Source organism: Corythoichthys intestinalis, chromosome 9, assembly GCF_030265065.1.
Source record: "Corythoichthys intestinalis isolate RoL2023-P3 chromosome 9, ASM3026506v1, whole genome shotgun sequence".
Lineage (NCBI taxonomy): Eukaryota > Metazoa > Chordata > Actinopteri > Syngnathiformes > Syngnathidae > Corythoichthys > Corythoichthys intestinalis.
In genome coordinates, this window is record NC_080403.1 from 8,011,556 (window position 1) to 8,299,913 (window position 288,358).

The window sequence follows — 288,358 nt, forward strand, 5'->3', positions numbered from 1 at the left end:
CATGAAAAATAATGAAAACCGGACATTTTCGTGAATTTATAAAACCCTGTCGGAGGCCCTGGAAAGGATTTAAAAAGTGGACATATGCGGGCAAAAGAGGACGTTTGGTCACCCTATTACCCCTTTCCCACTGGCCAAAAAACCCGTGTCAACCCACTAACAATCGGCTTTTGGTGGCAGTGGGAAAAGTGCAGCGACCCGCCTCGACCCGTGCCAATCAACCCACCAAGCGACCCGCATTAAAATCACCTCGGCTCTGATCGTCATGCAGTGTGAAAGCAAAACCCCGGGTCAACAGTCAACACCCTAATCTACGTGGTGACGTTGGCTCTTACGTGATGTGTCATAACAACGTGCCAGTCGCCTCCAATTTAACACGCCCCACAACCGTAGTTACACGACTCCATTTAATTTCAAACCAAAATTCACGTCGCCTACGTTGCATCAGCACAAACAGAGTGTTGATCCTTTGCTGCATTTCGACCATTCTGAGGGCAGTAAAAAGCATGAAAACAGAGAACACAAACGGAAAGGAGGCTTCCATTTTGCTCTGCATTGTTCACTTCCTTGAACTGAATGAATTCGGTCGCATTTGTGGACGCGCATCTTAGCGTGGTGACGTCACGTAACCTTACGCACGGCTGAAGAGGGATGGGGGTTAGACGGGTAAAAAAAAAAAAAAAGACACGGCTTTTTTTGTCAATGGGAAAGGCGCCAAATGCCAATTGCTAGTGGGTTGCATCGGCTTGGAAAAAACCCTCGTTGACCCACTAGTTTCAGTGGGAAAGGGGCATAAGATGTACTATTAGACGGGGTGTCGCCTGCACCGGCGGGGGACCCTGCCTTGCCTGGGGCTTGGTGGGCCGCTGGGGGTCCCGTGGCGTGTCGTGCCGGTTGGGGGGCTGCGGCTGTGGCTCGTGGCCCGGGTGGGCGGGTGGGGGTGGGTGTAGGCGTGGGGTTGGTGATGCGTCCCCTCCTGCCATCCCTGAAGGCCGGTTGATGGGTGCGCGGGTGGCCCGGGGGACCACCCTGGGTCCCGGGGGGGGACGATGGCTCCTTTGCTGGGCTGCGGGAGGAGGGATGGGCTGCGCATGTATTTTGAATGATCACAATGGGAGTATGTCAGACTCTCAATGTGAAACATTAAAACTGTTCAGAATCCGGGCACTTAGACTTCCATTCTCTGTGTCAAACAGCTGAACAGGACAGGTTTAAAAAAAAAAAAAAAAAAAAAAAGATGTACTATTAGAGACTGTACTATATTAACCTATATTAGGAGTCTACTATAGTATACTTAGCTGCACTATACTTGGCACTGCTTTTCCAGAATTTGCTTTACTAGAGGATTTACTGATAGAGCTTAAAGATAGTGTCGGTTGATACCCTTCTTGTTTAGGGGTGGCCCCGTTGTCCAGCCACCCTTCTGTGCTGTTTGATTCATCCTTTGATTAGTATACAGATAAACCAATCATTACAGTTAGTCAGATCTCAATTTTCATGAGTCACAGAATATCTAGCGTGTCTGATCTTGCTTACATTACTTTTTTTTTTGTTTCTTTTTTTTTTTGCCCAAGATGTTATACAGTATTTGGGCACTTCACATGAAACTAAAGCCCCTTTCAGACATGTACTGAAGTCCAGTAATGTTTTGGTATTTGGTATTTATTTCAGACAAAATGCAACCCGGGAACATACCAGACTTACGACTAGGTCGGGAGCCAGTAAACTTCTGACTAATGTTTGAGTCAACTGAGCCAGCAAATTGTGTTCACATGTGAGCGAGTAGACACAGAGTAGAAATGATTGAAATTATTGGACTTCAGAGAATGTCTCAAAGGAGCTATACTGTATTGTTGGGCCTCTACAGTTTTATATACCATTTAAACTATCGAGTATTAAACTGGACTGACCTTCCTAACCTATACAACATACAGACTGTACTGTAAAATACTAGGCTATGCTTTATTATATCAAATTCTAATGGGACTGTACTATACAGCAAGAAACATTTCTACCACTCAACTTCTATCATTACTTATTCAGTACTTTATTCAAATATAGTGTGCTGAACTGCACTAAAATATACTTAGAATTTTCTCATTTGTATTACATGCTGTAGTAAATTAGTCATGTTATTTGGATGGATGGATGGATGGATGGATGGATGGATGGATGGATGGATGGATGGATGGATGGATGGATGGATGGATGGATGGATGGATGGATGGATGGATGGATGGATGGATGGATGGATGGATGGATGGATGGATGGATGGATGGATGGATGGATGGATGGATGGATGGATGGATGGATGGATGGATGGATGGATGGATGGATGGATGGATGGATGGATGGATGGATCATAACAGTAAATACCGTAATTTTCGGACTATAAGGCACACCTGACTATAAGCCGCCACCCACTAAAATTTGACACGAAAACAACATTTGTTTCTAGATAAGCCGCACTGGACTGTAAGCAGCTGTCCTCGCTGTATTATGGGATATTTACACCAAAAGAAATGAACCAATACCCCTTTATTTGACAACGGTGTCATAAGACTGTCATAACACCGTCAAAATTCTGACATGGCAGTCATGATCTTCAATGCAAGCTTATGACCGATGTCATTTAGTGTCATCTGGCAAATGATCTCACTTTTGAATGGATGTAAAAGATCAGAGCTGCACATAAATGGAGTTAGTGACAACATTTGAAGGAAAACACTTAATGACATCTGTAATAAGTTCATTAATGCCCATGACAGTGTCATATCATAGTTATACACTCTCTTCTGATGCCGCTTTCAAATGAAGTGTTACCTAATAAGCCACAGTATTCAAAATGAGGGGAAACAATTAGCAGATTATAGTCCGTAAATTACGGTAAGCAAAATTAAAACAGAATTATAAAAAAATGACGGCTAACAATATTCAAATATTTATCATACTTGCTCTGCTTGTTCTCCAAGTTATGCTTCAATGTGTTGTGTATTGTGCAGGATCAGTACCAGTACCTTTACAAAGCCATGTTGAGCCTGGCGGCTAGCGGAGAGTGCGGTCTCACTCACACGGACACTAACGGGGTGGCGACGATGGCGGACAAGTGCGACCCGGCCGAGAGTATGGAGTCGCTGGTTTGAAGAGCGTCACCAAGGCTCGACATTTTTAAAAGAACTTCTCCCCCTGTGAGGCCTTTTTTGCCAGACTATTGATTAAATAATAAGAAAAAAAACCTTACTATCACTTTTTTATACTGACAAACATTTTTGGATATTTATGTTTTTGCCCTTTCTTTTTAATCATTGCTCGTCTTCAAATCCTGCTGTGCACCCGTTACCGTGATGAAGGAAAAAAAAACATACAAAAAACAAGCGGCGCTTGTCCACTTTGCACTCAACTATCAGTGTTACTGCCTAACTTCACCCAAGAACGTCTCGCGTTCAAACCCGGACCTGAGTCGTTCCCCAGTCCATCTGCATCCTGCTTGTCAGCAAACTGGTCACCTGACTCTCCACGTGGCCTCATGCCTCTTCACCTCCATCAATGTCATGTAAACGAAACAAAATGGCTTCTTTTGCTCGTCACCACATTCAATGTGAACATTTATTGCTTTTTACAGGGATTTATATTGTTATACTGTTTTGTAATATATATCTCTATATAATATATCCTTAATAGCCAATCACTCTTTGCCTATTTGTGGACTGGCTGTTTTAGTGCTGTGGGTTTGGATCATGTTCGCACAGCTTTGCCAAATGTTATTATTGTGAAACATTCAACGTAGGGACACTGATCAGCCCAAAACTAACAAAAAAAAAGTTTAAAAAAAAAAAAAATGTGAAAAAAATGTTTCAATTGTCAAAGTGCAGATACATTTCCTCGACTATATGCAGATGAATATACAAAATAAAAAGTTGCTAAGAAATGCATGAGGATTGTGAAGCTGTTGTACTTTTTACTGGTATGAGGTCGGTGCTCAAATTGGCCGTTTAAGAGATTGTTTTCCGTTTTTAAACCCTTTCCCTGTGAATTGTGTTTTGTCCCCGGTGGAAATAAAACTTGTTTTTTTGCCATTTTGGTCAACAGGTAACCTCAAAAGTGGCTATATTCTTCTTTCTCAAAGGACCTCTTCTGTCTCACCACTTTCAACACCATTTTGGACCAATGAAGACACTTAGCACTCTTGTCCATTAACTGTCAACTTTTTTTCCCCCCATGCATCGATTGAATGTCATTTGACAGAAGGTTTGTTCATTCCGAATTAGTGTTGATGGATACTGACTTCACTTTGGCACTTTTTTGTTCTGTTGATCATTATTATTGAGCTTTCTCTACTGTGACTCAGCCTTCTTAAATATATGAAACATTAAATGGTCCACATTTTAGCTGCTTCCTGGCTTTTTGTTCACTAAAAGAGCATCTCTCACATATTGTCTTCCATTTATTTGTCAGAGAAGTGCTGTTGCACTAAAAAATATCACATTTTTATTTAAATTTTTGTTTTCCTATTAATAGTACCTGTTAGGCATTGTCATTTTATTTGATCAGTTTGCTAAAGTAGAACAAATGTTATATTCACTTAATTGGCTACAACAAAAGTTGCATCAAGCAGCAGAAGTCCAATGAAACCATAGGCGGAGTTTAACTTTTGTATCAAGGGGGGCAAAACATGTTGATGACCCCGAAACACGGTGTCAGCAATAAAATTAACTTACAGGATATCTGCTTGGTTAGTAGCTTAGCCTATGCTCGTAAATACAGGCATCCCAGATATGTGTGCGTGCATGTATGAGCGTGTTTTTATCTGTGGAGAAGTAGACGCCGATTTTTGCATTCGGCGAAGGTATTGAATTCAATGCCAAGTTTTTCCAGTCACTCACACCCTTGCAAAACAAATCCTCAACGTGGCGAGTTTGAAAATGGCGGCAGGCAAAACAGGAGAAGTCATCCTTTTTGACTGAATATTCCAGCCAGTAATATTTATAATCATACATTGAAAATTAGCGTTTTTTTTTTATTTCCCATCATGTTATAGGGCAATTCTAAATCAATTAATTTTGACCCATGATAAAGATAATAAAATAATAATAATTAAATAAATAATAATAAGATAAAATATTTTTTGTTCATTTTTGTTAGTGGTGTCACTGCTTTACAACTTTTATAGACAACGTTTTACCGGCAAAGTCTTAATTTTAAATTCAAATATTGGAAAGTCACTTACATGCAATGATATTTTTGGCCACCAGAATGGGCTATGCCCACCCCCGCCCCACCTTAATCTCCGCGTATGGTAGTAACGCGTTACATTTACTAGAAAAATGACTTTAAACCCTTTACTTGAGTAGATTTGTAAAGAACTAACACTACTTATGCGCCGCTACTTTGGGGTACACAAGTCGTTACATTTTTCCTCTTTAGTCAACATCAAATTTTACATCTTACATTTTTTTTTTTTTTGCCAGAGACACCAACAGTGGTGCTACCAGTTTCAGCAATGAGACGTCGCAACAATAATCAAATGACTCCATTATACAAATCAGACTCAAGCTTGCTGCTCTTTAATCGCGCCAGCCTGTTCAATCATGTGGTTTCTTTGAAGCACCATAAAAAAAATAAGTATTTGACATAGAGGGCCGCCGTCAGGATTATAATATCTCTCCCAGTTATTATTTGGCAACGATTGACCACAGAAAAGTGGAGATCCTTTTAGTTTCATAATAGGAAATTTTTTCTCCACTAGAGGGCACTCCTGCTCTGTGGACGAATAATGCTTAATTTCTGTAGATTTTTTTTTCTTTCTCTTGCAGTAATTCAATGTTTTGTTTTGTTTTGTTTTGTTTTGTTTTTACTTAATGTGGTTAATAATATGTTAGTGTACAGTACAGTACAATAATAACAGCTCATTTACAGTGCCCTCCATAATTATTGGCACCCCTGAAAAAGATGTGTTTTTTAGCTTCTAATTTTTTTTTTTTTTTAATTCAAATAATATGGGACCTTAATTGAAAAAAAGAAAAATCCAACCTTCTATACAAGTGCATTCATTCAGTGGGGGAAAAAATCCCACATAAAGAAAAAAATATTTGACATTAAACAATGTGTGTCACAATTATTAGCACCCTTGGTGTTAATACTTTGTACAACCCCCTTCTGCCAACAAAACAAAGTCTGGGGACTGAGATGGCCATGGGAGGAGCTTGATTTTGTGTCTGGTGAACCATTTCTGTGTAGATTTGGCCATATGTTTAGGGTCATTGTCTTGCTGAAAGACCCAGTGATGACCCATCTTCACCTTTCGGGCAGAGGGCAACAGATTTCGATTTAAAATGTCCTGGTATTTCAAAGCATTCATGATGCCATGCACCCTAACAAGGTTCCCAGGGCCTTTGGAAGTGAAACAGCCCCACAGCATCACTGACCCACCCCCATACTTCACGGTGGGTATGAGGTGCTTTTCAGCATGCGCATCTGTTGTGGCACGCCAGACCCACTTAGAGTGTTTGTTGCCAAAAAGCTCAATCTTGGTCTCACACAAAAATACACACGGTCCCAGGCTTCAACTGGGACCGTGTGCTTTGGTCAGACGAGAAAGCTAAAAAACACATATTTTTCAGGGGTGCCAATAATTATGGCGGGCACTGTATATAACTATGCAGAAGGAAAAAAATACCATTGTTTTTAAAATAAATTAATTTTAAATAAATCAACATCTTAAGCAGTTACTCACAATGTTACTCATTACATGAGTGTTCTTTTCACCAAATACTTTTTTACTTGTACTTGAGTACATTTTTTAGATGACTACTTTTATTTGAGTAATATTATTTTGAAGTAATGCTACTCCAGTAAACTTTTTGGCTACTCTACCCACCTCTGGATGAAAGTAAACTTGGTTTCATTTCTGTGCTGGAATGATTAAAATCAATGTCTAATTACCATAGGTGGGTAGGAATGTGTTACATTGACTCCATTACATTTACTTGAGAAAAAAATGTACTTCTAAGAGAGGTTTTACTGAGCCATACTTTTTATTTGAAGACATTCGTGAAGAAGATACACTACTCTTACTCAGCTACTTTGTGCTCCCCTAGTCGTTACATTTTTCTTTTTTATTCTACACATTAGATTTTTTTTGCACGAGATGCCAACAGTGGCTCTACCAGTTTTACCAATGGGACGTCGCAACAATAAAATAAGACTCCATTACACCAAGAAGACTCAAGCTTTTCCGTTCTTTGCCGTCCTGTTCATTCATGTGGCGTCTTTATAGCACCGTAAAAAATGAGGTATTTGACGTAGAGCAATGCCGTCAGCGTGACTCAAAAGCGTGGCTTTTAACCTCTCTCCCAGTTTTTATTTGGCACCAACCGACCACAGAAAACCAGAGATCATTTTAATTTCATAATTGGAAATGTTTTCTCCACTGTAGGACTCATGCTCTTTGGATGAATGATGCTTCATTTCTGTAGATCTTTTTTTTTTTCTCTCGCTGGAATTCAGATATGGTTATATTTCATTGGCTAAATTTGGTTATGTAATAGGTGATCATAGCAATTCATATAGATAACTTTGTCCTGAGGAAAAAAATACCATTGTTCAAAAAACATAACGATACTAATCAGTTACTCACGGTGTTACTCATTATTTGATTATTCTTTTCACCAAATACTTTTTTACTTTTACTTGACATTTTTTTGGATGGCTACTTTTGTACTTGGGTAATATTATTTTGAAGTAACGCTACTCTTAGGTGAGGAAAAGTTTGGGCTCCTCTACCCACCTCCTTAAATTCAAATCAAAATGAGCTGTAGAGGTCATCAGCTTGGCTCATTTTCAGCATAAAATCTCTCATTGGAAAACCTTTTTTTTTTTTTTTCTCCAATGTAGTTGCTTGGCTATATTAAAGAATTGACACCCTACCCCACCCGTACACACACACTTTTACAATCATGACCATGCCCCTGATCATTTATATCAAATAAAAAGGCATTGGTGACACATGTACAATAATTTTTATTTGGAGGCCACAGCTCTTGCATGTTACAAGTGTTGGCGTTCAAAAGGCAAACAAAAAATAAAGAGAAAAGCAAGATTGAGTCCACAAGCTAATTGACGCACAAAAGTGGAGTGAGAGTGAAAGAAAAAAAAAGTCTTGGGGAAGGATTGGAACCCACAGGCATGCAGCGATGGCTCAGAATGCAATGTACAGCATTTTATATTTATATATATATATTTATATCATATATACAGAACAACAGTGAGACCCAAACAGATGCCAAACATCTCATTCCACAGTTACACAACAAAGACAGACCAACTTTTTTTTTGTCGTTGTTCATTAAAAAAAAAAAAAACATCTGCTCTTTTCTCTGGAAAAGTGCAACGCAATTAAACTAGAACCTGTTTTCAAGACATCATTATTTTGTTTCTCTTTGAATGTGGAAATAAAAATAGAATCTCCCGAGTTATCAAAATGGAGCGAGAATGGAGAGTATTGCATCTCTAGAATCCCCTCGTGCTGAGGCTGAAGGTTGAAAGGTCAAAGTGTCTAAGACAAGCCGTTAACAAAACACGCAGGGTTCTTGTCACTCCCGAAGCAGTTGGCGTTCACTTGAAAACAAAGAAAAGGATTCACGCGCGCACGCTCATCGTTACGACAATGTACCATGAATGAATGGAGAGTACGACAAAGAAGCGCCATATACGTACATAGTTTGCATTGGACGGGAAGGGACACACTATTTAATCTCACTCAAACAAATGCTTCTCCATATTGCTTAGTAACACATAGAAATGAATTTTGAAATGAATGGATCGGTGCTATCTTTATATTATGACACAGCTAAACTGCCAATCAACGGTATTTTTTTTTCACTTTTATCTTGTTTCCTCAGTATAAGCACTATTTATTTTTTCATTATTATTATTATTATTATTAGTTTATAGTTCCTTCATAGGCATTTCGAGCTGACAAAGAGGTCCTAGAGTGGCTATCTGAGTTGGTACATGCATCGGTTAACCAGGCTAAAGTCAAAAGTGTGATTAAGAGGGACGGGGGGTGGGTGCGTGGGCTTTAGTCGTCCTCCTCATCTTCTTCGTCACTGTCCTTCATGGAGATGCCCTGCATGCCTCCTTCTCGCACTGACGCCGTGGCCTCCTCCAAGGTCAACCTGTTGCGCACCGTGTCGTACATCTTGCTGTTCAGAGTCGAGTCCAGGACGCCCTGCAGCCGGAAGTCACGATACTTTTTCTGCAAAAAGGAAATCATGAAATAAAAGGGTCGTGAGCATTTAAATTCAAATTGAAATGCGCTATCGCCTTTCCAGATGAATTTGAGTTCATTCAGAAATTTCACCCAGGTGTCCTATATCTTTCATGATTTAGAGAGCACCGTATTTTTGGACTATAAGTCGCAGCAGCCAATAACTGTTTCATGAATAAATGCAAAAAAAAAAAAAAAAATACATTTCATGTACAGTGTATCACAAAAGTGAGTACACCTCTCACATTTCTGCAGATATTTAAGTATATATTTTCATGAGACAACACTGACAAAATGACACTTTGACACAATGAAAAGTAGTCTGTGTGCAGCTTATATAATAGAGTTCATTTATTTTCCCCTCAAAATAACTCAAAATATAGACATTAATATCTAAACCCCTGGCAACAAAAGTGAGTACACCCCTTAGAAACTACATCCCTAAATGTCCAAATTGAGTATTGCTTTTCATTTTCCCTCCAAAATGTCTTGTGACTCGTGACTCGAGGAGGAAGCCTCTTCTGAAGACGTTACACAAGAAAGCCCGCCCATCTCCTCAGCCCATAGTACATGGTCCCATAATCCTCTTCAGCAAACTGTTTGCGGGCTTTCTTGTGTACCGTCTTCAGAAGAGGCTTCCTCTTGGGGTGACAGCCATGCACACATATTTGATGTAGAGTGCGGCGTATGGTCTGAGCACTAACAGGCTGACCCCCCACCTCTTCAATCTCTGCAGCAATGCTGACAGCACTTTTGGAGGGAAAATGACAAGCAGTACTCAATTTGGACATTTAGGGATGTACGTTTTTTCATAGGGGTGTACTCACTTTTGTTGCCAGAGGTTGAGATATTAATGGCTATATTTTGAGTTATTTTGAGGGGAAAATAAATGAACTCTATTATATAAGCTGCACACAAACTACTTTTCATTGTGTCAAAGTGTCATTTTGTCAGTGTTGTCCCATGAAAAGATATACTTAAATATCTGCAGAAATGGGAGGGGTATACTCACTTTTGTGATACACTGGGGTATGTCACTTTTTTGGGTGGGAATTTTATCCAGTAAAGAAAATAAGTATTTGAACATCCTGCTATTTTGCAAGTTCTCCTACTTAGAAATGATGGACGAGTTTGAAATTTTCATTGTAGGTGCTTGTCCACTGTGAGAGACAATCTAAAAAAAAAAAAAAATCCAGAAATCCAGGATTTTTAAACAATTTATTTGTATTACACTGCTGCAAATAAGTATTTGAACACCTGAGAAATTTGATGTCAATAATTGGTACAATAGCCTTTGCTGACAATTACAGTACAGAGGCAAACGTTTCCTATAACTTTTCACCTGGTTTGCATGGACACACAGGTCTTCTCTAGATAAATCAGGTTTCTGGACCGTCACTGAGAAACAAGAGGTTTGGGCTTCCTCTAAAGATAATCTATTTGGTTTAGGTCTGGAGACTGGATAGGCCCCTCCAGAACCTTGTTTTTTTACAAAGCCACTCCTTGGTTATTCTGGCTGTCCACTCCGGTCCATTGTCATGTTGGAAGACCCAGTCACGGCCCATTTTCAATGTTTTAACTGAGAGAAGGAGGTTATTCCTCAAATCTCACCATGCATGCCCCTGGTCATCCCCAACTTAATACAGTGCAGTCGTCCAGTATTATGTGCAGAAAAACACCCCCAAAGCATGATGCTGCCACCCCCATGCTTCACAGTAGGGATGGTGTTCTTGGGATGGTACTCATCATTCTTGTTCCTCCAAACATTAAGAGTTGAATTAAGATCAAATAGTTCCATTTTAACCATGACTTTCTCCCATGACTCTTCTGGATCATCCAAATAGTCATTGGCAAACCTAAAACAGGCCTGCACATGTGCTGGTTTAAGCAGGGGATTGTTCGGTGCCATGCATGATTTTAAACCATGACGTCTTGGTGTATTACCGAGAGCAACCTTAAAAATGGTGGTCCAAGCTCCTTTCAGGTCATTGACCAGCTCCTCCTGTGTAGTTGGCTAATTCCTCACCATTCTTTGGGTCATCGAGAACCTACAAGGTAGATATTGCACGGAGCCCCAGTCCAAGGGAGATTAGCGAATGTGTTTAGCTCTCTTCCATGAAATGGCTCCAACGGTGGATCTCATATCACAAAGCTGCTTGGCAATTGCCCTGTAGCTCTTTCCAGCCAGGTCTAAAATTCTGTCTCTGGTGTCTTTAGACAGCTCTTTGGGGTGTATGGTGTGGACAGGTGTTTATATGCAGCTAACCACCTCAAACAGGTCAAAGTCAGGCTCATTTGAGTCCACCTTCACACCACTTACTTAGGAGAATAAGTGGAGTGGAGGTGGACTTTTTAAAGGCAACTAACAGGTCTTTAGGCTCACAATTCTCGCTAATAGACAGGTGTTCAAATACTTATTTGCAGCAGTGTAATACAAATAAAATGGTTAAACAATCATACACTGTTATTTCAGGATTTTTGTTTTTAGATTGTCTCTCACAGTGGACAAGCACCTACCATGAAAATTTCAAACGCCCCATGATTTCTAAGTGGGAGAACTTCAGGGTGTTCAAATACTTATTTTCCTCACTGTATTTTATCAGCATTGTAAACATCAACAGTTCTTCAGATACCTACAGACTAAACATCACATAACTTTACTAAACATGAGATCTCATCCAAATCAATTTAGATCAAGTTGAAGGGCTGCCTAGAGCGCCCTTCTCTTGACAGAATAAATACAGTGGGGCAAATAAGTATTTTGTCAACCACCAATTGTGTAAGTTCTCCTACTTGAAAAGACTAGAGAGACCTGTAATTTTCAACATGGGTAAACTTCAACCATGAGAGACAGAATGTGGAAAAAAAAATAAAAACAGAAAATCACATTGTTTGAGTTTTAAAGAATTTATTTCCAAATTAGAGTGGAAAATAAGCATTTGGTCACCTACAAACAAGCAAGATTTCTGGCTGTCAAAGAGGTCCAACTTCTTCTAACGAGGTCTAACAAGGCTCCACTCGTTACCTGTATTAATGGTACCTGTTTTAACGCATTATCGGTATAAAAGGCACCTGTCCACAAACTCAGTCAGTCACACTCCAAACTCCACTATGGCCAAGACCAAAGAGCTGTCGAAGGAAACCAGAGACAAAATTGTAGACCTGCACCAGGCTGGGAAGACTGAATCTGCAATAGGTAAAATTCTTGGTGTAAAGAAATCAACTGTGGGAGCAATTATTAGAAAATGGAAGACATACAAGACCACTGATAATCTCCCTCGATCTGGGGCTCCATGCAAGATGTCACCCCGTGGCGTCAAAATGATAACAAGAACGGTGAGTAAAAATTCCAGAACCACATGGGAGGGACCTAGTGAATGACCTACAGAGAGCTAGGACCACAGTAACAAAGGCTACTATCAGTAACACAATGCGCCGCCAGGGACTCAAATCCTGCACTGCCAGACGTGCCCCCCTGCTGAAGCCAGTACATGTCCAGGCCCGTCTGCGGTTCGCTAGAGAGCATTTGGATGATCCAGAAGAGGACTGGGAGAATGTGTTCTGGTCAGATGAAACCAAAATAGAACTTTTTGGTAGAAACACAGGTTCTCGTGTTTGGAGGAAAAAGAATACTGAATTGCACCATACCCACAATGAAGCATGGGGGTGGAAACATCCTGCTTTGGGGCTGTTTTTCTGCAAAGGGACCAGGACGACTGATCTTTGTAAAGGAAAGAATGAATGGAGCCATGTATCGAGAGATTTTGAGTGAAAATCTTCTTCCATCAGCAAGGGCATTGAAGATGAGACATGGCTGGGTCTTTCAGCATGACAATGATCCCTAACACATAGCCAGGGAAACAAAGGAGTGGCTTCGTAAGAAGCATTTCAAGGTCCTGAAGTGCCCTAGCCAGTCTCCAGATCTCAACCCGGTAGAAAATCTGTGAAGGGCGTTGAAAGTCCGTGTTGCCCAACGACAGCCCCAAAGCATCACTGCTCTAGAGGAGATCTGCGTGGACAAATGGGCCAAAATACCAGCAACAGTGTGTGAAAAGTTTGTGAAGAGTTACAGAAAACGTTTGGCCTCTGTTATTGCCAACAAAGGGTACATAACAAAGTATTGAGATGAACTTTTGGTATTGACCAAATATTGTCTCATTTTCCACCAGGATTTGCAAATAAATTCTTTAAAAATCAAACAATGTGAATTTCTTTTTTTTTTTTTTTTCCCCCACATTCTGTCTCTCATGGTTAAGCTTTACCAATGTTGACAATTACAGGCCTCTCTAATCTTTTCAAGTGGGAGAACTTGCACAATTAGTGGTTGACTAAATACTTATTTGCCCCACTGTATATATGTCACATCTGATCAGAGGTGGGTAATAACACGTTACATTAACTCTTTCATATTTACATGAGTAACTTTTTGGAAATATGTACTTCCAAGAGTAGTTTTACCAGGCCATACTTTTTACTTGCATAGATTTGTGAAGAAGAAACACTATTCTTAACCCGCTACTTTGAGTCATTACATATTTCCTATTTATTCGCAGAGTTGGGTAGAGTAGCCAAGATTTTGACTCAAGTAAGAATAGCGTTACTTCAAAATAATAATATTCAAGTAAGAGTAGTCGTTCCAAAAATATACACAAGTACAAGTAAAAAAGTATTTGGTGAAAAGAATACTCAAGTAATGAGTAACATTGTGAGTAACTGCTTACTATGTCACATGAGGGACACAACCAAACACTGCTACGATGCAGGCTAACTACACATACAATAAGAAAATGTCACACATCGTGAATATATGACAGAAACTATGTCGCATTTTCGTCCCGAAAACTGGCATTCATCTCGTTATATTTTAGTCCCCCAAAGACGTTTTTAGCTCGTCATCATGTCATTGTTATGAAAAAATTGTTCGCCGACAAAATATTGTCATTATCGTCATCGCTGAGGAAAACAACACTGTTTTGAGGTAACGATACTGTCAACACTCTTATGTAAAATTTTTGGCAACTCTACCCAGCTCAACTCAAGTCGCATGCAGAGGTGGGTAGTAATGCATTACATGTACTCCATTACATTTACTTGAGTAATTTTTTGAGTTTAATGTACTTCCAAGAGTAGTTTTACCTAGCATACTTTTTACTTTTGAGAAGATTTGTGAAGAAAAAAAAACGCTATTTTTACGCGCTACTTTGGGCTACACAAGAATCGTTACTTTTTCCCTTTTTATTCAACGTATTAGATTTTGAGTTTTTTTTTTTGCCAGCAATGCCAAGAGTAGCTAGACCAATTTTACCAATGAGACATCGCAATAATCACATGACTCCATTACACCAATCTGACGCAAGCTTGCCGTTCAATGATCACGCCAGCCTGTTCAATCATGTGGCCTCTTTAAAGCACCATAATAAAATGAAGTATATGACATAGAGCGGTGCCCTCAACATGACTTGAAAATGTGGCTTTCAACCTCTCCTAGTTTTTATTTGGTACCGATTGACCACAGAAAACCGGAGATATGATCCTTTTAATTTCTTAATAGTAACTATGAAGCAACTACAGTATTCACTATTCAACTAGGAACTATTTTCTCCACTAGAGGGCACTCATGCTCTTTGGACAAATAATGCTTAATCTCTTGTCTTTTTTTTTTTTTTCTCTCACCGGAATTCAATTTTTTTTTTTTTTTTTTTTTTTTTTCCTGTAATGGGTTATCGTACAGTATCATTGCAACAACAGTTCATATAGATAAGTTTGTGCTGAGAAAAAATTATACCTTTGTTTAAAAAAAAAAAAAAAGCAAGCAGTTACAATGTTACTTATTACTTCTTATTACTTATTCTTTCCACTGGATACTTTTTTTTTTTTACTTGTACTTGAGTACATTTTTTTGGATGACTACTTTTACTTGAGTAATGAATATTATTTTGAAGTAAGGCTACTCTTACTTGAGTAAAACTTTTGGATACTCTACCCACATCTGGTCGCATGCCTAGCAAAACGATGGAGAAAAAAAAAGTGAAAATAAGCTGGTTAATATTGAGCCTTGTGTCACCTTGGTGATCCTGATGAGGATCTTGAGCTGGTAGACGTGCAGCTGCTGGTCCATACGCTCGGTGAGCCAGGTGCCCAGCAAGTTCATGGTGGCAGTGTACCATTGCTGGAACACAGAAACATAGCCCTCTCCAGCAAGAACACACATACATCACACATGTGCAACACACACTATGAAAAACAACAAGTCAGCTGCCGTTGTTTTCAGCACAGCATTCTAACAGAGTGTCATCATAAATCCTACAGGAAAAGTTGAAGTTTTAGCAGAATAAGCTGAAGGTAAACCTCAAAAAGTGATATAGGTACTGTATGTACACACGGTAAACATATTTTCAAATCAAGAGGGGGAAAAAAAGAAGTAAATGTGGAGATGCTTTTCACCCAGATATGATAGTTCCAAAAGATATTTGTGATTGTCCCACAAGGAGCTTGTAATATATAAGCATCTTCTACTGAAATTGGTGTCATCTACTTAGAGCGTATCACAAAAGTGAGTACACCCCTACATTTCTGCAGATATTTAAGTATATCTTTTCATGGGACAACACTGACAAAATGACACTTTGACACAATGAAAAGAATTCTGTGTGCAGCATATATAATAGAGTTCATTTATTTTCCCCTCAAAATAACTCAAAATATAGCCATTAAAAACAAACCCTGGCAACAAAAGGGAGTACATCCCTTAGAGCAGGGGTGGGCAAACTATTCCACAAAGGGCCGCAGTGGGTGCAGGTTTTCGTTCATACCCATCATGAGGACAGCCTTTCACCAATCTGGTTTCTTACAAGTGCAATCAGTTGATTGCAGTCAGGTGCTTCTTGTTTCCACTGAAACCTCATTGGTTAAACTGTCTGTGCTGAATCAGTTGGAACAAAGACCGGGACCCACTGCGGCCCTCGAGGACCGGTTTGCCCACCCCTGCCTTAGAGACTACATCCCTAAATGTCCAAATTGAGTACTGCTTGTCATTTTCCTTCCAAAATGTCATGTGACTAGTTACAGGAGTGCTGTCAGCATTGCTGCAGAGATGGAAGAGGTGGGGGTCAGCCTGTTAGTGCTGACCATACGCCACACTCTACATCAAATTGGTGTGCATGGCTGTCAGCCTGTCACCCCAGGAGGAAGCCTCTTCTGAAGACTGTACACAAGAAAGCCCGCAAACAGTTTGTTGAAGACATGTCAACAAAGCACATCGATTACTGAAACCATGTCCTATGGTCTGATGAGACAAAGATAAATTTGTTTAGTTCCGATGGTCTCAAGCATGTGTGGCGGCGACCAGGTGAGGAGTACAAAGATAAGTGTGTCATGCCTATAGTCAAGCATGGTTGTGGGAATGACCTCCCCCCACCACCTCTTCAATCTCTGCAGCAATGCTGACAGCACTCCTGTATCGAGTCACATGACATTTTGGAGGGAAAATGAAAAGCAGTACTCAATTTGGACATTTAGGGATGTATGTAGTTCCCATGCGGTGTACTCACTTTTGTTGCCAGGGGTTTAGATATTAATGGCTATATTTTGGGGGGAAAATATATTAACTCTATTATATAAGCTGCACACAGACTGCTTTTCGTTGTGTCAAAGTGTCATTTTGTCAGTGTTGTTCCATGAAAAGATATACTTAAATATCTGCTGAAATGCGAGGGGTGTACTCACTTTTGTGATATGCTGTACATCTATTAGGCCATCTTCACTTTGAATTGTATTTCTGACATCACAAAAATAAATAGATTGGCGGTAACTATGTACAATGAATGTAGATTTTACGTCAAGTCCTGTTTGTGTGGACCCGCTAACCAAGAGGATTATTATCTTATTATCATGTACTGTGTGTATGTTTCAATGGGGACTACAATTTGTCCCAACAGCTGCAACAAGGGCACTTTCCTTTCCTTTTATTATGTAGCAACAACTTCATTTAGTGTTTTTATAGCCAATAAACACTGAAATCCACATCATCTTTTTATGGATGAGCACATTTTGCATGAAGCGCAACTCTAAGAGTCATTCTAAAGATGCGCTCAGACAGCTTTTTAGAAGTGGACTGACTGTCTAAAAGCCATTGATATTCATCGTCAAATCTCTCAACAACATGCGCAAGCATTTACCCCTTGCATCTCAGCGAATAAGGCCCGCTACACACTGGGAATCCCCCATCAACCCATATATTATATTGTATATGTATGTATATTCCACTCAATTGTATCTACATGGAATAAAATTTATTAACACACGCTAAAATTATTTGCAAAATACTTTTTTTTTTTTTTTTAAAGAAGTAAAGTGCAGCTGTTTCGAATGCAAATTTAACAACTATAATTTGAAAGTTTAAATCATTTTACACACTAGAAACAAAAGCATTTGTCTGTCCCTACTACCTAAAACTACTTGATTGTGCGACGATGTACTGTAGGATGAACACTAAATAAAGATCTTGCCATTGTTCTTTTTATCAACTGTAAGGTGGGATGAAAAAGTATCTGATCTTTTTGGAATTTCTCACATTTCTGCATAAAATCACCATCAAATGTGATCTGATCCTTGTCAAAATCACACAGATAAAAATACAGTGTCTGATTTACCTAAAACCACCCAAACAATTATAGGTTTTCATATTTTAATGAGGATCGCATGCAAACAATGACAGAAGGGGGGGAAAATAAGTAAGCGGACCCTCTGCCTAAGGAGACTTAAAGAGCAATTGAAACCAATTGTTACCAAACAATTTAAGTGAGGTGTGTGCCCAATCAGTGATGAGTGGTTTAAAGCTGCCCTGCCCACTATAAAACACACACCTGGTAAGAATTGTCTTGATGAGAAGGATTGTCTGATGGTCAAAACAGCTGAAGACCTGGGATCAAGGATTGTTGATTTGCTGTGAAAGCTGGGAATGGATACGAAACCATCTCTAAAAGATTGGATGGTCATCACTCGACAGTCAGAGAAGTTGTCTACAAATAGAGAGAGTTTGGCACTGTTGCTTCTCTCCCTAGGAGTGGCCGTCCACCAAAGATGACACCAAGAGTTCAGCGCAGAATACTCAGAGAGGTGAAAAAGAACCCTGCAGTGTCTGCTAAAGACTTACAGAAATCCCTCGCACGGTCCAATATCTCTGTGCACACATCGACTAAATGTAAAACTATAGCAAAGAATGCTGTTCATGGGAGGACTCCACGGAGGAAGCCACTGCTGTCTAAAGAGAACATTGTTGCTCGTTTAATGTTCGCAAAAAGGCAGACGTTTTGGCAAAATATTTTGTGGACTGATGAAACCAAAGTTGAATTGTTTGGGAGTAACACACAACATCATGTGTGGGGGAAAAATGGAACAGCTTACCAACGTCAACACCTCATCCCCACCGTGAAGCATGGTGGAGGGAGTATCATGATTTGGGGCTGTTTTGCTGACTAAGGGCCTGGACAACTTCCAATCATTAATGGAAGAATGAATTCAAAGGTTTATCAGGATGTTTTGCAGAAAAACCTGAGGCCATCTGTCAGACAGTTGAAGCTAAAAAGAGGATGGATGCTGCAAAACGACAATAATCCAAAACACAGAAGTACAGTGGGGAAAACAAGTATTTGATACACTGCCGATTTTGCTGGTTTTCCCACTTGCAAGCCATGTAGAGGTCTGTAATTTGTATAATAAATTCTGTTCAACTGTGAGGGACGGAATCTACTACAAAAATCCAGAAAATCACATTGTATAATTTTTAAATAATAAATTTGTATTTAACTGCAAGAAATAAGTATTTGATACATTACCAACTAGTAAATATTTCGGCTCTTAGTTCTTTTTTAAGAACCCCTCCTGTTCTCCACTCATTACCGGAAGCAACTGCACTTGTTTGAACTTGTTACCTGTATAAAAGACACCTGTTCACATGCTCAAACAAAAAAACTCCAACCTCTCCACAATGGCCAAGACCAAATAGCTGTGTAAGGACATCAGGGATAAAATAATAGACCTGCACAAGGCTGGGATGGGCTACAGGAAAATAAGCAAGCAACATGGTGAGAAGGTAACAACTATTGGAACAATTATTAGAAAATGGAAGAAGTTCAAGTTGACGGTCAATCTGCCTCGTTCTGGGGCTCCATGCAAGATCTCACCTCGTGGGGCATCATTGATCATGAGGAAGGTGAGGGATCAGCCCAGAACTACACGGCAGGACCTCGTCAATGACCTGAAGAGAGCTGGAACTACAGTCTCGAAGAAAACCATCGGAAACACAGTACGCCGTCATGGATTAAAATCCTACAGCGCACGCAAAGTCCCGCTGCTGAAGCCAGTGCATGTCCAGACACGTCTGAAGTTTGCCACTGACCATCTGGATGATCCAGAGGAGCAATGGGAGAAGGTCATGTGGTCGGATGAGACCAAAATTGAACTTTTTGGTCTAAACTCGGCTCGTCGTGTTTGGAGATAAAATATTAAATGTGAAGGTTCATTTACTTATTTTCCCCCTTCTGTCATTGTTTGCATATTACCCTCATTAAAATATAAAACCTATAAATGTTTGGGTGATTTTAGTTAAAACAGACATTGTTTTTTTTTAAGTGTGATTTTGACAAAGATCACGTCACGTTTTATGGTAATTTTATGCAGAAATGTCAGAAATTCCAAAAAGTTCAGATACTTTTTCATACCACTGTATAAGCCAGTATTTGGTAGAAGCTGCTGCCCATCATGGGGACACATTTGTCGGTGCCACTTTGTCCCATTCTTTGTGATATCAGTAGCACCTATTGTTCGTAATACACTGTGTTTGAATCTATTAGGCTAGGTTCATATTGCAGGTCTTAATTCAGGAATCCGATTTTTTCGTGTTTTTACGACTCGAGTCATGCATTAACTTGACGGTCTGAACAGGGCTAGTCGCATAAAAGTGGACCATTTCAAATCCAATCTAGTTTATTTTCGTATGTGGTTAAAATCCGATTTGGGCCACATTTTTCCAGAATGTGGCTGCGGTCTGAACTGTCAAGTCCCCCGAATTGGAATTCATGCAACAATTACATCAGCAAAGCACGACTGAGACAGGGCGCTACGGTAGCGGTGCAGCTCTGCATTAGCATTAGCTCCTTGCTTGAACGCGGCTTTTGGGGAAAGAGCAGACATGCCAACAGTCATAAGCCTGAGAATGCTCACTTTTCTCTCTGCTCCAAATGAGCAATATTCCAAGATTGCCTACACAGCCTAGAGTCGAGGCAAACTGTCCGGACACTGTGTGCATTCTATCAATCCATATAAACTTTGAATATATAACTAAACTGGGATTATTTATGTCTGTTATTTGTGTCCTCTTTTTGGAAATCAAAATATGATCACCCTTGAACGACGCTGAGCCAGCACGTGTGGTCATTTGTTTTGATGCGCATGCGGCTCAGTTTGCTCAGCGCATCTCGGACTGCGAATTGGTGCGCATGCGTGATACTTGAACGGGCTCAATGGATGAAGGCAGTCTGAACCGGCAGGCCAAAAAAAACTGATTTGACAAAAAATCGGAATTGAGCATTAAGACCTGTGATATGAACCTTGTTAGGTTTTGTGTTGGTTCCCTCCTAGTGTGTCCCTGTGATTGCCCATTGATTTCACCTGTTGTCCCTGCTCCTAGTGTATCCTCCAATCTGCATCCTCCTGTGTCACCCAGCTGTTCCTCGTTGTCTCGTTACCCCTTGTCTGCGTGTGTGTATATAAACTACCAGTTTCTTTTCACTCCTTGTTGCGTCCTTCTCAATGTCAATTTAAGTCATGTCCAAGCCCTCGTGTACCAATCCCTCCGATTAAGTAAGTTTTGTTTGAACATTGCCTTTTTGATCCCCAGTCCTTTTGGTTGTACTTTGTGTTTTTGTTAGTAATTATTAAAACGTGTTTTGAGTTCACCGCCACCTGCCATGCTGCATTTGGGTCCACACCACCTGCCTGCCCACGATCCGTGACAAACCTAGCCTTAGTGTGAATGTGTGTCAATTGGATGCACTCAAAATCGGTGTATTTTTTTTAATTTTTTTTTTAGACATGAATGTCTCTATTATCAGATCTAAAAAAAAAATGATATTTGCATGCTTTATCAACAGTCTTTCCCATGCAGGTTATCTTTACTAGATGTTCTATGTCCCTTTAAATCCTATAGAATAGGTTCCAAATAATCATATTAAAATTGCATACATATTTTAAATAAAGTCTTGATCTTCTCATTTGGAGCCAGGTCCATACTGTATAAGAACACTTATGCTAACCATTCTTGGGAATATACAGATTAATTTTGTGGAAGGGAGATCCTTACTGAATGGTTGAATGACTATCTCTTAGGCTGTGTGGGCGAGGAAGTGACACAAGTGCTATGTGTGGATGTATATAGCTGTTTAATGCACCTGTTTTTAGGGCCTTTAAAAAGATGCCATTCAAACAAAGAATACAATGGCAAGGATTGTTCATCTGTTTCTCAATTTTACAATTTAAAAGGATACCCCAGTGTAAGTCGACATTAATAAATTAAATGCTTTGGTCAAAAAAAAAAAAAAGTCATTAATTTTTTTTTTTTTTTTTTTAAACTAGGAGGAATAGGTTTCGTATAAATCATCAAATAACTTCATGCAAAGAGATAGCAGCATATATTCATGCTAAATCGGTAAAAATCATAGTGTTACGGGTCGTTGTGTTGATTAACAAAATTTAATTTAATGATAATAGATATAGTTTTACCATCGTGTAATTTATGTGTTACCATTGACGGTCTGCTTTTCGACAAGCAGTGCCATTTTGTCGAGTGACGTCAGACGTCGGGTGCTTTTTTTCCCCCAACTTCGCGACTAAGACCTCCCAGTTTGAGTGGCATTCTAATGATATTTTTCCTGGTCATAGGTTGGAAAACTCAGACTTCCCACCTTCCTCAAATACAGCATAAGTACTCAGGTTCCTAAATATCTCAGAGGAGTCCTAAATTATTTTTGAGGATGTTGTTGGTTAAAATACAATTTTTATTGAATCACTTCAACATGCTTAGTGTGAGTGTGTTGGCCGTGCATTTGCAAATTGTATGCTAAAAATGTACTGTTATTACTTTCCTAGCTGTTACTCAAGTAGACTAAAACAATAATATTAATGAATAAATAATTAATAGTTGCCGTTTTGTGTCATTCATTATGTGTATTATTCGATGGTGTGCTATCAGGACTTTCTATGCTGGACTAAACCCTATCAGAAGCATTGACCTACATTTACACAATTTCAATTCTATATATACAGTGAGGAGCAGAAGTATTAAGACCCCTTGTGATTTTGCAAGTTCACCCACTTAGAAAATAGGTAGAGGTCTGAAACTGAGAACTGAGAAAATCAGTGCTGATATTTAGTGCAGAAGCCTTTGTTTGCAATTACAGAGGTCAGACGCTTTATGTAGTTCTTCACCAGGTTTTCACATATGGAAACGGGGATTTTGGCCCATTCCTCTATCCATAGATTTTCAATTAGATTGAGGTCTGGGGACTGGTTAGGCCACTCCAGATCCTTGATATGCTTTTTATCCAGCAACTCCTTGGTCAGCTTGGCTGTGTGCTCCAAATTATTGTCATGTTGATAGATCCAGCCACGACTCAGTTTCAAGACTCTGACTGAGGGAAGGAGGTTGTGGCTCAAAATCTGATGATACATTTCACCAATCATCATCTGCTTTATCCAATACAATCGGCATGTCCCCTTTGCCGAAAAGCAGCCCCAAAGACTGAGGTTTCCACCCCCATACTTGACAGTGGGGATGGTGTTCTTGGGATTGTACTCATCCTTCTTTTTGTTCCACACACGATGAGTAAATCATTCACCATAACGTTCTACTTTGGTCTCATCTGACCACATGACTTTCTCCCATGACCCCTCTGCATCATTCAGATGGTCCCTGGCAAACTTCAGATGGGCCTTCACATGTACTGCCTTCAACAGGGGAACCTTCTGAGCAATGCATGATTTTAAACCACTGCAACATAGTGTCCTATTGACAGTAGCCTCTGAAAGTGTGCATTCAGCTCTCTTCAGGTAATTGACCACCTCCTGCCGTGTAGTTCTAGGCTGAGCCCTCACTTTTCTCATCATGAATGATGCCCCACAAGGAGAGAATTTACATGGAGCCCCAGTCCGAGGTAGATTATCAGTCAAGTTTAGCCTTTTGCCTTTTCTAACAATCGCTGCAACTGTTAGTTTATTCTCACCAAGCTGCTTTCCAATTGTCTCATTGCCTTTTCCAGCTTTGTGGAGCTCAACATTTTTTTCTCTGGTGTCTTTTGAAAGGTCTCTGGTCTTGCCCACAGCAGCAGTTGGATTATGACAGACTGTGGGGTGCACAGGTGACAATATTGAGCTCAAACGGGTGGTGGGTGGCTGGTTACTTATGGGGTAAAGGTGGACTTTTTTTAAGGTGGACTGACAACTCTTTGAGGGTCATAATTATTGCTGAATCTCAGGGGTACAAATACTTATGAAACCCAGTAAATTACAAATACATTATTTTAAAAATCATACAATGAGATTTCTGGATATTTTTTTTTAAATTATGTCTCTATGAGTGGAAATGCATCTATGATTGAAATTTCAGACCTCTATCTATTTTCTAAGTGGGTGAACTTGCAAAATCACAAGGGGTGTAAAACCTTCTGCTCGTCACTGTGTATATAATCATCACTATTATTATATTCCTTCTAACAACAACCTTATTTCATGACAATTGTATTGTCTGCACAGCTTCTCCTGGTGTGCTAAATTTTTGTCAGTGTAATCCTCATTAGACAGGCACTATGCTCATACAGTATATAGATATATATAGTAGATATAATATATATATATATATATATATATATATATATATATATATATATATATATATATATATATATATATATATATATATATATATATATATATTATATATATATATAATATAGATTGATTCCCATCATGCCATGTGTGCGAGTTGCTGACTGTACTCGTTTTACGATTGTCTATTTCAGTCACGTTCAGCCGCACCAAGCGGTGTGTAAGACGCAGCCGTAGTCATAATAGGGCCTTTAGATGGATTAAGAAAGGATGCTTGCTTAGCATTCCTAGCATGGGGAGATATTTAAAGAATTAATCGTCCAAAGTGGTCAATTCATTTCCACATACTGAAGCTGGACATGTGCACAAAAAAAAAAAGAAAAAGAGAAAACTGCAAATTAAGCCGCCGGGTAGGCATGTGGTGGTGGGAGGTGGGGCAATAAGTAGAATCTGCTGATAGCGCCACAGAAATGCTGAAAGGCCCATCAATTGTAGTGCAAATGTGGCCTTGGAGTTTAGGGAAAAACCAACTGAAAAGTGAGCTTTTACTGGCAAAAGAAGTCGGAGTGAAAGTATGTAAATGGTGAGCCGGAGGGGCAGAAGCAGTCCTATTGTCGTATACCTTCTCATCGTTTCGGCCATCTGTTTGGTTTCATTTAAGTCTACAAAAGAACAGCACTCAGATCAAGTAGAAATCAGAGAAGAAAGCTTTCATTGGGTCCAAATCAAAAGGCTCTTTGCATCCGCTCGTCAGCTTTCACCTGAATTTGGCTTGAGCTAAGGTGAATGGATGGAGGGTTTTGGACTCAAGGAGGGGATGCTTAGGGGGAACGGGTTCCGGGTTTATGCAGATGCCTGTCCACTTCACAGTCGAGTCGAGCGTGCAGTGCATGCAAACCTGGCGGGTGTGTGCGTGCTGAGGAAGAGACTGATCTACTGTATGTGTGCAAAATGAGCCACACGTCTGAGGAAGAGGGTCATGCTAGAAGATGTACACAGCAAGATTATTTGACTCCAAAAAAACATGCCAACCAACATAATGTGAGAAAACAACGCAACATTAGAGATAAGTGCCACTTTTTTTCTTCTCAGTTCGCAAGTGGCTGTATTGACGGGACCCTGATATATACGTATACATACTGATTTTTTTACAGCAGTTCCACTGAAACAGTGCTGACACCAGGGAAACAAGGCTACACGTTCGAGCACTTTATTTAAATAATCATGTCACTTGTGTATTTGTACTCACCGTTGAGATAAGTATGGCTTTAGAGAATATTGTCTTTGCTGAGGGAATTGATTCCACTTCCTTTTGATTATTTACAAAGTACTTCTAATCGTGTTTTTATTCATCCATTTATCAATGCCAGTGACAAATACAGTAATTGGATGCAGAAATGCTACTCAATGGGAGAAAATTATATTACAACTTTTGCTATTCATGCAATAGAATAATAACTGTTCACTGTTCAAGTACCAGAGCAATAGTTTTTACAGTGAGCAAGGAGATTTGTGAGTTAATTGAGGAGAGACTATCATGATTGAACAATATTTTCAGAGAGAGGCGGATATTTTCAATATGATCTTGTCCACTTTTGCATTCAGATTCAAGTTGATGCTGGCCGCATTTTTCGGAATGTAGCTGCGTTCTGAACTGTCAAATGTCCCCAAATCGACAGACGTGGGTAGAATAGCCCAAAAAATTACAATAATTTAACATATTACATTACCACATTAGGACAAAGAAATACAACAAAAATACATTGAATTCTCAGAGAAGAACATTTTTCAGAAATGAAGCATTATTCATCCAAGGAGCATGACTGACCTCTAGTGTAGAAAACATATTTCCTATTATGAAAGGGATCATATCTCCGGTTTTCTATGGTCAATCGGTGCCCCAGGGTTACTTCCTGGGGCCGCTCCTGTTCGCTATTTATATTCTCCCCCTCAGTTCCATCTTCCGCAAATATAACATTCACTTCCACTGCTACGCGGATGACACCCAGCTCCACATTTCCTCAAAACCAACCTCTTCCCTCACCCACTGTTTAGAAGACATTAACACTTGCTTCTCCTCCAACTTCCTCCTCCTCAATAGCTAAAAATCGGAAGACCTCCTTGTAGGCAGCAACTCCACGCTCTCTAATGACAATAACTTCTCTATTACCATCATCAAATACCGATCTCTCCCTCCGCTCACGTTAAGCGTCAGGGTGTCATCCTTGACAGCACGCTCTCCTTCCGCTCCCATATTAAAGACAACACCAGATCGGCCTACTTCCACCTTCACAATATTTCTCGCTTCCCCCCCTTCTCTTTCCCGCCATACTGCTTCCACTCTTGTCTGTAGTCTAGTCACTTCCCGGCTCAATTACTGTAACTCACTGCTGTTCGGTCTCCCAAATAAGTCACTCCAGAAACTGCAGCTCCTCCAAAACTCAGCAGCACGCCTCACCACTCGGACCCCCACCATACACAACATTACCCCCATCCTCCGTCAACTTCACTGGCAACTTCACAAATAAAACTAAGAATCAATGACAAGATCACTACCTTTAAAGCCCTCCATGGCCTGGCACCTCCCTGCCTACGCAATCTCCTCTGTATTAACTGTCCCTCCCCGTTCACTTTGCTCCTCCTCTGTCCTCCACCCTTCGGAACCCCGTGTCCGTCTCGCCACCTTTGGTTCCAGAGCTTTTAGTCACTGTGCGCCACAGCTCTGAAACTCCCTACCCCTCGATCTTCGCAAAACATGTCTACCCTCTCACTTTTCAAATCCAGACTCAAAACACACCTGTTCACACTTTCTTACCCACCATGATCCTTATCTCAGTTTTATCCTGACCTCCTAAACTTATTTTCTCTTATTCTGCTTTTAATCAAATTTTATGATTGTTTTGTTATTCTTGCTGAGCTATTGTGTTCCCATCATTCTTGTAAAACGTCTTTGTGTGTCTTGAAAAGTGCACTGGAAATAAAATGTATTATTATTAGGGCTGTCAAACAATTAAAATTTTTAATCTAGTTAATCACAGCTTAAAAATTAATTAATCGCAATTAATCGCAATTCAAACCATCTCTAAAATATGCCATATTTTTCTGTAAATCATTGTTGGAATGGAAAGATAAGACACAAGATGGATATATATGTTCAACATACTGTACATAAGTACTGTATTTGTTTATTATAACAATAAATCCACAAGATGGCATTAACATTATTAACATTCTTTCCCTGCCTGTAGTTAGCTGGGATAGGCTCCAGCACCTCTGCGACCCTCGTGAGGAAAAGCGGCATGGAAGAACATGAACATTCTTTCCATTAAAGGGATCCACGGATGGAAAGACTTGTAGTTCTTAAAAGATAAATTGGAGTACAAGTTATAGTAATTTTATATTAAAAACCCTCTTAATGTTTTAGTTTTAGTAAAATTTGTAAAATTTTCAATCAAAAAAATAAACTAATCGCCATTGTTAATGTCACCGAGCGGGATGTCACCTGCCGTTCTTCCACAGTGTCATTAACTGCGTCAGGTAGTGATTTAAATACACCACAAGGTGTCAATAGCGAGTTTTAAATTAGAGATCTAGCCAAGGCAAAGTCTGAGTAAGTTTTATGTGTATTTTGCGTAGCTTTTTTGATTGGGAATGCCAGTTCTCTTTGCATTGAGCGCTTTTCTTTTTGTGAACATTATTTTTTTTTGAGAGATTTTTGTTGTGCTTTCACTAAATGATACTGTAGCGACTTAACTGTTCCGCCCAAATGCATGATGGGAAGTTGGGCAACCATGACTGTCAGTGGTGGCTGCAAATGGTATACAGTATGTTCTGCTTTGTGTTCAATTAGGCATATTAAGAAAAAAATCGTGTCCTATGAGAGATAGGAATATTATTTATGTTGTGCTTTCACTAAATGATACTGCAGCAACTTAACTGTTCCACCCGAATGCATGATGGGTAGTTGGGCAACCATGACTGTCAGTGGTGGCTGCAAATGGTATACAGTACTAGTATGTTCTGTGTGTTAAGAAAAAGATCGTCTCCTGTCGTTCTTCCCCACGTCGTTCGCCACAATACTTATATTTGTTATGAAAGAAGCTTAAGCCAATAAAGCCAAATCTTAAGCCAATAAAAGGCGCGGTCCAATGAACGCCTGTGTTCACTCGAATTTCTCTGCCTTTTCGCTCTCAATGTGATAAAACGGTGTCATTGTAAACTGTTTAAGGCACCACATGAATGGGTCATTCCGTGCATGCGTTAATTGTGTCAAATGTTTTAACTAGGGCTGTCAAAATTATCGCATTAACGCGCGGTAATTAATTTTTTAAATTAATCACGTTAAAATATTTGACGCAATTAACGCACATGTCCCGCTCAGACAGTATTCTGCCTTTTGGTAAGTTTTACAGCAAGGCTTTTTGTGCTGTCCAACAGCGAACTCTTGTGGTCGCTTTGCGACATGGTTTATTGTTTTCTTGCCAGTTCAATATGGCTGCACGACGTCTCGGGCTGACGCCTACGTTGTAATGTTGTGCTTATATGATCCTTGGACAAGATTTGTCCGTAAGTATGGTTGTTGTAAAGAATGTACATATTATGTTAGTAAGCGAAATGTTATATTTTTTGTATGAGACGCTTTTTGTTTATGTTTAGTGAACCTGTATAGCGGGCTAAGCTAACGTTGTTGCTAATGCAATGCTTGTGTACTTTTTTTTTGTAGTTTTACGACGGTCTAAAGAGGACAATGGTTTGAGGCCATTTTATTAATAAATCAGATGAAAAAGAAGGAAGTCTGATTAAGGTGTCGTTCACTAGCTGTCTAGCTTTGGAAAAAGTAGACGCTTCGGATTGAGGACAGCATAGACAGATTTAAATTACAATAGAGTGAAATGCCCACTACAGTCTTTATGTACCGTATGTTGAATGTATATATCCATCTTGTGTCTTATCTTTCCATTCCAACAATTTATTTTACAGAATATATATATAATTTACAGAAAAATATGGCATATTTTATAGATGGTTTGAATTGCGATTAATTGCGATTAATTACGATGAATTAATTTTTAAGCTGTAATTACCTCGATTAAAAATTTTAATCGTTTGACAGCCCTAGTCTTAACGTGATTAATTGAAAAAAATTAATTACCGCCCGTTAACGCGATAAATTTGACAGCACTAATGATTATTATTATTATATAAAGACAGAGAGAGAGAGAGGTTAAAATCCATGCTTTCGAGTCGTGTTGCTCAATGTCAAATAATTAATATTTTTCGGTGCTTGAATGTGATTGAACAGGCCGGCGTGAACGGTAAGCTTGAGTCTGACTGGTATAATGCAGTAATGTGATTATTAGAGCGACGTCTCATTGGTGAAACTGAGCCACTGTTGGCGTCTCTGGGAGAAAAAAAAAGAAGTAAAATCTAATATGTACAATAAAGAGGAAAAATGTAACGACTAGTGTAGCCCAAAGTAGCAGAGTAAGAGTAGCGTTTCTTCTTCACAAATCTACCCAACTCATAAGAATGGCAGAGTAAAACTATTCTTAAAAGTACATTTTTCTTAAAAAGTTACTCAAGTAAATTTAACAGAGTAAATGTCACGCGTTTCTACCCACCTCTGCAAATCAGAATGCAGGCAACTGTGGTTTAAGTCAATTTGTATTGCTTGGCAACAAATAAAATGGCGAGGGCCGGGTAAAGTAGCAGGAACTCGCAACAAAAATGGAGGACGTCTCCTCATTGTTTGCACAATCATTCGGCTATTTCCGTTGCGCAAAAGTTTGAAGATAAATCCTTGAATAGCGTACTCATGTTAAATATGCTATGCTGATTTTTTTTTTAGCATGTTTCCATTGCTGCCTTGTAAGATCTTTTTACACCTTTTTCTACACCTGCACATGCACTTTACTTAGTGTATTGCTGTGATGGGTCTTATTATAGCTCTACATATGTGGAGCACACTTCAGCCCGCTAAAGGAAATATTAGTCTGAACGGTCACACATCGGATAACACACAAAAAATTTATATTTGCATGAAGACCTGTGGTCTTAACGCATACTAATTGTTTAAGCTTTATAGGTTGAATTTAACTTTAAACTTCAGAGTACTAGTCTAATATTTCATATTTTGGTCATATTTTACACTTCATAATTAGGGCTGTCAAAATTATCGCGTTAACGGGCGGTAATTAATTTTTTAAATTAATCACGTTAAAATATTTGACGCAATTAACGCACATGCCCCACTCAGACAGATTTAAATGACAGTACAGTGAAATGCCCACTTGTCGTGTTTTATGGAGTTTTGCCGCCCTCTGCTGGCGCTTGGGTGCGAATGATTATATAGGCTTCAGCACCCATGAGCATTGTGTAAGTACAGTGCTGCTTGAAAGTTTGTGAACCCCACAGCGATGGTCAGATTTTTTGTAAAAAAAACTAAAATAACCTTATTAAATGTTAAGTTATACCCAAATCCACAATACTGACATTCCAAATAATGGACTGAAACAAAAGAAATAGTTATATTGTCATTCTTTATTTAACAAAAGTGGTTGATTTAAGAAAAACTCAGATATCATGTGTGCAAAAGTATGTGAACCCCTTCAGTTAATAGGATATTGCGCCTCCTTTTGCAGAGATTACCTCAACCAAACGGTTTCTGTAGTGACTAATCAGCCTCTCACATCTACTTTGGGGGATTTTTGCCCATTCTTCCTTGCAGAACGCAGTCAGTTGAGAGAGGTTTGATGGGCGTCTGGCATGAACTGCTCGCTTCAGGTCCCGCCACAGCATTTCAATGGGATTTAGGTCAGGACTTTGACTGGGCCAGTCCAGAACACGAATCTTCTTCTTTTTCAGCCATTCCTTGGTTGTATTGCTGGAATGCTTTGGATCATTATCATGTTGCATGATCCACCTTCTGCCAAGCTTTAACTTCAAAACAGATGGCGTCAGGTTATGTTCTAGGATTTGACAATATTCCTCAGAATTCATGATTCCCTGGACTATGTGGAGTTGTCCAGGTCCTGAGGATGAAAAGCAAGCCCAGATCTTGACATTCCCACCTCCATGCTTCACTGTTGGGAGAAGGTTCTTTTGGTGGTATGCAGTGTTGACTTTTCGCCAGACATGGCGGTTTTGGTTGTGACCAAACAGTTCAATTTTGCACCTACATCAGTTGATGAAAACTCTTTTTAATTTAGTCTCGACAACACAACTGTTAAAAAAACAAAACAAAAAACTACTGAATTGATTGATTAGGAAATCAGGTTGAAATAATAGAAAATTCCAAAATGTTGAGGGGGTTCACAAACTTTTGAGCAGCACTGTAACTATTGACATCAACAATGGCGGGCTACTAGTTTATTTTTTGATTGAAAATTTTGCAAATTTTATTAAAACAAAAACATTAAGAGGGGTTTTAATATAACATTTCGATAACGTGTACTAACATTTATCTTTTAAGAACTACAAGTCTTTCTATTCATTGATCGCTTTAACAGAATGTTAATAATGTTAATGCCATCTTGTTGATTTATTGTTATAACAAATATGGTCCTTATATACAGTATGTTGAATGTATATATCCATCTTGTGTCTTATCTTTCCATTCCAACAATAATTTACAGAAAAATATGGCATATTTTGTAGATGGTTTGAATTGCGATTAAATGCGATTAATTACGATTAATTAATTCATAAACTGTAATTAACTCGATTATAAATTTTATCGTTTGACAGCCCTATTCATAATGTGACATACATTTGCAATGGGAGACGGGTGTGGACTGCTGACACCTAGCTCAGTCTAGTACTCGCAATCTTTTACCAATAAGCCAGGTTTTGCAGCATGTGGAGAATGTCTATTGGCATTTGTCCCCGGAAAAAAGACGTAGCTTGGATTACAAAATATGCACAGTATGTTGCTCCAATCATGTGTGTCAAGTACCTTTTAGTATTAATGATGTGCTGTTAACAATCTGGATTGTCCTTTTTCTACATGGCTCTAAGGACATGAGCCAGATGATATCGCAAAATATATTATTATTATAATATAATTACATATGACTTGCCAGACTGCAGCACACTTTTCCACTTTGTGTCAGTCCCATCTTAAATAAGCTTGGGCTTAAAGAAGCCAGCTTTTTTTCTCTTTGTTGTTCTGTTTTGCATGATAGTTTTGTCAGTTCAGTAATAAACTGTGTTGACCGACAAGTTTTCTTTATTCCTGAGTCTACTTGGCAATATCCTCTATTTAATAATTACTCACCTTTCCACACGTAATCAACACACGTTTGATAAAGGTCACAGATATTCAGAGTTGGCGTTCAGCCTTGCTGCTTATGTGTAGAGTTGTGTTTGATTTTCTGGCTCTTTTGATAATAATATAATGGATCAGAATGATGAGATCCTTAAATGTCTTGCATTGTATGCATACTTCAGGTTTTTTTGCTGATGTAGTTGTTGAATGCGAGGTGAAATCCCCCTGCCCCCATCCTTGCTTGTAAAAACTGAGCCTTTCTAGATGCTCCTGTTGCGCCTATCCCAGGTTTATTGGAATGTGTTGCAGTCATTAAATTCAAAATGAGAGAATACTTGCAACAACAAAAAAAGTGAACATTTTAATACAGTGGTACCTCTATAAACAAATTTATCATCTCCATTTTAATTTCAATGCTAAACGTTTAGGGGGTTTGCAATATATTGCGATATTAAAACTAGAAGAATTTTCACCAGATAACTTGAATAACTGTTTGGGAAGACTTTGTTTGACTCACTATGACCACATTGTATTCATTAGAGATGTCCTGATCCAATCACATGACTGGAAACCATTTTTCAGAGGATCGGAATCAGGTTAAAAGGATCGGGTTTGACGTTTTTCTGCTTCATGCTTGTACAGCCTCTCACCCTCCCTCCTGCTAAGCAGTGCGACCAAACTGTTTTTCTTGGTCACCAGTGCAGCTGTTGTTTGGTACTTAAAGTTAACAATAATTGACAGCTTTGTAGCTTTGATCTGACCAGAGATGCCCCGGTAGCTCAACGATCAAGGCACAAATGTGTTATTCATCGTTAAACTTGGCACACAGTCTGAAGTGTGCTGTGGCAACTCATTCATTGTGAAAGGCTGTTCTTGGCGGCGTGAGCGTCAAAGCTAAAAAAATTTTAAAAAGCTTTTTTTTTTTGTATCGGATCGGGACTGTGTATCAGCAGATTTTTCAAATCAGATGACTCGGACTCGGGTGCAAAAATATGCAATTCGGACATCCCTAGTATTCATATTACACTGTTTAATCCAGGCCAAGGGGGTTTATCTGTGAATGATAAAGATCGTTGTAAAGAAAAGGGATCCAGAAAGACATGTCTCTGCACAATTGCTTTTATGAAGAAAAACAAAGGTTTATATTAAAAAAAAAAAAAAAAAAAAAAAAAACAATCACAGGTCCTGTGATGGCGCTATTGCGCATGTGCACATTGTGATGACAATGTTCAAATGATATAATTGTGCAGGCAGGCCTACCAAGCATCAAATCTTTCCGTTTTTTTACCACCTGGACTAACCTTCTTGGGACCCATGTTGATTTCCTTGACAAGAAAATCCCCCTGCATCCGTCTTGCAGGAAAAGAACAAAATTGCAACTCTGTAATAAACGTTGTCTTTCAAGCATGTTGTCATATGATTTTGTAAGTTTTTTTTATTATTATTATTATTAATTGAACATAGTTCAATTCCCAGCTAACTTTAGGCATGAGATGGAGGAAACTGGGGATTAGTTATTTTCCATTTTTCATGTCATTGATGTGGCTGATTGTCATAATGACACTGTCATGGATTTAAATAGTTTGCATACGTGTGGACGTAAAGCGCTCTCGTGAAGTAGCAATACAAAACTGTTGCACAGTTGGAGTTGGAACTGCTGTAAAACTAGTGTGAAAAAAAAGTTTTAAATCCCGTAAATAAAGCCAATGCAAGGTTTTTTTTCCCCAGTAGAGGAGGCAGCAGGAATGGTGTTAATAAGAAGAGACCAAAAGGGTTGAAATAAGAGAGTTCAAGTAGAGCTAGCGCAACATCCATGGATGGTGTGATACGCATGCAAAAGATGATGGATGAAAATGCATTCAGATGAGAAGCAAAAAGGAAAAAAAAAAAAAAAGACAAAAACCGACATCCTAAAGTCACTTTAGAAACGCGGCTTTGACTTGTGAATAAGCCACCAGAAAAAGTTGAACGTGACTCTTTTGGGGGCTACACAGAGGACACCGGGAGGAAGTAAGGCACAGACACGATAGGAGCCCGGCGCGGGCCTCCTCGCACACAAAAGCAGAGCCACTCTAACAAAGGAAAAACAAACATACAGAAATCAAAGAAACAAAAATAGATCCATCTATCACGCGGCTCCTGCACAAAACTTCTGCGTGTCAACCCAACTCACTTCCTCACAAAGCCGCCACGATGCGGCGGAGACGCGTGTCTCCACAGAAAGGTTCGGAATGACGTGAAAGCACACACAACACGGCATTATGTTTCGTTGAAACCACACATGAAGGACACATTGCTGTCAATGTATCCCGTCAGGATTATGTTTGGGTAAGACAGTGCTCTCTTCACCCTCCAACACATGAAAACCTGCCTGTGAGCCCACCGCATTTGCAATTTTGCATTTCCACTCGAGGCTCCTCATGTGTCTTACTGAGGAGTGCAGTAAGTGTTGTTCACTAAGCATGCACGTGATCACTATGTTCTATCCAGAGAGCACTGCTTTTGTATAATCCTTTTATTTTAATTTATTCATTATTTTTTGGAGGATGCTTTTATGGACTCTTTGTTAATAAAAGTTTGTTGCTGTTTTTAATAGACAAAGGCCCAAAAGCACTGTGGCAATGCAGACCGGAATGCAGAGGGCAGCGGCTGAGCTTGACAGACAAAGAGAGAAGAGGACAGAAAGGACAGGAAGAAACACTTTTCCTGCTCTCAAAGAAAACAAATGGGACTTATCCTCCTCTGCCCTGTTGTTTTGCCACATTCTGTAAGGCCCCCTCCCTACTTGAGTGGAGGAGATGGCATCTTACTTACATCAAATAACCTTTCTATATACACCTCCTCATTGACCTTATCACGCAGCATGTCCTGAGAGTGGCGGACAAAGGTCACGTAGCCGTCGGCCACGTCCATGCCGGGTTTCTGCAAAACAAACACACGACAGGATGACTCACTGTCATAGACCGTCGAAGCCTGTCCACTGAAAAGTCACTGAGTGTGTGCAGTGGAGTTATCACTTACAGGTACGTCTACATACTTGGAGGCAGCTTTCACCTAAACACAACCAAAGAAATAAAAAAATGCCATTTTTATTACGTTTATTTTGTATTTTAACTCACTCAGTGTCATAAAATGAATTTACCGTATAGGTCTACTGGAATCCAAATTCCATTATTTGTCATGCATTTCTACATTAGTTACATTTGGCACAGCCGTATTGTGAACCGTAAGCTTTTAGACAACTTGAATGATCTGTAACCACCGTCAGAGTACAACAGACGACCATTTTTCATTCTCGGACCATCCTGACCGTTAGGAAGTCAGAAAAAAAAGAGGTTGGTGCATTGCATACTCAAAAAGATTATACAGTATACACATTTAGTAGCAGATGCATTTTACAGAATTGTGTACCGTATTTTTCGGACTATAAGTAGCACCCGAGTATAAGTCGCACCAGCCCAAAAATGTGCAATAAACAGCAAAAAAAAAAACATGTAAGTCGCACCGGAGTATAAGTCGAAAATTTGGGGGGAAATTTACTTGATACAATCCGACATATAGAACAGATATGTCATCTTGAAAGGCAAATTAAAATAAAAATACAAAAGAGAACAAAATGCTTAATAAGTGTACAGTATGATAATGTTACATGATGCATGAACAAGAAATGCGAACGTGGCCGGTATGTTAACATAACATAGCTATTAAGTGTTATTCAGATAACTATAGCATAAAGAACATGCTAACAGTTTACCAAACCATCAATGTCACTCCAAAACACCAAAATAACATGCGAAATGATATAATGTGTTAATAATTTCACACATATGTCACTCCAGAGTATAAGTTGCACCCTCAGCCAAACTATGAAAAAAAACTGTGACTTATGGATAGAAAAATATGGTATGTGTCAAAAATATCACAAGTACAGATGTGCAATATTACAAGTTTAAAGTCGTAACATTATGAGATTAACGTTTTATGTGTGGATGCAGTGCAGCTAATTTAGCTGCTATGCACTTCACGTACAGTGGTATGAAAAACTATCTGAACCTCTTGGAATTTCTCACATTTATGCATGAAATCACCATTAAATGTGATCTGATCTTTGTCGAAATCACACAGAGGAAAAAACAGTGTCTGCTTTAACTAAAACCACCCAAATATTTATAGGTTTTTATATTTTAATGAGAATAGTATGCAAACAATGACAGAAGGGGGGAAAATAAGTAAGAGAACCATCACATTTAATATTTTGTGCCCCGCCCCCCTTGGCAGCAATAACTTCAACCACACCATTCCTGTTCCTGCAGATCAGTCTGGCACATCAATCAGGACTAATCTTGGCCCATTCTTCTCTACAAAACTGCAGTAGTTCAGTCAGGTTCCTGGGATGTCTGGCATGAATCGCTGTGTTTAGGTCATGCAACAGCATCTCAATGGGGTTCAAGTCTGGATTTTGACTTGGCCACTCCAGACATGCATTTTGTTCTTCTGAATTGCAATGACTGCAAGTTGTACAGGCCCTGAGGAAGCAAAACAGCTCCAAATCATGATGCTCCCTCCACCATGCTTCAAGGTGAGGATGAGGTGTTGATGTTGGTGAGCTGTTCCATTTCTCTTCCACACATGATGTCTTGTGTTACTCCCAAACAATTCAACTTTGATTTCATCAGTCCACAAAATATCTTGCCAAAACGTCTGTGGAGTGTCCAAATGCCTTTTTGCGAACATTAAACAAGCAACAATGTTTTTTTAGACAGCAGTGGCTTCCTCCGTGGAGTCCTCCCATGAACACCATTCTTGGCCATAGTTTTACAGATAGTTGATGTGTGCACAGAGAAATGGGAATGTGCCAGTGATTTCTGTAAGTCTTTAGCAGACACTCTAGGGTTCTTTTTTACCTCTCCGAATATTCTGCGCTGGATTCTTGGCATCATCTTCGGTGGATGGCCATCCTTGGGAGAGAAGCAACAGTGCCAAACTCTCTCCATTTGTAGACAACTTCTCTGACTGTCGATTGATGAACATCCAGACTTTTAGAGATGGTTTTGTATCCTTTCCCAGCCTTATACAAATCAACAATCCTTGATCGCAGGTCTTCAGGCAGCTCTTTTGACCAAGCCATGATGCACATCAGACAATGCTACTCATCAAAACAATTCTTACCAGGTGTGTGTTTTACAGTGGGCAGGGCAGCATTAAACCACTCATCAGTGATTGGGCACACACATAACTTAAATTGTTTGGTAAAAATTGGTTACAATTGCTCTTCAAGTCTCCTTAGGCAGAGTGTTCGCTTACTTATTTTCCCCCCTTCTGTGATTGTTTGCATGCTCTCCTCATTAAAATGTGAAAACATAAATCTTTTTTAGTTAAAGCAGTCACTGTTTTTACATCTGTGTGATTTTGACAAAAATCGGCTCACATTTGATGGTTATTTCATGCAGAAATGTTAGAAATTACAAACGCTTTTGATAGTTTTACCACTTTACTTACCACTGTAAATCATTTTAAAGTGTTTCATAATTTTTACTTCGCTATCTTATAAATTAAATTGTTCTTTTTTGCACTGGTATGTAGACTTTTACATTTAATACTTTTTATGTGATCATAATTAGTCTAATTTCAAAATTGAACAATTACTGTAGTTGTTACACTGTAGGTGAGGGGTGGGCAAACCGGTCCTCAAGGGCTGCTGTGGTTCCTGGTCTTTGTTCCAACCAATCCCGCTCAGACAGTTTAACCAATGAGGTTTCTGCGGGAAAAGGAATCACCTGTCTGCAATCAGCTGATTGCACTTGTAAGACACCTGATTGGTGAAGAGGTGTCCTCCTGTTTGTTTGGAACAAAAACTCGCACCCACTGTGGCCCATTTTGGAATAGTTTGCACAACGCTGCTGAAAGGTCCTTATGAATATTTTGGGTGAAAGGGAAACCTTGTCTTACCGTGAATGAGAGAAAAGAGGAGAACAGTGTGCCTTCGTCATATCTGGATATCTTTGCCAACACTCCTTCAAGAATGGCAACAAACTTAACAAAAGACAAAAAAAACCCGAAAGCTTAAATACCTAGTTTGCATACATACAATCAATGTAACATGTGTCCTTATACCTTTGCAACCAGGAGCTGAATCATATCTCGCACACTTTCCTCAATGAGTTCATCTATTTGCGAGTGGAACTGTTTCTGCAAAGTGAGAATTTGGCAATTAAGACATCAAAGTTTCTGTATTTTAGAATATTGTAGTTAAAACATACTAATTGTTGATGAGTTTACAATGCTTAAAGTAAGCAATGCTAGATCGTCATATGCAGTGGCGTAAACTACACATTGAGCAACTAATGTGCCGCATATAGGCGTGAGCTGACGGGGTCGTTGTCACGAGGAATCACACCATTTTTTATTTATTTTTTATTTTTTATACTTACACCTTTAAATCGTTCACGATGAAAGTCAATGGATTGTTGCCAACAAATGTGATTATCGATTTTTGCCTGCAGCTATGAGGTGTCCAGTTTGGGTCCTTGTTTGTGTGTAATGTGAGGCTGCACGCATGCCAGTGATTAGCTCGAGAGAGAGAGAGAGAGAGAGTTCACTGCCACTCTCAGGTTGGGGTGCTGAATCCATAGTATTACAAAGTATCCTGAGTTTGATTGTCTTTTGTGTTGTGCGATCCAGTGTGCCTCTGTCAGAGGTGAGTTAATGAAGCCAATTGTATTGTTTGTATTCTTTGTTCATGAGACGTTATTACTTGGCACGGAGCACTAAGCTAGTTAGCGATTATGCTTATCAGTGTCTCAAGTGTTCGTTTGTATTGTGTTTTGGAGTAGCATATTAGCACTTGAGTTATTGTTAAATAGTATATTTGTCTCATTCTCTCTCAACCACTAACATAAACCCATTCATATAACAGCTTACAGCTTAAAGTCCCCTTTCAACACGGACTTCGATTCAAACTGTAAATTGTCATACAATAATTTGCTTTGAAATTGGATTTGGATTATATTTATGAAGAACTGTTTGATAAAGAAAACTGATTCCTTACAGTCTACCTCCTCCTTATTCGATTTTTTGTTTAGTTTGCTTAAAGAAAAAAAATGAGTCATTGATCATATAAGCGCTTTGCCCACAAGAAAAAAAAAAAGTCAATCAGCAGGACTTTTTTTTTTTATTTGAATGAGCAGGACTTTTGTCTGATTAAGAAATATTTTTTATGTATTATACTCAGAACCTATATTAAGAATTTGTTTTATGTACTATTTACTATTTGAGTAAAATTGTAGACTACAGTTAAGTCAGGGAGCTGAAATAAAATCTTATTTTTGAAGGAAATTGTCATCTATTTTGTCTTCATTGTTACTTACAACATGCCTAAAACAACTTCAAGTGAATTTGTGAAGGTAACTGAAAATAAGGACATGAATCTGATTAATCGTTTCATTAATCGTCTGATTAATCGACTATAAAAACAATCGTTAGTTGCAGTCCTATCACTAACATACTATAAAAGCATCTTAGAAAAGTGTATGTGTGTGTGTCTGCTGGGTAAGGGCCGGTTGGGACGTGTGTGTGTGTGTGTGTGTGTGTGTTGGGGGGGGGGGGGGGGGGGGGTTATTTCGCATACCCTAACATGAATGTGTAGTTGTGCCCCTGGTAACGTGAATACTGTATAAGATTAAACTAAGATGTTATCCTGTAATTTCGGGTGAGTGAGTTGTTTCCTGCGCCATCTCCTTGGAAAATGTAGATGGTCAACAATTGTATATGGTGAACTAGTTCAATCTCAAATCCCCATTTGCGATCAAAGTCAAAATCAGCTGACGCACAGACTCAGGGATTGTGACATGAAAGTGTGATAAGCAATGAAAAAAACGGGAGCCAGACACAGAGAAGTTGAGTCTTTGTATAAGGTTTCTATTAAGTGATCCACTGCAATAATAAAGAGAAAAAGAGTTTGCAACAACATTATGGAGGCACAAAAGTGTCATAAAATAAAAAAATAAAAAATAGCCTCCTTTTATTTATTTTTTTAGGATTGTGTCGTCTAGATTCCCTGTGGAACTATGCTGCCTCTTACAGGTCAGTCTCGGTACTTTGGGAGACAATGCTCAATTGTTGATGGGAGTGTGTGATGTGGTGTACAGTACGTGTGGTGTACAGCAGCTTGAATTGTTGCTTTTTCACCCTCCCCTTTGGTGACTGATTACCCATATTTTTAAAGATTGGTTGTGATATTAGAAATTAGTATGTGTACCCCACTGAATAACAAAATGTCAATTTACTTTATTCTTTTCCTTGGTGACTTCCTGGCCCATCTCCATTGCGCACAGTTTGGCCGACTGGTCTTTTGCATCTACCATCACATTAAACATGGTGCATAATGTTGGAGAAATACGGAAATCTGTTGACTTGCTGCTCTTTGCCAGTTTAGACTCGAAGGCCATCCTGGTGCTGTTCAGAATGGAAGCAGAACAGTGATATCAACACTTTCATACAGTACACTATACACTGCTGGCCAAAAGTATTGGTACCCCTGCAATTCTGTCAGATAATGCTCAATTTCTCCCTGAAAATGATTGCAATTACAAATGCTTTGGTAGTAATATCTTTATCTATTTTGCTTGCAATGAAAAAAACACAAAAGTGAATGAAAAAAAAATTAAATCATTATCATTTTAAACAAAACTACAAAAATGGGAAGAAGAAAAGCATTGGCACCCTGAGCCTAATACCTGGTAGCACAACCTTCAGACAAAATAACTGCGAACAACTGCTTCCGGTATCCATCGATGAGTTTCTTACAATGCGCTGCTGGAATTTTAGACCATTTTTCTTTGGCCAACTGCTCCAGGTCTCTGAGATTTGAAGGGTGCCTTCTCCAAACTGCCATTTTCAGATCTCTCCACAGTTGTTCTATTGGATTCAGGTCTGGATTAATTGCTGGCCACTTTACAAGTCTCCACTGCTTTCTCTTAAACAATTTTCTAGTGCTGTTGAAGTGTGTTTTGCGTCACTGTCCTGCTGGAAGACCCATGTCCTCTGAGGGAGACCCAGCTTTCACACTAGGTCCTATATTATGCTGCATAATTTGTTGGTAGTCTTCAGACTTCATAATGCCATGCACATGGTTAAGCAGTCCAGTGCCAGAGGTAGCAAAGCAAACCCAAAACATCAGGAAACCTCCGCAATGTTTGACTGTGGGGACTGTGTTCTTTTCATTAAAGGCCTCATTTCCCCCCCCCCCCCCCCCCCCTGTAAATTCCATGTCGATGCCTTTTCCCAAAAGCTCTATTTTTTGTCTCACCTGCCCAGAGAACAGTCTTCCAAAACGTTTTTGGCTTTCTCGGGTAGACTACGGTTCAAAAGTTTGGGGTTGCTTAGAGCCTGGCTTTTTTATGTCTCTGGGTCAGAAGTGGGGTCTTCCTGGGTATCTAACCATATAGTCCCTTTTCATTCAGACGCCGACGTATAGTACAGGTTGACACTGTTGTACCCTCGTACGATGTTAGTCTAAGTTCTTTATCCACCATCCGCAAAATCTTTCATTGAAATCTTTTGTAAATTTCTCTTTTCTGTCCACATCTAGGGAGGTTGGCCACAGTGCCATGGGCTTTAAACTTATTGATGACACTGCGCACGGTAGACACAGGAACATTCAGGTCTTTGGAGATGGGCTTGTAGCCTTGGGATTGCCCATGTTCCCTTACAATTTTGCTTCTCAAGTCCTCAGACAGTTCTTTGGGTTTTGTTCTTTTCTCTGGGCTCAATGTGGTACACACAAGGACACAGGACAGAGGTTGAGTCAACTTTAATCCAATTTAACTGGCTGTAAGTGTGATTTAGTTATTGCCACCACCTGTAATGTGCCACAGGTAAGTAACAGTTGCTGTCGATAACACCTGTCAATTGCCACCTCCTGTTATGTGCCACACGGAAGTAACAGGTGCTGTCAATAACACAAATTAGAGAAGCATCACATGATTGTTCAAAGGGTGCCAATACTTTTTTCCAGCCCATTTTTGGAGTTTTGTGTGAAATGATAATGATTTCATTTTTTTCCCCTTTGTCTTTTGTGTTTTTTTTTTTTTTTCATTGCAAGCAAAATAAATGATATCAAAATAAAGATATTACTCCCAAAGCATTTGTAATTACAATCATTTTCTGGGAGAAATTAAGCATTATCTGACAGACATGCAGGGGTGCCAATACTTTTGGCCAGCACTGTATTTAATCACTGTATCAATATATACAACTGTCAATAATATCATACTGTATCTATCTTTGGTAATTTTCAACATACCGCTTGACGCAGTTCTCGATCATGTTGCTTGACATGAGCTTGATGCGACTCTCAAGATGTTTGGCAAACTCTTCCTCTGGCCAATGGAGGTCCCGGATGAAGGTTTGGAGGGCATCCAGCTTCCAGAACAGGTCTTCAGATGTCCCGGAGCCATTGCTGCCATTGAAGCAAACGCACATATTTCAAGGTTTATGCCAGGTGTGTATGTGTGTGTGCGCGGGGAAGGGTTGAAAGGTCACAGTAAAAGGGAGGGAGGTGCTGAGGGATGCTGCTCCTCGCCACCCGAGAACTCCTTTGACTATTTGGACGGACACTGACTGATCTGTTCAAATCGGTGCACATGTTGACAGTCAGTGCACAGGTGGGGAGGAGCGGAAACTTCACAGTATCAAATCAATCAATAATCATGCCCTCTGGGATGATTATTGATTGGGGGTGTGAGGTGGCCACATGCGGGTTCAGATTACTGCAGCTACAGCATTGAGTCACAAAGGGAATGGCGACATGAGAGAGGACATCTCAGATGGCATTTTGTGGTCCGATTCGCCCAAATAGTCACGTCCTCTCTCAGCGTTCATATCCCCAAGCTGCTGAGGCCCCCGGAAGAACGACCAGACACACCATGCAGACCTTTTTGAGTCAGCCCTAGTGGTCACTTGCCAAAAAAAAACAGCAGCGACCAATGCTGGTCTCAGCTGTCGTTTTTGGGAGGTGAGTCTATCAGGCAAGGATGGATGGTGATAAAACAGCCAGCCACTGCCCTCTTTACCATAATCCCCACCCGGCCCACTCTATCCAGGCCGTCATCTCATTAGAACGCTGGCGAGGCGGTCAAGGTTGTAAAACCACTAAAGCAAATGTCTAAACTCCACGTGGAGATCGCTGGTTTTGCAGATGAGTTCAAATAGTTTTTTCATATTTTCTGCTTCAAAAATCATTAGACAGCCTCAATACAACACACAAACTGTATATACTGCACGCAGAAATGTACAGTATATACATTTACTTCTTTCTGGGGGTTGGGGGACTGCATCATCACATCTCTAATTCAACAGCATGCATGTTGAGACAAATGACCTCGTCTATTCTCAGAGAGTCCTTGGCATGAACATGAAATGTTTTTAAACGAGTCAGACAGTAGATATTCTAATCATATGACATGCTTAAAGCAGCAATGTGTAGTAAATGGACCTAAGAGCAACAGTTTTAAAATTTGGAGAATAGCATCCATACCATAGTTACTATGGTGTACATTGGACTTTCCAGGAAACAGCTCAGATTTGTAGTCCTACAGTGAATAAAAAATATCTGAACCCTTTGAAATGTCTTACATTTCTGCATAAACTCACCATCAAATGCGATCTGTTCTTTGTCAAAATCGCACAGATGAAAAAAAAACTGTCTGCTTTAACTAAAACCACCCAAACATTTATAGGTTTTCATATTTTATTGAGGACAGTAGGCAAACAATGGCAGAATTGGGAAAAATAAGTAAGTGAACCATCACATTTAATATTTTATTGCTCCCCCCTTTGGTAGCAATAACTTTAACCAGACGCTTCCTGTAGCTGCAGATCTGTCTGGCACATCGATCAGGACTAATCTTGGCCCATTCTTCTCTACAAAACCGCTGTAGTTCGGTCAGATTTGTGGGATGTCTGGCATGAATCGCTGTTTTTGGTCATGCCACAGCATCTCAATGGGGTTCAAGTCTGGACTTTGACTTGGCCACTCCAGACATGCACAGGCATTTTATCCAGGCCCTGAGGCAGCAAAACAGCTCCAAATCATGATGCTCCCTCCACCATGATTCACGGTGTGGATTAGGTGTTGATGTTGGAACATGTATCTTGTTCTTCTGTAATCATTCTAAAGTTCATATACTTCTGTGTTTTGGATCATTGGCTTGTTGCAGCATCCATCCTCTGTTTAGTTTAAACTGTCTGACAGACGACCTCAGTTTTTCCTGCAAAATATCCTGATATCCAATTCAACTTTAGTTTCATCAGTCCACAAAATATTTTCCCAAAATGTCTGTGGAGTGTCCAAGTGCATTTTTGCGAACAGCAACAATGTTTTTTTTAGACAGCAGAGGCTTCCTTTGTGGAGTCCTCCCATGAACACCATTCTTGGCCACAGTTTTACATATAGTTCATGTGTGCACATAGATATTGTCCTGTGCCAGTTATTTATGTAATTCTACACTCTATGGTTCTTTTTTACCTCTCTGAGTATTCTGCGCTGAACTCTTGGCGTCATCTTTGGTGGATGGCCACTCCTTGGAAGAGAAACAACAGTGCCAAACTCTCTCCATTGGTAGACAACTTTTCTGACTGTCGACTGATGAGCATCCAGACTTTTAGAGATGGTTTTGTATCCTTTCCCAGCTTTATACAAATCAGCAATCCTTGATTGCAGGTCTTCAGACAGCTTTTCTGACCGAGCCATGATACACATTACACAATGCTTCTCATCAAGACAATTCTTACCAGGTGTGTGTTATATAGTGGGCAGGACAGCTTTAAACCACTCATTATTGATTGGGCACACACATGACTTAAATTGTTTGGTAAAAATTGGTCACAATTGCTCTTTAGGTCTTCTTAGGCAGAGGTTTCCCTAACTTCTTATTCCTTCTGTCATTGTTTGTATGCTATCCTCATTAAAATAAAATATGAAAAATTATATATGTTTGGGTGGTTTTAGTTAACGCAGACACTGTTTTTTCAGCTGTGTGATTTTGACAACGATCACATCACATTTGATGGTGATTTTATGCAGAAATGTGAGAAATTACAAAGGGTTCAGATACTGTTTCATACCACTGTATTAATCATTGTAGCTGCAGTTATCAGGCATGTACATCTGTTTTGCTAGTGTTTAAGCATAAATACAGTATATGTATTCTGTAGCATCTAAATAATTACAGATTTGTGCTAATTAAATCCAGTTGTCTTGAAGTATCAACAACAGATTCAAAGTGCAATTCTTTTCTGCCACAAGGATGAGTTCCCGAGTATAAAAAATGAATATCAATTGGTCCTTACTGCTGCTTTAAATGGAAACCACAATTGTTCCAATATATACCAGAATTCAGGCATCTTCATACCAAGGCCATCTCTGTTTTGTTCTATAAAACTAGAGTGAACTAGTTGAATACACACTCAGAGTCATATATAGCAGCCATCCACGATGGGGTTGAAAAGCTAGGCATTTGTGGAAGGTTAACTGACAGTCCCGCTACTGGACCTGGCAGATTTGGTACTTTGGGAATTTGGAGGTTGACATTTGGTAGATTCACATTGGGCAGATTACTTGTTAAACTCCTGCAGAAGAGACAGACAAAAAGAAACAACAAGAACAAAAAGAACGTAACAGTGGTGTGGGCGCAGCAGAAAGCCATGTGACACTCATTACTCAACATAAAAATTTGAAAAGAACACATGTAAAATGCAAATGCACGCTGTATGAAAAGACCTACAGCTGGACTCACATGTAAAAAGAAGCAAATGTCAATCTATCAAAACAAAACAAAAAACTTTTTTCGAGACTTTAATACTTCTTACATTTTACGTAATCAAAACACAGAAGTGAAAGGCACAAAAATATGATAAACAAGAGAGACGGACTACAGGCCTTTTGCTCCTGGCAACATGTCAAAAAGCACAAATTATGAAGGTTAGTGTACACAAAAGAAAAAAAGAAATATTAGGCATCAGCCTGCCTTCAATGTGCTTGCAGAGAAATGGCAAAGACACATCCATTACTCAGAGGTGAGAAATTATTTTCACAGTGAATAACTTTTTCCTCTTTGAGTTGGGGTAAAAAAAAAAAGAAAAAAACTCATACAGCCCACGCATGGCTTGTTTGTGAAGTTCGACGGAAGCCAGGGTGAACTTTACAGATGCTCTCCCAAATCACCGTCTGTCCGCGATTAAAAAAAAAAAAATCCTACTAACAGGATACAAAGATGCGAAGACGGAGGCTCCTTACTTTACAGGTTCCCAGGACTCCCGCTCAAAGCCCTTGTGAATTGACTGTGCGATGGATGACTCCATCAGATCCACATATCTAACCACTAGAGGAGCATACAGATCCTGAAGGTGCTTGTGGAATTTTCCATTGCAAAGATGATCTACAAAGAGAAGAACAAGGAGCAATGTTTTCAATAGAAAAGTTGAGACTACGGTACATAATCAAACAGTTGGGTAGGAATGTTTTTAAATAATAAAATATTGATAGAGTGAATTTTGGTTTTGTATTATTGAAGACGAAGCGGGTACCCTCACAGGAAGCCATGATTTATTTTGTTGTATCACTCACTATCAGAGGTGGGTAGAGTAGGCAAAAAATTTACCCAAGTAAGAGTAGCGTTACTTCAAAATAATATTACTTAAGTGAAAGTAGTCGTCCAAGAAATGTAGTCAAGTACGAGTAAAAAAGTATTTGGTGATAAGAATACTCAAGTAATGAGTAACATTGTGAGTAACTGCTTATATTTTTGTTGGATTTTTTTTTTTTTTAAACAATGGTATTTTTTTTCTTATCACAAGGTTGTTATAATGATACTGTACAATAACCCATTACATAACCACATTAAGCCAAACAAAGTACATAAAAAAAAAAAAAAAAAAAAAAAAAAAAAAAAATTTGAATTCCGACGAGAGAAAAAAATTTACATAAATGAAGCATCATTTGTCCAAAGCGCATAACTGCCCTCTGGTGGACAAAATAGTTCCTAGTTTGAATATTGGAGAGTTCCTTCATAATTACTATTTTGAAATTAAAAGGATCATATCTCGGTTTTACATGGTCAATCGGTGCCAAATAAAAACTGGGAGAGAGGTTAAAATCCGCGATTTAGAGTCATGTTGAGGGCAGCGCTTTATGTTAAATACTTCAATTTTTACGGTGCTTTAAAGACACCACATGATTGAACAGGCTGGCGTGAAGATGGAACAGAAAGCTTGGGTCTGATTGGTATAATGGAGTCATGTGATTATTTTTGCGACGTTTCATTGGTGAAATTGTTAAAACTCCTTGCTACTACAACAGCTGCTACAGCTACTTGGCATCGCTGGCAAAAAAAATACAATAAATCTAATATAAGAATAAAGAGGAAAAATGTAACGACTCTTGTGTAGCGGAGTAAGAGTATCTTTTTTTTCTTCATAAATCTACTCAAGTCAAACTAAAAAGTATAGCTTAGTAAAACTACTCTTAGAAGTACATTTTTCTAAAAAAGTTACTCAAATAAATGTAACGGAGTACATGTAACACGTTAATATAATAATAATAACTTATGAATAATTAATGAATAATTGTAAATTATTGCCATCAACATTTACCATGAATTATTTGAAATTGAGGCTTGTAAGTCTATTATGTCATTATAGCTTAGCTAAATAGCTAGCAATAATGATCTATTTTTAGATGTCATATAAAACAAATGATGAATGTTTTTCATTCCGGGAGTGATGAAATCATCACTTTTTGAACATGATTACACGGGGAGAAAATCAACCACGTTAAAGTTGTTTTTCTTGTGGTTATAGACTGACTTGCAACATGTGTTAATTTACAGCTGATTCTCAATCACTTGGAAATGTTGTTCCTAGTTTTTTTACATTTTACAATTGTATTAAAAACTTTAAAATTGAAAGATGTTTCATTGTGAAACATTTTAGAAATGCCTTTAATTATATGTAATATATTTTTAAAAAAGTGTTTTATTAGCAGCAAATTAAGATATAAAGATTTACAATGATACTGGCTGATAAGAAGTTGGTGAATAGCAACTTTCCTTGAAAAATCATGTTTAGAATCTAGATGTAAATGTAAATAATACCATTTAAAAGTCTTACAGTCTGTTCGAAGGAAATCGTTCAGAAGCTGGAAGAGCGGGAAACTGTCCCAGCTCTCGGGCGACTGGATCTCCAGAGCGGCATCCATGTCAATGGCATAGAGGGCCAGGAAATTTTCAGCGTGCTCCACCATGAGGTCAGTCCACCATGCAAACGCCTGAAAAGAGAGCCAAAGGAAACAAGAAGCAGGTGAAACGCGCCACGAGGACGGAGAACACAGCCGGGCTGCTTGTCAAAAAGGAAACCTCCTGGATCCTATTCAACACATTAATACATAGACTTTTTATTTCATAAAGTCCACTGTACACATATAGGATGCACGTTTATGCCCCTGATATTGACACATTTAATTTGCATTAGGTTTAAAGTGAACACCAAGAATGGCAAGTCAGACGGATTTCTTCCATGTGTAAGATACATACATGGCAAGTCAGTCTGATATTCTGTGGTTTGGGCTGGATTTCAAACTTGATGCTAGAAGTGGGGCTAACAAGCACTGACTGAATCTGAATCACACTGTTGGTTGTAGTCAATTTGTAGTTCTCAAACTATCATGCCATGCAGCCACAACAACTGCAGTTTTTGTGTTAAAAATCTAAGAGTCCTTGTTGTATTGTCTTGTACAGAGAACAAAAGCTAAAACCGTTTGAAAGATTTGCGGAGTTGATTCTGCCTTTGACTCTGTGTGCAAAGTTGTGCAAAGTTTGGCGTTCTCTCGTGCTTGGAACGACACTTTACGATGTACAAGCAATAGCAGGACACTGAAAAAAGTCCCATCTAGTCCCCGACAGCAGCAGAATCAGGTATCGGAGAAAAAAAAATGCACAACCCCTTCCAAAACTCCCAGGAGTGTAAAAATGTCCCGCCTCGCGTGCTATGATTCATGAGTTGATATTGGACCGGAATGGAAATCCAATTGAAACCACAGAATTCGAGACTGACTTAGCATGTACCTTATACATGGCAAAAGTCAGGCTGGCTTGCCAGGCTAGTGAACCCCACCTTTACTGCCATTTGCTTTCTACAAATTTGCATTTCATTTTTTTCTTGTGAAATTGATTCTATGGTGTTATCTGAAAAACTCACTGTGTCTCATATTTGTCATTTTTTAACTGTGAAAGATGCTACAAGACATCATATATTTGAATACATCCCAACTGAAAGATCAAGACAAATCTTGCAGGGGTTAAATTTAGTTGGGGTTGTTTGTGGAAGCAAGTTCACGGTGCTATTTGTTTGAATCACCTGTAAACAAGCAAACTGAAATGTCGTCAATCTCTAGGTAACTTTAAAGGAATGTTTAAGTGTCTTGTGGCCATAGTGTGTTGTACATTTTCTGTACATACGTATATGGACATCATGCATGGCAATACATAGTGCATTTCCGGTAGAAAAGTCAGAGGGCATAACAGTTTCTACTGTAAATATGCTGCGGGCTAACAGGACACCATCCGACTGAAAACCAAACTGTTGTTAAATGTCTGCTAATCTGGAGTTGGTTAAATACTAACAGTATATTCAATACTTGGGTGCAAATTATTCAAGTGGAGAATGACATTAAAACGTCATACTTTTCAAACAGGCATGAAAATGGGTCAGGGGTTAAAAAGGTGAAAAGGGTGTGGAGGAAATATGTTCCGGTACACTGTACAACTAGGAGCTGTCCCAAACGACTAATTTTATCCCGATTAGTCAGACGACTATTTTTACGATTAGTCGACTAATCTAATATATATATACATATATATATACATATATATATATACACATATATATATATATATATATATATATATATATATATATATATATATATATATATATATATATAGACCCTACCCACGTGACGTCACAACTCCGCTCTCCTGAATGGTACCGCCCACTTGTCCGTCAAAACATAGTGTTAACCTGTTACGGCTACGTACATTTCTCCTATTTACGGCGTGTTTTTCTGCTCCTTAACATTATTAATCAAAATGGTGAAGGCGTGTGTGGCTGTTGGTTGCACTAACAGAGAAGATGGAAGGAGAGACTTGAAGTTTTACCGTATTCCGAGGGATCCAAAGAAGAGAGCAAAATGGACGGCTGCAATTCGACGTGAAAACTGGGCACCAAAAAATCACCACAGACTATGTAGTAGTCATTTTATATCCGGTAAGATGCATTTAAGATATACTTAGAGGGTTTTGGGCTGACAAATAACCACAATTAAGATCATTGCGAGGCTAATCGCCGACAACATACGACGTAGTACGACATAGTTTCAAATTCAAGATGTTTGTGACTTCCCTTTCTTCCACCATCGTTATTTTTTGAATAATATTTAGCTGGTACCAAGTGAAAGAAACTGGCCTCGTCTACGGGGCTGACAAATAACCACAATTAAGATCATTGCGAGGCTAATCGCCGACAACATACGACGTAGTACGACATAGTTTCAAATTCAAGATGTTTGTGACTTCCCTTTCTTCCACCATCGTTATTTTTTTAATAATATTTAGCTGGTACCAAGTGAAAGAAACTGGCCTCGTCTACGGGGCTGACAAATAACCACAATTAAGATCATTGCTAGGCTAATCGCCGACAACATACACGTATGTATGTAGTGAGAGTGCTATCGCTAAACCATATAAACATTAAAAGCCTTAACTCCATTGACAAACGACATGAAATACATTAGACTTGACAGTGGATGTTAGCAATAACAAAAGATTTTGAATTGAAAATTTCGTAACTCACCTTTCCAAGAAAAAGATAGATTCCTGCCGAATTTTCGTGGACGAGGACCTGTTTCACCCAACCAGCAACGAAGTATTTATAAGCATCCAAGCTCTTAAAGTTTTTCAAACTTTCGTGAGAATAGGCTGATTTTGTGTGGACAAGATAATTGTACAGTTCAGGGTAGCTAGCAGATGTCAGGCAAATACGGCTGAGACAGCGGGTCGAAAAACATCGATTTGGGCATCAAATATGGATCTGGCGACTGTATAGAACGAAGCTTTTCCACATAACGCTTTTTATGCAACACATCCAGTGAGTTTACGGCCTCAGAAAGCACCGGGTCTTCCATGAAATGCATTTTAAATTCCTCGATCAATTGAAAACAATGCTAATACAGAGACAAAATGACGGACAAGTGGGCGGAACCTCATAGCGAGCACGTGGTTTTGTGACGTCGGTGGGTAGGGTATATATATATATATATATATATATATATATATATATATATATATATGTTTTTTTTTTTTTTTTTAACTAATTTAGCAATGACATTTTTGATGACGCTTATTAATTCACAAAAACATTTTGGAACACTTAAGTTCTTTATTAAATCACAAATAAGCAATGAGGTCAAATGCTGATAGCTTTAAGTAGTGCAAAAGCATGGAATGTAAACAGATTCAGAACACTGACTTCGCCTTTCCAACATGATTCAAAACAATTCTTAAAAAAATATATCTAGCATTAATATTATAGTATACTACTATATAATAATAGCATCATGATCACTGCCAATCAGATTTTTCATAAAGGGTGTCATTTTAAAGCTATTCTTAGTCTAGAATCTGAATTCTGAAGTATGTGGGATTAACTCCAGAAATTGTTATTTATATGATAAAAATGACGTTCTTTTATTTTGAAATGTTCACCGGAAGTACATTCACTATACCGCTAACAGGAAGCTTTACACTCCGCAATCTTTTTGTCATTGCATGTGGTGTCAGTAATCTTTTTTTTTTTTTTTTTTTTCCATTTTTTTGGTCTGCAAATGCTGTTAACCAGTGATTTTTCATGTTTGAAGTGTCACCTTTTAACCGCAAGTTTGCGTTTTGGAGAAGACTGCCAATGTTTTGTAGCAGGCTAAAGTAGGTTGTCTTTTTTCCCCATTAGCCTCAATGTAGAAATGATAACGTTTACAGTGTTTGATATAGATGTGTTTCCTTATTTTGTATGTCTGAACTTTAATTCTACGGCATGTTGATGACAAATAAACATCTGTGAAAAGAACTGGAGTCTTGTACGCCATCAACATGCATGTGTGCACGCACGCACAAATGTATGCACGCACTCGACGATAAAACGCAGCCGTGAAAATTGCCGCTCTCATTTTTATTTACCGTCCGATAAATCGACTCATTGCATATCGCGACAGGCTTAGCAACTTCGATAAAGCATGTTGTTAGTTAGTTAGATGAACTTACAATCTGCCAGCTTGAAATTGTCTCCTGTCGTCTTCCAAAATTACAACTGGTTGACGGCACGTAAGGTGTTGATTCACGGCCGACGTGCAGCCAACTTGACATTGAAGAGACAGGACACACCAGTGTACTCTCCTTTGTTTCGTTGAAATGAGTCAATGTTTTGGCCACTCTGGGGCGCTTGTTTGGCTTTGTGCCACTTTCCCTGCTTCCATTCTAAGCGTCCGACATGAAAAAAAATCTCCTGCAACCCCCCACCCCCCTTTACAAATATTCTCCTCGTCGGATCTACACAATTCATGTTGGTCACCCTTTTTGACTTCAAAACGGCAGCCGAAAAGTGAGAGATTTTCATGCCTGTTCAAAGATGTGGAGATAGATTCTCCAGTCAAAACCGCAGTGTGACAACTGTGTTCAGCATGAACTTGCTTTAGATTTTAAACATTTTTAATGTTGTCGCTGAGAAGTTAACGTGCCACCTACGAACACAGAATTGCCTTGTGCATCGAGTCTCTCATAAATACTTGAACTGCGGTATCCCCAAACATGTTAAAACTGTCGTGAGAAGTGATTTTACATAAATCACATTCCAAGATGGAGTCAAATCAATACTTTCATATCCAACCGACATTGACCTGAGCACAAAGTTTTTGAGTCAATAACCAAAGATAGTCTCCCAGTGAAAGTCTGTAAATAGGTACAGTAAATATGTCAGGGAAAGCTGTAGTTTGCAGCGGGTATAGAAGCGCACCGCGTCATACTGAGAGGTGTTTTTTTTTGTGTGTGTGTGTGTGTGTGTGTGTGGAGGGGGAGACAACAATTGTAACACCTCGCAGTACAATACAGTGTGCAGGAGATGCTCCATGCTAGTGAAACAACATGCTCTTAAACTCTGTATGTGTTGGATTTTTATAATAAAGGGCAGCATGTTGGCGCCTTCTTCTACTGGTGACAGTGTCTTAGGGCGCTTTCACACTAGCACTGTTTGGTCCGTTTTAAACGGGCCAGAGTCCTTTTATATCCGAACTCAGGTCCACTCAAAAATCGTGTGTTTCAGTCCACATTAAGCGCACCCTGCTTCGCTTGTGAATGCAACCGGAGCAGGGTGCGCTTTTGCTATTTTATGTGTAGCGTCACAGCCTGCTCCAGGCTGTTGACGCTACACGCAAGGCATCCTTGGAAGCGGAGGTACAGTGTGCACGCTATACAAAATTAACAATGATAAGATGGCAGATGATTAATCATGGCCAAATTTTGTTGTGCTGTGCTAAGCAGTTGCATTTGATACACAGAATCAGGTTCTAATTTGGCGGCTGTGTTTTGCATGCTGTTCCTGTAAAGACCGTGTGAGAGTGACAGTGGCCGAGAATGGCGGAGCCTCCTGCGGTGGCCGTTTCGTGAGTTTTGTGCTACTGGAATTGGTGACAATTTGACAGTGGAAAAGTTACAAAGTGAGAGCGATTGCACGCCTGTGTGACTTGGGGTACCACGCGGTTCCCTTTCGTGGTTTAATTTTCCCCTATACATTTTTTACATACCCCAGTTCACTCGGCATAGAGTCGGGAGGGAGCGACCCAGCCACTGGTCGAGCGGCGACGTAATTTATGCTACATTACGTGCGTGCAGCGTCACAGTGTGGTGGTGTATTTCCTCTTCTATTTGTCCAATCAATCAACGAGTGTGCCTTTCGTCCACGTGATGCTGCTCAGAAAGTTCAGTTGGTGCAGTGGGAATGCTGAATCATTTCAACAAGTCATTTGGAAATGTTGTTGAGTGGTAGCTCTCTAACCGGAACCTGGTCCTCTTGGTCTAATGTGAAAGCGCCCTTACAGATTTGGAGGTTTTTCTCATGCTTATGTGCCACTTCCCTGCATGCTTTGCTGCCAAGCTACAAAGAGAGGATCTGGGTCACCATTCACATCAGCCATAGACAAAATCTCGAAGCCCACTTAGTGTCAATGTCTCTCATTACATGCATTTCATCTTCTTCAGATCCTTTGCTTTAGTGCAAAGCATCTCTGATTATCGAGGTTGGACCTTCCATTCAGACTTCTCATTTGCCTCCCAGTGTTTCCGAAGTATGCTGCAGTGATTTGCCGCATCTTGATGTTGCTCACCCACTGCAGTTTGCAGTCCTACTTACCTGTCCACTTACCAAGCACGGTGAGCTAAAACAAACACTAGCAGCAAAAACAAGCAGCAAAACAAAGCTCTTTACCAAATTAGAGGAGAAATTGGGGGGTGGGGGTGGGGGCTCTCCCAAACTTTGGTTATTATCGTTCAGGAGTGCGTACCAGCCGGTACAGTGCTTAGTCAATGCAATCAGTCCAGAGGGGACATGCACATGACTCATACTCATTCAGTGTAATTACATACCTCTTTTCCCTGCATGGACAGGCATCAATCACAGTAAGAAGACATTAAGATGATAAAGATTGCACTTTTGAAGTGCTTTTGTGTGTGTGTGGTGAACTTAGACAGCAGAGGGAGTGATGGAGTAAGGAGCTTAGTGCGGAATAATGTTTGGACAAGAGCGGACATTAATTGTCAGATGGAGCAGGAACACAATTATGGTGGATCAAAGTCTGAGGTTCACATGGAGCATACTCGTTCATACTGGTTCAGCATGCTGTTGGGAGAGCAAGGAAACCTCTTTATGGCCCGATGAACATGCGATATGATCACAGTCATGTTGTGCAAGCTCCTCTTATTCGCCTAGGTTACCGAGCCCACCCGTCGATACAGCTTCAGCTACAGCTTCTTGCCATAGTGGCACGCATGCCATACAAAAGGGGCGGTGGGGAAGGGTTGGTGGGTTGGGTTTGTGCGTGACGGGGACTGAAGAGGGAAGGAGGGAAAAAATCAAAATACTGTACCGATTGATCTGCAGAACTTGTGACTGCCGCCTGTCAAGCATATTCAAAGAGATACAATAAATCTGCAAGATCTACATGTTGCGATAGGATCACACTGGATCATCAAGCTTTTTATCTGCTCAAGCTGTTGGTAGTGAAGTGACCTTCTTGTTGTAAATTGTAAATATCAAGCGCTCACAAAAGTCACAAAAGTGAATAAATATGAATGACACCAAATCGACCTATGTCAAACAAATATAGAAAAATGCACACAACATTCCATTGCCATTCTTGAGTTTACATCACAAACAACCAATTTTCCAAAAATAGAAAGAGGTCGCAAACTCTACTGTAAAATAGCATTTTGTTTTGTTTTTTTAAATCTTGAATCGTAAATTAATGGATTTTCCTTAAATAAATAGACAATCTAATCCTCTGAACACATTTAAACAAAACAAAAAAATCCCTTGGCGTATATCGATATAAGCAACTACAATTAATGCAATAGTAATATTTCTAATTTAAAAAATCCAAAACATCTTTTAAGATTCACTTAAAAAAAAAAAAAAAAAAAATCAAATGCAGGTAGTCCCTGGGATACGACGTACCCAACTTATGTGAAGTCCACTTTATGACGCTGAAGTCTCGTTTATTTTATTTAATTTTATTTATTATTATTATTATTATTTTTTTTTTTAATAATGTTGACTTTTGTTTTGTGATGCATGCTTTTATCATGGCACAGGAAGCGTAGAGCAGGTAGTACTTCCAAATGCAAGTAAGAGCGCGAAGAAGAATGTATCTGCGCACACATAGAAGAGCGCACGGACACGCTTACACACGGGGAAGAGCACGGGGGGGGGCTCTGCGCGCACATTTGTTGCTTGTGAAGCATCCACAGAGGCAACACCTGCATATAAAACCTTTTATACTGTTTATTGTGCATTTTCAATTGTGGTCAAGTACTTGGGCGAGTTTATATTATTGTTTTTGATTATGTGCGGACTCTAACTGATGTATAGACTTCATAATGGTATTGACGGGTCAGATCGATCATGCACTGTGCCTCGCCTTCAAGTAGGGGGCCGCCACATCAAGAGGAGCTATTCACAAGCACACGCACGCAGCGATTTAACGCCGAATTTGTGTTGAAAAAGTATGAAAGCTGTACCGCATACAAACAGAAAGGATTATCTCAGGAGTAATTTGCTCGAGGATTCAAGGTAATTATTATATTTTTCTACCATGCATGCATTTTGAAACGTTTTGAAAAAAATCAATGGGAGAAATTAGTCGCTACTGCATTGGCATCATAGTTTGCAATATTTACGTAAAATAAATGCTAACTGCACATTTTTTTCTTTTTTGCTTTTAACCAAGAATCGAGACTGTTTTACGTGCATATCTAGAAGGAATTCGGGATTGGAGCATTTACTCACAATAACTTTCACCGGAAAAGTTCTGTTTACAGAAGGCGGCCTCTAGCTTCATTCACTAACAGACGAGCATTGTACTTCGACATATTTACATAAAATAAATGCTAACAAATTTTTTTTTTTGCTTTTAACCAAGAATTGAGACTGTTTTACGTCCATATCTATAAAGATTTCGGGGATTTAAGCATTTATTCAAAATAATTTTCACCCAAAAAATCTCTGTTTACATAAGACAGCCGCTAGCTACATTCACTAAACGACTAGCATTGTACTTCGACATATTTACATAAAATAAATGCTAACTGCACATTTTTTTTGCTTTAACCAAGAATCGGGACTGTTTTACATCCATATCTAGAAGGAATTCGGGGATTTGAGCATTTATTCACAAAAATTGTCAGCAGAAAAGCTCTGTTTACAGAAGGCGGCCACTAGCTACATTCACTAACAGACTAGCATTATACTTCGACATATTTACGTAAAATAAATACTAACTGCACAGTTTTTTTTTTTTTTTTTTTTTTTTGCTTTTCACCAAGAATCGAGACTGTTTTACTTGCATATCTAAAAAAAAATTCAGGGATTTAAGCATTTATTCACAAGAATTTTCGACGAAAATAGCTCTTTGTCTGTTATTCCACTCAGTCAGCTTTGACGGCCTTGCCAACAATGCAGGCCCCCTATTTATCGGCCCTGCGGCCCTGCGCCTCATGTCCTGTCAATACAGTATGAAGTCTATGACTGATACATGCTAATCATTTGTGTGGATTGTTGTTGCTGTATCAGCTGCTAGTTATAAACGCAAATATGAATTTCTGTTATTGAACATGAAAGGGATTTAATTGCATTTTTATTTTAGTTTAATTCTGCAAGTGTTGATATCATCAGCAGCTTAAAAAAGTCAGCAAACCACACGGATGTCTGTCATCGGAGCTTAGCTCACTGTCTAGCTAGGGCTTAGCTCCAACGTCTTGGCGGGGATGGTACAATGACGTATTATACATGTTTTTGGATAGTTATTTGGAGGTTTGGGAGGTTCTTAGGGGTACTTAAAGGGTTCATTCCGACTTATGCGGAAGTTCGGGTTATGTCGCCAGCAAAGGAACGGAACTCGTTCGTAACCTGGGGACTACCTGTAGTCATATACACGAAAAGGTATCGACAATCAAATTTAAATATAAAAAAAAAATTGTGAAATCTTGTAACTCTTAACTTATATTTCATGGCATAAGAAAATTGTGAATTATCTTTGAACGTCTTCCTGTAAACTGTTGGACACGTTAAAACGTACATTTTTTCAAATATGTTAAGTTATAATACAATCATACATTCTAATGCACTTTGGGATGGACTCTGGACACCACTGGCTTAATTTCAGCTGTGGTAAGTCTGCACTTACTCATCTTAAATTTGTATCAGGGAATGCTATTTTAGCAACAAAAAGATTCAAGCAGTTTTATTTATAGAAGACTTCTGCCACAATCTTGCTCAGCAAGATAAGCGTTGGAAGAATAGAGTGCACATGCACTCGGAGAAGGAGCGGCTGATCACCCACCTCGGCGTGATGCTCCTGGTTCTGCTGAAGGACCTCAATGACTAATTCTGCCAGGCGAATGGTTTCCTCCAGTTTTTTGGCCGGTGTGACTAAGCGGCCTACATTCTCTGAGGCAAAAGAATGAGGGCGAGGGAAGAGTGGTTAGTGTCAGGACAAGGCAAAAGGGGAGGATGCTGTGAATTTTTCGACTAGATTGAAAAAATAAATCATAAACTAAGTGCGTGCACTGTGATATTAATTCCAAAAAACAGGATTTTCTCACTTCCAACGCATGTAAGGTAGCAGGACATAGAGCAAACGTGACATTGACAGGGTGTCAAGCACATGTGAAGTCAACACAGAAATGGAAGTGCAACATCATATGAAGAAAATGCACACGGAACAGTTGCATTGAGTAAGCATTAGGATTTGGAGCTGTTTCATCGAACTAGCAAAGAAAAAAAGAACAATGTACCGTATTTCTCGGACTATATGTCTGTCGCACCTGAGTATAAGTCGCACCAGCCATAAAATGCCCAACGAAGAGGAAAAAAACATATATAAGTCGCACCAGAGTAAAAGATGCATTTTTGGGGGAAATTCACCTGATAAAATCCAACACATAGAATAGATCTGTCATCTTGAAAGGCAATTTCAAATAAAAATAAAATGGAGAACAACATGCTGAATAAGTGTACAGTATGATAATGTTACATGACGCATGAACAACGAAATGCGAACGTGGCCGGTATGTTAACGTAACATAGCTATTAAGAGTTATTCAGTTAACTATAGCATAAAGAACATGCTAACAAGTTTACTAAACCACCAATGTCACTCCAAAACCCCAAAATAACATGTGAAATTATTTAATAATATGTTCATAATTTCACACAGAAGTCGCTCCAGAGTATAAATCGCACCCCCAGCCAAACTATGAAAAAAAACTGCGACTTATAGTCCGAAAAATTCGTTAAATTGGAATACAGAAAACATAAATAACAACAGAGACAAATGTGTACATCTTTTCATGAACTCTAAAAATTCCCAAAAATCTGATGGAGAGTCTATATTTTATCAACAGTTCCAAGTCATGTGCTTATCAATTGCTAAACAGGCGGATGTCATGACACTCAAACAGTGAAATGATACACATTATTTTGAATGGCCACGTAAATTAAGAGGGGAAAAAATGATTAAAAGCCAAGATGTTTTAATTATTGATCAATTAGGTATGTCTTACTGCATACATGGTTTAAAATTTAAAAACAAAACAAAATTGAAAAACCAGATATTTCACATTTTCTTAGTTTAAAATACGAAATAAAACGAATTAGATAACTTGCAACATACTTGTTATTTTTTTGCATGATTACATTGAAAATAATGCTGTCGAAGTCAATAAAAAATGTTTTCACTGATTTGGGAATAATAACTGTTACATGACCGTCATTATTTCACTTTTCCTATTTGCTTCTATGTATATAAGATGAGTAGTTAGTAACATAAGGTATAAAGTCATTTAAATTTCAGTTGGTTAAGCTAGCACATGTTTGAGTGTTCATTACATAAAAAAGGTCTTTCTCAATACCATGCATATAGTATATTATAACTTTGTATAATATACATTTTGGAGGATTTGCTACATAAAAATTGACCACTCTGGGCATGCATGCATATATTTTGTATGTATAATGTATATTGTACAGCATAAATTACAGTATGTTTTTCTGGGCTTGAAGGTAATATAATTACACTGTGTAGTATGTATATACAATATTTATATCCATGTGTTTGTGTGCATATGTATACACTGTGTATATGTAAAAGTGTACTAACAGTGCCATTAAAAAAGTAATAGCCCCCTTTTGTAAACATGTGTTGTAAATATCAAACAAATATAACCAACTAGACATAAAATTGAATTGTTATTCATTCAGTCATCTTTTGAGCCGCTTAAACAGTTAAAGAAATACTAGTATATACAGTGTATATATATATATATATATATATATATATATATACATAAATGGTAATTTGGACGGTGCATGGTGGAAGAGTGGTAATCACGTCCGCCTCACAGCCCTGAGATTGTTGGTTCAATCCCGCATGCGGCTCGCCATATGGAGCTTGTGTGCTCTTCCCGTGCCTACGTGGTACTCTGGCTTCCTCCCAGATCCAAGAAACATGCATGGTAGGCTGATTAAACACTCCAAATTGTCTCTAGGTCTGAGTGTTGTCTCTATGTGCCCTGCGATTGGCTGGCAACCTGCTCAGGGTGTACTCTGCCTCCTGCCTGTCGTTAGCTGGGATAGGTTCCCTGTGAGGATAAGTGGCAACGAAGATGAATGAATGAATGAATATTAAGGGGGGGGTAGCTAGCTATAGCTAATGGATCTTGCTTCCCTTAACCGAATAGCTTTTGAAACGTTGCCATTGCATTTGCAAACTAGCATTCTCTATAATTGTCATGAGTCTCTCATATCCCTGTGGAGATATTTTGGCCAATTCTTCCTTGCTGATTTGTTTTAATTTAGAAAGATTGGAGTGTTTCGAAGCCTGGAGAGACTTTTAAAGGGGGGGTGGTGCAAAATTGACTTTTTTGAGCTTTTCATCGTGTTATGTGGTCATTCCCTTGTTAAAAATACTAATAGTTGTTTTCTGAACCATTCACCTGTGTTTGAAAATTCATCGTACAGTGTATCACAAAAGTGAGTACACCCCGCGTTTCTGCAGATATTTAAGTATATCTTTTCATGGGACAACACTTACAAAATGACACAATGAAAAGCAGTCTGTGTGGAGCTTCTATAATTGAGTTAATTTATCTCCCCCTCAAAATAACTCAAAATATAGCCATTAATATCTAAACCCCTGGCAACAAAAGTGAGTACACCCCTTAGTAAATACATACATCCCTAAATGTCCAAATTGCCCGCCCGTCTCATCAGACCATAGGACATGTTTCCAGTAATCCATGTGCTTTGTTGACATGTCCTCGCAAACTGCTTGCGGGCTTTCTTGTGTACCGTCTTCAGAAGAGGCTTCCTCCTGGGGTGACAGCCATGCACACCAGTTTGATGTAGAGTGCGGCATGTGGTCTGAGCACTAACAGGCTGACCCCCCACACCTCTTCAATCTCTGCAGCAATGCTGACAGCACTCCTGTAATGAGTCACATGACATTTTGGAGGGAAAATGACAAGCAGTACTCAATTTGGACAGCTAGGTATGTGCATTTTTTCACAGGGGGTGTACTCAGTTTTGTTGCCAGGGGTTTGGATATCAATGGCTATATTTTCAGTTATTTTGAGGGGAAAATAAATTAACTGTATTATATAAGCTTCACACAGACTACTTTTCATTGTGTCATAGTTTCATTTTGTCAGTGTTATCCCATGAAAAGATAAACTTAAATATCTGCAGAAATGCGAGGGGTGTACTCACTTTTGTGATACACTGTATTTCTCCATTCTACTGGTGGGAGCTGCTGAAACACTTGGTCCTACATAGCTCCGCCTTCAATGCATAGTACCTCCCCTACTTTGATGTGTGTACTATTCAGCTACTCCCACTGCATCACAGTTTCCCTCCCCCTTAAGTAAAATATGACAGCTCAGCTAACTCTTAGCACCTGTGCAGACAACTAAGTCCGAGGGCAACGCACACAGCTGCTTTGTTTAATGAAGTGATTTTGCAAAATTTCGAGGGGGAAATGGATACATGGGTGTGAAGAAGGGTGTTCTCTTTTCACACTTTCAAAGGATGACACGCTTCATCAGAAATGTTTGGACTTTATTTTGTGAACTAAGCCACCTCTCAAAATGACCGGCTCTGTTTAGGAATGGCATTTTAGCGAGGACTGCTTTCAGAACAAAAGTGTTAGGATTTGCTTCTTCCTAGGCCATGTCTACACGTAGAAGTGTATTTGGCAAAAAGAACTTTTTCTATGGTTTGGCCTATCATCCATACGCACACGCACATTTGGACATTGAAAATGAGGGTTCTTAAAAACTCCGTCCAGAGTGAAGTTGTTTGAATTCTGCGTTTGTGGCGCCATCGTGTGTCGATTTGTTGTCTACTTGTACGTCCAAGCCCTCGTGTTCAGATTTCTCTACCAAGTAAGTTTTGATACCTTTTGTTTGAACTTAAAGCACTTGCATGCCTTGTCTTTTGTTTTCCCTGCATTTGGGTCCTCCTCTCTACTCAAACGTGATAGAAAGCTCATTTGATAGCAGACTGATAAGCAGATTGTCGCCTGAAGATAAAGCTATCCCAACTCTCAAGAGCACTTAAATGAAAAATCCACAAGTAACCTGAATTTTGGGGATATATTTTTTTCATCTCAAATATTAAAGTGGGGAAACTTTGCAAAAAAGTAAGAAATTGAAAAGGAGACATTTTTTCCATGGCACTTGATTTCATGTACTTTATATACTCTATGTGTGCATAACATAGCACGTGTACATTGTATTTGTATCGTGTAATCCATGTACGCTTAAGCACAATGTCTTTTATGTGTAAATTTATTTGTATTTGTGCTGAGTGTTGAAACATGTTAAGATGTATATGTCTGAACCAAAAGCTAAACATGAGTTCACCTGGATCCTTCTGATCCTTTTGACCTTTCTCAACTTGAACGTGAAGAGGGAGAGAGAAGAGATGTTTAGTATTAGAGCGATTTTAGTTTGTTTTAACACTAAAAGGGGTGGGACGTTTAAAGATGCTGTTATCACCATCAGTCAATATGGGGGGGGTCTGGGCCCTTGCAAACACTGGTCTGGGCAACAAACACGTCACAAAACACATAATCAAAACAGTAATGTACCCTGTGAATGAAAAAAAGTGATAAAATGCTTATTAACAAATGTACAAAAGCTCCTGAAGACATACAGACATCTAGCAGAATTACACTGGACACACTGAGCAACTGGCGAAAGGTCAAGTTAGGACAAACAAACATTTAAAGCACTTCAAGTGAAAGCAGCCTTTAATGTTGTCCCATTAAGACTACCCCATTGTCCCATGTCTACCTGTTGGGCACGGCACATTACTTACACATACATGATCGGACCACATGACTGGAGGAGATATCAATGTAAGCAATGTAAAAATGCATTCAAGTCAAAGGAATGTGCATTGAAACCAAAAGAAAGAAGCTCACAGATCAGACTGCTCATTCATGTCCACCCAAGCAGATGGTTCTAATTATATCAATAAAAAAGACCCTGGCTGAGTCTGTGGTGCTTCTCGGATCTCACAACTGCTTCTTTGGACACTCAGTCTCACACATAAAGGCACAGATAATAAAAAACAAGCATGGCAGAGAGAGAAGAGGCCAAGTGTGGGATGAAGTGAGAGGAGGGTTTTGGATGAAGGTACTCACGGATGGTTAAATCCATCACTTGAGACGCCAAGCAGAAGACAGGGTGCTCAAACATTTCCCTCTTTTTCCCTACAAAAAAGGATCGGGGCATGCAAGAGGCTGGGGTCAAACGAGGGAATGCTGGAGGTGGGAAGCTGATGGGAAGCCGGCTGTCCGTGTGAGACTGGAAGTCAAATGCTTTTGGCAAATTGCAAAAAAAGAGGTGCCTCACGAGGACAGCTGGAGGTCAGCTGACATAGCAGAGCAAGATAGTAAGGCTGTCTCCTTAATATCTTTTCAGCACGCTGAGTAGTTCTTTTCAAGGCATAATATAACATCAGTGTGCGGTGGCGTAGCGAGGGATGCCAGCAGACAGGCCAAGCCAAGTACTTTGGGCCACTATTCTGCGGGCTTTTACCCAAAATTGGCAAAATTACTCAGACATAAGAAAGAATAAGTTCAGAAAGTCGGGTAAAAAAAAAAAAAAAGAGTGCAAGTAGAACAACTGGTCAATTCTTGTTTAAATTTAAAAATAAAAAATACGCTTCTTGAGTAATTAATTACAGATGCATTTTGAATGAAAACAATACCAATTTTGTTTACTTGGACTGGAATGAAGAAAAACTAATGTCACATTGTCATTTAAGAACTAGAGAGTAAGTTTAGCTGGAAGTTGATTAACCAATAAGGCTATTTTCACCTTTAGCCCTTCCGACCAATTTCATCAGAAAAAGTCCTAAATTTGATAACTGTAACCTAAGGCCTTGAAAAGGTCTCAAATTTTGTTTACAAGTCTTAAATTTTCCTTCTCAAATGTCTTAATTTTTCCCTGTCTTATCTGCGTGATAGAGCTAATAACTCTATAATAAGTAAACTAAAAAATAAAAGTAATGAACGTGTCGTAAAATTATTTTTCATTTTCTCCGGCTTTATCGATCTCTGACCGATAAATGCACGGTCGGAAAATTCAGATTTCCGTGTGGGAAAGAGCTGCAAGCCTCCGCACACATTTGTTACTTGTGAAGCATCAACAGAGGCAATACCTGTACATAACACCGTTTGTACTGTTTGTTGTGCCTTTTCAATCGATAACAATAACATCTGTCTTGTGCTGTTATTCTTAGTTATTTTGACAGATTATTTTGCATTATTCCATAAATGTATGCCAAAATAGGTGCAAGATTGGTCTTAAATTTCATTGGATGTGGTCTGGAAAAGGTCTTAAATTTGAATGGGAAAATCCTGGGGGAACCCTGTTCATGTAAAGCCGAGTTTTTACTGGAGATGGGGCCGATCTGATCCAGTATCTGGTGCAGATACAAGTTTAATTCATAAATCAGATGGGATCGGCCCAGTCTGTGAAAGTTTCCGATCCATGGTTAAGATGTATGAATGTACTCGTGCATAGCCTTCCACAGTCTTATTTTTATTTTGTCAACAGATACTCAATGCTAATGTTTGATTTCGGGTCCACTTTTGTGAGCAACGTCCGTTTCGCCAGTGTTCAAGACCATCACCTTACGTGAAGATGGAGTCTGCAGCGTTCGCCCAACATGATCTCGTGTAAATGACTGAGAAGGAATTTAACATACAGTGGGGAGACCAAGTATTTGATACACTGCCAATGGGTTTTCCCATTGACTGTGTATCAAATACTTGTTCTCCCCACTGTATACTTAGCACCAATCACATTGCTTCAAAGGGCTCCATTTTGGACATTTTTGGCTTGAAAAATTATTTTCTCTGAGAACCATGAAAAAGAGGTGCCCAAAATGAAGTGCTATCAACGCCCACGACAGTGCCAGATTGGAGTTAGAAGTCCTGAAATGTATTTTCTTCCAAAGATTTTCATAAATACCACAAAAGGTCACACTGAGCTGCACGGTGGATTGTGCCCGTCAACCCTCTTAAAAGTGCAGTGTTTTTAAGCTTTCACGGCAAATTTAGGGACTACTGCGCAGAACCGACATTAGGTTTTAAAGACATGGGGGCTTATGCCCCAGGTGCTCCACAGGATGTATGCAAACATTTCACACGAGCACTAAACTTAATAAAAAGCTGACAAAGAGAAATTATTCATTATTATTCATTTTGTCAGTTGTTTAAATACAGTACCGCAATAAAAACAAGTTATTAACACAGTTAAGAATTTTTATGCACAGCTCTATCAATGGCACACAGGTTATAAGATTATCCCAAATAAATAAGTTTTGTTACAGTTCTTATTTTGCTCTCCTGTTCTAGTCATCCCGCAATTTCTATGCTATTTAAACGTTTTCAAGTAAACTACTCACCTAAAGAATCTACCTGAAGACTATCGCCAATATATTTTTCATCATGAGCCAAAACCATTATCTACCAGGAGTTAAATCCCTAGATCAGTGGTTCTTAACCTGGGTTAGATCGAACCTCAGGGGTTGATCTGAGTCAGTCTAAGGGGTTCAGTGAAGGTTAAGACACACAGGGACCTATTTTTTGGAAGCTGACTAAATCCAGGTAAAGTGGGGTTTTTCACCAGGTTTTGGACTCGTTAGTCCCCAATTTGCTAGTCCTCTATCTGATGGGAGGAGAAACGGCTTTCCTCAGTGGAAGGTTGACTCTCACTTGGTATGAGGAAGTACAACAGACCTACGGGTGGCGTGCACTGCGTTGACAAAAAAAAAAAAAAAAAAAAAAAAAAAAAAAAAAAAAAAATTTGTATCACAATATATGCCATAAAAATAGTATGTGAGGCAATGATGCGATAGAATGAGAATGTCGACATGAAAAAATAAAATAAAATAGAAGCAGTCTGAAATGAATCGAGTTTAGTTTCATTTTCGGATGTGAAAAGCAAATAAAAAGGCAAAATTATTTGTTGTAAATTAACACTGCTTATTGGATTTGTGAGTTTTTTTTTTTTTTAACATAAGGAATTTGTGTATAAAGTTGGTGACCATTTTGTGCAGCGTGTTAGGGTCAGGGGTCGAGGTTAACGCAACCAAGCAGGTTTAAAGTGCATGTGACATGAAAAAGCATGTTTATTTCATAATACACGCGTTATTTTATGCTCCTGAATGATATGGACCGCTTGGATGTGTGTGGAAGCGATCGCTATATTTATTTAGTTTTTGTAATCCCGCGCCATGAAAATGAGTGACTTCCGGCTTCGGTCTTGCATTGAGGAGGAGGGCGCTGTGACGTGTATGGTAGAAGACGTCCTCTTCACTATAGTCTACTGTTGTGTATGAGGACGAAGGATTCAGCTGATTTTGCGGATTAATACGTTTTTCGCATCACGCCAGCCAAACGGCTGCAGAAAAATCATTCTCTATGAGGCAGAGGCGTGGATATTTACTGTGGGACCATTGGACTTACGAGGAAGTGAGTAAACATCTTGTTTTGTATTTTGTCAAATACGAATACAGCGAATGACAAAGTAAACATTACAAACTTTCTTTAAATAAAGGACTACTCACGTTTGATCATTGATAGGCATGTAAAAAGCTCTCCTCATGCACATTAGCAGCACGTTAGCTGCACAACAACTGCAGCCACCCTCCTCCGGGGAACAAACTGTAAATTGCTCTCCGCCGGGCGGTTTGCCGATCCGCAAAGACAATCGACAACCCAGTCGTCATGTCAAGTGTGATTTTCCGCTTCGAAGACTTTGAAACATCACTCGGTTCGGGTTAGCATGCCGGCTAGCTGTCATGCCTTTTGGTTTGTTTGCATTCTCCGAAGCCGGGGAAGGGAAATGACACATGTCCGATTTAGGTGTCATAAAATATCGTTCGGGAGGTGCGACAGTAAAGGTGAAGTCGACAGTTTTGACCATTATGGAGTAATTTTGCCATGTCGTCCTGAATAAATGCATTTTTATTATTTCATATTCCATTTACCACAAGACTTATTTGTCATGACCATGCCATTTATTTAGAAAATGGGGAAAATACTTGGATAAAAAGAATATCCTGTAAAAATATTGAAGTAAAGCGACAGAAACAATAATATTTTGCAGCTCTCTTCGTCACTTTTTCCTCGTTGTGAATAGTTCTCCCTCGACGGGCTGACTGGTCCTTCTCAAGCCATTTATATAGCTATTGGGGAAAAATACTTGGATAAAAAGAATATCCTGTAAAAATACTGCAGTAGAGAGACTGAAACAATGACATTTTGCGGCTCTCTTCGTCGCGTTTTCCTCGTTCTGAATAATTCCCCCTCAATGGGCTGAATAGTAAAACCAATGAGCCCAGTCTACCGCTGACGTCATCCACCTGTTGGGGACGCTAAAGCCATATAATGGTAGGCGTGGCTAACCGGCAGATTAAAAGTAACTAATTTCTCGTCATCTGCGCTTTGCTAAATGGTTGTATATAGTCGAATCGTCTCAAAATATGATTCTAATTCACAATATAATGCCATTTAAGAATTTTTTTCTCCTGTCATATGTTCTTTAATGTTGAACAATATAAGATACATTCCCCCAAATTTTAATGAAAAGTTCTAAGATATGCGCATTGGGTTTAGTGGTCTGATGATTCTGCAGACATAAAGATAAAAACATACATTTTAGCCTGTTCAAAAACATGCTGTCTAAATGAGAAAAAAATTGAATGGAAATTCACTTAGGTTTTAGCTTGCTAGCTTAGATGTATTAATTTTTCTAATTACAACGGGTTCGGTTATTGCACGTGTAAAACTCATGGGGGTTCGGTACATTCAGCAAGGTTAAGAACCACTGCCCTAGATGTAAGATGAATCTATTTTATTTTCATGGCCTATAAGTACCCAGAAAGCCCCGCTGCCACACACTACGCCACTGTCAGTGTGGTATTATGCCAAGCAAAGTGCCTGTGAGTGAATCGAGATGACATCTCAAAGCACATGCAAGGTGGTGGATGCTAGCTTGTAGCCGATCAATCCCAGCATCCCTTTTCTTGGTGAGCCACTTTACTACACATCACCCGATTGAGAGTAAAGCAACTGTGTGGGTGAGGAGAAGTAAGCAGAGTTGACAGGAAGGATAGCGAGAGACAGAGGTTACAGGAGAGCTGCTGGTATCCTGAGGAGGGGGAGTTAAGGGAAGGTTGAAAAGAGGTTGGGGATGGAGTTTGTAGAGGCTACTACAGTGTGATTCCTTTAGGAGCTGTGACTCAGAGAGGACCGCCAAGTCCCGACTGTTGAAGAGTCACGACAACGACAGATCAGCATGGACAGATTTTGGGGGGAGTTGAATGCATTTTTACTCACACACACCTCTACACAAAGGGAAACTTGAGCTACAGAATAGCACAGAGCTAAAGCAGGCCTGAAACAAAGGAGAGGGTTATTGTACTGAGAGACAGTGAAGGAGAAAACATTCTCTGTGACAAAAAGGAACGAAGACATAAGGACACGTGGAGTCTCTTGGTGTTTTTTCTTGTTCATATAAACCAGGGGTCTCCAAACCGTTTCTCGAGGGCCGCTGTGCGTCCTGGTTTTTGTTCATACCGATCAAGCACAGACCTTTTAACCAATGTGGTTTGTACTAGAACAAGCAGCACCTGACTGCAATCAACTGATTACACATATAAAACACTAGATTGGTGAAAAGGTGTGGTCTTGTTTTGTTGGAGTGAAATCCTGCACCCACTGCAGCCCTATGTGGAATAGTTTGGAGACCACTGATATAAGCCAATGCCCAGTAGGCTGTAATTTCATTGTAGCTTGTTTGTTTTCGCTAAATATGCGAAAAAACAGAAGTGTTCACACATTTGTATGCAGATCTGGATAGAAGTACTCAGAGTTCCATAGTCCATACAGGCCATTTTAGCTTTTTTTAACACAGAAACAAAAACAGGTCATCCAACAATCTGACTTTAAAGTGGCGTTACACTTTTATTAAATCAATAAAAAAGACATAGCTGTTGAGTTAGCCTTCAAAAAACAACAACAAAAACATAAATGGTCAACATTAACAAATTAATACCTGTTTGCCTCAAAAATATCTACTTTAAGATTCACTTAAATTAAATAAATTACATATAAGCTTGCTAATTGAGACACAAAAACAAGTTGGATCATCTTATTTGGGGAAATTGGCATAAAAAAAGCAGAGCAACAAATCTGTTGTCCAGATTTTCAGAGAACTGTGCATGAACTGACATGGAATGACTGACAAATTTCAGTCGTATAATTGCATTCAAAGTCGGTAATTAAGGGGGGAAAAAAAACAGTAAACAATTCAGTCTGTAAGCAAATACAGTATATACTAAACAAACTGTTCCATTCTGGATATAATTTCTGCCACATTCCATCAAAGAGAAGTTATTTTAATTACCTTCAATTTTAGCATAGTCTTTAATGCGTTGGTAGTTGAGATTAGCAGCCTGTTCCAAACATCTGCGGATTACTCCTTTAACTTCGTCTGGAGGGACTGGTGTCACAATGTCTTTCATCAGGACCTGAGGGGAACAATTACATACAAGCATGTGACCTGCTCATGTACTGTATGTTCAACATGTATTATCCATTTAGACCAACTAAAAAGCCACCATGATCAAAATTAAACAAATTGTATTCGTAATTAAATTTAGATAATTTAATTATTAATAATAAATTATTTACATCTAAATAAATTCTTCTTTTTAAAAATTAAATACAAATAAACTGTACTTGGGCAGTATTAGTGGTACCCAGTGTTGGTTTTGTCAACGATGATGATGGCTCAAAACGTGTTTTGGGAGACTATATGGGAGACTAAATATAACGAGACGAATGCCAGTTTTCATCTGACGAGACAAGAACGAGACGAAAATACACAGTAGTTTCCGTCACATGTTCAAGATGTGTGACATTTAATGTGTAGTTAGCTTGCATGATATAGCAGTGTCTGGTTGTGTCACCTGTGACGTGCTGCCCCACCCTTCCCGATTCACCAAGGTGTCGGCTCCAGTCCTCATGCAGGCTTGCACACACGGTATGTGATTTGTTTTCTTGTCCAGAGAGACTATGCAATGTTGCTTTAGCCTTTAAGACTCTTTGCTGGGTGATCATCACACATGAAATGTAACTCGTAGCGTTAGCATAGCATTCGCGTTAACATTAGGCTAATGCTAACAGCGAGCATCCTCTAAACTCTCGGACAACTTATTTTTATATACAGTACATAAATAAAAATGAAAAGGGTTGCCAAAAACAACACTGGTGGTACCCAGAACACACCTGTCTGTCACTGATGCCATAGAATTACTATCATTTTTGTTTGGCATCATAGTTAGATTGTGCAGTAATACCTTGTGAGCAGCGCACATAAATGTGAATGTGTATTCCAAAAATGTACAAACCCTCTCTAACAAAGATAAAGTGGCCTTCAGTGCGCCTTCTGGACGGCCAAAGGGGAAACAATATCTACATGGAGGGGACGAGAAGAAACATTTTTCATACTGACAGGTATGATGTTGATTTTAGAATAGAGTAAGGTGCAATGTGTTGGTGTTACTCACCTGAAATTTACAATCTGGTTTTCCAATATCACCCGCAATCGTTCTTTGATATCTTCAAATCTCTCCTTCTCGTCCACTTTGACGGTGCTCAGCCCATCTGGCCTGTAAGGATCAGACAAACACATTTGAAGGGCAAAAGAGCAATTAAACGATGTTGTGTAAAATGGCGGCTTTTAGGTCTTCGCCAGCCAAACTGAGAGTTCGCTCGAGGTTACACTCAAAATAACAACCAGAGTTGGGTAGAAAAATACTACATTTACTCCATTATAATTGCATTACATTTAACCATGTACAGTGGTACCTCTACATTCCAGGACCTGGTTTGCAAGTTGAAATGGTCGTATGTCGTACACAATTTTCTCGTATGAATATAATAAGAAATTCGATTAATTCGTTCCACAGCCCCAAAAAACTTGTTAAATCCTTAATAAATACTGCAGGTACAATTACTAATAGCAATTACACATAGCAAAACAAATACATTATAAATGCAAATCGGAATGATAACAATCTAATACATGTAACCATAATTATAAATTTGTGTAACGAATTTGGTTCTAATATGGCGGTTGGGTTTTGCATGGTGTTCCTGAACTAGAGACTGACTAGAGTGAGAGAGGTGCGGAGGAGTGAGAAATTTTTCCTTTCTCTTTTCATGTTGTTAGCTACAGAGGACAGTAACCTTGTTGTGTTGCACAAGTCCTGAAATAAAAGATTAAAAACCTGACGAAGCTGGCGACTTCCTTGCAGATGTTTCAGTAATAATATTAACCACTTTAACTTAAAAAGACGAACGGAGGTCGGAGGAGGACCGTTGAGATTGTAGACATATTCTGGCTGTATCAGTTCACTGATGCGGACTCCTCGCTATCATTTCCTTCTTAATTTCAATGGTAAGCACCACCTTTTCCCTTTTTGGACCACATGTAACATTCTGTTAGGACCCATGTTGGTTTCTCTTACAAGAAAATCTGCCGTGCATCCGTCTTGCGGTAAAACAATGAAATTGTGACGCTGTCATAAATCATCGTATTTTGAGCATCATGTCATCATATGTCAAGACAAATTACGAGTCAAATTTTATGTCGTTGAAAAGATCGGATGTCGATGCGATCGTATGTCGAGGTACCACATTTAACTCTCTACTTTTTTTTTTTTTTAATGAATCCATTATTTTGCTATCTATTATTGTGCTCAGAAGTCATGAAGTCAAACAACCACGCAGTCTCAGTTGCCCCACAGAAAAGCAAAGTTTCTAGATTCATTTAACTGAAGCTAGTGTTTGACTAAACAGCTCTGTCATTAGCTAAGATGCATTGCACTCTGATTTTCTATGTGATCATTACTCAGTGAGCCAATTGTGCTGTTTCATTTGTATAAACGCAGACAATCAATCTAAGCGCATATGTAAAATATTGTTGTTGTTGAATTTACCTTAATTTGTGCTTTTGTTTTTTTAAATGGCAGTTTCATGAATTATTCTTTTGGGTTTAAGTAATGTTGAGCAATTTAGTTCCATTTGGTCTTTGTGTCACATGCATCTCATGAATTTCTCAATGTTTGAGAAGTTTTTTCATTGAATAATTGCATTTGCTCAAGTAATTCTTATAGGATTTATTTATTTATTTATTTATTTTTTTAGTTATTCTATTATAGAGTACATGTCACATCCTCTTACTTGTTAAGAGTTCTTGGCTAGTCCATCCACAAGTGACAATATAATTTCTCACCTTTTGTGCTCTTGCGAGAGCTTGGAATCCCTTCTTTTTCTAAACTTGAATATGAGGTGTGCTCGTTTTAAGCCAGTGTCAGGATTTGGCCTTTGGGAGTTTTTGGGGCTCATTAGGGCCTCGTAGCCCAGCGGACCCCAGTAACTGCGGCCCTCTCTGACTTTAATGGACGCATGGGAGGATGAATAATTTGGACAGTAAGAAACTATGGCAACAAAGGACAGAAAGAAAAGAACACAAAGAAAAAACAAGGAAACACGTGGACATATGCAAATGGTTAACAACACAAAGTTAAAGAAAATACAGCGACTCAATTTATGGAACTGTAATGTGTTTTCCACAGGCTATTGTTAAGACAGTGAAGGGAGAAAGCTTGTGAATTATGTTATAAATAGAGTTGTCCGATAATGACTTTTTAACGAATAACCCAATTTTGGCCAACTCCAAAAATCCGATACCGATTTCAAACTGATACTGATATACTGTAGGCGGTCGTGTACTTAACATGTTATGGCTAATTGTATTGTGATTCTACACTGGATGCTTTAATGATGACAAATGTGACAACTTAAAGGTTTAACTTCAGTTAAAGGTATGGAAAAGTGCCTATTTTGCACCACTGTATGTATTGTTGAAATCAAAATACTGCAAACATCAGTTTTTGGTGTTTTTTTTTTTATCAAGTGCAAGTGCAAAGTGTACTGCCACATCACATGTGCACATGCATATTGGGACAACAAAGATAATAGCCATTTAAGATATTATCGGTCATTATTTTAAATGCTTTTATTTTATATTTATTATTTTATATTCATTATCAGCTACCCAATAATATCGGACAACTCTAGTATTAAATGTATACAACCCTGAATATTTTTCGGCATATGAGGTGTGACTTGTGACATCATCATTATTTTAAATTATTATTAACCTTTGGTATAAGGCTAATCATTACACTGCTGTCCAAAAGTATTGGCAGCCCTGCAATTCTGTCAGACAATGCCCAATTTCTCCCAGAAAATAATTGCAATTACAAATGCTTTGGTAGTATAATCTTTATTTATTTTGCTTGCAATGAAAAAACTCAAGAGAAATGGAAAAAAAAAACCATAATATTACACAAAACTCCAAAAATTGGCCGGACAAAAGTATTTACACCCTTTGAAAAATCATGTGATGCCTCTCTAATTTGTGTAATAGCACCTGTTACTTACTTGTGGCATATAACAGGTGGTGGCAATAAATAAATCACACGTGCAGCAAATTAAAATGGATTAAAGTTGACTCAACCTCTGTCCTGTGTCCTTGTGTGTACCACATTGAGCACGAGAAAAGAAAGAAGACCAGAGAACTGTCTGAGGACTTGAGAAGCAAAATTGTGAGGAAGCATGGCCAATCTCAAGGCTACAAGTCCATCTCCGAAGACCTGAATGTTCCTGTGTCTACCGTGCGCAGTGTCATCAATAAGTACACGGTGGCTAACCTTCCTAGATGTGGACGGAAAGAAAAATTTACGAGAGATTTCAACGAAAGATTGTGCGGATGGTGGATAAAGAACTTCGACTAACATCCAAACAAGTTCAAGCTGTCTTGCAGTCCGAGGGTACAAAAGTGTCAACCCGTACTATCCGTCGGCGTCTGAATGAAAAGAGACTCTATGGTAGGATACCCAGGAAGACCCAACTTCTGACCCAGAAACATAAAAAAAAAGCCAGGCTGGAGTTTGCCAAAACGTACCTGAGAAGCCCAAAAACATTTTGGAAGAATGGTCTCTGGTCAGATGAGACAAAAGTAGAGCTTTTTTTGGGGGGGGCATCAACATAATGTTTACAGGAAAAAACAAGGCCTTTCAAGAAAAGAGGTTCTCTGATGTTTTGGGGTTGCTTTGCTGCCTCTGGCACTGGACTACTTGACTGTGTGCATGGCGTCACGAAGTCTGAAGACTACCAACAAATTTTGCAGCATAATGTAGGGCCCAGTGTGAGACAGCTGGGTCTCCTTCAGAGGTCATGGGTCTTCCAGCAGGACAATGACCCAAAACCCACTTCAAAAAGCACTAGAAAATGGATTGAGAGAAAGAACTGGAGTCTTCTAAAGTGGCCAGCAATGAGTCCACACCTGAATCCCATAGAACATCTGAGGAGAGATCTGAAAATGGCAGTTTGGATAAGGGACCCTTTGAATCTCAGAGACCTGGAGCAGTTGGCCAAAGAAGAATGGTCTAAAATTCCAGCAGAGCATTTTAAGAAATAATAATAATAATACATTTTATTTGTAGAGCGCTTTTACCAATGCTCAAAGACGCTTTACAGTAGGAACAGAAACAGCAAACAACGTGGACAGAACAAAACAAGAAAATAATTACAAGTTAAAAGCTAGTTTAAAAAGGTGAGTTTTTAACAGTTTTTTGAATGTGGGAAGGTCTGAACATGAACGAATGGGTTTTGGGAGTGAGTTCCAAAGGGAGGGGGCGGCAGCGGAGAAGGCTCTGTCCCCCCTAGTTCGGTGTGTTCTTTGTTTGGGCGGTGCGAGGATGTTTCTGTTAGAAGAGCGGAGGTGACGGGAAGGGGTGTGGGGACAGAGAAGGTCTGTGAGGTAGGGCGGGGCCAAGTTATTGAGTGCTTTGTAAGTGAGAAGGATGATTTTGAACTGAATTCTGTATGAAATAGGAAGCCAGTGCAGTTTATGGAGGACGGGGGTAATGTGGTTCCTATAGGGGGTCTGGGTGAGAAGGCGTGCAGCAGAGTTTTGGATATATTGTAGTTTATTGATGAGTTTGGATGGAGAACCGAAGAGAATGCTGTTGCAGTAGTCAAGTCTGGAGGTTAAGAAACTCAATGATACATACCAGAAGCGGTTGTTCGCAGTTATTTCGTGTAAAGGTTGTGCTACCAAGTATTAGGCTGAGGGTGCCAATACTTTTGTCTGGCCCATTTTTGGAGTTTTGTGTAAAATGATATTCTTTTGTGTTTTTAATTGCAAGCAAAATAAATAAAGATATTACTACCAAAGCATTTGTAATTGCAATCCTTTTCTGAAGGAGAAATTGGGCATTATCTGATAGAATTGCAGGGGTGCCAATACTTTTGGCTGATGCTACTTATTAGCAGCGATAATCAATATTTGGAGCAGAGAGAAAAGTGAGAAATCATTACCTTTTGAAAGATCCATACACAATCACTGTGCCATACACAAACTGGTAAGGTGTCGCTGTGATAAAACTAGAAAAAAATGTTTCTACTCTTATTTCAGAAAGGGCTTTTTCTACTGTTGCTTTTGTGGGTGGCGGAACACAGAGTTTCAGTCATCGTTTTACGGGCTACTTATCCTTGCGAATGAAAAAGGCAGGCTACAATATTTAATGTTCAAGTGGATGCACAATTCCGTTTTGGAGTTTTATTTTGGAAATATTTACTCAATTTTAATCGTTTACCACTGAGTGGCATGAATCATCTTTCCTTTTCAACACCTCTTAATAATGTTTTGGGGGGTGAAGAAACTAATTGTTTGAGCTTTCAAGGTAAAATTGTTTCCCATTCTTGCTCGATGTACAACTTTAATAACTTTTTCCTGTTTGATTATTGAGAATTTTGTCACTAATGTGTTTTCAGTTTAATGTAGGTTAAGAAGGCTATTAAAATTGATTAATCTAGCCATCTCCAACAGCGCTGATTCTCGTCATTGTCGTGGAGCTCTAGAGATAGATTTATAAAACTATAACAATATTAATGGCGGCACGGTGGCCGAGTGGCTAGTACGTCTGCCTCACAGTTCTGAGAGGCATGTTCTCCCTGTGCATGTGTTTTTTTATTCCGGTTTCTTGCCACATCCCAAAAACATGCATGGTAGGCTGATCGTACACTCTAAATTGTCCCTAGGTATGAGTGTTTATTGTGAATGGTTGTTCGCCCCTGCCTGGCAACTGATTCAGGTTGTACCCTTCCTACTGCCCATAGTTAGCTGGGATAGGCTCCAGCACCCCCGCAACCCTCCTGAGGATGAGCAGCTCGGAAAATGAATTAATGAATGATTTTATTAACATTTTACACAATATCACAACTTAGTGGAAATGTTTTTTTTTTTTTTTTTTAGGTTAACGGGTAGGTGGACGGGTTAAGAGGGTTTATGAAGGTGCACTTCATATAAAAGATACAAAACCTTGGCTTTGGGTTTCGGCTACAAACAGCACAAATAGCCTGCAAAAAACACATTATGCAGTCGTATTACTATAGCCAATGCATGAAACAAAATAAAGAACATTTAAATCAAACAACACATATAACGTGCAAGAAATTATAGATGGGTAAAAATCAAAACTATCCGACGCAATGATTCTTTCCTATTCTACAGGCAAGGTACAGTATGTTAACAGCTAATGTTTTTATAAAGCTTTACGCCTGTCAAGCCAAGGAATATTGAAAAAACAGGTTGGTGCACACCTGTTCCCGTGCACGTGGGAGGCACAAAATGCAAAGCTGTAGTGCAGAAGAGTGGGGTCAATAATAGCGCCACTCTCCGCCCTTTCCAGCAGATCGCGCAGGTAACACAGATGCCTGTGGCAACCTCGGACCCCATTCCTGGCACAGTATTCATCCAAAACGAACACCTGACCCGGGCTGAACCATCCCTGCGTGGCACAAATGGCAGTCAGTAGCCCGCAACGAAACCCCCTCGAGTAAACGCGGCGAAAAGCTCACCAAACAGCAGAAGGTGTCGTTGAGCCTGTGGTCCAAGGTGAGCCGCTGCACCATCTCAAAAAGCGAGGCGTGGTCAAAGCTACAGGGGTTAGCCGAGATAAACTCATCCATGCCGTGTTTCTGAGCTCTGTCAGCATCTATCCAGCCAACAGCACAGGAAGAAGCACACGGTTCAGATGAAGGGATGTCAGTGAAGTGTGTGCTAAGTTTTGGTCATAACACAGAAGCATCAGGGAATCTTTTTTGTCTGTTGCTGGTGAAGGGGTGGGGGTTCTTCTAAGGGCAAATTATAAACATTAACAGCTTACATTGTCAACTTGCATTGTGTCAGACAGCGCAAAGAGATCTGATCTATTGGTGAGAGAGCTAATGCTACGAGGTATGCGCTTACATTGAATGTGCATGCACGTGTCTTTGCACTATCTTAATACTTTTTTGTTCTTCCTGTCAAGGGTCATCAATAGATTCTGCCATTCCCAATAGTTGTTTGCCAACCAGTTGTGTGCTATAGAAATACATGGCAAGGGTGTTCCTTTTACTTTTGCTATCAATCTCCTCAGTGTCAAAGCAAATGAAGAAAATTGCTAAAAATGAATGAACATGGCTGATGACAGATTTTTTTTAATTGAAATTTGCTACATTCTTTGTGCTGTATTGTTTGTAAAAGACCACACCACAAAATTTGGTTCACTTTCACCATCTAATGAGTTCAAACACAAGGCCTGTATTAAAAATAAATTATTAAACACATCAGTTTTTACTACCACAGTTGCAGAGGTATTAATGTAAGGTAATTGTATGGTTGGAGTTAGCAATCATGTGGAACTGCACCGCAGAAAAGAGAGAGTAATTTTGAAATATTTTAATTGCTACATTAAGATGAAAGACAGGGTTAGCATATAAAAATGACTTCACACCAATGCAGTTGGAGCATTATGACCTCGTGTGTAACAGGCGGAGGCGATATAAATATGCAGGTTAAGAACCATTTCTCAATTGGAGATAAAAGTTGTTAAAGAAACAGCTTACACTAGAATGTAAAAGATATTGAATCTGAATGTCTTGGAATTGTTGCGTGCCTTATGAATCAGAAAGCAGCTTACTGAATAAAAGGATGGAAAATAAAGAAAACAATGCGTGAGCAAGTTCCGCAGAATTTATTGGACATGAGCCAAGAAAGAACGAATTCAGTTTTAGTAATTATTGTTTTCTTTTCTCTTTGGTATTGCAGGAGCATAGCAAAAGCTCCACACAAATTATTATTGACTTCTCAGGATAAACATTGACTCCAACATCAGTTGCCAAGACAGCTCCCACAGACATTGTGTCACGCCTTCCCGTAGCAAGCCAACCCAGGTAGAATGTTGAGTTGGCTTTCACTGTAATAAACTCAAACACAAGCTGCGTTCTAACGCTTGATTTAGGTGGAAATAGGACAAAGGTTTTGCTGCATACAAGCAGGCAGGAGTGTCTCAAGAGTGATTTGGTCGAGGGTTCATGGTAGTTATTTTATTAAATAGCACCATGCATGTACTTTGAAATGTGAAAAAAAAAAAAAAAAATCAATGGATAAAATTAGTGTCACTTTGGCTTGAAATATTTATGTAAAATGAACGATAAATGCCCGTTTTTTGCCTTTACCCAATAATCTTGACTGTTTTATGTTCATCTCGATAGAAATTGTGCCATTTAGGCATTTGTTTACAAGAATTTTCAGCTTAAAAAGCTCTTTGTTTTGTGATGGCCTTCATGTTGGATTACACAACACCGTAACCTTGTCTTGAAATATTTACGTGACATGAACGATAAGTGCCTGTTTTTTGCTTTTAACAAAGAATCTAGACTGCTTTACGTTCATATCTACAGAAATTGTGCCATTTAAGCATTTATTTTCAAGAATTTTAGACTTAAAAAGCTCTTTGTTTTGTGATGGCCTCCATGGTGGATTACACAATACCGTAACTGTGTCTCGAAATATTTCCATAAAATGAACGATAAGTGCCTGTTTTTTTGCTTTTAACCAAGAACCTAGACTGCTTTACATTCATATCTATAGAAATTGTGCCATTTAAGCATTTATTTACAAGAATTTTCAACTTACAGTGCCCTGCAAAAGTATTCGGCCCCCTTCAACCTTGCAACCTTTAGCCACATTTCAAGCTTCAAACATAAAGATATAAAATTTTATTTTTTTGTCAAGAATTAACAACAAGTGGGACACAATCATGAAGTGGAACAACATTTATTGGATAATTTAAACTTTTTTAACAAATAAAAAACTGAAAAGTGGGGCGTGCAATATTATTCGGCCCCCTTGCGTTAATACTTTGTAGCGCCACCTTTTGCTCCAATTACAGCTGCAAGTCGCTTGGGGTATGTTTCTATCAGTTTTGCACATCGAGAGACTGACATTCTTGCCCATTCTTCCTTGCAAAACAGCTCGAGCTCAGTGAGGTTGGATGGAGAGTGTTTGTGAACAGCAGTCTTCAGCTCTTTCCACAGATTCTCGATTGGATTCAGGTCTGGACTTTGACTTGGCCATTCTAACACCTGGATACGTTTATTTTTTAACCATTCCATTGTAGATTTGGCTTTATGTTTTGGATCATTGTCCTGTTGGAAGATAAATCTCCGTCCCAGTCTCAGGTCTTGTGCAGATACCAACAGGTTTTCTTCCAGAATGTTCCTGTATTTGGCTGCATCCATTTTCCCGTCAATTTTAACCATCTTCCCTGTCCCTGGCCCAAACCATGATGCTGCCACCACCATGTTTGACAGTGGGGATGGTGTGTTCAGGGTGATGAGCTGTGTTGCTTTTACGCCAAACATATCGTTTTGCATTGTGGCCAAAAAGTTCAATTTTGGTTTCATCTGACCAGAGCACCTTCTTCCACATATTTGGTGTGTCTCCCAGGTGGCTTTTGGCAAACTTTAAACGAGACTTTTTATGGATATCTTTGAGAAATGCCACTCTTCCATGAAGGCCAGATTTGTGCAGTGTACGACTGATTGTTGTCCTATGGACAGACTCTCCCACCTCAGCTGTAGATCTCTGCAGTTCATCCAGAGTGATCATGGGCCTCTTGGCTGCATCTCTGATCAGTTTTCTCCTTGTTTGAGAAGAAAGTTTGGAAGGACGGCCGGGTCTTGGTAGATTTGCAGTGGTTTGATGCGCCTTCCATTTCAATATGATGGCTTGCACAGTGCTCCTTGAGATGTTTAAAGCTTGGGAAATCTTTTTGTATCCAAATCCGGCTTTAAACTTCTCCACAACAGTATCTCGGACCTGCCTGGTGTGTTCCTTGGTTTTCATAATGCTCTCTGCACTTTAAACAGAACCCTGAGACTATCACAGAGCAGGTGCATTTATACGGAGACTTGATTACACACAGGTGGATTCTATTTATCATCATCGGTCATTTAGGACAACATTGGATCATTCAGAGATCCTCACTGAACTTCTGGAGTGAGTTTGCTGCACTGAAAGTAAAGGGGCCGAATAATATTGCACGCCCCACTTTTCAGTTTTTTATTTGTTAAAAAAGTTTAAATTATCCAATAAATGTTGTTCCACTTCACGATTGTGTCCCACTTGTTGTTGATTCTTGACAAAAAAATTCAATTTCATATCTTTATGTTTGAAGCCTGAAATGTGGCGAAAGGTTGCAAGATTCAAGGGGGCCGAATACTTTTGCAAGGCACTGTAAAAAGCTCTTTGTTTCGGGATGGCCGCCATGTTGAATTACACAATACCGTAACTTTGGCTTGAAATATTTACATAAAATGAACGATAGTTGCCCGTTTTTTGCCTTTAACCAATCATCTTGACTGTTTTATGTTCATCTCTATAGAAATTGTGTAATTTAAGCATTTATTTACAAGAATTTTCAACTTAAAAAGCTCTTTGTTTCGTGACAGCCGACATGTTGGATTACACAATACTGTTACTGGCTTGAAATATTTGCGTAAAATGAACGATAAGTGCCTGTTTTTTGCTTTTAACCAAGAATCTAGACTGTTTTATGTTCATACCTTTCGAAATTGTGCCATTTAAGCATTTACTTACAAGTATTTTCAACTTTAAAAAGCTCTTTCTTTCGTGATGGCGGCAATGTTTGATTACACAATACCGTAACTTTGGCTTGAAATATTTTTACGTAAAATGAACGAGAACTGCCTGTTTTTTACTTTTAACAAAGAATCTAGACTGCTTTACGTTCATATCTATAGAAATTGTGCCATTTAAGCATTTATTTTCAATAATTTTCAACTTAAAAAGCTGTTTGTTTTGTGATGGCCTCCATGGTGGATTACACAACACCGTAACTTTGTCTCGAAATATTTACATAATATGAACGATAAGTGCCTGTTTTTTTTTGCTTTTAACCAAGAACCTAGACTGCTTTGCGTTCATATCTGTAGAAATTGTGCCATTTAAGCATTTATTTACACGATTTTTCAACTTAAAAAGCTCTTTGTTTCGGGATGGCCGCCATGTTGAATTACACAATACCGTAACTTTGGCTTGAAATATTTACATAAAATGAACGATAATTGCCCGTTTTTTGCTTTTAACCAATAATCTAGACTGTTTTATGTTCATCTCTACTGAAATTGCGCCATTTAAGCATTTATTTACAAGAATTTTCAACTTAAAAAGCTCTTTGTTTTGTGACGGCCGACATGTTGGATTACACAATACTGTTACTGGCTTGAAATATTTACGTAAAATGAACGATAAGTGCCTGTTTTTTTGTTTTTAACCAAGAATCTAGACTGTTTTACGTTCATATCTTTAGAAATTGTGCCATTTAAGCATTTACATACAAGTATTTTCAACTTAAAAAGCTTTCTTTCGTGATGGCAGCAATGTTTGATTACACAATACCGTAACTTTGGCTTGAAATATTTTTACGTAAAATGAACGATAAATGTCTGTTTTTTGCTTTTAACAAAGAATCTAGACTGCTTTACGTCCATATCTATAGAAATTGTGCAATTTAAGCATTTATTTTCAGGAATTTTCAACTTAAAAAGCTCTTTGTTTTGTGATGGCCTCCATGGTGGATTACACAACACCGTAACTTTGTCTCGAAATATTTACATAAAATGAACGATAATTGCCCGTTTTTTGCTTTTAACCAACAATCTAGATTGTTTTATGTTCATCTCTACAGAAATTGCGCCATTTAAGCATTTATTTACAAGAATTTTCAACTTAAAAAGCTCTTTGTTTTGTGACGGCCGACATGTTGGATTACACAGTACTATTACTGGCTTGAAATATTTATGTAAAATGAACAATAAGTGCCTGTTTTTTGTTTTTAACAAAGAATCTAGACTGTTTTACATTTATCTCTGTAGAAATCGTGCCATTTAAGCATTTATTTAAAAGAATTTTCCACTTAAAAAATTCTTTGTTTCGCGGCGGACGACATGTAGGATTACACAATACTGTAAATTTGGCTTGAAATATTTACGTAAAATGAACGATAAGTGCCTGTTTTCTTTTTTTGCTATTAACCAAGAATCTAGACTTTTTACGTTCATATCGATAGAAATTGTGCGATTTAAGCGTTTATTTACAAGAATTTTCAACTTAAAAATCTCTTTGTTTTGTGACGGCCGCCATGTTGGATTTTGTATATATATATATACATATATAAATTAAGTTGCTATTTCTGACAAAAACTTGTATGATATGTTAAATATTGTTATTGATCCTAAAAATATGGGTCATTATCTCTGCATTTGGTGATTTTTGTGCATCTATCATAAAATCTGAGAATTTTATAGCCATTTTAAGTTTTGTTATACTTATATTAAAAAAATCATTATTGAGGATATTATTACGGAACGACTTTGATTTTTTTGATGCCACTGCTCATGGAGACTCATACTGTATATGCGTAAGGGAGGTGCCTGGTTTGGTTTTAGGTCGCTAAGTGGCTTTGGTTTTGAAAACATTAGAATTTCAAGTTTTTTTAAAATAGGCCCTCTACGGATCGGCCCATATCCCCGTGTACCATCAACTCATAGTGAAGTCTATGGAACAAATGTATCTCCTTCCAGTCATTTAAACCTTCTTCTTTAATCCTATTTAGGCAATCACAGTGGGCATTCAGTTACCAATTCAAGGCTATGTACAAAGCGTCTTCTTTTAAAGTAACTTGCATGTCTTTTGAGTGCTGTTTGAGAAGTTGGGGTGCCTGGTCGAACACTCAGCAAGCACATACAGAACATGCAAATTCCAAACAGTAGCAACCTTGCTAACTAACAAGTGATGAGAAACCAATCAAGAGATGTTTAAGAAATAATAGTTTACAATACTTCTTTTTTTATTGTTAATCTCTCTTTTGTTAGCATTACAAGAGAATATTTTTTATTTTTTTAAAAATATCCTTTCTTTGAAATACATTTTATAATCCTCATGCAATTTGTTGCTAATTTAAATAATATGGTTCTCTTGAGAGCCGTTTTTCCATCTTGTTTTTAGGGATCCTGCTCTTGTATCGAATCTCATTAGATAGTGGATGTGCTCTTAATGAAGTGGATGTGAGTGCATATTGGTGATGCAGTCATGTCGTTTGTGTCAGTGAAAGGTGTCAAATCTATGACACACAGACAAGGTGACGATGGCGCGGGAGGGGGGTGTGGGGTGGAATGCGCGGGTCTGAGTTTGAGGTTGGAGAGAGCACAAGTGATAGCTGTCAATCTCCGTGTAGGAAAGGCTTATGAGGGAAGGGAGCGCGATTCAGGTGCTTGGCATTCTGAAATATTCGTAACGAGGGAAACGGGAGTTATCTCCTCAACTGAGGAGAAAAACCTGTGAGGCGACAAGCCAAAATGTGTACGAGAACAGTAAGAGCGTAAGAACAAGTGAGGTCATGTGAAAGGAGAGGACAAATGAAGTGTGACAACACAAAGTGAAGATGGAGAACACTGACAGAGTTAGGGTTTAAAGGACAACCAGGAAGTGGACAAAAAAGACAAAATTAGAGGAAAAAGGAGGACCACAGTGAAATAGTTATTCATGACCCAGTTATCAAGAGGCAATATTACAGGGTGTTGGGCAAATGAGACAACATTTAAAAGTGAGCAGAAGGCATCTGGGCTACACTGTATGTTCTTTATTGAGAAAAAGTGAGGGCATAATGGATGAGTGCACGAGCTGGCACACTCAACACTAAGTCACAGTTCCAGTTTAAAAATAGTAACAGCATTACTAAAAGTGAATATATTTGTTATAAAATGAGCACATGCTTGAAGAAAGTACCAAGTTTTTAACATCATGCACATCTGCAGTTCAGATTTGGAATTGCATTCCCTTTTTTTTTTTTTGTATTCTTGAAATTCTCTTTCTCTTTCTACGCATTTGCAAGTTGACAATACTTCAATGTGTTGCAGTGTGTTCATGGTCATCTACTGAGCATACTAACAGGCATGTCACTACTAAAGAAGTCTAACAGGGTAGCAGTTCGGTGCAAGTATGGGTAAACAGCATGAAGCCAACATAGGCAGAACTGTATCATTCTCTGGGATATGGGGAAAGGGGGAGGGGAATAATGAATGGAACCTCCAGTATTGACAGACACTAATAGGCACATGACATAAAAGTGTCCTATTCAGGCAAATAATATGCTATATGAGATCACTACTTTCTGAAGGGAGACTACTAGACTTGCCTCAATATCACCAGGCCCGTCTATTGCAGGAGAAGTGGGGAAGAGGAGGGAGTTCCGGAGTATTTCATCGTAAGAAGGGGCGGCATTAGCTACTCCTTGTCTTTGGCATTCAGAATACTCCGCATGCATATTTGCCAACTCTCGTCAAGGCAAGAAGCAAAACATTGAAGTTTAAGGAAAAAATGTAGCCCTCCGTAGTAAAGCATGTCAACAAGTTTATTCACACACTGACTCCACTATCTCATTATCTTACATGAAATAAAATACAGTGGTACCTCTACATACGAAGTTAATATGTCCCAGGACCTTGTTTGTAAGTCGAGATGGTCGTGTGTCGAGCAGGATTTTCCCATAAGAATACATTATAATTCAATTAATTCGTTCCACAGCCCGAAAACCTACACTAAATCCTTAATAAATACTGTTGGTACAATTACAACAAATAAATTATCGATAAAATTCGGGATAAGAATATACTAAGCCGCTACAAACTATACCCACATAATGCTACGGGACATAACACATGTATAAAGAACTAGCCGCGAAATGACAGACTCAGCTGAGTTAGCACATGTATAGAAAACTAGATGTGAAATGACACTCACCGCCGTTAGTAAACAGTCTAGGGCTGCAGCTATCGATTATTTCAGTAGTCGATTAATCGATAGACTAGTTAGTTCGAATAATCGAGTAATCGGATAAAGAACATGAAAAATTTAAATACCTGAGCTGAGCCACAAACAGTATAAAAAAATTAATAAATAGGGATCTACTGTATGTTCAACAAAAGAACAATTGGCAAAATTGTTACATAGCAAACGTTCGCTAGCTTAAATGCTATAAAATGCTTTTTTTTTTTTTCAATGCTCCTAACAAATGATTCAGACACACATTCACACAAAAAACTGCTAAATATTCCTATAAACTAGATTACGTATGCATTTAAAAAAAACATGAGCTCAAACAAAAACTTAGTTTACGTTGGAATAAACGGAGCAGTTGGATTCAGCCATATGACATGAGGCTGACCAGAGGGTAGTGTATCCACTCTAATCAATAAAACGAAATGCAAACACTTTCAAAATAAAGCATTACAACACCACTTTAATTAACCGAATACTCGAAGCAACAAAATTTAATTCGAATATTTTTTTCTAATCGAATACTCGGGTTAATCGATTAATCGTTGCAGTACTAAAACAGTCGCCATCTTAAAGCAGTAGACTTCTCTGGAAGGCTGTTGTAGCGAACCGTCCGAGTGAACCTAATTAACTTTTTATCTAAAATACTCCTAAATCGGCAAAATCTTGACTTGGTACAATCTTTAAATGATGACACAGTTTTGAAATTTTCACAGATCGAAAGTAGACAGAAGGGAAATTATGGAAAAACTGGAGCAATTTTAACAACTTTAACGGTTGATTCACAACATTAAATTAATTGAATGTAGTTTAAAGCTGTTGGCACAGAATGGGGACTTGAATATTTTATTTACTGTTAGCTTGATACAGCTAAAACCTGACGATTTCTTTGGCAATGTTACCACAATAATATTTGTCACCTTAACTTATAAAGACTGGCAAATGGAGGTCGGAGGAGGACCGTCGAGATCGCAGACATTCTACTGCCGTACTGTCGACCCAATTCACGGATGCGCACGTCATATTTTTTTATTGTCTCCATCTTCATTTCAATGGTAAGAGTCACCTTTTTCCTTTTTTTTTTCACCACCTGCACCAACCTTCTTGGAACCCGTGTTGATTTCTCTCACAATAAAAATTCGCCGTGCGTCCGTCTTAAGGCAAAGCAAAGAAACTGCGGCGTTGTCATCAATCGTCATATTTCAAGCATGTCATCGGATGGAGAAACAAATGGCGTGTCAAATTTTACGTCGGATGTCGAAAAGATCGCAGGGCAAAGCAATCGTATGTCAAGGTACTACTGTATACATCTTCCATCGATTAAAGATTTGCTTCCAGCTCTTGAATATAACATCAATAAATATATGGATCTATATATTTTTGTTAATCTTAGGCCCATCTGTCTTCATTCTAGTCATCAAATTGCTTTACTCTTGAGGGATTAGGTTTCCAATGTGAACAAAGAGAGAAGGCAATTATGCAGGAACAACTAACATATCCACTTTAACCAAATACTAATCCAAAATAAAGAGAAATAATTTTTTTTTTTTTTTTTTTAATAAGAAAAAAAAGACATGCATCCTATACTGGCACGAATGGATGCGTCTAGATTATAATCTGATCCTCAAGTGGAGGTTGTCAAAAAAAAAAAAAAAAATTCTCAACTAAGATCTAAAGATATGAAGCGAGACATGAAGAAGGGAAGAGAAAGAGCAGGAAGAAGAGAAAGAAAGGCAGAAAGAAAGAGCGTTGCATTTGTCAGATAATCGGCGGGGATTATCTGAGCTGTGCCGGCTACAGGGAAGCACTTACCCTTGAGTCCAGCTAGAAGACAGCAGGGTAAGAAGGGACAAACCAGAATAACATAAAGACTAGCAACAAGGCTGGAGGAGAGCAATCACGAGAGACCCTGACTGACTGAGCAGCTAGCGGCATTACTGAAGAAGGGTAGACAGGCAAAGCATGAATAAAACACAACTTAGAAGAAAACAACAACAACAATAACAACAACAAAACGACAACCGATACCGACATGAGACCTTGTGGCTTGTGAGTACATGTGGAGACGATGTGTGACAACAGACTGAGGCAGGTTAAAGAGAGAACGGGGCAGACAGAAATAGAGAAGAAGAGAGTGTCTAGCAACCCCCTCACTCAACTGTAGTGTTTTGTTGTCCATTTTAAACCAGTACGGAAGGAGTGGTGAGCTATCAGGTACCACCCATATATTAAAAGTGACAACAAGTATCTGTCAAGAGGAAGGTCCTGAAAAGAATCAAATGAGTCTCACACGTACCCCAATGTTTTACATCAGGGCTTCATTCCTAAACACTATCAAAAGCACAGACCTTCAATTTCAAAATAAATTCAAACTTACATTGCATGAAATTGTATTACAGTTTTTCTCAATTGCTTTGGTACGTTTCTCAGATCAGAATTGAAATTCTCAAAACTCCTTGTTCAATCCTCGCAAACATCGTATCACTAGTGCACATCAAAAAAGCAGTTTTCTCATTTCTTTGAGCAAGTTGCAGATGTTTTTGTGCATCCATGCAAATGATTTTGTACAATTCTCTGCTGTTTCCTACATTATCAATATCTGTCACTATGGTCAAAATGAATGATCATGGGTCTCTATTGAGTAGTCTCACCACGCACAACATTTAGTCATTACTTCATTAATCATTGGCATAAGTCTTTACATGCAAAATGCATGAACATGTTGTTAGAATATGTCAACCTGTGTGTGCTTATTTCTTATTTTATGTAACTTATTTTAACCAGCCAAAATTTTGATAGTTTGGGACAATGTCTGTTTCCACCACCCCAACATAATCACGGAATGGTTTGCAACCCACAACAGAATCGGAATGGACTTCCTCCCACCATTCTCCCCATTCCTCAATCCCATGGAATAATTTTTCTCCACATGGCAAGTGTACTTGTATGATCACCAGCCTCACACTCAGATGACTCTTCTGGATGTCATGAATGCAGCATGCAGTGACATCACAGCAGATGCCTGCAAAGGCTGGATAAGGCATTCAAGAAGATTCTTTCCATGCTGTATAGCAAGAGAGGACATCCTTTGTGATGTGGATGAAAATTTGTGGCCCAAAAGGGAATGTCAAGATGTGTAGAAAGAATGGGGAAAGAATCCCGACATATAGCAGTCAAAGCCTAGTTGTGTTGATTGTCTTATGTTGACATTTCTAATTTTGCTTTTGTTTTTTGTCTTTGTGATACCCAGTGCTGTCTTTTGCTTTCTGTATCGACGTGACATGCTCTGTCAAGAATTGTAAAAACAGTAAAACCGTTAACTGAATCTTGTCCAGTCTAATACAATCAATCTCCCACACACAAAATTTGCAATTTTCATCAAAACTTACGTACACCATCTTCAGCATCAGAGCTTTCCACCAGAGTAACTGTTCAATTTAGAGCATGACTAAGCAATTTGACTGTCTTGCCTGTACACAATGAAACAAAGACTTGTCGTTCTGACATCACTGACATGATCATGACACAGAAATTTAATTTTGAGCGATAGACGAAGTATTTAGCACAAAAAAACTGGCTTTTGCAGGTAATCCATGTTTTGCTACATGTGCGACATGTTGTGAGGATTGAACAAGTAGGTTTTAGAATTTCAATTCTTATCTGAGAAACCTACCAAAGCATTTGAGAAAAACGGTAATTTATGCTCAATGGTTAAAGCTATATTTCATAACATTACCACCCCCCGTTTTTGCTTTGTTTCCATAATTTAGGACGATATAAGTAAATTTAACATGGTTTGTCTGGTCGCATAATATGAAACCCCAAAAGGGTCAAAATAAAATAAATCAAAACAGCATTTTGAAGTAAATACAATTTTGATAAATAACAGAGAAATTGTGCAATATGGCCTTTAAAATGTAAAATAAGGTAATATTATTATGAAAAAAAATGTTACATGATAAAAAGAATTTTTCACAAAGTATTTTTTTTAATTTCATAATTCCCTTTTCAAAGAAATTGTTTTCATGTCTTTTTCAAAATTGGCCTTTTTCTTTCATAATGTAATTTGTGAGCACAATTAATATTCTTCTATTAATCAAATACGTAAGGCGTAGTTAGTTAAGTGATTGGCTGGATCGTGGAGTCTGGTTGTTAGCATTTGGTAGCATCTGGTCACTAGCATTTGGTAGCGTCGATAAACTGTGAGGTAAACTTCCAGAAAGCATCTAACTAAAAACACACTGCTGCTGAAATCCTCACTCAAGCTGAGATAAAGGCTTTCATTACTATCTTGCAACTTCTCTGTGTAACTTTGAAAGTGCGCTACCAAATGCTAGCGCAGACTAATACTGGAATTTCTCACATTTCTGCTTAAAATCACCATCAAATGTGATCTGATCTTTGTCAAAAACACAGATGAAAAAAACAGTGTCTGTTCTAACTAAAACCACCCAAACATTTATAGGTTTTCATATTTTAATGAGGATAGTATGCCAACTATGACAGAAGGGAGAAAAGTAAGGAAGTGAACCATCACATTTAATATTTTGTAGCCCCCCTTTGGCAGCAACAACTTCAACCAGACGCTTCCTGTAGCTGCAGATCAGTCCGGCACATCAATCAGGACTAATGTTGGGCCATTCCTCTCTACAAAACTGCTGTAGTTCAGTCAGATTCCTGGGATGTCTGGCATGAATCGCTGTCTTTAGGTCATGCCATATCATCTCAATAGGATTCAAGTCTGGACTTTGACTTGGCCACTCCAGAACGTGTATTTTGTTCTTCTGAAACCATTCTGAAGTTGATTTACTTCTGTGTTTTGGATCATTGTCTTTAGGCCTGAACGATATATCGTTTAAACATCGCCATCGCGATGTGCGCATGCGCAATAGTCCCATCGCAAGGACGTGCGATAGTTTTTTCATTTCATTTTTTTAAATCCACAAACGTTTGTTTTGAGGAAGGAGACCGCACAGCTTCTCTTTCCCTCCAGCAAGTCATCGGCTCCTCCCCCTCCTCCTGCGACAGCGGAGTGGAGGGAGGAGGGGCCGAACAGCAGAGCGGAGGGAGGAGGGGCCGTTCTCAAAGTGAAAGCAACCAAGCAACACGTTAAAGTAAGGAAACGAGGTAAGACAGTCTCCAAAAGGAGTTTTGGAAGTATTTTGGCAAGAACAAGACTATAAGGGACAAAAAACAGCCCTGTCGACAGTGCCTCGCCGTGGTTGCCTCAACAAGAAGTAATCTGTCGAACATGTGGGACCATTTAAAACGCAGGTATCTATGCATTCCTGCTACGAGCTTCCCATCAGAGGCTTTTTAATACAGGTGGGAACATTGTTACGTGCCAACGTTCTTGTCTCAAGCCTGCAATAGTGAATAAACTAGTAGTCTTGGCCAAAAACCTATGAGACCCAGTTGAGAATTGCTGAGCAAGGAAGGATATGCAGACAAATACATAACACAGCTGCAGAAATGTCTTTTCTTCTTTTTATTCATGTGACAGCTGTCAGGAAGGCAGGAAATTTGGGAGTTAAAATGGTTCTGTTATTCATCAGTTATTTGCAGTTAATCAGTTCAATTATTTACAAGTTCAATTGAGTTTGCTTCTTTTATATTTAAACTTATTGTAAATCGTATTTTTCAAATAACTATATATAGTACTGCTGCACATAAAGTTTTGACACTTAATATTTTTACAACTTTGTTGCCGTTTTGCAGTTTTATATTGTAATATTTTGTGTAAACAACTCAGGGGACTAATGCACTTGCACTTTTATTAGTCAGATTTAATATTTAAGTTCAAATATGTTGACAACTGTTGTTTTACTGAGGTTTTTATTTATTGTTATAGTTTGTGAACAACTCTTTTATTTGTCATATTTAATATTTTTGTTCAAATATGTTTACAGTACAACTTTGTTGTTATTTTACAGAAGTTTTTATTTATTTTTATATTTTGTCAAAAACATAGGGGACTAATGCACCTGCTCTTTTATTTATCATTTAATGTATTTGCTGCTGTTGAAGTGTAAAATATTGTGTTCGATAAATGATCTATTTTGTGCAGACATGGCTTCCTGGATCCCTTCATACAGCAATCTTCATCATTCACAAATGAAACGGTATTATATGAATACACTGTGGTCACAGTGTGTCATGTAAAGTATTTCCAAACAGCTATTCAAGTCATCTAGTGAAAATTTCTTTTAAAAAAGATATATATATATATATGTTTAATATCGCAATATAATATCGCAATATATTGCAAACCTAAAAAAAAAATCGCAACAATAGTTTTTTCCAATATCGTTCAGGCCTAATTGTCTTGTTGCAGCATCCATCCTCATTTTAGCTTCAACTGTCAGACAGACGGCCTCAGGATTTCCTGCAAAACATTCTGATTAACTTTTGGATTCATTCTTCCATTAATGATTGCAAGTTGTCCAGGCCCTGAGGCAGCAAAAACAGCCCCAAATCATGATGCTCCCTCCACTATGCTTCATGGTGGCAATGAAGTGATGATGTTGGTGAGCTGTTCCATATTTCCTCCACACATGACGTTGTGTGTTACTCCCAAACAATTCAACTTTGGTTTCATCAGTCCACAAAATATTTTGCCAAAATGTCTGTGGAGTGTCCAAGTGTCCTTTTTGCGAACGTTAAACGAGCAACAATGTTTTTTCAGACAGCAGTGGCTTCCTCCGTGGAGTCCTCCCATGAACATCATTCTTTTTGGTCATAGTTTTACATATACTGTAGTTGATGTGTGCACAGAGATATTATATTGTATTATATTATACAGTGATTTCTGTAAGTCTTAAGCAGACACTCTAGGGTCCTTTTTACCTCTCTGAGCATTCTGCGCTGAACTCTTGGCGTCATCTATGGTGGACGGCCACTCCTTGGGAGACAAGCAACAGTGCCAAATTCTCATTTGTAGACAGCTTCTCTGACTGTCGATTGATGATGATTTTGTATCCTTTCCCAGTTTTATACAAATCAACAATCCTTGACCGCAGGTCTTCAGACAGCTCTTCTGACCAAGCCACGATGCACATCAAACAATGCTTCTCATCAAGACAATTCTTACCAAGTGTGCATTTTATAGTGGGCAGGGCAGCTTTAAACCACTCGTCAGTGATTGGGCACACGCCTGACTTAAATTGTTTGGTAAAAAATGGTTTCAATTCCTCTTTAAGTCTTCTTAGGCAGAGGGTTCCCTTACTTATTATTCCCCCTTCTGTCATTGTTTGCATACAATCCTCATTAAAATATGAAAACCTAGAAATGTTTGAGCACACTATTTTTACTTCTGTGATTTTGACAAAGATCAGATCACATTTGTTGATGATTTTATGCAGAAATGTGAGAAATTCCAAAAGGTTTAGGTACTTTTTCATACCACTGTAAGTATTATCGTCCAAAGACTAAGATGAAAATTAAAAAGGCTGCCATAAACAGCACTGCCTCGGTAGAATGGGCATGCTCAGCTTAACTTTCAAACCACTTCGGCAATATTTGCATCGCCACACTATGATTCAATTTGCCATGGGAGAAACAGCGAGTTGATAGCACGAACACTATACATTGTATTGTAAATCATTAATACATATAAGGGAAACCGTTAAAGGGTACCTTGGATAGAAAGACATGTAGTTCTTAAAAGATAAATGTTAGTACGAGTTACAATAATTTGATATTAAAACCCCTCTTAATGTTTTCGTTTTAATAAAATGTGTCAAATTGTCAATCAAAAAATAAACTAGTAGCGCGCCATTGCTGTTGACGTCACACGGCGGTGACGTCACAGGGCCGCGCTGCCGTACATTACAGTGTCACTCAAAAAAAAAAAAAAAAAAAAAAAAAAAAAAAAAGGGTCACTCTTTAATTATGTAAGATAGTGATTTAAATACACCACAAGGTGTCATTGGCGAGTTTTAAAAAATTAATAAGAGCTCAAAACAATGATTGCGTTTTGTCCCTAGGCTGACTCCGTAGTAGAGTCAGTCACAAAAAACAGGACTTCTGATAATGGCTTCCAGCATCATAGTCTGTATATTGTGACTAAATATTGCCATCCAGTGTATTTGTTGAGCTAAACTAGTTGCTAAAATGTTTAAATAGAAATTGACCAAACTCTTAAGTTTTATGTGTATTGTACATATAATTTGATTGTGAATTTGTGAATGCCATTTCTCTTTGCATTGTTGTTTAACTGTGGGAGAACAGGGCCTTCTTAATACAGATTGAAGCACTTTTCTTTTTGTGAACATTATTTTTTTAGAGATATGAATATTATTTGTGTTGTATTTTCACTATATAATACTTATGTTTGTTGTGAAGGAGTTGCTAAAGCTTATGCCAATAAACGGGGCGGTCCAAGCTACGAATCTCATTGCGTGTCCACTCTCTTTTTGCCTTATACCCCATTGTGCATTAAAGGATAACTTCTGCGTCAAGTCAAGGGACAAAACGCAGTCAATGGCTTGATACATAATTAATTTAAAACTGGCCATTGACGCCGTGTGGCGTATTTAAATCACTACCTTACATAATTAAAGAGTGACACTGAAGTACGGCAGCGTGGCCCTTTGACATCACCGCCAAGCGACGTAAAAAACAATGGCGACCTACCAGTAAAAATAATTTTACAAATATTATTGAAACAAAAATATTAAGAGGGGTTTTAATATCAAATTATTATAACTTTTACTAACATTTGTCTTTTAAGAACTACATGTCTTCCTATCCAAGGTACCCTTTAACTTTGATCCCTCGGTGTGCTATCATTGTTCTTTTGTTCTGACACAATCACACACTTGAAACCCTGTTTTTACCGATAACGCTTTAAGTGCAAAGGTTAAAAAAACAAAAATGATTTTGTATAATCATATCGCACAAGGGGATACTCAATCACAAAAACTTTAAAAGTCCAAACAGAACCTTCCCAAGACTGTTTTAGCACTGCAGCAGAGTCAGGAGGGTTATGTACAGTACATTATGATCCCAGTGCCATTCAAGACCACCAGGGGGTGAAACATGTTTGCGCAGTGTGCCACAATGTTTCAGGGGAGGGGTTGGGGGATTGGTGGGATTGTGTCACCGTGGTGAGGCTTTGAATGGCGACAGCTGGCGTCAGAAGAGTCAACTAACCACAAGAACGATCACACACTGGACAAAGAAACCAATGAAGAAACAACAGAGATTTTGCGATAGGGTTCGGAGGAGCTGACCCAATTCATGCCAATTTAAATGCAATTTGAATGCAATGATGCGGGCAAAAGAGAAGAATACACTCGAGGGGCATTATTATTGTGATTTTGTTTTGTTGTCTGGGAGTTGGGTTTAAAGAATGCCATAAAGTCCTCCTTTTGGGAGATTTTTGTAAACAATAGGCTCAGAAGATGCACACTGAAAAGCCTTATTATATTTTGAATAGCAGGATCTATTACAGAGGAGTTAAAGTATCACAGAATCAAATCAGTTGTTCGGAAAGCTCCGTGTAGGCACTATGCACTTAGCAAATTGAGAGAGAATTAGATTTGTTTTAATGAATACAACTTGTAATAAATTTGGATTCCATTTAAAAGAACAATTTAGGGAAACAAGATGCAGTAATTGGGGACAGATGCCACACGACTGCAGACAGTCTTACCTTCACTTTTTTTTACCAGACATGTGAGGTACTTAAAGCACAACGGTATACTGGTTAAAAACAAGCGGGGCCACCATTCAGTGAATAAAACAAGAGCAAGACACGCTGACGTCAGCTTGAATTCCACCCCAGCAGGCTTGAATGTTCAGATCTCATGTGACGTGGTAATTGTGGTTTAATACCACTATGATCACATCTTTCCTAAGTTGGTCGTTGCTTGGGGTAGCCTGTTGGGTTGGCACCCTTGGGAGTGGGTGAAGTGAGTAAGTAGTGCTCTAAACCGTGAAAGGTCAAGGCATGTGTATGTATGCTGGTGTGTGTGCATGTGCTTGTGTGTTAGTTCTACCAGCATGTTTGTGACCGTCAAAGTGGAGCACATGAGCGTGAGACATTCATGAACCGTCACTGCGTAGTGAATGGAAACTACCTACGGTCTAAATCAGAGTGGCGCGACTCGGCCTACTTACAGAACTGAGAGATGGGAGCGTCCATTTGGGCTGAGGCCCCCCCTTTGGAGTTAAGTTTCTGGACCTGAGTAGGTGGGACGGGCTTGTGGGACTGGCCGGTGGCACGATACATGGCTTGGACCCATAGGATGCGGTCCTGCTCGTCATCACTGGCGAAGATCACGGTGTCGCCCTCCTTCACCGCGTTGAAGAAAGCCCTTCCGCCATCCAAGCCTGAAACCGACATAACACTTCAGATATTCAGCCTCACATTTTTAAAAAATGCTTGGGAGGCCATTTCTAACTTACCTGGCTGTGGGTCACTGTAGTCCACAGTGTAACCATCTAGCTGGAGAAGCTCTTGTGGTTCTGACTTCTTCTCTCTGTAGCTGCACATGGCGAATGTGTACTGACTCACCTATGAAAGGAAGTGTGAGGCATCCCTTCAAATATACACAAAGGTGCTACTGAAATTACACATGATTCTACCAGTATATGAGTTCACTAATATGGGATTTCAGTGCAGCGTTATTGGGTCGTTTAGATGTTTGTTAAAATGTGACGAAGGAGAAAAAAGTCGATTTTCTCATTTGATAGGTTCTTTTACTTTCTTAATGAACAGGGGATGATGCCACACAATTCAGGAACAAAAAGAAAGCAAGTATCATCTAAGATGACAACATTTATTAAGGAAAGAGTAATTAAAAGTTGGCCGGCCAAGACAAATTGACCCGGGAGACCCCATGTAGATCTGCCCCGACCTTTGAGATCATAAAATTTATATTTGTCGTTAGCTGCTGGCAGGCTAAAGCCAGCCTCGTAATAAAAAACAGTGGAGAAACACTAATTAAAAACAATGTTTTAGTGTAAATATTCTAGTCTCTTGAAATAATATAGTAAATACAGAACCTTGAATAAAAAATGAATTGTACACTCTTATGAGTTCAGAGATCCCCTACTAGCGGGCCAGGGACAGGTGTTCTGCAATCCCTTCCTTCCTACGCGGCAAGACGTGCTACTAAATGCTCCGCGCTTGTGCGAGCATCCACGCACATGCGCACTTCAGTTAAAAGCAGTGTGTACTCACTATTATTTTTATTTATTTCACTATGATTTTTTTATTACCTTTTAATTGGCTCAAAAAAACTCATATTTTTAACCACTGTGTTTTCTTGTGGTAGCTTTAAAGCAGTGCTGATCTGTTGACCACATTAGTCACATCCCGTATTTAAACCGTTCTAATTTGATTCATATAGACCCCAATCACATGACGTCACAACTCCGCCCCCCTGACTGGAGCCGCCATATTGTCCGTCAGCAAGTCGTGTTTAGACATTCCCGCTACGTACATGCCTCCAATTGCGGCGTGTTTTTCTGCTCGTTAACATTAATAATCAAAATGGTGAAGGCGTGTGTGGCGGTTGGACTTGAAGTTCTACCGTATTCCGAGAGACCCGAAGAGGAGAGCGAGATGGACTGCTGCAATTCGATGAGAAAACTGGGCACCAAACGATCACCACAGACTATGTAGTAGTCATTTTATACCTGGTAAGATGCATTTAATATATATTTTGGAGGGTTTTGGGCTGATAACCACAATTAAGATCATTGCGAGGCTAATCACCGACAACATACAGTTTCAAATTCAAGATGTTTATTTCTTCCGCCATCATTATTTTTTGAATAATATTTAGCTGGTACCAAGTGAAAGAAGCTGGCCTCGTGTACGTATCATCAGTTAAACGGGGTGTCTAAACTTTTTGCAAAGGGGGACAGATTTGGTATATTAAAAATGTGGGGGGCTACCTTGGCTGATTTACGTAGAACAATATATTTAAACAAATTTTAGCAAGCCCTTCTGTGTGTCACATTTGCTTTGTTATTTTTTTTTTTTAATTCATAACTTCAACAATCTCGCCTTTGTGGCGTTCTCTTTCGACACTCAGGCACTTGCGAAAAACTGCTGCTGTGAAATTAAACTAGCTTCAAGTTGTTATAATTTCTCGCTGCGTATCTTCCCTGTAATGTTGTCGTACATGTCAGCGTGTCTTGTTTGGTAATATCGCGTCACATTGAACTCTTTGAAAACAGCGACTGTCTCTTTGCAAATTAGGCATACACAGTTGTTGCATATTTTATTGACGAAATAGTCCAATATCCACCTATCCTTGAAGCGTCGGCCATCGCAGTCAACTTTTTTTTTTTTAATTGATTATCGCCATTTTAGAAAATTGGAAGTAAAGGGTCACACGGGGTAATGTTGCTTGGAGTGCTGCTCTTAAAGTTTTTCAAAGTTTCGTGAGAATAGGCTGAGTTTCTGTGGACAAGATAGTTGTAGATATCAGGGTAGCAGATGTCAGGCAGAGACGGCGAAGACAGCGGCTCGAAAAATATCGATTTAGGCATCAAATATGGATCTGGCGAATGGATCGACCGAAGCTTTTCCACATAACACTTTTTATGCAACACATCCAATGAGTTTACAGCGTCTGAAAGCACCGGGGCTTTCATGAATTGCACTATAAATTGCACGATAAATTGAGACCATTGAGAACATGGACACACAATGACGGACAATATGGCGGCACAATACAGCGACACGTCATTGTGTGACGTTGGTGATTGGGGTCTATACAGTACATATTTAACTACATTTAAGTATTTTTTAAGGCATTTTTTTTAGTACGTTCTGCCCTTTATGCATCTAAACAAAACAAGTAGAAAGCGCACATTAGTACTTTGAGTGTCAAATTCGCCTCATGTACTGTAGATGTTTTGCCGATGTAGGACATTTTTGGCAGAACACCAGTACCGTTCCGTAGTGCATTTGCTAGTAATTTCCTAACGACCACAACCTCCTGTGCCTTTTGACACATCAATATGCCTGTTTACTCTGTAGATATAATAATGAAACTGGAAGTTTCATTATTATATCTACTATTATATCTAGGAAGTTGTCGTTGAAATCCATTGGAGCTAGCATCTATTTTTTATATCTATGTGCGTTTGTGTCCTACATAATGACGTAGGCGCATCAGATTTGTTCCCGGAAATAATAAGCCCAAATGTTAGCGAAGATGACTGAAAGACAGACTTTTTTGGACAGCTTTTTTACGGCAAAAATGCCACTTGCTGAGCTAGAAGAGGAGCCTACAACCAAGTCTGTTCTGCATAATATGTGGCTAAAAGCTCGCAAACGAGGCAATGAAGCCTTCAAAGTTGCTTCAGCACATAGAGATTAAGCACCCTGGAATAATAGATAAGTCTTTGGAATTTTTTGAAAGAAAAAGTACAAGAATGAAGGACAGAAACAATGATTGAAAGCCACCACATCAACAAAAAGCGAATGCACTGAGAGCCTCATACCTTGTGGCGAACCGTATTGCTAAAGCCAAAAAAACCTTTCATGATTCGATAAGAACTCATTACGCCTGCAATCAAGGATATTTGCCGTCAAATTTTAGGTGAGGCCGCTGTTAAAAAAGGTTGATTCAGCGTATAGTTTTATTTTCCCTGCATTTAATGTTTTAGCCCTGTCTTGGTATTTTATATTTACTGTAATTTTCTGACACACATTGCCGGTCTGTCAAAAAAAAGGCCCACGTCACACTGGTCCGAGGTGTAAAAAAGGTTGGGGACCGCTGCATCAGTTTATGTTCTAAATACAGTATTTATTAGGCTACGTTTAATAAAATTAACAGATTAATTTGACAATAATAAAACCTACAAAATAATGTAAATGCATGAAAAAGTAAAGAGTCAATAAGCTACCCTTGTGGTGACCTAAGATATTTTCTCTTTACCATAATGTAAATAATGTATCCACATACTGTACACTTTCTTTGACCATTTTATGTTGAGGGAACAGTTATTTTATAATTTGGTTAATTGTGTTGCTTATTTAGGGGAAAAATATGATTCATTTGTTGTCTTAGTAATGGAAAAACAAATGCAGCCGCATCTTAAGAAACCAGAAAATAGGTATAGACTTTTTTTTTTTAGACTAGCTCAACTGTTAAAATGTGATTTTACCTCTCATTATATTGCAGTAGTCTTTTGCAGTAGTCTATTGGTAGTCTTGATAGTACATGAAAAAGTTGTAATTTTCCTTTTTTTTTTTTTTTTTTAAATAAATTATGAGGAGTGTGTTCAATATTATTTAGATTATTTCATGCTTTTAAAGATAAACTTAGAATTTTATTAAACAGATAACCCCAAATAAAAAAAGTCACAAGAGGCAAAATATACAAAATGTTTACAATTTCTCCTCTGTTCCCGTGATTTCTGTTCCCGTGATTTAGATGTAGATTCCAGCAAATGGAAGTGAAATGATAGCAGTTAAAGCACATCTCCTTTGTTTGACTTGAATACATTGTGACGGTATTTAGAGACAAAACGCTAAGAATTTCTCGAGATTTATGGGCCCAACTGAGTGAATTATTTTATTTTTTAAACATACCTGCACGAGGACAAAGAAACGCTTCTTCCAGCGCTTCCAGACATTCTTCCCAAAAGCCCATAGATACCTGGCGAAGCGTCCAGCACACACAAAGGCAAAAAAAGGGGTCTTATTAAAAGATTTTTTATTTCAAATTAATTCTATATATTAACATACTGTATATATTAGTTATATCAGGCCAATATATTCAGTATAAATGCTGCGTGTGTATGCGTGTGTGTGTTTATAAAGTAGTAGTAAGTTCATTCTGGTGTCCACCAGATGGTGGTGTGTACGTCCCTGTACTTTTCCGTGGTGATGACTTGAAACGAAGGAAAGGAAGTCAGTTGTCTACTAAACTGACACCCGCCCAGCTACTTACTCACCCGCAATGCTTCATGTTTTGAGGTTTGTCCATGCGAATGGCCAGTTTGATCCTGAGATCTTGGTCGGGACAAGCCTTGGTCAAGGTCATTTTATGGAGCTCAGACTGCTTGGGGCTGTTGGGAGTCGGATGTAGGACAACCTGCATTTGAAGCAAATAAATATCAGGTTTTGTATTTTTTCACTCAGCTATGCATTTGACTTGTTCTGCAAGTGAACAAAAAAGTAACAGAGAACTAGAAATAGGCCGCCGCTTCTAGCTGCCTCTGTTTAATCTCTCTTTGGTGCAATAAAGCGATTTGAGGAAGTATGACTTCCTAGCAGTGTGCGCTGCTGTGGGAGATCAGAAGGCCTTGTTACAGTCAAGGTCACCTCTACTTCTGGGACCGAAGAGTAATCGCCAATATATCACAACAGACCTACCTTACCCAAAGGACCAATACATACTAATTTGACCTTAAATGATAGGTATAGTGGCTTGAAAAAAAAAAAAAAAACACACTCGCGTCTATGTCACTGTTAAGGTGACCTTGGACAACCTACTTTACTGGTCTATAGTATTTGTGGCACCTTTTGGAGCTTTGTACAAATTGTATCATACTTTTCAAGGAGCAGATTTCAAGAGTTGACTCTTTTAGCATAAGAAACAGTGTTACCTATGAATTACAGTATATACAGGATAGACTATATACGTAGTTCTATGACTTAAAACTAAAGGCGCGTCAACTGATCGGGACCTACTTCACAAATTTTGGGGGATCTGCGAATCACAAAAAATATAAATGATATAGTCAGATGATCACAACATACTACAGTAGTACGTGTACCTTTAGCAATTAAGGCTAAAAATTTCTTCCTTAAAGGGATCCCCAGACTTAAAGACTTGTAGGTTCCAATAAGCCACAATTTTTCTCTTTTGCTAAAATATGTTATCAGAAACACATGTTATTGCCATGTTTTGACCACGGAGGGTGCCATGTTTTACGTGCGCAATGTATGCTGGGGGTGATGACACAGTTGGCTTGGACTGGGAGAATAGCTGTGCTAGCTAGCAAGCGAAGCTAGTGGCATGATTTTGTTGCATTCTGCTGCTGGTCAGATTGTTTTGTTACAGAGATGTGGGATGAGTTCCCAACGTCATACCTGCATTCAATTCCCACTCATCAGCAGTGTCTTTAAAGCAATGTTAGGCGGTTTGCCGAGATATTGACTAGCTGCCATTTGACAATTTGAAAATCCCTTCGTTGTTAGTTTAGGGTGACCATATTTTGATTTCCAAAAAAGAGGACACTCGGCCCGGCCTCGAGATACTTGAATTTTACTCGAAGATCACTCAAAGATGCGTATCTCTCCCACTTTTTACTCAACAGGCTTTATTCTTCCTAAAAAAAATAATCAAACAATAAAAAATAAAAGAATAATTATTAAAAAAATATATATAATGCAGACTCATGGAAATGTATTCCAGTTAATACACACACACACACAGTTGGCTATGTGCCAACTCAACATTTTTTAAAATTACGATCACGACAATTGTCGTTGACAAATTTTTATTCTCATACAGTGTTATAAATTGTACGCAAACAATAACTGAAATAAACTGACAAGCGATTAAACCAGCATGTTTCCAAACGCAGCAGTTCAAATTCAAAACTACATTGCCCTTAATGCCTAGCGCAGCTGAGCTCACTGATTGCTACCTTATTAGCGAATATGGGAGCCGAGGCAAAATCAGACTTTGCTATAAAAGTTTACTACCATCAGCAGCGCAAAGATGCGACAACAAACGGGATTTTACAGATTACACCAGTACAAATCTTCGATAGAAGTCAACAGTTGCCATTATATACGTATTTATCGTTAAAAAAAACTCATAAGCAACACAGCTATTTAGCTATACTAGCATTCAACCACTAACTACCGCTGAACAATTACAAGACTCATACAATATACTGCATCTCTGTGTACACATATAACCCTATGTACAACAGAAGACACGTGATCGACATTAACAGGAGAAACTTACAGAAAGGTGTCTTTTAGAACTTCTTATTGAACTCCTTACTGTCTGAGCTCTCGCCAAACCGTCAGTAGATGGTGGTAATTCCCCATGAAACAAAGAGTGAACTGCCAACAAAAAAGAAGAAGATCTACTCCTTCTCCCACCCCTACTAGTAGGAGCAACGTCAACGCAGGCAAGCGCTGCCTCCTAGCGGCCAGAGGAATTCTCTTCAAGTTGGTCCCGTAAAAAAAATCATAAAAACCGGACATTTTTATGAATTTATAAAACCCGCCCGGACAACAAGGATACTGCGTGAAAGTAGGACTCGTCCGGGCAAAAGAGGACGTTTGGTCACCCTATGTTAGTTGGATCATTGCCTTGTTTGTCTGCCTCTCACCACAGTTTTCCTTTGGGTTTTTTATTTTATTTTTTTTTATATTAATCCCGACCTACTGCATACCTGTCTAGTTGTACGGTTTTGGCGTAATTTGTACAAGGTAGCACTGATTTTTAAATGTGTACACCGTACGTTCAAAATCTACGTTTTTCGTGCATTAGGTTTTTTTTTCTCCGTTCGGATTTTGTCACCGTTTCGGCAACGAGACAGTGTGTGTTACTATTCATTACTTAGTTGGTTGAATGACGCGAGGAAAGTCAGAGACATGGAGAGAGAAGAGTGATTGTTGTGACGCTGTAGAAAACGCGATGCTATGCTAGATGGCTCCAATATTTCCCGACTGTAGCCGACAGCCTACAATCTACGCCTAGATATCACATTCATATAGACCTCATGCGAAATGACAGACTCGGCGGCGTTAGTAAACAGCCGCCATCTTAAAGCAGTAGACTTCTCAGAAAGGCTCTGTTGTAGTGAACCTTCCTGGCGAACCTAAGTAACTTTTTATCTAAAATACTCTGAAATCGGCAAAATCTTGACTTGAATCTATCTTTAAATGATGAAACAGTTTTAAAACTTTCACATGTTGAAAGTAGACAGAAGGGAACTAATGCAAAAACGGGACCAATTTTATCAACCTTAACAGTTGATTCACAACATTAAATGAGTTCACAAAGGTTACTATGTTTTGGGGGTTTTTGGGGGGGGGGGGGGGGGGGGAATGAAAAAATAAACATGAAAAGTAACACCAGATACTTTGCCAAGAAACTAATTACGATTACATTCAAGTAACTGAGTTACTAACTCAATTACCTTTGGGGAGAAGTAATTTGTAACTGTAATTAATCACTTTTTAAAAGTAAGATTACCAACACTGGTCATAAAAGTCTGCAGAATGAAAAGTGATGAAAACGGAGATTTTATTCCGCCAATTTGTTGCCAAACACAATTTGCCTGCAACTATTGCTGATCACTTCTCAGAATTAGCAAAAGAAATGTTCCCTGACTTAAAGATTGCATCGGTAAGTTAATTTAATCAATTGACCTTTTTAATTTATAATTGGACACACTAACGAACTACCTTCAAGTCAAACTGAATTGAAAGCTGAAGTGCCATGAAGTGCAGCCATCAAGACATGATAGAAATTGCCAAAAGTGCTACATATAATTATAACAAAAGTCACTGTTAAATTTTAGTAATCATGTTGTAGCTGAAGATCGATTGTTCTTTGATTGCATCAGGTTATAAGTTACAATATTGCCAATCAATTCATATTATTTTAAAAAATTGAGTTTTATTTTTGTTTCATATTGCACGCTATATACAGCGTTGTAAGATTTGTCACCAATTTGTAAGGGCATATGTCACTATTTGTAAGATTGCCAACGTCCTCGGGTTGACAAGTATGCTACTGTCACGGATCCTTTTTGTGTCTCCCCTTTTGCGATCGCGACTTTTTTTGGGTGTTCAATAAACCTTTTTACGCAGTCCCTATGTTATAGTTGTCTGCTTGCTGTCTGAAGTGAGGCGCGTTTTTTAATTCCGTGGTCAAGCCAGCCGCGCTTTCTTTTCAGTTGCGTTTCCCTTTCAGGTTTTACCGCACAGACAGACAATGCATGTAGGGTTGCAATTGCTTTATAAGGAAAATCACGACTCTCATGTCCCGCGGAAGTATAGTCCTACACGTGCACGTCTGTTGCATGGGAAATGTGGATTCGAATCCCGCTGGAGATTTTCATTTGATTGCTTTTGCTGCTCCTTTTGTGAACTATCAACAGTGCTGTCCTGCCCGTCACTTTTCCGCTCGGGTTCAAATTGAAAGGGCAGAACCGAAAAAGTGTTTATGTAGCGAACTGTAGAAGTACGGCAGCGCTGCCCAGTGACGTCACCCCCCAGAGTGCACAACAACGTCAACAACAATGTCGACCTACTAGTTAAACTAATTTTTAAAATTTTATTAAGATAAAAACACCAAGAGGGGTTTGAATTAGTGCTGTCAAATTTATCGCGTTACCGGGCGGTGATACTTTTTTTAATTAATCACGTTAAAATATTTGACGCATTTAATGCATGCACGGAATGACCCGCTCATGTATTGCCTCAAACAGATTACAATGACGCCGTTTTTTGCACATTGAGAGCTAAGAGGCAGAGAAAGGCAGTGGACACAGGTGTTCATTGGACCGCGCCGTTTATTGGCATAAGCTTCGCCAACTCCTTCACGACAAACATAAGTATTATTTAGTGAAAGCACAACAAAAATAATATTCCTATCCCTAAAAAAAATAACGTTCACAAAAATAAAAGCTGACATTCTCAATCAAAATAGCTATGCACAACTATACACATAAAACTTACTCAGACTTTGGTCAAACTCTATTCAAACATTTTGTTTAGCTCAACAAATACACTTGATGGCAATATTTAGTCACAATATACAAACTATAAGTGGTCTCGTACGTTGTGAAGCCAGCACTCAAATGAACGTGAATCACAATAGACCCATTAAAAAAAACAAAAAAAAAACAGGGAGGTACGGTGTCAGTTGAGGGACAAAACACACTCATTGTCTTGATTTCTAAGTAATTTAAAACTCGCTACTACCTTGTGGCGAATTTCAATCACTATCTTAAGTAGTTAAAGTATATCGTTCCAATTTTTAGTATACGCGAAGCCGAAGTGAGGTCACTGCTCGGCGACGTCAACAACGGCAAACTACTAGTTTTTTTTTTTTGATTAAAAATTTTACAAATGTTATTAAAACGAAAACATTAAGAGGGTTTTAATATAAAATTACTATAACTTGTACTTACATGTATCTTTTAAGAACTACAAGTCTTTCTATCCGTGGATACCTTGAACAGAAGGAATGTTAATAATGTTTATGCCATCTTGTGGATTTGTTGTTATGATAAACAAATACAGTACTTATGTACAGTATGTTGAACGTATATATCCGTCTTGTGTCTTATCTTTCCATTCCAACAATAATTTACAGAAAAATATGGCATATTTTAGAGATGGCTTGAATTGCAATTAATTACGATTAATTAATTTTTAAGATGTGATTAATTCGATTAAAAATTTTAATCATTTGACAGCCCTAGTTTGAATATCAAATTATTATCACTCATACGAACATTTATCTTTTAAGAACTGCAAGTCTTTCCATAGCTACACCAACAAAGGCGTACGCCGTTGCCTGAGGTGTGCCTCCCAAGAATCCTAATTACACGTTACGGTGATGCGTTGACTACGTGAATGGCAAGGACTGTGATTGGTCCACACAAAACATTCATTCATTTTCCATGCCGCTTTTTCCTCACGAGGGTCGCAGAGGTGCTGGAGCCTATCTCAGCTAACTATGGGCAGCAGGCAGGGGACACCCTGAACTGGTTGCCAGCCAATCGCAGGGCACAAGGAGACATACAACCATTCAGGCACACACTCATACCTACGGACAATTTAGAGTGCTCAATCAGCCTACCCATGCATGTTTTTGGGATGTGGGAGGAAGCCGGAGTTCCCGGAGGAAACCCACGCAGGCACGGGGAGGACATGCAAACTGCACACAGGAAGGCCGAAGCCTGGGATTGAACCCTTGATCTCAGAACTGTGAGGCGGACGTGCTAACCACTCAGCCACCCACACAAGACATCATTTCCGTCATTGCTATTTCCGGTCAACATAGTTACCAGGAATAGTCCAGCCAGTTTTCTGTTGTCGTAACAAGAAACGAAAGAAAAGAAACGGACCAGGTCGAGGAAAGAATCATTGAAAAAGTAAGGAAATATATCTTTTCAATCCCTCCTCGAAAAACGACAAGGACTGCTAAATGGCAAGCAATTTGTAGCGAGAAATCACTGAAAAACCTTCGTGACAAATAAGTTCGCCTCCATAAAAGTTGCAGTGTGACGCCCCGCGAAAGCCCGCGAAACCACACAAAGATAAGGATACACCCCCCTAGTGAGTGGGCATCGCATTACAGTGCAATGCATCACTTCTACGTAGAGCTTCAAATGCTCATCGACGGCATAGGGTCGACGCCACAACTACGCCGTCAGCCCGACACAGAAGCATAAACCATCTATTAGTTGCGTTGGACTGTAACATTTTTCCACAAGCTTTTGAGAAATGTTTTTGAAAACTTTCTGCATGAGTTGAATAAATGTATTTTTTTTTACCCTTCCCAGCTCTTTGTCCTCCAGTGCCAGCACTCCAGTGCTCTCAGTGAACAGTTTCACCTTGACAGCAGGCAGAGGGTGTGTGGTGGTGAAGTCCCCTTGGGTCCCCCAGCTGAAAGACACAACACAGTTAACTCCAGAGGTCGGTGTCCATGGCATTCTAACTCAAGACTCAATTCAGATTCAACTCAAGAGACTTAATCGCCTTGAACGCTATCTACTGCTGGATGGCAGAAAGTTTCACTTTACCTAAGAAAGGAAGTCAATTATATGACAGTCAAATTATTAAAATATATGCTGTTTTTTGACGTGATCAATCTGAAGCATAATTGCACAATAAAAGAAAAAAAAGGTCAGACAACACATTTTTTATCGACACACATTGACAATAATAATCTATCTTCCTGACGCTTGTGCTAAATAAATTATGCTGTTTATACACCAGGCATCTTAAAAGTTGAACTTGGCAGGATTTAAGATCGCAATCAACACCCACCCTGTCTAGCAAAGTGTCTTAGTGGCTGTAGAACATCTTCATTTAGTTTAAATTGACAACAGTATACCAACCAGAAAGTAATTTCTGGGTAAACACTAGTACGATGCAATGTGATTTTTAGTGGGCGCAGCTTTTTGTGGAAACACAAAGTGCTCCAATCTCATTTTGACTCATTCTTTTGGCACTATTTACACTGAAACTGATTCCCAGCAGCTGTAGCAGCCTTGTATTTTAATTTTATTTTCAGAAAGACTTGCAAAAATGTAAAAACTATTCAACGCCAAAACAAAAACAAAAAAAAAGGCGCATTAAAAAGATTTGCTTTGACAAAGAAATTAATGAATGGTTTTGATTGGCAATGCTAGAGAGGTATTAATTCATGAAAGTGATATTACAATGTAAAAAAATATAACTTCATATTAGTCACATTATTACGTTATATTAAGTAACTTCTTATTTTGAGGAATCCCAACTGAGTGGGTGTGTGTCCGTGTCTGTATTACGTTGGCTTGGATGCTTCTGCTTGGTCAGTCTGGAGCTTTTCTCCTCCCTCCACTTCCATGGTGCAGTAGACAATCCTGTTAGGAGCCAGAGACTTCAGGCCCTGCACCTCCATGATCACCACCTGTGAGCATATATTCCATGTTACCATTCACACCTTTAAGTCATTTAAAGTCAGTTTTAAGTCAGTTATAATGGATATTTAACTTCAACACTAGTTATTCACAGTGATTTAAAGACCCTGTAGAAGAAAAAATAGATAATTATTGTAAATTGAGGAAACCACAGAGAAGAGTGTTGTCAACAAACAGCAAAATTTGAATAATTAGAAGAAGAAAACAGAGAAGAAGAAAACACCTTTAATAAATTGAAAACTTTTTTTTTTCTCTGACGTGTGATAGTAATCAAAAACGTACATAAAAAAAACACTATTTAGGCCACCATTTGGGGGGGGGGGCATACATTTAATCAATGCCAGTATTTAGCCAATCAAATGCGAGCCTCGTGGCGCCATTAATACTCATTATTACATGCACCTATGCCCGAGTCTATCAGTGTGTATGCGTGTCGGCCAAGAGCGTAGGTTTGTTCTCAACGTTGGTAGGGACCACATAAAAGTGTTGCATGCAAAGCCTGCATGTACACTTTAACAATGTAGATAAATGTGCTATATACCGTATTTTTTGGACTATAAGTCGCAGTTTTTTTCATAGTTTGGCTGGTGGTGTGACTTACACTCAGGAGCGACTTATGTGTGAAATTATTGATGCATTATTATATCATTTCACATGTTATTTTGGTGTTTTGATGTGACAGTGGTGGTTTGGTAAACTTGTTAGCATGTTCTTTATGCTATAGTTGTCTGAATAACTCTTAATAGCTATGGCCACGTTCGTGTTCTGCCTTTGGCAATGCGTGTTCAATTGTATTATTGACTTATTTATATTGAAATGCATGCTTTTAGTTTGTCGCGCTTTCACGCCCAAGTGGGGGCGTATTCGCACTTGTCTACACGAAGAAGAGTGCTCACAAGCCAGAAGAAGATGGACAGCTACGCAGCGTCTGAGAGAGTGGGCGAGAGAGAGAGAAACACGGCTGCGAACCTACGTTCATTGTTTATGCTTGTAAAATAACTCTACAGAGGCACCGCCTGTGTGTATCATCTTTTCTGCATGCTAACCGTTTGTGTCATTGCTGTAATAGCAGCTAATTACCATTTATTTACGTTGATGCGAACATGTTTGGTATCGAGGACAAAATGGATTTTTATTACTTCGATTTTTAGTTTCACTCTTCAAATGATGGTGTCATAACGATGGCCAAAATAAAGTCAGCAAATTATACGGACGTCCAGCATCGTCATTTGGGAGTTTAGCTAGCTTTATAGCCAGGACCGAGCCAAAGCATCCTGGTGAGGACAGTACATTCGCATTTCGTTGTTCATGCATCATGTACATTATTTTACTTTACACTTATTCAGCATATTGTTCTCAATTGTATTTTTATTTTAAATTGCCTTTCAAGATGGCATATCTGTTCTATTTGTTGGATTTTATCATGTAAATTTTCCCCAAAAATGCGACTTATACTTCGGTGCGACTTATATATGTTTTTTTCCCTCTTCGTTGGGCATTTTATGGCTGGCGTGACTTATACTCAGGTGCGACTTATAGTCCGAAAAATAGGGGTAAGTGCTCTCCATATACCATTTGCTGGGGACGGGACATTAATAAGACCAAACAGATTAAGTGAACTGGGGTCAGGGCTACATTTCTTACGAATATGAATATGAATCTTAATTGATAGGCTAAATGATCAATGCAAAATAAATCTCTATTGACTTTTACGAACATTCATGTGTATGCATGTGTTGCAAAAACTACTAAAGAAACATTTTGAAGTGAAAGTCCCTTTATTTAAAAAACAGGGAGCTATCAAAAAATGCGTCCAATTCTGGGAGACGCTGAAGCAACCCTAGACTCAAACTAAACAATTACAAAACTAACAGTAATATTAAAGTGATTTGGGAAAAAAATTAATTTAAAAAAAAAACGAGATATCCAAGAACCTATCTACATCCGAGGCATACTACCAAGACTCGAACCAAAGTACTCTAATGTAATTCTGATGCAAACATTGATCTAAATGGCGGCTAGCTTGACTTCGTTGTTCCTTGTGGAGGCTGGCCTAACTGCAGTAGTTTTGCAAGTTAGCAAGTTCACACAGATTAATGTGATGCTGACTCTGATGCAGGTCCGACTTTTAGTAGCAAAATTAGTGGTGTTTCCCCCACCTCCACAACATTGACGTCTTTTTACATTACTTACAGCTGCTTGTGCTTTCTTAAAAAACTTAAAATATCCTTCCTCTTTGAAACGGGTGGAAGAGACGGCATGTTGTATTTTTGTCGGCGGGGATGTTTGAGTGTGCGTGTGCATCTTGGGTGGCGGAAGGTCAAGTATTCAGCCAATCAAATGTGGGTTTGAGGGGAAAAACAACGGACCAGCACATAAATCAAGTGAAAATGCATAAATGTAAGTCTAAATGTAAGTCTGAACATAACGAAAATATTCACTTAATAATGGTAGGGTCTGTTCTACACTTCCAATATATGGGAAGACAATTTAAATTACCCATATAACTGAAGTCATTTTATAATGCGAATCTTGTGGCTTAAAAGTTGGTGGGGACAATTTGAGCATCCTGAAAAGTTAGTAGTGGTAACTGGTGTAACAAAATTAGTGCTCCCATAACACATGACGAAGAAATGTGGATTTTGAATACTTAAATCCTTAAGCAAGTCTTTCACGCAGCGTCTTTGACGTTTCATGGCTGGCCTTCAACACCTCTGAAATCATGTGATTAAAAAAGCAAGGGGGAGTGTTACAAAGTGACAGTAAGAGACAAAACACTCTGCGATTAATGCATGCTTTATTTAAACACTGGTTGTATCCAGCTTACATTCGCAGCAGGCTTTGCCATTGGAAATATAATTATTACCTAAATTTTTAATTTATTACCTCCTCAAAGGAGAGTTTCATCAATGGTTGTTTATGAGATGTTTTGCACTAGCACAAGGCTAATGCACACCTCAAGCAATGAGGAGAGTTATTGCAGCAAGATACAGAAAGTGTACGCGGCAGGTCATCGGGGACAAAGATACAGCAAGTAAAGAGTAAATAAAGCCACTTGTTTCTCCTGCTGGAGTCATAAAGTCTTCTAAGTGTCTTTTCTTATTTGTATTTTCGTCTCAACCAGAATATTTACATCTACCGTGGAGCGTTGATTGTTTCTCAGGAGTTCTAAATACAACTATATTCATTTAAACAATAGATTAATATGCATGCTTTTTGACATTTTTATTAACTTCTTATTTTACAAGCAATTAATCTTCATGCCAGTTTTGTTCAGTCATGCAGTTACACAGTGTGCAGTGGGTGCTTAAATAGTAATTTGCAAAGTTTGGCATTAAAACACTTCATTATTTGTTCATGGTGGAATTCTGCACCCTACGGGCTAGCATTTGAGTTACATAAATGCCAGAAGATATAACAGTGTACTCCTACAAATACATTATATGATCCGGGACTGTGAAAATCAAATAAAATCTGTAAATACAAATGGCTGCGTGGAACACATCAAAAGGATCACTCCAGATTAAATCATATTTCAATTGGAAGAGTAAAAGATATTCTTGGCAGATTTCCGAGGGAATTTAGGACGTTGTATAGACAGTTAGACAGTAAACAGCATGCAACATAATTGGGCTCTCTGGAGCTGTCACCATCCCTCCCACACACAGACACACAACAGTCAACACATGCATATATGTCAGCGTCAAAATTGCTCTGCATTCATTTTTTTGCACCATGTATCACAAAGATGCGCAGACTCTGGCATTGAGTTGCAGAAAAAAAAAGTGTTGCATCACGCACATGGCGCACCCAGAGCGGATATAGCTCTGCATTATGAAGAACTAGCTGTGATGACTCCTCGTTCCTAGTTGGCAACTTGGTCTCAGACAAGCTGATAACAAGATGAGTCATACCTGGCATTAAAGAGCAGGTAAAGGGAGATTTATGTCAAGTGTCAGGCTGTTATTCGCACCTGGAAGAAGTCAGCTGTCTGTTTCTAAAATCAGTCTGTAGCAGATAAGGAGTCGTCATGGCTTCTGATTCAGACAACTACATATTGGCTACATGCAAATGTTACGGTTGCACCAACATTAATTTTTGGGGGGCCCAAAACCAAAAAAGAGGACACCAACGACAAAAAGTAAAACACAAAAATAAATTGGGAGACTTCTTTTTTCCATTCAAATTTATCTGGATTATTTTGTGCACTCTACCAAAATTGTATGAATGTGAGCTCCCTCGTTTCTTCTTGAGTGACGTGCTGGCATATTTTATTCCATCAATCAAACATTTAACTACAGGTAATCCCCAGGTTACGAACGAGTTCCGTTGCTATGCTGGTGACGTAACCAGAATTTCCACGCAAGTGAATCAAGTACCCCTAAATACCTCCAAAATTTCAAAATAACTATGCAAAAACATAAGTCCCTTTCACACACTCCGAAACACCGGGAATATCGCGGAATTTCCCAGGTCGACTGACACGGATATCACGCTGCCGGGACTTTGTGCATGAAAGCAGGCGTTAAATTCCCAGGTCACAGCATGATAGCTGATGACATAAATATCATGGCGGGCCCACCTTCACTTCCTCTTTCTTCGCAGTAAGACAAAAAGCGGTAAACAAACATTGCAATTATCCACATAGCAAGCTGAAAATAGCTGAATTAAACTGAAAACATAACGAAATTAAATTGCTACGGGATCGTAGAGCAGAGGAAGAGAGTCCATCGTCCATCTTTGGAAATGTGTGGTTTCTTTTGTTGACGATGTTAGGGTCCGCTACGGCGGAAACAAGGTTGTACCTCAAAGCAGTAAACAAGGGAGGGAAGCGTTCAAGGGTTTATTAAATACAAACAAAAATACATGCGATCGCGGAAAAGGGGGAATAACACAATGGGTCCGTGACAGTAGGTCGACGGGGATCAATAATACCATACTAAGAGGTAGGCAGAGGGCCGATAAGACAACAAAAAAAATACACTCAAATACCAGCACATTGTAGGGGATTTCAAAACAAGAGTGGCAGAGGTGTCGAATGGTGCCCAGCAAGTTAATACCTCGACACCCTTTTCTAGGACTGCCTGGGCACGAGCATGATTTGACCAACATTGTGACAGCCGATGCCGAACAAAAATGATGTCATGTCCGGGTCCGGGTCATGCCCTCCCAGCACAGAGAGAGCCAGTGGGCAACACGGGACAAGTGTGTAAAATTGTTCAACCCGCGTCATTCACGGGACATCTCTGCATGCGTGAAAGCAATGACGCGAGTAAATCCCACGTCATGTCATATGTGTGTGTGAAAAGGGCTATGTATTCTATGTCATTGTACTGTTCTCTCCAAGACGCTGACGCTAAGTCCTAGCTAGACAGCGAGCTAAGCGCCGAAATGACGATGTCAGACGTCTGAGTGGTTTGCTGGCTTTATTCAGCTGCTCATGACATCAACACTTGCAGAATGAAACTAAAATAAAAATGAAATTAAATCAGTTTCATTTTAAATAAAAGCAATTCAAAATGTATGTTTCTAACTAGCTGGTTATACAGCAATAATAATCCAAACAAACGATTAGTATTTATCAGTTAGCGTCTGAACATAATCAAAAACAATCACATAAACTTGCCCCAAGTATTTGACCACAAATGAAAATGCACAATAAACAGTACAATAGGAGTGGGAACCTCTTGGTACCTCACGATACGATACGATGTGCGATGCAAAGCTCACGATAACGATGGTCTGACGATATGGCGATACAACGATTATCGATACATTGGTCAGGAAATCATTCTAGGATATTCTACAAACAACTAATAAACAGAAAAACAAGCTTCTGATGTGAAATGGAATGAGTTTATCACTTGTAGACGTCCAATCCATTCACCCCTCCCACTTCAAACGGACTGAACGTCTATGGTTGTCAGTGGCAGCCAATGCCAGACAATGAGGTCATTTTGGGCCATTTAAGGTCATTTTCCTGTTTATTTTCAGTTACTTCCTGTTGATTTGGGGGTGTTTTATGGTTCACTTCATGTTCATTTTGAATTACAGAACAGGAAGTGACCTGGGAATCACCCAAATGTAAAGGCAGTGACTCAAACGCAACAGAAAATGACCTGTGAATGCCCTAAAATGAACAGCAAGTGACCTGTAAATGCCCTGAAAATCGGACAGAATGACTGTGAATGCTCTGGTTTCGAAAGAACGAACGTTCCCTGTCTAAATGGATTGGGCGTCGAGCACCGTCAATGCAGCCTTAGAGACAACTGAGACACTATTATGGTGGAAGATTTTGGTAGCAATTTGTTGGTTCATTTTTTTTGGTATTTTAGACATTGACACCTTTTTAAAACGATACCTCAATTCTTGGCAGGAGAATATCGATAACCTTTTGGGATACAAAGTATCACGATATATCACCATTTCGATATTTCGTCACACTCCTACAGTACAAAAGGTGTTATATACAGGTGCTGCCTCTGTGGATGCTTCACAAGCAACAAATGTGTACGCAAGCTTGTAGCTTTAATATTTCCCCTCTCTCTCACTCGGCTGCACGACTTCTTCTTGGGAGCAAATGCGTTCTTCTCTGTGTGTACATGCGCTCTCACTTGCATGTGGAAGTCCTACCTGCTCTATGCTTCCTGCGCCAAAATAGGAGCATGCATCACAAAAGAAAAGGCAACATTATTTAAAAAAATAAAAAATAAGTTAAAAAAAGTTGAAATCACGTAAGTTGGCTACGTCTTTCATTGCACAGAAATAGCAGGAAATGTGCTTTACAGAAAATACATACGGGTGTTTCACATTATTTTTGTTTTTACACATATGCATACATATTTTTGAAAAATAAAATGAAGTGAAATGAAGAAGGGGATTTATCTGTCTGAAGTATATAACAAATCATGGAAAACTTGTTTTGGGGCCAAATGGCATTAACTGGGAATTGAGCGTTATGACCTCGAGGGCCCAATATAACCAGTCAAGTAAGAACATGAGCTGCTGGCTTGTTGACGATAAAGAGCCAGCTGAAGGTAGCGTCATAATTCATATTGATACTGGACTATTAAGCACAAAAATATTACAGGATGCACTGCAAACTCTGTCTGGTCCCCCCCTTCATTTTTTTCTAGGCTTTACTAAACTATGTCTTGAATTACATTGGCCAGCAAGTTTAGCACAAGTTTAAATAAAAAAAAAAAAGTTTGCAGTTTATGCCATCAAAACATTATGTTTCTTTTGTGTTATTTTGGTTAAAACTTAAACCAAAAACACCCTTTTAGTCACGTTCCACCTGAATATCTGGTGCATCACTAGCAAATTTTCTCTTACATTGATTTTACATGGAACTTACTGACGGTCCATCCTTGTTGCATCATGTCTTCTCAAATCAAATTGCTGCATCGAGTATGTGAGTCTCTTCTTTACACTATTATTGAATCATTAGTATACTTCTGCTCTCGGGTAACGGACATGACTAAAAGTTAATTAGTATTGTTTTTCCTTGACCCCCACTGGGGTTCTGTGGCCTTTAAAATGTCAAATTTCTGACAAAAGGCTGATAGGTGGACATATCTTATTTATATGGAATTCATATAAAAACCGAGGTCCAATTCAAGGGCAGCATCTTTGGGAGGTTGTATTTCAAAGTCCATAACATGGAAGGCTGGTCCCAATTCCCAGACATGCAGCATTTATTGTTTACATTATTTGGAGGCCATCCACATCACAAGATTCTTCACACACCCTACAAAAGGGAACTTGACTTTGAAATACAAGTATATATTTGAACATGGGACCTTCAAGGGACATCTGAAGGCATTTCAGAAATTTCAAAATGGGATTTTGTGGTTTTAAAACTGCTAAACGATCTCATTACAGCCCTTCAGTAACAAGCTTTAGATTTGCCCCATCAACTTGCCGACGTTAGCCAAGTTTACTTTTTTTGTGTCATGACTACTGGAGGCACATTAAACATGATGTCGGTAAATTTGCAGACAAGCACAGCGTCGGGGATCAACAGTTTTGAAGCTCTCTGTTCAAGTATGTATTTATGAGTGAAATACTGTATGTCTGATCTCCACTAAATATCGACTTTGTAGCTTTATCAAATTCAGAGAACCGCTTGGGGAAAACATACATCAGTAAAGTTGATGCAATGAGGTTCACATTCAAGCACACATTCATAGACCAATAGTTGATGTTGCACCGAGGCACCCTACTAACAAATACTGTAATTTATGTAGCCATAAAGCATTTTAACAAGAGAATCAGGGTTGGACCGTGTTAAAACCAAGAAAAGTTCAGAAAAAGCTACAGGATCTCTTTACAGTTTTTCTCAATTGCTTTGGTACGTTTCTCAGATTAAAAATTTTAAATTCTCAAAACTACTTGTTGATTCCTCACAACATCGCATCACTAGTGCACATCAAAAAAGCAGTTTCTCATTCCTTTGAGCAAGTTGTAGATGTTTTTGTGCATCCATGCAAATGATTTTGTACAATGCTCTGCCGTTTCCTACATTATCAGTTGCATCCTCTATGATGGTCATAATGGATGATCATGGGTCTCTATTGAATAGTCTCACCACCCACAACATTTAGTCATTACTTCATTGCGTAAGTCTTTACATGCAAAATGCATGAACATGTCAGAATATGTCAATATGTGTGTGCTTATTTCTAAGCATTTTCATTACTTATTTTACGTAACTTATTTTAACCTGCCAAAATCTGTGATATTTTGGGGCAATGTGGGTTTCCACCACTACGACATAACCAGGGAATGGTTTGCAACCCACAACAGAATGGTAATGGAGTTCCTCCCACCATACTCCCCAATCCTCAATCCCAGAGAAGATATTTTTTCCCCACATGGAGATGACAAGTGTATGATAGCGAGCCTCACACCATGAATGCAAAATGCAGTGACATCACAGCAGATGCCTGCACAGGCTGGATAAGTCATTCAAGAAGATTCTTTCCACGCTGTATAGCAAGAGAGGACACCCATTGTAACGTGGATGAAAATGTGTTGCCCAACTGGGAGGAATGTCAAGATGTGTAGAAAGATTGGGGGAAAAAATCCAGACTTGTAGCACTCAAAGTTGAGTTGTGCTGTTTGTCTTATGTTCACATTTCTAATTTTGCTTTTGTTTTATTTCTTTGTGGTACTCGGTGCTATCTCTTGCTCTCGGTATCACATGGTCTGTCAAGAAATTGTAATAACAGTAAAGGTATAAACTGAATCTTTTCCAGTCTAATGCAATCAATCTCCCACATACAAAGGTGTAATTTGCAATTTTACTCAAAACGTATTCAGCATCAGAGCCTTCCGCAAGAGTAACTGTTCAATTGAGAGCACGATTAAGCCATTTGACTGTCTTGTCTGTACACAATGAAACAAGGACTTGTCATCCTAACAGCACAGACATGTTCACTGACACAGAAATTAACATTTTTAAGTAAGTATTTTGACCAAAAAAACTGGCTTTTGCAAGTAATCCATGTTATTTTGCTACTTGTGTGACATGTTGTGAGGATTAACAAGTATTTTTGAGAATTTCAATTCTGATCTGTGAAACGTACCAAAGCAATTGAGGAAAAACTGTGAACAGGTAATTAGTGATGTTTTCTGGAGTGCCATTTAACCTTCACCTACATAGACTGTGTTGTTTGGGTTAAAACACAACTACACAATAACACTATGTAAATGACTTTACCTCCAAAGTGAAGGACAAAACCACATCAGATTTTGACAGCGTGTTTTCATCCTCCTGGCCCATGTCAATGATGGAGGTGTTGTGCCCTCGCTTCAGTTTCTGGAGCTTGAACTCTCCACCCTTAGACACGGGCATGCTCTCCAGATTGGCCATTAGCTGATTCACTGAAGACTTGAGCTCCTCAATATACATCGCCTCCATGTCCTTCGACACAAACTTGGGGAACCTGCCTCCCTGAAAAAGAGTCAATAAAAGCATGTTTACTGGTAACAGATGACTAATAGCTTCCTAATAGCAGGTTTTACTGTCAAAGCCCTCTATTTGATAAGAGAAAATACATAAAATACAGGTGGAGTCTCCCTGGGCAATCATTTGCAGAGCATTTCCAAATCCAGAGCATTTTGGACCTGAATGCCAATGCCTGATGAAAGTTAAAGGGATAAAAAAAAACAACAACCTTTCATTCAAATTTCATTTTTTTCCCAACATGTAACAGTGGAGGAAAATAAAAAAATAAAAGCTATTTTTTCCTCCTTCCAGGAAAAAAATAGCCGTTGTCAGGGATTTCAAACTGTCTGCTATTTTAGCCAATCAAATGCAAGTATCTCAGACTGTGAAAGAAAGAAAAAGAAAAAAAACAGCGACAGATTGAACAAGTACAACAAAAATAAAGAAGGATTGTGTGCCTATTTTCTTCTGTGCTGTATGCGGATGGTGTGATTAACGTCACGTTCGTCACACAATGTGCTTATTAGCTGTCATGTTTTGGAGTTTAAACATGATTTTCTCCATTATCAGAGGTCTAAGAAAGGCATGATTTGCATACTTTGTGCCACCGTATTTCACATGAGGTTTATTAATACAAGATGTCGTCTATTGCTTTAAAATGATTGGTCTAATCTGGCACATTTGTGACTTGGGTCTTGGGACTTTTTTGGTCTTGACTAGGGGCTGGTGTCGGGGGCCCGGTTTGCGGGTCTAAAGGCAGCCCCGGTGGAAGAGACGGGCTACAAAGCATGCCTGTTGATGCACCTGGCTTTATTAGTGGGTTAAAGTGGGCGTACACATTATAGCGGGCCTGCTTTATGTGGGTGGTATAGGCTCACACCTTTTCAACAACGTAGTAGACAACAAAGACAATCTCACCCGTGCAATCTGGTCAGCCATCTGAAGACGACCATCCAACTCTCTTCTGATCTGTGCAGCCTGCTCGTCCAAGTTGTCCAGCTATTGAGGCAAACATATGGGGAAACTCCATGAGATCGCATTTCATAAATACAGTATGTCATGTGGTCAGAAAGTCACCAGTAAAATCAGATTTGTTACGCTGATCTTTCGGTTGAAATCAAATGTTGAAAGGCACAGTGACACAGTAGATCGTTTGTTCTTCCAGTACATCATCTTCTGTTTCACATACAGCGTTGCCTTGACAGGGTCTCTGCAGGTTCCAACCGGCCAAATTACAGACTTTTTATGACCATATTGAATACAGTTTAAGAACCGTTTCACATCAATATTAAGGCAAAAAAAACATTAAAAAAGAGTTGGAGGAAAATGAGCAGGCAGCACAGGTAGCTCCGCTTTGTAGTGAGGTTTTGACGTCCTCAAAAATCGAAACATTTAAAAGTGAGACTAAAGTTTATGCATGTTCTAAATAAACGTAACATAAATCGATTTTTAAGACCATTAAAAATCGTATTAAAGACCTTTTGCTGGGTTTTAGGAGAAATTGAGACATTTTGAAGCCCCGAAATTCAAATTGTTGTATTTAAGACATTTCTAGACTTTTAAAAACTCTGCGGATACCCTGCTCGAGATATCAGTGAGATCATTACGTTTTTGATGTATAAACTGTCGTTCAGTTAATTTTTGTTTTGACGTTACAGTATATAATATTTGAGATCTGATTATTGTATGGTTGCCATACAGATATCAAAAAGAGAAATCTATTTTAAAAATGCCTTAAGCTGCTTATTGCCGGCGGCCTGCTATTTTAGCGGTTGGCAAGGCTGCCCCACAGTTCTGATCTTGGTCATCCTGTGTGGAGTTTGCATGTTCACCACATGCTTCCGTGGGTCTTCTACAGGAACAGGCCCTGCGCACTAGTTAGCTGGGTTAGGCTGAAGCACTCACGTGAGAATAAGATGTGCGGTAAATGAATGAATGCCTACTGCCACTCTCAGTTAAAGTTCACATACAAAATTAAACTAAGAGAATGAGATGTGGACTTAAAACAACCACATAATGAATTAATTTCCATTCATTTCCATGAGGAAAGATATTTAAGATACATTTTTCAGTTAAATGTGGACAGTGAACAAATTTAACGAGTATGTATGTAAGGAACACACTCTGTACTGTGAGTATTTAACACAAAAACACATGATAAGCAGTCTTATGTTGCCACATGTATAGCCCCTTTTGCACGAACTAGATACACTGAAATTCACTAAAAATCTCGTTGTACTCTGCACAATGACAATAAAGAATTTCTATTCTATTATATTCACCATTAAAATTATGTCTTGACCCTTTTGAATGCAAAAATAAACCAGTGCACGCTGACCTGCAATATAAAAGTAAAACAATAAATACTGTATGGAATGGATATGCTGAAAGGACCTTTGTTGCCACAACAGTGATGATACAATTCTCCACAGCACAATATTAGATACATAATGGGATGTGACATGAGTATGTAAATTTTGTTATGAGAATTCAGTAACTCCACCCTCAAAATGAATCCTGTAACAAGGTAAGGTCTCCCATTATGACCCATTAAAGGGCTCCAGTAACCAAACTGACCACAATAGCAAGAGATTGAAACAAATGCAGCCAGGAAAACAACTACTGATATGACAGATTGCATATCCGGTCAGTTTGTTGCAGGAGGCTGTAGTCAGAGCAGCATTTTGTGTTAGCCAGCTTAAATTGAACTGATGAGACTGAAAGGAAAATCCATCACTGTCTCACAGGCGCAGTGCTGCCATCACCATAGAGACCAATGAAAGGCACTACTGTGTGAATTGTTATATTTCTTGTTGATTTGCGAGGCGCTTGGCATAAAATACGATCATGACAGTAAAGCTCAGACAACAAAAAGATGTTTTGACTCAAATGAAAAACAGAGCTGTGGCACTCAAAGACCAAACAAGGTTAAGAGAAGCTGCAAGTTCTGGCCCTGGAGGAATGAAAAACAGATAAATTCTTGGCTCCCTCTCATCAATAATGAATGGGAATCTTAAATTAGCTGACGCAGGGAAAGAGGGGAAGGATCTGATGTCTCCTTCTTGCACCCTCAATCCTTACATTTTTATGCTTCATTTCTTCCTGCTCTTGCCAAATGTGATTGTGACTAGAGACCACTGCTTTTGGGGGGTTACTCAGCTCAAAAAAAAAAACATAGAAACAAATCTTACAGCATCAAAAAAGCTCCCAAAACATTTATGCCCAGCAGTGTACTACAGGTTCAATATTAAAACATATATACTAGTATATAAAAATAATCATAATAAGACTTCAGCCTCAGGTACTTCAATGCTACTTTTAAAAAATACTGAAATTGAACTGGACTTGTCTCTCAGGCTTCACGTGATTGTCTTGATTGTTCCTTTAATCCTTTGCAAGACAAGCACCAGATCTTAATATTTTCTGTTGTTCTTTTATTCGTTTTTCTGACTCTTCCAGGCACAACAGTGGTTTGAATTTGGTCTGAACAAGACAGGTCCATGAAAACCAGAAAGCAAAAATGTTCCTCTCCTCGTTTGTTTCTTTTTTTTCTTTTTTTTTTTTTTTCATATTTGCAGTTGAATTTGTAATGCTAAAAAACCCTTATGCCAATAAAAGACATTCTCACTGGGTCACCAGCTGATAAACTCTCTCGTACTTTTAATTTATTGTACATTCCTCAATATGCAAAATCAAACAAGTACCGTTTTCTGCGTGTCAATTACATATACAGATAATGTATCATGAATATGACATACTTGCAATGTACAATAGAGGAAACCACATTTTGGAGGCTTGTCAAGCTATATGTGATGTTGTACAATTTAGTCTGTATGGCCTCCAGTGTTGTTAATAACAGCGTTAGAGTATAACAGCGTTTCTAATGCTGTTAGTTTTTTCCGTAGTGAGTAATCTAATTAACTACTTTTCCCATTTTGCAACGCCGCTACCGTTACTGAGGATGTGAAGGGGCGCGTTACTACAATTTGGTTGAATGAAGCGCGAGTTGTCTGATTTTGTCACAGCTGCAGAGTGGAAAGGAGGCAGGAGGAAAGGGGGTGGTGACACTATTGCAAATGTGATGATGATTGGCTAAATGGCTCGGAACGTTAATATAGCGTTCGCGTTCTAATTAGTATTAGCATTTAACGTGGCAAACGTCATCTTAAACTCTAAGGCAACTTTTTAATTAATCAAAATTAATTAAATAATTAATGTAACTTTTTAATATACAGTTCGTGGCGTCCCGGTGGGTACAATTAATTGAAAGTAATGTACTGTTTTCCTGCTGAGTGTGCATTATTATCACCAAGTTGGCATTTTCCGTGTAGACGCTACAATGAAATAATAATTTGTTTTTTTAATTAACAAAAATAGTCGCTTGCCCTAAACTTTTCTTGAATGACGTATCCATTAACCTTGAGTGATTTTTTTTTTTTTTTTTTTTTTTTTTAATCAAAACAACTAGAGCAAAGACAGCAGAGGCAGGAGATTCAGATGTTAACCTGGATATTGAAAAATATATCTACATATTTATTGGGTGTGACAATACACACAAGTCAAGGTTCAGTACTTACCTCGGCACGGAGATCACGGTTCGGTACAAGAAAAAACAAAAAGACCTTTTTTTCTCACAGCATTTGAAAGTTAAAGTTTGTATACCGTTACACTCTTATATAGGTGATTTTTTTTTGTGTGTGTGTGTGTGAAGTGTGACCTACCTTTTTTTGGGGAGGGATAAAAAATTCAGTTTAAGCCAATTAGTTAATATACAGTGATCCCTCGTTTTTCGTGGTTAATGGGGACCAGAACCCACTGCGATCAGTGAAAAACCACAGAGTAGCGCACCCCCCCACCCCCCGCATTTTCGTGTGTGTTCAGTCTACTTATTCCGATTTATAATTGGAAAGAGATAACTATAAGACATTTTTTCTCAAAGTGTAATTAAAAAATAAAAACATTTATGTTTATATATATTTTAATAAATGGTTTTTAAGCACTTCAAATGTAATAATTATAAGTTTATATTTTATACGTTTATATTAAATTATATATATGTTTTAAAAATGTTACTGTCTCAAGAAAAAGTCTTTACTAAATGCTTCATTGAGTTAGTCCACTCAGATCCGCTCAAGCTGATCACTTACACACAATGAGTTGCCACAGCAACAGTTTAACGAGTTAAACGAGGTTGACGCATGCGGCGTTTTGAAGTGTCGGCTTACCAGCGGCTCTGGCAAGATCAAAGTTTAACTGTCTGTCAATCATCGTTAACTTGAATAAACAACACCCGTACAACGACCATCAAAGAGGGAGGGAGGGAGGAAGAGTAAGACTACATGATCGGCTCGGGACAGCGCATCTGTATTTATTTTTTAATTAAAAAGAAATCCGCGATGCAGTGAAGGCGCGAAGGTTGAAGCGCGAAGTAGCGAGGAATCACTGTAAACATATTTGATGTGAAAAAAAGTTATAGAGTGTATAAAGTGATAAGGTGTAGAAAATGAAAAGTAACATCAGTTACTTTGCTGAGTATCTAATTACTCTTACAATTAGATAATAGTTACTAACTCAATTACTTATTGGAGAAGTAATTTGTTACTGCAACTACAGTAATTTATTTTTTTTCAGCTAAGATTAAAAACGCTGATGGCCACTGAGTGCCATTATAACTGTTGTTGCTTTTTTCCTGCTCACCAGTACACATCAAAAAGGGCCAGTGTCCACATGTTCATATCATGGACACTGTGGCATCATGTCTTTCAGGTGCAGTGTCCAACAGAAGAGAGTAAATGTCGCCTGACGAGTGTGTTGACAGTTCAGGCCATGTACGAGCACCCTGCTGCATAACCCAGAGTTGTTGTTTAGTAGAGCACATAATCAGACGCTGCCACCAGATGCAGTAAAATGTCTGCACTTGCAGCGCTGAGTGCTGTTGGACAAGAGTCCAAGCATCCTGCAGAGGAGGAACGTTTTCTTCATCATGTCCGGTATCAGAAAAGTGCCCTCAACCTGACCCGCTGCTTTTATACCTGAGTTTGTGTCTCCCTTCCGCTCTGAAAGCCATCCTGCAACGCCTGTCAAAACACTCACGAGACGGGCATAGCACCCATCCGACCCCAGCACTCCCAAATGAACTCATCGTGCCACGCATGGACAAAAGCGACAACTTGGAACAGTAGTGTGACAAAGCATTTTGACTCAACTGTGCGCATGATTTTTTTCTTCAATTGAATCTTTAGGATTGATGGACAGACAGACAGAGGGACAGAAGGTGATAATCGGATCATGTTTGGTCAAGATCTCTGAAATTCAAAGATCTACTGTAAGTTCATTCCTTTATCCTTCAGCAAGATTGGGGCAGTGGTGGAATGTAATGGAATATACATATTTTGCAATAGTTCTTATTTTTTTTTCTGGTTGCTATGAGGACTTGAGTATTTAGTTTTCAGAGGACTTTTTTCTTTCGCACTCAACATTTGAAACAAGATCGAGCTTTATCTTATATGCAGGCCAGGGATATTTTATAGTGGACTGGAAGAAGAGACTAGGATGATGGCTAGCGGTGTAAAGTAACATAGGACAAATACTTTGACTATATTTAAGTAATTGTTTTTATGTACGGTATCTGTAATTCATATGTCATATTTTGAGTGGGAAGAAGTTCACATCCAAACAACAGCTCTTGTAGGATATTCTGACACTTTGAGCAAAAACTTGCAATTAATTATGATGGTATTAAATAAGGTCTGCTAAGTCCAGCTATTATACTTTTGTAACCCTATTCAAAATGTTTATTCTCTATTCTTAAGGCATTATGTGCAACTGAGTATGTTGGTTAAATCTCAAGCGTTTATAAAAGACACACTTTTTTGCCGTTTACTCAGCCCTTTCTAAAATGCTTTCTTCATGAGGGAATGTTTTCCGGGCGCATCGATCCTGTGATTAACATATAGACAATTTTCCTGAGCGAAACATGAGCGGCGCCATCTTGGAAAATTTCTGCTCCGAACATCCGGTTTACACAGAACAACATTAATTTCGGTTGAAATAAGCAGTGTGTTGACAAAGTTAAATCTGCAAAATCAAACCACAAGAACCAACGGAATTTTCAAAAACGGAATTTAGCACGACGTAGATGAGACTACGAGACTTTCTGTGCTAAGCATAAACTCCTGGAAGCGCCTACATATACTGATGGACGAGGAATGGTTTGAACAAAGTCCAGCTTCAAAGCATCAATGTGGATCTACCTCGCCATACACCTTAAAATCAAAACCAGCTGCAGAAATTAAAGATGTGCTTTAAACTTAAGGATATACCTAAAAGACTGTATGTTTGTTGTTATCACTTTGTTGATAATTCGTGGACAAAATTATAACAACCATGTCAGCCTGTGTTGAACGTTTATGCACATATAAACAAAAATAGTATGTCATTTTTTTTATTGCAGATATTGATTACAATAAAACATTTGGACAACATGAATCCATTTCTTGTTTTATTTAAAATGATTGGTGCATGTGCAAAACAGGTCAATAAATCACAATTTATAAAATTATTAGAAAAATATTAACGAAGGTTGAGCATACGAGGAATGTGTTATCAGAGAGCAGAGCTCCAGAGGGGCTTAAGGGAGTTTTTCCAAACTTTCACCCGACATTACGGAGACCCTTGACGGCCTCCAGATGGACTTTCTCCCGATGTCCTCAGTAATTCCAACTCCAATAACTTATTTTAAAGTTGCTGCAGTTAAAAAGCTCGTAGTTGGATTTTGGCCTTGAGCTGACGGTCTGCCGCGAGGCGAGCCACCGTCTGTCCCTGCCCCAGCCTCTCGGCCGCCCCCGGGTAAAATGCACGTAGTCTCGATATATGTCCATCAACGTACGGTAAGTGTTGGTGTGAGGCACATCAACTTATCTTCAATTGCCTAACAGCGTTTTCCGCTTGTAAACAAACGAACAAAAAACTTGTAACACTTGCATTTATGCGTTGACATACCGGTAATTGTTCCATCCTACACGTACTGATTAGCAACAGGCTAGCAGCAGATAGCATGTGTTGCAGCCACAGCAGTACAGTAGTTGTAGTAAAGATCATCATAATCGCAATGATCATTGCAATAACAATATCGAAAGCAACAAGTCGTTTCATGCGCAAGATTTTACCTTTAGTATTTTTTGAGCACCGGACACATGAAAATGCATGGATAGAAAGAACATCCCTTCCATAACACAGCGGCAACATTGCTACAAAAACAACCGGTCTTTGTGGTGGCACGAGCTTCGTTCCACATCTGCCTTCATGAACATGTTGTCCTCCCCTGTCGTGATGATGGCAGATGGATGTGGTATATCCAAATTGTCCTTTTTAAGGGATTTTGATGAATAATGTTACTCCAGCTCTACTGTTGTTTTGGGTGGAGAAAATGTAAAACGGAAGTTGCAAGTAGAAATACGGAAGTAGAGCGGAGGTACCTCGGAAACTTGTCTATATTTCAAATTATAAGCCTAAAAAAGTTCTCATTTCGCTCTGCGGGCGGCACATCACGATGACATTGCCAATTAGGGTGCGTTCAAAGTCTCTAAGGAATAGGGCGAGTGTTCCATTATAACAACACTCTTGAGTTCGCATGGGTATCCGAGTGTGCCCTATGTGTATTCTATTCTGCAAATGCATCCTTAGCTAGTCATAGCTCCATAGGCTCCATTTGTGAGAAAGCTAGTTCATTTCAGGTACATGCTGATTTCCTGTTGAGAGAAGACCCATGCTGCCACAACAAAAGACATTGCTCTTGGCTTCAACACCAGAAGCAAAGCTTGCACTCTGGAGATTTTATAGGTAAACACAACTCCATTTGGCGCTATATGATGGTACAAAAGAATAATTTCAAAAGAATGGCTATCCACTGTTTGTTAAACAAAATGCTATGGTAGCACCGATTAGCCATTTTCCACGAACATTCTGAAGACTTTATTGCACAGGAAGGCTGTGTCCGATGCCTTATCCTGTTACATTAGAACTGTTTAAGGCTAGCCCCGGGTGTTTCAAAATGCCCAAATTCTGGAAAGTCACAACCGCTCGATTTAACTTCAGGTTTTAAAAAGGGGAGAAAAACACTGGACCATTTTTCTTGTGTTTTTTGGCTTCTAAAAGGATCCCTTTGTTGACAATGCTATACAGTATATTGAGGTTAAATATGGTGAAAAAGTATAATAGTTGGCCTTTAAAATCAATATTGAGCAAGATCAAAGTTGTTTTTCATTCAAATAACTTCAGATTTCAGTCAGTATCACTTCCTCATGCTAAAATTTCAACATGTGAGTTCCCCCGACTAATGAAATGTCTAGAAATACTCTTGTGTGCATTAATTTTTAAACACAGCCTTTTAAGTCTTTTATCTGTTTTTTATATCGTTATCATTGGAAGTTTTATTTTTTTTAATTCAAATTAAACTTGAAAGGTTGATAACTTGAAAATTACGCCGAGTGTAATTTGCATTCACAATTTAGGAAAATCTGAAAAAAAAAAAATTACTATACAGGTAGTCCCCGTGTTACGACGTACCCGATTTACATGATTTTGACCTTACGATGCCAGAATTAGCCGTTTTGTCTCCAGTCCTTTGTCGTGTGAACAGTACCTACCAGATCCCCTTTTCCCCCGCAGCCTCACCGCCATCTTGCAGTTCCTTTTGGCAGGGACGTCCCCTGTCAGGCCCCGCTTCCTTTTTCTCATGCTGCTGCTGCTGCTTTCTTTTCAGACTCGCGTTGAGAGAGGCGACACTCCCCTCTTCTCTCGCCTCTCTACTCTTTCTACAGCACCCTTTTCTCTCAGCACTCACTCGTGAGTAAAGCCCGAATAGTCATTGAATAAAACGGCATTTAACACAAAGTACCTAACAGTATCCTATTTTTTGCTGTATTTTATTAATATCATGTATCATACATGTTTTGGGATAGTTATCCTGAGATTTAGGGGGTCATTAGGGGTACTTAGCATAGGGTTAATTCCGACTCTGAGGTAATTTGGGTTCCAACCCCAGTATAGGAATGGAATTCCTTCGTAACCCAGGGACTACCTGTATTCAGTAATTTACATAATCATTATAATCATATGTACTGTACATTGTTAATGTTAGCAATGGTTAATTTGCACATCAAGACTGCAACACAACCAAAGGTGAGACGGCAACATCACATGGGCATTAGGATTTTCAATCCTTTTGTAATAGTAAGCAAGCAAAGACAAACAACAACCAGGAAAGTATTTAGAAGTATTAAGAAGAGCTCAGATCTCGGCTAGGCCTAAATTGTTAGCAATAGTCGAAACGGGGTCACGATACTGCAATATCCATCCGTCAACTTCTTTGTAAACAACACGGGAAATGATCAGTTTTTAAGCAAGGGGCAGAAAAATAATAATTTTTAAAAATCTGTAAGCGAGTAGGCCACTTTGTTCTTCATGCAGTATGACACATGTGCAACATTTTGTATTAGGAAGCTGGAAAAATGCTTCCAAAGACGCTATTGGCAAAAACAGATAAAATCAGATCAAATGTGTGAAGAAGAAAAAAACATGACGCAAGGCAATGAAACATTTGTATTTGTAATTTGTCCTTCAGTAATGTGTGTGTGAAAATGGCATAAGACCATACCCCTGCCAGGGAAGGAAAAACATCTCATCTTGATTCTAATGGTGAAAAAAAAAAAAAAAAGTAAAATGGAGGGTGGGCATGGAGCGCCTTATTTTTGTTTGTCTGTCAGCGTTAGTTAGCAAGCTTCTTTGTGCTTCATGAAGCATGGCTTAAGTGCCAGAAAGAAATGAAGGGACTCTACCATTTGCCTTCTGGGGTGAGGGAAATGGTTCTATTGTGACTTTAACTGCAAAAACAGAAAATACATTCCTTTTAAGAAAATCAGGAATATATTTGGCGTACCGTATTTGTGCTTGTTTCTTTGTCCTGTTTTAGAAATAAAGCTGCCTTTTAGTTCATGCAGAATGGCACATGCAAGAAAGAAAAAACAAGGCCCTCCATCAATAATTCTATACAGATTTTAAAAAAATGCAATGGATTCTTCACTGAGTTTTAGCCAAAGCATGTGTATATCTCAATAAAGAAAGTGCAGTGCCTAAGTGCCTAAATACTGATGAAGGGATCCATCTCAATTTGACCATTTCACTCCCTTTCAATCAAAGTCATCATAGAGCCAATTATCAAATGTCTGTAAAAGAACATTGTCACTAATCATTCACTTATACACTGGTGAATAAAACCTGCTCAGCCAGAGGTGGCAATCTTCGATACTTGCCAGACAAAAATAAATGTGGAGTGTTTTTGTAAGACACAAAATTGAAGCAATGACAGACACCGACCACATTATGACCACAGCTTTAGTCGGCTGCTTCATCAATGGAGGGTCTGGTGGCAGTTGAAACTCCTTCTGAGAAGGGACTTCTCTAGACATTCTCAGCAGGTCCACACTAATGGCAAATGTGGTAACGGATGTCATCAAGATGAAGAAGAAGGTCCGTGTGACTCTGGAGCTAGCTGACGGGTACCAGATGGCCAGACAGAATGCAGATTTAGATATGGGAGGAATGCAGCAGGCCAAAGACAATGACCTCTGGACATTTTCAAAGTAGGTCTGGTCATCCATTAGGATCTCAGAATGGAGATGCAGTGCACCTTCAACACTGTTTGCACAGTGGAAATGAGGTTTTGCTGACCTCAACTCAGGATGTTGTGAGTCAGTGGGCAGAATACTTAAAAAACCTCCCCAATCCCTCTGACATGCTTTTCCTTTACTTAAAGTGCCTATGGCAGCAAAAATAAAATTTATTTCATATTTCACGCAGTGTTTTATGCTCCTAATATGAAATGGCCCGTTTGAATGTGTGGAAGTGACCGATATATTTATTCCATTTTTTAATCCTGCGCCATGAAAATGACTGACTTTTCTGCATTGAGGAAGAATGCGATGTGACGTCAGCTGGCTAATCATCTTCAGTATACAGCCAATACTACGGTATGCAGAACGACTTCAAATTCAGCATATATTGCGTAATATTTTGTTTATTTTTTGCGTCACACCAGGCCAATGTCCTGCAGGCTTTTGTTGCTGCACCAGGGAGAGGCGTGTGAACCTTTTTGGGTTTCAAAAAGTTCCCGTTCACCGCGGATAATGGCCAAAACAAGTCCAACAACTAGGAAGTACTGGATCATGGCACACGTTTTAATAAAGCTTGCATTTTGTGGGTGACAATGTTCCTTGTCCACCGAGAAGGCCACTCGGCCGACGACCGGCGGCTTGTCACACACCATGGTCACTTCCACACCCTTGGTCCCACCGAGAATGCGCTTTCCTCTGCTGGGCCACGAGCAGCCTCCCACTCCGACGTCGGCCGGTTTGGCTGCCCAATCCAGCCCGCTCGGTCTTATTCATTTGCCCGCCAAGAATGCACTTTCCTCGGCTTGGCCACAGGAAGCCCCCCGCTCCGATGTCGGCCAGTTCGTCCACTAAGAATGGACCATTTTCGGTGTTCAGTCCCGGCGACGAGCGCTGCCAGCCCGCCGTGGCCGCAGTAGAATGACGAGCCGTAACTTTCTCGCCACCGGGGGATGGCCGATCGGTGAAGACAATCAACCCCGCCACTGTGTGTGACATGTGTCGGGGTAGTTTTGTGTGATTTTTCGATTTCGAAAGGTGGAGAATAAGACTTGAAAAAGCAGCTCGGGTTAGCATGTCTTTTAGCTGTCACGCCTCCTGTTTTGCTCATGCTCTTTCCTCAGTCTCTGAAGGCGGGGCAGGGAAATGACAAAAGCTAGACTAACTCCGTTGGCATAAAATAGCATTCGGGAGAGGACTAAGTCGGCAGTTTTGACCAGTAATATTGTCCTGTCATACTGAATAAATGCATTTTTAATGTTTCATATTCCATTTAGCACAAGACTGTTATTTGTCATGACCATACCATTTATTTAGCAATTGGGGAAAATGCTTAGATAAAAAGAATATCCAGTAAAAATATTGGAGTAGAGAGATCAATTATGACATTTTGCTGCTCTCTGTTATATTTTCCTTGTTCTGAATCTTCCCCCTCAATGGGCTGAGTTCTAAATCAGAAGAAATCGTGACCCTGCCGACGTCATCATCCAGCTGGGGATGCTAGAGTGCTATATTGACAGGCGGGTCTAAACGGCAGATTAAAAGGCTAATATGTCATCATCTGCGCTTTGCCAAATTGTTGTATATAGTCGAATCGTCTCAAAATATGATTTAATTCACGTAATAATGCTATTTAGGGTTTTTTCATGCTGTCACAGGCACTTAAAGGAAACAGAGTCTGGGGATTATTTAGCACGGTACCCAAGCAATGAGCTTGAAATTGTCTAGGTGGTTAAAAAGCTCCTCTTTGCCAAGGCCCATAAGCTCCATGAGATCCACAAGGAGATTCCTCAAGGTTTGCATGTTGTGTTGCTGTTAGGGGCAGGAATCGAAATCCGATTCCAATTCGGAACCGGTTCCGAGTGTTTCGAGGCCTTGACATCACAATGAAAAAGCCTTAACGATCCCTTTAACGATTCCTAAAGACGCGTATTGCGTCGTGACGTGTGTTGTTGTCCAGACGCATCAAACTAGCATGGCGCCAAGAACCACTCGCTCCAAAGTTTGACTACACTTCACCAGGAAAGAGTGTGAAAATGAAAGGTTGCGATGGGTAAGCACGAGCATTGCAGCCATAAACATAACAATGAAAGCACGTAGGTTCAAACGCACGAAAGTGTGTCTTCATTTTACGACGAAAAATTACAACAAAACAACTTGCAGTCATTGCAAGGTGGAGATAACTGCATCGGGAGGAAATACGACTGTGCTGTCCTCACAGAGAGGCTAAGGCTCAGTCCTGGCTATACAGCTAGCTAAACTCCCAAATGATGATGCAGAAGACGTTGGTATAATTTGCTGACTTTATTCAACCATCACTTGAAGAGTGAAACTAAGAATAGAAATGAAACAAATCAATTTCGTCCTCAATAACAAACAGGTTTGCATCAACGTAAATCAGCGATGATTAGCTGCTAATAACAGTATGGTTAGCATTCGTTCACTAGCATTAGCACATCGTTCAAACCACTACACAACTGGATTTAAGTGTCCGATCACGAGTGGAAACACAACAACAACAACACAAAAGATGATACATACAGGCGTTGACTCTGTAGATATGAACATTAACAAAAAACGTAGGCTCGTAGAAGTGTTTCCCTCTCTCACTAACTCGCTCACTCGCTTGGATGCGGCATTTCTTCTTTGGGTGTAAGTGCGCTCTTCTTCATGTGAGCGCATTCTTCTTCGCGTGAGGAAGCGCAAGGGCACCCCCACTTGAGCGTGTAAGTGCCACAAAAACTAAAAGGCATGCAATTCAATGTAATGGTAAAATAATACACGTTAACCGAGCAGTCCCCAAACTGCGGCCCGCGGCCCAAATACAGCCCGCCTCCACATTTGGTCCGGCCATTTTGAATTTTTTTTTTTTTTCCTCAATTGTGTTATTTATTTTCTGGCCTTTTCCTTGAAGAATTCAGAGAGGGTTATTTGGTTATTATCTATTTAATCAATAGTCTTTTTATTATTAATTATTATTATTATTATTATAAAGAATCCAGAAAGGGTTATTTGATTGTGGCTTTCTGAAAAACAATAATTTTTTACATTTATGCACTTCTGCAATCGTCACACTTTTTCTGTTACAAACTGACCCCGGCCCCTCATCAGAGAAGGGAAAAGTTATGTGGCCCTCACAGGAAAAAGTTTGGGGACCGCTGCTTTAACACATATTGCCAAAGGCAGAACAAAAACCTATCTGCCAATATATACCAATATTTTTTATTTCTATTAGATAAATGTTTCAGTAAAATGTTACACATTCTTGTGTATTTGCCACTTATTGCCACAGTTAACATTGAGGCTTTGGGCCTCTTTTGATCTCGTTGTGAGTTTGTAAGGTTGTGACTTCTGATTAAACAAACTCGATGCCAATCAAAACGTTTGTTCTTCTTTTTCCCCAAATTAGAATCGATAAGAGAATCGATAAAGAATCGAATCGTTAAGCAATATCGATAATGGAATCGGAATCGTAAAAATCCTATCAATTCCCATCCCTAGTTGCTGTCCTGGTTAACAGTGACAGTACATCTGGATTGGCAAATCGAAGTCCTCTTTTAAATTGAAGCAAAGTGTAGGCTCCTAACTGTTTTTTAAGAAAGGCGTAATAACAGTGGATTTGTCTCCGCTGCTGGTCCTCTAACTATTAAAGGAGGTGGTTTGTTAGATGGATGGTTTAAGCTATGCACGCTTGCCATGAGGATGCAAAAGGAGACCTAACGGGCAGATTAAAATTTGCAGCAGGCAATAGAAAACTGTTTTAAAATGAGCACTTGGAGACAGACTTCCACCCCGATCACTCGTGTGTGACCTCTCTCTTTGCCCGTGACTGCCACACTGCTGCCAATGGGATGGCCTTAGAAATATCATCAAAATAATAAATTATGATTGTGCATAAATTGACTTATTCAATGAATTTAGAGGTTTGATGAACACTGTTCACATACGTACAGTATTTTTAAATGAAGCGAGATGATGTCAACCTCACTTGACAGCGCATATGTGTGCCTGAGGCTCAGGGCAAAAACCACCGGATAGAATAACCAAATGTGAGTCGTGCGACAAAGAAGCCATCACGTCAAACTTTATCCACAACTAGAAAGGACGAGACCAAGTGAGGGAAGCTTGCTCGTTATCTAACAGCTAATATTAACTTGTGTATACCAATGGTATACCATGTATCATTTGTTTTTGTGTGAAAATAAAATAGCACCAATCTAATATAGCTCAGAGGTAGAGCACACATTTAACGTATGAGGTTGCGGGTTCAGTCCAGTCCATGCAAAAAAAAAAAAAAAAACATTGACAAAAATCACTCAGGTGAATGATCATTTATTTTACATTAGAATTAGCTTTTTGAAGCCCTTGTTGTATAGTCTTTGTTAAAATAAGGGCTTCACATTCACCTAGAATGTAAAAAAAAATCACTTTTAAAAAATTTAATTGTTTTAGGCTTCAATTCATTTAAATATATTGTTGCAAAATGTTAAAAGTGTTAGAAGTAAATGTGTATTTTTTTTCTTTCAAAAATACTATTTCTCCTTCCCATCTACCTAAGTCTAAATGTCTAATTATGTAATGCTAGAATTATGATGTACGTAAAAATGAACCGTTTTATGCTGGTTTATTCCATGCAGACTAGTCTGTATGCTCTTTTTTTTTTTTTACATTCACTTTAGGAAGTTGAAGTTTCTCTCTATAAACAAGCCATGTGCCGGTATGATATTCTGATGGTATGATAACCTTAAGCCAAAATATCACGGTTTCATAGTTTCACAGTATTGCAATTACAGCTCCAAAATTTTACAAAACATTAGTAAGTTGGAACATAAATATAATGTTAAATTAAAAGAAATAAAGAAATAACAAAATACTCTAAATGAAATTAAAATAAATGCAGTCCTTTGGGGGAGCCTAAACCCACAGCCACAGCTCAACATTATTATCATCAGAACAAAAATAATTGAATTATTTTCCATAAAAATGACTCGTATGACTCGTATCATGTTTACATTATACCCACAGTGGCAGGGATAAAAAAACAAACAAAAAACACATTTTACCACCGCGAGACTCACTAAACACGCTGGCGTTAACTCTCGTAGCTGGTGGGAAACTATCATGACAGCGGTTACTAACTTTTAATTTCGTATAAATGCAAAATCATATTGGAGGTATTGCCTCCTCGGCAGCCACCCTCTAGCCTGGTACTCCAGACTCACCGCTGTTCCAGCTATTGAGTCTGGCCACCATTAAGCGGATAAAATTTCCAGGGCGGAGCAAGCAACAGCAAACGGACAGCGGAGTGGACCAGTCAGCGACGGGCGGGACGAGGGACTTGCGCGCGGAAGTAAATATACGAGGAGAGCGGAGTTTATTCAACATGGCTAGCGCGAGACAGACTGTTGTCAATGACTTGTGTTGATGTGTTTTTGGTAATTTAAAACTGATTTTACCGTGGATTGGAACATATTCTCGGCTCTCCTGGTCGCCATCTGTGTTGTTGTGGAGACGACTTCCGACGCGGAAGAGTGACGTTGCTCGTTAAGTACACGTTACGCAAATAAACAAATCTGATTTGTCGATTGATTTTGTACTTGCTCGAGAGGCCGTTAATGGGCTGGGTCCCAGACTATACTCTCAGTGTTTGAAAAACACGGGAGAATAGTCTGGCCGTATGTTTTACATATCGTTTGGCCCTCCTCCTCTAAGCCGCAATCGTCTGTAACTTTTCTATAGCTGAAGTATTCTCATACAAGCGATTTTGTTTTCTTCCATGGGGAAAAAAGTTTCACCTGGAGTTTCACCTCCTCTGGCCATCGTATAGCACAGCTGACTCACTGACACTGAGCAACAACCGGTGGTGGAGGTTTGAGCCTTGCAGCTGCAAGCGAGGGATTTCTCCATGCATTTTTGGGACATAAGAAGTAGGTCATACATTAGGGACGGTGTGACGGAAATTTTTTGCGATTTTGAAACCTTGACGTTTTCATTAGTGTTGCACCGATACCATTTTTTTGGCCCGATACCGATACCTGACTGTGCAGTATCGGCCGATACCGATATCACTGTTTGCAAAAAATATATATATATAAAAAAGAATATATATATATATATATATATATATATATATATATATATATATATATATATATATATGTATATATATATATGTATATATATATATATATATATATATATATATATATATATATATATATATATATATATATACAGCATATATATATATGTATATACTGTATATATATATATATATATATATATTTACATATACAGTATGTATGTATAAGAGAAGCAACGATACAGTTAAGTCACGGTTCGGTACGATTTTCGATACAATTCAATACATTTAATGCTCTGAAACAGAAAATACCACTGTTATTTATTTTTTTTAATGTTTTTTTTTATCTGCTAACAAGCAAAAATAACAATGCCATCATATAAACAAGCATGCAAACAAGCAAACTATTTGTAAAGTGAGGTGGGGCACACTGTTGATTGCTGCAGCTTTCTTAGCAGCTATATTTACCACATGAGCAAAACATCCTATTTGTGGTCCGAGTCCATATGTGTCACGTACTGAATTAACAGTATTTGCAGCATTATCTATCGTCACTGGTATGGATTGATTTGGCCAGCATAACTTCTATTCAGTTATGGCGGTTTTTAATTCATCAATGTGGTATATAGACTATGCATCACTCTGGTCTCACGCAGCTAATGGCATGGGATCTAACGTAGTACATCTAGGTTGCAATTTGATGATATCTAGTGTGTGCGCGCGAGAGTTGGCATGGCATCTAACGTAGCACATCTAGGTTGGTATTTGATGATATCTACTGTGTGCGAGCGAGTGTTTTCTGGGAAATAAGAAAGGAAGAAAGAAAGAAAGTTAACAAATGCCACAGAAGTCACTTCTGCTCATTACTGCACAACACCAGTAAATGACAATCGACTTTCATAAACAGGACGAGTTTGAAGTACAGTGCTGTTAATTTGCCAGTCATTGTTCATCATGAAACCGTGAGTTTGGTATCCCATGGTCTTAACCTTTCTGATCGCAACATCATCACAAAAGTAAAGGCTGGTAAAAGCATGCTAATCGATGGTGAATTTCATATTAGTCTGAGTAAGGTATCATCGCGGACTTGCGTTGTTGTGAACACACTTATTACTGAAGACGAAGGTGTTTATTTCATCTGGTAAATTAGAGACAAACTCTTACGGATGTCATGCATCAGGATTTGGGAATGTAGCTCACATGGGGAGGACAGTACAGTTGCGTTCAAGGGATGCCAGTAGATGGTACCAGCACCCTAAATGTTGGTACTCGTCGATACCGATACCAACAATTTGGGCCAGATCGGTGCCCCCTGCCGATATTGGTATCGGTGCAACTTTAGTTTTCATACTAAAGTATACCTTGAAACCGGTAATCGGCACATGTCTACGATAAACTTGAGTGCTTTGTAGGTTTGGATGCGGAACAATGGTGAAGGACTTGACTACCCTGTGATTCAGTTGGATAACATGGCTACTCAGCTTAACTCGACATAACCTTGAGACCTGACTTGACATTGTGATTCGACTCGACTCGACATAACATTGTGACTTGACTTGACTTGACTTGCCCACAACAGAAATATTTAGACTACAAACCCAACTCATTTGGGACTCAGAGGAACTTGTGCAATTGTCTGATAGGGCCTAACGCACTTTGCTTTCAATCGCAAATAAAGTAACAACATACTTTATAGCTACATATTCTATAGTTAGTGAAAAAAAGGTCAAATATTATCTTGAAGCAGAAAACTATGGCTATGGCTGGCCACTTGCTAGAGCATAACCGTTCTGAACCCTAATAAAAAGTGATCAAAACAACAACTTGCTTTATCACCAAGTGAAGGCATTAAATATGAAAATGACTTCTTTTATCATGGCTGTTAAAAGGCGAAAAATGGGCTTGGCATATGGTGAAAATGAAGCAGCAGGAGGTAAAGCTTGAGGTCAGCGCCTACGTGAAGCAACAAGCACCCACTGCTGATCCTTCAGCACCCCGATCTTTTCAGGCCGCCAGCTACTGAAAGGTCATGGATATCAACATGCTCATGGGAGTAACATAGTCTGACAGGCAATCTGATGACAATTAGAAAGACTAAAAGGTCCGTCCTTCGACCGATAGCCAAGCTGACAGCACTGTGGCTGCTAAAGACAGTAGTCGACCGCAGTAGCAGGCAAGGCGAACAGCAAGTTAAAGGTGAGCAAGCAGAGGGATGACATCAGGAACTCCACCAATGTAAGCCCCCTCACCCTAGATGAGTAGATGGGCAGTAGACAGCCAGGACAGCCACAGGCGTTTTCATGCGCACAACAAAGAACGGAGCGGGCAGATTGCTAGCTGAATGGCACCAGGAGGAGTTGAAGCATCTGCTCTATATTTAGACCTGCGCTATGCCATGTGTGTATGTGGTAGAAAAACAAGCTTCTGTTGTGAAGTGATAAACGACTTGAAAACTGCTGCTAAAAAAAATTCACATTTTATGTCTTTTATTAAATCAAAAATGTGACCTGCACTGTCACATTACCACCCCCTCAAACCCACTAATTTCTTCCTATGGCATTTCTTTGCATATCTATAAACAAGATAGATCTCGAGTTGTGTGTTTGGTGGGGAAATGAGGGGTGATTTTAACGAGCAGTGGCCACTCTTGATCCTAAGTCATTTAACCTTTGTCAAAATAGGGGAAGATTCTGCTGAGTGATAGCGAGCATAAAAAAAAAAAAGATTATCAAAACACTTTAGGCTGCTGATTAAAAAGTTTAGAAAAAGAAAAAAATCAACATGAGAAATAAAGACATTATTCGTGATGTAGCTTGACATTTCTGGTAGCAATAAAAGTGGTAGAGTAGATTAGTAGTAGTAAATAAGATTTATTTCTGCCTGTAGTACAAAGTATTATTATGAGTTGTATCAAACATGCTGATCATGGAGGTTAATCTATTATGAATATAATGCAAGTTTTTGTGTGTGTGTGTGTGTGTGGGAGGGGGGGGGGGGGTTTAATGTATTGCAATTTCATCCTCAGGGTAATATGTGTAGTTGAACATCCTGATATGACTCGTGATGTAGATTTGTAATTCTAGAAAACTCGTCCTTATTTCCCATTGCAAAGCATATAATACATTTTATTTAATTACCAAATTTGCCGGACAGCGTGTTGATGTTAATAGGTATGCATATTTTTGATCTATCAAATATATTTGTGTAACATAGCTCTATATAAATATCCCATCTAAAGACATGGATACCTGTGGTTTATGGTAAGGTGCAGTGGCGCTGGAAGTCACTCACAGCAGGGGGTGCTGAGGATGTTTTTTTTTTTTTTTTTTTTTTTTTTCCCCAATCCAAAGACAGCCGTTTCGGTCCAAATATGTCATGCTCGCAGAATTTCTACATTCAAGGCATGCACAATGGGAGTACACACGGATGCTGGATAGTGTACGTACAAGTACTAGGCTATTACAGAAATAAAAGTGCCCATGTATAATAATGTAAATCCCCGCAACTAGACAGCGCAATGACACACGAACACATTTGAAAACTAAAAGGTCCAATAAACCTCAGTTTAACACCCCCCATTTCACAACACTAAAATAAATTGCACACGGATGTCTACCAGCACTCTGCACGGCGGCAGCTCAACAGCACCAAGTAATAATAATTTGGCAACAATGCAAGCATGTCTTACCTATTTGAAGACACCAAAGGTAGATTTCTTTTCTGGATTCCACGGTCTAAATCGGCAGCTAACATTTCCTCGCTGGGCACCATTGTAGAACTACAAACATAATCATCTTCCTGTTTGACTTTGAATTGAATTTTACAAAATTTCACTGTTTTTGTAAGAAAAAAAATTGCTCATTCGTTTTCCGCCATGTTAACACCTCCTCTGTCAACAGTTAACTTTTCTGTTCCAATAGCGCCTTATTCAACGTGACCCGGTAGCAAGCAAGGTAGCAAGCTGTTAGGTGGTGGCCATGTTATTAACATAACATATAAAACATATAAAAAATAAATAAATAAATAAAACCTTTTTCCAACATATATATTTAATCCTCAAAGTTGAATACACTATTGTTTCAATGTGTTTTTTCATTTGTTTTCAAAAAACTAAAAAAAAATAACTAAAACTAAATAAAACTCAAGTATAAGTAAAAAGTATAGCGTAGTAAAACTACTCTTATAAGTACATTTTTCTCAAAAAGTTACTGAAGTAAATGTAACGGAGTACATCAGGGCTGCAGCTATCGAATATTTCGGTAGTCGATTAATCTATGAACTAGTTAGTTCGAATAATCGAGTAATCGGATTAGGGACATTTATCATATATAGAGAATATATTTTGCAAAACAAAGGCTTGCCAAGATGGCACTTTCAAAAGAGCATTAAATGCAAATACAAAATGAAATTCCTGAATGTTTCTTTACACTATGTAGAATTGTGTTTTCATTTAAAAATAAATTAAAATACCTGAGCTTAGCCTCAAACGATATTAATTTTTTTTTTTTAAATGACGACCTAAGTACAACAAATGAACAATTGGCAAATCGTTCAAACACATATTCCAACAACAACAAAAAAATGGCTAAATATACCTATAAATTAAATTACAAATGCATAAAATAACATATTAGCGCAAACATAACTTACCTTATGTTGGACTTAACAGGGAGCAGCGGGATTCAGCCATGTAAATGAGTTATGTCATATTCACTGTTGCCGCTAGATGTTGGTGTATCCACCCAAATCAATAAAACTAAATGCAAACATTTTCAAAACAAACCATTACAATGCCAAGTTTTTACCGGATGACTTGAATTAGCTTTGTTTGGGAAGACTTTGGTTCACTCACTATGAGCACATTGTATTCATTAGAGATGTCCCGATCTGATCACATGATCGGAAATCGGGCCGATCGCGTCATTTCTAAGAGGATCAGAATCGGGTGAAAAGGATTGTGTTTTGTTTTTCTGCTTCATGCTTGTACAGTCTCTCACCCTCCCTCCTGTTAAGCAGTGCGACCAAACTGTTTTTCTTGGTCACCAGTGCAGCTGGCCTTTGGTACTTAAAGTTAATGATGATTGACAGGTTTGTAGCTTTGATCTGGCCAGAGACGCCTCAATAGCGCTACGATCAACAGCACAAATGTGTTAATCATCGTTAAGCTTGGGACACAGTCCGAAGTATCCCGTGGAAACTCATTTATTGAGTGTGTGATAGGCTGTTCTCGGCAGCGTGAGGGTCAAAGCAAAAAAATAAACGGTATCGGCTCTCAAAATCAGGTGACTCGAACTCTGACTCTCAGACTCTGAAATACGCGATCTGGACATCCCATGTATTCATATCCATTCATCCATTCATTTCTGTTTTATCAAATTATGTGTGAACAATGAAGATTGGTGTACATAAAAGGGATCCAGGAAGATACTGTATGTCTCTACACAATTGCTGCTTTTATGAAGAGAAAGTTAACATAATTTTTTTTTTTTTTTTTTTTAAATCAATCACACGTCCTCTTATGGGTCTAGTGCGCATGCGCACATTGCGATGGCGATGTTGAAACGATATATTGTTCAGGCCTATTTCAGAGTGAATGACTGCAGTGAGATTCTAAACCACTGCAAAAGAAAAACATGTCATCGTAAATTTGTTTGGGTTGGTTTTTGAGTTTAGTTGTTCTTGCTGGCACCATGGCACTGAAAGAGAAAAAGGTGCAAATACAGTGTCACTGTCAGTGGTCAAATATGTCTATTTTTCATTTTCGGCAGCCTTCAAAAATACTGAAAGGTCCTTCGTCTTTGCCATTTGTCTGCAAAAAAATGCAAATCCCCCATGATAGTAAACCTCTGCTGGCCTCTGAATCCCACACAATCTAGCAAAGTGTTCCATTAAATCCCAGCAGCCCTGTGCCCTGCTGACGGAATTGCCTCCTAGTGAGGATTTTATCATTTAGCAAGCAGGGACAATTGATAGCGACTGGTTGCTTACTGAGAAGATGCTGAAAGTCATCATTAGACGGGTCTAATGCATTCATTATGGAATGCAAGTGGAATAAGAATAGGTGCCTAAAACAGCTGGGGTAAGCATCTGGAAAGAGACATTTTAAATTGTTTTTATGCAAATTCTGTTCTGTTTCTCAATATTCACAATTGGAGATTGAGCGAAGGGTGGATTAAGATGTGCTTACGACTTAAACTTTCTCCTGTTCACTGGCCCTGTGGTGTTACTTTGTGGAGCCTCTGCAGATGTTCTGGATGCAGATTTGTGACCTCATACCATCAACTTTGCTTGTAGCTCATGCTCATTCAAACTAGGTTAAGCATCATCAAAGGAATTAGAAAAGAGGCTATGGAAATGTCTCACAGCACAGCATCCGACGTCAAGTTAATGAACCCCACTGAGGAACAGTACGTATTGATCTAATCCAAACAAGGTATTAAGACAATACTGAGCAATTTATTTGATTTCTTCAGCATCACCAATGTGTGCAGATGGACAATTTGGATTGGCTTCACTTTTAAGCTCGGTTGGACTACTTGTGTCATCAAGAAGTGCGTTTTATGTGTTGAATAAACATATGCAAGAGCGCCAGAGGTTTCCTCCAAATATGACCGTGATAAGACTTTTAATCGGGCTGCTGAAGAAGGAATACATCAGTGCTGCTTTTAACATTCCCACTGAGAGCAGTAAAGTAGGAACGATTGCAGGAAAAGAGTTATATGTGCACGAGCCCCGAGTCTATAATCGCAACATATCTACCCTGCGAGTGACGCATTGGACATTACAAGATACAGATAGCTGACAAGTTAATGCAACAGTAAGGTTTTTATTTTATTTTTTTTTTTATTTTTTATTTGCTCCGAGGCTCCCGAAGAAGAGATTTGTAATCTACTTTGAATGCACCCAGCCAAATGCAAATCAACAGTCGTAAACGGGCACGTGTGTGTGACAAACACATGGCCAGAAGCTAAAGTAGCCAAGCTAATAAAAGCTAAATGCTGAGAGAATCTTTTGCGTAATAACGTCTTGAAATAAACCCTGAGCCTTAAGTTTATTGTGCGACAAAGTTTCTACAAGCAATGTAGAAGACATAGCTGGGTTGCACTTAAACTACCACATCATAAAAGCTGGTCATTGTCTGCCAACCCTGAAAAAAAAAAAAATACGGGACACCTGATAGGTAGAGCTGGCCGGCCCTATAACCGTCAACCTTTGATAATTTTTTTGTATGTGAAAAATTATTTTTTTATTATAATAAATTTACTGAAAAACTGAATAAATTAGGTACATGTTTGAGTGACATAAACACATGAAAAACAAAAATTATTTGCAATGTATTTGTAAAACAAACAAGACTAGAATAAAATTAATCTCTGTCATGCTAAATTTAAAATTGTATAATTTTAATCCTTAAGGCCCTGAGCCCGATATTTGGAAATTTTTTCATATATCGGTCTCAGCCTTTTTTCAATCTGACCGGCTGATATGAACTTGAATTGAACTTGAAACTGAAACTGAATTGCTCAACTGACTTAGACGAGGTCATCAGGGCTTTCTTTTCCGTGGAAAATTTTCAGAGAGCTATTTATTTAACTTTTTATTAAACTTTATTAAAAAAATGTTTCTGAGTCTAAGAAATTCAGGCACTTCTGGAGTTATTATTTTCTATTTGTGCGATTCAATTAACATGCTTTAGGCGTTTCAAAGAAGTTTAGTTTTTATTTATTAATTAACGCCAATTTTGACACTTTTACTGCAAATGAATATCGGCTCCAAAAATCGGTTATCACCCGCTCTAATTACTAATTATCGGTATCGGTTCTAAAAAAAAAAACATATTAGTCGATCTCTATAACACAAAATAAAACACATTTCGAGTTTCATGATGATACGGGACAAAGAGCGTCCCTTGTAAGCTTAATATGGACGCGCACATTTGTTACGGAAAACCGGACGATTCCATTCCATCCAAGGGACGGTTGGCAACCCTAGCAGCAACAGACCACAAAAGTAGGTAGTAGTACTTCACTGGTTTGGGAACTGGTATTTTGAGGTGAAATTGTTGCACAGTTTGTGCTTCAGAGGCAAAGTGTGAGTAGAATTGCATAAACTTACATAATATCGCTGTCAGAAATGACTTCACATCTCCAAAATCACTAAATTTGAGGAGATTAAAGTAGTAATAATAATATTAATTAAAAAAAAAATACCTGGTAAAGGTACCAAATATTGCATTCTTCAAGTTGCAGTTGCAATTGTCTGTTTTAGTGCTATCATATAAAGTTGCGTAATCACATGAATACAATAACCTGAAATAATTCAAAAACTCATCCACGTTACATCTTTTGCTGTAAACATAGACATGAATGCCTAGCTCCTGGCCAGACATCAACTTTTAATCATTTATCAAAGCAAACAACTCTGGTGACAACATCTCCCTGTTTTCAAATGTTTTAAAGTCATGGGTCATGAGTTAAATAAAAGGATGATCTGATTAAGCAGTCAAGGTGATCTGTATGCAACTTACCTTTGTGGCTGACCGCTTCTTCGTGCACTGAAGTATCACAGCTGCCAGTTTTTGGCATTGCTCAAATGTATTGCATTTGACCTATTTTTACTTGTTATTTTGTATTCTACAAAAAAAATCAATCTTGAGGCGAAATAAAGCTGCAGTTTTACGACATTTCGCATGTTCAGAGAGTTAATAGAGTGTGTTTCAAGATATTTTAAAAGCTTTATATTTAATTTTGTCAGCAAAACAAAGCAAACAAAAAACAGACAAAAACGGGGCATTAATATCAATTAGGGAAAAAACATTAAATTGACCAGATATGTTCATATTAAGTTGATCCAACGTTGACAATTTGAAACACAGTTAGTTAGTGTGCTTAAAATTAATAATCATAAAAATAATAATAATAATATATTTTATTTACAGTGCGCTTTTACCGATGCTCAAAGACGCTTTACAATTGACACAAAGACAAGGCTCACACAACACGTGCAGTACAAAACAATAGAGAAAATAATTATAAATTAAAAGCCAGTTTAAAAATGTGAGTTTTTTAACAATTTTTTGAATGTGTGAAGATCAGAACAGGTGTGGATGGGTTTAGGGAGTGAGTTCCAAACTGAAGGGGCAGCACAAAACACAGCATAGCAAAACACATGGCATGACAGTCCCTTTAGCGCAGCTCTATCTAGTTGATGCACAACGCAACCCCAACCACTACTACTACTACTACTACTAAGACTGCGCCTTATAAAGCAGTGCACACTATATATGAAAACAACTTTTAAAAAGCATATACATTGAATGTGTGCCTTTTAATTCTGATGCGCCTTATAGTGCAGAAAATACTCTAGTCAAAATTGTCACCTATATTTTATCCAAATTCGTATCAATGAGATTAAAATATTCAGATTATTCACTTGTTACATAACCATTTTTTATATTACTTCATCCATCTCCAGAGATAGGACAATTATCTCCAATTCACAGTTTTGCTTGAAAATAGATATAAATATCCAAATTCTTTGGTAAAAAATATTATTCACTTGACATAGCAAGCGGAACATGTGAAAATGGTAACATAACTAAAAACTGTCTCTCGATTACTGTTCACATTCTTTGCAAAGATGATGGATTAGTGCTCAAGTGACATTGATTTAAACGTACCTGACAGGCTTGGTAAAGCAGTTGGTGTTCAAACTTTTTGATGCCCAGGATATTCTGGAACATCTCATAGAGCTGGTCCTTGCTCAGAATGAGCTCCGAGGCAGCGCTGGCCGTCATGCGCTGCTGAGCCTTGCGCGGATCCTCGTCGCCGCGGTAGATGGTGTCAAACTTGGCCATCCAGGAGCTTAGCACCGTCTCCTTGCTCAGGCCGTCAATCTCCGGGAGGCTGCGTACGCGCTTCTCAATGTGCCGCTTGAAAACTTCCCTGAAGTCGCTTGCTGAGAAGCCACCACTCTGGACCATTTTAGCCACACGGTCGCTCTTTAAGAACACCTTTGTTGTAAGAGACAGCAGATAAGGGTGCAGGATTAATGGTTACTGCAGTGAGTGGAGAAGTGGAGTGTCACAGACATTACATTGCTTCTCTGAAGGAAAATACAGGTAGTCCCCGGGTCACAAACGAGTTCCGTTCCTAGGATGGTGACGTATCCCGAATTTTGGCGCAAGTTGGATTTAACCCTATTAGTACCCTTTAACTCCCCCTAAATCTCAAAATAACAATCCAAAAACATGTATTACACGTCATTGTAATGTCCTCGCCAAGACGTCCTAGCTAGACAGCAAACTAAGCTCCAAAAGGACAATGTCAGACGTCTGTGTGGTATGCTGACTTTTTTCAGCTGCTCATGACATCAACACTTGCAGAATGTTTTGAAGTTTCATCTTCATTAACGGCGATTCAAATTTGCATTTATTACTCGCTGCTGATACAGCAATAACAATCCACACAAACGATTAGCATCTATCAGTAAGCGTCCGCACATCATCAAAATCAATCACATAAACTCGCCCCAAGTTTTCAACCATAATTGAAAATGCACAATGAACAGTTCAACAGTACTCTCTCTCTCTCTCTCTCTCTCTCTCTCTCTCTCTCTCTCTCTCTCACTTGGCTTCACGACTTCTTTGTGGGGACAAAACTAATGTGCTCTTCCTCGTGTGCGCAAATACGTTTTTCTTCGTGTGTACATGCGCTCTTAATCGCGTGCCATTTGCACTACCTGCTTTACACTTTCTGTGCCGAGATAAAAGCATGCATCACAAAACAAAAGTCAACATTTAAAAAAAAAAAAAAAAAAAGAAAAGAAAAAGAAAAAACGAGACACCAGCGTTGTAAAGTCGAAATCATGTAAGTCTGGTATGTCGTAACTCGGGGCTACCTGTATAATCTTTCTTTTCATTAACTTATGTTTCCCCTTCTGGTCCAACTTTTTCATCAAACATAAAGGCATCCAACAATTGTCAGTTGTTTTTCTTCCCAGCTCAGATGGACTGAAAAATAAGCAATTGGGAATATTTTCCACCATGCATCATAATTGCTGCGAGTCTGGCTTTTTATTTGTCTCGTTGTTAGCATTAGCCTAAAACAACTAGACACTGCTGCGATGCCGACTAACTACACATAAATGTCAAACATTGTGAACATGTGATGGAAACTATTGCGCATTTTTGTCTCGTTTCTCGTCTCGTTAGAGGAAAACCGACGTTTGTATTGTTATGTTTTAGTCTCCGAAAAGACATTTTTAGCTCGTTATCGTCTCGTCATCGCCATGAAAAATTGTTCGTTGACAAAATATATTCGTTATAGTCATCAATGACGAAAACAACACAGCTGTCAATCTTCATGAAATGGGCCTAAGTAGAGTAAAATCCTGGTTATGAAATGTTAGAAGATTTCTCCTAAATTAAATCATTAAAAACAATGGACACTAAGGCATTGCGCTATACTTCTCACAAAATTGTGCCGATAAAATTGAGCAATGAACAAAGGGGGTTACAGATAAAGATGGCCACAGGGGGTAACATATAAGGATAGGTCATCCGACAAAAGTAGCGTCGTAAACAACAACAAATATATATATACATTTATATATTACATTATGGATCAGTTTTACCAGTGTCAAATAATTGGGAAACGTGCACATAATTTATGATCAATCTTGGCATGGGCTTCCAGAGCTTCTCTCCAGAGATTGTGGGCTGGTGTTGAAAGGCAAGTCGACAGTAACATGCATATACAGTAAGGCGTGGTGTGACATCTCATCATTGACAATTTCAAATCTGTTCATTTTCAGAGTGTTCTGACTGACAAAAGTGATTGCAATCAAATCACAAAGATGCCAAACTTCATCTGGGTTACACATTCATGACCTATATTACGCATGAAACTGACAAAATCTCAGACACATAAAATGAACAAATTTGTAGACTGCATATGGGAATGTTAAGCAACACGGTCGCCTGCTAACGACAGCTTGACAGTGACGGCATGACAGCATGAATTCAACAATGAAGCTGACTGCTTTGTCATTAAGACAGTCACATTTTGTTCTTAACATCAAATGTGGCTGGAAAGCAAACAAACAACAAAGCTTTGGTCCTATTGATTTCTGCCTTGAGAGGCTTTTAAAGGGACAGAAGTCCATTGAAAAATCAATGATTTAATTAATTATTGTGTCTCCCACTCAAGTTGGTGGTAAAATAGAACACCAACACCCATTTAAATTATTTTGTCAATTACCCAAACAATTAAATTTGTGATTTAAAAATAAAAGTCTAGATCTCTATATGACTGGACTACATTTTTTTTTTTTTTTTTGCAGTAAGCACAGCATGGTGAGTACACCACCACAGTCCATCACAATCCAATGCAAAACTTCATAAAAATTTCAATCTTTTACTTCATTAATATTTCATCCAAGATGTGTTTTTGTTTCGTTATACTGATGTCATCATGTCTGCCTCATTTCTGCACATTTCAGGGTAGGTCTCTTCTTTCCTGTTCTATTTTGTAATCAGTGATCTTTTTCTTGTGTTCCAGCTGCATCTTCCTGCATGCCCCTCCCACACCGGTTTCGTGTTTGTGCTTCCCCACCTGTATGTCATCATCCCTTGTACACCGCTTGTTTTTAACCTCGTGTGACTCATAGTCACATTGACTATCCATTCAACTTCAGCTCTCCACTTACTCTTGTGTATGATTTTTTGTTTCACATATCTGCTTGAATACCTGCATGAATAGCCGGGGGGGGTCTCAGCTCCCATTAATAGGACATGAGCTATCCTGGAAATATGATTTGTGGAAAAAAAATGGGGGGGGGGGGGGGGCTCACTTAAATATTGGCAAAATGCTGTTTTTCGCATGTACTTTATTCTTTTATCATCATTATTTGTATGAGCATAATCATGGATCATGTGTAAAATTACGCTATCTTTAATGTATGATTTGTACGTCATTATTTCAATTTAATTATGTGCTCGTCTGTCTATTTTGATTAGAATTTCTTGGAAACTTTTATCTTTGGACAAAAATGTTTACAGACGAAAGCATTATGAGTAACTGTCGACTAAAACTAGACGAAATTTGAGATTTCATCGCCTAAAACTAGACGAAGACGAACACATTTTGAAATGACTAAAATATGACTAGACTAATAAGTATTTTCGTCCAAAAGACTAAGACTAAAACAAAAATGAAAGAGTTACCAAAAACAACACTGCCTTAGAGGCCTCCAAAGACGGCAAATCTACCTGCTCCTTTTTGCTGGCTAACAGGACCAGCAAGTAGTGGAGAGAATGGAAGTCCAGCAACACTTGACGGTTTATTAGGGACGGGAAGTTGGGATGCACAATTTACAGACACACCAAAACTGTTGCTTTCTGAAAAATTAATTGGCACACACTTATCAGAGGGATTTGATGCGTGCGTGGAGGTTGGGTGGAATATGTGCTTACATGTGTTGACCAAGGGCGTAGGTTTGCATAGGAACGGTAGGGACATAACACAACCAACTTTTCAGGATGCTCAAATTGTCCCCTCCAACTTTTAAGCAACCTTATATGCATGATATAATGCGTTCAGTGATATACGCCATATGTTGTAAGGATAGAATTGACCCTCCCATTATTAAGTCAATTATTTTCATTATGGTATCGTACATTTACACCTTTTCACTTACTGAATGTGCCGGTCCATTCCCCCCCCCCCCCCCCCCCCCTCAAACGCATGTTTGAATGGCTGATGACTTAACCCACCTCCGACACACACACACACACACGCTCACACTCCAAAACCCCAACAGAAATACATGTCGACAGCATGCTGCCTCCTCCGCCCCCTTCGAAGAAGGGGATAGTATAGGTTTTTTTTGGCCAGCAGCAGCCAATGTAAGTAATTTAAAAAGACGCCAATGTTGTGGAGGTGGGGGAAACACCACCGATTTTGCTACTGAAAGTCCGACCTGCATCAGAGTTTGCATAACATCAAACTGTGTGAACTTGCTAACCTGCAAACTCGAGTAGGAAGCTTCTTAGAGAGAAGTGTCCTTCTGTTTGTGTTTTCTACTAACATCAATTAAACCGTGAGAAATGTAGTGAACTCTTCTGGGAACTATAGAACTAGAAAAATGTGAGCAAGAAGAAGAGGGGTGCTGCATAACCTCATGTGTTGCTCACACAACACGTCATAATCATAATGAACTATGTTCATTATTATTATTATTTGATGCTATGAGCTACCCACACTAGCCTTGCGGTCGAATGGTCGATCATAATTGCATATCAATTAAATAGGTTCATATTCTTGGGAAATGTAACCCTGACCCCTGTTCACCCAATTTTTTGGTCTAACTAATGTCCCATCCCGAGCAAAAAGTGTACATGCAGGTTATGCTGTTATATCCTTCCGACCAATGTTGAGACCAAACCTACACCCTTGGTGTTGACAGATATAAGGCAAGTAGATGTCCAGGCTTGTAATTCTGGATGTGTTTTGCATATGTCCTTGCTTTGAGACACGTGCGGAGCACGCCCCCGATGTAAGTGAGCCCCCCCAAAACCTGCAGTATAGTTCGCACACTGCCTGACAGCCAGCCCTAAGCTGAAGGTATGCTCCTGTCTTGGCAGCCAGCAACCAGCTGATGCAAAGAACCGCACCCCAAGAAATTCCAGCCCGGGGAGCTCCCGGCTCGCACCCAACGGCAGCTACACACGGCCCAGCATGGCGTGTCGAGTCCGCACGTGTGACTTGGTTAAAGTTTGCCGTCTAAGAGGTATATAATTTGATTTCAATCGCTTTCGTAAGTCAAACCATTCTGCAAACGAGCTAATTTGACATCTGTGACGGTGTGATATCACATCGCACCTTTTTAAGTGCCTCCTTACTTTAGCTTCCCTTCTACCCACTCACCAATGGCCGCGGAAGGTCTTAATATAAACATTTGCGCACCATGATGCCCACTCATCAATGGCCAATTATGAAATGATCTAATTTTGTATATTCAGCCACATATTAATGCCAATCTGGCTGTGTGCAGATGAAAACAAAAATGACAAGCTAAAATACTTTAATGACATTCTTGGCATCCAACTACACAAATTGTCTTGCAAGCATGTGAACATGAGTTAAAAAAATTATGAAAAATAATGTCTGTGCCGTGCCGGTTGGGGGGCTGTGGCTGTGGCTCGTGGCCCGGGTGGGCGGGCGGGGGTGGGTGTGGGCGTGGGGTTGGTGATGCGTCCCCTCCTGCCATCCCTGAAGGCCGGTTGATGGGCGCGCGGGTGGCCCGGGGGACCACCCTGGGTCCCGGGGGGGGGACGGTGGCTCCTTTGCTGGGCGGCGGGAGGAGGGATGGGCTGCGCATGGCCCCCGAAACCCCCCAGCCCGCCATCCCTCCCCGGGCTGGCTGGGTGGGGGCCGTGGCCCTGGGTTGGCGCCCGCGCGGTTTCTCCGCCCGTCTGCGTGGCTGTCGCGCGCCCGGTGGGGCTTGCGTGCTGCTGGATGTGGTAGGGCATGCTCGGGTTGGGGGTTCCGGTGCCGGGATTGGCGATGCGGCGGCGTAGGGTTGGTCGCCAACGGGCTTACACTCATAAGAGATTCACACGATTACTGGGTTCTAGATCACAGAACTGATTTGTGTACACTCTACCCCTTTCAATCACTTAGCTTATAGTCTTATAGACACCCCCACCCCCATTCTCCTCTTTCACTGGCCAATTGGCCCCCACATGGTGTAAACCGGAAATACATCTCGCTGACGATAGCACCAGCATATTACTAACTAGTTTAGATGTTCAATGTATTTCTTGTTGTTTGTGTATGTGTTTCATTTCTTTCTTCTCTTGTATTTCTTTTCTTCTGTCCCCCCATAATCCCTTCCTGTTCGCTGCTTTGTCATAATAAAAAGGTATTTTGAATGATCACAATGGGAGTATGTCAGACTCTCCATGTGAAACATTAAAACTGTTCAGAATCCGGGCACTTAGACTTCCATTCTCTGTGTCAAACAGCTGAACAGGACAGGTTTAAAAAAATAAATAAATAAATAAATAAATAATGTCCCCAAAAATTGCATGGCCACCATTAAAGCAACACTAGGTAACTTTTTAGTTTGGTCAATTTTAGCGACACAGGTGGACAAAAGCGGGAGTGTTTTACCTTTAGGACGACTGCGTTTCTCATGAGGACCAGCACACAGTTTCGTAAAATTTTGATCTCCTGGTTGCCTGCAGATGGATTGAACAACAATTCTATTTGCAGCGGCTGTGTGAAGGATGAATAGTAATAAAGAAATGAATCCATTTGTTCGTAAACAATAGCCTATGGCGATGTTTAAAATGAGAAAGGTTTGATTTTGTACCGGCCATGGAACAGTCGACCAGCTCCACACCTTCGGCAGGGTCCTCGAGGGTGAATGGGAGTACGTGGTACCGAGCCCCTTGGTAAGGGCTGTTCGGTCCCTGTACGACCGGTATCAAAGTTTGGTCCGCATTGCCTGCAGAAAGTCGAATTCGTTCCTAGTGAGGGTTGGACTCCACCAAGGCTACCCTTTATCACTGATTCTGTTCATAATTTTTATGGACAGAATTTCTAGGCACAGCCAAAGTGCTGAGGGGGTACGGTTTAGTGACCTCAGCATTGCATCTCTGATTTGCTGATGATGTGCTGTTGGCTTCATCAAGCCATGACCTCGAACTCTCACTGGAACAGTTCGCAGTCGAGTGTAAAGCGGTTGGGATGAAGATCAGCACCTCCAAATCCGAGACCATGGTCCTCAATCGGAAAAGGGTGGAGTGCCCTCTCTGGGTCTGGGATGAGATCCTGCCCCATGTGGAGGAGTTCAAGTATCTTGGGGTCTTCTTCATGAGTGAGGGTAGGAGGGAGCAGGAGATCGACAGGCGGATCGTACTGGTCTGTAGTGGTGAAGAAGGAAGAAAAAGAAAGGCAAAGCTCTCGATTTACCAACCGATCTACGCTCCTACCCTCACCAATGGTCACGAGCTGTGGGTCATGACCGAAAGAACAAGATCCCGAATACAAGCGGCTGAAATGAGTTTCCACCGCAGGGTGTCCGAGCTTCTCCTTAGAGATAGGATGAGAAGCTCCGTCATCCATGAGGGACTCGGCATTGAACCACAACTCTTCTGCGCTGAGAGGAGCCAGCTGAGGTGGCTCGGGCATCTGGTTTCGGATGCCTCCTGGACGCCTCCCTGGAGCGTTGTTCCAGGTAAGTTCCACCGGTGAGAGGCCCCGGATGGATGGATGGATGGATGGATGGATGGATGGATGGATGGATGGATGGATGGATGGATGGATGGATGGATGGATGGATGGATGGATGGATGGATGGATGGATGGATGGATGGATGGATGGATGGATGGATTATTTTGTACCGTAATTCCCCACTGACCATCCAGACCCCCCCCCCTCACCCCCACGAACTCGTTAGCGCTGATGAGTTCGGTTGGGGCGGGTACCATCAGCGAGTGAAAGCCGGGCCACTGTTTATTCTCGAGTGTCCATTTAACCTGTTAGCCTCCCTTTTTTCTTAATTTTTTTTGTCTCCTCAGACAAAACTTATTGTCTCTTTTGTTGCTCTGCCACCTTTGCAGAATTCGCGCAAAAGCATTCGCATCGACCTCCGTCTTTATAATGAACGGGGAAAGGGGAAAGTCACGTCTGCCGTAAAGCAGTAAGCACATTTGTATTTTTTTTTTTTTTTTTTTTGTGGCAGGGTTCCTGCAACCCTCCTCATAGTTAATTAGTACCGGTGAAAGCGATACAAACCCCCTCAAGATATAAAAGAAGATAAAAGACAAATCACAAATGTTAGTGAAAATATTGTATAAAGGTTGAAAAGTGACCTAGTGTCGCTTTAAAGAGACAAACAAAAATGAGCTCCTCTAAAAGTGGGTAGCGGCTTTGCAACACAAGGAAATTGTGTGTCTAACGTTGACTACAAGGATTCAAAGATTAGACCTTTATTGTCATTGTATTATTATTGCCAATGTAGGTAATACAATGAAATTGTAGCACCAATAGAGTAGCGATCAACTAGTGTAAATTGTCTTGTCCGCTTAACCCAAAGCAATGACATTCCCTCTCAGTATCAGAACGATACCATGATCGGGTGTTTGACATTCAAGACTTCATGAAGACCCTAATTTACTAGATCACCATTGCAGCCTTTCATATATGAACGGTATAATCTACAGTCTGTATTGCTCAGTGCTCACCTTCAATTACTGTACGTGAATTTACAGATTAGTCTATTAAATCCATCCTTCACATGTGCTGTAGGTGAAGCTCCAATTAACCTTTGTTGTCATCTATAGAGTGTCTCATAATTTATTGCAGTTTTTCCATTATGACTTACTTGTTTTGTTTCCATTAAAGAATTGACCTTGAATATCAGCTATCTGTCCTGCTTGGGACATACATGGTAATAAAGACTTGCTTCATTATGTGGATTGAAAATAGTGAGCTTAGAAAGACGGTTGTGTCAGACACACGTTCTGACTCATAATCTGCAGAGTGAAAAACCTCAGCCACCATTTTATCACTCAGCCGCATGGATTTCAGCATTTTGACATGGAAACTGGAGCCGTTCTGCGTGGGGGCTTGGATTTATAGCCCGAAAACTGCACGGCTCGATTCCTTACAGAGAAAGCTGAAATTGCTGCGGCCAGCCGCATTTTTACACTCCTGCAATCAGCAGAAATGTACGTGGACTTGCATTCAGACAGTGATGAATTCAGAAAGTCATCCAGTCTCTGCTCGCGGAAAAATGGTTGTGATTGAGCGAGTGCTACTGTGATTATGGTGTGCTGGTACCTCGTAGTAGCTCTGCACAGCGTTGATGAAGGCTTCATCTGCCACAATTTGCGTGTCTCCGTTCAGGAAGGCCTGGAAGCGATCCTTGGTCTGCTGAAGCTGCTGCTTTGTTATCTGTTGAGGCAAGGGCGAACAAAGGACAAGGCTGCATTAAAATGAGATTAGACAACACTGTCCAAAAGGGCACACATTAGCTGAAACAACAGCCACTTTTTAAATGTTCTTGTCAGCGCCAGAACTTAATCTCCGGGACGCTAAGCACTCTCAGGCCGGCTGGGAGATGTAGTCCACCGCCGCATCCTCATTTGGCCTGACAAACTCTCCCACTCTGCAGCTTTAAAGACAGGAGCTATTCTAGTCCCACAAAATACACTAAGAGGAAGCTCCCGGGGTAAAGTAGAAGAAGCTCAATGTCACGCACTTAAATCTCTCAGCATCCAAAGAAATCACCCGAAGAGATAGCAAAACAGCCCATTTTGGCTGATTGGATCCACAATCTCCTTCTTACAGGCACCATACTTGGGTCATGACCTCAGGAGCGAAATAAGAAACCATGAGAAGGGATTACAAAAAGGAAGACACCACCGTTAAGGATTATTTATAATAGGATGCCAACCATGCAGTTTTCAGTAATCTAAATTAGGGTTTCCCAGCTTTTATTTCACATTTAAAATCATTTGAATAAATATTGCTAATGTGGATGCACACTCTGTTTCGGTAAATATATATATATTTTTTTAAATCCAAATTCCGGTGTACTCTTACTACACATGCACTATCCCATTATCTCAACTTGAGCTGACAATTGCTCTCTATTCAATGCATATTGTAAGTCAAAGTCCCAACCACGTCACATAGAATTAGGCATGTGCCTGTATGAGATTGTGACAGTTTGATAACCTTAAGTCAAAATATCACGGTTTCACGGCATCACGGTATTGCATTTGCAGCTCTAAAATGTGTTGCTTTGAGATATCTGGGTTTAAAAAAAATCTTTTTTCCATTGAACAGGCTTTTTATTTTTCAAAAAAATTTTGCAAATTGGAACGCAACTATAATGTTAAGTTAAAATAAATATTTAATTTTAAAAAATTCTTTAAAAATTTAAAATAAACGCAGTCCTTTAGGTGAGCCTAAACCCACAGGCACAGCTCAACATTATTAGCATCAGAACAAAAATAATTGAATCATTTTCCATAAAAAGCACGTGTGTATGACTCGTATCATGTTTACAATATACACACACTCTTTTTCTCAACACAGACAGCTGCCAGAGAGATAAAAACACCCCGTTTTACCACTGCTAGACACACTAAACACGCTGGAGTTAACTCGTAGCTAGTGGGAAACGTTCATGACAGTGTTTACTAACCTTTAATTTTGTATAAATGCGAAATCATATTGGAGGTATTGCCTCCTTGGCAGCCACACTCTGCAAACAAGTTTTACATGTTGGTTGGCTCTCCTCCTCTAAGCCGCGGCCGTCTGTAAATTTTCTGTAGCAAAAGTATTCCTATACCAACGATTTTCTTTTCTTTGATGGGGGAAAAAGTTCAGGAGTTTCAACTCCTTCAGCTATTGTTTAGTACAGCTGACTCCATGACACTGAGCAACATCCGGTGGGGGAGGGTTGGGCCTTACAGCTGCAAGCAAGGGATTTCTCCATTCATTTTTGGGACATAAAAAATAGCTAATACCTTAGGGACGGTATGACAAAAAAATGTTTGCCGTTTTGAAAACTTGACGTTTTCATACCACGGTATACCTCGAAACCAGTAATCGCCACATGTCTACATACAACACTGAAAGGGAACCTCAGTGGCATTTTTTATTCAGCTTTTCTGAACCTGACTTTTGCATTGACAATCTTTCCTTTTAACGTCTGAAATTAATTTATTATATACTGTTAATTTAATCTGAATTCGATAGGGAGCTCTGACGAACACGTGAAGCAGACAAGGCAATGTCAGCAAACAGCAGTGTAGTGGAGGATATATTTATTTCTATTATTTACAAGAAGTCATGTGTTTTTGTTCATCTATCTGACAGGCAGAACAGTTAAATAATTTTCAAATAATGGTAGAAGGTGCCCTTTCTCCCCATCAGTTGTTATTTATAAAAATTATAACATTTTTATATCTGTAATGCATTTGTGATATTTTCTGAGATGTTCTTAATGTAAAATATATTCACTGATACAATAAATGTTGCAAAACACTATTGGATTGAGCAGAGGGTGTTAACTTTACATATGGGACATTTAAAAATCAACATAATAAAAGAAAATGCTAATGTTCTGTCAGACTATGGTACGTAATTCAGTTGCTAATATCCATCCATATAATTTAAAGAGTGGTGAAATAAATACAGACACTTAACTTTTAACTCATTTGCTACAATGTTGAGATATTTTATATGCACATAAAGAACCTAATTAGAATAATATGTGCGTCTGATACTTTCTCCCCTTTTTTTCACCTCACTCAGGTCTAAATGTCCTTGAATTGATTTAACACATGCTAACAGAGTCAGTGACCTGAAAGTCGATAGAGTGACCATCTCCCTGTGACAAATGTTGTCTACACTTCAAGCTGTTGTGTATATCATACAAGCACAAGTACCAGCTTGTAATGTATGTTTTTCCCTGCATGTGTGTGTGTGTGTGTGTGTGTGTCTTTGTGAGTGTAAGCTTGTGTGTGTTAGCAAGTGACAGATTTTGGTGTGGGAGGCAAATGGAAACGCATTCATATCATGTGTTTGTGAGGCAATCTCGATAACATCTGTGGACCAGCCCCCCTCCAACACACACACATGCATACACACACAAGTCACTTCAGTGAGTTAGAAGAAAAGAAATTTAACTCAGCAAAGCAAATCATAGGATCGATGTTAGCGATCCTGCCATCCCTTTTACATTAATGTGGCCATATGTCCGAATTTAGGCCCTGCGCAACTTCAAGCCGGATAATTATTTGTCCTCTTTTTGGAGTTGATGCACAACAGGATAATTTGTGCTTCCTCTCGTATTGATCACAATTGCCATTGCAATATATAGTAATCATAATAGGGTCACCCTAACTAACCTGTCTAACATTCCCTATTGGGTGAACAATCTAACACTTGGTGAAATGTGCTTTACAATAATAGAAAGAGCCACAGTGGAGGTAAAAATGTTGCTGTAAAATTGGTTATAAAGTAACTGACTAAAAATGGCGTCATTGAATTGCCTCATTTCTCACTGGTCGCCTACCCAGTTCCCATGTGCGAGCAAGCAAAAAAAAATTAACGACAGCAATATTGTACAGTCAAATTAGTACACGCTTATCACTTTCTATGCATATTCCACTCTTTGTCACTGCGATGTTGATCAACACACAAGGAAAAGGTTACTGTCCCACAGAATTATTTTTAAACAAGATAAAAAGTAGATGCCCAATCCATAAAAAAAAAAAAAATGTAAAAAAAAAAACTGCTTGTCCTTATTAAATGCTTCATTAAGTGTCCACTCAAATCTGCTCCAGCTGCTCATTTACACACAAAGAATTGCCACAGCAACTGTTTAACAAGTTAAAAAAATGACTGACGCATGCGCGCTCTGAAGGTCAAGTCTCAGGCAAGATCAAAGCTTAAGCGTCTGTCAATCATCGTTTACTTTAACAAGCAACTCTAGTTCACTCTCTGACGAATAAAGAGCAGGGAGAGAGAGGCAGGGAGGGAGCGAGCGTGAGACTATGCGATCGGCTCGGGACAGCTCATCTGTATGTTTTTATTTTTTTATTTTTATTGATTAAAAAAAATCCGCGATGGACTGAGGGCACAAAGTTTGAAGTGCGAAGTAGCGAAGGATCACTCTCCATGAACCCTTTACATGTTTTGTTTTTTATTATTATTATTATTAGAGATGATGCCGATCGATCGGGTCCGATCACGTCATTTTCAAAGTATCGGAATCGGCAAAAAAATATCGGCCATGCCTTTTTTTAATATATATACAGTACTGTGCAAACGTTTTAGGCAGGACACCTGCCTAAAACTTTTGCACTGTACTGTATATTTTTATTATATTATGTATATACAGGATGTACTGTATGTATACATTTTCCCCAAGTGGAAGCTTCCATGATCCTAATAAATTTAATAATTTAAAAAAATATATACAGTACTGTGCAAAAGTTTTAGGCAGGTGTCCTGCCTAAAACTTTTGCACAGTACTGTATATTTTTTAATTAAATCGTTTTCTAATTGTATTTAACGTTACAGACATAATATGTTACACTCATCCAGAGTCTTTAGTTTAGGCATAAGGTAGGGTTATCAAATTTATCCCAGTAATGACGGTAAAAAGTTTAAATGTATCACGTCAAAAAATTTAACGCAATTAATGCATGCGTTGCACGGCCCACTCAAGCATTGTCGCGCTCAATCTGCAATTGCGCCATTTTACTTATATAGAGAGATTGAAGGCAGCATAAAATAAGTAGAGTGAATTTTGGCAGCCTTTAGAGGCTTATTTTAATTGGCTAAAGCCTTACAATCCCTCTCCCTACGATTAGAAATATCATGGGAAGCAATGTGGGGAAGCAAGGTCGCATTTTAAACTTTTTCTTAACACCTTATTTTATTTCCCAACGCAGAGAAGATATATTAATTGCTAGCACTACGCACAGTCATGGTTCCACTTCCCATCATGGTTCCACTTCCCATCATGCATTGGGGCATGGCTGCAGTATCATTTACTGAAAGCTCAACAAATATACTAGATGGCAATATTTAGTCACAATATACGAAGTCACAAGTCTTTCTATCCGTGGATCCCTCTCACAGAAAGAATGTTAATCATGTAAATACCATCTTGAAGATTTATTGTCATAATAAACAAATACAGTACTTATGTACTGTATGTTGAATGTATATATTCGTCCGAGTTTTATTCATTTTTTTCTTAATGCATTGCCAAAATGTATTTAATCGGGAAAAATTATCGGGAATGATTGGAATTGAATCGGGAGCAAAAAAAAGCAATCGGATCGGGAAATATCGGGATCAGCAGATGCTCAAATAAAAACGATCGGGATCGGATCGGGAGCAAAAAAACATGATCGGAACAACCCTAATTATTATTAGTAGTAGTATTCACCTGCATGCTGTTTCGAATGATTAGATATGCACCTAATTACATGTTTTATTTGTTTCACGGCTACATTGAAAAAAAGAATTTCATATACACTGGTTACATGTTTTTTTAACCTAATTGTGTCTTATCTCGTAAATTTGTCTTATTTTCAAACCAATTTAATTTGCACATTTTAAGCCATACATGTTCTGCATTGTGGCACTGCACTTAGCAAGAGAATGAAGATTAAAAATACAGTGAATTATTTCACCAAAAGAAAGATTGTTAGTTATGACACTAGTGAATTGTTACATCAATGAGCACCTTTTATAAACAATTTCATACAGGGTGTTTAAGACTGAATAAGCAGTACTTACACATTTGCCATTACAAGTTTACAAAACATTGGATTTGAAATCAGAAGTCATGGAATAAGGGACAAGTATACATATTAGGTTACAATTACGGTTTGGTGGCGGAAAAAAATCCTTGTCAGCCTGATTAATCTTAGAGCGCTATCGCGGGGTGATTTTCAACCGAGCAAATTAATTTACATGATTTTCAATATCTTGCGTTTGCATGAGTGTCATGGGTTCTTGGGGTGCTTCACCTTGATGTGCCCCAAAGTCCACTTTTTCCAACAGGCTTGCTTTCGGCTGATTTTCACCCGGCAATAATAATAAAGGTTAAAATCAGGCTTGTCACATGTCAAGCCTGACAACATTCAGGCTCAATGTATTTATTGTCCCCAGTCAACTTCAGCTGTCATCCTGTCACACCAAAAAAACAAATAATATCACTATACAAACAGCAATGTCACACTGATAATTGGTTTACCTCTGTGCCAATAGCGAATGACCTGCTGATTACCTGTGGCTTGACCCTAGTGGGAACATTGAAAGCAAGTAAGAGGGAGATGCCACAATTGATGAATGAATGGTAACAAAAAGCGTATGCCAGGCTTCAGTGCATTTATATTCACAAAAAACAAACTTTTGTATCTTTCTTTCGCAACAAAGCTAAAAAAAAAAAAAAAAAAAAGCTGTGTGACATCCATGCACACATAATTAATAATATGATCCACTCGCAAACCTGAAGCAATTAAATTTTTCAACCAAGCAAAGGGAGGTGTCCACATTTTGACCAAATGTGTGCTTACTATGGCTATGGAGGAAAAAAACAACCAACGACTACTCTGCTTGTACTGACTGCATGTGAGGAAAAGGTAAGTAAGAGTGTTCCTTGAATTTGAATTTGCATGTTACCCCTATTTATTGCAGTGGTTAAAAACAAATAACAAAAAGTCGTGATTTCAAAGGAAATTCATATAGTGAAAACAATATTTTATTGTTTTTTACCCACTCAAAAAAATAGCGAAATGCCAGCTGTTCACACGTCAAGAGGTCTGTACCTTCACCAGGGAAGTCTCACGTGTCCCAGAAGGGAGTGGAACCAAGACCAAGGGGCCGTTTACATGGTGACTCTCCGAGAATACGAAAAATGTCAAATTTGCATTTGCATTTGCGTCTCCATTTGAACAATGTCGCGATTCCGCATGAAAACGATGTAGTATTCATGCCAGGCCCTAGGGGGCAGTGCAGATTTACTGGGCGACAGAGAATGATGCAGTTTGACCCCACCAAGCTCCCTCAGCCCAGAAAAAAATATGCCCGCCCACTCGAAGCAATGTCAATTTTCTTTTGCTCAAAAAGGCACAAAAATTGAAACATTCAACATATTTAATTTACAAATATTATTAAAACAGTAAATTAAAGCCGACATTCCGCCATATTTGCTGTTTTTAATGTTTAGTAGCACCTCTGAGCACGCCCAATGTGACGTGTACGAGTGCTGACGTTAACGACGCGGTCTCGCGCTGCAGGAGCCTTTGATATGCATGCCGAGGAAGCCCCCCTCAACACCCCGCAATCGGATTCTTCCACTTTGGAGGCAGGACTCAGAATTTTTCGTCTTCGCCTTTCGTCTTTGCCGACACCATATGCACGCGAGGCGAGTCCGCAACTCAGTCATTGCGCCTTTGTGTCGCAGAGTTGCCATGTAAACTGCCCCCAAGTTTCCTGCATCATCAGTTTTCTTAAGGATTTTTTTTCTCCTGAAATTCCTAATTTGTTTTTCAAGCACTGTAAATGTAATAATTATGATACAAATGAGAAATACTGTATATAAAAGAAAACAAGGATTTGTACATGTATATTCACATTTTTTAAATTGAAAACTGTATTACTGTACCACTTTTTTTTTTAATTGAAAAAAATCAACTATGGACAGAGAGCGTAAAGTTTGAAGCACAACAAGGCAGGATGGATCCATGCTCTCATGTTGTTGACGCCAAATTCTGACCCTACCATCCGAATGTCGCAGCAGAAATCAAGATTCATCAGACCAGGCAACGTTTTTCCAATCTTCTATTGTCCAATTTTGATGAGCTTGTGCAAATTGTTGCCTCAGTTTCCTGTTCTTAGCTGAAAGGAGTTGCACCCGGCGTGGTCTTCTGCTGCTGTAGCCCATCTGCCTCAAAGTTCGACGTACTGTGTGTTCAGAGATGCTCTTCTGCCTACAACCTGTTGGTTGTAACGGGTGGTTATTTGAGTCACTGCTGCCTTTCTATCAGCTCGAACCAGTCTGGCCATTCTCCTCTGACCTCTGGCATCAACAAGGCATTTCCGCATGATGGAAGGAGATTTTCACTCAAAATCTCTCGATAAGTGGCCCCGTTCATTCTTTCCTTTACACAGATCAGTCGTCCTAGTCCCTTTGCAGAAAAACAGCCCCAAAGCATGATGTTTCCACCCCGATGCTTCACAGCGGGTAGCAGTTGGATTATGACTGACTGTGGAGTGCACAGGTGACAATAAAGAGCTCAAACGGGTGGTGGGTGGGTGGTTACTTATGGGGTAAAGGTGTACTTTTTTTAAGGTAAACTGACAACTCTTTGAGTGTCGTAATTATTGTTGATTCTCAGGGGTGCAAATACTTATGAACCCCAGTAAATTACAAATAAATTATTGAAAAATCATACAATGGGAGTTCTGAATTTTTTTTATTAGATAATCTCTCTATAAATGGAAATGCATCTATGATTGAAATTTCAGACCTCTACCTATTTTCTAAGTGGGTGAACTTGCAAAATCACAAGGGGTGCAAATACCTCTGCTAATGACTGTATTAGTCCTGTACAATCAGACGAGATATATCGTCGTGTTTAACAAATGGAAGTTAAAGGATTTTGTAGTAGGCCCTTGTATCCTTTGAATTTTCTGGAAGCGGCTATCGGAGAAAACATTTCGGAAACCCCTGCAATACGCCATCAGTGACAAAAAAAAGTCCTTCCATTACAAAGTCATTTTTGGTAAATAATTCAATTATTTTGACCAATGCAAAAATATAAGAAACGTTACTCAATATTCATGTCAATGCATTGGCTCTTGGCACAAGAGTGAATCTTTGTGAGGCAGCAGATTTCTAGTTAATTATTGTTCCAAAAAAAAAAAGATACATTTTTGTGCAAAACTATTTGAACGTGACCTAATGACAATCAATGGAATTCATCAGTCAGCGGAACTGGTTGCTTGCTTTCACTTTTTTCCCGGGGTGTCTATACAACATTAAAATAAATCCTTCCGATATGGAATTGTTTTAATGTAATCATTAGGTTGGTCCCTCCTGTGGCTTGGCCAGTGACAGACTATTAATCTTTTCATCAACATTATCCACCTTGCGTGCACAAAAGCGAGAGACTGCTGATTGGAGAACTGAACTGAATAGTGACCATATTGATGGGCGAGGGAAAGTGCCTACATTTTCATCTGATTCCACATTCCCAAGACATATTTTTCCTACTTGCCGAAGTTGCCGCATATTGATTCACTCTCTATGGCTGTTATCAAGATTGCAGCACAGTCTAGTGATTCATTTGTGCCAGTGAAGTAAACATTAATCACCCCCGCGTATCAATAGAGGAGCCAGGCAACGGCATTATGCAAGGAAAACTTTATTAGTGTTCAAAACTACTTGACTGTACGTCTTAATCCGGATGTTTGGGTGATTAGCTGAGTCACTGTGACTTATCTTTTACATTTAGTCCCATTTTAATTGAATTATTGTGTTTTGCAGCATTTGCAGTGCACCACATTTAATCATGTTATATTACTTCCACCCATACTTTAAGGAGGGTAAGCACACAATAATTAAACTAAGGCTATGTTCCAACCGCAAGCCATGGTCCCCAATTCAAATTTCATTCCGACGTTTTTTGTGCAGTCATTAATAATGCACAAACATATGCGACTCACAGTGTGAAAGGAACACTTCCATGACGTCACACGCATATGCACTGTGACACGTGTGACACGTGTCACGTGTTGCAGGGTTTACGGAAGTAAGAATGGTCCCTTCGAGAGATTTCAGCCGTTATGCTTTAATGGCAATTTTAAAAGATTTTATGCTATTTACATTTTAATTTATCTATCACTGCTCATTTGCGCCTGTTATTTGTTTATTTGAACAGTGTGTGGCTACTGTATATTTAACATAAGCATTTGAATCAGTGTTAGCTGAAGAAACCTATGAATTATGCCCACTTTCATGCACCTAAATTCTGCCTGTGTCTTTACCAGTGACGTGCGGTGAGGATCATGGTTGGTGAGGCACTGACTCCTTTAGTGTCAGATTTCCAAATATATAAACCAAAAAGGGTAGCTTATTCAATTGGCTACTGGTTATTTCATATCTCATCAGCATTCTTCACAAAACACGCACACACGGTACATATTATTGATACGTAAAAGTAAGAAAATAACATGCATTTGCGATAATTCATGCAACATAAATGAGAGTAAAGAGTGGTGTACAAAACCACAGAATTCAATTCTGACCAAAATATTCAGTTGTTTTTAAAACTTGTAATTCTGATACTTTAATCAATTTATTACAGATTGCTAAACAAAAAGTGTGAAAAGAAAAACAAAGAATATTTTATTTAAGGCCAAAATTTAGTTTTTAAATATTCTATTGTATTTTTCTTAGTCTAAGCTCTTTTTTTTTTTTTTTTTTATTATAAGATTGAAATGAAAACTGTTTGTGGTCTTGCACCTGTCCTTCACCACAAAAACCGCCGTTACTTTGGAAGAGCATAGGTTTGGTCTCAACATTCGTAGGGACGATATAACAGCATAACCTGCATGTAGGTACACTTTTTGCTGGGGACGGGACATTAATAAGACCAAACAGATTGGATGAAGGGGGCAAAGGGCCACATTTCTCATGTATATGAACCTAGTTAATTAATAGGCAAAATGATCAATGCAAAATAAATCCTTATCTACTGATAATAACTTTTATGTGCATTGGTTCAGATGATACACTGTTCGATTCAAACCTTTGTTTTCAAAAAAATACTAAAGAAACATTTTGAAAACTTCCTGAATAAATGTCTGGTTTTTATTACCATAAACATAATGAAAATAATTTACTTAATAATGGTAGGGTCAATTCTATCCTTACAACATATGGAACTATTGAAAGATCTAAATTCTCTATATAACTGAACATTATATCATGCAAAAAAGGTAAGGTTGCTTAAACGTTGGTGGGGACAATTTTAGCATCCTGAAAATTTGGTAGTGTTATGTCCCTACCGTCCCTATGCAAACCTACGCCCTTTTTGTAAAAGTCCTCCTTATTTTCCTTTACCTTCAAAAAATCTCTCTGCCTCAATGGAGAGAGAGGATTGCTTCAATTAGATCGCTGTGACAAGCCAGAACACACAGTGGATGTGTCCAAATGTCTAGCTAACCTTTCATCTTTCTTAGCAAAACCATGTAATCGTTCTACATATATGCCACGTTTAGAAGAGCATACACGCTCATCGTTACCACGAAATGTTAACTCCTGTTTAGCTAGGATGCAGGTTGCATTAATGAGGTATTTCAAACTCTTTACCTTAGCATTCTGGATGCTACCGTTGAGCTTCCGCTGTTCGTCAAAGCCAAATCGATCCCTGAGCTTCCAAAAGTTTTTAAAGCAATCAGGCTTTGAATGTGAGTGGTCGAGCTCTCGTGTTTGCTGAGGCTTCGTGGTAGTTTTTTAATGTCACAATATCTCGTGTTAGTCCAGACATTGGCACAAGTTGAGAAAAAAAGGCAGGGGAAGCAGCAAAGCCGATTTTTTCGAAGGACAGCCACATAGCAAGTCTTTTCGGGTGTACCAGTCCGTTTGAAAAGCGCGAGTTATCTTCTGTCCCGTAGTTTGAAGCAAACCTTTTAGCTCCGGTGTTGTTAATCGCTTCCACTTTTGACGGAAAGTCCAGTTTCACGTACGCCCCCTTTCAGTGCGGCAGAGTACTATCTGCCGCAAGCTGTGCCTTTTCACTGCGGTTTTATTTCCCATCAGCAAAACTAAATATGTCGCTAACAAAAATTAAACTTTAAGGGTTCAAGACATTAGCCAGACTGTGGAAAATCAGGTCAAATAAACGTATCTGGAAACATTATAATGGCGACATGCAGATGTACGGCAACCAGCACGCTCCAATTCCATGTATCAACCCAGTTTGTTATGGATTTCACAATCAGAGGTGAGGCTTTACTCGTTGCTGCCGCACCTCTCGTTTCATTTCGTTATTTGAACAGGAAATGGGCAAATTCAGCGATTTTGACTATAAAAAATGTTTGAAATGAGTCATACATAAAGAGCAATGGACAAATATTAATATAAATTTGATGCTATAATTATTTTTTTGTCATGATGACAGGTGAGGCTCTGCCTCACCTGCCTCCCCTGACCGCACGTCACTGGCCCATATATCGCTTTGGAATCTGATTCCTCATAGTTTATAGGACGCATGAGATAGTAGGCTACAATCACACTGCAGCTTTAACTAACACGAATCAGATCTTTTTTCTTCAACTGACTCAAGTGAGATTGTATCATGACTAAGGGTGTAAATGTTCATGTGGATGTATGTATTGAATCATTTTGAACGTTCAGTTCACTTGCGTACCGTTATTGCATTTTTTTCTCCCTCATGAAATGTATTTATTAGCATGAGCAAAGTGCTGCGTGCTCAATCGAAGTCCTGCGGGAGTTTCTGCACGAACATCTTAAGCGTCAGAACTCAAGGTTCTGAATAAGTACAGTGGTACCTAGACATACGATCACTTCGACACACGATCTTTTCGACATTCAACGTAAATTTTGACTCGCCATTTGTTTCTAGGTCCGACGACATGCTCGAAATACAACGACATGGCATGTCAAAGTCATGTAAATTACAGGCTGGCATGACAAATGGCAAGATGACAAATAAGCACCGTATTACTTCACTACTACATGTGTGTCCTAACATACCAGGACACACATGGGATGGGCATACATTGCCTTTCTGAAATTGGATATTGCAAATGAACTTACGAAATGCTTATACCGATGGATTCATGCTACATTTTATTGGATACGTTTTTTTGATTTACTTATACAGTACCTCTACATACTAAGTGAACTCGTTCCAGGACCTTGTTTGTAAATTGAAATGGTCATATTTTGAGCAGGATTTTCCCATAAGATTCCATTATAATTCTATTCATTCATTCCACAGCCCGAAAACCTACTCTAAATTCTTAATAAATACTGCTGGTACTATTGCAAATAGCAGTAACACAGAGCATATAAATAAATTATGAATAAAAATCGGAATTATAATAATAGTAATAATGATAATAATACAAATATACATATACAATATACAAATATAGTATTGAATTGGGTTCTAATGTGGCAGATGTGTTTTGCGTAGTGTACCTGAACACAGCGTGTGGCTGACGTTCTAGTGAGAGAGGATTTTTCTACTTTCATTTTGTTCAGCTGCAGCAGACAGTAGGCATGTTGTGTTGCACTAGTTTTAAAATAAATGATTTAAAACCTGACAAAGCTGGCGATTTTTTGGCGATGTTACAATCACAATAACTGTCACTTTAAATTATAAAGACTGGCAAACGGAGATCGGAAGAGGACCGTCGAGATTGTCAAGGAGTTCACGGACGGGCACACCACGCTCATATTTTTCTATCATTTCCATCTTCATTTCAATGGTAAACCTCACCTTTTTTCTTTTTTCACCACGTTTTAACATTCTTATAACCCATGTTGATTTCTCTCACAAGAAAATGTGCCGTGCATCCGTCTTGCGGGAAAACAATGAAATTGCAACGCTGTCATGAATCGTCGTATTTCGAGCATGTCGTCGGATGTAGCAACAAATGACGAGTCGAAAAGGTCGTGTGTTGAAGCGATTGTATGTCTATATTACCTACAATAAGAAGATATATGCGTTTTATTTGTTTTTGAACCGTTTTCGGATTGTAAATTATGCTATCGACTTTTGGCTTGGGTCGCCTTCTGCATTCCTACATTGTTGTATTAACATTGACAGTATTATTTGTTGTATTATTAAATTTAAACCGTTTCATGATCATCATTGTAGTAGGTATACGTCAGCTGTAACGATGTAGAAATGTTCCATATATCTGCATTTTGATACGGAAAACGAAGTGCAGTTGTGATTTAGTATGCTCGCACGATAGCCGTAGTCATCAGATTGGTATACAGGTACGCTGTTCTTATAAATTACAGAATGTTGTCTGGAAGAACACCGATCCGCCTCGAGTGACTGGCAACACGGCCGGCGAGACAAGTGCCGTTGAACACTTTTTGGCTTCCTCGTTAAACTTACCAATGGAAAAAGACAACTAGATGAATCCATTGTAATGTCGACAATTGCTGCACAGATATTTTAACCCACTTACAGTGGCACAATCAGAAAATAAAAGTTAAGTCTGTAAGAAAATCAGCTAGATACTATCACGGCAACCAGATATGTGCTTTCTGCAGAAAATGTGAATATGTTAATCTGTTTAGCAAAAAAACTTTAAACTTGGATAAATACATTTGTGATGTTTAGGTTGTTGCTGCTAAGGATTCATAGCTTACAAATTTGCTTGTTTATTCGTAATTTTAAAATTATAACATTTTTTAAATTATTTATTAATGTTTTAATTTTATGAACTTACAGAGTAATTTTATTTTAAATATCAGCAAAAAGGGTCATTTTTTAAATTTAGTTCTAATATTTAGATTTTTTAAAATGAAGGCATTTGTAGTACATTTTCCTGCCTTTTTTTCCCCAAAAATTAACCAAACCGAGCACTTCAAAAACACACTTGAACCAGAATTACATTTTAGAGTACTGATACACCCCCAATCACGAAGGTTTGAACAGGCCAAGTTAAATGAAATCAGATATTTTTTAATCCAATTCAGGCCAATTTCGCATGTGGTTTCAAATCTGACATGCGTTAGATTATAGGAATCTAACTGCGGTCTTAACAGTCCAATACCCCGTAACTGGAATTCATGTGATGACTTCAATTTGTATTGCTCATGAGAAAATGGAAACGTCGGTATAAGCAGCTACAAAAACCATCGCACATTCCTGAAAAATCAGAATTGTACTTTTAGACCTGTGGTATGAACGTAGATATTGTTGTCCTTGCCATATTGTGGTGGGTGGATCAAAAATGAGTTAAATGTATATTGCAGCATGAACTTCATAGTGTGCTGACTCACACTTACCATAAGCCTCCTTTCAAAGTTACATTGCATTGAAAGTGAATGGCGTTTCTTAAATTAAAGGTCTGCAGTTTAGATTTATTGAATTAAATTGTACATAAAGTATCATTTATTTGCAAGGGGTTTCAAGGAACTAGGTACAGATTTAATTAACTTAAAATAAATAAAAATATCAATAAAACAAAATTAAGGGCTTACAAGAGGAAAGGACCCATAGGCGAGAAATACAAACATAAATCTTTCTAGAAAACTTAACAAAATTTATACAAGCAACTTCATCTAAAACCATTGCTCTATAAAATATACAGAAGATAAAACTTAATAACCAGAGAGATTTATTATTCACCACAACATTCAGTATGCCAGAATGAGAATGAGGTTTAAAATAAGAGCTGCATTAAAAAGTTTGCCTTCAAGTTAATGAAGCTGCTTTAGGTCAGAGATGCTCGATGAGTACCATGTAACATATTTTATTTATTTTGTGAAATTAAAAAAAATTAAAAAAAAAGATTAGCCTTGGCATATAAATATATTTTTAAAAATGCCTCTAATGATGATGAATCATTTCAAAGATAAAGATAAGAGTCAATTAAGATCCCTCTGAGGGTAATCATGAATGTAACAGCGAAAATTTCAATAAAAACCATTTTATTGAATTTCATTCCATGATTTCGGTAAGGTTGACATGGAGTGTATAAGATTAAGTGTCAAGGTACAGTGGTTTTTCACATCTTAACTGGGGCTGAAAGATTAACTGATTTTACATCAAACCATGAGATTAGACAGCAATTTTAAAATCGCCAAGACCACAGTTTATTTCATTTGCATTTGACTGACCCAGGATCTGTTGTGCTACAGTATCTAATAAATCTATTCATTTCTGCTCCCTTTAACAGGAAATATTTATATTTCTCACTTTAATATTTAATGAATTTCATTTGTTCATCTTCTGTGCAGAAGACGGTCACTTGAGTGCTCTAGCCTTTCCTAGTACAGTGGTACCTCAACATACGATCGCTTCGACACACGATCTTTTCGACATCTGACGTAAAATTTGACTCGCCGTTTCTTTCTACATCCGATGACATGCTCCAAATACGACAACATGACAGCGCCGTAGACGGACGCACAGCGAAATCAACACAGGTTCCAAGAAGGTTAGTACAAGTGGTAAAACAAGGTGACGCTTACCATTGAAATGAAGATGGAAATGATAGAAAAATATGAGCGTGGGGTGTGCATCTGTGAACTGGCTCAACAATATGGTCGTAGAACATCTACGATCTCTACGGTCCTCCTCCGACCTCCGTTTGCCAGTATTTATAAGTTAAGGTGACATTTATTATTGTGGTAAAATCGCCAAAGAAATCCCCGGCTTCGTTAGGTTTTTATCATTTATTTCAGAGCTTGTGCAACACAACACGCCTACTGTCCGCCGCAGTCGACAGTGTTCTCAACAGGACATTAAAAGAGAAAGTAAATCAACCGCACCTCTTCGTCTCTCTGTCACAACAGCGATGCAGTGCGTTCAGGCACAGTACTCAAAACACGTCCGCCATAGCCTGGTACACCAGACTCACAGCTGTTCCAGCTATTGAGTTTGGTCACCGTTCAGCGGATACAATTTCCAGGGCGGAGCAAGCCACAGCAAACAGACAGCGGAGTGGATCAATCAGCGACGGGAGGACGTGATGTTAGTAAAGCGACGAGGGCAGGACGAGGGACTTGCTCGCGGAAGTAAACATACGAGGAGAGCGGAGTTTATTCAACATGGCTAGCGCGAGACAGACTGTTGTCATGGACTTGCATCCATGTGTTTTTGGTAATTTAAAACTGATTTTACCGTGGATTGGAACATATTCTCGGCTCTCCTGTTCGCCATCTGTGTTGTTGTGGAGACGACTTCCGACGCGGAAGAGTGACGTTGCTCGTTAAGAACACGTCACGCAAATAAACGAATCTGATTGGACGGTTGATTTTGTCCGTGCTCGAGAGTCCGTTAATGGGCTGGGTCCCAGACTATTCTCGCAGTGTTTGAAAAATACAGGGAGAACAGTAAGGCCGTGCCAGGCAATGTCCGCCACATTAGAACCCGATTCTTTACATTATTACAGGAATTATTATTATTATTATTATTATTATTATTATTATTATTATTATTATCATTATTATTATTATTTTATTTTTCTGGTATGTATTAATAATTTATTTGTTTTGCTATGTGTAATTGCCATTTGTAATAGTACCAGCAGTATTTATTAAGGATTTAGTGTAGGTTTTCGGGCTGTGGAATGAATTAATGGAATTATAATGCATTCTTATTCGAGAAATCCTGCTTGACATACGAACATTTTGACTTACAAACAAAGTCCTGCAATGAATTAACTTAATATGTAGTGGTACCACTGTACTACTATGGGCAGTAGACGGGGTACACCCTGAATTGGTTGCCAGTCAATGAATGAAAAAAAACAATTAGTCAATATAGTTAGTCAATTACTAAATATATATTGTATCCATCAATCTGTTTTCTCCAGCATATCTGAGGTCGGGTTGCGGAGGCAGCAGCCTCAGCAGGGAAGCCCAGACTTTTTTTTCATTCATTTATTTATTCATCTTCTGTGACGCTTAGTCAAAGTCAATGTCAAAATATACTTTGATATTTTCGTTTATTTATGTATTTATTCATTCATTCATTTATTTATCTTCAGATTTATTCATTTATTTATATATCCATTCATTTACTTTTTAATTTTGGCACTCGTGTGATTCCATATGCTGGAGCCTAACCCAGCAGACTATGGGCAGTATGCAGCGTACACCCTGAATTGGTTGCCGGCCAATGAAGAAATAAAATGATCACACGATATACATTGTTGCTTTGAAGGGATTCAACTAATCACATTATAATTTCATGCCATATCACTTAGCCCTCAATCTGTTTGATACTGTTAGTCAATTACCAAATATGTATGTACTAGTATATTATATGTGTATTACTGTCTTTGCAATAAACAGCTAGACTAGGGTAAAAGTTAAAATACGTTTGATAAAAAAATATATTTTTCATTCATCTTCTCTAACGCTTGTCTTCACGAGGCTCGCGGGTGTGCTGGAGTCTATTCCAGCTAACTATGGGCAGTATGCAGGGTACACCATGAACTGGTTGCCGGCCAATCTCAGGGAACATATAGACGGACAACCTTTCACAAGCACAATCACAGCTATGATAAATTTAGTACGTTCATTTAGCCTAACATGCATGTTTTTGGGATGTGGGAGAAAGGCGGAGTACCTGAGAAAACCAACACAGGCACGGAGGGAACATGCTAACTCCCCATAGGAAGGCCAGAGCCAGGTATTGCACCCATCATCTCAGAAATGTGAGGTGGACGTGCTAACCACTCAGCATTGTGCTGCCCTATTTCACATAAAGTAAAACTTAATGTAATTAACAAACTTCGATATGTAGGCCAGCAGGCATCTTTCTGAAACCAATTTTTAATCACTAAAGTACTGCATTACACCTAAGTGTTCTTGCATTATTTTGGCTTATGTTTTCATGATATAATGTAATTCCATTTCATATTTATAAATGTTTATACGACTTTTTGGATTTTGCACTGAAGCTTGAAGAAAATGGTTAATTGTGTTTTTTGTTGTTGTTTGTTTTTAATTGTTCAGCCCCAACCAGTTCATTGTGTAGCCTGCCTTTCACCCGAAGTCAGCTATGATAGCTTCCAGCACCCTGCAACACTGACAAGAATTAGCGGTGTTCAAAATAGATGGATGGCTGTAAGAAATCATTCACAAGTAGGAAAAAGTCCCCATCCCTGTACTTACTGATCTTGTGATGTACACAAAATAACCAATGCACCACATATAACATATATATAATGTTTGTCATAGTCCCATGACAGATCTGTTGATGGTTTCATGCGACAAGACAACATGTAAAGATGCAATAACAGTCCTTGCCCTTGCAAACTGCTTTTCTTGGTTTTTGACAACCCAAAGCACATTCCACTCACAATGAAACCGTCACATGCGAGCATGAGTACATGACAGCTGCGCAAAGTCAAACAAAACAAGCCCAGCCTAATGAAGCCTTTGTGGTCACAGAACTACAGAAAGACAAAGCTGGGTGCTCAGGCTGTTGTCCTCCAGGTAGACACGTACACATTCATTTGCAGCAAAAGACACACAAATGAGGCATTGTCTGACAAATGCCACTCGTTCGGGTCAGCAAACAGCCAGGTGTGTGCTTTGCCGACACAGAGCAAACATGTCGTGTGTCTGCGGCTTCCAGTCCGTCATACTACAACTTGTGGCACTGCTGGTGCACACATGAGAACACCGTGTTCACCACCAGCTAAGCTGCTTCTCGTAACAGACAGCCATTATCGCACCACCCACTCCCTCACAGCACCCATCCTGCTCAGCCTCAGTCTTCAGTCATGCATTTACTGAGCAGAAAATAAGCCCTTACACAACTATGACATAAATGGCACAGGCATGTGAACTTCCATGATTTACAGGCTGAAATCAGCAGGACCCTTTGAAAAGGTCACGAAAAAACGAGGCTATTAAAACTGCCAGGATGGCGTTGATAAGAGGTTGAAAATTACATGTTGTAGATTAAGTTCATTCCCCCTTTTCATGCATAAGATACGCCAGTGTATGACCTGGTTGAGTTTTGTCAACTATGTGGTTTGTGATTTGATTGCAATTGCTTTTTTCCCTTCCCATTATCAAAGGCGCGCTGGTTGGTGCAGTTTGTCTTCTTTCTGACCTTGTAAGAGGAAGTATAACGGACCAAACTGGCCTATCACATGCATTTAGGGAGTGAGATCTGCAAAGTCACTCACTGCACACACTTATTTCAGCTCCACAACAGTAAATATTTATCTGTAATCTTCAATGAAAGCAGACTGGTTATCTTTGTAACTAATCAAAATACAGTGGTACCTCGACATATGAATTTCCGTTTCAGGACCTAGTTTGTATGTCGAAATAGTCTTATGTGTAGAGCAGTGTTGTTTTTGTCAACGATGGCGATAACGAAAATATCTCGTCAACTAACTATTTTTCCATGACAACATCACAATGACGCGCTGAAACGTGTCTTGAGAGACTAAAACATAATGAGATGTTGCCATTTGTCATCTGACGACATGAGAACAAGATGAAAATTCGCCCTAATGTCCAACATAAATTCACAAAGTGTGACATTTTCTTATTGTATGTGTAGTTAGATCGCATTTAGCGGTGTTTGGTCGTGTCACTCCTGTGACACACAAAGCCTGTGCCCATTCCGGGCTCATTTTGTGAAACATATGTGTCAAGTGCCGCTTGGTAAGTTTTGCTTTCTTATCTTGGCTAGATAGGCAATGTTGTCTTAGCTTTTAAAGGTCTGTGCTAAGTGATCATCACACACTAAACTAACTTGTAGCGTTAGCATAGCTTTCACGTTAGCATAGCGTTCGTGTTAGCATAGCGTTTACATGAGCATTTAGCGCGGTGACTCTGTGTATTCTTAAACTCTTGGGAAACATTTTACATACAGTTTATAGTGTCCACGTTTGTTTAATCAATTGCAAATAATGTGCTGTTTTCCTGCCAAGTGTGTACTATCATCATGAGAATGATTTTGGTAATTGATGTTTTAGACCAGGGGTAAACAACTCCGGTCCTCGAAGGCCACTATCCAGCTTGTTTTCCATGTTTCCCTCCTCCAACACACCTGACTCAAATAATCCGGATCGTTATCAGGCTCCTATAGAGCTTACTGATGAGCTGATCATTTGATTCAGGTGTTTTAAAGGAGGGAGACATGGAAAACAAGTTGGATAGGGGCCCACAAGGACCGGAGTTGGCTACCCCTGGTATAGACTCAACAGTTATGTGCTCGTCTGTCATTCGAAATTGTTACAACCCTTTTATTTATTGATTTATTCACAGACTAAAACATTTGAAGTTTATAGACGAAAACATTTTGAGAATTGCCAACTAAAACTAGACGACATTTGAGTTTTTGTTGACTAAAACTAGACGGACACCTAACACATTTTGAAATTACTAAATTATGAATAATAAGTATTTTCATCCAAAAAAGCAAGACTAAGATGAAAATTAAAATGGCTGCCAAAAACAATACCGGTCTAGAGGGATTTCCCTATAAGAGCACATTATAATTCAATGAATAAATCCTTAATAAATACTGCAAGACAATTAAAAATAGCAATTACACATAGCAAAAAAAATAAATTATAAAAAAAAATCAGAAATAAAAAAGCATTTTTATTATCAACCTACATAAGTATAACACCATTTACCATTTACCATTTAACTTAAAGAGAATGGCGAACGGAGGTCGGAGGAGACGGTGGAGGTAGAGGATACAGTAAGCCTTGATCTGTCTAATTTAACAAATGCATTAAATTAGACACGTGTAAATCAAATAAATAATGAATACATAAGAAATTTTTAAAAAGTGTGTTTATTGTCACCTTAACTTACTGGCGAACAGAGGTTGAAGGAGACAGCTGGTGTGTAGGTAGAGGAGGATACGGTGAGCCGTGTTGTGAGCCGTATTGTCTAGACGGTTCACTCACACGAACACCACGCTCATATTTTTCTATGATTTCTTTCTTCATTTTAATGGTCACCTGCACTACCCTTCTTGGGACCCATGATGATTTCTCTCACAAGAAAATCCGACATGCTGCTGTCTTGCGGGAAAACAAATGCTGTCATAAATCGTCATATTTGGTGCATGTCGTCACATGTCGAGACAGATGACGAGTCAAATTTGCAATGTATGTCGAAAGAATCGTATTTCGATGCGTTTGTATGTCGAGGTGCCACTGTAAGACATGAGTGAACATATACATATTTTTGGGAAATAATATTTGTCCCTATTTCGTAACATGGTACGCACCTAACAAGCTAATGAATTATAATGAATTAATGAATAATAGTCACTTTATGCAATAAACAATAAAGAATATAAAACCAAGGTTCTGACCAAAGTTGAAAAATAAATAAATAAATAAACAATACAGGACCTTCAAGTAGTTTGGTCCTTTATTGTTAAGTCACACCATGGAAGGGGAGCTACATGAAAAACGCAGAGAATCAGGAAGTAACATAAGTTAAACGTATCTGTTTTAACACCAGTGTTGTTTTCGTCAACGATGACTATAATGAAAATATTTGGTCAACGAACAAATTTTTCATGATGATGACGAGACGATAACAAACTAAATATGTATTTTTGGAGACTAAAACAAAATGAGACGAATGCCATTTTTTGTCTAACGTAACATAAATGTGCAAAGGTTTCTGTCACATCTTCACAATGTGTGACATTTATGTGTAGCTAGCCTGCACGTAGCAGTGTCTGGTTGTGTCACTCATGTACAGTGCAGCGCACTCCCCTGCGCCCTCACCATGCAATGTCCTCTCCAGTCTCTAGGCACACACGGTAAGATTTGTTTTCTTACGTTGGCCAAAGTGAATATGTAATGTTGTTTTAGCCTGTAAAAGGTCTGTGATGAGTGATCATCACACACTAAATGTAGCTCGTAGCGTTAGCATGGCATTCATGTTCACATTAGTCTAATGCTAATGACGGGTCCTCCTAAACCAGGGGTGGGCAAACCGGTCCTCGAGGGCCGCAGTGGGTCCTGGTCTTTGTTCCAACTGACCCAGCACAGATAGTTTAACCAATGCGGTTTCAGCAGAAATGAGAAGCACCTGACTGCAATTGACTGATTGCACTTGTAAAACAGCAGATTGGTGAAAAGGTGTCCTCTTAATGGGTTGCAACAAAAACCTACACCCACTGCGGCCCTTTGTGGAATTAATTGCCCACCCCTGTCCTAAACTCTCGGACAACTTTTTTTTTCATCAAGTTCGTGGTGTCCAGGAGGGTATAATTCATTGAAAAGAACTTTTCCTGCGTGTTCCTGTTCGTATTATCATCAGGAAGTTGGCGTTGTCCTTGTAGACGCGACAATATGTGCTCATCTGACAATGTTCATTTGAAATAGTTGGAAAACATTATTTATTAATTTATTATTGGAGTAAAACATTTTTACTTTTAATTTTACTGACAAAAACATTTTGAGTAAACGTTGACTAAAACTAGACATAATTAGTCGTGAATTTTCGTCAACAAAAATTAGACGAAGATAAATACATTTTGAGATGACTAAAATATGACTAGGAGTAATAAGTATTATCATCCAAAAGACTAAGGCTACGTCTACACTAGGACGGATAATGGCCTTTAACGTGTAATTAGTTGGACTATAAGGCATGTCGGCTACACTAGTATAACTCTTATCCGGAGTAGTTGTTAGACGGATAAAGTAGGTAAAGTAGTACAGTACCCGCTGCCTACGCGCCACCTAATATGGACTGCTGTCTCCGTCAGGGGTCGCGTTAACCGAATATTTTCCGTCGTTGACCGGTTTTTTAAAACGGTGACGGAAAAAACTGATGTCCATCTGTCATTTTGACAGGTTGCAATTCACACCCCAGACCACAGGGTGGCGAGTGAGCATATTAATTAGCTATTGTCTCTCTTGATGCATGACGTCGTTGGCCTTACTCGGAAAAATGTCAAGGCAACTGAGTGTTTGCCTGGCACGGCCAGACTGTTCTCCCTGTATTTTTCAAACACTGAGAGAAAAGTCTGGGACCCAGCCTCTCGAGTAGGTACTAAATCAATCGACAAATCAGATTTGTTTATTTGCGTGACGTGTTCTTCACGAGCAACGTCACTCTTGCGCGCCGAAAGTCGTCTCTACAACAACACGGATGGCGGACGGGAGAGCCGAGAATATGTTCCAATCCGCGGTAAATTCAGTTTTAAATGAGCTAAAACACATCGACACGAGTCATTGACAACAGTCTGTCTCGCGCTAGCCATGTTGAATAAACTCCGTTCTCCTCGTATGTTTACTTCCGCGCGCAAGTCCCTCATCCTGCCCTCGTCGCTTTGCTAACGGCACGTCTGCCCGTCGCTGATTGGTGCACTCCGCTGTCTGTTTGCCTCTTGTCAAGCTTTTTCGGACAGAATATTAATTAAAAATCAATGAAAACTAAATACTATTGAATATGTCATTATTATCATTTTAAAAATGTAAGTGACGGGTAAAAAAAGATTATGACCGGATTTTTATGACACTGTCAGTCAAAATGACAGACAACGAAAAAGTCTAGCACAACCTCTGGTCTCCGTACATTATTAGGATACTCAGGAAGGGACGTAATGCCATCGCTGTTTTTAGTGCGGCATGACAGCAACATAAACAATGGAGGCGGACGATCACGACATGGCATTCCTGCTCCTTTTTTTTCCACACATTTTTTGAACCTTCAAACTATGTCTCAAAAATATGATTCAATTCAGTACCCATTTGGAATCCTCCCATAGCGGATGAGGTGGAGATGAGCGTTTTTTACAGAGCTCATCTCCCCAATTGTCTCTGATCAGCCAGCTGCTGGGCTGGCCTCTCCCATCTCAATGCCGACCGAACATGAGTACTGTATATAAAAATGCGTAGAGGAAAATTAAACCCCGAAAAGTGACCTGCGTGGTACCCCCAGTCAAAGAGGTGCGCGATCAGTTTCTTTCCCCCAAGACATTTCTGCCTGTCAAAACTGTTGCCACTTGTATGCACAAGCAGTCCTGGTTGCTGCTTCCAGGAAATATACTTAGCGCCACACCATATGCTTCTATTTGTTATTTTCAAAGTGGTGACAGCGCAACTGAGCATCGATTGTAACATCCCAAATAATGATGTCAGGCTTCCGTTGTTTTATAAAGATTTATTTCAATCACAACACGGCGCCTGCTAGTAAAAGCAGAGCGTGCTCTCCCTTCCACTCTCGCTCCTGTGTGATGTGTATAATTGCGATCACGAAAAAAAAAACAGTGATCACAAAATAATAACAGTGTAGAAGGTGTAGTAATTTCAAACTTTGCTGCGGGCTAGGAATGAGTTACCGTTTCAGAGGTAAACCGGGCGGGCGATGACGTAACACTTGAGGCTTCTCCTTTTTACACATGCGTTGTCTGCGCAAATGCAGGCGTACCTTGCAGAAGCGGGGAAGTCCTAAACGCACCTTAAACGAAGTGTGGACAGGTATAAAAATAGTCTGAAAATACCGTGGAGAAAATTATCCGTCTTAGTGTAGACGTAGCTTAAGACTCAGACAAAAATTAATAGGGCTGCAAAGAAAAACACTGCTTAACACAAAATAAAAATGTATTGCAGAGACCTGCAAAGTGAAGATTCTTGCTGAATTTCATAATTTTGACAGTGCCATTACTTAATAGTGACACTTGCGTAAAATCTCACAAAAACCATCTAGAGCCGTGTCATATTTCTCCCGAAAATAATAAAAGCAGGGATGAATTTTAAAAGTTACTGTATATAACATGAACAGTGTTTGCACCTCGAGCTGGCACTGTAGAGGAGTAGGTGTTCATGTTCATGGTGTTCATAGGTGTTCATTTATGCAGTGAGAAATCTGTGTGTTTGGTGTGTTTTTTTATCCAAAGCGACTGCTTGTTGTGTCGAATTTTTCCCTAATAGAAAAAAGACCCAGTTGTTGTACCTGTATGTTTGTGTGTCGCACTTGCGACTACTTCACGGTTTTGTTAGGTTCACTATTGTGATATCGTTATGATGTCATGACAGTAAATTGGTAAATTATTTATGAAACATGGGTAAATGTTACAATTTTTTATTTATTTCAAACAAAAATAAAATAATATTTACTTAATGATCTTACAATGGTATGAAAAGGTATCCAAACCTTTTGGAATTTCTCACATTTCTGCATAAAATCACCATCAAATGTTATCTGATCTTTGTCAAAATCACAAAGATGAAAAAACAGTGTCTGCTTTAACTAAAATCACCCAAACATATATAGATTTTCTAATTTTAATGAGAAGAGTATGCAAACAATGACAGAAGGGGGAAAAATAAGTAAGTCAACCATCACATTTAGTATTGGGGCCCCCCCTTCGGCAGCAATAACTTCAACCCGACGCATCCTGTAGCTGCAGATCAGTCTGGCACATCGATCAGGACTAATATTGGCCCATTCTTCTCTACAAAACTGCTGTAGTTCAGTCAGATTCTTGGGATGTCTGGCATGAATCGCTGTCTTTAGGTCAGGGGTGCCCAAGTTCGGTCCTCGAGAGCCCCTATCCAGCTTGTTTTCCATGCCTCCCTCCGACCAACACATCTGACTCAAATAATCAGGCTACTCCAGAGCTTGCTGATAAGCTGATTGATTGAGTCAGGTGTGTTGGTCGGAGGGAGACATGGAAAACAAGCTGGATAGGGGCTCTCGAGGACCGGACTTGGGCACACCTGCTTTAGGTCATGCCACAGCATCTCAAAGGGGTTCAAGTCTGGACTTTGACTTGGCCACTCCAGAATGTGTATTTTGTTGATTTATTTCTGTGTTTTGGATCATTGTGTTGTTGCAATCCATCCTCTTTTTAGCTTCAACTGTCTGACAGACGGTTGAAGCTAAAAAGTTGTCCAGGCCCTGAGATAGCAAAACAGCCCCAAATCATGATGCTCCCTACACCACGATTCACGGTGGGGATGAGGTGTTGATGTTAGTGAGCTGTTCCATTTTAACTCCACAAATGACGTTGTGTGTTACTCCCAAAAAATGAAATGAAACTTTGGTTTCAGCAGTCCACAAAATATTTTGCCAAAACTTCTGTGGAGTGTCCAAGTGCCTTTTTGCGAACATTAAATGAACTACAATGTTTTTTTTAGACAGCAGTGGTTTCCTCCGTGGAGTCCTTCCATGAACACCATTCTTGACCATAGTTTTACAGTTGGTGTGTGCACAGAGACTCTGCCAGTGGTTTCTGGAAGTCTTTAGCAGAAACTCAAGGGTTCTGTTTTACCTTTCTGAGTATTCTGCGCTGAACTCTTTGCGTCATCTTTGATGGACAGCCACTCCTTGGGAGAGAAGCAACAGTGCCAAACTCTCTCCATTTGTAGACAACTACTCTGACTGTCGACTGATGAACATCTAGACTTTTAGAGATGGTTTTGTATCCCTTCCGAGTTTTATACAAATCAACAATCCTTGATCGCAGGACTTCAGACAGCTCTTTTGACCGAGCCGTGATGCACAACAGGCAATGCTTCTCATCAAGAAAATTCTTACCAGGTGTGTGTTTTATAGTGGCAGTGCAACTTAAAACCACTCCTCAGTGTTTGTGCACACCTGAATTAAATTGTTTGGTATAAATGAGTTTCAATTGCTCTTTAAGTCTTTAAGTAGAGGGTTCACTTACTTATTTTTCCTCCTTCTGTCGTTGTTTGCATGCTATCCTCATTAAAATATGAAAAGATCAGATCACATTTGATGATTTAATGCTGAAATGGGAGAAATTCCAAAAGGTTCAGATACTTTTTCATACCACTGTAGATTGTTGAGACTTTTGGAAATTGCATAGAAATTTTATTGCCAAATAAGCCCTCATTTAAAAAAAAAAAAAAAAAAAAAAAAAAATGAATTCAATGCTTTTAGGACTTTTCAAGGATCTTCGAAAACCCTGAAAACTATTCCGAAAAATAGTAATACAATAATAGTGATAGAAGTTCAGAAACTCTCAATTTCAAAAAGGTTAGTAAGACCAACATCACTCTACTTGTGTGCTGTTGGTTTAATGTGCTTCATTTGATTGCATTCCATCATTAAATAGTCGCAAATAAAAATAGTTGGTTAATGAACAATAACGGGAAATCATATTTCTCTGGTATATTTGAATTTAAAGCAAATTGTTAACCGACTGTTCAATCTATTGATAAAATGCTTGAAAAAATAAGGGTAAAATGATCAACAAAATAATGGATTCTAAAATTATTTGACAGTGACAGCCATATAATGTAAAATCATCATAGCTAGCACAGTGGACAAGTAGTTGTTATTCTTACCTTACAGGTCTAAGGTTCTTTGTTTAAACCCTTGTTTTCCCTATGCTTCTTTGAATATTCCCCTTGGTCTATGTTTGACCTGCGATTGGGTGATGACAAATTCCCTCAGATACAGCTGTGTGATGATGACCAGAGAAGACAGAGATTACAAGTGGTCTGTATAGAAGTACGTTGTCATCTTTTGACAATGCACAAGGGGGAAAAATAAGCTAGAGTTTGTACCTGCCACGCAGTCTGACACTGCCCCCCCAGGCAGCTCTTTGCCTTTTTGAGGCTTGAGCTAGGGAGCAAAGCACGGCAGTAATGATCCCTGCACAACTCGGACATCTCTATCTTGTGCCTTTTAATGTGGGAAAAAAACTCCACAGCTCCTGTCATGGCCTGCTTATTCTCCTATAAAGTAATGTTTCACATAACACAACAGCCCACAAATGGCTTGAGGAAATATCTTGCCGCTCATAATAATGGCTGTTTGTATCGTCAAGTACTACAAAAACCTCTTACTTTACGTTGATTACATAGAAAAGGAAAGTGGCAACTGATAAGATGAGTACAGTTAGACAAGGCGTACACAAGGAGGACGTGCACTAGGTATTGTACAGGCACATTAATAAGGAGAGTTAATTTTATCAAAACAATTTCTTCAGTAAGACAAAAGATCATTTTCATCTTCATCAAACTCGAAAAGGCGTCTCTAAACAGAAGAGGACGTTTGTGGCACCACCTTAGGTCTGACTATAAAAATTTTCTGACATCCCTCCCGCTGAAGATCGGAAGAAGAGTGGCCCTAAACGAGCCGTTTTCCCGCTAGGAGACAGAACGAGTGATTGGTATGCAGGACTGACCTTCCACAACAACAGCCGATTGCTGACCCCGCCAGGGAACAAATTCGCTGAGGCATAAATAGAAGGAATCCACATCTGAAAATTTGAACTGAAGAGGCCTTTTGAAATAAAGGTGAAATGTGTTCAACAAACAAGAAGTCCAGTGGCCATGATTCAAACTTTGATAATTGTAATCTTGTCACTTTTAACATATAAACAGCATTATGAGAAAACAGATATAAAATTGATGCAAAATGTACTCTGACATCTTGTAGTTTAATGATGACTTTCATGTCTTATAATTTGCACCTTATATAATTAAAAGAATGCCTCTGGGTCAAGACCAGACTTCAACCAAAAGCAATCCTAATTTGGATCTGCACCCAATTACTTTATACTTATTTAACTTGTTTGCGACCTATTTAAAGATTGGTGCAGTAAAGTTTCCCAAAATTTCATCGGAGTTGGAAAACCAAAAAATGAACAGCTTCATGCAGTTCTAAGTTACGTAAAAATTTACTACCCGTATGATTCGACCATGACCCATTGCCCAAGTGCAGACAACAAATGCTTTGTGTGAATATCAAGAGGCTAAACTGTCTGTCTCAGATAGCAGAAAGAGTAAGACAGTGACAGATTGAACAGGTACAGTAACTATAAAGAGTGTGTCTATTTTTTTAGCTTCTTTATACCTATGTTCAAATGTGTTTGTGTTTATTTGCTGTTAAAGCATGCATACAGCTGACATCACAGTCATCACAGCAATCACTGCATTCATAAGCAGTATAATTTTAATGTTTAACTCTTGCTTTCCTTATTGGCAGAGGTCTAAAATTTTCTATCTTTTATGCGAAGGTCATTTGCTGACCTATTGACAGCAATGGGCCTTGAAATTCAAGAAGACATCCTTTTATTTGTTTTAACCTATCCTGTTCAGCTGCTTGACACAGGGAATGGGAATCTGAGTGTCCTATTGGTCTTAACAGTTTTAATATATCACATGGGAGTATGATATACACCCATTGTGAAGATTATTCATTGTGCTTCTTTTATTTGGAGAAAGCAGCGAGCGGGAAGTTGTTATCGGGGGACAGAAAGGGAGATCAAAATGGAGAGAGCAACAGAAGAGAAGAACAAATAACAAGAAATACATTCAACACTTACACTACAGTGGGGCAAATAAGTATTTAGACAACCAATAATTGTGAAAGTTCTCCCACTTGAAAATATTAGAGAGGCCTGTAATTGTCAACATGGGTAAACCTCAACCATGAGAGACAGAATGTGGACAAAAAAAAAAACAGAAAATCACATTGTTTGATTTTTAAAGAGTTTATTTGCAAATCATGGTGGAAAATAAGTATTTGGTCAATACCAAAAGTTCATCTCAATACTTTGTTATGTACCCTTTGTTGGCAATAACGGAGGCCAAACGTTTTCTGTAACTCTTCACAAGCTTTTCATACACTGTTGCTGGTATTTTGGCCCATTCCTCCATCCAGATCTCCTCTAGAGCAGTGATGTTTTGGGGCTGTCGTTGGGCAACACGGACTTTCAACTCCCTCCACAGATTTTCTATGGAGTTGAGATCTGGAGACTGGCTAGGCCACTCCAGGACCTTGAAATGCTTCTTAAGAAGCCACTCCTTTGTTTCCTTGGCTGTGTGTTTGGGATCATTGTCATGCTGAAAGACCCAGCCACGTCTCATATTCAATACCCTTGCTGATGGATGGAGATTTTCACTCAAAATCTCTCGATACATGGCCCCATTCATTCTTTCATTTACACAGATCAGTCGTTCTGGTCCCTTTGCAGAAAAACAGCCCCAAAGCATGATGTTTCCACCCCACGCTTCACAGTGGGTAGGGTGTTCTTCGGATGAAATTCAGTATTCTTTCTCCTCCAAACACGAGAACCTGTGTTTCTACCAAAAAGTTCTATTTTGGTTTCATCTGACCATTACACATTCTCCCAGTCCTCTTCTGGATCATCCAAATTCCCTCTCGCGAACCTTAGAGGGGCCTGGACGTGTACTGGCTTCAGCAGGAGGACACGTCTGGCAGAGCAGGATTTGAATCCCTGGCGGCGCATTGTGTTACTGATAGTAGCCTTTGTTACTGTGGTCCCAGCTCTCTGTAGGTCATTCACTAGGTCCCCTCGTGTGGTTCTGGGATTTTTGTTCACCGTTATTGGTATCATTTTGACGCTACGGGGTGAGATCTTTCATGGAGCCCCAGATCGAGGGAAATTACCAGGGGTCTTGTATGTCTTCCATTTTCTAATAAATGCTCCCACAGTTGATTTCTTTACACCAAGTGTTTTACCTATTGCAGATTCAGTCTTCCCAGCCTGGTGCAGGTCTACAATTTTGTCTCTGGTGTCCATCGACAGCTCTTTGGTCAGTCCATAATGGAGTTTGGAGTGTGACTGATGGAGATTGTGGACAGGTGTCTTTTATACCAATAATGAGCAGTGTTGTTAATCTTACTGAAAAAAAGTAATTAATTATAGTTACAAATTACTTCTCCCAAAAAGTAATTGCGTTAGTAACTCAATTACCTGAATGTAAGAGTAATTAGTTACTTGGCAAAGTAATTGGTGATAATTACTTTTTTTTTTTCCCCTCAAAAAAAAAAAAAAAAAAAAAACATTGGCCACACTATGTGAAGTTTTTTGTGGAGGTTTTTGGTACAATTGGCCCGAGCCCAATTCTTTACCCTAATTTACTCTTTACCCTGAATCAACTGTTAAAAGTTGTTAAAATTGCTCCCGTTATTGCATTAGTTCCCTTCTCTCTACTTTCGACATATGAAAGTTTTAAAACTGTTTCATTATTTAAAGATAGATTCAAGTCAAGATTTTGCCGATTTAGAAGTATTTTAGATAAAAAGTTACTTAGGTTCGCTAGGAAGGTTCTCTACAACAGAGCCGTCCTAAAAAGCCTACTGCTTTAAGATGGCGGCTGTCTACTAACGCATTTAGTGCCATGTCTGTCATTTTGCATCTAGTTATATCTATATACAGTACATGTGCTATCTACCATGTCTAACATATCTACCATAACATGCGGGCGTAGTTTGTCGGCTATCGGCTACAACATGTATTATTGGAGCTACCTAGCATCGCGTTTGCTCGGCGTCACAACTTTCTTGCCTCCTCCCCGCTCCTGCTCTGCTCTGCTCTGTCGTCTCGGTGAGTCCGTCTCCCTCAGACTTTTCGACCAATATAGTAACGCATAGTAAGGCATGTCTTTCCGTCCTCAGTAACGGTAACGGCGTTGCCAAGATGAGAAAAGTAATTAATTAGATTACCCACTACTGAAAAAAATAACGCCGTTAGTAACGCCGTTATATTGTAACGCCGTCATTAACAACACTGATAATGAGTAAATATTAGGCCTGAACGATATTGGAAAAAACTATTGTTGCGATTTTTTTTAGGTTTGCAATATATTGCGATATTATATTGCGATATTAAAAAAAAAAAGATCTATTTTAAAGAAATTTTCACTAAATGACTTGAATAGCTGTTTGGAAATACTTTACATTACACACCGTGACCACAGTGTATTCATATAATACCGTTTAATTTGTGAATGATGAAGATTTCTGTATGAAGGTATCCAGGAAGTCATGTCTGCACAAAATAGATCATTTATTGAATACAATATTTTACGCTTCAACAGCAGCAAATACATTAAATGATAAATAAAAGAGCAGGTGCATTAGTCCCCTAAGTTTTTGACAAAAATAACAATAAATAAAAACTTCTGTAAAATAACAACAAAGTTGTCAACATATTTGAACAAAAATATTAAATATGACAAATAAAAGAGTTGTTCACAAACTATAACAATAAATAAAAACCTCAGTAAAACAACAAAGTTGTCAACATATTTGAACAAAAATATTAAATATGACAAAAGAGTTCACAAACTATAACAATACATAAAAACCTCAGTTAAACAACAAAGTTGTCAACATATTTGAACTTAAATATTAAATCTGACTAATAAAAGTGCAAGTGCATTAGTCCCCTGAGTTGTTTACACAAAATATAACAATATAAAACTGCAAAACGGCAACAAAGTTGTAAAAATATTTCAACAAAAATATTAAGTATCAAAACTTTATGTGCAGCTGTACTATATATAGTTATTTGAAAAATACGGTTTACAATAAATTTAAATATAAAAGAAACAAACTCAATTGAACTTGTAAATAATTGAACTGAATAACTGCAAATAACTGTGATGAATAACAGAACCATTTTAACTCCCAAATTTCCTGCCTTCCTGATAGCTGTCACATGAATAAAAAGAAGAAAAGACATTCCTTCAGCTGTGTTATGTATTTGTCTGCATATCGTCCACCTTCCTTGCTCAGCAATTCTCAACTGGGTCTCATAGGTTTTTGGCCAAGACTATTAGTTTATCCACTATAGCAGGCTTGAGACAAGAACGTTGGCACGTAACAATGTTCCCACCTGTGCTAAAAAGCCTCTGATGGGGAGCTCGTAGCAGGAATGCATAGATACCTGCGTTTTAAATGGTCCCACATGTTTGACAGATTACTTCTTGTTGAGGCAACCATGGCGAGGCACTGTCGACAGGGCTGTTTTTTGTCCCTTATAGTCTTGTTCTTGCCAAAATACTTCCAAAACTCCTTTTGGATACAATCTTCCTTGCTCCTCCAATGTGTTGATTGCTTGCTTTCACTTTGAGAACGGGCCCTCCTCCCTCCGCTCTGCTGTTCGGCCCCTCCTCCCTCCACTCCGCTGTTGCAGGGGGAGGGGGAGGAGCCGATGACTTGCTGGAGAGAAAGAGAAACTGTGCGCTTTTTTCCCCTCTCCTTCCTCAAAACAAACGTTTGTGGATTAAAAAAAATGAAATTAAAAAACTATCGCACGTCCTTGCGATGGGACTATTGCACATGCGCACATCGCGATGGCGATGTTTAAACGATATATCGTTCAGGCCTAGTAAATATAATGATAAATCAGGTGCCATTAATACAGGTAACGAGTGGAGCCTCGTTAGACCTTGTTAGAAGAAGTTAGACCTCTTTGACAGCCCGAAATCTTGCATGTTTGTAGGTAACCAAATACTTATTGTCCACTCTAATTTGGAAATAAATTCTTTAAAAATCAAACAATGTGATTTTCTGTTTTTTTTTTTTTTTCACCTTGTCTCTCATGGTTGAGGTTTACCCATGTTGACAATTACAGGCCTCTCTAATCTTTTCAAGTAGGAGAACTTGCACAACTGGTGGTTGACTAAATACTTATTTGCCCCACTGTAACTATGAATATAGTGGCGCTATCGTTAGCTAATTGTATTTCTCCGGATGACCGAGTGGAAATAGGAGGGGGCGAAAGTCAGAAAGAGATGTGATTAGCAGTGTTGTTAATAACAGCGTTAGAGTACAGTACTGTGCAAAAGTTTTAGGCAGGTGTCCTGCCTAAAACTTTTGCACAGTACTGTATAACAGTGTTATTAACTGCGTTGTTTTTTTCTGAAGTAAGTAATCTAATTACTTTTCTCATCTTGGGAACGCCGTTACCGTTACTGGGGATATAAAGGCGTGCGATACTATGTGTTACTACGTTGGTTGAATGACCCGAGAAAAGTCTGAGAGACACGGACTCACGGACAGTTGTTACGCCGTTGCAAACACGATGGTTGGAGGCTCCAATTATACCTGACTGTAGCTGATAGCCTACAAAGTACGTCCACATGATGCAATGGTAGATATATCATATAATTAGAACTAGATGCGAAATGACAGACACGCCGGCGTTAGCACAAGTATAGAGAACTAGATGCGAAATGATAGACTGGCCGGCTTTGGTAAACAGCCGCCATCTTAAAGCAGTAGACTTCTCAGAAAGGCTCGTTCGTAGAGAACCTTCCTAGCGAACTTAAGTAACTTTTTATCCAAAATACTCCTAAATCGGCAAAATCCAGACTTGAATCTATCCTTAAATGATGAAAGTTTTAAAACTTTCACATGTCGTTTGTAGACAGAACTAATGCGATAACCGGAGCAATTATAATGACTTTAACGGTTGATTCGCAACATTAAATGACAAAACATAGCAAAGATTACTATATTTTTCTTTTTTTTTTAATGAAAAAATTAATGGGAAAAAAAACATGAAAGGTAACATCAATTACTTTGCCAAGTAACTAATTCCTCTTACATTCAGGTAACTGAGTTACTAAATCAATTACTTTTTGGAAGAAGTATTTTGTAACTGTAATTAAATACTTTTTTAAAGTAAGATTAACAACACTGTTGATTAGGTGGGGTGGAGCGTACACAGATCAGCAATGTAAGGTGTAGAACCCAGTATTGTGTGAATCACTTCGAAGTGTGGATATGTTGACATCCTATTCTCTTCTGCCTGATCCCTAATCCTGGCACCAACAGTTTCTCTACTTGAGTGTGTCTAATTGCACCCAGTTATGCGTGAATCTCATCACATGTGTGATAGTCCTGCAGACAAGTGGAAATGCTGCCCAAAGCCTAGACATCCTTTAATATGCAAAGAAAATGTACCATCAACAGAACAAAATACTTGACTACAACATTTTCCATTATTACATAGGTATATCAAGAAAGTACTGTTAATGTATTAGGGACACATAAGTGGTTACGGCTTAGCATTAATATGCACTCGGCAGCAGCAAGCTTTACTATAGAGCTGTCAAGCCCCTAAATTCATTCATGATCATATGTACAGTATATATTTGTCAAAAATGTATGAGATGAAATGTACTTTTAGACACGTACAACACACGCTGTACATTTCAAGCCGTTGCCATGACATCATCGCTGCACCACCATATAGTACATCACCAGTAAACAACATTTTGGCCTCTACATGTCATACACTATGCACATGGGATTATGTTTTGCGTACAGTTACAATTTCTAGGGAAAGACTGACGGGAGCACAGATTAATCAGTCAGGGTGGACATACTAACTAACCTTAAGCTCCTTTTAAGCTTCATGGATTTGCTCCATCATGACACAATGTTTTATTCTCTTCAGCATGTCAAGGTTTGGCCAAGGGGGAAAAAAAACCTGCAGTTGACGTCTACAATTCGGGATCACGTGGACTCTGCTGGGACATAAAGGTTTAATTAACACGTGCGCAACAGAAATAGAAAATCAACTGGTGCAGGGTTAGCGTCAGCATGTGAGATGCAGCTTTAAACCCGACGCAGAGATGCACTTGCAAATTGTGAGAGCGCCAAAAAGTCCGGCAAAAGCTCCTCGGGGCAACCTCTTTATTCCAATTACAGTTTTTCTACTAACTATAATTTCTCAGTGTGTTGTTCAATTCATCAGCTGCTGCTGCTTTATCATCTAAATAACAAGAATAACAAGGGAAAACATGTTTTTACCAAAATATATACAGAATTAATTTTTTAACACAATAATTACTTAAATCTGTACAAAATTTTCCAATATATGATTTATACCTACACATATTAGGGTTGACCTATATACATTCTTTTTCAGTCTACATCCATATCGAACGCACAGATGGACAGCCTTTGTCACTAATGTTGCTAAATCAGTCTATCACTTACTCTTGATTTTTTCTGAAAAGCTTATTTTAGGATGCGCTTACTAAGGCAAAAGACAATTTAGAGCTCTTACCTAATAATGCAAATCATTCCACATGAACTCCCTTTTACTGACACTCTCTCATGTGATTCTTTTGTAAACACGAGGCCTCAGTGATCTCCATCTACACATTCAAATGCAATATCTATGCAGATAGTGAGATGTTAAAATAATTTGAAACAACGTTAAGACTTGATGATGCCTCATACGATTATGTAGTTTACACAGCAGTCACACAACACATGACTCAATTTTGCTTAACTCTGGCTAGAATATCGCAAAATATTCTAAATGAGTGAAGAAAATGAGTACATATCTTATACAAATTATACATAAAAATTATGGATAACATACAGTATATAATGTTGCCTATGAAATCGATCTGGCTGGCTATATGAATGGTTAAACACAGTAATCGATGTTGTTCAAAAGATAAAACATTGGTTAACAATGTCATCTTTTATACGTACTGTATATGCTGTTTTGAATGAGAATGTTTTAGCAAAAAATTGTCAACAACTGTACAATTCAATTCAATTTTATTTGTAGAGCCCTGGATCACAACAACGTTGTCTCAAAGGGCAAATTGCTTTGCATTTTTATTTGCTCTCGGAGAAATGTGTTAATTGTCAAAATCAAATCAAGTGAATCGTTGCAGACACTGTAATATCGGCAAATATCGTATCGTTGTCCAAAGAATCGATATTGTATCTTTTTGTCATGATTTGATTTGTAGTGTGTTGCATCAAGAACAGTGAGCTCACAGCACAGAGTGTACGTTCTTCTTCGACCACATCGACATTAGTGCTGCAACGATTAATCGATTGAGATTTGAATGAAATTTTGCTGCGTCGAGTATTTGTTTACAAATTAATGGTTTGTTTTGCAAATGTTTGCATTTAGTTTTATAGCCAAGTTTCCGAGGTACTTCCGCTATACATCCTTATGTCTGCTAGCAACTTCCATTCTGGAATTTCTCCTTTCAAAACAACAGTGGAGCTGGACTAACATTACCCATCAAAATCCCTTAATAAAGACAATTTGGAAATACCGCATCCATCTGCCATCATAACGACAGGGGAGGAAAACATGTTTATGAAGGCTGATGTGAAACCAAGCTCGTGCCACTACAAAGACCGGGTGTTTTTGTAGCCATGTTGCCGCTGTTATGGAAGGTAAGTTTTTCCTATCCCTGCATTTTCATGTGTCCGGTGCTCAAAAAATATCAAAGCTAAAATCTTGAACATGAAACGACTTGTTGCCTTTGATATTGTTATTACGATGATGATTGTAATTATGATGATCATTAATAGTATTTACAAAAACTACCCTGGAGCGGCTGAGAGGCTGGGACAGACGTTGGCTCGCCTCGCGTCGGGCCATCAGCTCGATCACAAGATCCAACTACGAGCTCTTTAACTGCAGCAAATTTAAGATACACTATTGGAGCTGGAATTACCGAGGACAGCGACAGAAAGCCCATCTGTAGGCCGCAGAGGGTTTGCGTAATGTTGGGTCAAAGTTTGGCGAGGCTCTCAAGCCGCTCCGGAGCTCTGCTGTCTGATATCACATTCTCGAATGCTATTTTTTCTAATAATTTTATAAATTGTGATTTATTTCCCTATTTTGAACATGCACCGATCGTTTTAAATAAAACAAGAAATGCAATCATGTTGTCCAAATGTTTTATTGCGATACATGCAATTTAAAAGTATGACATACTATATTTGTTTATATGTACATACCTTGCAGTATTTGCTTGTAACAACAAAATCCGTGTCAGCCCTTCTACATTTCGCAAATATAATATAATTTGTAATTTCACCTCATTGTAGTCACTCATGTGTCCGGCGTATTAATCTATACCTTACCTCAACACAGGCTGACAGGTTGTTTTAATTTTGTCCACGAATGATCAACAAAGTGATAAGAACAATCATACAATCTCATCTACGTCTCATCTACGTCATGCTGAATCAATTTTGGGGGATTCCGTGGGTTTCTTCTGGCTTGATTTTGCAGTTTTAACTTTGTTAACACACTGCTCACTTCAACCGCAATTCATGTTGTTCTTTCTAAACCGGAAGTTTGGAGCAGACATTTTCCAAGATGGCGCCGCCCATATTTCGTTCAGGAAACTTGTTTATTAATTTGGGTGGATACACTGCCCTCTAGTAGCAAAAGTGAATATGACATAACTCATTTAACATGGCACATTACAATACTATTCGGTACATTATTATTATGATTATATTATTCCAATTTGAGTTTCAAATTTATTTGTTTGCTATGTGTAATTGCTATTTTTAATTGTACCAGCAGTATTTATTAAGGATTTATCATAGGTTTTGGGCTGTGAAACAAATTAATCAAATCATCGTATAATGTATTCTTATGGGAAAATCCCGCTCAACATACCACCAATTTCCACTTACAATCCAGGTCCCGGAACAAATTAAATTCGTATGTAGATGTACCACTGTACTGTGTAGTGCAGTTATGAACATAATGGAGTGCTTAGCTTCCCCCCTACAGCTATTATTTAGTATTCAAAGCAAAATAGAGATAGCCTATTGCAGTTTGAATAGGCTCTTAAAGATGACTTCCATGTAGGAGACCATACTGTATACTGTGCGTAGACCCTGGTCACTGGCCAGAGCAAATATGAAAAGACAAGCCACCACTCACATTCAGACACATGGACAACTTACTGTACATGTGTTAGTTAGCCTACTATGCTTGTTTATGGATTGCACCATGAAAAAGGAGCATGAAAAGAAACCTTCCGCAAGCCAGGAGAGGCCCGAGTTGAATCTCTCATTTGAAGCCAAAAAGAAACATTGCACTTTAATGCAACTATCGTTCTGCAGCAGTGTCACTCACACAATCATTCTTAATTGCATTGAGTTTTACATTTGCCTCTTTCTGTTATGCCATTCATCTCCCCGTGTCTCACTTAGTTCCAATCTTTTACCATATTACCTCTCTTTCATCCATTAGCTGAAATGCCACGCTTAGCTTGATTAATATATCACACCACATAAACTGGACAAATGAATCAGAGAAGATCCATTATGTCGGTGGGTGAATTTTTCCTTTGACGGTTTTATTAAAGGAGAAACACTTCAGCATGATCTTTTATGGAAATGTCTATTCATCTGATACGGAAAAAGATACAACATTAGTTTGCCACCTTCATATTTTAAACTGTGTTCGAAAACACGCCACCAGCCACAATGTTAAACCTAAGCTCCAATGTTGGGTTGACAAAAATGTCATAAAATGGTGGATGGCATTATATTATGTTACATACACAAGTGTTAAAAGTGGACTTAATGCAGTGGCTAATGGGTTTTGAGTGCTTAACAAGACTAACTGGATTGCCAAGGTATGTGAAATATTTCCACCAAAATAGGCGAAATGTCTCAAAGACAAGAAAGGAGTTATCGTTTAAAAATCAATCAATAAAAATAAGAGGTGAACCCTCATACTTCTCTGACAGCAAGCCAATGACAAATGTTGATGTGAAAGCAATTCCAAAGTCTTTTTTTCCAGGCTCAGCACCACAGAGGCAACCTCCATCCAAGTAGCACTGATTTGAATTCACTCTACTTCACATTCACATCACAGAGACTCCCTCACTCAGAGTGGCTAGATGCTTTTAGAAACTGCTGAGCCAAGAGGCGCTCTATTAGGAGATGATTGGGTCAGGCTAACTTATGGGAATAACAAATCATACTGAAGAGGGTGAGTGGCAAACAATCCTAAATATATGTTTGATCTATTCATGCTATACACTGATGTGCAACTGTCATTCCGTGTGCGTATGATTTTGAGGCCATTATACTGCTGTAGTTTGGAGAAAAACAAATCTCTCCCAGCAAGAAAATAAATTGTTTAAAAGTTGTCCACAGTAAGTAAGAAAGTAGGAAAGAAAGAAACAAACAAACCAACAAAGACAAAAAGAGAACTAAACAAAGAAAGAAACAAAGACACAGAAAGAGAAAAAAAGAGAAAATAATAGAAGACATTAGCATTCTACGATATAGAAAAGAAACACGGTTGCACATCAACGAAGTTGGTCTTATAATGCAGAGAAAGCAGCAAAAGGGGCAACATGTGACCTCTACTGAGTCAACTTGTGATCAACATCACTGTCATCTAATTACTATTGAATGAATTGTTAAGGGTTCTGGTATGCATGAAAATTAATTTCTGTTCTAGCTGTTTATTATTACAAGTAGGCCTGTAGGGATAAGACATTTTAGTAAGCGATATATTGTCTCATAAATTATTGCCGACATGGGATATTATTGTCACATTATTGTGAATTTTTTTAACCAATACAACCACTAATGCAGTGGCAATACATCCTGATAAATCACCCATTCAAATGCAATGAATTATTATTCTTACATAAAGCACAAACTATAATAGAAATAATAAATATTTAAAAATGAAAATAAAAAACACACATAAAGCATAACGAGCTATTTGAAAGCTAGCTAAGTACAGAATATGAAACAAGATACAAACCCAACACCAAATTTGTTCTCTGCCAATTAGTTTAAAGTGTTTATTTGCACAAAATGACTGTCATCTTGTCCTGCAACGTGCGCATGTTAGCACATTTGAAGCCAAATTATTCAATGCCAATCAGATTTTTCATGATGAGCGTTAAAGGTATTCTTGGTGTAGAATCTGAAGTATGTGAGATTACGGTAACTCCAGAAATCTGTATTTACAAGATGAACGTGACATGGTTTTTATTTTTCAAATGTTCACCGAAAGTATGCCCTCTAAGCTGCTAACCGTAAGCTTTACACTCAGTTAAAAAAAAAAAAAAAGTGCACTTGTCTTTTATTTTTCTATTTTCGTCATGCATGTGGCGTGTCAGGTAATAGATGGTTTTCTTTTTTTTCGCATCGTTTGTAAATGCTGTAAACCGACTAGTTTTCATGTTTGAAGTGTCACATTTTAAAAGCAAGTTTGCATTTTGGAGACTGCCAATGTTTTACTACAGGCTGAAGTGGTTAGATGTCTTTCCTTGTTTTGTATGTCTGAAATTCTACAGTGTGTTGATGACCAATAAACATTTGTGAATGGAACTGGAGTCTCATGCAATCAACACACATGTGTGTCATGTGCACACAGCACACACAAATACACGCACGCACGCGGCAATAAATTACCGACCTCATTTTTATTTACTGTGCGATTAGTTGACTTATTGTATATCGGAACAGGCTTAACTACAAGTACAAAAACGCATAGTGTATGTGATTCAAATTTTTTTTTTATTGCAGACATGTTAAATTTCGCATCTGTGTTTGTAATTTAACAAATAATGTTATATGAGCACTGTAATACAGGGTTTTCGCAGGTCATTAAAAAGTGTTAAAAGTCATTAAATGGATTTTGTCAAAATTCAGGCCTTAAAAAGCATGAAAAAGCTTGAAACTAAATTTTCATGGCATTAAACATTATGTAAATTGGATTTTTTACGTACCGGTAATTTATTTATCTGAATCTAATTTTGGCTGTGCGTGTGAGTGTGACTGTTAACTCAGTTTTGCTTCCTATAAGAGTTAACATTATCTTAAGCTCAGGACCGGTAGCTACTCTGGTTGCTAATTTTAGGGCAGAAAGTAATACCCATCGATGGGCTGATGGTATTCCTCTCCTAGCTCTCCTCCGTGTATGCATGGCCTTCCTGAGCGTTGTGTTCTCACTGGAACAGAAGTTGCATCAAGCTGTTTGTTGTGTTTAGGCTGCATTTATATTTTCAATGATTAAAAGTATTCATTGTTTAACGCTTACAATTTGTGTGTACGAACCTCTGCAATTGCTCTGCATTAAATTAGTTAAAAGTGGCATTAAAAGTGGCATTAAATGATATTTGCTGATGCCTGTACAAACTCTGTAATAGTACAGTAACATTTTTAGAACGTGATACACCATCTCTCACTGATGTCCAACTTGCTTGATTTTAACACTTTCAGACAATGCCAAGCACAAAGAATTCGGGTGATTTAAAGTGATTGAGCCCCGCTAGCAGTAGAGACGAAATCTATGAGTCAACTGGGGAGGTGTTCTCTGACACCACCAATAAGCCTGTCATCTACTGCAAGATGTAGTATGTTGCCATCCATTCACAGTTGCACTGTTATATCAAGAAGGCCCACTAAATACAGTATGTGACCTCCACCACCTGTGAAGTGTAGACACCCCTACTGCCGGCTGTCAGACACCATGGGGCGAGCTGGGTGAACAAAACAAACTACCCGTTCATGGTTGAGGTTTAAGCTGTACGGACAGCATGGGTCACATTGCTTTTTATGTAGTAATGACGGTGGGTTATAATGGTTGACTTAAAGGGATCCTCGATCTTAAAGACATGTAAGCTCTAATGAACCACAATTGTTCTCTTGTACTAAAATATACTGTTAGAAGCACATAAAATGTTAAATCAAAAGCAATATTTTATCATATTTAGTACATATTTTGACCGATAGTTGGGCCATGTTTTGCGTGCTCGGAGTGAGGACGTATTAGGGACGTTTCCAATTGTGTACAACAATTGTATATTGCTGCCTAAACTCGCTATGTAAAATGCCACGATGTGCTGCTTTTGAATGCAATTTCCAGTCAAATGAAAACAAGGGGAGTGATATGAGTCTTCACAGATTTTGTATTGACAAGAAGAGGAGAAAGATTTGGGAAATTGCCTGTAGACTGCCAAAATTTCCCAAAGACCCAAGGCTTTGTTCACGTCATTTTTCTCCTACCGAGTTCGAAGCTTTTAGTTGACGACAACTTATGAAAGAGCTCACCGGAGCGGCTGGATATAAGCGGAGACTAAAATCAAATGCTGTTCCAACTATTTTCCCACACAAGAAGCCTCAACGCGCTCGGATAGCGAGTGAAATGCGCGCAATAAAGCGCCAAAGACAAACTGTTGGCCGCTCTCTTAAGCAGGCAAGCCACTCCTGTCGTTACAGCGGTAGGCAAACCTTTGGGCGTACCGCTAGTCACAGAGGAAGTTAATAATTCTCCTCTGCTCTCAGTTCATCAGGTCGATCCCAGGATTTGTCACCGTCAGATGACAAATTTAATGAGGACAGTCAGCCACGACATGACTCCGATCCTGACAATCACACGTGTGCATTCATATTTTTATTACCTTCAGTGAGAGTTTATAATGTCAATAGTCATGAAAACAAAAATGCACGAATGACAAGGTGTGTTCAAACTTTTGGCCTGTACTGTATGTAAAGCACACGACAGCTCTGGATGCTAACAATCTACATAATTATATTGGAATAAGTCTGATCACGCAATAGCTCACCTTGAAGATCTGCTAACAAAAAGACTTCTAGACGCTCTCGTTCCGTTGTCATGGCGACGCACTTGCCCCAAGTACATTACCAGTTTTCCCCAACTCTTGTATTATCAGGTATTTCCTGCTCTTCATTTTGCTTTTGCTGCTCGTCCTGTGAACGACCGACAGTGCTGTCCTGCTCTTCATTTTTCCGCTCTGGTTCAAATTGGAAGTGCGAACCGACGACATGTTGGGGTAGCTAACGAGTGACACGCTGGAAGTTCAGCAGCAGGCCCGGTGACGTCAGCACTGCGACGTCAACAAGAATGGCGACGTATCAGTTAAAATAAATTTACAAATTTTATTAAAACGAAAACATTAAGACGGGTTTTAATATCAAATTATTATAACTCATACTAACATTTATCTTTTAAGAATGACTTGTCTTTGAGATCGAGGATCCCTTTAAGAAAGACATTACCATATGTTTCAGATTATAAGGTGCACCATTATTGAATAAGTTTATTTCCATACATAAAGCGCACCTGATTTATCCGGCGCTTAGCGCATTAATGCACAGCATTTCACATTTGTTCTTTATCTTTTAACTTTGATGATTTTTTAAAAATATTTATTTATTACTAGTTTTACTGGGGCGTTTAATAAGTAAAGAATATGTGTCTTGAGCACTTTACTGAAGCAATTCGATACAATTATTCTCCAGGAAAAAAGGTTTAAAGTCATTAAAGAGCATACGACAAGAGAAAAAGTCTTAAATAGCATTATTATGTGAATTAGAATCATATTTTGAGACGATTTGACTATATACAACAATTTAGCAAAGCGCAGATGACGAGAAATTAGTCTTTTAATCTGCCAGTTAGCCACGCCTACCAATATAGAGTTCTAGCGTCCCCAGCAGGTGGATGACGTCAGCGGGAGAATGGGCTCATCGGTTTTACTATTCAGCCCATTGAGGGGGAATTATTCAGAACGAGGAAAACGCGACGAAGAGAGCAAAATGTCATTGTTTCAGTCTCTCTACTCCAATATTTTTACAGGATATTCTTTTTATCCAAGTATTTTTCCCCAATAGCTAAATAAATGGCTTGAGAAGGACCAGTCAGCCCGTCGAGGGGGAACTATTCACAACAAGGAAAACGCGGAAAAGAGAGCTGCAAAATGTCATTGTTTTTTTTCTTTACTTCAATATTTTTACAGGATATTATTTTTATCCAAGTATTTTCCCCAGTTGCTAAACAAATGGCATGGTCATGACAAATAACAGTCTTGTGCTCAATGGAATATGAAATAATAAAAATGCACTTACTCAGGATGACATGGCAAAATTAGTCCATAATGGTCAAAACTGTTGACTTCACCTTTACTGTTGCACCTCCCGAACGATATTTTATGACACCTAAATCGGACATATGTTATTTCCTTTCCCCGGCTTCGGAGAATGTAAACAAACCAAAAGGCGTGACAGCTAGCCGCCATGCTAACCCGAACCGAGTGATGTTTCAAAGTCTTCGAAGCGGAAAATGACACATAACTAGCCCGGATTATTTGACATGACGACTGGATTGTCGATTGTCTTCGCGGATCGGCGAACCACCCGGCGGAGAGCAATTTACAGCTCGTTCCCCGGAGGAGGGCGGCTGCAGTTGTTGTGCAGCTAATGTGCAGCTAATGTGACTGAGGAGAGCTTTTTACATGCCTATCAATGACCAAACGTAAGTAGTCCTTTATTTAAAGAAAGTTTGTAGTGTTTACTTTGTAATCGATGTATTCGTGTTTGACATAATACAAAACAAGATGTTTACTCACTTCCTCGTAAGTCCAATGGTCCCACAGTGGTAGGGCTTGTTTTGGTCAATATCCACGGTAAATGGGAACCTTTTGAAACTCCAAAAAGGCGCACATGCCTCTGCCTCATAAAGCAAGATTTTTCTGCAGCCGTTTGGCTGGCTTGATGCGAAAAATAAACGTAAAATCCGCTAAATCAGCTGAATCTTTAGTCCTCATACACAACAGTACAGCTGTATAGTGAAGAGGACGCCTTCACCCGTACACGTCACAGCGCCCTCCTCCTCAATGCAAGACAGAAGCCAGAAGTCACTCAGTTTCATGGCGCGGGATTCAAAAAACTAAATAAATATAGCGATCGCTTCCACACACATCCAAGCAGTCCATATCATTCAGGAGCATAAAATACAGCGTGTATTATGAAATAAAAATGCTTTTTCGTGTCACATGCACTTTAAGCACAACCAGAATTCATACATAAGTCACACTACTAGATGATAATGCGCACTGTCAATTTTGGGAAAAATAAAAGCTTTTAAATGCACCTTATAGTCAGAAAAATACGGTAGTTATACAATGCGGTTCTGCACGACTGCAACCACCATAATGTTGTGGCACGTCAGCTTGCTGTCTCAGTATTGAAAGCATTGGTTTGTAGAAATCTTTAAACTGCATAAAATTGACATAAGACTTCATCTCTTCACTAATGGTGACAAAAAAATCAAAAATGCAATGGCAAGTAGTGCACAGAATATAGAGATAGTTAAGATCTAGATTAAAGCAGTAGCCCGACTCATCAATTGACCGCTGTCACTGCCATCTATCAACTACAACACTCATAAATAAAGTTTAAATTGGAAACCATATATTATGTGTGGCTCAGCAATTCCAAAAATGATTTCTTGTCTTGTTTTTATAGTTGATTGATTTGATTCTGACTTTAGTTACCTGCTCGCTCAGTGAGATGTTAATGAGTCGTATTTATAGTGGATTTACCGCAACATTCTGTTTCAGACCAAAAGCTAGTCCTGAACTAATCATAGTGTATGCAAACAAATAAGCATTTCAAGGCACACTAATTTAATGATGTGATTATTAAAATACATCAAGTGTTCAGTAATGAACATTTTATAATTTATCTATTTATTTATTTTACAATCATAAGACAATTTTGCCGGGCTTCCTAATGTTAATGATGATAAAGAGAGGATTTATCCTATCAGGAATAAAAGAAAGGGGACACATCCACTTTAATTGCCAACATAAACTATATCCATCAATGACTTTAATAATTTACTCTCAATAATTGTATTTTAGTGATAATGGGCAATTAGTAGAAGTGTTTCCAAAACAAATTAGGCTTGTATGTAAGTGTATTTTATCTGATAGAATATGAACATTTGAGCAGCGGCCCCACAAAGTACGGCAGCTTAAAAAAAAGACTCCTCTCAGTCACCAAGAGGAAACATTTCTGTTGCCTTTCAAAAGCTCATTTCCCCCTTTTTGAGTCGCCCTTTCGCAAGGTTATGGCGGCCTGCTGAAGACGCAGCAGTGGGGCTGACGTACTTTGAAGCCCGGCCTGTTTCTCTGTGATAGTCCATCACTGACTGCTGCCTGCACGCCAGAACCTCTAATAACAGATTACCATGAAGCTGCTCCATATGCTTTCCTTTGGCTTTGAGTCATTTTATTACAAACCAATTGCTTCATCATATTTCTCTGAGTAATCCATAATAGTCTTAATATAATAGGCTGTATGGACTGTGCTGTGAGGAATGTGTGTTTGCGAGGAAGAAGAGCTACTTTTCAACAAAAACTGAATTCCATTGAAATGACTGTTGAACATGACGTGATACATAATGGACTTACATTTTAATGCCCTGCATTGTTAAGGGTCTCCATGTAATTACTGTCCTTTTATATTCTTGACATTTTAAAAAACTCTCTACACTTTATGGTAGTCACTTTTGCTATAATTTCCTTAAAATAATTTATTTATATAATTGTAGACTGAATGAAATTGTACATCCTGACTATGGACAGACTTTCTGGTCTGGTTGAATTGCACATTGGATTGTTTGTCCAGGTATTCACTCACCCACAGCCCAAAGATTTGCGGCTGCCTGAGCTGCCAGATATAAGAGTGCATTACTAAGCATGTATTAGACTGTCAGTAACCTCTGTCAAATGGGACTACAAACAAACACATAAATGAAAACACCGTGGTTTAGCCTCCCACATGCATTTGTTCATGACACAGCAGAAAATGTCAACCATACCGTGTCTAAAGGAAGATAGCCAGTCAAATACACACAAGAGCTGCAAGTGCAATTTTTGTACAGGTGTTTGAATGAATTTCCATTGCGTAAATTAAGTGAATTAATTAGTTAATTAAATGAATTTCTCATTCAGTACATTGACACAATTTTGAGTGAGATTATCAGGGAAAATAGCAAAAGAGCACACTACGTTCATCTGCGCTGACTTTGATAGTATACTGTAAGGACGACTTGATCTAAAATTGGCTTCAGAGAAGCATCAATGGAGTATCATCGGAAACTATGGCATTGAATAAAAATAGTAATATATTTTCATTTGTTAACATTTTGCAACTGAGTGGAATCAGATTAACTCGCTATCTGAGGTATAGGGGAAGCACATTTAGGCACATACCTAAGAGATCTAAGACGAAAAGTCACCTTGGGAGGCCAAATTAACAGAGAGCAAGAAGGGTTTCATGAATTGCATTTTTAAACTGAAGGCAACAAGTCTCAATATAAATGCCTTAAACAGCTCCTTGCACGCCCTTGCACACTGAATGTGCTTTCTGGGCTGCACAATTGATCTCACATGGGAGCTTTGTGCGTGTGCCACACTTAGGTCTGCAGCTCTGCACCACCATGTGTCTTCCATTTCCACTATTGGGAGCTACACTTCATTATGTTCCCACTTGTTTTTTTTGTGTTTTTTTTTTTTTTTTTTTTTAAATGTGATTCCACTCCCTCCAGCACCCCCCAAAAATACAGGTTTTAATAATTTCCTGCATATATAGGCTATATACCATGTAGGCCATCCCCCTCCTCCCCATGCACGTCCCCTACATCCGTACAGTAGCTTATGTAGGTCATCAATGACAACATCTGCGATGTGAAAGGAGGTGTCTCAGCAGCATGTGCTTATTATTAACGATGCCCTTGCACCGCGGAAGAAGAGGATGAGGAGAGCAAGAATTAGAGATGGGGGTGTGGGGTGGAAGTGCTATTACCTTCTGTTGTCGCCTCGCCATATCTGTGGGCTGCTTGGCGTTGAACGGATAGGCGATGCATCGCATGACAAACACATAGAGCTGCAGCTTCTTTTTGCGCTCCTCTTCCTCCCGCTGCAGCTTCTCCAGATCGTCCTTCTCCTCGCTGGCGGCCGACGGGCTCGGGCTGGTCGGCCGGGCGCTGCTGCGGCCGCTGCTAGGAGCCAGCCCGCCCGAGCTCTCACTTGTCCTGCTCGGGGAGATGCGGGATCCGGCCTGGGGGGCCATCACTTCCTTGCTCTCTTCCTCCACTATCCCGTCAGACTCCTCCTCGCTGGACGACGGATCCAACATCTTGCTTTTGCGCCGATGACCTTCCTACTTCAGTGTCTGACCTTCCAAATTAGGCCCCCCCCTCCCACCTCACCTCAAATGCGTCCGCACTGTGAATTAGAGCCGGGGTCCGTGCTGTGGAGAGGCCCGGGTTGCACTCGGTGGCTTGGGAAGAAGTGAGCAGCGTGAGCAGTGCTGAGCAATGATACTGCTTCACACTGAGCATCGTCCGCCTGCGCCGAGCCCGCGTCGATGCTTACGTGTTTTCTCTCGTTTATTGGCCAGTCCCTGCTGCGGATGCGAGGGGGAGGGAGGGCGGTTGGGGAAAAAAAGACAGGCGATGGCCCGCCACGCTTTTCCACTCTGCGCATGCGCAGTACAACACTGTCCCTGGTCCTGGACGGAGACCGGGGAAGGATGCTCGTCTTGGCTTCCTGGAGGCAGCATCGGTACACCTAAAATGGCTGCCGTGCAGGAAATGCTTTGACGGTGAGGCCAGCTATCGTCAGTGCAAGCAGTCAGTGCATGAACGGCAGCAAGAAATGCTCACAGGGTGGATGGGAAAGACACGCCAAAAAGCTCAAATGGGACACATTGTTTAAACTCTGAAGCTAAGATCCCTTAAACTTGCAGAAAATGGAATATGAGTGCAGTCAAATAATATGTGCACAAGTGTACTTAAGTGAAAAGCCAGACGGTGCCCCAACCCACCCATGTTCGAAATCACAAAGTTGCAAAGAATCTATTTTCTATTCAACTGTATTAATTACCAGGGGCGTCACTAGGGTTTAAGTACGGGGGGGTCTTAGCCCCCAGGAGTTACACAGGATGTAATTGAACGTAGCGTACAAGCACAAAACTTCATTAACAGGTAACAAAGACTGATAATTTATATATATATATATATATATATATATATATATATATATATATATATATATATATATATATATATATATATATATATATATATATATATATATATATATATATATATATATATGTATATGTATATAGATAGATATAGATATAGATATATATATATTAGGGCTGTCAAAATTGTCACGTTAACGGGCGTTAATTAATTTTTTTAATTAATCACGTTAAAATATTTGACGCAATTAAGGCACTAGGCCCGCTCAGACAGATTTAAATGTCAGTACAGTGAAAGGCCAACTTGTTAATTGTGTTTTATGGAGTTTTTCCGCCCTCTGCTGGCGCTTGGGTGTGACTTGCATATGTTATGTGGCGTAATGTCGCCCTCTGCTGGCGATTCAGTGCAGCTGATTATTTGGGTTTCGGCGCGCTTTTCTGACGTGATTATATTTTGACGCGAACTCACACTAAGAGACAGTGCTATTCAGACCAGCTAACGTCCGCATCCAGTATTCAGTGGCAGTTCTCATAGCCCCATCACACTGTTTGTGTCTAATACATGCATCGCTTGTGAGTTATATTCCTCCTTTGCTTATATTCATGAGCATTAGATAGTTATTGATGATATGTATTTGAATTTGTTCACATATATGGTGAAATGCAGTTACATTGTTAGATGCTTGTGAGCTAATTGGCTAGTGCTACTGCTCAAATGGACACGTGTGTGTACATTTTATGTTATTTTGTGATTTATGCAAGTTATTGACACGTTGCCTTGTTATTTTCAGTTTTACAAAAATACAAGAAACGTGCTCCTGTCAAAAAGAGATGACTTCAGTAAAGCCCATGCAACTTTGCCACACCGTCTGATTTCTTTTTGGAACTTATGTTCGCTATCTGTCAATTTGTGTACTCACACACATTGAGGACAGAATAGGGCTACTAGTTTATTTTTTGATTGAAAATTTTACAAAATTTATTAAAACGAAAACATTAAGAGGCGTTTTAATATAACATTTCTATAACTTGTACTAATATTCATCTTTTAAGAACAAGTCTTTCTATCCATGGATCACTTTAACAGAATGTTAATAATGTTAATGCCATCTTATGATTTATTGTTATAATAAACAAATACAGTCCTTATGTACCGTATGTTGAATGTATATATCCATCTTGTCTTATCTTTCCATTCCAACAATAATTTACAGAAAAATATGGCATATTTTATAGATGGTTTGAATTGCGATTAATTGCGATTAATTACGGTTAATTAATTTTTAAGCTGTAATTAACTCGATTAAAAATTGTAATCATTTGACAGCCCAAATATATATACATATATATATATATATATATATATATATATGTATATATATATATATATATATATATATATATATATATATATATATATATATATATATATATATATATATATATATATATATATATATATATATATAAAAGACAGACAAGCAGAAAAAGCAGTTTCTGCTCTTGTACCGCTCTTTGAAATAAAACTGCTGTATTTTAATCGAATAGAACTGCCTTTCGTTTGATAGAACAATATGTCTATATGCTGCCATAAAAGATTCATGGGGCAATAAGCCCCCTGAACTATTTTCATTTTGTCCGTTTTACCCCGGTAACTCCCGTTTACAGACGTCGCGCAACCGCATTTGTTTCAACATAGCCATAAAAAGAAGGTAAGTGATGGTATTTATTATTCGAAATGTCTGTCATTTTTAGTTTAGAATCGTTAATTGATGTCCAATATTTAGTTTAAAAAACAAAAACGACTTTAAAAAAATTATTCACTCCCATATTTTAAACTTTTAAACAAATTACGTCACAATGAAAAATTGGCAACTGTAAAAAAAGTCACGGATATCTACCTCATAACTATCGCTTAATTGTATTTTTTTTTTTTTCGTTACTATCGCATTTTCCCCAACATTTTAGATGATAAAAAATCGATCCAGACAACTTTGAAAAAAATAAATAAAACATGTAAAAGGGTAAATATATGAAAATCTCGATTACTCCTTGATGTCTGCGATTTCTGCATCGCGATTGCTGTTATATTACAATGTTTCACCCATAAAATTCCCCAAAAATCCAGCTGTGGCCATTCACAGCTGTGTCTTGACACTCGGTGATACATGCTACATGGGGTTTTTGGATCCAAAGGAGGTAAGTACGCGATAAAATCTCATTCAAATTATGGCGTCTTTATTTATGCTCTCGCATACTCTCACCTCCAGTTAGGGTTTTGCTGTTTAAAAATGCCCTCCTTTTCAAAATGTTTCTTCCCCCAGAAAATTGAGAGTTTAAATATATATATTTTAGGCCTGTCAACAATAACGCGTTAACGACCATGATTAATCTGGAAATATTAATGCATTTAAAAAAAAAAAAGCAATTTACCGCTCACACTAGTTTAGCCACAACTGCCTCCCGTAGTCCCACATGCTGATGTTTACATTCTCCGCGTGGCAATGCAGGACAAAATGCAGCCTGCCACGATGAGTGAGGATGATGACCAAATTCCGTTTTAAAAAGCTCCCTAATGGAAATCTGGATTAAACCAAAGTTGTGTGCACATACTGATGTAATGAACTGTCCTTCGATCGAAGCTCAACCAGCCTAAAGTACCACCTTCGGGCAAAGCATATCTTCGCTAGTGTTAGCAATGACGCTAACACTGCGGGAACTAGCCGCAGTCATCAAGCTACACTGGCAGAGTGCGGACTCGGACTTGCAAACAAAAAGACAACAAGTAGTTTGACTACTGCTATCGCTACATGGGTAGCCAGAGACTGTAGTGTAGACCCATTAACAAAGTCGAAGACGAGGGTTTTGAAAATCCAATGACAACAAACAACAACAACCAATGACAAACTACTAGAAAGGTACAAGGCAGTGGCAGCATGGACTCATGTCCACTACAGTGGTAGTCTGCGCACAATGGTGCCTACAGTAAGCTGGCCCACCTTGTAAAAAAAGTATCTGGTCACACCTGCCACAACCGTTCCTTGCGAGAGACTTTCTTTGACAGGGGACATTGTTCAAAAGAAAAGGTCTGCTCTGTTATCTGAAAATGTCAACAAGCTAGTTTGCCTGAGCAGTTGGTTAAAAAAAAATAAAGAGTATGGCTAACTTAAGCAGTGTTTCTAAAAACCTTTACACAGTTTAGTGTAATGTTTTTCAGTTAAGTGTGTGAAAATTGACAATTAATTTTTTTTTATATCTCACACACCTTTCAGGCCATTTAGTGTAAAACTGCAAATGCTGCATTTATTTGTGTGAAATGTTCAATTTAACAGACAAGTTGTTTACACATTTTTTGAAACACTAGCAATTGTGACTGTATTGTGCTAGTCTGCTCTTTAAATTTGCAGTTAATTTTTGGTAATATGCCAAACGGTACTTGAGCCACATTGTTAGTCTGAGGCACTTTAATCTGTTAAAACAGACAATTTATTTTATTTTATTTTTTATTTTATACGAGCTGAGTTGTTAAATGAAATTTTAAAACTATTTGGTTAAGTATTAATTCATTCACACATCATGCATTTAATCTTAAAACAAATTTTAAGTCAATTATAGTATTTTCCTAGATTTTTTTTCCTGAAGAGCAACTTTATTCATCCCGAGAGAAATGTGATTAATCATGATTAATCATTATTAATCATGATTAATCACACAGTTGACATATGATTAACTAGATTAATTTTTTTACAGAAAATAATGGCATATTTTATAGATGGTTTGAATTGCGATTAATTACGATGAATTAATTTTTATGCTGTTATTAACTCGATTAAAAATTTTAATCGTTTGACATCCCTAATATATATATATTAGGGCTGTCAAAATTATCGCGTTAATGGGCGGTAATTCATTTTTTAAATTAATTACGTTAAAATATTTGACGCAATTAACGCACATGTCCCGCTCAGACAGTATTCTGCCTTTTGGTAAGTTTTACAGCAAGGCTTTTTGTGCTGTCTAACAGCGAATTCTTGTGGTCGCTTTGCGACATGGTTTATTGTTTTCTTGACAGTTCAATATGGCTGCACAACGTCTCGGGCTGACGCCTACGTTGTAATGTTGTGCTTATATGATCCTTGGACAAGATTTGTCCGTAAGTATGGTTGTTGTAAAGAATGTACATATTATGTTAGTAAGCGAAATGTTATATTTTTTGTATGAGACGCTTTTTGTTTATGTTTAGTGAGCCTGTATAGCGTGCTAAGCTAACGTTGTTGCTAATGCAATGCTTGTGTACTTTTTTTTGTAGTTTTACGACGGTCTAAAGAGGACAATGGTTTGAGGCCATTTTATTAATAAATAAGATGAAAAAGGAAGAAGTCTAATTATTAAGGCGTCGTTCACTAGCTGTCTAGCTTTGGAAAAAGTAGACGCTTCGGAGTGAGGACAGCATAGACAGTTTTAAATGACAGTAGAGTGAAATGCCCACTACAGTCCTTATGTACCGTATGTTGAATGTATATATCCATCTTGTGTCTTATCTTTCCATTCCAACAATTTATTTTACAGAATATATAAATAATTTACAGAAAAATATGGCATATTTTATAGATGGTTTGAATTGCGATTAATTGCGATTAATTACGATTAATTCATTTTTAAGCCGTAATTAACTCGATTAAAAATTGTAATCGTTTGACAGCCCTAATATATATATATATATATATATATATATATATATATATATATATATATACACATATGTGTGTATCAGGGGTCGCGTTAACCGGAAATTTTCCGTCGTTGACCGGTTTTTTAAAACAGTGACGGAAAAAACTGTCCGTCAGTCATTTTGACAGGTTGCAATTCACACCCCAGACCACAGGGTGGCGAGTTAGCATATTAATTAGCTATTGTCTCTCTTAATGCATGACGTCGTTGGCTATTCTGTCAGAATATTGTAGTGTAACCGGGGTCTGGCGGCGGCACCGTGATTGACACATCAACGCGAGGTTCTTATTGGTGCACCCGGTGTGCCAGCGCGTCATCCAATTGATGGACAAGATTGCCGCCTGTGTATAGACCCCAATCACATGACGTCACAACTCCGACCCCCTGACCGGAGCCGCCATATTGTGTGTCAGCCCGTCATGTTTATACATTACCGCTACGTACATGCCTCCTATTACGGCGTGTTTTTCTGCTCGTTAATATTAATAATCAAAATGGTGAAGGCGTGTGTGGCGGTTGGTTGCTGTAACAGAGAAGATAGACGGAGAGACTTGAAGTTCTACCGTATTCTGAGAGACGCGAAGATGAGAGCGAGATGGACTGCTGTAATTCGACAAGAAATCTGGGCACCAAACGATCACCACAGACTATGTAGTAGTCTTTTTATATCTGGTAAGATGCATTTAATATATATTTAGATTTTGGGCTGACAACCACAATTAAGATCATTGTGTGACGTTGGTGATTGCGGTCTATATCGTTGCCTCCTTTTCTTTGGGGGCGGAGTTGTTGGCGGTAAGCAGAGTAAAAAGGGAGAAAAATACCACGACATCCGTGTCTAATTTTTCGCCGCCAAGCAAGCATTACAGTATTAATTAAAAATGAATGAAAACTAAATACTATTGAATATGTCATCAATATCATTTTAAAAATTTAAGTGACGGGTAAAAATAGACGATGACCGGATTTTTATGACCCTGTCAGTCAAAATGACAGACAACGAAAATGTCTAGTGCAACCTCTGGTGTGTATGTATGTATATATATATATACAATATATATATTGTCAAACGATGAACATTTTTAATCGAGTTAATCACAGCTTAAAAATTAATTAATCGTAATTAATCGCAATTCAAACCATCTATAAAATATTCCATATTTTTTCTGTAAATTGTTGAAATGGAAAGATAAGACACAAGAAGGATATACACATTCAACATACTGTACATAAGTACTGTATTTGTTTATTATAACAATAAATCAACAACATGGCATTAACATTAACATTCTGTCAAAGCGATCCATGGATAGAAAGACTTAAAACTAAAAAAAAACACAACAAGTGGACATGACACTGTGCTGTCATTTGAATCTGTTTGAGCGGGGCATGTGCATTAATTGCGTCAAATATTTTAAAATGATTCATTTAAAAAAATAATTACTGGCCGTTAACGCGATAATTTTGACAGTGCTAATATATATATATATATATATATATATATATATATATATATATATATATATATATATATATATATATATATATATATATATATATATATATATATATATATATATATAAACAGTGGGGCAAATAAGTATTTAGTCAACCACTAATTGTGCAAGTTCTCCCACTTGAAAATATTAGAGAGGCCTGTAATTGTCAACATGGGTAAACCTCAACCATGAGAGGCAGAATGTTTGATTTTTAAAGAATTTATTTGGAAATCATGGTGGAAAATAAGTATTTGGTCAATACCAAAAGTTCATCTCAGTACTTTGTTATGTACCCTTTGTTGGCAATAACGGAGGCCAAACGTTTTCTGTAACTCTTCACAAGCTTTTCACACACTGTTGCTGGTATTTTGGCCCATTCCTCCATGCAGATCTCCTCTAGAGCAGTGATGTTTTGGGGCTGTCGTTGGGCAACACGGACTTTCAACTCCCTCCACAGATTTTCTATGGGGTTGAGATCTGGAGACTAGCTAGGCCACTCCAAGACCTTGAAATGCTGCTTACGAAGCCACTCCTTTGTTGCCCTGACTGTGTGTTGTGGATCACTGTCATGCTGTAAGACCCAGCCATGTCTCATCTTCAATGCCCTTGCTGATGGAAGGAGATTCTCTCGATTCATGGCCCTATTCATTCTTTCCTTTACACAGATCAGTCCTCCTGGTTCCTTCGCAGAAAAACAGCCCCAGAGCATGATGTTTCCACCCCATGTTTCACAGTGGGTATGGTGTTCTTCGGATGCAATTCAGTATTCTTTCTCCTCCAAACACGAGAACCTGTGTTTCTACCAAAAAGTTCTATTTTGGTTTCATCTGGCCATAACACATTCTCCCAGTCCTCTTCTGGATCATCCAAATGCTCTCTAGCGAACCGCAGATGGGCCTGGACGTCTACTTTCTTCAGCAGGGGGACACGTCTGGCAGTGCAGGATTTAAGTCCCTGGCAGCGCATTGTGTTACTGAGGCCTTGTTACTGTGGTCCCAGCTCTCTGTACACCATTCACTAGGTCCTCCTGTGTGGTTCTGGGATTTTTGCATGAGATCTTGCATGGAGTCCCAGATCGAGGGAGATTATCAGTGGTCTTGTATGTCTTCCATTTTCTAATAATTGCTCCCACAGTTGATTTCTTTACACCAAGCGTTTTACCTATTGCAGATTCAGTATTCCCAGCCTGGCACAGGTCTACAATTTTGTCTCTGGTGTCCTAGTGGAGTTTGGAGTGTGATTGACTGAGGTTGTGGACAGGTGTTTTTTTATACCGATAATGAGTTAAAACAGGTGCCATTAATACAGGCAACGAGGGGAGCCTCGTTAGACCTCGTTAGAAGAAGTTAGACCTCTTTGACAGCCAGAAATCTTACTTGTTTGTAGGTGACCAAATACTTATTTTCCACCATGATTTGCAAATAAATTCTTTAAAAATCAAACAATGTGATTTTCTGTTTTTTTTTTCCACATTCTGTGTCTCATTCTTTGATGTTTACCCATGTTGACAATTACAGGCCTCTCTAATCTTTTAAAGTTGGAGAACTTGCACAATTGGTGATTGACTCAATACTTATTTGCCCCACTGTGTGTGTATATATATATATATATATATATATATATATATATATATATATATATATATATATATATATATATATATATATATATATATATATATATATATATATATATATATATATATATATAAATCCTGTATATATATAAAAAAAATTTACGGTGCTTTAAAGAATTAACAGGCTGGCGTGATCATAGAACGGCAAGCTTGCGTCTGATTAGTATAATGTAGTCATGTGATTATTGTTGCGACGTCTCATTGGTGAAATTGGTAGAGCTATTTTTGGCATTACTAGCAAAAAAAATAAATAAATCTAATATGTAGAATAAAGAGGAAAAATGTAACGACTCTTGTGCAGTCCAAAGTAGCAGAGAAAGTAGTAGTGGTTTTTGTTCACAAATATACTCAAGTAAAAGTAAAAAGTATGGCTTAGTAAAACTACTCTTAGAAGTAAATTTTCCTCAAAAAGTTACTCAAGTAAATGTAATGGAGTACATGTAAGGCATTACTACCCACCTGTTACACGCACCTGTGCATGAGTCTATCAATGTGTATGTGTGGGTATAACTGACGTCACAAAATTTCTGCACCCATAAGTGGTGTCATTTTTTGTGTCTAAACATTATTTTCTCCATTATGAGAGGTGTAAAAGATTTGTCATTTGCATACTAAAATACTGTGTGCAACCATCTTTTACATGAACGTCATTTATAGTAGGTGATGTCTTTTCTTTCAACTAGTTTATAGGAACATCAAGGAAGAGCCATATTTGTAAAAAGAAAAACAGTCATACAGCTCCAAGCGGGAATTAAATAAATAAATAAATGAAAAGCCCAATAACAGGACAGAAGGGCATTTTTTATTTTCACTATCATCTTTGATTATTTATTTATTTAATTAATTTGCTCTGATTTTGCATATATTGAGAAATAGCTTTCACAGGTGCATCAAATCTATTTTAAACTGTACTGCTCTATAGTTTATAGAAAATTAAAGGATATCTGAAAAATATTGCATAATCAATATACATATACATATACATACAAAGTGATTGAAGGTTTCAAGTAATTTACTTAAGCTGGAAGAATGAAGCATTCCATTACCATACTGGAGTCGCATTTTGGCTCAAACCAAGCAAGCACCTCTAAGCAGTACTCCTTGTTACTTGTGAATGAGGCTCGGGCCTTGTCACATTCGGTCTTTTTTTTCCCAATTATATTTTTTCTGCACCTGTTTTTTGATGCCGTGGTGTTTCTAGGGATATCATTTTACACCTGTCCTTATCAGCTGCTTAGATTCAATAAAGTGTAATTTAAGGGTGAAACAGTTTTAAAATGACACATGGGAGTTTGGTGTATTCCCGTTGTGGTTGTTGTTATTATAGTTTTGTCGCGTACCAACACATACATACTGTAAAAGTACTAGGATTATCTGAAAGGTAAAGGACAACATATTATATAATGACATACAGATTCATGATTCTGATGTTACAAATAGAGAATCTGAAATTGCTGTGATTTAGCTGAAGATGATTCAAGGCAAGGGTGTTCTTATTTCAATAGAGTCAAAGGCAGGAAGAGGCAGGAGTGCAGTAAACCTATCGCACTTTCGTCGTGTCCCTTCCTGACACGACCTGTGGCCCAGATGATATGATTGAAGTGACAACGTGCCAGGCTGTGTGGGTTGAACATGACAGAAGTGAACAACCAGTCTCCCTATGGTGTGGCTGCGGACATGACTGTGGAACATACAGTACACTGACTGATTCACTATATGGGTCGCACTATGTCTTTATATATATATGTATATATATTTATATATACATATATATACATATATAGACGGCACGGTGGCTGAGTGGTTAGCACGTCCGCCTCACAGTTCTGAAATCAAGGGTTCAATCACGGGCTCCGGCCTTCCTGTGTGGAGTTTGCATGTCCTCCCACATCCCAAAAACATGCGTGGTAGGCTGATTGAACACTCTAAATTGTCCGTAGGTATGATTGTGTGCGTGAATGGTTGTATGTCTCCTTGTGCCCTGCGATGGGCTGGCAACCAGTTCAGGGTGTACCCTTCCTACTACCCGTAGTTCGCTGGGATAGGCTCCAGCACCTCCGCAACCCTCGCGAGGAAAAGCGGCATGGAAAATGAATGAATGGATAAATAAATATATATATGTTTACAGTATATATTATAAGAAAAATCCAGAAATCACAATGCATGATTTTTTTAACAATCTATTTGTGTGATGCAGCTGCAAATAAGTATTTGAACCCCCATCTATCAGCTAGAATTCTGACCATGAAAGACCTGTTAGTCCCCCTATTAAAAGTCCAAATCCACTCCATGTATTATCCTGAATCAGATGCACTTGTTTGAGCTCGAGAGCAGCATAAAGACACCTGTCCACTCTATACAATCAGTAAGACTCAAACTTGTAACATGGCCAAGACCAAAGAGCTGTCCAAAGACACCAGAGACAAAATTGTACACCTCCACAAGGCTGGAAAGGGCTACGAAGCAATTACCAAGCAGTTTGGTGAAAAAAGGTCCACTGTCCAATCATTAGAAAATGGAAGAAGCTAAACATGATGATCAATCTCAATTGGAGTGGAGCCCCATGTAAGATATCACCTCGTGGGGTCTCAAGGATCCTAAAAAAGGTGAAGAATCAGGCCAGAACTACATGAAAGGAGTTGGTCAATGACCTGAAAAGAGCTGGGACCACCGTTTCCAAGCTTACCTTTGGCAATACACTAAGACGTCATGGTTTGAAATCATGCATGGCACAGAAGGGTCCCCCGCTTAGACCAGCACATGTCAAGCCTGTCTTAAGTTTGCTTATGACCATTTGGATGATGCAGAGGAGTCATTGGAGCAAATTTTTTGGTCAGATGAGAATTAAATAGAACTTTTTGGTCGTAATTCCACTAACCATGCTTGGAGGAAGAAGAATGATGAGTACTATTCAAAAAACACCATCCCTACTGTGAAGCATGAGGGTTGTAACATCATTCTTTAGGGGTGTTTTTCTGTGCATGGGACAGGACGAGTGCACTGTATTAAAGAGAGGATGAATGAGGCCCTGTATTGTGAGATTTTGGGGAACAACCTCCTTCCCTCAGTCAGAGCATTGATAATGGGTCCTGGCTGGGTCTTCCGACCTGACAATGACCTGGAGCACAAAGCCAGGAAAACCAAGGAATGGCTCCGTAAGAAGCATTGGTTCTAGCATGCCCTAGCCAGTCTCCAGACCTAAACCCAATAGAAAACCTTTGAAGGGAGCTCAAACTCCGTGTTTCTAAGCGACAGCCCAGAAACCTGACTGATCTTAAGAGAATCTGTGTGGAAAGGTGGGCCAAGATCCCTCCTGCAGTGTGTGCAAACCTGGTGAAAAACGACAAGAAAGGTTTGACCTCTGTAATTGAAAACAGGGGCGACTGTACCAAATCTTAACATTTGTTTTCTCAGGTGTTCAAATACTTATTTGCAGCTGTATTAATCGTTAAAAAAATCATATATTGTTCTGGATTTTTCTCTTTAGATTACCTCTCACTGTGGACATGCACCTATTATGAAAATTTCATACCCCTTTATTAATTCTAAGTGTGATAACTTGCAAAATACTAGGGTGTTCAAATACTGAATTTTTGTTCTTCACTGTGTATATATATATATATATATCGCGTTAACGGGCGGTAATTAATTTTTTAAATTAATCACGTCAAAATATTTGACGCAATTAACGCACATGCCCCGCTCAAACAGATTAAAATGACGGCACAGTGCAACGCCAACTTGTTACTTGTGTTTGTTGGAGTTTTGTTGCCCTCTGCTGGCGCTTGGGTGCGACTGATTTTATGGGCTTAAGCACCCATGAGCATTGTGTAATTATTGACATCAACAATGGTGGGCTACTAGTTTATTTTTTGATTGAAAATTTTACAAATTTTATTAAAACGCAACATTAAGAGGGGTTTTAATATAAAATTTCTATAACTTGTACTATACTTGTACTTTCTATCCATGGATTGCTTTAACACAATGTTAATAATGTTAATGCCATCTAGTTGATTTATTGTTATAATAAACAAATACAGTACTAATGTACCATATGTTGAATACATATATCAATCTTGTGTCTTATCTTTCCATTCCAACAATAATTTACAGAAAAATATGGCATATTTTATAGATGGTTCGAATTGCGATTAATTACGATTAATTAATTTTTAAGCTGTAATTAACTCGATAAAAAATTTTAATCATATGTATATATATGTATATATATTTATATATATATATATATTTTTTTTTTTTAACAGTGCTTCAGCATGGTAAATTAGGGTAAGGTTTCAGACAGTCATTTTTTTGTTTGCCTTTATTCTCATCGAGGGTCTGAGAAAATGTAGTAAGCGCAATGCATGGGGCGTATAAAGATGACAAAATGCAGCTTCACAGGCAGAGTGTACTTGAATTACATTTATAAGCGCCTTGGCATTGAACAAGCAATACCTGTTCAGAGATTTAATGTGTGTGTTGTCATTTTTCTCTATCGGTGTTCTATAACAAGAAAGGTATTGCTTGTATTGGAATTCTTCATCTTTGAATTGAGGTGAACTTTATCATAAAGTAGTATCATCTTTACTCATACCATTATACTTAATGTTTAACCCTTTAAAGGGCACAATGAAATAATAATACAAGTAGTTCCCGGGTTACGAACGATGGACGGACGGACGGACGGACGGATGGATTGAGGGATCAGAAGTAAAAGAAATCTTGGAGATGATCATGTATGACATGACATAAGACTCTCGCAGACATCACAAAATAAAAAAATTAAAAAATAATAATACAATTAATTAATTAAATAAATAAAATTGTTATGAGGAAGACAAAAAGGTCCACCAATCTGCTCAGGATGTATGTTATTACAAGCTAATATGAAGACCAGGAATACCAGTCTCGCGTACTAACCTCGCTTTTCCACATGATTTAGAGTTGTGTAGAAAGTGGTGGTAATGCTGTCCTCCATAGACTGGTTGGTTCTATAAAGAAAACTGGTGGAGGTCAAATGTGGATGACAGATATAAGGTGATATGACTGCCAGTTTCTCAAAGCACTTCATTATGATGAGGGTAAATGTGCCACTGGCCAGCGGTCATTTAGGCTGCTGATGCTGCCCTGTTTTGGCACAGGAAAGATGGTGGAGGATTTACCACAGCAGGGTGGAATCAAGCACTGGATGAGGGACTGGTTGGTTGATGAAAACCCCATTTTGCTGATCAGCACAATCCTTCAGTGCCCTCCCCGTCACACCATATAGTCCAGCAGCTTTACGTGGGTTCACTTCATTTGGAGTTTTCAAGTTCAATTGATAAATGAATCACCTAGATATTCCAAAACAATGAGACTATGAGTAACTGTCTTGATAAATTTAACTGTTCATACTGTTGGTTAAGGTTAGGGTTAAAGTTAAAGCAGGAATCTGCTGACAAACAGTAACTGACAATACAAAACTTTACATAGTTCTCCGCAACAATAACATTAGTGTTGATGATTATGATTTCAGAAAAGGACTGTGTGTATTCTTCCCAACAACGCCCAGCGTGGCACGCACACATGTAGACGCACACACACACATTTGAAGAGCAAACTCAGCATGCACTGAAGACCGGCACACTTCTCCTTTGAGACTCAAGTGAAGGTGACAGCTGGACGGGCTGACTGCTGCTCCACGTGTTCTGACCAGTCGATTCCCTGGAGGTAAACGCGCTTTCAAGAGACACTTCTGCTGCTCATAATTCAGTGGCCATTCAGTGCTTTTTACAGACCCTCCTGATGGATTAGTCTATTTTCTGTCTCATCTGCATGGTCTTCAGCTCCATAAGTTGTCTTTTCCTGTAGGGTGAGAGTAATCCCCTTTGGTCTTTTGCGACTGCACACTATGGAAGTCCCACAGGGAGAACTGGCATTCTCCAAACCTTTTAAACATTAATAATTAACTTGTGTTCTCAATCCCGCACCTATACGTCAAAGAGAGTGTGTATACGCATTAAATGTTTATGTTCTTTACGGTAGGACAACGCACATCTTTTTCCTGAGACGAGTATTTAAAAGCCTCCATTGCCCATAAAATCTCTCACTAAACAGTTATACCAAGATCCATTTATTAGCTATTTTTATTGTATCCACATAATGAGTGATCGTTCCATATTTTTTCTTCTTGGGATTATACTGTGTGGTTTCAGGTCTTCTCATCGAGTTTTTGTAATGTGACTAATGGTTTCATCAAAATCACAACAATCCTTAAATGATTACTGTCAGTTAGCGCTATCTTATAAGCGTTAATGCAAACCCTCTTTGGTGCCGTCAATTTTTTTAAAACGCATGATTAATTATGGATTCGCCCAAAACACGTAACATGGACTCACGTGCCCGCCAGGGTTGGGCCAGAGTGAAATACTGGTTTTCAGACTAAACTTAATGTTGGATTTTAATGACCAAAATGGGGTACGTTGAGGCGGTGTGACAAGCGTGAAGGCGCCTGGCAACCTGGCATGATCCATTAAGGTCCATCCATGAAAAATACAGCCTCCTGGTGCCACAAGCACCTCTCGGGCCGCCCAAGACGCACTGTATGCAGGCAAAAGCACACGAAGTATTGGGGTGAAATCTCGGCATAGGTGAAATGTAACATCAGCTTTTTATCCAAAATGTGACACCCTGATGAGGAATGTAGCATTTATTGTCATTTATTTAGCTGCATTGTCCAGATAGCTGTAAATGAATTTGTGGAATGAAAGAATGTGTGTTTTTGAGCACCCCGTGACGGCGTTTCAGGCGGTTCGCTCGTCTCTCGCGGCTGCCTGAAGCTCACCATTTCGGGCACAACGACACGGAAGATCATTGTGAAAGTACTCAGGCAAAATGTAACTTTAGCATTTTAACCCAAAATGTGGCACTCTGAGGTGGACTGAGTGGCGCAAACCCCCTAAAATGTACTGATGAACTATATACGTAAATGGAATACAAGAGTTTTGCTGAGTTAAATCATTTTATCTCATTTTTTGCATTTTATTTCATAAATAATACTAAACCAAATTTCAGGATTCAGGAAATGATATATTTCTTTAAAGCAGTGGTTCTTAACCTTGCTAAAGGTACCGAACCCCACAGGTTTCACATGTTGAGTCATTGAACCCTTCAGAATTAATTATCAAAATGTCTAACTGTCTGTTGCTAAGATAGCAAGCTAAAAATTTAGAAAATTCCTGTTCAAAATTCTTCTCATTTTGACAGTATGTTTTATAAACAGGTTAAAATTTGTGACCATGCAGCCCATTGTTCTGTTGTATTCCCTAATACCAAGTGCGAGTCAACCTTCCACTGAGCAAACCAGTTCATCCTCCCATCAGATTGAGAACTAGCAATTAAAAACAATGGATTAGGCCTGTAAATTGGGAGCCAACTAGTCCAAAACCTGGCTTAAATAGCCACAATGCCTAGATTTAATCAGCGTGTGAAAATAGGGTTCTGCGTTTCTTTACCTTCGCCGAACCCTTTAGACTTACACACCGAACCCCTGGGGAACCCTGGTTAAGAACCACTGCGTTAAAGTATACGTGTAAGCTAAATCGAAATGTAACGTGTATATTTGAAATAAAAAAAAAATTTTAATCGTCGTCTCGCCCACCCGGGCGGTATGGTCTCTCCTTTCAAGCTTGGGTCCTCTACCAGAGGCCTGGGAGCTTGAGGGTTCTGTGCAGGATCTTAGCTGACCCTAGGATTGCGCTCTTCTGAACGGAGACGTCGGATGTTGTTCCCGGTATCTGTTGGAGCCATGCACCCAGCTTGGAGGTTACTGCCCCTAGTGTCTCGATCACTAATGGCACCACTGTTGTCTTCACTCCCTAAATTTTCTCCATCTCTTCCTCCAACCCTTGATATTTCTCCAGCTTTTAATGTTCTTTTTTCCTGATGTTGGTATCGCTCAGGATTGCTACATCTATCACTACTGCTGTCTTCTAATGTTTATCCACCACCACTACGTCAGGCTAGTTGGCCATCACCAGTTTGTCTCTCTGGATCTGGAAGTCCCACAGGATCTTGGCTCGGTTGTTCTCGACCACCTTTGGAGGTGTTGCCCACCTTGACTCCGGGGTCTCCAGTCTGTACTCGGCACAGATGTTCCTGTACACTATGCCTATCTGCTAACCACTACTCCTAGGAGCAGCCCTTTTTATTTTGGGTTATTTGGGAAATTTATTTTTTTATTCATCTTTACAAGGTTAAAGTTGCCCAACTCCTCTTAAAAATCTGGCTTAAATTTGAATTATGTAATGTATGCACATGGGTCTACTCCTGTCCTTATAGGTGTATTTAAAACCTGAAATACAGTATATTGTCATTTTTTATTTTTTAAAAATTAAATCGAAATGCGATTAATTGCGAGTTAACTTTAGTCTGTATGCAATTAATCTTTTAATTGCTTAGCGGCACTAATCAAGAAAAACATTTTTTACCCCAAAAAAAGTGGGAGTTAACTATGAAAAAATCTGATTAACTGCGATTAAAAATTTTAAGCGCTTGACAGCACTAGCTGAAATGGTTGGGACATTGACTCAAGCGGTCACATTATTTAATAAATACAAGTGAATACATTTCATGGCTTCTAACGATGGCCAAGTGAATCACTTGACCTGAATCAGAACAAGCTTGCTTGAGTCAAAACTGAAGGTGAAATGCCCTGAGAACAAGCAGGAAATTAGGTCAATTGCAGGAGGTGTTTGCATAACACACTTGAGGCCGCAATAAAAGATTTGCAACCAAGTATTCAATGGTTTAAGTTTGAGTTATGATTAGTTTGTCCTCTTGCTTTTATGCCCATAAGGATATGTACATTCTTAGACAAACTGTACTAATTTCTTTAACTGGTTCTGGAAATTAATACCTCAAACTAAAGGTTGAATTTTGCAGGTAAAACACATCTTGTTTGTTTCATTTCAAATTCATAATGGTGTGGAAAAGAGCTGGAATGCTGAAAATTGTGTCAAAGTCCAAGTATTCATGAACGTGTATTAATCAACTCAGGTCCAGATAGATGTTTGCTCAGTGATCCAGAAACGGCACATCTGTCACTAACAAATATCTTTAAAAATCATGACAACAGCAAAGCTTAAACTGGATAATAAATGGGTTGGTTCTTAAGATTTGCACGAATAAGAATGGAATGAGACAATATCAAACAGTGAACTTTCCTTCACCCCTACGGTATAAATCAATTATTAATCGCAGTCGCAGAGAAATGCCTGGCTTTAGGATTCACTTGAATTCTCCCAAGAAGGCTTCTTTCTTTGCAGATTTTATCTTGAAATATATAAATGAACAACAATAGGGTATTACTCAAAGCAAAAAGTTATTAAATTGGCGGATTATGTCAAGCACATTGTTAAACTTTGTGTGGTGATGTGCTGTTGTCCTCAAAGAGTTCACATGTGCAGTATAACAGGGTATGTGACAAAGCAGACACTAAGCAAGACTGAAATATGACACAATAAGTACATATTAATAAATGCATGACTTGCCTTAACTGCAGTCACTGTTTTGTCTTTTATGATGGAATCATTTTTTAATTGATTGTGAGTATAGGTGTGAGTTGAGCTGTGTTCAGTCTTCATTACTCTAGAATCAAATCAGATAATCTATCTATTTATGCACCATTGATGATGCACAGGCAGCAAGGTGATGAGTGTTTAGCATGTCAAAATTGTCCATGGGTATGTGTGTGTGCCTGAATGCTTGTTTGAATCGCTGTGCCCTCGGCTTCAGCACCCCCAGGACCCTTGTGAAGATAAGCGGCACGGAAGATGAATGAATGAATGTTAATTCATAGAAGGCAGTTTAAAAATGTGTTAGGAAGTGGGGATGAAACAAATATTCTCAATGTTAAAAACACACACATACTGTATGCACTCGAAAATAAAGACTAAAACACTCATTTACTCGCAAACAAACACACAGCCTACGGTGTGCATAGACATGAACACAAAAATCTGGGTCCATATTTTGGTAGGTAATTGAAATTAAACTGAATGAGAAATAAAATGGATGCTGTTAATGCATTAAAGGGCAACTGAAGACCTTTCCGGATTTTGGTGTAATTCTATGAATATAAACTTTGGACGAGTTCGTCAAAACAAGCGTGACATTATCAACACGTAATTGTAAGGATAATTTGCGTTTTTTTAGGTTTTTTGCACTCCGTTAATGGTCCCTTCGCAAACCCGGAAGTGTGACGTAGATTCCCCAACGCAACAGAGAAGACTATCCACAGCTAGCATAGCAGCAACAACGATGTCAGTGATATTTCCACCAAAGGTAACCATTCAGGATCGCTCTTTCGTGACGCTACCGATGGCAAAGGCTCCCAGAAAAGATGAACTACAATTAATCCCAACATGTTTGAACCTGGGGCGTCAGATGACGGTGATTTACTTGACACAGCAGATGGCGTCATGACGCCATTTAACAGCTCGACACTTCACGAACGGGAGAGTGAGTGGTAAGCCTAAATCCAGCATCGTGATTTTTTTATTAGAGAGAATGCGATTACATGGTTGTATATTTTTCCATGCTCTTCACATAGCTAAAACTGAATATTAGGTAATGGGACAGCTCCTACCGATCTAAATATGGTAAAGCTAGCCCAAATGTGGCTAAATGAATGATATGTTATTGATTTTTCAAAATAAATGACAAAACGATTTTATTTTCCAGGTGTTGCTGTAAACCGTCAAGTAATTACCCTTCCAACATTATGCCTGTGTCGTCAGGTGATCCCAGACGTGAGAGCCAAACTTGAGGAGGCTGAAGCACTGACAGGGGCATGAATTGCATTAAAAAAATAAAACCATAAATTGTAAACAATATTGACACATTTTGTTGACTGTTTAATGCATTCTATTGGTATATAATATATTGTAATTATATTACAGTCTGAAAAAATATTCAATAGGCCACAATAATGATACCAGATTTATGTTGAATCAGCATCAGCTTTCACTGTCAGATTGTGACATAACATTCATTCATTCATTCATTTTCCAACATATGAGCTAAGTTATACCAAGCACACAATGGCACACATCAAAGAACATAAATTTAGTAAGCATAACAAAGTTAGGATAGCAACGGACTAGTGCAACATTGAAAAATGATAATGGCAGTGGGAAATACGTATTTATATAATAAATATGTATTATATATGAAGGTAAGTAGATTTTTCTTTTAAAAAATGTGTACTGTATACATGACTAGTTTATATTATCATGTCATAAAAATTTGCTACATTTATTTCTCCTAAGTCATCGTCATCTGATATCGCAGACGGAAGAAATTCAGCATCTGGCAGGCCTCATAGGATCTCTTCAGTCGTCATCGCTGGACACCGCATCACTTGGGTCATCATATGACTCGACCCACTCTCTCTTGATTTTGGGAAACTGGGTGGCGACTGACTTGCAATGCTTTTTTCATCGTGTTGAGGGTTTCCGCCACTTAATTTTTTTATGTTTGGCTTCCTGGAGAAAAAAAAAAATCACAGCAGCATGAAAATATTGGATGAATCCTAATTTTAATTTAATAATAATTTCTTGGTGATCAAATAATAATGCCCCAGTCAAAGCAGCATCTATTTGATGCTATTGTTCCCTCTTCAAATAGGTTTATTGTGTTATTGAGATGTATTTGATACATTAGGGCCTGACAGGTGGATTGTTTTGTTGTTATAGGCTTTATATCTACCCTGTGACAGGCCAAAAAACAACAAGCCAAGGACCTATTTGGTGCTGGGGACATTTGAATTTACATAATACCTATTGATATAGTAATACAATCACATGAGTAGACGACATGTCAGCCAACCTATCTACTTATGACAGGTCAACAGCAACAACAACAAAAATGTCGCACTTTAACAAACAGGCAGTAGGAGTCCCCCTCGTTTATCAAAAAAAGCCATTAATGTTCTACTTACGTCTTTGTAAAACCAAGGTTGCATTGTTGTAGGTTTTCAAAGCTGTCGTGGCTGAAATGATGAAAACAATGAGCCGATTGTGGACCTGTATGCATGCTAACAAAAACGGTCCAAACCTTTGCAGGAGAAGTGTTTTTTTGGACCACTCCTAGAGTCTCGAGTCTTCCTGTGAGTAATTCATCACTACACATCGAGATGGCATGACGAATCCCACGAGTAAAACCCAGAAAATGTTTGCAATATACGAGGATAGCGTGGTGCTATATTTCCGTGTTCAGAGTGTTGGCGAGGCTTCCTGGAAGTTACGTCATGAGGTAGCAGTCGGCAGGACGGCGCGTCCCCCGTTGCTATGGTGTTGCTATGGCCATAACTCAAAAACTACGCGGTCAATTATTATTATTTTTTTTTTTATGTCTTTTTGAGAGAGCGAATGATGCATTTAATACAATTCAACTGAGTAAAACACTTAAGAGCGAAATCTGAAAAGCTCTTCAGTTGCCCTTTAACAAATGAATTATTTCTTTGCCAGTGTGCCTATATATACAGTAGTCAGGGTTGCCACATGGAAAAGCCAGTCTCCACCCAAGCTCATCGTAAAACCCGCCAGTTCAATAAAAACCAGCCCAATGACAACATCCCGTTGAAGATAAGATATTTCCTTTAATCACCCCTCGTCTGGCCTCGTCAACATACAATTCCCCTAAAGAACGCCCAAACACACCCTTTTCCGTCGAACAGCCCGTCTCACAAACTCTTTAAAAGACTGATTTCTTTGTTAGCGGCTGTGTCGGCAATGTTTTGTTTACGTGTTGAATGTTGACCCTGGATCCAGCCTTCCTCTTCATCTGCGTCGTTTTGCTGTTTTGCCTTACTGTCTAAGGACTTGTGTTTCGAACCCTTTTTCCAGCTTTTAAAATGGAGTCAGTACAAGGGGTTAAAACTAAAGTGAATGCACAGAGTTTGGCCTTTTGGCCAGGTTGCTGGGATTATGCTGCATGGATTGTTGGAATTGCGCTAGCACGGTTCCAACGGTTTGGCTGGCGTGATTCCAGCTATTTGGCTAAAAGGTCAAATTCCAATAGCAGAAAATGGGGAGACACAATGTAGCAAAAACCTAACTGTTTCACCAATAAGCATCATGAGAGATGCATACCTGTCAAGTTGTACGGTTTCGGCGTAATTTGTACAAGTGAGCACTGATTTTAAAATGTGTACGCCGTACGTTCAAAATATGTACGTTTTTCGTGCATTCCATTTTATTTTTCTCCGTTCGGATTTTGTCACCGTTTCGGCAAAGAGACAATTTGCGTTACTATGCGTTACTATGTTGGTTGAATGATGCGAGAAAAGTCTGAGACACGGAGAGAGACGAGTGGTTGTTGTGACGCTGTAGCAAACGCGATGCTAGGCTAGATGATTCCACTATTTCCTGACTGTAGCCGACAGCCTACAATCTACGCCTAGATATCACATGCATATAGAACTACATGTGAAATGATAGACTAGGCGGTGTTAGTATACAGCCGCCATCTTAAAGCAGTAGACTTCTCAGAAAGGCTCTGTTGTAGTGAACATTCCTAGCGAACCTAAGTAACTTTTTATCTAAAATACTCCTAAATCGGCAAAATTTTGACTTGAATCTATCTTTAAATGATGAAACAATTTTAAAACTTTCACATGTCGAAAATAGACGGGAACTAATGCTAAATGTAAACACATGTAATGTAAACTAATGTATGTAAATGTAAACTAATTTAACAACTTTAACAGTTGATTCACAACATTAAATGACTTCCAAACATAGCAAAGGTTACTATGTTTTTTTTTTTAATTAAGAAAAAATGGAGGAAAAAAAAAAAAAACATGAAAGGTAACACCAGCTACTTTGCCAGGTAACTAATTACTCTTACATTCAGGTAACTGAGTAACTAACTCAATTACTTTTTCGTAGAAATAATTTGTAACTGTAATTAATTACTTTTTAAAAATAAGAATGACAACACTGGTCATAAAGATGAAGTCTGCAGAATGAAAAGTGACGAAAGCAGAGATTTTATTCTGCCAATTCGTTGCCGAATACAATTTGCCTGCAAATATTGCTGATCACCTTTTAGAATTAGCAAAAGAAATGTTCCCTGACTCAAAGATTTCATCGGTAAATTCATTTTATCAATTGACCTTTTTAATTTATAATTGGACACCCTAACGAACTACCTTCAAGTCAAACTGAATTGCGAGCTGAAGTGCCATGAAGTGCAGCCATCAAGACATGATAGAAATTGCCAAAAGTGCTACATACTACAGTGACAAAAGTCACTGTTAAATTTTAGTAATCATGATGTAGCTGAAGATATTGATTGTTCTATGATTGCACCAGGTTATGTTACAATATTACCAATAAATTCATATTATTTTAAAGATTGAGTTTTATTTTTGTTCCATATTGCACGCCATATACAACGTTGTAAGATTAGTCACCAATGTGAGAGATTGCCAACTGCCTCGGGTTGACAGGTATGGAGATGTAGTTCTTGAATAATAATAAAAATAATAATGATAAGGAATATGTAATAATAAAATCATTGTATTGTTTTCATTTCAATAAACATAATATTCAATAATTTAACTGTATGTTTATTCATTAATAAAAATCAAAATACATGTTTGTCAAAACAAATCACTGTTGAAGTACAACTTTGACAATATTTTTCCAAGCCGATTTGAAGTGCATTATAGGTCAAATATTTCTCTTGAAATTGGTGTCTAAAGCAAAAGAAAATCCACCATTCATGAGGAATTGATTCGACAGAAACCTGAACATGTAACAATACAAAAAAAGTCAGTGCATTTAGCGCATTTTAACCTTATAAGGGACAGGGGTAATTACAGGGAACAGCTAATAAAAAGTCGCCACTTAAGACACTTTTAAAGGGCTAGTGACTATGTTTTTTGAAAACAAACAAAAAAAAAAGTTTAAACTAGCGGTCCCCAAACATTTTCTCACCACATACTTGTAAAGGCATTCCAATTTTTCTCGCGGCCCGGCGGGGTGCCAAAGACGGGTCGGGGGGTTCTCTGTGGCAAAAGATAGGCATTGCTGGAGCCAGGAAATGAAATCCCAAGTACAAATTCATTTCTTTTTCATTTTATTTTTCATGCACGAGCAAGCTGTGACTTTTGTTATTGCAAGGAGGAAGGTGAAATTGAAATGGCCATGCTAGTTTTGGCGAGAACGTGGTGCGAGAGCAACTTTTTGAGCATCCCACAGCTCAGGAAACAGCCGCTTCCACATACAAAATGAATGGGTTTCCATGCTGCACGCTGGCCACTGATGTTGCACAAGTTCCGATGGCTCCCGAAAGTCTGTTAATCAAACACCAAGCGCTGTTAGCACTGCTACGAAAAGAAGAAGAGTTTCTAAAATGTACTCACAGTGTGCTGACATACAGTAGTTATATAAAGAACGCACGAGAAGTGAGTGCTTACGTGCAGCAATGTTGACAGATTGGCCAGGCTCCTGATGAAATAGGCAGGTTATATTTATGATGTGATTAGGCTAGAGATTGCTTTATCTGGCAACCCGCTCTATACTTAAGTGTTGATGGTGTACACATGATTTAAAATGGAAATACGGTGGCACCTCGACATACGATCACTTTGACCAAGAAATCACCAGTTTCGTCAGGTTTTCAATCGTTTATTTCAGAACTTGTGCAACACAACACGCCTACTGTCCGCTGCAGTTGACTATCTCACTCTGTCACATAAGCCACGCGATGCGTTCAGGTACAGCACGCAAAACACATCCACCACATTAGAACCGGATTCGTTACATTATTATAGGGATTATTACTATTACTATATAATTATTACGATTTTTATTTATCATTTGTTTTTCCACTAGTACAGTGCCTTGCAAAAGTATTCGGCCCCCTTGTACCTTGCAACCTTTCGCCACATTTCAGGCTTCAAACATAAAGATATAAAATTTTAATTTTTTGTCAAGAATCAACAACAAGTGGGACACAATCGTGAAGTGGAACAAAATTTATTGGATAATTTAAACTTTTTTAACAAATAAAAAACTAAAAAGTGGGGCGTGCAATATTATTCGGCCCCCTTGCGTTAATACTTTGTAGCACCACCTTTTGCTCCAATTACAGCTGCAAGTCGCTTGGGGTATGTTTCTATCAGTTTTGCACATCGAGAGACTGACATTCTTGCCCATTCTTCCTTGCAAAACAGCTCGAGCTCAGTGAGGTTGGATGGAGAGTGTTTGTGAACAGCAGTCTTCAGCTCTTTCCACAGATTCTCGATTGGATTCAGGTCTGGACTTTGACTTGGCCATTCTAACACCTGGATACGTTTATTTTTGAACCATTCCACTGCAGATTTGGCTTTATGTTTTGGATCATTGTCCTGTTGGAAGATAAATCTCTGTCCCAGTCTCAGGTCTTGTGCAGATACCAACAGGTTTTCTTCCAGAATATTCCTGCATTTGGCTGCATCCATCTTCCCGTCAATTTTAACCATCTTCCCTGTCCCTGCTGAAGAAAAGCAGGCCCAAACCATGATGCTGCCACCACCATGTTTGACAGTGGGGATGGTGTGTTCAGGGTGATGAGCTGTGTTGCTTTTACGCCAAACATATCGTTTTGCATTGTGGCCAAAAAGTTCAATTTTGGTTTCATCTGACCAGAGCACCTTCTTCCACATGTTTGGTGTGTCTCCCAGGTGGCTTGTGGCAAACTTTAAACGAGACTTTTTATGGATATCTTTGAGAAATGGCTTCCTTCTTGCCACTCTTCAATAAAGGCCAGATTTGTGCAGTGTACGACTGATTGTTGTCCTATGGACAGACTCTCCCACCTCAGCTGTAGATCTCTGCAGTTCATCCAGAGTGATCATGGGCCTCTTGGCTGCATCTCTGATCAGTTTTCTCCTTGTTTGAGAAGAAAGTTTGGAAGGACGGCCGGGTCTTGGTAGATTCGCAGTGGTCTGATGCTCCTTCCATTTCAATATAATGGCTTGCACAGTGCTCCTTGAGATGTTTAAAGCTTGGGAAATCTTTTTGTATCCAAATCCGGCTTTAAACTTCTCCACAACAGTATCTCGGACCTGCCTGGTGTGTTCCTTGGTTTTCATAATGCTCTCTGCACTTTAAACAGAACCCTGAGACTATCACAGAGCAGGTGCATTTATACGGAGACTTGATTACACACAGGTGGATTCTATTTATCATCATCGGTCATTTAGGACAACATTGGATCATTCAGAGATCCTCACTGAACTTCTGGAATGAGTTTGCTGCACTGAAAGTAAAGGGGCCGAATAATATTGCACGCCCCACTTTTCATTTTTTTATTTGTTAAAAAAGTTTAAATTATCCAATAAATGTTGTTCCACTTCACGATTGTGTCCCACTTGTTGTTGATTCTTGACAAAAAATTAAAATTTTATATGTTTATGTTTGAAGCCTGAAATGTGGCGAAAGGTTGCAAGATTCAAGGGGGCCGAATACTTTTGCAAGGCACTGTATGTGTAATGTCCATTTGTAATGGTATCTGGAGTGTTTATTAAGGATTTAACACTAGAAAACCCAAGGAGGGATTAGTTGATGAATATCACTTTTAAAAGCTCAAATGCAAACTGCCACAACATGATCCCCAATTCCTAAAACGCGATTGCAAATTGGCAAAAGCATGAACCGCCATTGCCACAACACGACAGCAAAAGGCTCGCAACACGAATGCAAAAGGCTCGCAGCTCAGTCTCACAACACGACGGCAAGAGGATGACCCGGAAGTTTAAAAAATTGCTATATGTGGTTCGTGACCATCTCGACGGACCTCCGTGAAGTTGCCCCCCCCCCCCCCCCATCATACGCAAATTTATATAAAAATGATGTCAATCGTTTGTGCTGTAAAAGTTTTGTTTGTGCTGCATTCGTTGTAGAGATATTTACAATTCTTTTATAGGTAAATCTGAGGTTAGCTAGCCCCCTATTTCAATTAAGAATTATGTCAATCGTTTGTGCTGCAACGGTTTTGTAGATCAGTATCATGCATTAATTGAGATATTAATTTCGAGTGGTGACGTCACTCTTAGCTTTTCCTTAGCTTAGCTCCCGCGGCTAATGGAGCATAGCAACTCTCTCAATAACAGAGGGGTGTCCTAGCTAGCTACCTAACAAGCCCAGTCATAACACAAACAAATTCGGGTCCATTTTGCAGTAAATTGGGGGGTTTGATATATTAATTTCGAGTGATGATGTCACTCTAAGCCTCTCATTTACTGCAAAATGGTCCCGAAGTGGTGCCATTCGTTTGTGCTACATTCGTGTTAGCTGTTAGGACACCCCCCTGTTATTGAGAGAGTTGGTACTCTCCATTAGCCGTGGGAGTTAAGCTAAGGAAAAGCTACGAGTGACGTCACCACTCGAAATTATTATCTCAATAAAGGCATAATACTGATCTAAAAAAAAACAGCACAAACTAGCACAAACGATTGACACAATTCTTAATTGAAATGGGGAAGCTAGCTGACCTCAGATTTACCAATAGAAGAATTGTAAAGATCTACAACGAAAGCAGCACAAACAACATTTTTACAGCACAAACGATTGACATCATTTTTATATAAATTTGCGTCTGATGGGGGGAGTGGGGGCAACTTCACGGAGGGCCGTAAAGATGGTCACAAAGCACATATAGTAATATACAATGTGTCGTCCTTTTTTTTTTTTTTTTTTTTTTTTTTTTTTTGTTATATACAGTACTTCCGGGTCATCCTCTTGCCGTCGTGTTGTGGGATTTTGCTATTGTGCTGCAGGATTTTTGATGTTGTGTCTTTGCATTCGTCTTATGAGCCTTTTACATTTGTGCTGAGAGTCATTTGCTGTTGTGTTGTGGCAATAAAGTTTATTATATTAGGGTTCAAGCTTTTGCCAATTTGCAATCGCGTTCTATGAACTGGGGATTGTGTTGTGGCGGTTTGCATTCATGCTTTTTTTCATTTGCAAAGCATTTGCAATTGGGGGTTGTGCTTTTTTCTATTAGCAAAGTGTTTAGACTTTGCATTTCGCCTGACACCTCTCTGACACCGTAATTTCCTGCTCCTGTTCAAGTCCACCCCGCCAGTCGACTGTCGCTTGCTCACACGAGCTCGGTCATCAAGATAAGCACATCCCCTGCCCCTTGACGTAGTTAGCACTTCACACTTAGCCAAATGGCAGAGCTGATCACACCTGGGTTGGGTTGTGAGACCAAAACATTTGAGATTTTTTTGTATTCACATATGCATTGACTATTTTATTCATTATAACTTTATACAAGTTGCAATGATCTGTGCGTTTGTTTATTTCATTGCAGTAATTTATACATAAAGTTGCCTGTGTGTGTGCTATATGAGAAGAAGAATTAAATGGGTAGAGCAATGAATCAATAAAATAAATCCATATTAAAAAATAAAAACTCTCAAATAAAAACTGAAACTATCATGGCAAGAGTCTGTGTAAACTGACCCTTGTGGGTCAGAGTAAGGTTGTTTGCTTGAGTGGCCTATTTGAGTGACAATGACACACTCATTTGCACATATAGTACATATGCTAATTGTGGATACCCAGAGTTGTTGGGATCATCTGATCCCCTTCTAGGCTTTCCATTAGGCTAAAAAATGTTGGGTCTTCCAATGTTAATTAATGTAGGTTTTCGGGCTGTGGAACGAATTAATGGAATTTTTAATAAATTCTTATGGGAAAATCCTGCTCGACATACGACCATTTCGACTTACAAATAAGATCCTGGAATGAATTAACTTCGTACGTAAAGGTGCCTTTGTATTATTTCTCTTGCATACTGGTGCCAAATGGCTCGCGGACTGGTACTGGTCTGCAGACGGTTGTTTGGGGACCACTGATCTAAACAAATCAAGCACACACAACTTAGATTCGCAGTCACGTTACAAAAAAATCAAGCTCACATTATTAAAAATTATAACTCAAAATCTTCATGCTATTGCTAACATTAAAAAAAAAACTTTCCCCCACTCAGACTCAAGTATTTACAGCATAATACAGTTATGAATGCATAGTTGCGAATACATCTTTTTTAACAGCGACCTTACTCCATAGACGCTGCCGTTCTGCAGTCATCTGATCTGTGACGGATGCTATGTAACTCCGGTTTACACGCGCACATGCATGCACACACGCACCCGATTGCACGTGCATACGCACAAAGACAAACGCACCTAGACAAACAGAGAGGCTTAGAGCTTCTCGGGAGGAGCTTTTTGAAATATTTAAATGCTGCGAGTTTTTTTTTTTAATGCAAGATTGATGGAATAAGGTCACTGGAAGTGTTGAGGCTCCTTGCACTTCAGACAGCAACATGAAGCCATTCCCCGGCAAAACTAACACGTGTGTTTTGCATGTGTACACATGCATGTGCATGTAGGCCTGGATTTAGCTAGGCTGGGGCTGCAGTGTCTTCACCAGGCGTAATTGAAGTAGGCCATTTTCCAGACAAATTCTTTTACATAACACAGTCCTCCACATTTTGCTCCCATAATATAAAAGGTAATCCTAACATTTGTATACCAACTTTAGTTTTAAAGGGGGATTTTTACTGCCTCTGTGTTTCTCCCCCCCCCGTCCCAAGTTCGACCTCATTTGCCGCATTTAACAGTAATCAAGATTTGCAATGAGTTGAACGTTATCAGTCATCCTTCTGTGATTTAAATTCATGTTCTCTTTTTAGATTAAATTCAGACACAAAGCTTTAAACTACAGAGGATGGCATATGCCTGCAGGGAATTAAGCTTAGATAAGTGGGAGCCTGTCAAAGAAACACACACAAACCCCCAACAGATTCATGCTTGTCTCTTACCTCCCACAGTTTTCAGGCTGGAGCAGAAATATGATGCCAGAAAATGATTCATTAATAATTCAAAAAGAGTGATAAAACCCTGCCCCTTTACCATAACGGAAGGCCGATTTTCTTGATACAGCAATGCATCATTTTGATACTCAATGTTGAGTGCAAATCATGACTGAGTCAATTAAAATGCAGTTATTGTTTAAGATCGCGAAACTATCCCAGCATTCTGGACGGGGGAAATGATTCAATGCTTTGAAACGGTGGAATGGCTCAGCCCTATGATATGGTGCTGCCACCCTGTGGTTGTACTGTACCTCAACTTGGAGGATGATGAGGATTTAAAAAAAATTTTTTTTTAATTATTATTAATCAATTTTTAGTATGGCTAAACCTTCAAGGCCAGCAAAGCCGTCACCAGCTGGGCTAGGCACTATCAGAAGGTCAAATTAAAATAAATAAATAAATAAAATAAAATAAATTAAAAAAACAAGAATAAAAAAATCCAATCAATTCTTTGTTTTTACTTCATTTTGTCGAATTTGTTTTGGCGATACTGTCTTAGATTTTTTTGTGGTCCCATAAGCCTTTTATTTATTTATTTATTTATTTATTTATTTATTTATTTATTTATTTATTTATTTAACCCTTTATTGCCAAACGTATCACATTTGATACACCTTAAATTTCACGATTATAAGACTAATTCAGAATTTTGACATTTCTTTTTGAAAAAAAAAAAAAAAAAAATGATGGATGCAAGTCAACACATGCATCTGCAGGTTCCATGAGAAAAAAAAAAAAACAGGATTTAGGAAGGGTTATAGACATTAGAGCGCTTATTACACATATTCATTTTGACTTTTCTTTTAACAAATTTGAAAAAAGGTTTCATTAGGACCTTATTTTTCAAATTTTGGAATTCTCTGATAATTGCTTCATGTTGCAGGTATAATTAATAGTGACCGATACCCAATATGTCAAAATTTTCTTTTTTATTTCAAATGGCCATTCTGGATTGGAATTTATATAAGACTAAATCCACAAAGTATTTATTTTGAAACTGTGAAGCATTTAATTCAAAGTCTTATGTGAACAGTCATTTTGTCTTTTGGGTTTTAGACAGGGGTGGACGTGAGCCGGAACGCGCCGGATCGGCGTTCCGCCATGAAATATGGAAGCAGAACGCCGTTCTAGCATACGGGGCTTTGATCCCAAAAATATGATGGCATCTGTCAAAACCCCATATTTAAAAAAAAAAAAAAAAAAAAACTGCCACGCTGCCACACACGCATCTCTAATAAGAACAGTCTACTAACGTCAGATTTACGTACACAAGTGTTAACAACAAGCTTGTGTAGAGTCATCCATTTCCACCGATATTTATTATTCATTTATTTATTCCATGTACTGTAGTTCTTCCCATCTTCTCTCTGAATCTGACAAGTCGTGTCGCCACTCACAGTGCACATCCACTGCAGGGCACGCAGCAAAAAAAAAAAAGTGGTCTCTGCTGTCCGTTCAATTGGCTGACATACTGACATATGATCAGCATGGATAGTTAGCTTTGATTGGTTCAAATGCACCTTTGTTTTTTGGAACAACAAATGGGCGGGGGGGGGGGGGTGGGGGGGTAGCTTGTTGAATTAAAGGGGCAATGCAACGGAAAATTGATCAGATCTTTAAGAGAAAGGAAAGAGTTGAATGAGGTTTATTTTATTTGATTTTATTTGAGTGGTTCAGAACATCTTCCATATTAATGTGCACTTCGAACTTATTTTTGCTCATTTATGTAAGGTTACTTCTTTATTTCCTTATAATTAAAAAGTCAATGTTTGCTTTGTCTTCAAAATATATTCTATTTCAATGTGCATAATGTAAGTCATTTGTACTTTAAAAAAAAAAAAAAAAAAAAAGTATGTTACTTATATCTTTATTATTTAAAAAAAAAAAAAAAAAAAAAGTCAGTATTCAAATTATCTTCAGTTTCAAAGTACATCCTGTATTGCTGAATAGTAAAAATTGAAGTTTTATGTAGGGGAAACTAGTGATGGCTAATGAAGCGTCTTGTGACGCTCCGAACACCATGCCCAAATTGATTCGAAAATAGGTTCACTTCATGAATTCATTACCAGTGACATCTCCTGGCAAAAGATGGAACTGCAGGGGCTCAAAAGGCGTCTTTCCTTTGAAGTGTGATGCACGCAGGAAAGCTGATTTTGATGTGCTATTTCGTCATCCTCCAACAATAACCGCCTAAGTCAACTATTTTTTTTTTTTATTTATTGGTAGAAAACATGAAATACTGAACCAAACTTTCATTACAATACCAAATTTTCATTACAATACTTTGAGTATTATTTTCATTTTCAGGGCAGAATCCATTGATTATTTTTTGTTTGTTTGTTTGAGTTAATTCAGGAAACGTTACGGTTCGGAGCACGTTTCGAAGATCACTACGGGAAACCGTAAAATCAAATCAAAGATGTAATGTATATTTATCACCAGAAGATGTCAGCATAACAATGGATATTTTTCCCACCTATCATTGTGGTATGCCGTGATTCCAGCATGCGCTCAATTTACACTCAACTTCAGCTTCCTCAACAACAACAAGCCAACAATGTGAAATGGTACTTAAATTTTACAGAAAGATTACTGCCTCTTGTCGTGGCGTTATTCATTGACTGATTAATCTACGGGATAAAAACCAGACTCCAGAGCAAGGAATGACTTAATAACAGGTGGGATGAGTAGGCTGAGTAGCCCAAAATTTTACTTTTGTAGGAGTAGCGTTACTTCTAAATAATATTCCTCAAGTAAAAGTAAAAGTAGTCATCCAAAAATTCACTCAAGTACAAGTAAAATAGTATACATTGAAAAGAATACTGTACTCAAGTAATGACTAGCATTGTGAGTAACAGCTGACAATGTCTAGGGTAGGGTAAAGAGGGCACTCGGCCGGCCTCGAGATACTTAAATTTTACTTGAAGTTCAGTTAAAGATGCCTTATCACTTTAATATATTTAAAGTGTGCGTCTTCCTTCTGGATAGAAAAATGTAGTTTTATAAAAAATAAAATAAAAAAATAAATAAATAAATAACAATAGCCATATAACCAAAAACACGAATTCAAATTCGCAGAGGTTACCTAACAGGCTTTGTTATTCCTAAAATAATAACGCAAATATAAACACTGGAATTAAACTGATTTTTTTTTTTTTTTTAAATGCCTCATCTGTATTGGCGAATACTTGAATCCTTGAACAAAATAATAGCTGTTTTTTCAATTCTTACTGTACAAATAAATAATCTGAAACAATGTTCCAGAAAATCCAGAAATCTAGAAAATCCAGCTTTAACAAAAAGCTAGTTTTTTTTTAGTAAAATAATGTAAATTCAACCGTAGCCTTAACATGTGTATGACACCAAAAAGCATGTTTATTTAATATTTCACGTGATGTTTTATGCTCCTGTATGAAATGGACCGCTTGGATGTGTGTGGAAGCGATCGTTTTACATATTACACTTTTGAATCCCGCGCCATGAAAATGAGTGACTTCCGGCTCGGGTTTAGGACGAATATGAATGTGACGTCACCCGGGTCAGCATTTCACAATACAGCATTGCTTTATAGCATGCAGATGGACTGCGGATTCAGCTGATTTTGCGTATTACTATTAATTTGTTTATTTTTCGCATCACGCCAGCCAAATTGCTGCAGGCTTTTGTAGCTGCAGCAGGGAGAGGCGTGTGAGCCTTTTTGGGTTTCAGAAAGTTACCGTTCACCCCGATATCGGTCAAAACCAGTGTGCGACAACTGTGGGACCATTAGACTTAGTGAGTAAACATTGTGTTTTGTATCATGTCGAACACTGAGGATCATGGCAAACATTTTAGTACAGAGGTGGCTTGCATTTTGTGGCTGACATGCTCCTTGTCCAGCGAAAATGCCACTCGGCCGACGACCGGCGGCTTGTCCCCCCCCCCGTTCTGTCAAATTTTCCACCCCATCAGAAATTGCAAAATTGTGTTAAAAATTGCCCCGAACACAGCGATTACAAAGTAAGCACTACAAACTTTCTTTAAATAAAGGAATATTTACTTACGTTTGATCGTGGACGGACATGTAGAAAAGTTCTCCTCAGAGACGTCCTGCCTTGTTAGCTGCACACAACAACTCCACGCCGCTCTCTCACTGTTTACCTCTTCGCCGTGTTTTTAAGCATTAATTTATGCCATATTCGTGTTGATCACGTGGCAGCTACGCGCTCCTCCGACGTCTGCTGGTTTGTCCGGCGGTCATTTTCCAGCTGCTTCCCCGGCAGCAGGGGAACGAGTCCGATGAGCTGTAACTTGCTCGCCGCTGTGTGACATGATCCGGGTATTTTTGGGTGATTTTTTTTTTTGCTTCAAAAGCAGAGAATAGACTTTGAAACATCACTCGATTCGGGTTAGCATGTTGACCAGCTGTCGCACCTCCTGGTTTGTTTATGCTCTCCGAAGCCGGGGCAGGGAAATGATAAAAGCCGGACTAACTCCGGTGGCAAAAACCATAGTTTGGGAAGTGTAAGAAGTGGACAGTTATGACTATTATGGAGTCATTTTTCCATGTCTTACTGAATAAATGCATTTTTAATATTTCATATTCCATTTAGCACAAATTGTTGTACTGTATATAGTCGAATCGTCTCAAAATATGAATCTAATTTACATAATAATGCTTTTTAAAACTTTTTTTTTATCCTGTTGTAGGCACTTTAAGACTACCACTACAATTGTCATTAACAAATTGTTATTTCTACTCAATTAATATTTCTCGTTCAATGTTTTAGATTGCACACAAACAATAAACAGACAAACAATTCAACCAGCATGTTTCCAAACGCAGCACTTCAAAACTACATATCCCATAATGCCTAGCACGGCTTACCTCACTGACAGCTAGCACCGCTAGCCGTGGCAAAAATCATACATTGCTATAAACGTTTACAATCATCGGCATCGAAACGATGCTACACGAAGCGGAATTTTACAGATCACAGCAGTACAAAGCTCCGACAGAAATAAACAGTTGTTGAAAGATAAGTTTAGCAAGTGTATATACCGGTAGCTTGTGAGTTCCTGTCGTGACAAAGATTTGTTTGTGAATGAGAATTGGCAGTTGACACCATGATAAAGCCAGTCTTGATTGCACTTTTAGGTACATGAGCATTTGATTATATACTGCACGTATTGAACACAAGTTTTATCAACTGAGCAGGCTCTTTGGGAACACACAGCCCTGACAGTACCGTATTATTCGGTGCAAATCGGTAGTCAAAAAACTGGACATTTCCATGAATTTATAAAACCCTGCCGGACGCCCAGAACAGAATGTAAAAAGTGGACATGTCCGGGCAAAAGAGGACGTTTGGTCACCCTAACAATGTCTGAATTTTTTTGTTTTTTTTAAATAATATTTTTTTTTCTCAGCACAACATCATCTCTGTGAAATATTATTATACTGTACTGTAACCTGTTACGTGATCATATTAGGCCAAAAGATGGGGACAAAAATCATCTAATTCAGTCTTCAATCCCATCTGCCTAATGAGTAGCACACGACACGTCAGTCGCTCTCCTAACTCATGCCAAGTGCTTCGTATATAGTTTGTGTCTGTATTGCCAAAGGAGATTAAACTGCCCCAGACTCCACTCTTCAATTCTTCGTGTTTTGACACACACCCCCCTCCACCCTCCACCCCCACTCCCACCACCTAACCTGCTTTCCTCCGCTGACCTGGAACCTCAGCATTGCTATTACTATTTCGCTCTGTTGCTGACCACTCTCCCTCCTGCCCCCAACTGTCTGCTTGCCATCAGTGCTTCACCCCGCCCACCTCCAACTACACTTCTGGTCCTTTTACCTGTTGTCGTCTGAAAATAAAGGTCCATACAAACTGTTTCCATTCCCTAGCCACCTCAGTTGGATCCAGACCACACCCGTTACAACAATAAAATAATAACAATACATTTCTGCATATTTGTAGCAATGTTTGTTCAAATGACCTGTATTACTTTTGGTTTGGAATGCTTCATGTTTCAATAAATACCAAGGCCAAAATATATTTCTGACTCCTCCTTTGGGAAGTTAGTGTACCTCATGTGCGCCCTCCCCTCAGCTGGAACTCTCCCCTTGTTATCCACATCTCTGCCTGATGACAAACACTGCAGACATCGACTGGACTTTGGCCACACATCACTGGGATTTTTAAATGTGTATGGTTATATTTGCCCCGGTAAGTATCTTCCACTTTGCTTTTAAAAAAACAACGCATTATTTCATTTTAACTTCTACAGAAATTAATTAGGTTTCGTGCACTAAAATGAAAGCGGTTATAACAATGCAGTTCTTTATAACAATAATTGTTTTCGATTTGCACGCTGTATAAAATTTCTCAGTTTAGAGTAAATATTTTCAGCGCTTTGAATACTATCCACACGAGCAATGTTGTGATGGCACAGCAGTAGAAACGTTTGATATAAAATGAATCAACCGGCACTGCTGTGGCCACCCTCCAGTGCACAGTGAGCAGCACTTCCCACCTTTAAATTATTCAGTTTTTCTTTTCAAACCAATTAGAAATATTAATAATCAGCCCTGTGATTTATTGATGGGAAGACATTAGGCAATAAGCCATACACATTCACTCAGACATGTGTCCTGATTAGCCTTTCACTCATGGCTGTGAGTGTTCTCCTCACATGACTCTTATGTATTCTTCTCCTCAGATTTTTGCCATTTGTGCATTTGCGACATGCGGAGGCTACTATGGGCAACTCCAGGTTAAAGTGGACTGCGGAGACAGCAGACAGAGTAACAGGAGCATCAACATTAATTTCGGCTATCCATTCAGGTACAATACTATTATGCCAGACAAACTGTTGACCCGTGATTAATATTCACATCAACAAATCCCTACACAGCTTATATCTGTTGTTTGTATTTATGCCTGTGAAACAGTACATGAAAATGAATACCCCCAACCACTATTTCACATGCAATACATGATGGTCTTTGAATCATGCAGTTTTGTGCCAACGAAAAAAAAATTCAGTGTTTTAAAAACTACATTTTTCAAGGTTGGTGATTTTAAAATTTTAAAAAATTTCCCGCCTACCTATCGTAATTAGCTGGGGTAGGCTCCAGCACCCCCGTGACCCTCATGAGGATAAATGGCATGTAAAATGAATGTTTTTACATGTGTTGTCTTTCCCTTTATTACCCCTTTAAATAATTTGCAGGGCTATTTATATTTCAGAACAACTTGTATGCTTTAAAGAATATTGTGGTTGTTACATTATTAATCATAAGTTGAAGCAGTACATCAGTGTAAAGATTAATGGGTCCAGGTCCATTGTCTTTAAATAGTTAAGCAATATGAATGACAGCCCATTGCTTAAAACTTCCCTTTCTTTACCCAAAGAGTGGGTTCAATTAGATTTTGTTTTTTTTTTTGAGGAAGGGTGGCTGAGGAAGAGATGATCTCTGTATTCTGCCACTAAATGAAATAGTCTCCGAGCAATAAGCCCAAGGCACTGTGGGTGCACGCCACGAGACAAAATCAATACTGGAAACATTCTGGTGCGTCAAAAGGGACCACTTAAGGTTAGAATCTAGACTGATCCGGCTTTGAGTGCATTTTGGTCAAATGATGCAGAGAAACATCTCAGACAAAGGGCCCTATAAATTGGCTTGCTTCCTGTCTACACATTAAAAATGAGGTGAGCTCATTTAGTTTCAAGTGGAATGCATTGTCTTGAAGATGAGCACAAAACTATTTTAAGACCCCCATTATGAACAAATCTGAAGAAAGATTTCCTGAAACGACTCTCTAAAAATTATCTCTAAACAAAGATTCAACCCATGCAAAAACTATATGATACACAGAGATGATGACTGCACAGTGAGTGACTTAGACAAGATTGATCCATTTAGCAACTTCATTTGTGTGAGGAAGAATTAAATATAACCAGAGGTTGGTGTTTTTTTTGTGGTCCAGTGACAGCGAATGTCTCACTGTCAATCACTGTTACATTGAGCCAAATGGACTCAATTAGACTCCTCGCTCAGCCAAACATGTATGAAACAGTCCAGCTTGTAGAGAAGCAACAGCATCCCATTTTAATAAGTTAAGTGAATTACAGTACTTGAATTTAAAGGTTCCCTCGCTTAGACTTTATTAGACTTTATTATTGTTAAAGATAAACCTGAATGGCTTAGCTCCCAAAGCCAAACATCAGTTTTCCATAATGCTTTCATCACTTGAATTGTGTGTAAACTCAAGTTTATCCAGACTTTCTTTGGAGGAGAGGCACAGTACACCCTTGAATGGTTGCCTGCCAGCCACTAACTTGGTATGTAAAGCAACAATTTCATGACGAGACAATATGGTATAGATTATTTGAAGAATTAGACAATATTTACCAGTATAAGAAAGTCTGCCGCAATTAGATTAGATTAAAGGGCCTTCGATTAATTTGATATTATGCACCGTAATTTTCGCACTATATGGCTCACCTGACTATTAGCCGCCACCAGTGTTGTTAATCTTACTGAAAAAAAGTAATTAATTATAGTTACAAATTACTTCTCCCAAAAAGTAATTGCGTTACTAACTCAATTACCTGAATGTAAGAGTAATCAGTTACTTGGCAAAGTAATTGGTGATAATTACTTTTTTTTTTTTCTCAAAAAAAAAAAAAACATTGGCCACACTATGTGAAGTTTTTTGTGGAGGTTTTTGGTACAATTGGCCCGAGCCCAATTCTTTACCCTAATTTACCCTTTACCCTGAATCAACTGTTAAAAGTTGTTAAAATTGCTCCCATTATTGCATTAGTTCCCTTCTCTCTACTTTCGACATATGAAAGTTTTAAAACTGTTTCATAATTTAAAGATAGATTCAAGTCAAGATTTTGCCGATTTAGAAGTATTTTAGATAAAAAGTTACTTAGGTTCGCGAGGAAGGTTCTCTACAACAGAGCCGTCCTAAAAAGCCGACTGCTTTAAGATGGCGGCTGTCATTTTGCATCTAGTTATATCTATATACAGTACATGGGATATCTACCATGTCTACCATATCTACCATAACATGCGGGCGTAGTTTGTCCGGCTATCGGCTACAACATGTATTATTGGAGCTACCTAGCATCGCGTTTGCTCGGCGTCACAACTTTCTTGCCTCCTCCCCGCTCCTGCTCTGCTCTGTCGTCTCGGTGAGTCCGTCTCCCTCAGACTTTTCGACCAATATAGTAACGCATAGTAACGCATGCCTTTCCGTCCTCAGTAACGGTAACGGCGTTGCCAAGATGAGAAAAGTAATTAATTAGATTACCCACTACTGAAAAAAATAACGCCGTTAGTAACGCCGTTATATTGTAACGCCGTTATTAACAACACTGGCCGCCACCCACCAAATTTGACACAAAAATGGCATTTGTTCATAGATAAGCCGCACTGGACTATAAGCCGCAGCTGTCCTCACCAAATGGCAAAATGAACCACCATGAAGCTTTGAACCAATTGGTTGCAAAGCTGCATTGCTTCAAGAAGCTTCAATTTGGCCATCACTGTTGTCTTGGGGGAGACAGTCAACCTATGCTGCCACCTGCTGTCAACACTGTTGTCGCCCAACATGCCTCCTAGCATGTATTGCAGCACTACAGATGAAAATAGCACATCAAAATTCATGTTTTGTGCTAATTATATCTTCAGTTACTGTTCTAGTTGTTTCATTAATTGCTAGTTATGGAATTTGGTAACCCTTTATTTGACACTGGCGCCATAATACTGTCATAAGACTATCATAATTTTGACATGACACTGCCATGGGCATTAATGAATGCTTATGACAGATGTAAATTTCGTGTCATCCGGCAAATTATCTCCCTTTTGAACGGATGTAAAAGAGTTGGACATAAATGGAGTTAGTGACATAATTTGCCAGATGACACTTAATCCCATCTGTCATAAACATTCATTAATGCCCATGATAATGTCATGTCATAATTATGAAGATGTGCCTGGTGCCAAATTGACTGGCAAAGATGTGGAAGAACATAAAAATGTTCAGTTAAAGAGATGGCTTTAGTGTCGAAGGCTGAAAAAGACGAAAAAAACGAACCAACCTAAGCATAGCTTTAGGGAAAAAAGCAGCGGTTTATGGTCCGAAAATTACGGTACACATTTAATTACTGTACATTTCGGACTATTAGCCGCTACTTTTTTCTTTCACTTTGAATCCTGGGGCTTATAGTCCAATGTGGCTTATTTGTTGATTTTTGGGTTAATAGGTAACACTTTATATGACAGCTGTATCATAAGACCGTCATAATTGTAACATGACACTATCATGGGCATTACTGACTGGTTATGACGGATGTCATTAGGTGTCATGCGGCAAATTATGTCACTAACTCCGTTTATTTCCAGTTCAGATCTTTTACATCCATTCAAAAGTGAGCTAATTTGCCAGATAACACTAAATTCCATCCCTTATAGGCATTCACGATTGCTTATGACAGTGTTATGTCATAATTATGATTGTCTTATGGCGCCACTGTCAAATTAAGTGTTACCAAATACCATAACAAGCAATTAATGAAACAAATGGAACATTAACTGAAGAAATAATTATCATCTGTAGCGCTGCAATGCATGCAGGGACGCATGTTTGATGACAACAGTGTGGACAGCAGGTGGCAGCAGAGGTTGATTGTCTCTCCCAATGGAGCAGTGATGGCCAAATATAGCTTCTTGAAGCAATGACGCTTCAAAGGTTCATGATGGTTCATTTGGTCATATGACGCCGCTGTCAAATGAAGTGTTACCAGATGATATCTTTTGGTGTAACTATCTCATAATACAGTGATGACAGCTGCGGCTTATAGTCCAGTGCGACTTATCTATGAACAAATGCGGTTTTTGACTCAAATTTGGTGGGTGGCGGCTTATAGTCAGGTGCGCCTTACAGTGCGAAAATTACAGTAGTTCCATTTTGCCCAAAGAAATAGATATTATACAGCAATTAAGATGTGTTTAATAATTTTGTCACTGAAACACTACACAGACATTTTAATGAAAACAATTCTTGTTAACCTGTTACTGGCTGGCGACCAGTTCAGGGTAGACCCTGCCTCATGCCCGTTGTTTGCTGGGGTAGGCTCCAGCGCCACCACGACCAAGGTGAGGATAAGTAGTTCAGTTGATGAATGAAAGAATTCTTTCTAACAAAATACCGATGATAAAAATCGATGTTTTGATCCATTTTGATATTGATATATTGATCTAGAACATGGGTTCTTAACCTTGCTAGGCGTACCTAACCCCACAAGTTTCAGATGTGCATACACTGAACCCTTCGGAATTAAATAATAAAGGAATTTTTTTCAAATTCAAAATTTATATAGCTGAGCTATACTAAGCTAATGTCTGAGTGATTCCCGTTCAAATCACTTGAAATTTCAAATATACTACAAATAATTGTGCCTTTTGCTCTTGAATTTCAAGTTGGAAAATGATTCTTTTATTTTCATGTCATTTTTGTGTTGCATCCTTGCATCACATACTATATTTTTATAGTGTGAAATATGATGCAGATGTTTGTTTTTGTTATACTTCATCATACTAAGTGCGGGTCAACCTTCCGCTAAGCAAACCAGTCTCTCCTCGCATTAGATAGAGTGCTAGCTGTTGAAAGAAATGGAATTATGGTCAGCTTGTAAACTGGCGGCAAACAAATCCGAAACTTAGTCTAGAACTTTAGTCAGCGTGCGAAAATAGGGCCCCTGTGTGTCTTAACCTTTACCAAACCCCTTAGAGTCTAAGGGGTCGGCAACCCGAAATGTTGAAAGAGCCAATTCGGACCAAAAAACAAATATGTCTGGAGCCACAAAAAAATTAAAAGCCTTACATAAGCCTTTTAATGAAGGCAACAGATGCTCTATGTATGTATGTATCAGCTATATTAGCCTACTATCAAAATGACTAAGCTGGCTAAAAATACATAATGAGCCTTCGTGATTTAATGTTTTTTTTCTCTGCAGTGCATCCAACGCACCACGTGACTACTCTGTTGTATGATGCCGCCTCAAGTTTAACTCCATTACAATATTAATGAATTCATTGCTTTAATGAAATTAAAGAAATGCAATAAAGAAATCCGATTTTTGATGTAATTTTATTTGTGAGGTTTCGAAAAGTAACTAAATGGAACTTGCATAACTTGCCTTATCTGGGCTTGATTTTCTGTATTATCTCGGTTTTGTTTTTGAAGTCTGCAAATGGGGGCATGTCCTTGATTTTCTGTATTATCTCGGTTTGTTTTTTGAAGTCTGCAAATAGGTGTTCTGATATGTTGATAATAGGGCTGTCAAACGATTAAAATTTTTAATCGAGTTATTTACAGCTTAAAAATTAATTAATCGCAATTAATCGCAATTCAAACCATCTATAAAATATGCCATATTTTTCTTTAAATTAGATATATATTCTGTAAAATAAATTGTTGGAATGGAAAGATAAGACACAAGATGGATATACTGTATATACATTCAACATACGGTACATAAGGACTGTAGTGGGCATTTCACTCTACTGTCATTTAAATCTGTCTGTGCTGTCCTCACTCCGAAGCGTCTACTTTTTCCAAAGCTAGACAGCTAGTGAACAACGCCATAATAATCAGACTTCTTCCTTTTTCATCTGATTTATTAATAAAATGGCCTCAAACCATTGTCCTCTTTAGACCGTCGTAAAACTACAAAAAAAAAAGTACACAAGCATTGCATTAGCAACAACATTAGCTTAGCACGCTATACAGGTTCACTAAACATAAACAAAAAGCGTCTCATACAAAAAATATAACATTTCGCTTACTAACATAATATGTACATTATTTACAACAACCATACTTCACACCATACAAATCTTGTCCAAGGATCATATAAGCACAACATTACAACGTAGGCGTCAGCCCGAGACGTCGTGCAGCCATATTGAACTGGCAAGACAACAATAAAACATGTCGCAAAGCGACCACAAGAGTTCGCTGTTAGACAGCACAAAAAGCCTTGCTGTAAAACTTACCAAAAGGCAGAATACTGTCTGAGCGGGACATGTGCGTTAATTGCGTCAAATATTTGAACTTGATTAATTTAAAAAATTAATTACCGCGCGTTAACGCGATAATTTTGACAGACCTAGTTGATAAATGTCTCCTTCATGTACTCACCATCTGTGAACGGCTTTCCACGCTTTATTATCTCCCGGGCAGCAACAAAACCTGCAGCAATAGTGGAGTTTGACAATGCAATCCACTTCTTTATTCTATTTTTGCGCTTCTCTAAGTTCTTCAGATGTAATGCTGTTGCACTTTTTCTCTCACTTCCAACTGAGTAATCGGCTGCAAATGTAGCAGTCCTTCCCTGGAAATGTCTTTCCACATTACTCTTTACAGAGTAAACAAGCAATCCTTCTGCACTGGAAAGGAATGCAAATGATTCGATCCAAGAAACGTTGAATCGTCTGTTCTCCTCAGTTATTTTTTCTCTTTTTCCCTTTCAGGTTTTCAAACATTTTTCAAAATGCTCCGGGGAGCAAAAAAAGGGAGCGTGAAAGAGCCGCATGCGGCTCTTAAAACACGGGTTGCCGACCCTCGCCTTAGACCTACTCACCGAACCCCTGGGTTTCGGTAAAAAAAAAAACATAATAATAATGATAATAATAAACTGAGTACATTACCATTTTCTCTCTCAGATTACAACAAGTGCATTTCAAAGCTCCGCTATGTGAAACCAAGAGAGAGGAGATCCTCTTCCTGGATGGCGATTTTTCCTCCGCTGCTCAGTTTTTTGTTACTGTGGGTGTGATCACGTTCCTCTACTCCCTGCTGGCAACTGTGGTCTACGTCTTCTACCAGAACAAATATTTGAAGAACAACAGGGGCCCACTTGTGGTCAGTGACTCTAATTTAGCGAGAAAAACTGTTACAATTAACTCATGTAAGATTTTTCACTTTTTTCTTTCTTTCTGTTCAGGACTTTGTGGTGACAGTGATCTTCTCCCTCATGTGGTTCCTCAGCAGTTGTTGTTGGGCCAAAGCACTTTCTGATATCAAGACTGCTACAAAGCCTACAAAGGTACTGCTTCTCATCCCAGCCTGCTCTGCTCAGGAGAACAAATGCACAGCTGCCCAGGAACCTCACTGGGCTCGGCTCAACACATCTGTGGTGAGCAGAAATATTCACTTAAACAATTTCCAGAAGGCACACACATTTATGGAGGAGGGGTAGTACATGAATAGAATACACCTTTCATTCATCTACTGTACCACTTATCCTCACGAGTATCGAGGGGGTGCTGGAGCCTATCCCAGCTAATTATGGGCAGGAGGCAGGATACACCCTGAACTGGTTGCCAGTCAATCGCAGGGCACACACAGACAAACAACATTTTATCTCCATGGAGAATTTGGAGTGTCCTATCAGTCTACTTTAAGGTAGACTGGGGTAATGTAAGACACCCCCTGTATCTAAGTGAGGGAGCACATTTGTGATCATGCAACCATCGTGTTTTCAAGCCCCTACCAAGTTGCCTTGTCCATGAGGAACAGATCCTCCTCCTACAGTGGTAAACATGTTTTTTTGTCCAAAAAAATCGATTTTTTGCATGTAAAAGTAAATTTACTTTCTGTCAACTTTATCAGCTGTTGTGCCAAAGCAAATTGATTTAGCTTGACAATATGTTATTACACATGTTGATGAACTAACAACATATAAAACCATGTGATGATGCTATTTTAGGATTAGCCTGTGATTCTTTGTGAGGTTGTTTTTTACCGATTGTGTTGATAGGGTAAAGTGAGGCAAATGATGTGGGCCAAAGTGAGATGTCTCACTTCAGTCCTTCATGCCAGCAGTGACACGACACAAAATCACATCTGGATTTAGATCGAATGAAATTTCTCTGATTAAGCATTTGCACCATTTATGGTGTCAGACAGGCCAATCCCTGAGCTGCAGCCTGCCACTGCAGAAGATCTGGATGGCCCACCCATGCAGATTATCCACCTGCAGATGAATTATTCGCTTCAGACAATTCATTAACTGATACTAATCAGTCCACTGCACATGGTTTACCTGGATAAACCTGGTCAGCTGACTCATGTGCCACATGGTCCCAGTCAGAAATTGGTTGAGAAATCGCAAAGTTGAAAAAAACAGACCAACCCGATGAAGAAAATTAACAAAAAGATAATTGTAGTTAGCTTTGTGGATGCTGTTACAACTCTGACATTCATTCTGAATTGCCTTATTACCAATCTATCTGTTGGGATTCTAACATTCACATCATTTGCTAATATGATATTTGATATTTAGATGGAAAAAGGTTCCTTCCTTTTAGTCTGTTTCAGCTTGCACTTTAATTGGGGTAAAGTAAGACACAAACCACTTTTTTATAACTGGTTATATTTTCAATACTATTCATCCTGAGTACATTCTGATCATTTCCATTGCTAGGAAACATCTTAAATTAGTGGGAAATATGTGGACTTTACTGGTTTGTTGTTTTAGCTTGCTTGGAGGAGAGCAAATGTAAAAAATGTCGCATTGCCCCAGTCTCCCCTACATGTTTTGGGTTGCTTCTGGAGAAGATCCACACAGGCACGGAGAGAACATGCAAATCCCTCCACATAGGAAGGCGGAGCCTGGGATCGAACCTTTGATATTGGAACCGTGAGGCGGCTGTGATAACCACTTCACAAATAGAGATATTTCGTTTGTGTGTCTGTGTACGTTGGTTATGCCTCTGTTTGGGAATACATACAGTGGGACAAATAAGTATTTAGTCAACCACCAATTGTGCAAGTTCTCCTACTTGAAAAGATTAGAGAGGCCTGTATTGTCAACATGGGTAAACCTCAACCATGAGAGACAGAATGTGGAAAAAAAACAGAAAATCACATTGTTTAATTTTTAAAGAATTTATTTTCAAATTAGAGTGGAAAATATGTCTTTGGTCACCTACAAACAAGCAAGATTTCTGGCTGTCAAAGAGGTCTAACTTCTTCTAACAAGGTCTAACAAGGTCTGACGAAGCTCCACTCGTTACCTGTATTAATGGCACCTGTTTTAACTCATTATCAGTATAAAAGACACCTGTCCACAACCTCAGTCAGTCACACTTCAAAACTCCTCTATGGCCAAGACCAAAGAGCTGTCGAAGGACACCAGAGACAAAATTGTAGACCTGCACCAGGCTGGGAAGACTGAATCTGCAATAGGTAAAACGCTTGGTGTAAAGAAACCAAGTGTGCGAGCAATTGATAGAAAATGGAAAACATACAAGACCACTGATAATCTCCCTCGATCTGGGGCTCCATGCAAGATCTCACCCCGTGGCGTCAAAATGATAACGAGAACGGTGAGCAAAAATCCCAGAATCACACGGGGAGACCTAGTGAATGACCTACAGAGAGCTGGGACCGCAGTAACAAAGGCTACTATCAGTAGCACAATGCGCCGCCAGGGACTTAAATCCTGCACTGCCAGACGTGTCCCCCTGCTGAAGCCAGTACACGTCCAGGCCCGTCTGCGGTTCGCTAGAGAGCATTTGGATGATCCAAAAGAGGACTGGGAGAATGTGTTATGGTCAGATGAAACCAAAATAGAACTTTTTGGTAGAAACACAGGTTCTCGTGTTTGGAGGAGAAAGAATACTGAATTGCATCCGAAGAACACCATACCCACTGTGAAGCATGGTGGTGGAAACATCATGCTTTGGGGCTGTTTTTCTGCATAAGGACCAGGACGACTGATCTGTGTAAAGGAAAGAATGACTGGGGCCATGCATCGAGAGATTTTGAGTGAAAATCTCCTTCCATCAGCAAGGGCATTCAAGATGAGACGTGACTGGGTCTTTCAGCATGACAATGATCCCAAACACACAGCCAGGGAAACAAAGGAGTGGCTTCGTAGGAAGCATTTCAAGGTCCTGGAGTGGCCTAGCCAATCTCCAAATCTCAACCCCATAGAAAATCTGTGGAGGGAACTGAAAATCCGTGTTGCCCAACGACAGCCCCAAAACATCACTGCTCTAGAGGAGATCTGCATGGAGGAATGGGCCACAATACCAGCAACAGTGTGTGAAAAGCTTGTGAAGAGTTACAGAAAACGTTTGACCTCTGTTTTTGCCAATAAAGGGTACATAATAAAGTATTGAGATTAACTTTTGGTATTGACCAAATACTTATTTTCCACCACGATTTGCAAATAAATTCTTTAAAAATCAAACAATGTGATTTTCTGTTTTTTTCCCCACATTCTGTCTCTCGTGGTTGAGGTTTACCCATGTTGACAATTACAGGCTTCTCTAATCTTTTCAAGTGGGAGAACTTCCACAATGACAGTAGTGGTTGACTCAATACTTATTTGCCCCACTGTACAGTATCCTTGATTATGGCCTCAACATTTTTTGGGGGGGTTGAACCATTATGTGCTAGTGACCAAAAAAAATCTTCCAATCACAATCTATTTGTATATGATTAAATTAAACTAAGGTTAAACTTTTTGGTCTTGAGTCTGAAAACTGTATTTTGTAGGTACACAAAATTGGTTCAGAACAGTTTCTGGAAGTGCTCAGTTCAGTTCATTTTTGGCACAAAAAACAAAAAGGCACAAAAAATTCTTAAAATGTTGTTATTTTTAAAAATGTTAAGAATATAATGTGTTTAATTAAATGAAAGCAACCTTTTTGGTTAAGTTAGACTGAGTTTTTGAAATATATACAGTATATAAAATGTAACAATGATCCGAATAAAGTTATAAATAAGCAAGCAAAACTGAAGCTTGAACTCTAAGCACCAGCCGTAACGTGACAAATTTAACTATATCTTAAAGGAGCCATTTGTAATATTGGTGGCCTAAAATGGTACTGCAACTGCCATTAAAATATTCATGCGCACAACATCCCTTCCCCCTTTCAGATACTGTAAGCACTTTGCAATGGGGAATCAAGCTGTGTTATCATACCACTGCTGCATTTGAATCAGAAAAACAAAAAAACAGAGGCTAAGAAACTACACACAGCTTTAACAAAAAGTATGTGAACATACAGTATGTGAAGTCTACAACCAATGTCTATTGCATACCAAAATGAAAATCTGTACATGCTACAGTGATCAAACATAAAGGCTTCAAATTGCAACAAGGTTAAATCGGTGCATGAATAAATGATTATTTTTTGCAAGATAGGCTAGCAAAGATTTTCAAATAAATAAATAAATACCATAAGCTAAAAAGTAAAAAGTCCAGTAGTACGAAAAAGTAACCTAAGTGCACTTCTGCAGCACTGTAACTTCGGTACATCATACCATGGCCAACAACCAAGCTTCACCTATTAGGAAAAATGTCTTTTAAAGCAATGTGTCTATTGGCTCCCTCATTGGCTGCTTCTACTGAGGGAAAGGTTTGCTGTTGAGTTAAAAAAAAAAAAAATAACAGGAATCCCTTGCCATGTTGCAGCCAATCTAGGTTAGGTTGTTGCGTTTTGCTGCCGTAAATCCATCCTCTATACTGTACATGACATATAATAACCGATGGGAAGCTTATGCACTATATAGTGAATGTACTTTAAAAGGATCATTTAATTGACTGACATGGCATTCTATTTTATTTTCTCATTTCAGGTTTTTGGGTTTGTCAATGTCATCGTTTGGGCAGGAAACATTTGGTTTGTCTTTAAAGAGACAGGGTGGTACAGGATGGGGCATAGGTATCCCACCAGGAGCTCATCTGGAAAACGAGAAATGCGTCAACGGCTATACAGCGACAGCAGCTTTGACATTCAAGAGGAACATTTTGGTCCTCACCTGTCCAGGCAGATGAGTGTTAACCAGACAAAGGGGGATTTGGGTATTCAGGTGTACCGGCAAGACAGCTTCAACCACTCATCATCGAGCTATAGCCTTCCCCAAACGTATCTCGGTCAGCCGGTCATTTATGACAGTAAAGGGGTGCCTTAGTGAACACTGTTGATGAGAATTGATGTTGTCCTATGGCTGTTGTATTGAATATATGACACATGTAAACCATTTGTGCCGTCTTAACCGTCAATGTACTGTAATTTAGATCTTCACAAAGCTGTTTGAAGAAGTTGAAAAAGTATTTGCTTCATGATTCAGTTTGCATAGTTCAATGATTGTTGATTACGATTTTTAATTGTCCATTACAGCATATGTCTGTAAATTGTCAATTGTGTTGTCAATGTATAACAAAGATATTCATTATTTGAGAATAAAATAAAAAACAAATGATAATGTGTATCAGCACATTATTGCCTTCACTGGAAAACACAAGCAATCACTGAAAACTATACTTTTGTAATACATTTTATGATATTGTTTTTTAGAAAATCAGTATCTCGTGTGACCACCTTTTACCTGGCACTTTTTCACATTTGATTTTCAAAGTTGATCATGATTGTGGCTTGTGGGAGGTTGGCCCTCTCCTCTTCAGCGTCTATAAAAAGCAGTAAATGATAAGAGTGCCACATTTTGGGCTAAGTTACATTCCGCCTGACAAGGCCGTGAGCCTCCGTGTGCTTTTGACTGCTTATAGTGCATCACGGGTGGACATGACAGCTGCCCAAAGCGCTGGTATCATCATCATCACTCTATTTTCATCCAAACATGCTTGAAAACAACGGTCGCGCCAAGTGGCCAGGCGGGTTCACGCTCGTCACGCTGCCTCAACGTGCCCCATTTTGGCCATTAAAACCCCAAATTAAGTTTTACCAGGATCAAGTCAACAGGATGATACTCTCTCACAAAGCTGGTGGTAATGGGAGCACGCTGCGGCGTCTTGAATTTCAAACTACGGGGTGCGGGAAGGGCCAAAATTTATCGCGTGTTAAAAAAAATTAGCTGCGTCAAAGGAAGGTTGCGTTAATGCTGTTATGAACCAGTTTAATTGAGCTTAACCCTCAAAACTCAGAAAAGTCCTGACAGTCTTATGATAAGCATTCAAGTAAAGATTTACCCATTTTGTGGGGCTACGCATACTAAATTATTGTATAAACAAGCCATTATGTTGAGCATCTTTATCCGTGGCCGTTGTGAGTATTGAAAGTTGTTTGTTTGTTTGTCTTCAAAGGGTGTGTTTTGATGATGACGTAAAAGTATTATATTTTTTTCTATCACACATACTGTGGTTGCAACCCTGGGTGATTTTAAGAAACAAAAATGTCAGTGGCTATTCAAACCCAGTAGGCACCAGGCAGAAAGAGAGAATGTTAAATTAAAGAAGCTTCTTGTGGAGAACATTAAAGTGCGCACCATGCCGTGTACCGGGATTATCTCCATTGCAACAGCCAGCGGGATAATCCCTCCTGGTGGCTGTTTCATCCTTTCTTAGACAATTAACCTAATACTTAGTCATACCCCAAACTGTCACTAATGACTTGAAGTTATTTTTGCTTGAACAAAGTCAAAACAAACAAGCAATTCTATTTCAATTAAAATGTGTGCCCTAAGGCCTTTACGCAACATCCAAGTCAATTCACCTTCGCCTGCTGTTTGAACAGTCCATTTCTGTTTGTGTTGCATAGAGTTAAGCCAATACTACTCACGTTATTGTATTGTTAAACACCTCAGAAAGTGAAGCAGTGTTTCCCCTAGGATTTTTTTGAAGCTCCGGTGGTGGGCTGCATCGGAGTCGGACTGCCTCACCATGTCGTGCCACGGCAAAATTGCGTCATATCATGACTTTTTTTTTTTTTTTTTCCCACATTTTGTTTCCCAAAAAGAACCATAACAAAGATCTATTTGAAATATTTCATGAGCCAGGCTAATGTCATAGCTCTCAGCTACGGTTCATGTACGTAAAATGCGTAGCTGATTACAGTTACATTACCCAACGTAATAATACGACTGTTTTTTCTCGTAGCAATAGTATGACTTATATTTCGTAGTCCTTCTTTTTCCTTTTATTTGGCCCTAATATGTACTACATTAACACAACAATAATAGTACTTCTGTTAATGGACCAATGGCGTAGTTTTGCATAGGGATGTTAGGGACATAACACTAGGAACTTTTCAGGATGCTCAAATTGTCCCCACCAAATTTTAAACAACCTTTTTGCATTATATAAAGAGTTCAGTTATAGAGGTCATTTAAATTGTCTGCCCATATTTTGTAAGGATAGAATTGACCCTACCATTATTAAGTGAATTACTTTCCTTATGTTCAGACTTACACTGACACCATTTTTTCCGCCCCTCAAACACACGTTTGATTGGCAGTTGACTAAATTCCCTTGTTTTCAATCTACTAGAAATAAGTGAAATTATCTGCCAGTGCTTTAAGTAAATTTTACTCAGATTTCTTGAAACAAGATTATTTTCAGAAACGGTAGCTATATTTTTAACAGTTATTTTAAGCAAAAAAAAAAACTTTTTTCGTAAGGAATGTTCTTAATTCAACAAGTGATATTGTTCAAAACATTATTTGAAAGCATTTCCCCCCCCTGATTTTGGTGAAAAATGGCCAACCTTAGATGTATGGGCTTAATAAGAACAAATGGTAATATTTACCTAAAGTAAATTTAATAATCTGACCCTTTAATCTGTTAACTAGTCTTAAACACTCAAAACAAGATGGAGAAAATTATTTGAATAGATTTCAGAAAAATCATCGCATTAAAACGTTCTAAATTTGCAGTGTGAAAGTTGGTACGTCAATACAGATTTATTTTTGCATTGACCATTTAGCCTATCAATTAATTAGGTTCAAATTGATAGTGAGAAATGTAGCTCTGACCCCTGTTCACCCAATCTGTTGGGTCTTATTACGGTAATGTCAGTCCCTAGCAAAAAGTGTACATGGAGGTTATGCTGTTATATCTTCCCTTCCAATATTGAGACCAAACCTACGCCCTTGTAATGGATCCATTTTAAGGAGTTGGGGGAATTTTGAGTTGCCATGTTAAGAGATTTACTAGTTTCGGTGAGAAGGTGAATATTTTGTTGTTGTTGTTGTTCGTGAACTACATTTCCACACAAACGCACATTGAGGTACCAATTAGCTCAGCAAGAAGAAGTATAAGAGTCATTTTTCGAGTGTCCCCGAGCTCGCGAAACTTGGATAAAAAGAGCGCATTTATCATGGTTTTGTCAGCCGTGATTGCGTATATTCGTCCGCCGAAACAGCCTGGTAGCAGATATAATAATAAGTACGCCTGCCCATCTGCTATTGAACGCATTGTTGATATTAGCGCGGCGGCGCTCTCCCCGCCTTTCGGCGCAATTTCATTCAAACTTGCCGTTCCGTCCAAGACGGCCGTCCACTGCTTACTTTCACCAAAAAGTCCGATCCAAAATACTGTAATGCCCCAGATGGGGTGAAGAAAGTGTTATGATACAATATGGATCCAAACACAGACTTTGAAATTAGAAGTATTTATGACAAAAACGAGAACAAAGGGAGCACGCCAAAACACGCGAGAGAAAAATGCAACGCAAAAAGGGCACGAACCTAGTCGGCGAGAGAAATAAGAGGAAGGCAACAACGGCCAGAAAAAGCTGAATCAAATAACAGCAAAGTCCAACGAAAAATACTAACAGCAATGTGATAACAAAAAGATACAACCGTAACAGGCAAGAGATCTCCAGAAGACGCACACAGCGGTAAGCAAGCAAGTAGAATGTAATAGTCCGACACTCGTACACTGTGACAGCTGTCTTTAAATAATGAGTGCTCCAAATGTGCCACAGGTGTGTAGCACAGCCCCGCCCATCCAGCTGCATAATGTGCTGGAAAGGAAAGAAAAGAACCGAGAAGGCACATAAACATGACAGAACCCCCCCCCTCAACGGACGCCCCCTGGCGGACCACCTGGTTTCAACGGATGGAGGGAGTGGAAATCCAGGAGCGGGGTACCCAGGAACGTTCCTCAGGGCCGTAACCTTCCCAGTCGACCAGGTACTGCACCCCCCTACCCCTCCTCCTGGAATTGAGAATGACACGCACCGTGTACACTGGTCCACCGTCGACTATGCGAGGAGCAGGAGGAGGCACTGGCGGAGGGTTCAGGGGACAGGTGGAGACAGGCTTGAGCAGCGAGACGTGGAAAACTGGGTGAATCTTCATCGAGCTGGGAAGCTTCAGCCTGACTGCGACAGGGTTCACCACAGAGTCCACCGCGAAAGGGCCCACGAATCTAGGGCCTAGCTTCTTAGAAGTCCCAGCAAGGCATAAATCCCGCGCCGACAGCCAGACCATCTGGCCCGGACGATAAGCTGGAGCGGGTCTCCTATGGCGATCAGCAATCAGACGGTTGCGGGCTGCCGTGCGGACAAGTGCCGCCCTAGTGTCTCTCCAGACCCTATGGGCTCTCCGCAGGTGCACCTGGACAGATGGCACAACGACCTCGGCCTCCTTAGAAGGGAATAGCGGCAGCTGGAACCCATATGCGGTCATGAATGGTGACCTCCCGGTGGCTGAGCAAACGAGGATGTTGTGAGCGTACTCCACCCAAGGGAGGTGTGAAGACCAGGAAGCTGGGTGCAGGTGACAGGCGCAACGGAGGGCGGCCTCCAGCTCCTGGTTGACCCGTTCCGTCTGCCCGTTGGACTGAGGGTGGTAACCAGAAGACAAACTTGACGTGGCCCCCAAGGCCTTGCAGAAGCCCAAACCCGGGAGACAAACTGGGGGCCCCTGTCGGAGACGAGGTCACACGGGATGCCATGAGTCCGAAATACGTGCGTTACCAGCAGGTCAGCGGTTTCCAGAGCCGAAGGCAACTTGGGGAGAGCGACGAAGTGTACCATCTTAGAGAATCTGTCCACCACTGTCAAGATGACGGAATGACCCCTGGAGCGTGGAAGGCCAGTGATGAAGTCAAGTGCAACATGGGACCAAGGGCGAGATGGAACAGGCAAGGGACGCAAGAGTCCTGCTGGAGCACGGTGGACTGCCTTGCCCCGAGCGCAGACGGAACAAGCAGAAACATAGTCCATGACATCCTTTCGCATACCTGGCCACCAAAACTTTTGGGAAAGTAGGAAGAACGTGCGGGACACACCCGGGTGGCAGGCGAACTTTGAAGTGTGACTCCACTTAAGCACTGCTGCACGCTGAGCAACTGGAACAAATAGCCTGCCAGCAGGACAGCCTCCAGGCACCCTAACGCCTTGCAGGGCCTCTTCCACAAGCCGTTCGATCTCCCAGCGTAGCGCGCCAACTATCAGGTTTCCAGGAACAACAGGCTCCTCCGAAGGCTCCTCCTCCGCTGGCTCATGGAGCCTTGAAAGTGCATTGGGCTTCCCGTTTCTCGAACCTGGAAGGTAAGTGATCACGTAGTTGAAACGCGTCAGGAGTAACGCCCAACGGGCCTAGCGTGAGTTGAGGTGCTTGGCGGCCCGAAGGTATTGCAAGTTCTTGTGGTCGGTAAGTATTTGGAATGGTACCTCTGTGCCCTCCAACCAGTGCCTCCATTCCTGCAAAGCCTGGACTATAGCGAGCAGCTCCCTGTTGCCCACATCGTAATTCGCCTCAGCAGGGGTGAGGCGGCGAGAGTAGAAGGCACAGGGGTGCTGTTTCTGGTCGACTGAAGACCTCTGGGACAGGATTGCCCCCACTCCGGAACTCGACGCGTCAACCTCGATCACAAAAGGAAGATCTGGGTCAGCATGGACAAGGACGGGAGAGCTCGTGAATGACCGTTTAAGACTTACGAATGCGGCCTCTGCCGCTGGAGACCACACAAAGGGGCGTTTGTTAGAGGTCAGCCTGGTTAGGGGCTCAGCCCTCATACTATAATTTCGGATAAAACGCCTGTAAAAATTGGCAAACCCAAGGAATCTTTGTAATTACTTACATGAAGTGGGAGTCGGCCATTCTGCTACTGCCTTAATTTTAGCTGGGTCAGGTCGTAGCTGCCCTTTTTCCACAATAAAACCAAGAAACTGGATTGACCCTTGGTGGAACTCACACTTTTCAGCCTTGACAAACAATCTATTTTCTAGTAGTCTTTGCAGAACCATGCAGACATGTTGGTGATCTTCCTGCAGGCTTCTAGAAAATATCAGAATGTCATCTAAATAAACAAAACAGAACACATTTAGCATGTCACGCAATACATCATTTATGAGGCTCTGAAAAACAGCAGGTGCGTTAGTTAGGCCGAAAGGCATGACAAGGTACTCGAAATGCCCGAGCGGGGTTTTGAAAGCGGTTTTCCACTCGTCTCCCTCACGAATCCTGACTAAGTGGTAAGCGCTGCGCAAGTCTAATTTGGTGAATACTGTGGCTGATTTCAACGGAGCAAAAGCCGAATCCAACAACGGCAGCGGATATTTATTTTTGATAGTGATCTCGTTGAGACCCTGATAGTCGATACACGGCCTAAGACCCCCATCTTTTTTGCCGACGAAGAAAAACCCTGCCCCCAAAGGAGAAGATGACGAGCGAATAAGGCCAGCAGCCAAGGAAGAGGAGATGTATTCCCTCATTGCCTCTTGCTCCGGTTTAGAGACCTGGTATAATCTAGAGCTAGGTAGGCAATAATTCAATTGCACAGTCGTACAGACGGTGCGGTGGCAGGGTCTTGGCACGCTTTTCGCTAAAAACGTGCTGGAGGTCATGATATTCGGCTGGAACATTCTCCAAATTAACCGGCTTGATGGCCGTCTGCGTTTGACCAGGAAGTAAACATGCAGAACGTAAGCAGTGCGCATAACAAAATGTACTCCACGTCACTACTTGCGTCTTGGCCCAATCAATATTAGGGTTATGCACTTTTAACCAGGAGAGCCCCAGTACAACTGGAGCAGATTTGCACGGTATCACTAAAAAACTACGGATCTCAAAATGATTACCGGACAGCTTTGTTTTGAGCGGAGGCGTAATAAATCTCACGTCCGCCAGGGGTCGCCCATCGAGATTTAAAACCTTTTTAGGCCGAGCTAGTTTTATCAACGGACATTTAAGAGCGTCAACAACACTTCGGTCTCTAAAGCAGTCATCCACCCCCGAATCAATTAAAGCAGTAAATTTAAAATTAATCCCACTACATGACACCTCTCCCGGCAGTTGCAGTCTCAAATCACCTCGAGGGTGTATTGGTTCATTTAATTTGTCGCGAGGCAACTCGTTCGATGGACTGCGGTCATGCCCGAATCTCGTTCCCCCTCGGGCGAGGGGAGCCCCAGCGGCCGAAGATCCGAGGCGACCTGAAGGGATCGCGTCACAGGCGGCGACATGGTGCCCCGGCAAGCCGCAGTACAGACACAAGCCCGTTGTCATCCGTCTCTGTCGCTCCGCTGCAGAAAGACGACCGCCACCGAGTCGCATAGGCTCCACTTCTGTCGAGCCTGGACCCCGCGTCGGTGTGAAGACAAACGACGGCTCGACGAAGCCATCTGCACGGTCCGCTGTCAGGCCGCCCCGCGGCGAAGGCCAATGACGTCCCCGAGTCTCCATGGCTCGTTCCCTCTCACGCTCCTTCAGACGACTGTCCAAAAGCACGGACAGATAAATCAGGTCCTCCAGGCCCGATGAATCATCCTGGGCCGCCAACTCATCGTTGACTGCAGGCGACAGCCCCCGCCGAAAAATACCACACAGAGCCGCTTCGCCATAACCGCACTCCACGGCCAAAATGCTGAACTGAATGGAGTAGTCTGCCACGGACAGATCGCCTTGAAAAAAATCCAGCAGGCGGCTGCCTGCCTCCTTGCCTTTAACCGGATGGTCAAAAACCCTAATAAACTCAGTCCTAAAAGTCTCGTATGACTGACGGATCGTGGGTCTAGAGTTGCTTACCGCCATGGCCCACGTAGCAGCTTTACCGGCGAGGAGACTCATGGCATATGCTACACGGGAGCTATCACGCGCAAATGTGTATGGCTGTTGGTCAAAAACAAGGGAGCACTGGTGCAAAAATTGTCGGCAAGCACCGGGTTCTCCCTCATATCGATGGGGGTGTGGCAACACCGGCTCCCGAAAGGAGGCCGGCGGGCCCATCGAAGAGGGAGGGAGCTGATCGGGCGCCACCGCAGCGTCAACTACGTCACCAGACTGTGAAGGTGACGTCATCTTTTCTACTCGTGTAATTAGCGAGCCGATCGCGTTTGCTAGTTCACGCAGTGACCGTTCGTGCTGGCTGATCATGTGACTGTGACAGGCGATTACACGGCGAGTACTTTCAGAATCTGCGGGATCCATGGTCGGACTATTCTGTTATGATACAATATGGATCCAAACACAGATTTTGAAATTAGAAGTATTTATTACAAAAACGAGAACAAAAGGAGCACGCCAAAACACGCGAGAGAAAAATGCAACGCAAAAAGGGCACGAACCTAGTCGGCGAGAGAACTAAGAGGAAGGCAACAACGGCCAGAAAAAGCTGATTCAAATAACAGCAAAGTCCAACGAAAAATACTAACAGCAATGTGATAACAAAAAGATACAACCGTAACAGGCAAGAGATCTCCAGAAGACGCACACAGCGGTAAGCAAGCAAGTAGAATGTAATAGTCCGACACTCGTACACTGTGACAGCTGTCTTTAAATAATGAGTGCTCCAAATGTGCCACAGGTGTGTAGCACAGCCCCGCCCATCCAGCTGCATAATGTGCTGGAAAGGAAAGAAAAGAACTGAGAAGGCACATAAACATGACAGAAAGAGTGGAGTCTGTATTGGCTTACCCACTTTATTGTTGTAACAATAATAAAGAAAAACAATAACAAACTAGGCCTGCAAGCAGGACTGAACGGGCCCTCGCAATCTAGCGCAACTCGGACGTCACGCAACTCGGACTGTGTGCAGGTCAGGGTGGTGGCAGATCCTCCTCTCTAATCATCTCATTAGAACCTAACATGCTCGAAAGTCGCCTATTTACATTCCCACACCCAAGAGATAAAAACCCCTATTGGAGAGAGTACTACAAAAAAGGAGCCACTACTGAGCTGTGCAGCCAAGCCCTTATTCAAAACCAAAATTAATCTTCTAACTGGGCCAATTCGACCAAGTGTGCCAACTATTGTGGCTCTATAAGCTCCCTGAGTCTCTGAAAAAAAATATTTCCTTTAAATGGCGAACAAAGGGTCGTCACGGCAACAGACAGAGACACGTGGACATGGGCCGTGAAAAAGTATTTTAATAGGTCTTGAAACTACAATGACCAACATGAAAAGAACTGGACATGTTTTGGAAAAACGAGTGACTTTCTATCGCCACTAGTTGGCGCTGTAGGGTTGATGCAAATGACCCCTACAAGGCCCTTCAGGGTATGACTCTCAACAAGCACGGGAAGTTTGGCGCAGATATCTTGTATATCTGCCGAGTTATGACTGTTCAAAGTTTTTGGAGAGAAAAATTGTTGACAGTCATTTTCACTTTCCTGTTTGGACCCCTCCGCTTCAACGAAACTTCAATATTTTTCATCAGGCACCTGAAGACAGGTCTTAAGGTTTCCCTTATACAGGTTTGAGGTAGATTGATTTTTTCCCTTTAGAGGAGGAGTGTGTCCCCTAAAAAAGGGCATTTCCTGTTCCCACTAGGAGGCGCCAGGCACAAATGGTAAATTTTCAATCCAGTCCTGCTCAGGCTGTTATACCTCACACACATGCCAGATTTAAAATAGATTGAAGGTTGTATGAGGGAGTTATCAGTCATTTTCCGAATTCGGTGTTTTGGCGAAAAAATGGAAGAATTTGGCGCCCCGCCCAGGTCAGGCCCGTGAATGAAAACACACCATTTTTATAACTTAAGATTTCATATGCCTCATGAACAGTCTCACCAATTTTGAGAATGATCAAACTAATTCCCTAGGTGCCAAGGTGTAAAATGTGCACACTGTAAATCGATAAAAAGTTCACATTCAATCCAAAATACCCGATTTCCTGTAGGATTTGGAATGTGTGTGCAAGAGACTTTTTGGAGCAGTTTTGCACAAAGTTTTGACTCTCCAAATTTCATCACTCTATGTTAGAAAAACCTAAATGGAGAGGCCTTTTTGAAAATTTCAAGGGGGCGCCACTGAGCCATTTTGTTAAATTGTTTCGTAACGTTGCAAGATTATCGAACGTTATCCAAAGCCGCATGTATGTGCAAATTTTGGTGAGTTTTTATGCATATTCAAGCCTCCAAATGTAAACTCTTACTGTGAACCCATGAAAATTTCACATTCGATCCAAAATACCCGATTTCCTGTTGGATTTGGAATATGGGTGCAAGAGACTTTTTGGAGCAGTTTTGCATAAGGTATCTACTCCCCAAATTTCCTTGCTCTATGTTGAAAAAACCCAATAGGAAAGGCCTTTTTTAAAACTTCTTTCTGTCGCCACTAGTTGGCACTGTAGAGTTGATGCAAATGACCCCTACAAGAACCTTCAGGGTATGACTCTCAACAAACACGGAAAGTTTGGCGCACATATGTTGCATATCTGCCGAGTTATGACTGTTCAAAATTTTTGGCGAGACAAATTGTTGACGGTCATTTTCACTTCCAGTTTGGACCTCTCCGCTTCAACGAAACCTCAATATTTTTCATCAGGGACCTGAACACATGTCTTGAGGCTCCCCTGAAACAGGTTTGAGGTCAATAGATTTTTTTCCCTTGGAGGAGGAGCCTGTCTCGTAAAGAAGGCCATTTCCTGTTCCCACTAGGGGGCGCCAGGCCTAATGGGTAATATTTCAATGCAGTCGTGTTCAGGCTGGGATATCTCATATACATGCTAGAAATGAAAAAGATTGAACGTTGTATCACGGAGTTTTTAATCATTTTCTGAATTTGGTATTTTGCCCAAAAATGGCCGACTTTGGGACCACGCCCAGGTCAGACCCTTGAGTGAAAACTCACCATTTTGAAAACTTAAGATCTCATATGTCTCCTGAATAGTCTGACCAATTTTGAAGACGATCCAACTATTTTCTTCAGCGACAAGGTCTCAAATGTAAATCGATAAAATTTCACATTTGATCCAAAATTTCCGGCTTCCTGTGGGGTTTGGAATATGGGTGCAAGAGACTTTTTGGAGCAGTTTTGCACAATGTATCGACTCGCCAAATTTCATTGTTCTACGTTGAAAAAACCTAATAGGAAAGGCCTTCTTGAAAATTTCAAGGGGGCGCCACTGAGCCATTTTGTTAAATTTTTTTGTAGATTATCAAAATTTACGCAAAGTTGCATGTATGTGCACATTTTGGTGAGTTTTCGTGCATGTTCAGGCCTCCAAATGTAAACTCCAACTGTGAACCGATAAAAATTTCACATTTGATCCAAAATATCCGATTTCCTGTTGGATTTGGAATATGGGTGCAAGAGGCTTTTTTGAACAGTTAGGCATAAGGTATCTACTCCCCAAATTTCATTGCTCTACGTTGAAAACCTGAGAGGAGAGGCCTTTTTGAAAATTTTAAGGGTCAAGGGGGCGCCACTGAGCCATTTTTTGACATTTTTTCAAAACGACACAAGATTATCGAATTTTACACAAAGTCGCACGTATGTGCAAATTTTGGTGACTTTTCGTGCATGTTCAGGCCTCCAAATTGGCGATTTTCATTTGCCCTGAAAAAAGAATAATAATAATAATAATAACTAGGCCTGCAAGCAGGACTGAACGGGCCCTCGCAATCTAGCGCAACTCGGACGTCACGCAACTCGGACTGTGTGCAGGTCAGGGTGGTGGCAGATCCTCCTCTCTAATCATCTCATTAGAACCTAACATGCTCGAAAGTCGCCTATTTACATTCCCACACCCAAGAGATAAAAACCCCTATTGGAGAGAGTACTACAAAAAAGGAGCCACTACTGAGCTGTGCAGCCAAGCCCTTATTCAAAACCAAAATTAATCTTCTAACTGGGCCAATTCGACCAAGTGTGCCAACTATTGTGGCTCTATAAGCTCCCTGAGTCTCTGAAAAAAATATTTCCTTTAAATGGCGAACAAAGGGTCGTCACGGCAACAGACAGAGACACGTGGACATGGGCCGTAAAAAAGTATTTTAATAGGTCTTGAAACTACAATGACCAACATGAAAAGAACTGGACATGTTTTGGAAAAACGAGTGACTTTCTATCGCCACTAGTTGGCGCTGTAGGGTTGATGCAAATGACCCCTACAAGGCCCTTCAGGGTATGACTCTCAACAAGCACGGGAAGTTTGGCGCAGATATCTTGTATATCTGCCGAGTTATGACTGTTTAAAGTTTTTGGAGAGAAAAATTGTTGACAGTCATTTTCACTTTCCTGTTTGGACCCCTCCGCTTCAACGAAACTTCAATATTTTTCATCAGGCACCTGAAGACAGGTCTTAAGGTTTCCCTTATGCAGGTTTGAGGTAGATTGATTTTTTCCCTTTAGAGGAGGAGTGTGTCCCGTAAAAAAGGGCATTTCCTGTTCCCACTAGGAGGCGCCAGGCACAAATGGTAAATTTTCAATCCAGTCCTGCTCAGGCTGGTATACCTCACACACATGCCAGATTTAAAATAGATTGAACGTTGTATGAGGGAGTTATCAGTCATTTTCCGAATTCGGTGTTTTGGCGAAAAAATGGAAGAATTTGGCGCCCCGCCCAGGTCAGGCCCATGAATGAAAACACACCATTTTTATAACTTAAGATTTCTTATGCCTCATGAACAGTCTCACCAATTTTGAGAATGATCAAACTAATTCCCTAGGTGCCAAGGTGTAAAATGTGCACACTGTAAATCGATAAAAAGTTCACATTCAATCCAAAATACCCGATTTCCTGTAGGATTTGGAATGTGTGTGCAAGAGACTTTTTGGAGCAGTTTTGCACAAAGTTTTGACTCTCCAAATTTCATCACTCTATGTTAGAAAAACCTAAATGGAGAGACCTTTTTGAAAATTTCAAGGGGGCGCCACTGAGCCATTTTGTTAAATTTTTTCGTAACGTTGCAAGATTATCGAACGTTATCCAAAGCCGCATGTATGTGCAAATTTTGGTGAGTTTTTATGCATGTTCAAGCCTCCAAATGTAAACTCCTACTGTGAACCGATAAAAATTTCACATTCGATCAAAAATACCCGATTTCCTGTTGGATTTGGAATACGGGTGCAAGAGACTTTTTGGAGCAGTTTTGCACAAGGTATCGACTCCCCAAATTTCATCACTCTCTGTTAAAAAAACCTAATAGGAAACGCCTTTTTGAAAAATTCAAGGGGGCGCCACTGAGGCATTTTGCTACATTTTTTTCGTAACATTGCAAGATTATCGAACGTTATCTAAAGCCGCATGTATGTGCAAATTTTTACGAGTTTTTGTGAATATTCAAGCCTCCAAATGTAAACTCCTACTGTGAACCCATGAAAATTTCACATTCGATCCAAAATACCCGATTTCCTGTTGGATTTGGAATATGGGTGCAAGAGACTTTTTGGAGCAGTTTTGCATAAGGTATCTACTCCCCAAATTTCCTTGCTCTATGTTGAAAAAACCCAATAGGAAAGGCCTTTTTTAAAACTTCTTTCTGTCGCCACTAGTTGGCACTGTAGAGTTGATGCAAATGACCCCTACAAGAACCTTCAGGGTATGACTCTCAACAAACACGGGAAGTTTGGCGCAGATATGTTGTATATCTGCCGAGTTATGACTGTTCAAAGTTTTTTGCGTGACAAATTGTTGAAGTTCATTTTCACTTTCCTGTTTGGACCCCTCCGCCTCAACGAAACCTCAATATTTTTCATCAGGCATCTGAACACAGGTCTTAAGGCTCCCCTGATGCAGGTTTGAGGTCAACAGATTTTTTTCCCTTGGAGGAGGAACCTGTCTCGTAAAAAAAGGCATTTCCTGTTCTCACTAGGGGGCGCTAGACCTAATGGGTAATATTTCAATGCACTCGTGTTAAGGGTGGGATACCGCATATACATGGCAGATATGAAAAAGATTGAAAGTTGTGTCAAGGAATTATTAGCCATTTACTGAATTCGGTGTTTTGCCGAAAAAATGGCCGACTTTGGCACCACGCCCAGGTCAGACCCGTGAATGAAAACACACCATTTTAGAAACTTAAGATCTCATATGTCTCCTGAACAGTCTCACCAATTTTGAAGATGATCCAACTAACTCCCTCGGCGAAAAGGTCTCAAATGTGCACCCTGTAAATCGATAAAAATTTCATATTTGATCCAAAATAACCGATTTCCTGTTGGGTTTGGAATATGCGTGTAAATGCTTTTTTGGAGCGGTTTTGGACAAGGTATAGACCCCCCAAATTTCATTGCTCTACGCTGACAGACCCTAATGTTATAGGCCAATTTTAAAATTTCAAGGGGGCGCCACTGAGCCATTTTGTTATATTTTTTTGCAACGTTGCAAAATTATCGAAATTTACAATTTTCCGGACGTATGTGCAAATTTTGGTGACTTTTCGTGCATGTTCAGGCCTCCAAATTGGCCGTTTTCATTTGCCCTGAAAAATAAAAATAAAAAAAAAAATAATAATAATAATCCTTTGCAAAACAATAGGGCCTTCGCACGCTTAGTGCTCGGGCCCTAATAACTAGGCCTGCAAGCAGGACTGAACGGGCCCTCGCAATCTAGCGCAACTCGGACGTCACGCAACTCGGACTGTGTGCAGGTCAGGGTGGTGGCGGCAGATCCTCCTCTCTAGTCATCTCATTAGAACCTAACAAGCTCGAAAGTCGCCTATTTACATTCCCACACCCAAGAGATAAAAACTCCTATTGGAGAGAGTACTACAAAAAAGGAGCCACCACTGAGCTGTGCAGCCAAGCCCTTATTCAAAACCAAAATTAATCTTCTAACTGGGCCAATTCGACCAAGTGTGCCAAATATTGTGGCTCTATAAGCTGCCTGAGTCTCTGAAAAAAAATATTTCCTTTAAATGGCGAACAAAGGGTTGTCATGGCAACAGACAGAGACACGTGGACATTGGCCGTAAATAAGTATTTTAATAGGTCTTGAAACTACAATGACCAACCTGAAAAGAGCTGGACATGTATTGGAAAAACGAGTGACTTTCTATTGCCACTAGTTGGCGCTGTAGGGTTGATGCAAATGACCCCTACAAGGCCCTTCAGGGTATGACTCTCAACAAGCACGGGAAGTTTGGCGCAGATATGTTGTATATCTGCCAAGTTATGACTGTTCAAAGTTTTTGGAGAGAAAAATTGTTAACAGTCATTTTCACTTTCCTGTTTGGACCCTTCCGCTTCAACGAAACTTCAATATTTTTCATCAGGCACCTGAAGACAGGTCTTAAGGCTTCCCTTATGCAGGTTTGAGGTAGATTGATTTTTTCCTTTTAGAGGAGGAGTGTGTCCCGTAAAAAAGGGCATTTCCTGTTCCCACTAGGAGGCGCCAGGCACAAATGGTAAATGTTCAATCCAGTCCTGCTCAGGCTGGTATACCTCACACACATGCCAGATTTAAAATAGATTGAACGTTGTATGAGGGAGTTATCAGTCATTTTCCGAATTTGGTGTTTTGGCGAAAAAATGGCCGACTTTGGCACCCCGCCCAGGTCAGGCCCGTGAATGAAAACACACCATTTTGATAACTTAAGATTTCATATGCCTCATGAACAGTCTCGCCAATTTTGAGAATGATCAAACTAATTCCCTAGGTGCCAAGGTGTAAAATGTGCACACTGTAAATCGATAAAAATTTCACATTCAATCCAAAATACCCGATTTCCTGTTGGGTTTGGAATATGCATGCAAGAGACTTTTTTGAGCAGTTTTGTACATGGTATCGACTCTCCGAATTTCATCCCTCTACGTTGAAAAAACCTAAATGGAGAGGCCTTTTTGAAAATTTCAAGGGGGCGCCACTGAGCCATTTTGTTACATGTTTTCGTAACGTTGCAAGATTATTGAACGTTATGCAAAGCCGCATGTATGTGCAAATTTTGGTGAGTTTTTATGCATATTCAAGCCTCAAAATGTAAACTCTTACTGTGAACCCATGAAAATTTCACATTCGATCCAAAATACCCGATTTCCTGTTGGATTTGGAATATGGGTGCAAGAGACTTTTTGGAGCAGTTTTGCATAAGGTATCTACTCCCCAAATTTCCTCGCTCTATGTTGAAAAAACCCAATAGGAAAGGCCTTTTTTAAAACTTCTTTCTGTCGCCATTAGTTGGCACTGTAGAGTTGATGCAAATGACCCCTACAAGAACCTTCAGGGTATGACTCTCAACAAGCATGGAAAGTTTGGCGCAGATATGTTGCATATCTGCCGAGTTATGACTGTTCAAAGTTTTTGGCGAGACAAATTGTTGACGGTCATTTTCACTTCCAGTTTGGACCTCTCCGCTTCAACGAAACCTCAATATTTTTCATCTGGCACCTGAACACATGTCTTGAGGCTCCCCTGAAACAGGTTTGAGGTCAATAGATTTTTTTCCCTTGGAGGAGGAGCCTGTCTCGTAAAGAAGGCCATTTCCTGTTTCCACTAGGGGCGCCAGGCCTAATGGGTAATATTTCAATGCAGTCATGTTCAGGCTGGGATATCTCATAAACATGCTAAAAATGAAAAAGATTGAACGTTGGATCACGGAGTTTTTAATCATTTTCTGAATTTGGTATTTTGCCTAAAAATGGCCGACTTTGGGACCACGCCCAGGCCAGACCCTTGAATGAAAACACACCATTTTGAAAACTTAAGATCTCATAGGTCTCCTGAATAGTCTGACCAATTTTGAAGACGATCCAACTTTATCCTTCAGCGACAAGGTCTCAAATGTAAATCGATAAAATTTCGCATTTGACCCAAAATTTCCGGCTTCCTGTTGGGTTTGGAATATGGGTGCAAGAGACTTTTTGGAGCAGTTTTGTACAATGTATCGACTCACTAAATTTCATTGTTCTACGTTGAAAAAACCTAATAGGAGAGGCCTTTTTGAAAATTTCAAGGGGGCGCCACTGAGCCATTTTGTTAATTTTTTTTGTAGATTATCAAAATTTACGCAAAGTTGAATGTATGTGCAAATTTTGGTGAGTTTTCGTGCATGTTCAAGCCTCCAAACGTAAACTCCAACTGTGAACCGAAAAAATTTCACATTCGATCCAAAATACCCGATTTCCTGTCGAATTTGGAATATGGGTGCAAGAGGCTTTTTTGAACAGTTAGGCATAAGGTATCTACTCCCCAAATTTCATCGCTCTACGTTGAAAACCTGAGAGGAGAGGCCTTTTTGAAAATTTTAAGGGTCAAGGGGGCGCCACTGAGCCATTTTTTGAAATTTTTTCAAAACGACGCAAGATTATCAAATTTTACGCGAATCTGCACGTATGTGCAAATTTTGGTGACTTTTCGTGCATGTTCAGGCCTCCAAATTGGCCATTTTCATTTGCCATGAAAAAAGAATAATAATAATAACTAGGCCTGCAAGCAGGACTGAACGGGCCCTCGCAATCTAGCACAAGTCGGACGTCACGCAACTCGGACTGTGTGCAGGTCAGGGTGGTGGCGGCAGATCCTCCTCTCTAGTCATCTCATTAGAACCTAACAAGCTCGAAAGTCGCCTATTTACATTCCCACACCCAAGAGATAAAAACTCCTATTGGAGAGAGTACTACAAAAAAGGAGCCACCACTGAGCTGTGCAGCCAAGCCCTTATTCAAAACCAAAATTAATCTTCTAACTGGGCCAATTCGACCAAGTGTGCCAAATATTGTGGCTCTATAAGCTGCCTGAGTCTCTGAAAAAAAATATTTCCTTTAAATGGCGAACAAAGGGTCGTCACGGCAACAGACAGAGACACGTGGACATGGGCCGTAAATAAGTATTTTAATAGGTCTTGAAACTACAATGACCAACCTGAAAAGAGCTGGACATGTATTGGAAAAACGAGTGACTTTCTATTGCCACTAGTTGGCGCTGTAGGGTTGATGCAAATGACCCCTACAAGGCCCTTCAGGGTATGACTCTCAACAAGCACGGGAAGTTTGGCGCAGATATGTTGTATATCTGCCAAGTTATGACTGTTCAAAGTTTTTGGAGAGAAAAATGGTTAACAGTCATTTTCACTTTCCTGTTTGGACCCTTCCGCTTCAACGAAACTTCAATATTTTTCATCAGGCACCTGAAGACAGGTCTTAAGGCTTCCCTTATGCAGGTTTGAGGTAGATTGATTTTTTTCCTTTTAGAGGAGGAGTGTGTCCCGTAAAAAAGGGCATTTCCTGTTCCCACTAGGAGGCGCCAGGCACAAATGGTAAATTTTCAATCCAGTCGTGCTCAGGCTGGTATACCTCACACACATGGCAGATTTAAAATAGATTGAACGTTGTATGAGGGAGTTATCAGTCATTTTCCGAATTCGATGTTTTGGCGAAAAAATGGCCGACTGGCACCCTGCCCAGGTCAGGCCCGTGAATGAAAACACACCATTTTGATAACTTAAGATTTCATATGCCTCATGAACAGTCTCGCCAATTTTGAGAATGATCAAACTTATTCCCTAGGTGCCAAGGTGTAAAATGTGCACACTGTAAATCGATAAAAAATTCACATTCAATCCAAAATACCCGATTTCCTGTTGGGTTTGGAATACGCATGCAAGAGACTTTTTGGAGCAGTTTTGTACAAGGTATTGACTCTCCGAATTTCATCCCTCTACGTTGAAAAAACCTAAATGGAGAGGCCTTTTTTAAAATTTCAAGGGGGCGCCAGTGAGCCATTTTGTTACATGTTTTCGTAACGTTGCAAGATTATTGAACGTTATGCAAAGCCGCATGTATGTCGAAATTTTTGTGAGTTTTCGTTTATGTTCAAGCCTCCAAATGTAAACTCCTACTGTGAACCGATAAAAATTTCACATTTGATCCAAAATACCCGATTTCCTGTTGGATTTGGAATACGGGTGCAAGAGACTTTTTGGAGCAGTTTTGCATAAGGTATCTACTCCCCAAATTTCCTCGCTCTATGTTGAAAAAACCCAATAGGAAAGGCCTTTTTAAAAACTTCTTTCTGTCGCCACTAGTTGGCACTGTAGAGTTGATGCAAATGACCCCTACAAGAACCTTCAGGGTATGACTCTCAACAAACACGGGAAGTTTGGCGCAGATATGTTGCATATCTGCCGAGTTATGACTGTTCAAAGTTTTTGGCGAGACAAATTGTTGACGGTCATTTTCACTTCCAGTTTGGACCTCTCTGCTTCAACGAAACCTCAATATTTTTAATCAGGCACCTGAACACATGTCTTGAGGCTCCCCTGAAACAGGTTTGAGGTCAATAGATTTTTTTCCCTTGGAGGAGGATCCTCTCTCGTAAAGAATGCCATTTCCTTTTCCCACTAGGGGGCGCCAGGCCTAATGAGTAATATTTCAATGCAGTTGTGTTCAGGCTGGGATATCTCATATACATGCTAGAAATGAAAAAGATTGAACGTTGTATCACGGAGTTTTTAATCATTTTCTGAATTTGGTATTTTGCCCAAAAATGGCCAACTTTGGGACCACGCCCAGGCCAGACCCTTGGATGAAAACTCACCATTTTGAAAACTTAAGATCTCATATGTCTCCTGAATAGTCTGACCAATTTTGAAGACGATCCAACTATTTTCTTCAGCGACAAGGTCTCAAATGTAAATCGATAAAATTTCGCATTTGATCAAAAATTTCCGACTTCCTGTTGGATTTGGAATATAGGTGCAAGAGACTTTTTGGAGCAGTTTTACACAATGTATTGACTCACCAAATTTCATCATTCTACGTTGAAAAAACCTAATAGGACAGGCCTTTTTGAAAATTTCAAGGGGGCGCCACTGAGCCTTTTTGTTAATTTTTTTCAAAGATTATCAAAATTTACGCAAAGTTGAACATATGTGCACATTTTGGTGAGTTTTCGTGCATGTTCAAGCCTCCAAATGTGAACTCCAACTGTGAACCGAAAAAATTTCAGATTCGATCCAAAATAACCGATTTCCTGTTGGATTTGGAATATGGGTGCAAGAGGCTTTTTTGAGCAGTTAGGCATAAGGTATCTACTCCCCAAATTTCATTGCTCTACGTTGAAAACCTGAGAGGAGAGGCCTTTTTGAAAATTTTAAGGGTCAAGGGGGCGCCACTGAGCCATTTTTGGACATTTTTTCAAAACGACGCAAGATTATCGAAATTTACGCGAATCTGCACGTATGTGCAAATTTTGGTGACTTTTCGTGCATGTTCAGGCCTCCAAATTGGCCATTTTCATTTGCCATGAAAAAATAAGAATAATAATAATCCTTTGCATTACAATAGGGCCTTCGCACGCCTAGTGCTCGGGCCCTAATAATAATAACTAGGCCTGCAAGCAGGACTGAACGGGCCCTCGCAATCTAGCGCAACTCGGACGTCACGCAACTCGGACTGTGTGCAGGTCAGGGTGGTGGCATATCCTCCTCTCTAATCATCTCATTAGAACCTAACATGCTCGAAAGTCGCCTATTTACATTCCCACACCCAAGAGATAAAAACCCCTATTGGAGAGAGTACTACAAAAAAAGAGCCACTACTGAGCTGTGCAGCCAAGCCCTTATTCAAAACCAAAATTAATCTTCTAACTTGGCCAATTCGACAAAGTGTGCCAAATATTGTGGCTCTATAAGCTGCCTGAGTCTCTGAAAAAAAATATTTCCTTTAAATGGCGAACAAAGGGTCGTCACGGCAACAGACAGAGACACGTGGACATGGGCCGTAAAAAAGTATTTTAATAGGTCTTGAAACTACAATGACCAACATGAAAAGAACTGGACATGTTTTGGAAAAACGAGTGACTTTCTATCGCCACTAGTTGGCGCTGTAGGGTTGATGCAAATGACCCCTACAAGTTCCTTCAGGGTATGACTCTCAACAAGCACGGGAAGTTTGGCGCAGATATGTTCTATATCTGCCGAGTTATGATTGTTCAAAGTTTTTGGAGAGAAAAATTGTTGACAGTCATTTTCACTTTCCTGTTTGGACCCCTCCGCTTCAACGAAACTTCAATATTTTTCATCAGGCACCTGAAGACAGGTCTTAAGGCTTCCCTTATGCAGGTTTGAGGTAGATTGGTTTTTTCCCTTTAGAGGAGGAGTGTGTCCCGTAAAAAAGGGCATTTCCTGTTTCCACTAGGAGGCGCCAGGCACAAATGGTAAATTTTCAATCCAGTCCTGCTCAGGTTGGTATACCTCACACACATGCCAGATTTAAAATAGATTTAACATTGTATGAGGGTGTTATCAGTCATTTTCCGAATTCGGTGTTTTGGCGAAAAAATGGAAGAATTTGGCGCCCCGCCCAGGTCAGGCCCGTGAATGTAAACACACCATTTTTATAACTTAAGATTTCATATGCCTCATGAACAGTCTCGCCAATTTTGAGAATGATCAAACTAATTCCCTAGGTGCCAAGGTGTAAAATGTGCACACTGTAAATCGATAAAAAGTTCACATTCAATCCAAAATACCCGATTTCCTGTAGGATTTGGAATGTGTGTGCAAGAGACTTTTTGGAGCAGTTTTGCACAAAGTTTTGACTCTCCAAATTTCATCACTCTATGTTGGAAAAACCTAAATGGAGAGGCCTTTTTGAAAATTTCAAGGGGGCGCCACTGAGCCATTTTGTTAAATTGTTTCGTAACGTTGCAAGATTATCGAACGTTATCCAAAGCCGCATGTATGTGCAAATTTTGGTGAGTTTTTATGCATATTCAAGCCTCCAAATGTAAACTCTTACTGTGAACCCATGAAAATTTCACATTCGATCCAAAATACCCGATTTCCTGTTGGATTTGGAATATGGGTGCAAGAGACTTTTTGGAGCAGTTTTGCATAAGGTATCTACTCCCCAAATTTCCTTGCTCTATGTTGAAAAAACCCAATAGGAAAGGCCTTTTTTAAAACTTCTTTCTGTTGCCACTAGTTGGCACTGTAGAGTTGATGCAAATGACCCCTACAAGAACCTTCAGGGTATGACTCTCAACAAACACGGAAAGTTTGGCGCAGATATGTTGCATATCTGCCGAGTTATGACTGTTCAAAATTTTTGGCGAGACAAATTGTTGACGGTCATTTTCACTTCCAGTTTGGACCTCTCCGCTTCAACGAAACCTCAATATTTGTCATCAGGGACCTGAACACATGTCTTGAGGCTCCCCTGAAACAGGTTTGAGGTCAATAGATTTTTTTCCCTTGGAGGAGGAGCCTGTCTCATAAAGAAGGCCATTTCCTGTTCCCACTAGGGGGCGCCAGGCCTAATGGGTAATATTTCAATGCAGTCGTGTTCAGGCTGGGATATCTCATATACATGCTAGAAATGAAAAAGATTGAACGTTGTATCACAGAGTTTTTAATCATTTTCTGAATTTGGTATTTTGCCCAAAAATGGCCGACTTTGGGACCACGCCCAGGTCAGACCCTTGAGTGAAAACTCACCATTTTGAAAACTTAAGATCTCATATGTCTCCTGAATAGTCTGACCAATTTTGAAGACGATCCAACTATTTTCTTCAGCGACAAGGTCTCAAATGTAAATCGATAAAATTTCACATTTGATCAAAAATTTCCGGCTTCCTGTTGGGTTTGGAATATGGGTGCAAGAGACTTTTTGGAGCAGTTTTGCACAATGTATCGACTCGCCAAATTTCATCGTTCTACGTTGAAAAAACCTAATAGGAAAGGCCTTTTTGAAAATTTCAAGGGGGCGCCACTGAGCCATTTTGTTAAATTTTTTTGTAGATTATCAAAATTTACGCAAAGTTGCATGTATGTGCAAATTTTGGTGAGTTTTCGTGCATGTTCAGGCCTCCAAATGTGAACTCCAACTGTGAACCGAAAAAATTTCACATTCGATCCAAAATATCCGATTTCCTGTTGGATTTGGAATATGGGTGCAAGAGGCTTTTTTGAACAGTTAGGCATAAGGTATCTACTCCCCAAATTTCCTTGCTCTATGTTGAAAAAACCCAATAGGAAAGGCCTTTTTTAAAACTTCTTTCTGTTGCCACTAGTTGGCACTGTAGAGTTGATGCAAATGACCCCTACAAGAACCTTCAGGGTATGACTCTCAACAAACACGGAAAGTTTGGCGCAGATATGTTGCATATCTGCCGAGTTATGACTGTTCAAAATTTTTGGCGAGACAAATTGTTGACGGTCATTTTCACTTCCAGTTTGGACCTCTCCGCTTCAACGAAACCTCAATATTTGTCATCAGGGACCTGAACACATGTCTTGAGGCTCCCCTGAAACAGGTTTGAGGTCAATAGATTTTTTTCCCTTGGAGGAGGAGCCTGTCTCATAAAGAAGGCCATTTCCTGTTCCCACTAGGGGGCGCCAGGCCTAATGGGTAATATTTCAATGCAGTCGTGTTCAGGCTGGGATATCTCATATACATGCTAGAAATGAAAAAGATTGAACGTTGTATCACAGAGTTTTTAATCATTTTCTGAATTTGGTATTTTGCCCAAAAATGGCCGACTTTGGGACCACGCCCAGGTCAGACCCTTGAGTGAAAACTCACCATTTTGAAAACTTAAGATCTCATATGTCTCCTGAATAGTCTGACCAATTTTGAAGACGATCCAACTATTTTCTTCAGCGACAAGGTCTCAAATGTAAATCGATAAAATTTCACATTTGATCAAAAATTTCCGGCTTCCTGTTGGGTTTGGAATATGGGTGCAAGAGACTTTTTGGAGCAGTTTTGCACAATGTATCGACTCGCCAAATTTCATCGTTCTACGTTGAAAAAACCTAATAGGAAAGGCCTTTTTGAAAATTTCAAGGGGGCGCCACTGAGCCATTTTGTTAAATTTTTTTGTAGATTATCAAAATTTACGCAAAGTTGCATGTATGTGCAAATTTTGGTGAGTTTTCGTGCATGTTCAGGCCTCCAAATGTGAACTCCAACTGTGAACCGAAAAAATTTCACATTCGATCCAAAATATCCGATTTCCTGTTGGATTTGGAATATGGGTGCAAGAGGCTTTTTTGAACAGTTAGGCATAAGGTATCTACTCCCCAAATTTCATTGCTCTACGTTGAAAACCTGAGAGGAGAGGCCTTTTTGAAAATTTTAAGGGTCAAGGGGGCGCCACTGAGCCATTTTTGGACATTTTTTCAAAACGACACAAGATTATCGAAATTTACGCAAAGCCGCACGTATGTGCAAATTTTGGTGACTTTTCGTGCATGTTCAGGCCTCCAAATTGGCCATTTTCATTTGCCCTGAAAAAAGAATAATAATAACTAGCCCTGCAAGCAGGACTGAACGGGCCCTCGCGTATGGCGCAACTCGGACGTCAAACAAAGTCGAAGGGCAGGCAGGTCGGGGCGGTGGCAGTCGACAACAGACAGATATCCAGGCAGATATATTGCATGTCTGAATGTTCAGAATTAGTGGGGAGAGAAAATGGCGACGGTCATTATGACTTTCCAATGGGACCCCTCTGCTTTAACAAAACAAAATTGTTTATTAGGCACCTGAACACGGTCATTATGACTTTCCTTTTGGACCCCTCTGCTTTAACGAAACAAAATTGTTGATCAGGCACCTGAACACATGTCTTAAGGCTCCGCTGATTCAGGTTTGAGGTCAATTGATTTTTGACCCTGAGAAGCAGGAGCCTTTCTATTTAATTAAAAGTGTGTTTCCTGTTCCCACTAGGGGGCGCCAGGCGTAATGAGTAATATTTCAATAAAGTCATGTGCAGGCTGAAATACTTCACATTCATGCCAAATATGAAAAAGATTGCACCTTCAATCAGGAAGTTATTACCGTATTTTTCGGACTACAAGTCGCACCTGAGTATAAGTGGCACAAGCCAGAAAATGCCCAACAAAGAGAAAAAAAACATATATAAGTCTTACCGGAGTATAAGTCGCAATTTTGGGGGAAATTTACTTGATAAAATCCAACACATAGAACAGATATGTCATCTTGAAAGGCAGTTTAATATAAAAATACAATAGAGAACAACATGCTGAATAAATCTACAGTGTACAGTGCATAAACAACGAAATGCGAATATACTGTCCTCACCAGGACGCTACCGCTCGGTCCTGGCTATATACAGCGAACTCCAAAAAGACAATGCTGGACGTCCGCATAATTTGTTGAATCAATTTGGTCCTCGATAGCAAACAGGTTCACATCAACGTAAATAAATGATAATTAGGTACTATTGCAGCAATAACATAACAGATTAGCACGCGTTCGCTAGCATTAGCACACCATTCAAACAACCACACAACTGGCTGTAAGTGTCCGCTCGCGGGTGGAAAACACACAACAACAACAGAAAAGATGATACACGCAGGCGTTGCCTCTGTAGAGATATTTTAAAAGCATAAACAATGAACGTAGCTTCGCAGCCGTCTTTCCCTCTCGCTAACTCGCCCACTCACTCACTCACTCACTCACTCACTCACTCACTCACTCACTCACTCACTCACTCACTCACTCACTCACTCACTCACTCACTCACTCACTCACTCACTCAGAGCTACGTAGCTGTCTGTCTTCTTCTGGTGTGCGAGCGCTCTTCTTCACGTAAACAAGTGCGAGTGCGCTCCCAGGTGGGCGTGAAAGCGCCACAAACTAAATGCATCCATTTCAATGTAAAAAAGTCAATTATACAATTGAACATACATTGCCAAAGGCAGAACGCGAACGTGGCCATAGCTATTAAGAGTTATTCAGATAACTATAGCATGCTAACAAGTTTACAAAACCATTAGTCCAAAACACCAAAATAACATGGGAAATTTTATCATAATGTGTTAATAATTTCACACATAAGTCGCTGCTGAGTATAAGTCGCACCCCAAAGCAAAATATGAAAAAAACCGCGACTTATAGTCATTTGCTGAATTGTATTGTCAAAAATAAGACACATTTGCTCCCCTGGCCAGGAAAGGGCCGTGAATGAAATGTCACCATTTTGATAACCTAACATCTCATATGTGTCAATAATAGTCTGACCAATTTTGAGGAGCATTCAACTTACTGCCTCGGCGTAATGGTGTCAAACGTGCATGCTGGTTTTAGACAAAAATGCCATGTTGTGCAAGATTCAATCCCTAATACCCGATTTCCTGTTGGGTTTGGAATATGGGTGCAAGAGACTTTTTGGAGCAGTTTTGCACAACGTATCCACTCCCCAAATTTCATCACTCTACGTCGAAAAAAACTAATAGGACAGGCCTTTTTTAAAAATTGAAGGGGGCGCCACTGAGCCATTTTATTACATCTTTTGGCAATGTTGCTAAATTCATGAAATGTACATGAAGCCGCATGTATGTGCAAATTTAGGTGAGTTTTCGAGCATGTTCAGACCTGGAAATTGGCCATTTTGTGACAAAATGCCGAGGGTCTTTTCACTTTCCTGTTTGGGTACTGCTACATCAACGAAAACTCAATATTTTTCATCATATACCTAAAGACATGTCTTAAGGCTCCCCTGATGCAGGTTTGAGGTCAATTGATGTTTTTCACCAGGAGGAGGAGCCTTTCTCGTAAAAATGGGTGTTTCCTCTTCCCACAAGGGGGCGCCAGGCCTAATGGAAAATATTTCAATGCAGTCGTGTTCAGGTTAAGACACCTTACACGCATGCCAAATATGAAAAAGATTGGACCTTGTATCAGGAAGTTATTAATCATTTACTGAAATTGGCGCGTTGCCAAAAAAACACCCGACTTTGGTACCCCGCCCAGGTTAGGCCCGTGGACGAAAACTCACCATTTTCACAACTTAATATCTCATATGTCTCATGAAGACGTACACCAATTTTGAGGAAGATCCAACGTACTGGCTCGGCGCAATGGTCTGAAACGTGCATGCTGGTTTTCGCCCAAAATGCTATGTTTTTCAACATTCAATCCAAAATATCCGATTTCCTGTTGGGTTTGGAATATGGGTGCTGCAGACTTTTTGAAGCGTCTCTGGACAACGTATCCACTCCCCAAATTTCATCGCTCTATGTTGAAAAACATCAAAGCAAAGGGCATTTTTAAAATTTCAAGGGGGCGCCACTGAGCCATTTTTTGATTTTTTTAAAAAACGTTGCTAAATTTTCGAAATTTTCGCGAAGCCGGATGTATATGCAAAATTTGGTGAGTTTTTGAGCATGTTCAGGCCTTCAAATTGGCCATTTTCATTTGCCATGAAAAAATAATAATAATAATAATAATAATAATAATCCTTCGAAGAACAATAGGGCCTCGCACGCTGAGAGTGCTCGGGCCCTAATAATAATAATAATAATCCTTTGCAAAACAATAGGGCCTTCGCACGCTTAGTGCTCGGGCCCTAATAATAATAATAATCCTTTGCATTACAATAGGGCCTTCGCACGCCTAGTGCTCGGGCCCTAAAAATAATAATAATAATAATAATAACTAGGCCTGCAAGCAGGACTGAACGGGCCCTCGCAATCTAGCGCAACTCGGACGTCACGCAACTCGGACTGTGTGCAGGTCAGGGTGGTGGGAGATCCTCCTCTCTAATCATCTCATTAGAACCTAACATGCTCGAAAGTCGCCTATTTACATTCCCACACCCAAGAGATAAAAACCCCTATTGGAGAGAGTACTACAAAAAAGGAGCCACTACTGAGCTGTGCAGCCAAGCCCTTATTCAAAACCAAAATTAATCTTCTAACTGGGCCAATTCGACCAAGTGTGCCAACTATTGTGGCTCTATAAGCTCCCTGAGTCTCTGAAAAAAAATATTTCCTTTAAATGGCGAACAAAGGGTCGTCACGGCAACAGACAGAGACACGTGGACATGGGCCGTAAAAAAGTATTTTAATAGGTCTTGAAACTACAATGACCAACATGAAAAGAACTGGACATGTTTTGGAAAAACGAGTGACTTTCTATCGCCACTAGTTGGCGCTGTAGGGTTGATGCAAATGACCCCTACAAGGCCCTTCAGGGTATGACTCTCAACAAGCACGGGAAGTTTGGCGCAGATATCTTGTATATCTGCCGAGTTATGACTGTTCAAAGTTTTTGGAGAGAAAAATTGTTGACAGTCATTTTCACTTTACTGTTTGGACCCCTCCGCTTCAACAAAACTTCAATTTTTGTCATCAGGCACCTGAAGACAGGTCTTAAGGTTTCCCTTATGCAGGTTTGAGGTAGATTGATTTTTTCCCTTTAGAGGAGGAGTGTGTCCCGTAAAAAAGGGCATTTCCTGTTCCCACTAGGAGGCGCCAGGCACAAATGGTAAATTTTCTATCCAGTCCTGCTCAGGCTGGTATACCTCACACACATGGCAGATTTAAAATAGATTGAACATTGTATGAGGGAGTTATCAGTCATTTTCCGAATTCGGTGTTTTGGCGAAAAAATGGAAGAATTTGGCGCCCCGCCCAGGTCAGGCCCGTGAATGAAAAGACACCATTTTTATAACTTAAGATTTCATATGCCTCATGAACAGTCTCACCAATTTTGAGAATGATCAAACTAATTCCCTAGGTGCCAAGGTGTAAAATGTGCACACTGTAAATCGATAAAAAGTTCACATTCAATCCAAAATACCCGATTTCCTGTTGGATTTGGAATGTGTGTGCAAGAGACTTTTTGGAGCAGTTTTGTACAAGGTATCGACTCTCCAAATTTCATCCCTCTACGTTGAAAAAACCTAAATGGAGAGGCCTTTTTGAAAATTTCAAGGGGGCGCCACTGAGCCATTTTGTTAAATTGTTTCGTAACGTTGCAAGATTATCGAACGTTATCCAAAGCCGCATGTATGTCCAAATTTTGGTGAGTTTTCGTTTATGTTCAAGCCTCCAAATGTAAACTCCTACTCTGAACCGATAAAAATTTCACATTCGATCCAAAATACCCGATTTCCTGTTGGATTTGGAATACGGGTGCAAGAGACTTTTTGGAGCAGTTTTGCACAAGGTATCTACTCCCCAAATTTCATCACTCTCTGTTAAAAAAACCTAATAGGAAACGCCTTTTTGAAAAATTCAAGGGGGCGCCACTGAGGCATTTTGCTACATTTTTTCGTAACATTGCAAGATTATCGAACGTTATCTAAAGCCGCATGTATGTGCAAATTTTTACGAGTTTTTGTGCATATTCAAGCCTCCAAATGTAAACTCCTACTGTGAACCCATGAAAATTTCACATTCGATCCAAAATACCCGATTTCCTGTTGGATTTGGAATATGGGTGCAAGAGACTTTTTGGAGCAGTTTTGCATAAGGTATCTACTCCCCAAATTTCCTTGCTCTATGTTGAAAAAACCCAATAGGAAAGGCCTTTTTTAAAACTTCTTTCTGTCGCCACTAGTTGGCACTGTAGAGTTGATGCAAATGACCCCTACAAGAACCTTCAGGGTATGACTCTCAACAAACACGGGAAGTTTGGCGCAGATATGTTGTATATCTGCCGAGTTATGACTGTTCAAAGTTTTTTGCGTGACAAATTGTTGACGTTCATTTTCACTTTCCTGTTTAGACCCCTCCGCCTCAACGAAACCTCAATATTTTTCATCAGGCACCTGAACACAGGTCTTAAGGCTCCCCTGATACAGGTTTGAGGTCAACAGATTTTTTTCCCTTGGAGGAGGAACCTGTCTCGTAAAAAAAGGCATTTCCTGTTCTCACTAGGGGGCGCTAGACCTAATGGGTAATATTTCAATGCACTCGTGTTAAGGGTGGGATACCACACATACATGCCAAATATGAAAAAGATTGAACGTTGTGTCAAGGAACTATAAGTCATTTACTGAATTTGTCATTTTGCCGAAAAAATGGTCGACTTTGGCACCACGCCCAGGTCAGACCCGTGAATGAAAACGCACCATTTTCAAAACTTAAGATTTCATATGTCTCCTGAACAGTCTCACCAATTTTGAAGATGATCCAACTAACTCCCTCGGCGAAAAGGTCTCAAATGTGCACCCTGTAAATCGATAAAAATTTCATATTTGATCCAAAATAACCGATTTCCTGTTGGGTTTGGAATATGCGTGTAAATGCTCTTTTGGAGCGGTTTTGGACAAGGTATAGACCCCCCAAATTTCATTGCTCTACGCTGACAGACCCTAATGTTATAGGCCAATTTTAAAATTTCAAGGGGGCGCCACTGAGCCATTTTGTTATATTTTTTTGCAACGTTGCAAAATTATCGAAATTTACAATTTTCCGGACGTATGTGCAAATTTTGGTGACTTTTCGTGCATGTTCAGGCCTCCAAATTGGCCGTTTTCATTTGCCCTGAAAAAAAAAAAAATAATAATAATAATAAAAATAATCCTTTGCAAAACAATAGGGCCTTCGCACGTCTAGTGCTCGGGCCCTAATAATAATAATAATAATAATAACTAGGCCTGCAAGCAGGACTGAACGGGCCCTCGCAATCTAGCGCAACTCGGACGTCACGCAACTCGGACTGTGTGCAGGTCAGGGTGGTGGCAGATCCTCCTCTGTAATCATCTCATTAAAACCTAACATGCTCGAAAGTCGCCTATTTACATTCCCACACCCAAGAGATAAAAACCCCTATTGGAGAGAGTACTACAAAAAAGGAGCCACTACTGAGCTGTGCAGCCAAGCCCTTATTCAAAACCAAAATTAATCTTCTAACTGGGCCAATTCGACCAAGTGTGCCAAATATTGTGGCTCTATAAGCTGCCTGAGTCTCTGAAAAAAAATATTTCCTTTAAATGGCGAACAAAGGGTCGTCACTGCAACAGACAGAGACACGTGGACATGGGCCGTAAAAAAGTATTTTAATAGGTCTTGAAACTACAATGACCAACCTGAAAAGAACTGGACATGTATTGGAAAAACGAGTGACTTTCTATCGCCACTAGTTGGCGCTGTAGGGTTGATGCAAATGACCCCTACAAGGCCCTTCAGGGTATGACTCTCAACAAGCACGGGAAGTTTGGCACAGATATGTTGTATATCTGCCGAGTTATGACTGTTCAAAGTTTTTGGAGAGAAAAATTGTTGACAGTCATTTTCACTTTCCTGTTTGGACCCCTCCGCTTCAACGAAACTTCAATATTTTTCATCAGGCACCTGAAGACAGGTCTTAAGGCTTCCCTTATGCAGGTTTGAGGTAGATTGATTTTTTCCCTTTAGAGGAGGAGTGTGTCCCGTAAAAAAGGGCATTTCCTGTTCCCACTAGGAGGCGCCAGGCACAAATGGTAAATGTTCAATCCAGTCCTGCTCAGGCTGGTATACCTCACACACATGCCAGATTTAAAATAGATTGAACGTTGTATGAGGGAGTTATCAGTCATTTTCCGAATTCGGTGTTTTGGCGAAAAAATGGCCGACTTTGGCACCCCGCCCATGTCAGGCCCGTGAATGAAAACACACCATTTTTATAACTTAAGATTTCAAATGCCTCATGAACAGTCTCGCCAATTTTGAGAATGATCAAACTAATTCCCTAGGTGCCAAGGTGTAAAATGTGCACACTGTAAATCGATAAAAATTTCACATTCAATCCAAAATACCCGATTTCCTGTTGGGTTTGGAATACGCATGCAAGAGACTTTTTGGAGCAGTTTTGTACAAGGTATCGACTCTTCGAATTTCATCCCTCTACGTTGAAAAAACCTAAATGGAAAGGCCTTTTTGAAAATTTCAAGGGGGCGCCACTGAGCCATTTTGTTACATGTTTTCGTAACGTTGCAAGATTATTGAACATTATGGAAAGCCGCATTTATGTCCAAATTTTTGTGAGTTTTCGTGCATGTTCAAGCCTCCAAATGTTAACTCTTACTGTGAACCCATGAAAATTTCACATTCGATCCAAAATACCCGATTTCCTGTTGGATTTGGAATATGGGTGCAAGAGACTTTTTGGAGCAGTTTTGCATAAGGTATCTACTCCCCAAATTTCCTTGCTCTATGTTGAAAAAACCCAATAGGAAAGGCCTTTTTTAAAACTTCTTTCTGTCGCCACTAGTTGGCACTGTAGAGTTGATGCAAATGACCCCTACAAGAACCTTCAGGGTATGACTCTCAACAAACACGGAAAGTTTGGCGCAGATATGTTGCATATCTGCCGAGTTATGACTGTTCAAAGTTTTTGGCGAGACAAATTGATGACGGTCATTTTCACTTCCAGTTTGGACCTCCGCTTCAACGAAAACTCAATATTTTTCATCAGGCACCTGAACACATGTCTTGAGGCTCCCCTGAAACAGGTTTGAGGTCAATAGATTTTTTTCCCTTGGAGGAGGAGCCTGTCTCGTAAAGAAGGCCATTTCCTGTTTCCACTAGGGGCGCCAGGCCTAATGGGTAATATTTCAATGCAGTCGTGTTCAGGCTGGGATATCTCATAAACATGCTAGAAATGAAAAAGATTGAACGTTGGATCACTGAGTTTTTAATCATTTTCTGAATTTGGTATTTTGCCTAAAAATGGCCGACTTTGGGACCACGCCCAGGCCAGACCCTTGAATGAAAACACACCATTTTGAAAACTTAAGATCTCATATGTCTCCTGAATAGTCTGACCAATTTTGAAGACGATCCAACTATTTTCTTCAGCGACAAGGTCTCAAATGTAAATCGATAAAATTTCACATTTGATCCAAAATTTCCGGCTTCCTGTTGGGTTTGGAATATGGGTGCAAGAGACTTTTTGGAGCAGTTTTGCACAATGTATCGACTCGCCAAATTTCATCGTTCTACGTTGAAAAAACCTAATAGGAAAGGCCTTTTTGAAAATTTCAAGGGGGCGCCACTGAGCCATTTTGTTAAAATTTTTTGTAGATTATCAAAATTTACGCAAAGTTGCATGTATGTGCAAATTTTGGTGAGTTTTCGTGCATGTTCAGGCCTCCAAATGTAAACTCCAACTGTGAACCGATAAAAATTTCACATTTGATCCAAAATATCCGATTTCCTGTTGGATTTGGAATATGGGTGCAAGAGGCTTTTTTGAACAGTTAGGCATAAGGTATCTACTCCCCAAATTTCATTGCTCTACGTTGAAAACCTGAGAGGAGAGGCCTTTTTGAAAATTTTAAGGGTCAAGGGGGCGCCACTGAGCCATTTTTGGACATTTTTTCAAAACGACAAAAGATTATCGAAATTTACGCAAAGCCGCACGTATGTGCAAATTTTGGTGACTTTTCGTGCATGTTCAGGCCTCCAAATTGGCCATTTTCATTTGCCCTGAAAAAAGAATAATAATAATAATAATAATAATAATAAAAATAACTAGGCCTGCAAGCAGGACTGAACGGGCCCTCGCAATCTAGCGCAACTCGGACGTCACGCAACTCGGACTGTGTGCAGGTCAGGGTGGTGGCAGATGCTCCTCTCTAATCATCTCATTAGAACATAACATGCTCGAAAGTCGCCTATTTACATTCCCACACCCAAGAGATAAAAACCCCTATTGGAGAGAGTACTACAAAAAAGGAGCCACTACTGAGCTGTGCAGCCAAGCCCTCATTCAAAACCAAAATTAATCTTCTAACTGGGCCAATTCGACGAAGTGTGCCAAATATTGTGGCTATATAAGCTGCCTGAGTCTTTGAAAAAAAATATTTCCTTTAAATGGCGAATAAAGGGTCGTCACGGCAACAGACAGAGACACGTGGACATGGGCCGTAAATAAGTATTACAATAGGTCTTCAAATTACAATGACCAACCTGAAAAGAACTGGACATGTATTGGAAAAACGAGTGACTTTCTATTGCCACTAGTTGGCGCTGTAGGGTTGATGCAAATGATCTCTACAAGGCCCTTCAGGGTATGACTCTCAACAAGCACGGGAAGTTTGGCGCAGATATGTTGTATATCTGCCGAGTTATGACTGTTCAAAGTTTTTGGAGAGAAAAATTGTTGACAGTCATTTTCACTTTCCTGTTTGGACCCCTCCGCTTCAACGAAACTTCAATATTTTTCATCAGGCACCTGAAGACAGGTCTTAAGCCTTCCCTTATGCAGGTTTGAGGTCAACAGATTTTTTTTCCTTGGAGGAGGAACCTGTCTCGTAAAAAAAGGCATTTCCTGTTCTCACTAGGGGGCGCTAGGCCTAATGGGTAATATTTCAATGCACTCGTGTTAAGGGTGGGATGTCGCACATACATGCCAGATATGAAAAAGATTGAACGTTGTGTGAAGGAACTATTAGTCATTTACTGAATTTGTCATTTTGCCGAAAAAATGGCCGACTTTGGCACCCCGCCCAGGTCAGGCCCGTGAATGAAAACACACCATTTTGATAACTTAAGATTTCATATGCCTCATGAACAGTCTCGCCAATTTTGAGAATGATCAAACTAATTCCCTAGGTGCCAAGGTGTAAAATCTGCACACTGTAAATCGATAAAAATTTCACATTCAATCCAAAATACCCGATTTCCTGTTGGGTTTGGAATATGCATGCAAGAGACTTTTTGGAGCAGTTTTGTACAAGGTATCGACTCTCCGAATTTCATCCCTCTACGTTGAAAAAACCTAAATGGAGAGGCCTTTTTGAAAATTTCAAGGGGGCGCCACTGAGCCATTTTGTTACATGTTTTCGTAACGTTGCAAGATTATTGAACGTTATGCAAAGCCACATGTATGTCCAAATTTTTGTGAGTTTTCGTGCATGTTCAAGCCTCCAAATGTAAACTCCTACTGTGAACCGATAAAAATTTCACATTCGATCCAAAATACCCGATTTCCTGTTGGATTTGGAATACGGGTGCAAGAGACTTTTTGGAGCAGTTTTGCACAAGGTATCGACTCCCCAAATTTCATCACTCTCTGTTAAAAAAACCTAATAGGAAACGCCTTTTTGAAAAATTCAAGGGGGCGCCACTGAGGCATTTTGCTACATTTTTTCGTAACATTGCAAGATTATCGAACGTTATCTAAAGCCGCATGTATGTGCAAATTTTTACGAGTTTTTGTGCATATTCAAGCCTCCAAATGTAAACTCCTACTGTGAACCCATGAAAATTTCACATTCGATCCAAAATACCCGATTTCCTGTTGGATTTGGAATATGGGTGCAAGAGACTTTTTGGAGCAGTTTTGCATAAGGTATCTACTCCCCAAATTTCCTTGCTCTATGTTGAAAAAACCCAATAGGAAAGGCCTTTTTTAAAACTTCTTTCTGTCGCCACTAGTTGGCACTGTAGAGTTGATGCAAATGACCCCTACAAGAACCTTCAGGGTATGACTCTCAACAAACACGGGAAGTTTGGCGCAGATATGTTGTATATCTGCCGAGTTATGACTGTTCAAAGTTTTTTGCGTGACAAATTGTTGACGTTCATTTTCACTTTCCTGTTTGGACCCCTCCGCCTCAACGAAACCTCAATATTTTTCATCAGGCATCTGAACACAGGTCTTAAGGCTCCCCTGATGCAGGTTTGAGGTCAACAGATTTTTTTCCCTTGGAGGAGGAACCTGTCTCGTAAAAAAAGGCATTTCCTGTTCTCACTAGGGGGCGCTAGACCTAA

At 39.3% G+C, this 288,358-nt stretch overlaps 3 protein-coding genes across 11 annotated transcripts in view; 2 read left to right on the forward strand and 1 right to left on the reverse strand.

Annotated features, from left to right (window-relative positions):
* The window catches only part of ca16b (carbonic anhydrase XVI b), a 312,279-nt gene extending 307,768 nt beyond the window's left edge, over nt 1-4,511 (forward strand). The window contains exon 29 of one of the 2 annotated variants that reach the window (XM_057845617.1): nt 3,004-4,448. In XM_057845617.1, the coding sequence (XP_057701600.1) occupies nt 3,004-3,144 (141 nt within the window). In that variant the 3' untranslated portion in view covers nt 3,145-4,448. Of the gene's footprint in view, nt 1-3,003 lie in introns of both variants that reach the window. The other variant, XM_057845618.1, reaches the window with a different exon arrangement.
* A 4,499-nt stretch (nt 4,512-9,010) lies between these two features.
* On the reverse strand, nt 9,011-204,626 carry cadpsb (Ca2+-dependent activator protein for secretion b). Of its 8 annotated transcripts, XM_057846579.1 has the most exons (31): nt 203,993-204,625; nt 155,386-155,499; nt 146,213-146,545; nt 119,701-119,781; nt 118,555-118,788; nt 108,699-108,820; nt 107,700-107,811; nt 101,115-101,254; nt 100,750-100,816; nt 96,600-96,708; nt 96,312-96,524; nt 77,864-78,000; nt 77,606-77,793; nt 71,437-71,538; nt 71,278-71,341; nt 70,272-70,395; nt 63,992-64,060; nt 63,207-63,239; nt 58,628-58,734; nt 55,658-55,687; nt 48,583-48,739; nt 46,712-46,853; nt 45,883-46,044; nt 42,719-42,874; nt 40,701-40,869; nt 38,530-38,604; nt 38,365-38,448; nt 35,437-35,469; nt 35,230-35,337; nt 15,334-15,438; nt 9,011-9,257 (listed from the first exon to the last, which is right to left on the reverse strand). In XM_057846579.1, the coding sequence occupies exons 1-31, from the start codon at nt 204,323-204,325 to the stop codon at nt 9,081-9,083; spliced, it is 4,080 nt and encodes a 1,359-aa protein (XP_057702562.1). In that variant the 5' UTR covers nt 204,326-204,625; the 3' UTR covers nt 9,011-9,080. The 8 variants fall into 8 exon arrangements, with proteins under 8 accessions (XP_057702562.1, XP_057702554.1, XP_057702558.1 ...); XM_057846571.1 differs by lacking the exon at nt 63,992-64,060 and having other exon boundaries at nt 203,993-204,623; XM_057846575.1 differs by lacking the exons at nt 45,883-46,044; nt 63,992-64,060.
* A 35,533-nt stretch (nt 204,627-240,159) lies between these two features.
* synprb (synaptoporin b) lies at nt 240,160-253,026 on the forward strand. The gene is made up of 6 exons (XM_057846489.1): nt 240,160-240,183; nt 240,677-240,801; nt 247,704-247,902; nt 247,985-248,176; nt 252,634-252,789; nt 252,841-253,026. Exons 1-6 carry the CDS (start codon nt 240,160-240,162, stop codon nt 252,967-252,969), a joined length of 825 nt encoding a protein of 274 aa, XP_057702472.1. The 3' UTR covers nt 252,970-253,026.
* The last annotated feature ends 35,332 nt before the right edge of the window (nt 253,027-288,358 follow it).

What these genes read in the sequence shown, in the direction of transcription:
- cadpsb (XM_057846579.1), bottom strand. Translation starts at nt 204,325, where the DNA reads ATGTTGGATCCGTCGTCCAGCGAGGAGGAGTCTGACGGGATAGTGGAG. An exon ending in AGACTATGCTAAAATTGAAG is followed by an intron (nt 64,061 to 70,271) that starts GTAATTAAAATA and finishes CCTTTTTTGTAG; the next exon opens with GGAAAAAGAGGGAAATGTTT. An exon ending in AGTGATGGATTTAACCATCC is followed by an intron (nt 63,240 to 63,991) that starts GTGAGTACCTTC and finishes TTCACGTTCAAG; the next exon opens with TTGAGAAAGGTCAAAAGGAT.
- synprb (XM_057846489.1), top strand. Translation starts at nt 240,160, where the DNA reads ATGTGTATGGTTATATTTGCCCCG. An exon ending in GTATGGTTATATTTGCCCCG is followed by an intron (nt 240,184 to 240,676) that starts GTAAGTATCTTC and finishes TCTTCTCCTCAG; the next exon opens with ATTTTTGCCATTTGTGCATT. An exon ending in ACAGCGACAGCAGCTTTGAC is followed by an intron (nt 252,790 to 252,840) that starts ATTCAAGAGGAA and finishes ATGAGTGTTAAC; the next exon opens with CAGACAAAGGGGGATTTGGG.